General features: G+C 47.3%; 1 protein-coding gene and 1 long non-coding RNA gene across 8 annotated transcripts; both read left to right on the forward strand.

Moving 5' to 3' along the window:
* Nucleotides 1-3195: 3195 nt before the first annotated feature.
* Nucleotides 3196-51233, forward strand: SNX19 (sorting nexin 19). Of its 5 annotated transcripts, XM_039496479.1 has the most exons (13): nucleotides 3196-3307; nucleotides 3716-3888; nucleotides 5200-6648; nucleotides 7576-7714; nucleotides 9001-9101; nucleotides 9661-9780; nucleotides 12100-12230; nucleotides 15862-15958; nucleotides 16816-16966; nucleotides 20865-20994; nucleotides 46100-46284; nucleotides 47605-47692; nucleotides 48767-51233. In XM_039496479.1, the coding sequence occupies exons 3-13, from the start codon at nucleotides 5308-5310 to the stop codon at nucleotides 48900-48902; spliced, it is 2619 nt and encodes an 872-aa protein (XP_039352413.1). In that variant the 5' UTR covers nucleotides 3196-3307; nucleotides 3716-3888; nucleotides 5200-5307; the 3' UTR covers nucleotides 48903-51233. The 5 variants fall into 5 exon arrangements, with proteins under 5 accessions (XP_039352413.1, XP_039352417.1, XP_039352416.1 ...); XM_039496483.1 differs by lacking the exon at nucleotides 5200-6648 and having other exon boundaries at nucleotides 3203-3307; nucleotides 7576-7737; XM_039496482.1 differs by lacking the exon at nucleotides 5200-6648 and having other exon boundaries at nucleotides 3204-3307.
* A 66098-nt stretch (nucleotides 51234-117331) lies between these two features.
* Nucleotides 117332-236423, forward strand: LOC120375742. Of its 3 annotated transcripts, none has more exons than XR_005586715.1 (4): nucleotides 117332-117914; nucleotides 119479-119591; nucleotides 211862-211959; nucleotides 236195-236423. It is a non-coding gene; the product is annotated as an uncharacterized LOC120375742 (long non-coding RNA). The 3 variants fall into 3 exon arrangements; XR_005586716.1 differs by lacking the exon at nucleotides 236195-236423 and adding an exon at nucleotides 213813-213946; XR_005586714.1 differs by lacking the exons at nucleotides 211862-211959; nucleotides 236195-236423 and adding an exon at nucleotides 122093-123143.
* Nucleotides 236424-271930: the final 35507 nt, after the last annotated feature.

Raw genomic sequence — 271930 nt, forward strand, 5'->3', positions numbered from 1 at the left:
ACCACATCTTGTAACCTGAAGTTCTGCTGCTCACTGGGTTTAGTTTTCCTCCCCATGTCACCCCCTGCTTCACAGTCACTCCTCTGGCAGTTTCTATTCAGTTCTCATAGGCTCTTCAGGCCTGACAACCATATTAAGAGATCGTTTTGCAGCCATGCAAAATGATCATGTTACAGAGCGATGAGCCAGATCTCTCTCACACACAACCATTTAACTCTGGAGTAACTCAGTTCATGTCAATGGAGTTACATCAGCTTTACACCTGTGCAGCTCAGATCAGACTCTGGCTCTAGGGCTCTGTCTAGCATACAAACTGTAGTGGGTCAGATCCCCTGGCCCAAAGGGAAGGAAACTCGAGCATCTTCCCTGCTGCAGCACCTCAGTGGGTGCAGAGCCTCATGGCTTCCACATGCCACCCGCGGCAGGGTATGGTTTAGGGGTCACATCAGGGTGAGCTGGGGAGGAAATATGGACAAAACACACTGTGCTCCAGCAATTCTCAAGAGGTGAATGCTCCCAAGGCGGGGGGAGGAGATAACCAGCTAGCATAAATTGGAGTCACCCCCAGGTTGAGGCAGTGTCTACTCTCACACTAGTTTCTCCGAGGCTGCTTAGCATAAGAAAGGTTAGTAATACAAAGATCTCTTTTGTGTAGTGCTCCTAGGGGAGGGAGCATTTAATGCTTGCATGTCACTACTGCAATTCATGTAAAACAAAGGCCCACAGAGAATACTGCGATGGCCTTGCCTGTCATTCTGCCATGTGATCAGCAGCCCTTGTGTCGCTCAGCTGTCATTTAGAAGAAGACTTGACACAGAGCAAATAACATGGGGTTAGTAAATTTAATTCTTTTAGTTGGGCCTGCAGCCTGACCCCCAAGCCTCCCTCACTACTCTGGCTTCTAAGCCTCAGAGCAACAGGCTGCATGACTGGAAGTCTCTAGGTAAGGACTTTGTTGTGTGGACAAATCCGACCCCCAGTCACAGACCGAAGCAGGGTCTGAGCCCAGCACTGATCTCTGCTAACTCCACTAGTCAGGAGCAACAGCTCTGTGGATCACAGTAGGTTACACTGTGTTACACAGATTGATCCTCCCGTGCGACCTAACAGAATCTAGACAGGGCTGTGTGGGACCCATGGCACTGAGCACCACACAGGAATGCACACTTCTGTCAGTGTCCCTTTAAAAGCCCACATTACCTTGTCACCGAGGGAATGACCTCTCCTTGTTTCCTTCTGCTCCCCATGAATCCCGTTGGACACACCTGCCCTTGCTGGAAGTTCTTGCTTTGAGTGAGAGTCTCAGCAGCTCATTTAAGAGCATGCTCTTCTGAGGTGGGGATCTGGGAACCTCAGGAGAGATTTATTCTGAAGAAACCAATTTAAAAAAAAAATCCCATGGAAAGTCCTTTCATTTCCCTGAGCAGCAAAAGTCCCTTATGGTTTCCCCCACTCTGTGGGAGGTGGCTGTCCCTGGAGATGTCTTATCAGAGACCACAGGGCCCGAAGGGGGATTTGGCCATCCTCTGGGGGATACAGTTGCCTTTTTGATCTGTCATGTTTTCTGACCTTTGTTTTCAGTTTGATGCCCCCTCAGAAAGCACAGGTGGGGGCTAAGACAAGTGGGGTTCCACATTATATCACATAGCATATTCTACTTGGGCTTACTCAGGAAACTCACTGGGGCAGGCTGCCGCAAGCTTGGCACAGCATAAGCACTTCACACTGTTCCATGCTCCACTCCGGCTGCCTATCTGTGTCTAGCTGCCATCACAGTGGTGGGTTTTAGTCTGCTGGTGTGGACAACCCATCCTGAGCACTGAATAAATGAGGATATGACATGATCTCTCTCTCACCCCTTATTCACCCTCACAATAACTAAGCTCACTCAAGGCACCTTTGCTAATCGCTCACACTCTGCACTGCTGTCCTGAGGCCCTGTGTTCTGCTCTCAGCTGTGGAGCTCCACCATTCTCCTCATGCACAGAAACCCCCAGCAGACCAGGGATCCAGTCAGGCTTCCCACTGGCCAGTTGTGGCTGCTGGTGCCTGTCTGCAGCATGCTAGAGCCATGCCTGAGCTAACTGGCCTCTGATGAACTCATCAGGCCTGCTGTGCAGCCTGGCTTATTGCTTACAGCTGTGCAAGGCAGAGGAGAATCAAGTTTTTTGCCCTGCTATGGCAACTTGTATCTAGGACTCCCTTGTTCCTCTCCAAAGTGGGGAGGGGGTGCAAAGCTGTGGGGCTCTGTGTACTGCAGGGAATATGCTGTATGGCAGTGGTTCTCAACCAGGGGCCTGGGGGCCATGAGCAGGTTTCAGGGGAGCCACCAAGCAGGGCTAGCATTAGACTGGCTGAGACCCAGGCCAGAAAGCCAAAGCCCCACTGCCTGGGGCTGAAGCTGCAGCCTGAGCAACTTACCTTCACAAAGCCCCCCTGTAGAGTGGGGCCCCTGGCAATTGCCCTGCTTGCTACCCCCTAATGCTGGCCCTGGCTTTTATATGCAGAAAAAACAGCTTTTGTGGCACAAGTGGGCTGTGGAATTTTTATAGCCTGTTGTGGGGGCTCAGAAAGAAAAAGGTTGAGAACCCCTGCAGCCTAGCACTCCTTACACTTGCTGGGGAAAGCTACAACCCTGCTCTAGGACCTGCTTTATTAAAGGCCTAACCCCTCAAACTTGAGAGCCGAAGCAGGAACAGCCACACTGCTGTTAGCTATCTGGAGCCCTGCTAGCACAAGTGTGCCCACCCCAGGCTGGGAGGCTTGCTTCCAGCTGCAGTGTAGACACATCGAGAGGGAGGCACTGACCCCAGAGGAAGTATGAGGTAGTGGTTAGAGTGCTAATCTAGACTCAGGAGATCTTGGTTTCATTCCCTGCTCTGCTACAGACTTCCTGTGTGACCTTGGGAAAGTCACCTAGGCCCAGAGCCTCAAAGATACTTAGGCTCCTAAATGCCAGGTACAATAGAAATAGGAATTAAGCACCTAAATACTTTTAAGGATCTGACCCTTAGTCTCTCTGTGCCACAGGAATGGAGGCGATATAAGTACCTAAGGCTATGTAAGAACCTAACTGCACATCAAGTTGTTCCTGATTAACTCCATGTGTGGATCTTTTATGCCAGAATAAGTGGAGAGGATTAAGCTAAACAGGAACACTGCACTCTTATTCTGGAGTAAGAGTGTCCACACATGGAGCAAATCAGGAATAACTCCATGTGAAGTCAGGCCCTAAGACAGGTAGATCTCCTGAGTCATAGTCCAGTATCTTTAACCACAAGATCAAGTGAGAGGCAAGGGCTGCAAGGTAGAGATGGTCTATTTGTGTATTTTCTCAGTCTTTGAGCACTTAACAAGTGATACCTAAAAATGGTAACTGCTAATGAAGCTTGGTTGTTTAATACTAGAGTTGGGATCACACTGTAAAGTTTGGCCCTCACCTGGATCCAAATCTGAATTTCCCAAAGCTCAGCGGTGTTTGGATCTGATGCTCTGGTTCAAGCGGATCACAGAGACCAGACCTGTTTCCAGTTATGAGCTTTCCTAAAGCTGGGGAATGTCCGAATTGGGAAATCCCATTCACTCATCTCCATGTCAGCCAGGTTTCACTGTAATTACCTGGGTCAGCCATGATAGTTACGTGGTTAGGTAATTATAGCCGGATGCTTTTGTAACACTGCATTTCTAATATCTCGTTCCTGCCTTGTTGATCCAGGATGCAAGTTCTCATGAGCACCAGCCTCCTCCATGATGGTATAAAATCAGAAAGAGAGCAATCTCATGTTTAGACTAAGGGACTGTGGGCCAGGGAACACCTGAGTTCTATTACCGACTCTCTATGGGAAGTCATTTCACTGTGCCTCAGTTTCCCCATCTGCCAGCAGTGAGGTGAGGTGTAATTCACTAATGCATTTTAGGCTGTAAATTGAAAACACTGGAATGGGTTTCTGGGTTGCAGGTGGGCTTGGTTTGAGAGAGATCCGGTAGGGGAATGGGAATTGAAACAAGGGGTGCTTGGGAGGTGTGTGGCCAGCTCTGGCTGGGAGGGCAGATCCTGCTCTAGCTACTTTAGTGTTTGTGGGATTTTTACACCACGTGGGCTCGTGTCTTTCCTTTGGCTGCCCCAGATGTTACACTGTTGATTATTACTTGCTAGTAAAAGCCACCTCAGGTCCCCAGGATGTGCTGCATGAGCAGAGACCGTGTTTTGAATTGCAGCAGTATTTTCTGTGCTGCCGCTTCCCTTTCACTAGGTGGCACTGAGAAAAGCCTCTCTGTGCTGCTCTGGGCCTTTCCCTTTCCCCTTTTGCTGGTATCTCCTTGGCAGAGGCACATCCGGCCGCTCTCAGACAACAGCCCTGAGCCACCAGCCCCAGGTCCATTTCTTGGCAGGAGAGGGGCCAGCAGCTGGCAGGGGAGCAGCTGCTGAGCCAGCCACAGATGCCAAGCAGAGCTGGGAGAGAGCAAAGGAGCCAAGCACCAGCAATGCCTGGCAATGCAGCACTCAGACAAACCCGTGACGTATTCCAGCGAGCACCCAGTTAAGGCCCTCTGGGTGGCAGCGGGATTTGAGAGCCCACTGGCTTGGCAGGGGGGTTATAGGGAAAGTTGGGGTGCAGATGTGGGGGAGGAGGGACTAGGGTCACTCTCCCCCTGTGATCTGAAAAGCAGGAAGCTTTTCACGCAGCTGTAGTTTTTAAAGCAACTCATGTCGTTCCAGGAGCCAGTGGTTTTAAAGGGGACTGGTTGGCCTGGCTGGTTTGGTCTTACCTGGGGCTGTGACGAAGAGAGAGGCCAAGGTGCCTTGGCAAAGCGGCTCCTCGCTTGCAGGACTGTCTGGGTGTTGGGGTTTGGCAGTCAGCAGAGAGTAGTTTGTCTTTGCCTCTCCTGTGTCCCAGCTGGTTGGATGTGATATTTACTAGGTGCTGATCTGCCTGGGCTGGGGAAATACCTTTCAGACTTGCAAGCCCAGCACCAAGCTCCCTGGTTCTTTCGATGGAAAACCAGAGGATGCTAAAGACGCAGGAGTCCTGCGCGAGCCGAGGCAGCGGGCTGAGCGAGCTGGTAGGGAACAGGAAGCTGATGGTTTTGGGGGCCCTCTTAGCCTGGTTATTCGTCGTGCACTTGCTGGTTAACGTCTGGCTGCTTTGCCTCCTCTCTGGCTTGCTGGCGGTGTTGGGGGGATGGCTGGGGTCCCAGGCCGTCATCGGCACCCGCAGCCGGCTCCACTTGGAACGGTTCGTCCTGCTGGAGAGCTGCCCGCAGAGCCCCGAGGCGGAGAGGGAGCTGGACGAGGAGATTGACCACATGATCCAGAAGATCATCCGGGACTTTGTGTCCTCGTGGTACCGGACGGTCAGCAGCGAGCAGGGCTTTGAGGAAGAGGTGAGGAAGGCTATGACAGGCCTGGCCCTAGAGCTCAAAAGGAGGATGGCACTGGTGGACAAGCAAGCCTTGACCCATAAGATTCTCTTGCTTTGTGGTTGCCACCTGCAAAGCTACATGAAAGCAAGGGAGAGCATGGAGGCTGCAAGTGACCCGGCAGTACCAGCTCAGCTGGCAGACCAGCTCTGGCGAGCGTACGGCGAGATCTCTGCCCCACACCCAGCCGTCCAGAGCCCAGTCATGGAAGTGAACTATGCCCGGAGCATTGTGGACCTGTTGCTCCGGGTGCTGGTGCCCAAGCCTCACCTGGAAACTAGGACCGGGCGCTTCGTAGTGGTGGAGCTGGTCACCTGCAATGTTCTTCTGCCTATGATCAAGAAAATGTCTGATCCTGACTGGATCAACCTGTTGCTAATTGGGATTTTCTCCAAGATGGGCAGCAAAGGGGTGAGAAGGGGAAAAGGGGAGGAGCCTCCGTTGGCTGCCTCCCCCTGCCAGCCCACAGTGCCGAATACTTTGCCCCTGAAAGTTGTGGCACCATCTCCAAGGCATTCGGAGCTCCCCAGTTACGATGTGGTGGACAGCCTGGAATGCAACCCCCAGGAAGCAGAACAGGAGAAGGACCTGATGAGCGGAGAGCCTGGTGCTGACGTTGACGGTAGGAAAGCCGGGAGCACGCCCGTGCACTACCCCCAGCCAGATAGTCTGGGTTCCCTCTTCCTGTGTGAGGACTCAGAGCTGGAGTCCCCTATGTCTGATCTCGGCAAGGACTCTGATTCCGTGGTGCTCTTGTCCACGGAGGAATTCCTCACTGACACATTCCAGGATTCCTTTGCAGTGCTGGAGGGGTCGGACGGCCTGGACCAAGAGGACGGTGTGGTTGCCAAGGATGGGTATCTGGAGGAGATCACCGCCTCTAGCTCTGAAAGGAGCGTCCTCCCCTCTGCGCTGGGCCAGTGCCCTGACATACAAATCGACCCCGCAGTGGAGAAGGAAGAAAGCTTGGCCTCTGTCGCCGCCCTGCTGGCCGATCCAGAGAAGCCTTTCTCGAGGCGACCGTCCTTTCTGGAGAACCCAGCGAAGAGTCCCCTGGACCCCAGCCAGCCGCCTCTCCCACTTTACTCCTCCCATACCTTCAGCTTTGAGCCGCTCAGTAGCCCTGACAGCCCAGTCATCATCCAGAACCTGCGGATAACCGGAACCATCACTGCCCGGGAGCACAGCGGGACAGGGTTCCATCCCTACACACTCTACACAGTCAAGGTGATACAGTCACTCCTCTGTTCTTGTTGGAGGGTGGGCATGCAGGAAGGCTAATGCTCTAGAAGAGAGGAGCAGCAAGCTGTTTTAGGCCAAGCTAATTGCCCTCTCCTCTGGGAGCTTTGCCCATAGCAGGTCAGGTTGATATAAATCTGTGATTTCAATGACCAAGTGGAAAGCCTTGATTTGAAATTCTCAATTTCAATCAACTTTTCCATTTGTACTTCAGTTCTTTTCTAAAGAAAGATGTATTCTCCTTGGCTGAGATAATCATAAAAACATGTTGATTTACAACTAAATAGAGCCTTCACATGAGATTTGGTACCTAGGAAAGTATACTATAACTAGCTATATTTATTTAAGCAACTGTATAGCTTAATATTTTCAGAGGTTTATTAACTGTACATTTTTTTTTAGTATGAAAGAAAATGGTGAATGATCTATTGCTTATTTACCACTATTGTGCCATGTTTATTAAGCTTCACCTCACAAGGTAGATGTTTTCCCCCTGATTCTTTCTTTTTATAGAAAAGCACCTTTAACTCAAAGGTTTTGATAGAGGCTCATGGATTCAGCATATTTATTGTTTGTTCAAATGTTTTAAGAGATTATAATAAGTTTAGGCCTTAACATATTTTGTATTAAATTCAGATTTCATTTTAAATAGGTTTATTTTTAAAAACAAAAATGTATTCTAATTTTAAATAACAAAATCAAATCCCATTTAAATTATTAAAAAAAATAATAATAATAAATCCTCCACTGTTATCCACCCCGGGAGGTAATGTGGGCCTGGTGGTTAGAGCGAGAGATCGAGAGTGGGGATTCCTGGGTCCCATCCCCTGGCCCAAGGAGGGATCTTTGTCCCTGAGGTGTGTCTGGTCTCTGCAAGTTAACGACTGACTAATGGTCTGCCCTCTTCCTCCCCAGTATGAGACAGCGCTGGAGAGTGAGAACGCCAACAGCCTCCAGCAAGTGGCCTACCACACGGTGAACCGGCGCTATCGCGAGTTCCTGAACCTGCAGACCAGGCTGGAGGAGAAACCCGAGCTGCGGAAATTCGTTAAAAGTCAGCACTCAAGCTGGCTCCCTGTAAAAGCCCTAGCTGCCTTCCCCACCTCCCTGCCCCTCCTTGCCACCCCTGCATGGCACTGCTTGGCTAAATCTAATGGGTGCCCCATTAAGAAGGTCTGGTGAGCATCCATAGGCCAGCACATGGTGGGTTAACAGGAGGCTAGGATGACCTCAGTATTCCCCCTGCCTCTCTCTGAACTTCATCTGAGTTCCCAAGTGCCCTCTTCTGGCCACAATGAGATATATCCTGCCCCCCATCTCCCACAATGCATATCAACCATTCTCCCTGCTGTAGGAGCCTCTGCAGCATTGCCCAGTCCTTCCTCTTCCTGATATCCCTGCCTGCTGTGCACTGTGATCCACAGCAGCAGAGAGAGGTGTGGGTCAGCCAGCAGCCCTGGACTAGCTCCCCCAGGACGGGAACGGGACTCTCAGAGTGATGGATGGGAGCTGGTCTCCCCATCCTGATTGCTGATGGGCGGGTGCTTCAAGGAGCATCACTGTAGGTTCCAGGAGCAAGCCCTGTGGTGGAGGTGACCAACATGCAACACAAGCACCAAATATGCCTCAACTGAGTGTAGCTCCTGGCTTCCCTAATCCAAATCACTGCAGGGGTTAACTGCTAGGGGACTCAAACCACAAGCAATTCCTGTTCCTCTGCCAAGCTAGTTAGAAGAGAGTACGGCAGGGAGGAGTGTCCATGTCTGGTAGCTGGTGCACATCAAAGTGCAGAGCAGGGTTGGCTGCTAGATTCCTCCTAAGATCTTAACATAGCCCTTGCTGCAGCCCAGGTTGGGATGTCCCTTTCCTAACGTAATGGGGGGCCCTTGATTAAGCAGTGGAGAGCTGGTCAGACAACAGAATTTCCATACCATAGGAGCCTCTGGTTCTGAGAATTATTTTCATTCTCATTTTGAAATGAAAAGTCGGGGTTTTGAAATCTCCTGTACACAGGAAAGTCCATTGTTTGGATAATGTTGAAACATTGTAATATAATAACTTCTTACAGATGATAAATTCTCTCGGGTTGTCTATTATCTCTTAACCAATACCTCCAGTCCTTTGGCATGGCAGAGTCTTGTGTCTTAAAAGACTTGGGATGAAAGCTCTGTATATATTTGAGGCCAGATCCTTTCACCCTAGTTCATGCAGAGCATTAACTTACTCTGCCATTGGCCTATGGGTGTAGTAAGCTACTCCTCAGCATGAGTAAGGATTTAACCCTTTATTAACATTACTGATGCATCTTATTTTTACTTATGCATGTGTCTTACTTTGAAGATGTCAAAGGTCCAAAGAAACTTTTTCCTGATCTTCCATTTGGAAACATGGACAGTGACAAGGTGGAAGCCAGAAAAAGTCTCCTGGAATCGTTCTTGAAGGTGAGATGTTCTCTCGGGTCCCTATCATTAAACAGACTCAGCAGCCTCTTCCTTATGACTGTGATCCGTTTGTGCAGGATCCATCTGTGTGAATGAACAGAGCAGAGTAGTGATGGGCTGGTTAGAGCAGGGGACTAGGAGCCAGACTTCCTGGGCTTTTATCCTGGCTTTGCCACATGTATATGTGACCTTGGGCAAGTCAAACTTTCAGAAATGGCCTCTAATTTTTAATTTTTTTTGATGGGGTGTGGGGAGAGGCAACAAGAGAAGCCTTGGCCTGCTTTTCCCCCTACTGACTCCAAATAATCCATACAAGGCATGACTTTGCCCTCTTGCATTTGATGGAGGAGGGAAGAAATTCAGGGTGGATAGCTCAACAAATACGCTGTCGGAGAGTGGGAGAATTTTCCCTGGGGAGTGGTGGTCGTCCTGTCTCTTGGAACATCTGGAGACTATAGCATAAAAGACAATCTGGTACTGATCACCAGGAGAGATGGACAACAGGCTTTATCAGCACTCATCTGTCTCTGAGGACCCAACCCTGTGTTTTCCTTTGCAGCAACTGTGCAGCATTCCCGAGATTGCCAATAGTGAGCAGGTGCAGGAGTTCCTCGCCCTGAACACGGACGCCAGGATCGCGTTTGTCAAGAAACCCTTTGTGGTCTCCAGGATAGACAAGGTACCTTCATGCCCCTGCATAGCTGCCATGTGTTGAGCTCCATTTGTGTGAACGCTCTCATCCTAACGCATTAAAATATTTTCTCCTCCTAGGCTTTTGTCTGCCTGTTGTTATTTATTAGCATCTAGAGGCCTCAGCTGAGCTCTGGGACCCTGCTGTGCTAGGTGCTGTACATACCCCTAGTTAGAGACAGTCCCTGCCCCAGAGAGCTTACAATCTACATGGCCACAGAAGTGGAGAAATGAAGTATTATAATCCCCTCGTCACAGCTGGGAAATCCAAGGCATAGAAATATCGAATGACTTGCCTTCGGAGTCTGGGTCACTGGAATCACAGTCCCCGGCTTTAACCATAAGACCACCCTTGCTTGCTTTGTGCAAATGGCGTCTGTGACCCAAATTGCTACCCTTCCCATCATAAGCATAGGACGTTGTACGTAACAGAAGGGGAGAGAAGAGGAGACGGAGGGATGGTTCATTCATTTCAATGACCACCTTTCCCACCCCATCTTGCAAGTGCCCGGCTCAGTTGATGAGCTCAAGTGTTGGTGATTTGGAAAGGTACTAACTCTTATGGGATCCTTGTGGATCCTAATGTGCCTGGTGTACCTTTGGGTACTCTTCCCCAGATCTCCTCCTGGATTGTGAGCTCTCTGAACAAATCTCCTGAGTGGTAACCTGTTACCTGATCTCAGGTTATAGGAGGGGTGTAAGATACCTACACATTGTGTTTTTTCCTAGAAAACCTTGCTGCACAGATATTTTAATAATTAGATAAAGATTCATAGTCTAGTAAGAACTAGGGATTGGTACTCATGGGTTCTCCATATTTACATCAGCTGGCCAATCCCTGATTGTTAATGGGCAGGTTTTTTTTTTACTTTATTTAATGAGAGCAATAGAAAGCTTTCAAATCTGTCCTTTACAGATCGGTGTCTGCTTGGGCACCTGGGTGCCTGACTGCTTGTTAAAACCACTTGGGTTGAGGCTTAGCTGAATGCCTGGATGCGCAGTGTATTTGGCTCTGAATGAATGAGAGTGATGCTTTTTATAGCTTCCCCTTTTTCCAGTTTCCAGAGTGCTGAAATATACACAGCCCAGCGCAACAGCCATCTCCCCAGACAGGGTCCTGCCCCTCCTCCCTCTGCAACAGTCACACTGAAAGTTCCCTTGATTTATCCAAAGTCTCAATTTTCCTCTGTCTCCTGTGTTGTTCACACAATCCAGGCTGTCCTGCCCTTGGGGAAAATGGTTCAGACAGGGTCCCTGCATTGAAGATATTACAGTCTAATTTAAACACACTTGACATGCTGGCCAACACTTCCTCTCGTGATGCACCTGGTGCCCATAAACAAAATCAAAGTGAAATCAGTCTCTCTTCCTTTTGCTGTTGCATTAAAATCCTAGCATGTGGCTCTCCCAGATGGAATCTTGCCAGAGCAGTGGCTGCTCCCATGCCCTGAACACCGCAAGCGAGGGCTCTATCCGCAGATGGATCACTTTCAGCGCCTGTCACTCCACTGAACCCCCGGCAGCTCCAGTAGGGGCACTTTAAGAAGTGTCCTGTACGAGCATACGTGCGGTTCAGAAGGTTTAACAGGCCTCTGTCTAAAATGTTACCTAGAGAGGCCCTGTGACTCTCAGGATATGTCTACCCTGCGGGCAGAGGCGTGACTGCAATGCATGTAGACGTCCCTGATCTAGCTTTGATTTAGCTAGCTCGAATAATGATTGCTAGCAGCATCACGGACTGTCCAAGCCCACCCAGCACCCTGGGTACATACTTGCCACGGCTTCACTGCTATTGTTATTCCAACTAGCTAGATCAACCCTAGCGTTGAGTCTGTCTCCACAAGCTGTGAACACCCACCCACGATTGTAGTGTAGGCCTGGCCTAAAGGGGAGCCCCTGTCAGCAATGGGAGCAGAGACGGGAAGGAGAGACTGAAGCTAAGTGGAGGTTTGAGCTGCCCATCAGTTCTTGTGCATTTCTCTGGGCATCTTGGCTATCCCTTTGCCCCTAATAGCAAGGGATAGCTCAGTGGTTTGCGCACTGACCTGCTAAACCTAGTGTTGTGAGTTCAATGCTTGAGGGGGCCATGTAGGGATGTGGGGCAACAAAAAAAAACTTTCAGGGATGGTACTTGGTCCTGCTGTGAAGGTAGGGGGCTGGACTCAGATGTTCTGTCCGTGCCACATTCTTCTTCCTCCTTAGTAGTGATCGATAGCTGAGTTGGAAGCCAGAGGACACCTCTTTCTGGAACATGGTATCTTCCTCCTTCACAAGGAGCTAACCACCTTGCTTTTCCCACCCCTGGCAGATTGTGCTCAATGCCATTGTGGACACTCTGAAGACGGCGTTCCCCAGGTCGGAACCTCAGAGCCCAACAGAAGAGCTCAGCGAGGCAGAGGTGGATGGGAAATCCCAGACAGATGGGAAGAAGGCTAATAAGTAAGGACTCTCTTTTTCGGGTTATGCACAGCATGTTGATAGTATCAGTGGGCTGAATATAGGATAATTAGTGCTTCAAGGCAGCACCAAATACCAGACTTGATGCTGGGTGCTTTGAAATGGTGAGTAATATGCAGCCGTCCTACCTTGTGCTGTGACTCCATTACATTTTACAAATTAAGCAGGATCAACTTGGGTCAGTATGTGAGGAGGAGACCCCCAGGGGAACATTCAGATATTCCAGGAATTGGTGCTGGCTGATGATAGGTGGCTCTCTTCCCATGGGGTCCGCACTGAAACATTGTATTTTGTGCTGTTGGAGGTGCAGTGCATTGGAGGGCACGCTTATGTTATTGAAGGATTGCATTATAATCTTTAAACCAATGCACAAGCAGAACCAGTGAAATGCGGCTTCCTCTGGGGTGGAGAGCAGCTGATGTTTAAACAGCAATTGTGGCAACCATCCACAATACTTTAGGACACAATCCCGAATCCAACTGAAACTGCAAGGGAGTTTGGGAGAGGAAGAATGTAATTTCAATCCTTGAGTTTTGATTTGGTCCAGACTTGGGGGTTAATCCCTACTCCCCTTACCCAAAGTTCCGCAAGCTCTTTGCAGTGGCCAGTGGCATGGCCAGTGAATGCTGGAGTGTTTACCCTGTGGCATAAGCTGAGGATACTGCATGTACTTTGCTACATAAGTGTTTACTATCTGCTGTTGCTAAAGTCAACAGAAGCTGCTGGTCAACGTGGCTGGAATGCATGTGTGTGTATACATATGTATTTTCCTGAAAGGGGGATGTTTTGCTTCAAAAAGTTGCTCTGAACAGTTTTTTTTTTAAATCAGATTTGGAGCAATCTTGGCTGGAAAGAACATTCCTTAGCAATAAACAGACTTTTTAATTGATCCAAAAAGCAAACGGCCCTTCCAGATCCTTCAGAACTCTCTGTGTCTGCACATTTAATAGCTGAGTTACACAATCCTACTTAGGGCAATTGATAGCAAAAGGTTTTATGAACATGTGTTATGTTACTGTATATGCTTGTGTATAAGTGGCTACCGCTCACTGAATAGAAATCTCTATTTTTAGAAAAGAAAAATTGACCGGTATAGGAGGGCCTGTGTGTGTGTGTGTTAGCCAGTGGATAAGAAAAGAGCTATGCACATGGATCTATATGGCGGGAATTCCATTCTATTTATTATATTGTTAATCAGAGAAATCTGGGGCTAGAAGGGACTTCGAGAAGTCATCACATCCAGCCCCCTGCTGTGGCAGGACCAAGTAACCCTAGACTAACAACCTCCCTTGGAAGCCTGTTCCAGAGTTTAACTACCCTTATGGTTAGACAGTTTTTCCTAATATCTAACCTAAATCTCCCTTGCTGCAGATTAAGTCCATTCTTCTTGTCTTGCCTTCAGAGAACAATTGATCACCATCCTTTTTATAACAGCCGTTAACACACTGGAATTCTGTTATTAGGTCCCCCCTTAGTCTTCTTTTCTCAAGACTTAAGCATGCTCGGTTCTTTTAACTTTCCTCATAGGTCAGGTTTTCTAAACCTTTTATAATTTGTGTTGCTCTTCTCTGGACTCTTTCCAGTTTGTCCACATCTTTCCTAAATTGTGGTGCCCACAATTTGGCACAGTACTCCTGCTGGAGCCTCAGGAGTGCTAAGTAGAAAGGGACAATTGCCTCCAGTGTCTTACATACAACACACCCCAAAATTATATTGGTCTTGTTTTTGCAACTGCATCACTTTGTTGGCTTATATTCAGTTCATGATCCACCATAATCCCTAACTCCTTTTCAGCACTACTACTTCCTAGCCTGATAGCCTCATTTTGTAGTTTTACATTTGATTTTTCGTCCTTCCTAAGTGTAAGACTTTGCACTTGTCTTTATTGAATTTCATCTTGTTGGATTCAGAGAAATTCTCCAATTTGTCAAGGTCACTTTAAATTCTAATCCTGCCCTCCAAAATGCTTGTAATCCCTCCCATCTTGGTGTCATCCGCACATTTTATAAGCATCATCTCCACTCCATTGTCCAGGTCATGGTGGTTGGTTAGGGCACCCAGAGCTCTGAATAGGCATGTTGGGTTCTTTTTATTATTATTTTAAGTCTGCATTTAGAAAAATGGTAACCAGTGTGTAAGAAGTGGATGTATACATGTATGTGTATAGAACCACAGTACTATAAGGCTGGAATGGACCTTAATGGGTCATCTAGTCCATGCTCTCCATGCAAAGGCGAGATTAAGTCAACCCTAGACCGTGTGTGTGTGTACACACACACACACACACACACACTAGCCCGAGCTGCACTGTCACTGTTGCAACATCCTATCAGTGCTTCTCTGGGCCAAAGCACCAGGCAGACCTGCAGTCTCCTCAGGAGGTGGGCGAGGCAGCGGGGTGCTTGCAGGGCCCATGGCTGTCACCGACACCTGCATGCTGTGCTCACCCTGAAATCTCCCTGTTCTGGGTCAGAAATTCCAGCCTCAGACGCTGAGCTCCTACATCAATCTCTATGGCAACCCGTCCCAAACACTTGGCATGGGGAAACAGAGGCACAGAGAAGCGAAGTGAGTTGTCCAATGTTGCACGTAGGTTCAATGGAATTGCTGGGACTAGAACCCAGGAGCCCTGGCTGCTGCTGTTAACCGCTAGACCATGACTGCATTACAATCACTTGGAGTGTGTATTCTGGGTACCCACGTGGTCTGTAAGCCCCTATGGAGACTTCCTTTGCAGGAGACCCCTCCCCGTCCCCGCCCTTTTATAGCATGATACAGGCAGGGCTTATCGCGGCATCTACAGGGCCATTCATGGTATGTATCCCATGCTGCTATACATTCAAAAATTGCATAGGACCTTTGGAAATTTTACCTACTGGGTGGTCTGCCTAGGGCCACTGGGGGTTATAGGCAGGGCTGGCCCTAGACCAAATGGTGCCCCAGGCGAGGAACATCTTTGGCGCCCCCACTCTCTCCCATTTGGTAAGCTTTTGAATACCTTATTTTTTTATTGCATTTTAATTCATTCATTTTTCACTAACCTCCTAGAATGTTCTGGACCTTGGTAGAATTTCGTGGAACCTTCCAGACTCTCTGAGAACGGCATTTCCCAGAATGTTCTCAGCCACGTGAACAAGGTTCGCAATATCGCAGCTGGGCTCTCACTTCACTTCACTCCGTTCTTATACCTCCCTGACTGGCTTGCGACGTCCTACCCAGCGAGGGCCTGGCTGACAACATTCTAGAAGGTTCGAGGGAAATGTAGTTCTCAGAAAGTCTGGAAGGTCTCACGAGATTCTACAGAGGTCCAGAATGTTCTAGGAGGCTAGTGAAAAATGAATCTACATACGGAATGCCTGAAACATGTCACTTCAGACGTTCTACTTTCCCTTTTGTCACTAACAACAGAAACAGCCCCCCAAGCCCGGTGCCTCCCAAGCTTGGCACCCCAGGCGGTCGCCTGCCCCTTAATCTGGCCCTGGTTACAGGACAGATCAGAGCTGGTTTCCTTTCACAGCAGGGTGGCTTTCCGTGTTCTTAGCTGAAGCTTTTGCAACTCCTCACATCCGATTAAGGACAAGGCATTAAACTCCACTCTGTCTCTCTTCCCCAGGCCCAGGCTGAGGTTCCCGTCCAGTAAAATCGCTCCAGTGCTGAGCGTGGCCGAAGCACATGAGAAGATCCTGTACGGCCTGAGGGAGGGCAGCACTGTGAGTGCGGATCCCGCCCGAGGATGCTGGTCAGGTGGCCAGGACCATGGGTCTTTGGGAGACCGTGTTTGAGGGCTGAACTGGAAAAAATCTAGGTGTACAAGGAATGTGGTGCAGTGGGGACCCCCATGTAGCGTATTCACTGCTTGCTGCTGCTGGAGATGGTCACCAGTGCAGCGAGTTTGGTAGTCTGAGCCAAACATAAAGCTGTTTGCATGGTTAGTTCAAGAGGGGCCAGTGCCTAGCAGGATTCTTGCAAGCCAAGCAGGAAGAGCATTCACAGAGCTACTGGGGAGACCAGGGCTGCAGTAGTAAGGGGGGCTGCAGGTGAGGAAAGGCCTTGGTGGCAGGAACCATCTCTTTATTGTATCTTTGTGCAGCACCTTGTACACAGGGCCCTGGCCTCTGGGCACTACCACAGTCCATATAATAAATGGGCAGAGCTGGTTGGGGTAGGAGGACTGTTGGAGATGAAGGCAGGTGTGTTGGGCATCTAGAGCTGGAATAACAAAGGGTGTTGCAAGACAAGAATGAGATGCATTGGCACAGCTGGGGCATGGTTCCGGAGCCCAGAAGCAGGAACTGGTGTTGCGGGTTGAAATAGAAAATGAATAGCAGCAACAGTGACTCCCTGCAACCTAATTTTTATGCTTGCGGTGCTAATCGACAAGCCATAGTGTGCCCTGACGGGAGCCACTGGATTCAACAGGACTACGCAGGGCAGGAGCCGGGAGAGGCTATGGTTCAGGGCAGTGGCTAGCTGTTCGTATGATGCAGAGTAGTTGGATGGGGTGGGTTGCCAGTTATAGCCACCTGCTTCCCAGTTCTGTGGCCCTGACACGTGGCTGTTTCCTCAGGTCTCTGACGCCTTGTCCCTGGCTGGGATGGAGTCCTTCATTCGGAAGCAGGAGAAGTTGCTGGAGGCGATGTCCAGCGAGGCCCCGGAAACCGAAGGGGCGGACCCCACGCATGTTCCGCAGCAGCCAGTGTACCAGAAGGATGACCCTGGTAAGCTCCTGCCTGCCAATGCCCCTCCATTCCACCCCATCACTTGGCTTTTATGTTACATGCCTCTCCCATCTTTGTCAGTCTGCTTATCTCATAAGGCCTTTGGGTCTCCTTGCCTGTCATGCTTTTGGCACTCTGATTAATGATTGAAACAACCAGACCTCTCTGGCGCCATGCTGGGAAGCATCTGTGTGCTGGATTGTCGCTGGAAGCAAAGGGAAGAATCAGAGCCATGTGGGTAGGGAGTGCATGGCTCAGGCATCTCTTTGACGCTGTCTTGTGGCATGAGAGCAAGGGCTCTCTCAAAACTCCTCACTCGCTCCAAGCTACTTAGATGTAACCTCTTTGGGTTTCTGAGCATGTCCAGCACCCATCACAATGTGGCCCCACTCTCAGGCTGAGGTCTCTAGGCACCACTGTGATACCAGTAATAATTAATAGCTAGTGGCCAACAGTCTGCAAACCAATGAAAACAAACACTGCTCCACCCAGCATAGAACAGGCTTGGGGAATTTGCTACCCAGGAGCTGGAGAGAGAAAGCCATTGCATGGTATGAAAAGGGCCTGAACAGTCTTGCACACAGTAATATTTTTAGTTGTTCATGCTGAAAGGGAGTGATCCAGTCTCATGCTTCATCCCCCCCACCCATGCCCAGCATTGTCCCATTTGCCTTCCTTTAAAATAACCTGTTGGCGGTACGGCGCAGGAGCCAATGGCTAACCTGTTCGTATATCTGTTTCTCTTTTACACCCCGTCTGTAATAAAAAATCTGAATGACTGTCAATATTAGCACCACAATGGTCTTTATGAGGCCACACCCTTGAAAATTCTCACCTGGGCAGATACATGCTGCTTCTCTGCATGACAGAATGGATCCAAGAGAAATTAACAAAGGCAGTTTGCAGAGAGGAGGGTTGTCTAATACTTTGGGAGTGTGAGTCTGGACTCCCGTTTGCTTGGTTTTTGCCTGATGGACCCTGGGCAAATTATTCCACCTATGTGGCCCTTGTTCCCTGTTTTCCAGGCAACCAGGGAGGGAATAACACTTCTGTACCCTACAGGTTGAGATGTGAAAAATGTTTATGGAGAGCTTGGAGTTCCTCTGCTGAATGTTACTATAGAGATGCATTTCCTAGAAGCAGGAGAGGGAGACGTTTAATGCATTTAAGTTTCAATATTGCATTTAAAAAAAACCCCTCCATTAAAAGAGCATTAAAGTTGCAAAGTCAAGAACTCAAAAGTTAGGAAATGCCAGAATTAAGGTTGCCCGTACAGCTGTCATTCAGTCCCCTTGCGTTTATGTGATATAATACACAGTCTTTCAGAGGTTTGTGACTTGGCCAAATTTGGATGGCTTTAATGGGAACAGCAAAAGGCACATCTGTGACACTAGGATGACCTCTGCCAAATCTCAAGTCCCTGCTCCAAGAATGGGGACACTAGAGCTTCTCAGCGAAACAGTTGCAAGAATATTTTAAAGTGTGTTTTTCCCTAGTCTGTTCTTGGATGTGGCTGAACTGTTTAAGCTGAAACTTTCCAAAAAAAATCATCTTGAGGCAGACACCCAGCCTGGAAGATTACAGACCAAATGGTTAAAGTCTGGTTAAGTTATAATCAACTGCAAACGAGGTCTCATAATAGGAAGTGTGGGGCATCCTTATGTACAGGTAGCGGTGCCTGCCCTGCCTCTAATGAATGTAAATACATAGCGCTGCAGTGCTGTCAGGTCTGAGGTCACTGGTCTGTATAGAATAAATGAGACGCGAAGGGGTCGTGTTTAGTTGAACTCTCGTGGAAGTCTTGTGTAAATGATGCTGACTTATCTGAGCCATCACCAGACCTGGAAGCGGCGAAGGGACGGAATGGTCTGGGAGGAGAAAGGGAATGTCTGCGAAATGGCTTGCCAAGGACAACCAGAGTCCTTATCTGTTGAGTAAGTGACCTGTCAGAAGAGAGGGGCGCAGTGAGGTTGGCCAGCCAGTGACCTGGGTTTGGGGGAATGGACGTGAAGGGAGTAAACAAGGTTAATTCATGATCATCTGTCCTGTAGCGCTGCCTGGGTTTTTGCATGTGGTGACAGCCTGCTTTGGCCCTTCTAGTGTAAATCCAAGCCCCAGAGGCATGTAATGCACAAGAGGAAATGATTCCCAGAAGGACCAGGCGGCCAAATGTGAGCTGCCGATCTTCCTTAGATGGTCACGTGACAACAATTAGCGTCCAGTCTGATGGGAGCAAGAGGTCAGCTCACTGACAGCAAGGAATGGAAGCAAAAACCTTGTCTGCTCTCCTTTTGTGCAGTAACCTGAGCAGGAGCAGGAGGACTCTGAAAGGTGCTCCACCTTCAGGAGAGGATGAAGGGTCTGTGACTGGGACAGTGAGGGGAACAGGAGGTCAGCACATGGAACCTGTGTTTCAGTTTGCCCACCCATAATATGGGGAAAGTAAAGCCTCCCACCTGTGTCGCGTACCCTGAGATCTAGGGGTGCGAAAGTTCTCTGGATGGGCTAACTGCAATTAAGATCTGAAGCTTGCACAGTTTGGTTACAGAGTCCAAGGACCCTGAGGAACAGAACCGGTTACCCTGTCGCGGTCTGACAGCGGCACATCCCTGCTGACGTGTTGGTTTTTTGAACCGTTCCATTCTGTGCTGGGATACGGTTCGCACATCTCGGTGCTGGGACCAGAGCCTGCCACAAGATGGCAGCCCAGCAATGCGAACCAGCAAGCCAAACCACCGGGAAACCTCAGGTTGGGAGCAGTGCCTGGGAAAAGCCCAGCTACTCCCTCCTCCCCCAGCTCCCTCAACCACCTTTTATCCACACTCAATGAGTCCAAAGTCTGGCTGCTGACATTGGCTTCCTCCCCACCTGTTCCAACCATGCTGCCATCCCTGAACTCCCCGCATTGATCCCCACCTCTTACCTGTAACCCCCACCAGTACCCACCCGGTGGTCCTCTCCTGATCTCCATACCTCTCCTTCTGCCTCCTTTTCCCATTCTCGTCTTCATGCTGTTTTTGTCCTATTTGTCTCCGAGTCTGAGATCCTTCCAATCCCTCCTTCAGCACCCACCCCTCCAAGCAATCTCTTCTCCTCGTCCCAGGTTCCCTCCCCCGTGAACCTCTGCCCCATGTCTTGTCTCCCCTTTGATCTTGTCTTATTCTGCTTGCAAGCTCTTTGCAGGGTCTGTGTCTCCTCTGAGTTTGTAAAGCGCCGTGTCCGCTTAGGGGCCGTAGGGAGACAGGCAATGAGGGCACAGACTAGGCACCTCAATCCTAGCATACGTTCATGTTCTGCCACTCTCCTCACTGGAGAGGAACACTTTGCCCAAATCTCCTCACACTCGGAATGGGAATGCGTGACTAAGGAATTGGCCATGTGCACAGTATGACGTGGCCTTTCCTACAAACCACACCGATTGTGCCTGGTGCTATATTGTAAACGACACCCCCAGCCCAACAACCGCAGCTGGGGGTGAAGTTGGTGGGGCTCGCAGCGAGTGACAGCAGCTGGGGATCTGGTCTACTCTGTATTACGGGGAATGTGGGAAGGAGAAGGGGGCTGGTTGGATTGGTGGTGAGAGAGGCCGAGGGGTGTTTTGGAAGGCAGGTGCTGCAGAGGAGAGAGCTCTTGTGTCCGGGCTGGAGCTGGGACTAAATGCAGATGTCAGGGGAACTAGCTGTGGGAGGAGGTGGTGTGGCATAGCCCTAGGCAAGGAGCAGCATTCTGCATGTGCCGGAGTCTAGAGAGCTGGTAATTGGAGTCCTGTAAGGAAGGGATTCTGTGCCTCTGGAGTGCAGTGTTCCTGCTGTGACTGCAGAGCCGTGGTCTCACTCTGATGCAGCAAGTGGCATGGCTGCGAACCAGCTTTCTCACCTGCCCCCCTACCTCCTGGCAGGTTCTGAGACGCCCCTGGCAGACACGGCTCTGGACCTGCTGCATCTGCTGCTGATGGATCGCTGGAGCTGGCTCTGCACTGAGAACATGCAGAAGGTGCTGCACCTGCTCTTTGGGTCCCTGATCCAAAGGTAAGATCTCTGCAGCACTCCACATCCCCAGGGAGGAGAGAGCTGAGCAGGTCTTCCTTGGCACATGCAGCCCTGGGTCGTTTCCCTTTAGAGACTGGAAGGACTGATCCATAGCACCAGGTGCCTGGCTCTTGGAGTGGGAGGTTTTGTCCCTGGTGAGAAGGGCAGCATATCCAGTGAAGGCTGCTTCCTGGCTCTCCAGTGGGTGCTCTCAAAGGGTCATGGATCCATTTGGGTTGGTAAGAGCAGCAGCCACCCCAGTAGGAATACGAGGGAAGTTACGTTAGTGGAGGATAATCGCTACTAATCTCCCCAAGCATTAATGGATTTAGTCTCCCAGCACCCCAGGGAAGTTGGACTCCCAGCCTCCACTGACACTCGGCTCCCTCTCAGTAAGGGGCAGGTCACAGCTCTGCCTTGTCTGATGTTCCAAAAAGAAATGCACACGCTGTCCCTGAGCCGGGTGTGTTTGCAAACCTCCCTCCTCCAATGCCGCGTGTGCGTGGCAGGTTCAGGATGTGCCAAACCTTCCCTAGTCTGGCTGGCTCAGAGCCCCGTCCTCGGCTGGCGTACGCATTGAGCGAGTGCTCACTTTTCTTGTGCAGTGGTAACAGCTTGGCTGGACCTGCCGCACGTCTTGCAACCTTGTGTCCTTAAAAACATGGCTCCTGCTGTGTGAGCTGGGAAAAGGGGGTCATTTGCTTGGCTATTAGCTTGGTTATGTGAAGCGTCTCTTCTCGTACCATCTCCCTTTCCCAGAAGGGGATGCCTAGAGCCAAATCCTCAGCTGATGTCAATCAGTTAATGCAGCTGCACTGATTTACACCAGCTGAGGATCTGGTCTTTGGAGGTAAATGGCAAAGCTTTTCTAAAGAGCCAAAGCTCAGAGCCTGGAAGCATTTCCTCTCATGCAACAGATGTTCCTCAAGGACCGTGTCAGGGGAGTTTGTCAAAGCCCTTTCAGGCTGGGGATTCTAACAGCCACTGGAAAGTTGGCTCCTTTTGGGGGAAAGGGGAGAAATGCTACAGCTTCTCCACAGTGGGCTTTTCTAGCTGAGCAATGAGCTGGAACCTGATCCCTGTGTGTGTGAGCACAGAGGCACCAGGTCCTGACACTGCACATTATCACCTCCTACTACGCTGCATCCCAGTTACCCACGGAGCCTGCAGCACCAACTCCTTTTCTACTAGAGAAGTGTTCACGCGCTAAGCACCCGACTGGCTCTGTGACTCGTGCCTAAACTGGGGATCTCTGGAAATAGCCCGAGCAGAGCTGTGTTAGGAGGGCTGGGTGTGCAGCCCTTCCATGCAGTCTGTGTTAGAGATTCGGGGTCAGACAAACCTGTTGTCTCCATGGGCCTTTGCCAAGTGCCAGCGGCCTGTTTTAGTGCCCAGATCAGAGTATTCTGCAATGTTTTCCCCTGGAAACAGAACTAAAGCAGAGCTTCCAGTCCAGTGCTCGGCACCCTTTAATTGTAGGGTGAGGAAGGAGGGTTTTGAGTTAGAACCCACAGATCCGAACCCCCACCCTCTGCAGTTTGTGTCTGGATCAGATCCAAAACTAGAAGGGGCCTATACTTCCCATCCATGTCTGATGCGACCCAGAAGGCTGGGGTGGGTGGGAGTTTTGCAAGGTCAGCTGATCTGTTACCAGGATACTGGTGCTATCGATTAATTGCTCGGACGTCTCTCTCCTTTGCTGTTCTGGTTGACGTAATGGGCACCAAGAGCAATTGGACGGGGCCTCTTGGCACCGTTCAGCTCTGGTGTGGGATGAGAGCTGGGGTAGAGTCAGAGGAGGAGCGTGGATGTTCTGCTCTGGGAGGTCAGCTCTGATGCTTCTGCGGGAGCAGCACTAGTTGCTTGGTGGCTCTGGCTGTGACGGAATGCTATGGTGGGGATCTCCATTTCTCTGCGTTCTTGGCATTGCTACCTGCCGCAGAGCTGACAGCAGCCTGTGTTTGCCTCGGGGTACGTCTCTCCTGCGGACAGTAGCGTGATATGCCCAGGTATACCTGCATTAGCTCTCAGCTAGCTAGCACAGCTCAAAATAGTGGTGAAGACATGATGGCGCAGACCCTGGCATGGGCTGTACAAGCCCGCCCAGAAGCCTGGGTATATATTGGTGTTGCTGACCTGCATCGGTGTCCATGCAGTTGCATCTTCACTGCTATTTTTATCCACGTTCGCTAGAGCGAAGCTAGTGTGGGTATGCAGACACGAGCTGCATCGCTCAATTGCAGTGTAGATGTACCCTCATTAGAGGAGTGATAAGAACAGGTGCTAGCCACGCCCACTCAGTATGGCACTCTGTCCCCCTCTGGTGGCTGGACCACATATAGAGCTTCGGCTAACCAATGTGGGTCTTGTCTCTCGGGCTGTAGAAGCTCAGGGTTTAAGACCCAGGCTGGGTCCCTGATGACAATAATTCAGGAGTTTTGTGTTACATCGGCTCGAGTTGGAGGCATTTCACCAGTCTTGTACCCCTAACTTGATTGAACAGGTCAAACCTAAATACAACTGTAGCCCTGACATCCTGACTCTGGTGCAGACTGCTGCTGGGTAGCCCTAAGAGGGAGGAGAAGATGCTAGATGCTGTTTCTGTGGCATGAACTATTCGATCCTTGGCAGCCCCTTTCTCTGCTAGTGTAGACCAAGCACAGGGATAGTATTAGCAGATTAATGCTCCATCTAGTCTGGCATCCTGTTTCCAACACTGACCAGTATGAGCTACTCGAGAGGAAGGTGCATGTGCCTTTTTCTAGGCAGTTATGGAATAACCTCTCCATGCGGAGGCGAGGGGGGATAACTTCCTTCCTGACCCCTATTAGTTGGTTTATGCCCTGAAGCATGAAGATTTATATCGAGTCAGATGTACAGCCTGTTCTGCTGCTTCTGATGCCCCTAGAGGGTTCCTTTCCTGCTTCACAAGATTCCCCATTGGGGTGTTAGCACTTGAGAGGCACTTGAGAGAGCACTTGTTGGTGGGCGCTGCTGCTTCAGAATTGCCTCCCACTGCTGTACACTCCTCTTACAGCTCTTGTATGGTGAGGAACATGCTGTTCCTGGTGTCTTGATGCAAATACCCACATGGGCATTCCAGCTTCTCTCCAGCAAGTACCAGAATTCCTCCTTTGCAGAAGCCATGCAGCTGAATGATCCAGATGCAACAGGCCAGATCCCCCTGCCTGGTGCAATAGTATTGAAATCAGTGGACTTGCACTAGGGATGCCTTTGCTCCCCTCTTTACACCCACATTCTTCCATCCTTTGGTGACTTGCAGCAGTTTCTCATTCCTCCCCAGTTCCCTCTCTCTCTCTTGGTCTGTTCCCTGTCACCAATCCTCCAGTTTACACCTGAAATTACAACAAGTGTCCTCTGCCAGATGCTGTTGCTAACTAGTAACGATTCCCCTCCTTCCCCCCACCGAAATATCCCACCCCACCCTTCTTTCCCTCCTCTCCCTGGCTGGAATAGTTGCAGCTGGAGCCAGGGGCTATAAATCTCCCCTGACTGTCAGTTTCATGGCAACAGGAGGCTGGAGGAGAAAAGCTGGATGACCGAAAAAGGTATTGTTAAGTAAAAGGGAGCACAGGCGTGCATGTCTGCAGCGGTGCTGAGTGCATCCAATTGTGTAACATGGAGTGGTCCTTTTTTGGAGCCGCAGGGAGAAGCGGGGTGGGGGTGGGGGGCAGTTGGGAGTTGAGACAACCCTGAGCCAAGAAAAGATTCCAGTTTGTACAGCCCTCTCAGCTTGCGTCTGTAAACAAACCCTCAGCCCCGCTACAAATCCGTGCCCCTCATTTATTAAACTGTCTCTTTCTTCCCTTGGGTCAGCAAAAAATGTTCCTAGCCCTAGGGGAGGAAACAGGGCTGCGGTCCTCCCTGTCGGGGTGAATTCAGAGTCTGCATAGAGGCCTGTCTGCAAACGGAGATGGGGCTATTCTTGGCTTCTGGGGTATCGCTACAGGAACTAGAAGCATTTAGACAGTCCAAGTCCCTTTTTGAGTGGGTGAGTCAGTGCAGCAATATAAATACAGGCCGAACACAAAGTGGCTGCCTCCCCTCATCCTGCCCTCAAGCTGTCCCCTTTGGCAGCGGTTGCCACTGTGTCAAAGGGACAGGCGCCATGGTGATGGGCACAGTGAGACAGCCTAGATCTGGGGCACTCTCAGGGCTCCATCTTAGGTTCTTAGCCAGTGGGAGAAGAGATGGGAGAGCCCGGCTTCAGGTCTCTCAGAACCAAGTGCCCATACATGTGCCCTGGGCTCGAGAGCCAGCTCCACGGGGCGTCCAGGAACGGAGCCACCTTTGGGTGCCAGAAGATTAAAACAAATGAATCAAACAGGCAAAGTGTGTGTGGGAGGAGGGTGGGGGGGGATGTTTGTGGAACCTTTTGAAGACCAGGGTGAGGTGGGAGCTTGGCCTGGCCTGGCCTGATCTGGCCACCATCAAGGCCTAACCTGTACGAGCCCCTTGCTAAAGCAATGGTGGTTCCTGCAAATGAGCCACTTAAATAGATTTCCTGTTTCATTTATGCTTAGGCCTCAATGAGGGGCACTTCATGCTAGTAGTGGTCGGTTCTGGGCTGTGGGCATCTGCCCCAGGGCGCTGGCTAGTGGCCATGAATGTTGGAGACCCACCATCTCACGTCCTACAGAACAGCCACTGGGAGAAAGCTCCAGTCATCTCCAACCTGACTCTCCTCACCTCCCTCTGATAATGTCTCTGCTTTGCCTCTAAAAATGCCCCTGCTCTCTACCTGTGGAGTTTGCTGGCATCGCCTCTTGTGTTTCCCAGGCTCCGCGGTGCTGTGATGATCAGAGGAGGCTGAAAGATTCTCTGTGGCGGTGAAGGTGGCCCAGGTATAAAACGTGTGGCGATTAGCCACAACAAGAGCCTGGCGCTCGCATGAAAGAGGTGTGGCATGTGGCTGTGCAAGAGATCATTCAGTGTGGGTGCGGCAGGGGCTGTCGGCGTGCGTGCAACAAGGGTGTGTGGTCAGAGCAGTGGGTTTGGGATGCAGGAGTAATGGGCTCCTAGCATGGGTGCCGCAGGACCAATAAAGGGTGCTGTAGGCCTGTGGTCCAAGACAAATAGGGCTGCAGCGTGGTTATTGGGGTGGACGTGATTAGTGCAGCAGGCCTGTGCCATGTGCTCCCAGCGTGCAGAGTTCATGTGTACCGATTGTACCGCTGTATCTGTAGTGTGCAGACTGTCTCTGTGTGTTACTGCGATGGCAAAAGGGATACAAGTGGAGGGAGCAGAAACCCTAGAGCAGTGCCCTGAAACCCTGCTGATGAAGCTAGAGAATCCCGAAAGCTGGTGGCCACCTACGGTAGGTTCTAACAGAGCCAAGACTGCCTGAATTCTGATGGCCCATGAGCTATGTCCCATTGTCAGTAGCACAGGTATCAGGAAGCCCCGATGACTAGGTCAATAAGTCAGTACTCGCTGGCTGTTCTGTGTCATGTGTCCCATGGCCAGTTCCTTGGTCAGCCTGCTCAGCTCCTCACCAGCCACCACTGCAGCCCTTTGTATTGGGTCAGTGAGATTCCTGCAGTCTCTCTTGATATCACCACAGGGTGTTGGGTGGCCACAAGCGCTCCTGCTGCTGTGATAATTTTAACCATCTGGGGGTTTTTTGCTCTGTTTTTTCCCTCTCTGGTGGGTTTGCTCCTTTCAGCCCAAGTGAGAGAAGTGCTCACTTTCTCTTGCAGAGTATGTCTACTTCCTAGTAGATGACTCTGGGTGAGGATGGGAATCTCGAGACGAAGTGAAATCTGGATGGATTCAACTCCATTCTCAAGGCGAGCCTAAACCTCTGACTGCCAGAAGCTGGAGGGGAAGATGGGTCAATCTCTCTCTAATTGCCCTCTTCTGCACACTCCACCTGAAGCTGTGGTACTGGCCACTGTTGGAGACAGGATGCTGGGCTAGATGGACCATTGGTCTGACCTAGGCTGGCCATTCTTATGTTCTAAGACTCTGGATCTAAACACCCCCAGTTTTGGGAGAACTCTGGATCCAGATCTGAACATTCCCCACTGCCCTCTATCTCTAGCATGTTTTTTTTGTTTTTTGTTTTTGCAATAAGCTGTTCTAGTAAGTCGTTCCCCACCCCTTCCTGAACATCACAAGAGAGGCGTGCATTTTATACTACCCACTAATCCAAAGATAAAAGAGATTGTGTCTCATCACATCCTGGCTGTCTGCACTTGGTAACCAGAGCAGGGCTGCCGTGCTGAGGCTCGGAAGTGCATGTGTATATAAGGGAAGCGTGGGCATATGCAGTCAGCTTTGATGGTGTCAGGTTCCACGTGGCTTTATAGGGGGCACGGAGCAGGAGTTAAAATAAATGAAAAGCATCCCTGGCTTGGATCAGCATCTCCTGTCCTGATGCTCCCTCGGTCATATGCTCACATGGCTCTTCCAGATCTCTCCCCTGGCCTTTGTTCCCCTCCTTCAGCACCTTTATAGTGTGCGTGGATGCAAAGGGACCACCTTGCCATTCCTGGGGATCAGCATCCCCTGTTTGTCCATAGCGGAGGAGCAGAGCGAATGAAAAATGAGCTGTGCTAGGAGCTAGCTTAGCTAGATAGTTGATGAGTGGGACCAGCCAGGTGGTCTTCAGGTCTGCATGAGGTTTAGACTGGGAATCAAGGTTCAAGCAAGAGGCTGACTCAGGGAAAGGGTCTGGGTTCACCAGCACTGAAATCTTCCGAGCTGCCCCAGTGATGTTTAGGCTCTGAGTGGCAGGAATCTCATGAGATCGCTGCCCTTGCCAACTTTCCACCATTGTGGATGTTGGCAGCCTCGTGGGCTCGGTTATTCTGGTGTGGATTCTATCCATTGCTGGTTCTTCCAAAATTCCAGCTGGCCTCTGAGCCAGGATTGGGAAACAGGGTCCTTGTGGGATTGGATCCATCCTAGAACCAGCCCTTAAGGGAGACTGCAAACCATCCGTTTGAGTCCAGGCCAGGCGGATGGTGACAAAAAGCTGTTGCCATCTGATGGCTTTTTGGATAAACTTTTATTAAACGAGTTTGACAGGTATCAGTTTAGATCTCAGCCATCTCTGTAGATTGGTGAGAGAGTTGAATGGCCCCTCTTATCCCGGGAGGTGGTTGGAGCCAAGGAGCATTGGTGATGGATGGAGGAAGACTGTTTTGCTGCTGCCTGGGTGGTACCTGTTGTATGGATAGATGGAGGGCATTGGCACAAAACGCTTTTTTTTTTTTTTTGCTAGTGAAAAGTGCAAGAGAGAAACCCCCAGGACATGCACACACATGTGTGAGCTGTAATCCTGTCACAATATTTATCCCTATTCTTTTCCTAGGTGGGGGTGACATAATTTCTAGCCAGCAGTGAGTTTGCCCAGTTATAGGTTTTTCTTGGCTTCAGGTTTGTTCTTTAGATGCCACCTCTCTTGCTTTGGCAGGGTGAAGAGGGGTCACTGGCTGTGCATTTCTCACTGTGGGCACAAGGGGGAGCTGCCAGCCAACCTGCGATTCTCTCCGGCTGGTTAAAATTGGGAAGGACCTGGCAGCTGTGCAGCTGAGGGTCTCTTGTCGCTAGAAGGGGCTGTAGCTGGGATGGCACTGAAGGAGCATGCCCCATGCTGATCAAGGCTGGGTGGGTACATAGAGGGGATAGCTGAGAATGGACAGAATAAGAAGAGAATCAGGCTGCGTGGACACTGAGCAAAGGGATGGTTAGATTCACACTAATGGGGTCCCAGATCCCAACACCCCAGACCTTCTGCAGGAGTTTGGGTCCAAACTTTGTAATTTGGGCCAGTCCCCTGTTGATATAATGGATTCCTGGAATTACACTGCTTCAGGGTCAAAAGAGCCACACGACTTTCGCCCAGAAAAACATTCTCTTGATCCAGGTGTACGATGCCTACTGGCACCAATGGGTATTAAACAAGACCTACCTAGAGAGTTAGTAGCCCAGGGGTGGAGGGGAAGCATTGCCCACTTCTTACGACTGAGGCCTGTGCCTTCCCACTTCTCTGCGTAATGCAGCTCAGTTGTATCAGAGCCTTGCTCTTGTCTCACTGGCCTGCTGCTTTCTGACTCTGATGTGGCCTGGGATATGATGAGTGACCAGTGATTTAAAGTCACCATCCTCGCCTATAATTGTCCACGTGGAGGGGTGGAGGCTGAATCAGTGTGTGGGGTCAGACGTTGGTTTGTGGAAGGTAGGAGCAGAATTAAATAAAGAGCTGGACACACACACACACACACACACACACACACACACACCCCTCTGGATCCCTGATCTTTGGAGTGACAGATCTGCTAGAGATACCTGGGCTGTTGGATGTAGCACCAAGATGAGGCCTGTGGTTGTTTGAGGGTGGATGAACAGTCTGAGGGCGTGTGGCTGGTAACAGGTGAAGCGCTGCTTTGATGATGCTGTCGTGTCTCTATCTCTACCCTCCTGTGAGCTGGAGGAAGTTTAACTTAACACCCTTCTACCCTTAAATCTCCTTATTTCACCCATGGAAGTTAGAGAGGGAATCCAGCCTATTGCTGTCAGCCATCTTAGCCATTCTCTTTGGCCAGGTCCATATTGTACCTTATACTCTATTCTCTAGTATTTTGTCCAGTGCTAAATCTCCCAAATAATGGGATAGATCCTGCTTTCTGTCGGGAAACTAATCAGAGTCTTCCTCCATCCCCATGTCCAGAAACCTCACCTGCTGTTCACTGGTTGAGTCTCCCCTTATTACTCCTAATTTTACCCCGTTGGGCCACCCTAGACCAGTCCCCTCTCTCCTTAGTGCTAGTGACACCCACAAGCGTGCATGGTGTGTCCTCCCCAATCCAGAGATGCGATAGGGGTACCCAGACACAAAGCCCGGCCCTTTAGCTCAAGCCGTAGAGACTCCAAGATCTTTCTTGTGTTATGCACCCTGGGCCAAATTCTGCCCTTCCTCCTGCTGATCTCAGTGGGGTGTAAGTGCAGGGAACCAGGCCCCACCTGTGTGTCACCACTGCCCTCTGCTGGCTAGAAGGCCTGTATGTGCACATGGCCACATCCCCTTCCAATGGTGTGAGGTCTGGAGAGGTTAAAAACTTGGCCTTTAGTGCTGCTCATGAAAACGCTGCCTGAGGTCGGACAGTGAAGGCATGCGGCTCTGGAGCGGGTGGTCCTGAGCTCTGTCCCTACAGATAGCCATGAAGCTATAGCAGTTGATGCAACCAAGGATGAAGCTTTTGTCCTTCAGTTGTTTTTCTTCCTAGCAGTGCCCTTAAAATAATTTGCTTTGGGGAAATCTCTCTCCCTGTCACAAAGCTTCCTATGTTCTAGCACTCCATTGCTGCCCTCCCCAACTTAAATATTAACCCTTCCCCCCCCAAACACACACGCACCCAAGTTACCTGCCTCACATGGCTCTTCCTCCTCACTGAGGTGGGTTCCTCTGGGCCGCCAGTGGTAGCTGCAGTGTCTTGGGACCCTGCCCAGTTCCAGGTTATTCCAGCTTTTATTATTCTTCTTTCAAACGGTGGCCCGAGGGCTCATTATACCTGCAGCCTGGGATGAATATGTGGCCGGGGGGAGTAGGAATTCCCCGCCTCGCCCCTGCAACCTGCACAGAGGCCTTGCCCTGGGGCTATCCATTCCCACCCAGGCTCTGTTCCATTCCCTTCCTGGCCCTCCGATCGGCCTTGGAGCTGACCACGATGGAGGTCGCTCCCCACTGAGGTAAAGTCACCATGAAGAATGAGGCCCCTGGTTGCCAAGACAACCATTAAATTGCCATCACCTCCCTGGCCCGTCTACCCCATCAGGTTTCACCTCCGTGCCTCATCTCAGATTGGGTTTTTAGCTCAGCTGGGTGGCCAGTTTAATTAGCCCTCCTCCCGGGGGCTCTGCACTGGGAAAGCCGGCACCCCAGTACTGCTCGAATGAGAACGGGGCCAGGCAGCTGTTCACACGAGAGTGGGTAAAACTGGAGGGAGGGGAGGAGAGGATGCACCACTAAAATAGACCAGGCAAAGCACCAGGGAGTTGTATCCACACAGCAGCTTTGTTCCTATCATAACCAGGTGCCTGTCAAGCTTGCATATCCACACCTCCCTCTGTACTGGTGCATTCTGGGAAAATCTGGACGGCTGTCCCACAGTGCCTCAGCAGGGGATAGAGCCTGGAGGGCCACAGTGAGTGCCCCGGGGGGCAGTGCATCCTGGGATGTCCCACTACTCACGGAGCTGGGAGGAAGACAAACTGGTTACACAGTTAGGGGAGCCCGTTGACACTGCAAACCAGCCCATGAGTGTTACTGGACGACAACCCTGTGCCAGGGTGGGCCACTGATGAGGGTGAGCGTCCACACTGCGAAATAGAGCTGTGCAGAACACCAGCCATAGCAGCTGCTGAGTTGTGCTAACTCGAACTGTGCCCTGTCTCCTTCCCCAGGCCAGCCAACATGAGCCTCTTCCTCATCCCATTCCCTCATGGTGGTGTTCTCATCTCGGTAACCAACAGAGGGCAGTGGTTAGTGCACTGACCTGGGACTTCAATTCCCTGCTCTCCCCCACCCCCACCCCAAGACTTCCTGCATGACCTTGGGCAAGGTACTTAGCCTCTCTGTGCCACAGCTCCCCAGCTGTATGATGGGGATAATAGCGCTGGGCTGTCTCCCTGGGAGGTTGTACGGATAGGTGCATTAAAGATGGAGAGGCACTCAGATACTGTGGGGGTGGGGGGCTGGGGGGGATTATGTAAGTAATCTATCTAGATAGAGGAGAGCAGTGCTGGATGGGTCTCTACTGGTTCTGGATGGGAGAGGAAGTGCTGCAGTATCTGGGCTCAGTGGGAAGCTTTCTCTTCTCCTGTGTAGGCTGGTGATGAGCCTTCTGACACCGGAGGCCATGTGAGGGCTTTTTGTGAGCAACTCAGGCTGTTCTGGGTTGGCTCAGTGACTGTCCACACCCATCCCCCTGTATCTGGGATAGGACCCAGCCTCAGTCCGTCTAAGTCAAAGTGCCATCCAGCTTCCCTGTGCCATGTCTGAGCTTCTCAGTCAGACTCCAGCCTGGTTTTGAGCCAACTTGGGATCAGCCTGTGGTCTTGTGCCAAAATCTTGGGACTTTCCCAGTTTCCTGCTGTAACCACTAGAAACGCTGCCTCCTTTTACATGACTCACTGAGAGCTCGGACGTCACTATGGCTACATAATGTCTTGAGCACGATATTATAATTGCTCTTCTGGCTTAGGGACATAGGTGGGTATAAGATGTGAGATCTCCCAAACCATTAGGGCCAGAAAGGATTGCTGCATGCTGCTGGAAATGAAAATCCCAGCCCCGATTTGTCTCAGGGGAGAATGCTGCAGGTCAGGAGTGAGGTGCATCAGCAGAGCCGTGAGTGGGTTCAGGGCTGGACCAGCAAAGGGTGCCACTGGTAAGAATTGAGGCTAGTGGCCAGAGCTGTGAGGTGGCCTGCAGAACTAGAGCCATTAAACTTCAAGTCGCTGCAATCGAAAGGACCTCATCGCTTATTATGATATCAAAGCCTCTTTGCTGATCGTCCTCCCCTCGTTGGGTGGGGAACACGGCATGCAGCTGTGGTGATCTCCCGAGGTGATTAGGGACTGGCTGTCCCTTGGACAGCCGCTTGGGCTCTCTCGACTTGGTGTGCTGACAGGGGCTGCTGTATCTTCTCCCTGCCCCCGTGGCTTTGGGAACTGGGGCTGGAATGGGTTGATGTCAGTCTAGCCATCCTGGGCACCTCTGAAAATATGAATGTGATTCAAGGAGCTCATAACTTTGGGGGTTTGTTTTGTTTTTCAGTCTCTCTCGCTACCACTTTCTGCCAGCACAGCTGGTGAAAACAAATTGCTTGGCAGCCTCCTTGCTCCCCTTGACTTTATACAGGACCACAGACGCACAGCATTGCCTGACCCTCTCAAACACCTGGCACAAACCTGCTTGCTCACACTGCCAGGCTTTTTGGATGGGCCTAAATTCTTGGAGCATCTGCACTTTGTAGCTCCTTGAAGGCTGGGAACAGATGGCCTGAGGCAGGTGATTCAGCAGCTTGTCTGCCAGAGCCATCTGGAACACAGGGAAAGAGAGCAGAAGTGAATATCCAGTTGCGGAGACTGCAGCGTAGGCAGATCCCTGCCTGCCCTCCTCAGATGAGACAAAACCAAGGTGCTTCCCTGTTGTGACCATTTAAGACCCTGTGGCATTTTTAGAGGGCTTTGTCCTGGCTTCTGTCCTGCCCAGATTGCTAGATGGGTAAGTAACATTCCTCCTCCCGTTGAAGCGACTGGAGACGTTTGTCACTGCCTGACCTAAAAGCCGATGATGTTTGCTGTGCTGGCACAGAACAGCTTCCGTGTCCCACCGCAGAGAGGCCTGTGTGATGGTGGGCGAGTGATTTCCCCCACTTCCCTTGCACCACACCCAAGAGCTGCTAGGGGAAGGCATTGCCTCTATTATAATTGCCTCCCTTCTGGTGAGGAGAATGGGAACACAGGCTCTTGGGTTCTCTTCCTGCTTTTGTTCTGCAGCCTGGAACAAGACACTGTCATGAGTCAGAAAAAAAGATGCAACTCCCATTCCCACCCCCCATGGTGAATGCTGCTGATTGCTAGTGGCTGAAACCCATGAAAACTGATCAGGTGACAGCCTTGATTCAGACTGATGCCTTTCCTGCAAAGCCAAGCCACTGGGAAACCTGGATCGAGGTTGGAACAGGTGGGACTGAGGCACTGAGCAGTGCCAGTAGCAGGCTGCTGGCTATGGCATCTCTTCCCAACACCAGAGAATCTTGCTGCCTTTAGGATGTAACGCAAGCGACCCAAGTGACTGCACAATTCTTTTCCCAGTAAGGACACCTGCAGCCACTCTTTCCCCATGAAAGAAGCAAGAACTTCCCTGCTTCGAAAGCCGCATAACTACTTGTGCCCATGTTGTTTTTCCTAACTCGTGTGCGTGGCCCCAGGATACTACAGCGCTGGGTGCCCTGAATAGATTCAATTGGCTCCTCCCTGTTCTGAGAGCAAACATCTCCCTAAGACAGCGCTGGCTCTGTAATTGCTTTGGGAGGACCTAACAGGACACTAGCTCCCAGTCAGCTGCAGCTCCTTGGACCATGGCTGGTTATCACAGCCAGGCTCTCATCACCGCTAAACTAGAGGTAACTCTTTTGATTTAGTTGGGGATTGGTCCTGCTTTGAGCAGGGGGTTGGACTAAATGACCTCCTGAGGTCCCTTCCAACCCTGATATTCTATAATTCTACTTAGCATGAAAACAGCTCCCTCGCCATCCTTCCCCGGCCGGGAGGGATGCAAATAGAGCCCAGTTGACTGGTGTTACAGTCTGACTTGGTTACTCCCACTGGCCGTTCAGCAGCGGGTAGGAGCTGAAGGCATTTATCCATGCCCACATAAGCAATGGATGCTACTGCAGCCTGTTTGTGGAAGGATGGTGTCGCGTGGAGAGGAGAGTGCTGAGGAGAGAGGACTTCAGACAACAGCTCCGCAGAGGCCTGTCTACTAGTTTTGTGTCTCGCTCCATACAGTGTGTTGAAATCCCATCAAATTGAATTCGAGGAGGCAGAGAGAGGTTTTGTGCTGGTCTTGACTAGCTCTGAATGGGAAATGTGACTGTTTCACTTCCTTCCTGTCCCACAAAACATGGAGAGAAAGCAACTAAGCCATGCAGCGGTCCCAACATGTGAACCTTACACCCTAGCTGGTGCCAAGCTTCATTTCCAGTTGACTTTAACTTCTGGGAAAGGCTCTGCGGTAACAGCCCAGAGGCCATCTGCTCATCAGGATGCTGGAGTTTTCATTGTGATGTGGCCACCTCTCCACAAAGACCTAAACTGAGAACCCGCCAACCTTTCCCTTCTGCCCAAATTCCAAGGAATTTGGATGCGGAACTCCATCACTGAACCCTCTCTCGTGTAAAATCACTTGCTGTCCATGAATGGTGCAGAAAGGCCTGTGTTTGACTGGATGGAGGCCAGGTTCTGGGCCTCAAGTCTCTTGTTCTTGCACATTAACCCAATGAGTCCAGGATTCTGAATTCAGAGAGGAGTCTGAGAAAGTCTGGAAGGAGTCTAGATTGCTTATACCAGTGCAGATGTGCTGCGCCAATGTAATATTGGGCTTACACTGGTTTGAAACTGGGGTCAGCCACACTGGTACAGTGCATCTGCACAGGGGCGGAAACACAGGCACAGTTACATTGGTATGGCTTGTAAATTACACGATCTTAGACTCTTGTGCAGACTAGGGGCTTGTGGTGGAATCTGTGTGTAAGGGAGTCTATCTTACACCATCTTCCCTCTCAATTTGGCCCAGGTACCTATTTCTTTTTCCCAGGATGAGCTCTGTATGACAACAAGAGAGAGAGAAAGAGAGAGTGTGTGTGTGTGTGTAAGAGAGAGAGAGACACAGAAATCACATTGGATATTGACATAATCCAGTCCTCCCCAAAACCTGGAATTTTGGATCCACTCTTTGTGTCTCCGTCTCAAACAACTTTTTCTTCAGAAACTGTTCTTCCAAATTCAGCTGCTAGAAACAAGCAAACTCTGTGCTTTGATAGTAGTTACTGCATTGTTTTAACCATATCCTTTTGTCCTTGATTTGACTCTTCAAGAGACATCACCTTAGTAAGGGCTGATTTATCTCTTCTGCATGGGGTGGGAGATCAGCTGTCATTTGGGAAGATAGAGGAGAAAAGGGTTCTTGTGGAAAAGAGTATTTAATTTCTTTTTTTTCTTTACTGGCTTGCAAAGGGTTAACAGTGCTTTTCTGTAGTTTATTTCTGAACTGGGCTAATGAAGCAATCTATGGCTCACAGAGACCGGCCTCTCCCTGGGGCGCTGTTAAGAGCTTCATTGGCTCAATAAACACTTGATGAAGACCTTATCGAAAGCAGGGGAACTTTCTGACTTCATTAAAAATGAAGGGCCTGGGCCATTTTTTTTTTTTAATCCTCTGTTTCTTTCCCCTTCTCTCGCCTCCCATGGCTTGGGGAGTGATTCAGTTGCAGCTTTGGTGCTTTTATTCCTGGGGAAAGATTGAGAGCCCTAGAGGAATGAATCCTTCTGGTTGCATATTGAGTGCACCCCAGAGAGCAGCGGGGCAGTATTGCCCCCTCATACACACACACTGCACCCAGTGTCTCAAACCTGCGATTGAAGGCTGCTCCTGGTGGGGTGAGAGGGGAGAAAGAAAAGGCCTGATGCCCCATTGCCCTGCAACGTGTAGAGTCATTTACACCAGTGTGTGTAAAGCCTCACCATTCTGACTCACTTGGTGTAAAGGAGACTGTTGTACTCGGATAAACTCACAAGGCTCGATTCACAGTGGGCATAGCTCTACTCTGCTGCCTTCAGCGGAGCTGCTTCAGGTTTGCACCACGGCACGAGGGAGAGTGGCGTGTGCACTGTGGGTTTAGCAGGTGTGAAATTGGCAAGACGGTCTGTTCAACAGCAAAGCTCTGAGCCCTGAAGGATGGAGGCTGCTGCACTGCTGAACAAACACTTCATCATATTGTCCTCGGGCTGGGGGTACGGAACACATTGTTCGCAGTTTAAACCACTGTAAACTTTTTACGGGGCAGCGAGAGACGAACATTTCCAGTAATTCAAGGAGATGGTTTACTTCTTTTACTCTATTCTTGGCCAGCTCTTTAAAAGGGCTCAGGGTGCTTCATGTTCTTTGATTTATGGAGGGCTCTTTTTTTCTGTCTGTCCTCTGCAAACAATTCAGCAAACTGGACGAAGGCTGGTTTGCTCTGCAGGCATCAGATCCAAGTTTTCCAGCTCTGAGCTCCGTGACAGCATGAGGGAGAAGCAAACACATAAATTCTGGTGATTGCAGCATCAGCAGGTGCTGAAAGTGGAGGCTGGCGGGAGGTGGGAGGGGGGATATCTTCCTTCTTTATTTTCCATTCCTCTAACTGTTCCTGAAGCAATTGTTTCCTTGGCCATGTATCTTCATTTCTTTCCCCAGCTCCTGCCTCCAGTGGCTTTGGGAGTGATTCAGTTGCAGCTTTGGTGACTTTAGTCATTTTTAAAAAAATCATTTTTATTGTGAGTGAACTTATTCCTGGGGAAGGATTGAGAGCCCTGGAGGAATGAATCCTCCTGGCTGCATATCAGGTGCACCCCAGAGAGCAGCAAGGCAGGATTACCCCTCCCCACCCCCACCCCCCAAACCAAAAAATCGCATTACAAAAATTCTACAAAGTCATGAATGCTACAACGTTCTGCAGCTTTGTGCTTATGTTTTGGGCCATTGTTCCATTTGGATACCTTGAGTTAAGGATGGGCTTGTGGTTTAAGGCACTGGAGTGGCATTTAGGAGATAGGCATTGAGAGAGGAAGGATTGTCCCGTGCTTATGGCACTAGCCTAGTACTTGGGAGACCTGGCATCAGTTTCCTGTCCTCCACAGGCTTCCTGCATGACCTTGGGCAAGTCACTTAATCTCTCTCTGTGTCTCAGTTCCCCACCTGTGAAATGGGAGTAACAGCCCTGCCCAGCCTCACAGGGCTGATGTTAGGATTAACATGTTAAAGATTGTGAGATGCTCAGATCCTAGGGGCTATGGTAATACAAATAACAATAATACTATCATAAGATGCTTATCTAAATGGACAAGTTCAATAGAGTCGTCTTCTGTGGCCTTGGGTGAAGTGTCAAGGTCAATGTCTTAATGGTTGGGAGATGCTCACATATACTATGGTGAAGTATGTAGACACAGGTGTTGCCTCCTGACTAGGAAATTGTGTCAACAAAAGAAGTCTCTTCTCCAAAGAGGCTTACTGAGGCTTTCCTTTGAGCTAGGGCAAGATCAGGCAGGATTTTGGGGGGGTTAGTGAGGGCTGTTAGAGTACCCATGAGGCACAGGTGTGATCAATCAAACTCATATGTCGCTCGCTGTCATGGCTGGCACATGGATTTAAATAACCTGCAGCATATAGATGAAGAATACTGTTGTAGGTACTGAGACCCAGCGGTAGTGCACCTGATGTAAGAAATAGAATTGTCCAGGTGCCTCTCTTACTGAGGAGGAGTGTGTATGTTTTTAAAAAGGGAAACTAAGTACTTAGTGTTACAAAGGAAGAGAGGATGCTAGATAAAACATGAGACAGAGAGGTCTAATACCATAAGAATGGCCATACTGGGTCAGACCAAAGGTCCATCTAGCCTAGTATCTTGTCTTCTGACAGTGGCCAATGCCAGATGCTCCAGAGGGATTGAACAGAACAGGGAATCATCAAGTGATCCATCCCCTGTTGCCCATTCCCAGCTTTTAGCAAACAGACGCTAGGGAAACCATCCCTGCCCATCCTGGCTAATAGCCATTGATGGACCTCTCTTCTATGAACTTATCTAGTTCTTTTTTTTTCTTTTTTTTTTTTTTAACCCTGTTATAGTCTTGGCCTTCACAACATCCTCTGGCAAGGAGTTCCAGAGTTTGACTGTGCATTGTGTGAAAAAATACTTCCTTTTGTTTGTCTTAAACCTGCTGCCTATTAATTTCATTTGGTGGCCCCTAGTTCTTGTGTTATGAGAAGGAGTAAATAAAACTTCCTTATTTACTTTCTCCACACCAGTCATGATTTTATAGACCTGTCATATCCCCCCTTAGTCGTCTCTTTTCCAAGCTGAAAAGTCCCAGTCTTATTCATCTCTCCTCATATGACAGCCGTTCCATACCCCTAATCATTTTTGTTGCCCTTTTCTGAATCTTTTCCAATTCCAATATATCTTTTTGAGATGGGGCGACCACATCTGCACACAGTATCCAAGTTGTGGGCGTACCATGGATTTATATAGAGGCAATATGATATTTTCTGTCTTATTATTTATCCTTTTCTTAATTATTCCCAACATTCTGTTCTCTTTTTTGACTGCCGCTGCACATTGAGTGGTTGTTTTCAGAAAACTCTCCACAATGACTCCAAGATCTCTTTCTTGAGTGGTAACAGCTAATTTAGATCCCATAATTTTATATGTGTAGTTGAGATTAGGTTTTCCAATGTGCATTACTTTGCATTTATCAACATTGAATTTCATCTGCCATTTTGTTGCCCAGTCACCCAGTTTTGAGAGATCCTTTTGTAGCTCTTTGCAGTCAGTCTGCCTGGGATTTAACTATCTTGAGTAGTTTTGTATCATCTGCAAATTTTGCCACCTCACTGTTTACTCCTTTTCCCAGATCATTTATGAATATGTTGAATAGGACTGGGCCCAGTCCAGACCCCTGGGGGACACCACTAGTTACTTCTCTCCATTCTGAAAACTAATCATTTATTCCTACCCTTTGTTTTCTATCTTTTGGCATATTGTACTACCTTGGTCTTGTTTTTTACCTTCCTGTTGTCTGGGAGGTGCATTAATTGGTCTCAAGGAATTCAAGTCTCTGTTCCTGAGCAGCTGTTCAGTCACTGATCGCGGGAGGAGGAGGCATGGTGCTGCTCTGGGATTAATCCACTCACCTTTCACCTCTTGCAAACATGGGTTTGAATCCTGCTGGAGACTGTGGTCTCAGGGCTTGTCTAGGTGCAGGGCTTCACTGGTTTAACTTAAGGGATATTGAACTGATTTAGCTAACTTGGTGCAAAAAACGGTACGGGCACTCGTATTTCAGTTTAAACCAGGCTTACTTCAGTTTAGTTTACCTCCATTAGGAACAGGTCTAAGCCAAACTGTAATAAGCCACTTGTAAATTAAAATGTGTGTGTCCACACAAGGGTTTGCAGTCCGTTAGCTAAATTGTTTTAAAAACAGGTTTAAGTTAAACTGGTACAACTCCTGTGTGTAAACAAAGCCTGGGTGACTCCCCTTCGAGCCTGCAGGGAAACTTGACTGATTCACCGTACTCAGCCTTTTCCATCTGCAAGGAATCCAGCAGGTGGTCAGCCACGCTCCCTCCGAGGCACAGCAGCCCATCTTGCATTCAAGAGTCAAACAAGGTTTCAGTCCACACACAGCTACTTACCCCACTCTGCTGACTCCCAGGGTAGTGCCTTCACCACAAGACCTTCCCATCTCAGCAGCACCCATTGTCTTTTGCTGGGGAATAGGGTGACTCTATATGCTCATCCCCAAGCCCATGTTCCCCACCTATGGGGCTTTCGTGTTTATCCTGTCTTGATGGGGCCCCTTCAGTTGACCTTGGAGTTCCATCCTAAGCCCTGGTATTAAACCAGCTCTTTTTTAGCAGCCACTTCATTCCTCCATCAAAAGCTATTTCAAACAGAGGATCCTTACAGCATGGGCAAGTTATGTGCCTCCAGACAAGAGGCCACGACCCATTGCCTCTGCATTCTGTCTCTTGACACTGGACATTTTCAGAGCTTTTTGGTATCTGATGCTCAGGGGTCACTTGCTGTCTATTTCAGGTCCCCTCTGCAACACAAGGAGATGGTTCAGTGATGGGTTTGTTTTAATTTCTTTTGGGGCCCTATTTCTGTGTAAAATACCAGAGTGGAAATAGCAACTTATCAGCCATCCAAAATAAAGCCAGCTCTATTTGTGTTTGTCAGCGGGTTTATTTCTACCTGATTTCCTCTGTGTGTGTCTCGTCTGCGTGTCTACCTCAAAATATTAGTGCTTTAATAGCGCAAAAAAATTACTTGTGAATTTAGCACTGGTGAAAGGTGCCAGATTGGCAGCTTTACACATTTAAGTTCATGCATGAGAAATATTAACCCTTAATTAGTGTGTGGCCTTGGTGTATCTCTGAGGACTGGATTTTAGCGCAATGTCAGCTTGCCACAGCAGTTTGGGTTTGAGTCATCTGGGGTTTTCCATGAATTGATCCAACCTGCCTCACACAGCAAATAAAATCGCTAAAGCAGAGGCATTTTTGCTCATGATCCTTTAATGATCTAAGATATTGCTCCTGTCTGCCCATAAGAACAGCCATACTGGGTCAGACCAAAGGTCCATCTAGCCCAGTATTCTGTCTTCCAACAGTGGCCAATGCCAGGTGCCCCAGAGGGAATGAACAGAGCAGGTAGTCATCAAGTGATCCATCCCCTGTCACCCATTCCCAGCTTCTGGCAAACAGAGGCTAGGGACAGGGTCAGCTTTAGGCCGATTCCCCCGAATCAGGCCCCGCGCCTAAGAGGGCCCCGCGCCCAGCCCCAGAGCGTGGCAAGCCTGCGGCCCTGCAACCCCGGCCGGAGTGCGGTAAGTCCTGCGGCCCCGCTCCCCCAGACGGAACACAGCATTCCCATGGCCCCGCTACTCTGGCTGGAGCCCAGCAACCCCGCGACCCGCTTCCCCAGTGGAGTGCTGCAAGTCCTGCAGCCCCGCTCCCCCATCCGGAGCTCAGCAAGCCCTGTCGCCCTCTTCCCCTGGCTGGAGAGCAGGCAGACAGCTCTAAGCACCGGCCCCGGTCCCCCCGCCGGATCGTGGCAATCCGACGTGCCGCCGAAGATTCAGAGCGCTGCCCGGTGAGTACAAGCCCCACAAATCGGGCCCCGCACTTGCTAAAGCCGGCCCTGGATAGGGACACCATCCCTGCCCATCTTGGCTAATAGCCATTAATAGACCTATCATCCATGAACTTACCTAGTTCTTTTAAAAACCCTGTTATACTCTTGGCCTTTACAACATCCTCTGGCAATGAGTTCCACAGGTTGACTGTGCATTGTGTGAAGAAATACTTCCTTTTTTTAATATCATTTTGTGACCCTTAGTTCTTGTATTATGAGAAGGAGTAAATAACACTTCCTTATTTACTTTCTCCACATTAGTCATGATTTTATAGACCTTTGTCATATACCCTCTTAGTCATCTCTTTTCCAAGGTGAAAAGTCTGTATTATTAATCTCTCTTCATACGGAAGCTGTTCCATACCCCTAATCATTTTTGTTGCCCTTTTCTGTACCTTTTCCAATTGCAAGAGCTTTCTTGAGTGGTAACAGCAAATTTAGACCCCATCATTTTATATGTATAGTTGAGATTATGCTTTCCAATGTGCATTACTTTGCATTTATCAACATTGAATTTCATGTGCCGTTTTGTTGCTCAGTCGCCTAGTTTTGTGAGATCCTTTTGTAACTCTTTGCAGTCTGCCTGGGACTTAACTATCTTGAGTAGTTTTGTATCATCCGCAAATTTTGCCACCTCACTGTTTACTCCTTTTTCCAGATCATTTATGAATATGTTGAATAGGACTGGGCCCAGTATGGACCCCTGGGGGACACCACTATTTACCTCTCTCTATTCTGAAAACTGACCATTTATACCTACCCTTTGTTTCCTATCTTTAACCAGTTACTGATCCATGAGAGCACCTGCCCTCTTATCCCATGACAGCCACTCTCAGGGAAGGAATATGCTGAGTAAGATGGAACCCATGTCCGATTTTTGTCTAGCAATTCCTACCTTCCTAGCCTTTTTTTGGTAGATCCACCCTTTAATGGGATGGTAGAAGGGAGCCCCCATTGGCTGTGCCACAATTGTCCTTTCATTTTCTTTTTCTCCTCAACTTGTGTCTCCCCTTTCTTTCTTTTTCTCATCTCGCTTTCTAATGTTGATTCTTTTTAGTTCTCTCTCTGTGGGGCTTGCCCATCTTTCTGGTCCCCAGCCCACCGGAGCCGACAGATTGCTTAGAACAGTGGAGCCTATTGGAGATCAAAAGGATCCAGGACATGTGGCTCTTGCAGCTGAGCACAAGTGGGACAGCAGGCTGCATCCTTCCCCATATGAGCTGCCCCTGAAACTGGCTGCCTTAGTGGCTGCCTTAGGAGCAGGGTGGAAACTTGGGCACCTTTTGAAGAGTTATCTGCTGCTTTGCTCACCACAGCAGGAGCACATGGGGAGTGAATCTGGATCAGCCCTCTCCTCTGTTCCTGCACCCAGTCCCCAATTTGGGAAGCACAGAGCTAGACTGAAAATAGAAAATCAAAGAGTGTAATAAATAACCCCCTCCCCATCCTGGGCTTTATAATCACAAGAGCTATGGCCTGTAACCATTTGCACATCCTGTCCCCCAACTGGATGAGAGTAAGTCTTCAGAGTCAGGCTTACGCTGCTGATACTGACGATCCCACATTCAAAATTAACTTTCTGCAACATTTGCTTTAAAATTCCCCTTTCGGTGATGTTCCAGCCAGGAAACATGTTTGCTCTTCATAGGAAGCAAGCACATAAAAGTTATTGAACTTAGTGGAGGGTAATCCAATGTAGAATTTGATCTAATATCCCTGGAAAGATCCTTGGCCTGAATCCTGAGCTTTAACCTGACATCCCCGAAGTTCTGCAACCCTCTCAGACACTGGAAATCTATTAATTAGCCTGATTTTAAGCATGGCATTGCCCCTAAAGTAGGCTCAGTTCCACACCTTGAAAACCGTGTCCGTTGGTTGTGGTTGACCCTATCATTACCAACTAAGCATGACTAGCAAGATTTTAAAGATGTTAAAGTGTGCTGATGCTGGGGGCAAAGTGTTGGGTTCAAGCCAACGCACTTTCAAACGTCACTGTTGCCCTAGTTGGTGCTCTTGTTACCTTGCTGTCTAAGGCTGGTGCAAACTAGCCTATTGATCCCAAGGGCGTGCTCGGATGGCAAAAGAAGGCTCTGGTCCTGGTTGGAATCACAGGGTACTGTGGCAATACGCAAAGAAGCACGGCTGAGGGTACGTTTTCCCCTGCTGCCCCAAGTCTCTGGGATAACCATCCAGCTGCCCCGGAGGAGTGCCAGGAACAGGCCTGTTTTCAGCGGGATTACAAAGACCTTACAGCTCTGTGGAACCAAGACTGGCTTTATTTTCTTCTCTTCTTTACGTTTATTCGTAGTTATTAACCGGCCTGCACGTGCGCATATGTATACGTGTGGGTGCCTGGAAGCCTGTTGGTAAGGAGATGTATTCCTTAGGGCATAAGGCAGGGGCACATGAGGAATGATATCATTGTAGCCCTGCCCCTTGACAAACATTGGTACTACCCAGAATTTTCTCCCTCAGTTACCTTCTGGTGTTTCTATTCTTAGTGCCGCTCTTGTTCTGTCCACTTGCATTTGGAAGCCAGGAAAGAAGCCCTTGGCCAGCATGCCCAGGCTGAGAAGAATGCAGACAGTCTGGCAGAGCGCAGGTTAAATAAAGTTTGTCTTGGCAGGGCCCGGTTCTTGGATGTACTACAAGCCACTGGAGCATAGTGATGATGGAATTACAAACACCAGCACAGGCTGCCAAATGGGACAGGTCTCCCGACGCTGCTCGTGGGCTGCTATCTGCTGGGACTCTGTGGGTATGTCTACACAGCAACTAGACACCCCCGGCTTCCCATGCCAGCCAGCTCAGGCTTGCAAGGCTTGGGCTGCTCGGCTGTTTCATTGCTGTGTAGACTTCCAGGCTCGGGCTGAATCCCAGACTCTAGGACCACAGGAGGTGGGAAATGAAAGGCCTGGAGAAATTGCAAGCTTTCCCCATAGTCAACACTCCACTGATTCCTGTAGAGCCCTCTGCTGGCACAGACTGAGGAGAGAGGGGCTGTAAGTTTCCCACCGCCGGCAGTATTGCACTGGTCTTTTCAGTGCCTTGGAGCTGAATCCTGGTTCTGCTCAAGTCAGTGGGAGTCTTGGCATTGACATGAGCAGCATCAGGATTAAGATCATGCTACTCCAGGAGGCCTAAAGGGTTCCACCCTGCATGGCTGATTTTTGCGGTCAGGGAGAGCTCCGAAGCTGATGGCTGGCTGACTGCAGAGGCATGTTTCTGGTACTTGGGAGAGTGCTGTAATGTCTTGGAGTCTGGGGATCCACACTTGATTTAGTAACATTTTCTGGCCAGCATGGGTGGTGTCAATGAACCTTTCCTGCACTGGCTGCACATGCCTCCCGGCTCCTATCCGGAGTGACATTCCCGTGGCTGTAGCCTCAGGATTTGCAGGTTGTTACCATATAAAGGGCACAGTCCTGTCCCAGCAGGAGGTCCAGTGTGAAGTTTTTTTGGAGGGTACATAACTTTCCTTTTAATAGATGTACGGCATAGATTTTTGGATGCAAGTTGCAATTTCACTGCCCTCCAGTGATAGAGAGGAGGAGAACTGAGGAGGAGGGGAGAGAAAGCCGGCAAAGGAGATGAGTACAAAACACAAGGACAGCTTCACCTCCTGGCCCTAGGAAGTTATAGCTTTGGTCTTAAGAACTAGCATTACTAAAGACCTTCAGTTGTCTCCTTAGAGTCCTCCGGCCCCTTCTATTCCCAAGCATCTCCCCTTAGCCTTTACTCACTCTCCCCCAACCCAAATGGGGGCTGGCTTTTGGCACAAGCAATGGCAAAGCACCACATGGTGCTTTGACTTTCTCTACTAGCAGTGGGACAGGACGAGGAAGGCACACAACACCAAACCAGATTCCCTCGCCAGGCTGTGCTGGCAATGGGATCAGGGAGGGGAGGAAAACTGGTAATACAACATACTCCCCTCTGCTACCGCAGCTTAGGGGATGTTGCTGCTTGGGGGCTTCCAGATCCGCAGGGAGCTGTCTTCTCTTTACAGTGAAGCATCAAGAATGCCTGTTTTTGGCTTCGGCTGAGGGGGATCAGGCTGGTCTCTGAGCCGGGTTGATTCTGAAGTCAAAAGCGTTAAAGATGCTCTTGGCGATAAGGCACCAGACGTGGAGCAAGGAGCCCTGGGCTCTACTCCCATCTGTGCCATAATCTGCCCTCGTTAAGCCATCCGTTAAGGGCTAGAGCAATCCACAGGCTTCAAGGGCTAGTCTGACCCGTACAGCACAGGCCTGGGTCCCATCGGGGGCCAGCTCCATGAGTAGCTGTATTGACGTCATGTGAGTAACTCCTCCCCAGTGCAAGCAAGAGCGTCCCTAATCTGGCCCTTGTGCTCTGTGCCTGCGTTTTCCCATCTGTAGAATGGGGGCATCCATCTCTGCCTGCCTCACAGGTGGGTGAGGAGGAGCAGCTAATTAATGGCTGGGAAGTGGCTGTGATACCCTGTGAGCCGTTGCTGTGAAAGGGGGTAGCATTTTATAAAGCCGATCAACCCTTCTCCAGGAGACCCGGATCAGCGGGAGGCTCAAGAGCTATTTCCCACTGTAGCCGTCTGTCACCTTTCTCTCTCTCTCTCCCCCTGCCTGCCTGCAGGTGGCTGGAAGTGCAGGTGACTAACCTGACCTGCACTCAGCGCTGGGTCCAGTACCTCCGATTGCTGCAGGAATCCATCTGGCCCGGGGGAGTCTTACCAGCGGTGCCTAAACCTTTCAGGACGCAGGAGCAGAAGGAGGCAACGGCACAGCAAGCCTTGCAGAGCCTGATGGGACTCCTTCCTGGTGAGTGTGCCATGCGATAAACACCCAAGGGCCTTTAGCTGTGGTTTCTGGCTATCGGGCCGTGGCTCTTTAGGGATCAGGCTCTGAAATCCATTCCACCGCTTCGCTATGTCAGAGAGCAGGTGCGATAGTGACTCCTGGAGCCAATGCTTAATGTGCCGCAGGTGCTGAGCACCATGGGCTGTGAGCACTGCAAATGAACGGGAGTTTGTCATAGGCTCATTGGCCACCCCTGAGAACAGGGCAAGGCAGAGGGCTAGGGAGCCCCACAAGAGAATGCATTGCATTGTCACCTCTAAAGATCTGGTTTCAGAGCATGAGAGAGCCTGCTTGCGTTTACCCACATGTGCTATCGGAGGCATGGACTTGAAGCCGTCCCTTCTTTGCCCCCCTTTGGTGTGTTTAGTGTGAAACACCTTGGAAAATAGCAATTCTCGCTCTCTAAACTCCATGCAGTTTTGACACCATTGTCAGCCGCAGCAAGATCCAAGACCTGGCAAATTCACATCACCTCAGGAGCTAAATGACCCATCAATAAGGCTCCCACTACTTCCAAGTGAACAGCCACTGTGCTGCCCCAGAGTTACTTGAGATAATTCACACAGTTGTCTCAACAAAGTCCAGGACTCTGAGGGAGGGAGGGCCTGCCATTTGGTGACTTCTAAATACAGGCCTCTTCATCTCCTGCCTTTAGTACTGGCCACTCAGTAGGAGATGCTCTTCCATCAGAGCCATTCACTAGGGAGCCAGCACCCCAGCACAGCAAGAAGGTGCTGTTCCGCTGAAGGTACTATCTTTCAGAGGAGGTATAGAACAGAATTATTTCTGCTATCATTTAAAAAAAAAATGGGGCGCTTTTCCAAACGACTACAATCATTAGCCCTGATATGCTGGCCAGATGGTGTTCATTTACATTTCCCTCTGTTTTAGAACAGCTGCTGTGTGGTCCACCCCAGAGGTGGCTGCATTTCCGAAGTGGGTGAAGTAATCCATCTGTGGATAATCTGTAAAGCATGTTAAGATTCTTCTCCATCTGCTGTTTATTATAATTAGCTGGAGGTTGTCTCTTTGGTCCGGAAGCTCTCTTCTACATTTGGTTCTAGAGCTGTACAATATGTCTGGTATTAAGATTGGGCTTTAAGATGTGTGTTTTCCTGGTATTTCTCCAAGTCGAGGGAGGGGGAGCATCACTTTTTGGGACATCTAATCAGATAGAAAAGCCCTTTAACATCCACTGAGTTCTTGAACAAGTGCAATGTGCCCTGTATTGTATTTTAGATAGAGGTTTTTAAAAACAAAGTGTCTCTCTGATGTTAACAGACTTAATTCTGGAAATCCTTGGGACAAGCAGATGTCAACTGAGCTGGAACCTGGTCCTTGAGTCACTACGTCAACCCATCATAAACAGGTAGCCTTGACAACGGGGACACCTTAGCCTCCATAAGCCACGGTCATTGCTATGCAATAACCAAGTAGTGCATCGCGCGGTGGACTCCCTTGAAAAAACCCACTGGTTAGAAAGTTTCCGATGATGAAGAATCACACTGGAATGAGTAGACTCTTTCAGACCAAGGAGGATCATTGTAAAAGTTCATCTCCTGAGGCTTTGACATGAGGTGACGATTAGAAAATATCAGCCTAAACATGCTATGAATTAGCTCAGCCGATCTGCTGATTTCATTGATACAAATAGTGCAGCAGGAGACGAAGCCAGACCCAATCCGGGATTGTCCCATGGTTTGGAAAAGCTTTAAGTTTGGCTGTGACTACACTACAGGTGTGATTTCCCCTGCTTGCGTACACATGCTCACACTAGTTCCCATCAAGCTAGCGTGAATATAAATAAATGTGTGGCCGCAGTAGCACAGGTCATAGTAGCGGAGGCACGGCTGAGCTGTGCCGGGTACATACCCACCAGTTTCTGGCAGGTTTACACTCTGGATGGCTCAGAATACCTCTGCTGCCGCTGGCTATGTTGCCACAGCTACACTGCTCTTTGTACTTTATAGCTCGATCAGAATCAAAATCGTCCCCATGGGCAGAGCCGGGCAGGAAGTCATATTCAGGGCTTTCGTGGGCATGCAGTGGATGTGTTGCATACACAGTTGGCACGCCACTGAGCATTACGTAAAAATATATTATGCATCTCTAAGCCTCTCCAGTGCATTCTGCATACTAATCCTTCTTCCTGGGACTGATTCTAACCTTCCAAACTTCTCAGCAGCATCAGGCAACTACTGTTCGGGTGGGGGGAAATCACCCACCCATTGAAGCATTACCTCCTCCTCTTCTAGTGTGTGGGATTTTTCCCTCTCCCTCACCCCAGCCTGGGGCTCTACAGTGAATTTGGCCTCTAATGGCTGCCTTGTACACAGGTGCACAGCATGCTTGAGTGAGTGCGGACTTCCCTCTGTTAGCAGACATGTCAGACTTCTGTCTCTTTGCATTGACGAGCCTATGTTTTCTCCTCTGTCTCTTTCAGGCACTTGGTTTACCGCCTCTCGGACATCCTGCTGGAGTTTTTGATACTTAATAACTCCAGTGATGATCCCAAAACAACAGCTGTAACTTCATCTGTCTCTAACTGCCCCGAGACAGCAAGCATTTCCCCACATTAACCAGGGCTGCTGTTGCCAGCGACAAAGAAGAATGGGCAGCAGAGAAAAGAATTCATAGGCATCAGGCGACTGGCATTCAGTGTTTGCTGGACAGGGCTGGAAGTTTCTTAATTAACTACCCCAGCCGGTCCAACATGAGGCTTCTTTCAGGCTTCTCCTTGTTGGCGGGGTGACTGACTATGCCCAATGTGAGCAGATGGAGATGTTTGTGTGTAACATTAGTGTCCATTCCATAACTCACGTGATGGAGAGCAAGGCGCTCACGGCGGAAAAGCACCTGATCTCTCTTGGGGCAAGCAGGCTGCTAAGTGAGGCCAGGCCAGCCACAAATCCTACTTGGATGTAATTTCATGCCCTTACCTTTGTCTCTTGAATCTGAGTAGTCCTGACCCAGACTGGTCGGTGGCACATCAGGGTTGGTTCAAGGCCTTTGGGCCCTGGCACTGATGTGCAGAGACATGACCCCAGGACGTCCCATCATCTGAACTCCCATGCCATATAAGGCAAAAAGAAGAAGGATTGCAGCTCTTATCCCTAGTAAATGAATTCACCACTTAGCTCCTCATTGAGCGAAGGCTGCACGGTGCTGAGATTCCTGCCTGACCTTCTCCCATTCAGGGTGGATGTCTGCATGGAGAAATCCTCATGCCATACCTGTTCCTTCCCAGAAAGATGAGATAGAGACAAGAAGACATCCCCAGGGGGAGTTCATGCCTTTTGTGCTTTCCATTCAAATCTGTGGGAACTCCAGAGCGATGGGTAACAAGCAGAAAGCTCCTGCCTTGCCTTAGGGGCAGGGAAAGGTGCCTCACACCATTGCAACTCCAGGATCATCTTGTTTCAAGATCCCTCATTGCCCAGGCCGAGGAGAGGGATCTGGGGTGAAACAGAACTGGAGGGCACCACATCCATCCCCAAGTCATCTGCCTGTGCAGGGAAAATTGAAGATTATGGGGCAATGGCTCCCCTACCCCATGTTGTCTTGTAAGTGGGGATTGTTAAGGGTCCCAGGGTTACAATGCAGGCACCGCACCACAGATGAGCAGCAGCTTCTTTAGCATGAAGGCCGGGTACTGTTTGGAATCTGAGACCATCCCTGATCTCAGCTTCACCAGAGGATCTCTACCATTGATTCGTGGCCGGGCTACTCTGTGGAAGAAAGGAACTGACTCATATGAGGCACGCGGGCAATAAATTAGTTTCTATAACCATAGACTGCCTCTTGCAGCAAGTTCTTGGAGATCCATCACCTCACTGGTGCTCAAAGGAGTTTATCATACAGCTCTCATTGGTAGCTAAGTGGGAGGGTGGTTAAAGCAGGCAGTGGGTGTCCAGACTCCAGGGTTCCATCCCCAGCTCTACCCTGGCTTGCTGTGTGACCATGAGCAAGTCACTTTAACCTTGTTGTGCCTCAGTTTCCCTAGCTGTAAAATCGGGAGGGATATCGTTAGGGTTGATCTATTGTTTGCATAGTGCTTTAGAGACCGGGTATGTTGTAGAAGCAGCACATGGTGGTATTATATATCTATCGCCAATCACTGTACGATGCCCCAGGGTGACAATCTCTCAGCATATCAAAGGCATCATGGGCTTATGGTGCCCCACTGTTGAATTAATGTTAAAGCAGGTGAACAGGGTATATGAGCATCAACAAAAGTATTTGCATTTCATCCAGCACATGGGCCACATTTCACCAGGTCCCAAGCCACAGTCTAACTGGCATTGGACTTTTTCATCCAAGAAGACCCTGCCTCCTGTGATTCTCGACAGTTTAAAATAGATAATGGGGGAGAGCTGGCATGAGAGAGGCCTGCAAGGTCATGGCGATCATTTCCATTCTACACTACATCCCAATGTGCTTGTCCTCTCTTACAAGGGTTACACTCAATTACCCACGAACTAAAAGGGAAGAGCATTAGCCTGTCACACGAGCCCACTAGTCCCCAATCATTGTGCTGGATTTGGGTGTGCATCATTTTCACTGTAGAGGACATTTAGCCGGAGGAATGAGTAACACTAGTGCAGGTAGCCTTGAAGACACAGACCCTGCTCTTTCCAGATGGAGACAGCCGCAGTCTCCTGTGTGGGTATCTACCCTTTGGTGTGTGTACTGCCTACAAGTATGTGAAAGGTATAAACAGTAAGGGAGGGGGGTCATTTAGGATGGTCTGGGGGAGCCCAAAAGCTAAGGAGAACTCAGATGAAATTGAGCAAAAGGAAGTTTTAGGCTGTCTATGGGCGAAAACTTCCTAACCAATGCCATGATCTCTTAAGGGAAGGAATAGCCTCCCAAGCGGAAAGGGAGAAAGTCCATTGTTTGAATCGTTTAAGACCCAAAAGCTAAGGAGAACTCAGATGAAATTGAGCAAAAGGAAATTTTAGGCTGTCTATGGGCGAAAACTTCCTAACCAATGCCATGATCTCTTAAGGGAAGGAATAGCCTCCCAAGCGGAAAGGGAGAAAGTCCATTGTTTGAATCGTTTAAGACTCAAGTTGGGTAAAGAATTGGAGAACATACCATAGGGGACAATCCATCCCACAGTGGCAGAAAGTGTGGAGTAGAAGGTGGGACCCAATAGGTTTTTCCGTCTCCAATTTCTCTTTGTTATTCCTAGGCCACAGGTTGCCCTTCAGCATCCCATTTCACTTCTTCCTCCTCACTCCCTGGTTTGCTATTTTGTTCCTCTGTCCCATAATTTTGGTTTACAGCATATCCTGACCTGCTTTTCCCTAACGGAGTCTAGGAGAGGCCCTAAGAGAAGAGGCCATCAGCCACAATCTGATGTAACATTATTGAGCCCTGTTGTAGGTCTGGCTAGGGGCTTCCTGGTTGGTTGGTTGGTTTTTTTTGGTCTGCTGCATGGACGTGACCTCATGTCTTGGATGTCTCAGGTCGTACCCAATGTAAACCAGAGAGGACAAAATAAAAAGACTGGTTGATGGGTTAGTCACTCACCTATAAATCAGATCCTGCAGTGTCGGAGGGGAGAAAGGGGGTGATATTTGCAATCCTTAAAGCCATGGAATATAGGATTGGGCAGGAGAGAGGGTGAGCCTAGAGTTCTCACCTGTCAAGAGGGTTTGAATAGTCTGTCTTGAACTCTGAGGTTACTTGAGGGCAGCTTTTCATGAATATATAGAATCATAGAATATCAGGGTTGGAAGGGACCTTATCTAGTCCAACTCCTGCTCAAAGCAGAACCAATCCCCAGACAGATTTTTGCCCCAGATCCCTAAATGGCCCCCCTCAAGGATTGAGCTCACAACCCTGGGTTTAGGAGGCCCATGTGTAAACCACTGAGCTATCGCACCCCCAAAAAATCTGTTGCCATTCATCATATGAGGCATATGGAGTGAGTTCCTCTTGCAGACTGTGAAGGACATAGCCAGAGACCCGGCACTTTGGTGGGAGACTAGTGTCAATGAGTTGCAGTCATAATGTGCTATTGCTTTGTGCTTGCGCTGTGCTACCCCTTTGTCCATGGATCTCCAAACCTCTTTCCACACCTACCATTTGCCTTTGGGGCAGGGACTGTCTCTCACTATGTGTATGTACAGTACCTAGCGCAACAGGGCCCTAATCTTTGTTGGGGCTTCTAGACTATACCATAATATAAATTATAACTATTATACCTAGAAAGATAACAACCTCTCATTTATATACAGCAAAAATAACAGCTGCATACTTAACCAAGAATTGTAATTCTGTACCAAATCCCCATGTCTTCACCTGGGTACAAAAACTAACCACCAACTATATGTGGACTTACTAGTGTATGATAATATTGCAACGCATACTTGTGTATAACTACTGTCCCAAATACCTGTATATATCAATGTAGACAAAAGATTGTACCATGTGACTTGTGCTCTTATTGTAATCTGTATATAATAATACCCTATCTAAAAATGCATACCTGCTTGTGGATTTAAAATGTGTATTTCCTGGGAAATATCCCTATAAACCACACACTGTGAAGAAAGAAGAGAATAAAGCAGGGAGGATGACAAGCAAAGGCTGAGGAGAGATAGGGGAGTGGGTTAATAGTGTGTCCCAGAATGTAGGCGGCAAATCCTTGCATAGAGGAGAGTGCAGTAGTTTGGAATTGTAAAGAGCCACCAGCTTTTGCTGTGCAAATATTGGCCAGTTTGACTAGAGAGAATGCTGCCGTTTTCACCAGCTCACATGCCTTTATGTGATGGTGACTGATAATTAAAAGCAAAAAGGAGGAGAGAGCGAGCAAAGAAAAATTCCAACTAAGAATTAAAATATTAGGTTGAAAAAAAAGGGGAGAAATTGTATACAACTAAGCGCTTGGGTCATATATTATTGCAGATTAGCTTTGCCACAGAAAGATCCCATATGCTCTATGAAATCCCATTACCTATGAGTAAGAGAACATTTGCACAGCACATGTGGCAGGGAGAGCTGCTGGAGCCAAGTTCCCTTCCATAATATCCACCCTAGGGTAGATTGGTCCATTTCCAGTGTCAACAGCTCGAGGATTAAGTACTTATCTCTCTGCAGAACACTGGATAATTAATACCAGATCCAACTGGGGGCTACACTCCACAGAACCCGCTTGGAGCTATATCCCTGGCTGAACGTTAATCTAACGCACCCGAAGGACTATGCACAGTGGGGCATGGTTTCTCACTGCACCAGATGTGCAGGCATGGCCTTGCTGGAATAGATAAGGGATGTACCTGCCTGCTAGGGTGAATAACCAGCAGCTGCACCACTTTGTGCTGGGATAGTGTCAGAGCACTGCAGTCGTCACCTAGGGCTGCAGGACATGGGGATGATGATGACTTCTTAGGAGGCCTTTCCCTCCACCTGAGTACTGGAATGATGGTGCTCATGGGTGCGGGGACTGATTTGCCATCCGGGGGGTGAGATGTGAAACTCAGGCCTTTACCACTTCTGGCCAGGAAAGAGTTCATAGTTTATTTAGTTATTTATCTTATTCAATAATACAGTTATCCTGGACAAAATCCAGCTCAGGTCGTTATATTCTTCTTACCTTAATGCCACCCCATCTTCCAATCTCAGTTGGATATGTTGGTTCATGTCTGAACTTTTCCCATAACTGTTACATTTTAGTACAACTTCTCTAGCCTCTCTACCACCTCCAGCACCTACTTACACTATTCTGCTGTATTGGATCAGACAGAAACTTCTGCCTACATCACTTTCTGCAGCCCCCTGGAGTTTCCTTAGGAGTCTCCCGCAATTATCAACCCTGCTTAACTAAGGAAAGTTGATGAGATCATAGCTCTAGGGATGGGGGTGGCAGCAGGCTATAGATGAGGAAGTTGTCTCATTCAAAGCCTGGCAGAAAACAAATGTCAGCCATAACTGTGCACTGTGATTAGCTCTTTAAACAGAATCCGATCGGTACTATCTTGTATTAACCCACTTCTCCTTCTACAATCAGCGGAAGGGCATAGAAAAGCTGCTTGCTGAGAGGTAGTGTTGTCTAGTGGATGGGGCAATACACTGGGAGTCTCTTTCCACCTGTGACCTGCCATGTGCTGTCACTTCACCGTACTGTGCCTCCATTTCCCCTTTGAAGACTTGAGTGCATGCTCCACTTGACGCAGCGTGAATAGTCCCCTTGCCTTTAATGGGACGGCTGGCAGTGCCTACAATAAGCCTCTGCAAGATCAGGAGTAGACTGTGTGCCTTTGGCGGCAAGGACTGTCCCTTACTATGTGTATCCAGCACCTAGAACAAAGGGGTCTCCCTCGTAGGAATACAAGTCAGTAAACTGGAGTGCAAATAATAAGGTGAGTTTTGTGGCCAGCTCTGAGCACCCATGCTCCCTTTTAGATGCTGCTTGCTTACAGTCTTTGTGGCCCATGCTGCCCTGCGTCTCAGGCCTTTACATCTTCATCAAGGAACTGTTTTTTTCAAATGTATTTAAAGTCTTCTTCCTTCCTTTAACCTTTTCATTCCACTCGCTTCACCTCACTGAGCCGCTCAAAAGGCTGCTCAAGCAACCCTTGACCAAATCCTCCCAGAATTCAGCACGTTCCCTTCCTGTTCCCAGACCCCTTTCTTCCCCTAATGTCCTCAAGTGTGGGGCGCACTTGACTGCCATTCCCGAGGAGGGACAAAAGTGGTGAGGATCAAAGACCATAAATCAATCTTTTAAAAATAATACCCACCAATTCTCTCGAGTGCTGAGTCTGGCAGAAACTCATTAACGGTCTGTTTCCCCCTCCCACTCCTTTGCCGTTGGAAATCAACAGAGCCAAACAAAACAGGCTGTCTTGATTGAAGACAGCTGAAGTGCGTGTGCTTAGTGTGAAAACCAAAAGCAAAGCCATTTGCTAAGGCCCCTTTTCCGTGCAGGCCACTTCACATTTATTATGCCAGGGGACAGAGCTCCTTAAATCCTGATGCTCTTTATTTCTGGGTTTTTAACCTGCCCCTTACCTCCCCCCTCCTCTTCCGCTTCTGCTCCTTTCTTTTCTTTCTGCTCCTGTGAGAATGGGCTTTTTAATCCCCTTGTACTGCAGATTAAGGCTATTATAGCCTCCCCAACCTGACATTTTCTCAGAGAGGCTCACAGCCAGAACCTTGTGAGCACTCTCTGTCTTTCTTCTCGGAACACTAAAACGCCATGGCTGACCTTTCCCTGAAGAGGAAAGGACTATAATGTGCGATCACACGTAGGCAGAGGCCAGTCAGTGCAGGTCTCAGGGTGAGGGAAATTAAGACCCAGATGGAAATTAACCAGTAAAAAGGGGAAGGAGAAAAGATGATGGGAATTAGATTGATCCAAAGCAAAACCCTGGGAGCCGGCCTCCTGTGTGTTCGAAAACTGAACCCAGAGCTGGAGCAAACTTGGTAAATGGCTCTCTCTTTACAGAGAACCAACCCAAAAGCCTGGCCCTGAATGTATAGGTGGTATATGGGGGAACAATAGACACTCAAACCAGGATCCGGATCCAACCTTTATAGCTATATTGTGGGTCACAGAACAATGAATACAAAGACCCTGGAAATATGCAGGGTTCTGTTTAGATTCTGAGCACTTACAGGGAGGGACTGGATCAAGCACAATGGGCTCTGATCCTGTTTGGGGTCTGTAGTTACTATTAGCATACACTTTCCTGACACTTTTAATCTGGATCTCGATGCACTCTACAGAGGTGGGTAAATATTTTTGTCCCACTTCACCGCTGGTGATATGGAAATACAAATAAGCAAAGTGGCCCAAGGTCACACAATTCACCAGTGGCAGAACCAGGATTAATACCCAGGTCTCCTGGCTCTAGCCACTAGATATACTGGCTCACATGTGAACTTTTCTGCAGATGACCCTGTGTTTGCATAGTGTGCTTGCTGATCTAGTGTGTGTAGCCACGGGCAATGGGATGAAATTACTAAATGTAGGGGACTTGCTTCCTTATCTAGTACACCCAAGAACGAAGTGGAGAATGGGACAGAAGTCATGAAGACTGGTCCAGTGGTTAAAGTATTAGCCTGCTCTGTCAATGAATCAGAAATGTAGAGCTGGAAGAGACCTTGAGATATCATCAATCCAGCCCCCTGGAGAGAGGCAGGATCAAGTAAACCTAAGACTATTGCTGACAGGTGTTTGTTTAACCTGCTCTTAAAAACCTCCAGTGATGCAGATTCCACAACCTCCCTGGGAAACCTATTCTAGTGCCTAACTATCCTTAGAGTTACAAAGATTTTTGTAATATCTAAACTAAATCTCCCTTGCTGCAGATTAAGTCCATTAAGTCCAGTATTTTGTCCTTTTTAATGTTCCACAATAGTCTGTCTGGTGTTGATGGGTCTTCCCTATTGGCCAGGATGTAACACCTTCTGTTGGAGATCAGCATTTTACACTAGTTAATCGCTCTCTCCTGTCTGGTGATTTAAAATGTCACAGACGCTTACAATATAAATGCTTAAATATTACCTTAAAATGCATGATACAGAGGCTATAAGTGAGGTTAGTGCAGGCAGCAACTCACAAGTATTCAATACAATCTAAATATTAAACACATTATAATTCAAATACCCATTTAACTATACTAATGCACAGGGAAGCCAGACTGATTCCAGCTGTGTATTTGTCAGTGTTCAGTTGAGGCATGAGGACGTTGGCATCAACTGGCACCTGGTCTGCCAACATCACAGGCACTGTGTTTGCCATTCTCAGCCCTCTGGGACCTCATGAAGTTCTCAAAGATAATTGTCCATATTCTGCTGCTCTCCCACACTTCCTGTGTGCTGTTGGACAAATCAGTCAGCCTCGGTGCCTCGGTGTCTCCATCTCTAAAATGGGAGTTGTGGTGTAAAGTATATTAAAGGTTGTGAGGTGTTCAGTTATAATGGGAATGGGGCAATGTAAGTACTAAAATTGATGGATTGAAGAAACTCATGCAATGCATACACAACTAGGTGTAGCTAAGAGGTGACATTCTATTTCCACTCAGAGTTTGGCCCAAAGCATTAAATTCAGATACAGCTATGTATTCATTATAATTGTTATGGTAGCAGGGCGGATGGAAACTTCTATAATGAAGCGGTATGTTTGCTTTAGCAGATGATACGCTGGGGTGGGCAGATCTTACAAGCTTCGGAGGTTTGATTCAGCACCCATTTGGCAATTACTGGAACCTCTTGGGTTTTCTAGAATGGGCTGGAAATGCCTCCAGCAAGAGAACAAGAACTCTGTTGAGTTTTCAGGTGCTTACTGCTTCCATCTTGGCTACAGGAATAATACCCTGTCTTGTTGTATTTTAGCCCTTCCATCATGGAACCAGAGAGCACAGAGACTGTTGGGAGAGGGAGGGATCAAAGTTAGTCAAGCTTTTGTTAAAATTAAAAAAAAATCCCCCAAACCACTTGGGAGCTCAGTGTTTTGGGGGCCAAAGTTCTCTTGCATCCCAGCCACCGGTAATGAGATAAAAACAAGCGCTCACTCTCGGAGGGGCTGTGCATGTGAAACACTGCCATGTCCAATTCGTAGGAATCCCTTCAACTCTTTGCAAGGCAAGTCAGAGCCCCTGTAATTATTGGTTCTATAACGAGTGGCCTTTTCCTTCTCTTTGTGTGGCCCATTCACCCCTCCTCGCCTCTCCCCACGCACACACTATAAGAGGATATTTGTAATGAAAATCACTCAGCAAAAGTGGAGAACAAAAGCGGGTGAGGAGCGAGCTCTCCGGTAGGGATATTAGAAGCATTAGGCTCCCACCTCCATCAGGTCTGGGCTCCGCTGTGAGGCTACTGCCAGCATAGAAGGTAGGGGGAGGCTGTTATTAACTTTAATCTGAAGAAAAGCAGCCATTGAAGCCAACTGAGGCCTGGTTTCATAGATACAGCAGCTCTCCTTCAAACTTGCAACCTGATGAAGGGCCTGTCTCCCCAGCAACCAGTTAGGCCTCGGCTCTAATGCATTTGGAGACGTACTGTCTAATCTGAGGTAAAAATGTCACCACAAGCAGGCCCCAGGCTGGCAGCTCCCAGCTATAGCCTATCTAGTAAGCACATATCCAGCTTGAACCTTCTGGTTGCTGGGGTGAAAGGGCCTCTTTATCTCCACGGGGAGAGGCAGATGAATCCTGGGCTCAAACAAGGGACCTGCTTTTCTCCCCTACCCGACGCTCCCCCTCCTGTTAAAGGGTCCTTTATTGTGTCTCTAATTCTAAACTTGAAGTGGGAGGGAGCAATAAGGCTGGAGAAATTGGAAAAAGCCTCTCCCAGTGGGGAAAAGCCTCAGTCACTGGTGTGTGAAAAGAGAAGGCAATGAGGGGATTAGAAATGTCAGCTTCATGGGAAGTACTTGATATTTAATAGCTGTAATTGATTACTGGGAATCACTCACTCACACACACACAAAGCCACAGGAATTTTCCCCCACACCTTTACCTACTATACCAACATATCCCACAGAGCTAAAGAGGCGGGGGTTGGGTCAATATTCACTTGGGGCAGCAGCAGTGGTTGCCACCGTAGCACCAACATTTTCAAAGGGCTCGTCCACACTTGGAATTAAATTCACGCTTTAAATTCACATCCTGCCTTAATCCAAATTAACTTTCAAGTCTAGGGAAGCCCTAAGTATTATCCCACCACAGAATCAAAGTGTTGCAGTTGCTGTCTGGTCTGGAATCACTGGGGTGTCTCAGATATCGCACCGTGGCCAAGTCATATTGCTGACGGCAACCACTGTCGGTGCTGCAGGAAGGGGCATGGGTCAGTCACTGGGTTTCTGAGTCAGTCCTGAGCCAGTCTTGCTGCTGAAGGTGCTGTCCATCAGATGAGATGTAAAGTACTGACCAATTGGCTATTCAATGTCCCATGGTACTTTTTGAAAGAGCAGATGCCAATTTCTGACTTGACTAATTTCATTCTCTCCAGCCTGCATTTCCTTTTCAGTGAGATAAATAACACTTCTTCACTTCTTGTCCTAATCTGCTGGGCCAGCTGTTTATGTTTGTTCACTAGCAGCATTACACCCCGGGTGAGTGTCCGGTGCCGTATGTGGTTGTGAAGCAATTCTACTTCAGGCTGTTACGCATTTTGGATCTGTTAACCCTCTGCCATTGCACTTAGCAAAAAATAAATTAAATAAAAAATCAACCAGCCAACGATGGGCGGGGTTGCACATCTTATGGGAATGCTGATGTTGATATCAATAATTAATTGTACAGAATTAAAAATAGCGCCTTCCCTCCCGTTTTTTGTTACACTCACGTATCTCGAATTAGACCGTGTGCCCGCCGATATCTGTAGTTCTTAAAGCAATGGGGAACTGATCTTGAACCTAATCCCTACCTGACCCTGCAGGGAGCCTTTGGCTGCTAACACAACACAAATAATAATAATAAATGAAAGGCTGTATATAAGGGTGACTTATCATTACATAGGGTCGGGTAAATGGCCCAGCCTGTGTAGTACGCAGTCTCTCATAATGGCCCCAAAGCCTCATAGAAAACCATAAAACATGGAGTGTGAATTTCAACCTGATCCCAGCTGGTGCCCAATTATTGCCATGAAGCATGGAGATCAATAGTCCTTGTAATTTTCCTCTAGCCAGTGTCACTACTGATGCTATTGTACTGTAGATCTGCCATCTATTCTCACAAGCATGTGGCCATTAGAGAAGCAGAGGTTTTCCCCCTCCAACCCAGATGCCTATATGCTGTATCTCATACAACGAGTTAAGCTTTATTTAAAGAATGTCTTTGTGCAAACAGAGTGTGCTTCTCAGTCTTTAGAGAGTCTCTGAATCTTTAGAGATCTTGCCAGCATTTTTGTCTTATGGGGGCAGTAAAAGTTGGTAGATTCTTCCCTCCATGAACATGTGTGCAAGTGCGCACACACACAAGGCCACCAAGAAGAAATGGAAACACCATGTGCTGTGTCTGAACCAACTCACACTACTTTGGTTCTGTTGATGTGGCCTTGAAGGAGAACATTCCTCATTTAGAGAAGGGGATTTGGGAACAATTGAATAATACAGGCAGTTTTTGCCTACCATGCAGCAAAATGCTGAACACTAAATTGAGCAATGCTTCCCATTGTCTGACTGGCAAGTGAAGGCATCCCAAACTCCACAGCTCATCTCTACGCCAAAAGATAATATCCTCTTGAGATGGCCTTTCTGCTTTATCCAATGAGTCTGATCTTGGACCAAATCTTCCACATGCCCCAGACCATTCAAGCAATGGATTTTTTTTCCTTTGCAAATGAGCTCTAATAAACTTTCTTATCATGAGTACGTCTCTTGCAACAAACTCCACCCACAAATGTACACCATTGCCTAGTTCAGGAAAAGATCTTCATCTCTGATTTGTGAGCATCTTTAATGCAGCCACAATGGCACACAGAATGGTCATTCTCTCCAAGGACACGACTCTTACAATGTCATTTGGCAGTGCTTTTGGTCTCTTCCTCCCACTACCTGTGTTGGGAAGATTCAAAGCCTCACCATCAGGTGACTGTCCTATCTTGTGGGAAATTGTGTGCAGATTATATATAGGCATGAAGCTTTGTGATCCTTTTATGGACTGTATACAACATGATACATTCCACCAACAAAAATAACTTACTGGTGCCCCATCTGCAAGGTTCACCTGAAGCTGGAAAGCTGAAACAGACAAGGGTGTATTAAAGTATATCACACATCAGGGACTTTAAAATAAACATCAAGGGTTTCTCTTTCTGATCACATTCCTTTCCACGAAGGGCTTGATGATTGAATGTCACGAACCTCTCACATTTCTCTCTGGTCATTTCTGTCCTGAAGTTGGAATGTGGCACCGGCAAAACAAGGTTGAATGTTATTATGTCACAGACCCAGAATGAAGAGACATTATCTCACAGACAGTGACAACAAGGCTGGCAAGACATCAGAGGTGATATTCCCTGGAAAGCTCAACTCGGTGGTGAGGTAAGTGAAAAGACGGATTTAACTAGCAATACTAACTCGCACAAGCTAAGTGTGGTGAGGTCCTTGTTAGAACGCTCAGCAAAATACATATATCAGCCCCACAGTGATCTGAGAATGTTGATATTGACTGATAGTAGGAGTTTGGGAATGGAATTTGCAACTCAGTGGTTGAGAACTGAAAACAGCGATGGATGGATAGAGAGTAGTAGTACTGAAAACAGTACTTCCCTGCCATGGTCTGAGAATACCTGATGGAATGCAATGGGGTAGAACCCAGCTCAGCTCCCTTGCGGAAGGATTTCTAGTCTACACCTAGAACGAGGGAGTAGGTCTTCTGTCATTGTCTTTATTGGATGGCAAGGATTGAAATAAAATCTAGAAAATGTCTTTGCCTTTATAACAGCTCTCTGGCTCTGGTTGCACGTGAAAAGAGCTAAGATGAAAGCTCATATTCAGTCCTGCTTAGCGCATGGCGTGACTTTTGGCTGTGGCATAAGCACTGGAAGGTGATGCAGTACTAAGAGGGTTTTGCCATGGACAGGCTTAGAGCTGGCAGACTTGTCCATATGAAGAATGTTCTAATTTAACAACATACTCAATAAGTATGAAAATGCAGAAACATGGATAGGCTTGGGAGTGGTGCGGGTCACTGTTAAGTGCACTTTACACCTACAATGTGTAACCTGGCATAGGTCACTTGTGAACTGTCTTTGGCAGTGCCAGTAGGTGCAGTGGACATTTGTGCACATCAGGATGAACTGCACGGACAGATCTTAGAGCAGGATAAGAATGGAACTGGAGTAGCAGGATCTGTCGTAGATTGGGATTAAGGTGCATTGGCAGAGTGGGAACACAGAACTGGGATAGCAGGGGTGCCCTCTATCTAAGCCATACATGGCCCCCTATCACCATAGTATCTGAGCACCTCACAATCTTTCATGTATTTACCCAGACAACACGCCAGTGAGGTAGGGCAGTGCTATTATCCTCATTTTACCAATGGGAAGTGAGGCACAGAGAGATTAAATGAATTGCTCAAGATCACACAGGAAATCTGTGCCAGAGAAAAGATGTGAACCCAGTTCTACAGGTCCTAGGCGAGTGCACTAACCACTAGACAATACTGCTGCTCTGCAATTCAGGAATGCATCGGCAGAGCTTCTGTGGGGTCCTGGGTCTGGAACACCACAGCTGTGTGAGGAAGTTTGCAAGAAATATATTCCTGAACTGACCTTACCATTTCTACAGTGGCCCCAGTGACATGGCAAAATATTACTTCAGGGGAAAGTTTTTAAAAACAGGGTGGCACTTTGCCCATAAGAGCATTTAGATGCTACTTGCACATATGGGGTGAAAACACCTTTAAACTCTCGCAACAAAGAGTGATGTTTTCATCCAGCAATTACAGTCAGGGTGTGGGGGGGAGACAGAGATATCTGCCTGGTTAGGTGGGGAGACAAAATAAATGATGTCAAGTATCAGAGGGGTAGCCGTGTTAGTCTGGATCTGTAAAAGCAGCAAAGAGTCCCTGTGGCACCTTATAGACTAACAGACGTATTGGAGCATGAGCTTTCATGGGTGAATACCCACTTCGTCGGATGCATAGTCACCCACGAAAGCTCATGCTCCAATACGTCTGTTAGTCTATAAGGTGCCAAAATAAGTGATGTCAATGACTCCACAGTTCCTGAAATGAGACAGACCCACAGACCCTGCTGCACATTCCATACTGGCCATGCCAGAGATGAACTGGACCTTGCTGTGATCTGCAGTGATGCACTTGCTACACCACTGGGCTACCGAATCGTGTATCTCGCACTGGAGCTGGGGATGTCGCTATTCTGAAAACTGCTTTCCTCACACCTGTTCGCCCCCTCTGGTTATCCACAAGAGGGAGCCTTCAGTCTTTTCTTGACGGCTTCAACAGGCCGCCACTGAAAGCACTAGATGGTGCTGTTGTCTTAGCCATTGTAAAGGCCGGAGCCGGAATGAATGGCCCTAATGATAAGGGGTGCAGAAGTGACAGCTGCAGCTTGTGTGCTGTGCAAGCCTGCACTCCAATGTCTTCTGCAGCACCAAAAGCGTGGGGACGAACACAAAATCCCCAGTGAAATAAAAAATGAATTAACGTTATACTCGGTGGCTATTTATTACCATGGTGACCTTTCTGGCCCAGGGTGCCACTTGTATGGAGACTTTCATAGATGCCAAAGAAAGATTGAGTGCAATCAGTATCAGTCCTGGCCAGAATGTGAGCTGTGAAGACTGGAATACTGGACTAGCTACGTTTCGATCTGGAGAGTTTCTCGCCCAATCTCTCACCACGTTCTCCTCAATACTTCTCATTGCCCAGCATTGTCAAAGTTGTCATTGCAGTCAGCACAGGCAGAGGGTGCAGGCTGCAAATGTTAGGCTACAGGTAGCAATGATATCTTTAGACACAGCAGGGGAGGCGGAGGAGTCAGAGATGAGAGTAACAGGGCCTGAGATCTGAAGCTGTGAAGTCTGACACAGCTCTAGGTAAGAGTCAAGAGCTGGGGAGAGGAGATGTGGCTTGAGTCAGGATGAGAGGTCAGGAAGTCGAATGCAGCTATAATACAGCTCTGGGAGCCATGGAGCTGTAAAATAATCATCCTAATGATTAGCAATTCTCCCTGCCCTCTGGGTTGCAGATCTGGTTCTGGCCTCGTCCTGTGCACAGTTTCACTTCCACACATAGGGCACCCTGCAGGAGACCTGTGCCACCATAAAGAGAGAATTTTGCCCTTTGAGTTCAAAGTGTAACATCTCCTGTAATGAGATGCTGGCTTCACAGCCTGGATTCGCCCTGTAAGACACTGAGCTGCCCCTGATATTCCTAAAGGCCCAATCTGGTGCCTGTTCGTACAACCATGGCAGCTGTAAATCAGGGGTAGAGTAAACACAACTCCACATTCATTCCTGGCTGTTCATCTCTCCATCTACCCCTTGTGCAAAAGCAAAGCAAGCCAGCTGTGCAGGGGAGAATAGGGACTGGGCCAAGGTGCAAACTGGACACATCCTGGCCTCTGCTGCATTATGTCTCATACTGTCCCTAGCCAGATTTCTTAAGTAGACCTAGGACACCCAGGTGAACACAGGAACATTCTGGGGAAGCAGCACACCGTGTTGGACACTCCAGCGACTGATGAGTTGCAGTATTGATGTGGGTCTTTATGTAGCCTTAACGTGATGGGCTGTTTCCTTTGCGTGTGAACCTTCTTCTGTACCACAGAACATTGTTGCTAGGATGGTCTCTGACTTGGGGCTTGGTGGGACTGTTTCTTGGTGGGAGTGTATCTTGAGGCCGTGGGAATATTATCTATGTGGCTGAAAGCACTTTACCTACAAAATTGATACAAGATTGATGTGGCAACACCTATAAAATGTGGATTGGAGAGATGACAGCTGTCTTTGCTGCTGGCCTTGTATAGCAGGGGCATGAAGGTGTCGAGTGCCGAGCAGCTATCTGTCTCTTTCCACCGTAGCCCTGTTGTCGCACTTTACCAGTACGTTCGCTACCCATTGCTCCAGAAAAGCACTGTGGACAGTGGGTATTGGTGAGATGCCACTAGATCCTGGGATGCTGCAGAGGGGTTACATCTGGGTCACATGTAGGGGGAGTTGTCCACTCCCACATGAAGAGCAAGTATCTTTGGACTGCTCCTTTTCTCCTCTGCATCTAGATATGCACATATATGGTGTCTGGCAGAGGTGATGCTGTATTTACAATGTTGCAAACCTGAGGCCAGATTTTGTCCGGATTTACCCCAACGTGCAACCCCCTGGAATTGGTGCCTGGTGCTTATCTTCCCTATTTAATCATTGTTGCCAACTGGGGCACTAAAGCTGTGTCAGGCACTGCAAGCATACCCACCCACATGCACATAGCAGGCAGTGCCCACCATCTCACAGGCAATGCGGGTTGATTTTGGTAGGAGTGCAAACATGGGTTCTGCTAGTCACCTCTTGCTTTTGGCAACGTTATCAGATCACTGGTTGTTCCCCCTGGCTTTGTCTAATGAGGCTGTTGGGGACAAAGTGCACACTTCAGATCTCAGCACCAGACCTCACACATTGTTTATCCTTGGTGGATGAGAATCAACTGTGCTGCTCAAATTAGAGACTGAAAACACATATTAATCCATCTCGCTCTGCTCCGGGCTACCCTTCCCTACAGTGAGCAGAATTCTTCTGTTGCACATTGACTTCAATAGGATTGCACTGGGACAGCTGAGAACAGATTCTGGTGCAATGACTTCTCCAGGGTGTTAGCCAGTCTGGTTTTAAATTACTCCAATGATAGGGCTTCCACCAATCCCCACGGGAGGCAGTTCCACATGCTATTAGATCTCACCAATTAAATGTGTGCATCCCCCCTGGGTGAGGTTTTTCATTTTGGCTTGACGGCCTCCTTCATTCTGAATATTTTCCTGGTCTTTTGTCTCGCCACCAGAGGTTAGTGAGTCCCTCTGTGAGGCTTGTTCTCTCAGATGTTATGGCTGGAAGCTTGCTCTGGGTTTTTGGCTGGGGGATCCCGAGTCTGGAAATGGAGAGGCTTTTATGGGAACCTGCGTCCTTTTTGACATTACTTCCTCATGCTTAAATTACAGGTTAAGTTGCAGACTTGAAAATGTTCTGGTTGAATTTCTTTCTTTGTCAAAGTGGATTAGGCCAGCGATTATTTACTTGCACCCCTATTACCCGGAGTCTGTTTCTTTTCTCTTCTATTCAATGTAGTTTTACATGACTGGTGAAAAAAACATTCCCATTGGGTTGTTTTTTTCCCATATTCCAGTCACACAGAATGAAATAGGTAACTCTAGATGCCTGTTGCTCTGGGAGAAGTTGGGTCCTCTTAGCTCTCATGCTTCAGGGAACCAAGTGGCCATGGCAGCAAATCAAGAAAGAATTCTCCTCCTTCCTGTACAGCATAGCACGGTTGGCCAGTTGCACTGTGGTGTGATGGGGCATATACCCATGCTGGCTTTAAAAAGATTAATGTGGGCCTCACAATTAACCCAGGTGACTACCCCAGGAGGGTGGTCCAGCCCCAATTAAAGATGAGTCCCAGCTGGGAAAGGAGATGAGTGGTTGCCGTAAAAGGCAAGAAGCCTGGAGCAGAAGGGGGCTGCAGGGAGAAACTGTGGTATTAGAGAGTGGAAAGACTGGATGGACAGTAGGCCTTGGCATCCAATACTGAGTGGAGAAGTCTAGCAGAAGGCCAGGAGAGACACAGAGCAGTCAATGAGGTAGAGCAAGCTGCGGTGATGAGCCCTGGTAAAAGAGCAGAAACTGGGCTTCAAGGATGAGAGTCCCGGGAGGTGTTTAACAGAGGAACAGGGTGAGGGAAACTTAAGAGGCAAAAGTTGGGTTAAGTTTATACTTTTGGTTTAAGATGATTGTGGGACTCCAGGGGAGAGTCCTGTGAGCCCCTGTCCTGAAAGAAAGGGAAATCTAGGGAGGCCGTGGGAGAGGTCTGCTGACAGATTATTGTACAAATAAGTACAGGGAGGCAGCAGCAAGAAGTCTGATGGATCAGCTTTGGCTGCTGGCTATAGAGTCCCTGGACTGGAACCCAGAGTAGTGGGAGGCCCTGGGTCCCCTGTTAGCCACTGGGGAAGGTGGCCTGAGCCTCTGAGTAGGGGAGAAGAATATATGACAGTTCTGAGACTACAAGGCCCAGAGTTGCGGCTAAGACCTTTTATAAAGACGTTGGACTGTTGTTTGTTGTTTGCAGTGTTGTTGTAGCTGTGTTGGTCCCAGGATAGGAGAAATACAAGGTAGGTGAGATAATATCTCTAACTGCACTAACATGGATGCTTTCTAGCTACACAGAGCTCTTCTTCAGGTCTGGAAATGGAAGCAGAGGTCTGAGCTAAATGCATGTTGGGACAGATTGTTAAGCAGAAGCTGTAACTCATGTTGAAGGTGGTCCCTTGAAATGAAGTGGGCAATTGTGGGTTATACTGGTATGCATAAAGGGTTTGAAATGGGCAATTAAGGGTAGCAGGCAGTGTGATGTGTTAAAAATTGTAATGAGCCCTAAAAGCAGTGTCCCTCTTAAGTCTATGGTTTCTGGTACCTAGCAGAGTTATGAATTTAAGTTCCCAGGCTTGCCTTTTTAAAGTGTTGTTTCCTTTGAGGACAAGTATTAAAAGACTAGATGTGGAGCACTGGATGAGGTACACCACATGCCGTGATAAGAATATGTAGGATCCATGAATCTTGAAAGGTGTGTTGCAGGGGGCATTGATCATCATAGCAGTGGAGATATGTCTGCATATTCTGAATCTGTTGCTCTGGCAGAATCTAATGCCACTTTGAGTTGGTGTCAAGTATCAGAGGGGTAACCGTGTTAGTCTGGATTTATAAAAGCAGCAAAGAATCCTGTGGCACCTTATAGACTAACAGATGTATTGGAGCATGAGCTTTCATGGGTGAATACCCACTTCGTCGGATGCATGGTTTTGAGTTGGTGTGTCCTGGTCTGTGGAGAGCTTGCTTCTGATGATGATCTTGAAGAAGTTAGGGCAGGGACTGGCAACCTTTGGCACATGGCCCATCAGGGAAATCTGCTGGCAGCCCTGGACAGTTTGTTTACCTGCAGTGTCCACAGATTCAGTCAACCGCAGCTCCCACTGGCTGCGGTTCACCGTTACAGGCCAATGGGGGATGCGGGGAAGTGGCATGGGCCGAGGGATATGCTGGCCGCCGCTTCCCGCAGCCCCCATTGGCCTGGAATGGAGAACTGTTCCATGATGTCATCTAGTTCTCTGGTGGACTGTCCTTTTGAGTGAAGTCGGTTTTATTATTATTATTATATTTAGATATGTATCCTGGACTTCCTTTTTGGAGCAAATTCCATTATATCTAAATGTTTGGCTATAGATAATAGATTTTTTGGTGTGTCTGGGGTGGTTGCTAGATCTGTGGAGGTAAGTGTGGTGATTCGTGGGTTTCTTGTATATAATCATTTGCAGGGTTCCATTGTTAAAGTTAATTGTGGTGTCTAGGAAGTTGATGTTGGGGTGATAGTGTTCTAGAGAGATGGGTCGGGGGTGGGTGCTGAAGTTGTGATGGGAATCTATGAGGGGGTTTAGATCTTCCGTCCAGAGGATGAAACTGGGCTTCAAGGAATCCCCCTCCCCAGTAGCTCATCTTTACTGTAATGGAACATGTGATATGCTGTGCTTCCTGGCCACGAAGAAGCCATCAGACTGGCAAAGGGCTCCCAATCAGTTATTGATATTGTATATCCCCTATGTATTTCTGAGGCCTTTGCCGCTGCATATTGTGAGCCTTTGTGTTTCTAAGCATGTCATTTTCCCTTACGTGAACTCCAGCCCTTGGCCTCTCATGCCATGCCACAATGGGACCTATGTTGTGCTGTAGGCTCAATGGCAGCCATGTGGACCGGTTTCTAATTACAGCCATCAGTTTAGCTGTCAGAGGGAGCTCCCAGCCTCAATCATTTCATTATCAGATGTCAGCCTTTGATGGGCTGAAGTTAGGCACGAAAGTGTGACCTGCTCAGAGCCTTCGGCATGCGTGGGGGTGGACTGTGCTCCCGCACAAAGCTCCCGACAGCTTTAGTGCTGTGGCAGAACACGGCTCGTCAGATCCTGGCATTTAACCTTTCACACTTCAGGGACGGAAAGGGGGAGCAAGCAGACTGAAGGAATGTGCCCTGCTGCATATCTCTGCCAGCACAGCACCCACTCCCTTAAACATGATTGCCTGGTATTTGCCTACAGATATGATTGCCGGCTATCCAGACTTTGTAGGTTCATCAATCTCAAGGCCAGAAGAGATCAATCCAACAGCATAATTTGACCTCCTGCGTAACACATAGAGGCATCGAATGTTCAGCCATATATGATTGATTGAGTCTTTCACAAAGATGGGTCCAAGTCACAAAATCTCAGAGCCACATCTGGATTTCAAAGATCTCCCCTCCCCCTTGCCTCCCGCCAATGACGAAGCTTTGGAATCCGTGCCGTGGTCCGTCTAAAGTTCACACTGCGGCCGGTGGAAAACAGACTTGCAGCTGGCAGAATTTAACGACAACAACAGCAACACAATTTATTTGAAATAGTTCCTTCAGAGGTTGATGTGTTTGTTTTCTCAGGCCACAGATTATTAACTAATCCTTAAGACTTAGTTTTTATGATAGCACTGTGAGCGACTTCCTATCCTCCCCCCCCCCCTTGGTCAAAACAGCTTTAGACCCAAAGCTATGGGTGGATAGCTGTGTATACATGTGTATAGATGTGGCTGCAGGAATCGAAGAAGGATTTAGAGTCCACAGCTCTGCCAGTCTCTCATATCCTGATTTTCCAGAAGGAAAATTACTGAGAGGAAAAATATTCTGCGTTAAGGCTCTGAACGGGGACCCAGGGAATTTCAGTGGGAGCTGGGTGCTTAACTCCCATGGGCTTCTTGAAAATCCCACCCTAAATAATTATCCTAGGTCTGTGTCAGACTCAGGAGTCAAACCCAGATCTCATAAGGACCAGGTATGAAACGATTTTTAGGCACTTAACACTCATTGATTTCAATTGCAGTTAGGCACCTAAATACCTTTACAAATCTGGCCCTAATTTCCTTAGGCCCCTTTGAAATGATCAGTCCTAATCTCTCTGTGCTTCTGATCCCCATGGGAATAACAATACTTCCTTTCTCTGGCTTCTCTATTTAGACAATAGGCTCTCTGGGACAGGGATATTCTCTTAGTGTGTCTGTACAGTGTGGAACACAGTGGGGGTCTGATCTCTGATGGTCCCTAAGTAATATACCTAACACCATAGTACTGAAAATACAGTACAGTGGGGACTTAAGTGAGTAGAATGAAATATAGTTAAGGGTGAGCTTCAAAGGGGTCCGGCATTTGGTCAGCACCCTGTAGTTCAAAAGCCTATGAGAGTTTATCTGAACTATCCAAACCTGTTTCTGATATTTCCTGCTTCTTCGTGGGCCCAAAATACCTTGAGATAAAGTCATCTCATTTTAACATTCTTGGCCCTAAGATTGTAAAATAAGCACTCCAAGTAGCTGCCAGGCACCATATTTTCCCTCAGCAGAAAGGGATTTGAGCAGCTTGGTTCTTCCACTCGTGTGTCACACCGGTGGCTTTTAGAAAGAATCTCCTCTTCTTGCCCCCAGTCTTTGCCCAAGAAGTAGACATCTGAAAAGAAACAGCCTGTTCTGAGGGGATTGAGGGTGGGGGTCGTAGGGTCTCTGTTGCATAGCCCCACACAGCTGTAAATCACAAAATTATCTCTGGCTCCCAGCAACTGTCTGGTGTTTATCTTAGTCCAGATATCTATTGGCTGAGTCACAGAGAGCATGCTGTTCAGCCAAGGCAAATACAAAGGGAAGATGGATAATTTGCACAGAAGGGTGTGTGCATAGTGTGTGTGTGGGTGAGGATTTGTGTGTGTGGGTGTGTGTATGGGTGTTCGTGAGTGTGGGTGTGGGTGTGAGCAGTGTATTTGAATTTGTAGCTGTTTGTCAGTTTGTGTGCATCTATTCTCAGGTGCATATGTTCCTAAGTGTGTCTGCTGGTGTTTCCAGGTGTATAGGAGTGTGAGTGAAAGTAAGAATCCTTATTTAGTCAGTTCTAAGCCTTTATGAGATTCTCCAATTTAAGGTAAAAATAAAGGGTCTTTTGATTGTCCCAATACGAGGGTCAGCCTCAAGGCATCAGGACATAACCAAAAGACACTTGGAACCCTGCTCGGACAATTTCCCCTGACCTCACCATTCTGGGGATGAGAAGAGGAAAAGAGTATATGGGGAAAAGGAGGTTGCTTGGACTTCAGCCACTGGAATAGGTCATAAGATGCAATATGGGCTCAGAGGTACCAGAAACTTTGAGGGATAGCACTTCTTATGTTGACCAGTATGAAGGCAGCAAATTTAGGTATCAAGGAGCTGGGATATCCCTCTGGATTTGAGAGAACACCTGGCCAAACTCAACACTTATCCTTTGAATTTTCAGGGTTCATTCCAACCTGAAACTAAAAGCAAAATTGATGGTGTAGAGTGCAAAAATCTCCTCCTCCTGGGCCCCTACATGCCAATCTGGCAGTGTACCAGAGCTCTAAAGATGTCACAAGAGGTGGGGGGAGAATTCTCCCAGTGCAGAAGTAGCAGTCGCTGCAATCAGTCCTATGCTGCCCCCATTTCAGGTCCTGGTGCAGGGGACTAGGTGGAGTTGGGCCTGGGACGTGCACTACGGAGATTCTGGAATGAGGAGCTGCCCTTGGTAAGCTGCCATAAATTAGAGCATCCCCACAGCACTCCTGAATCTAGGAGGCACAAAGAGGGCTGAAAGCCCCCCACCAGCTGGGCCGCTCATTCTCTGCTGCACCTCCCGAAGGCACAACACTGAATCTGACCCTCTGTGTGCAGAACTTTGTGAATGGAAAGGGCTCTTGATCCCTTGCTCACCTCTCCGTCACCCCATGGACACAACCAGCATCTTCTGAGGAGATCCAGAAGGGCCATTTGACAAAACACAGCTCTTCCTCCCTTCAGCATTCCTTCCAATCACAGACAAGCTGGGCTCATGCATTCGCACAGACTCTGGGATGTGTTGACAGGATTCTTCTGAATCACATGAGCCACCACAGCTGTATTTCCCCATCAGCCTGGAGCAGCACCCATTTCCTTCTGACTTACGTTGTCCAGTAATCAGAGTCCGCTGGGGCGTGCTGTACTATACACCTGCCCCGAGTCTCTCACACACACTGTAGAGATGGAGAGAGGACAAAGGAATGAAAGAATAGGAAAATATAGTTACCAATGAGGAAGCCTCGATTAATACAGGGTTGTTCGGGTCACTCTACATTATTGCATCCTTCTGATCACACAGCAAGGCTGCTTATGCACCAGGAGACAGCCTGCAAGGGGCCAAAGCAATCTCTCTATGATACTTGTATAGCACCAATTACTGTAGTATCTGAGCACTACTTTTAAAGTATTCCCTTGCTCACAGAAGTGTTATGAGAAGTGCTGTTATGAGACACACAGAGACTAAGGCTCAGAACCTCAAAGGTCTTTAGGCTCCCAACTCCCATTGATTTCATTTGGAGCCTGAATCCATCTGAGTACCTGGGCCTAAGAAATTTGCCCAGTGTCACCCAAGAAATCTGTGTCGGAGCAGGAATTTGAATCAGGATCTCCTATGACATAGGCTAGTGCCTTAAGCGCTCGACCATCCTGCCTCTCCTCTTCAGCCTCCCTCCTTCTCTTCCTGAAAAAACAGCAAGTTGTGTAGGACAGGGGACAAAATAAATGATGGAAGAAAGATTGAGTCAGATCATAATAAATATCCTTTGCCTTTCCTAGCACTTTTTATTTAAGAATCTCAAATAGCTCTGGGTGAGTTTTGAATTTAACCCCTTTTTCCACCTGTAAATTATCCATGAACCAATCAGGTTTCTTTTTAATATATACATAATTACACTGTAGACCTCACTGCCACAAAGTATCATTGAGGCCAAGAGTTTAATAAGACTCAGAAAAAAGTCTGGATATTTATATGGCTCATTAGAACATTCACAGATCATTAGATAAAATTATATCCTATTTTCAGAAGGGACGTGTAGCAGGGTGCTGGTGCAAAAGCACCTAATTACCCCTGCTCAGCCAGCTCCAATCAAGAGAAACAGGTTGGGGTTGGTGAAACAGACCTGCTGCCTGGCCTGCGGATTGGCTCCACCTGCGGGCCTGACAAGCCAGCAGTCATAAGGGCTGGGAGCCAGCAGAAAAGCCAGCCAGAGAAAGGTCAGTCTCCTAGCTGTGGACTGACTGCAGGAAAAGCGGGAACTAACCCTGCACACCTTGTATGTAGTGCAACAGTGATGGTGGGAGAACGGTGTGTGTAAATAAAGCCATGGGTGCTGCATAACCAGAGGCCTCTCTGCACTTTATTGGGACAGCTAGTGAGCCCAGGAAGAGAGGCGGGGCAGTGGACTCGTCATTGGTTGCATGTCTTCACAAGATGAGAGAGTCGCTGAAATGATGAGGAGAAGATACTGGACTGGATGGACTACTGGTCTGATCCAACCAGGTGAGGCTTCTGTTCTGTACTTACGGATTGTTCAAATGTATAGTAGTGTGGGACGGTTTTAGTATCAATTTGCTTTTATTTTGTTTCATTTCTATGCCTCACTGGTGCCGTCTGACATGAATATAGTTACATGAGATGTTCTGTTACAACTTGCAAAGGAAGAAAGCGCACAGATGGTGAAGCACACTGTGAGGGCTCCTGGTAAAGTTTAATAAATACAATAATGACTAAACCTCATGCTCCTTGACATGGGCCACTGGTAACCTTCGGAAAGCATTTCTCTCTTCCAGCATGGGAAGGAGCTGAGCTACCTCTCAAAGGGAAGAGAAGAAAGAGAAACTAGTCAAGAAGCAGGGACTGAGAGACCAGTGGAGGATGGGTCTGTGGGGACTGGACGCGCAGTTCAGCAGTGGGGAAGAGGTCTGCGGGCTCAGGGTGTGCAGTTCAATGGGGTTGGGCACAATGTCACTAGTCACCCCTGATGGGACACCCCACTCACCCTTAGACACCACTAGTTTGTTTCTGAAGAGATCTTTCAACATGACTTTAGGGTGGGCAAGGGGGGAGCGGAGTAGGGTTACCATGGAAATGGGCCTTGCAAGAAACCACCGCCAGCAGGAAAATTGAAAGAAATAGAGAGTGCACGAGCAAATGGAACAATAATACTACCCCCCAATGATGAGTTTAAATTGAAATCAGCTGCAGGCTCAGCTCTGCCCCAGGCAGCCTGCTGAAGATGGAGGGGCTGTGAGAATGGGAGGGCCCAGCACTAACAGTGTGAGACAGCCGTAAGGTGATACGCTGAGAAGAAATTAACTTATTATCCTGCCGAGCTCTGCTGCCATTCTCTGCTTCCCACACCATTTTCATCAGCTTTTATGGCACCTTCAGGACCTACTCCTAACACGATACACACGGACAGGCCTTGCCCTCCCCCGGGACTTGTATTCTGCTCCGAACCAAGGGTCTGAGTCTCCTCTCTCTTATGTCACTTCTTCTACACTGATATAACTGCTGAGCTCAGTGGCATTCCTCCTGATTTACAGCAGGGCAGGAGGAGAGTGGAGCCCTGAGAGTCAAATCCCACTTCTGTCCATTTCAGCCATTGGGAAGGGTGTAAACATTCCTTTCTCCAAATCCAGGGTTCCCCAAATGGCTGCTTTGCAGTGATATGGGAGACTGAGGGATACTTGTCGTCTGCCAATGCACAGTGGGATCTGGGCTGCAACTGAGCCAAGTGGGGATGATGTGGGCTTTGCAAAGCCTTTCTTAGGATATTTTGTTTTGCAAAACAGAAACCAAGGATTGGGTCAGAGATAGGTCTCATCTTACCCAAAGACCCAAGGGTCAGGGAAAAAGTTAGATAAATGGTTCAGACTTTGATTCACCTGTTATTACTTCCATAATTCTGGTTAATAAGTCTTTTCCTGCTTGTGCTGCTCATATTGTAGATGGGAGGGGGAGAAGGCTAAAGAACTGAACATTAACTACATGGGTGCTGTCTAGAATGCCTGGTACATGGGGCGAGATGTACCATCCCTGCTGCCCAGGAGCACAGGGAAATCAATATAAGGAAGGCTGCCGTGTCCTATCGCAATGCATAGAACAGAAAAGGGGGAAATTCTATCTCTGCTCCATCAGATTTGCCCATGAATCTCAAAAGATAATGGTTGATTACCTTGATTCCCCCTGCCCCCCCGCGACTTTTGCTGTGCTTGGCACTAGCATTCCAAATGGCTCCAACATAAAGCTAGAGAAAGGGGATGAGTATAAGAGGGGTTTTTTGGTGACGCACTCTGAGACAGGCAATGCTACTGGAGTTCAAAATAAAGGGACGCTAACATTTGACTTTGACCGAATAATATTTTTCCAGCGCCTCAGAGTCTAAAAGTCACTATCAACTTTTTTTTTCTTTTTATATTTTGGTGTAACCTTAACTCTGGTGACAGGCATCAGAACTGACAGCTCTGGAGAATTAAGACCTCTGTTCATCCACAGAATTTTGCCAGTACAGGATGTACAGTACTTGCACTCTGTATGCCTGAACAGATCACTTGTAGGGTGGGGTGAGTGGATATCAGTCTAGAAGGTCCTTGCAACCTTGTCCCTTTTGCAGAGACAATCAACAAGGTAATAAGACTAAATAACTAGTTAGTGGGAGATGCTTAGAAACTTGTCTACAGGGAAAGTGACCCGAGAACACAGCAACTCATTTTACATAAGTCAATAAGTAGCCTTCAGCTGGCAGCAGCCTTTTGTCTCTGCTGGGGCTGTGCAGAAACGGGAGGGAAAACATTTTTTGTGAACGTTCTTTAATATATTTGTGAGTTTGTTTAGGGCCATTTGGCACCTCAGAGATTTGGTTCGGCAAGAAACTATTGCCAGGGCCGGCTCCAGGTTTTTTGCCACCTCAAGCAAAAAAAAAGCCGGAGTGCCGCTCCTGAAGGGGAAAAAAAAATCGGAGTGCCGCCCCTTGAGAAGTGCCCCCCAATCACATGCTTGGAACGCTGGTTCCTAGAGCCAGCCCTGACTATTGGAAAACTGCCTGCTTTGCATGGAAACCCAGAGCATTCACCATCACATGTGGTGTGCAAATAGGGTGACCAGATAGCAAGTGTGAAAAATCAGGACAGAGGTGGGGTGGGGGGCGTAATAGGTATCTATATAAGAAAAAGACCCAAAAATTGGGACTATCCCTATAAAATCGGGACATCTGGTCACCCTATGTGCAAATGTACCCTAGTCTTAATGAAATGGTGTGCTTACAGATTAAGGATTTGTGGATTTTGCTGCTGGGGGGAGTAACTTTGAGTCCAAAATGAGCGTTTTTTCACCTAGAAATGATTCTCCTTTTGAGTTAAAAGCTTGCAAAATTTCACAGGTTATTTACTGAATTGGATCACTTTCATGCATTTGCAATGAAACACAGAAACCTCCCATCCTGACCCCAAGTAGCAATCCTGAAATGGGACTCTCACAAGCACCCCCTTCACCATCACAGAGTACCCTGGACTTCAGAGAGAGACCACTGAAGCCATGGGATCCCATGCAGGATCAAGGTCATTGCTGTTGACCTGAGTTACATTCAAAATAGCCTAGGGTAAAAAAAAAAAAATCTGTCTCCATCCTAAACCATTTACAAAAATTCCTTTTAATGATCTGCAATTTTTGCCAATGTTTGTGTGGCGATTGGAGGAGTGTTGTAATGGGGAAACCGCACTGGACAGGCAAGGAAAAGGAGCAAAGGGCTTTCTGTTATTTATACCTCTGCTTCACTTTAATTGTTTTCGGTCCTGAAATGATTTCTAACAGCTGGCCCAGTTATCATCCTGATCGTGTTGCTCCGTGCTTCAGCGTGGAGTGAGCTGGGGGGACTTGGCAACCAGGCAGCTGTCCGGGAGCCTGAGCCATGTATGAGCTCAGAGGAGGGGTGGAGGGGAAGAGTGAGTGAGAGAGACTTGGATGGAATAAACTTTATTTTTTTTTTTTTAAGTGTGAGACTGACAGTGCTGACTAGAGCCAGGCATAGTGTGAGCAGGTGCTTTGAGAGCTTCCTGCGCCCCCACCCCAGTTTTGATGATGCACAGAGAAGTTCCCCCCTCTCATTGCAGCACTCACCTCCCACACTGCTGTGCCAACGCACCTCAGACTTGAGCAGCAGTTTTCCTATTACTGCGTCGCTAGACCTCTGTGAATAGATCTCACACCTGACCTGGAAACGCTTTCTTTCATGTTCCAGCATTAGCCGCCTCCCACCCCAGCTCTGTCAATGGACTCCACTGTTGACTTGTAGCAAGTCTTTGCTGTTCCACACATAGGCCTAACACACAGCTTTTCAAATGTACCTGTCTTGACCAGCAGCACCCTCTGCTGTTCCAGCCCTGGGCCCCTCCACCATAGCTCTGTCAATGCCCCTCAATCCTGATGTGGAATGCTCCAGGTTGCTCCAGCCCTGGACACATCCCTAGAGCTCAGCTCATGAGCCTCAATCCTGGGCTTTACACAACTTGGGAAAAGTTTTTAACAGCAGCTAAGAGATTTAGAAGCTTAACTCCTATTTTCAAAAGCACTTAAGGCAAAGTTCCTCAAAGGTATTTAGGCTCCTAATTTCCACTGAAATCAAGGAGCCCAAATACCTTTGAGATTTTCACCTAAGTCACTTAGGCACTTTTGAAAATGTTTCCCTTGTGACTAAACCCACAGCACCTCCAGCTGGTCCTGTCATCAGTTGTCTACAGGACATTATCAGCTCACCTCAATCCAGTTCTGAGACACCCTTGGCAGTAGAAATACTCTTAAGCTGTTGGGCTATGTTATGCGCATCTTAGACATAAGCTGTTGGAGGTAGGGACTATATGTTGCTACAGAACCTAGCACATTTTGGGCACTGCTGAAACATACATAATGATAAATAATGAATGGCTGTATTGTGAACCAGCCAAATACCCACTAGGCCCTACCAGTGGCACCACCAAGCTCACTGCACACTTGTGATGGAAGCCAAATCTGAGCCGCAAGCAGTGATAAACCCACAGATAATGCTTTCAGACAGGTCACTGTCTACGTTTCAAAGCACTGGCTGAGTATCTCATCCTGAAGGTTTTTCCAGATGGTACTGGAAGTTTCATTTTAACTGTAATTTTGGGATTCCTCAGCGAGTCTGCTGATGTGTCACGGGATGGTCCACAGCATACAGTGCACAAACTTGAAACAAACTCCTGAGGAATTTTGAATGTTGTGAGTTTTGATGCTCATGAAGAAGGGCTTTCCCCCCGCCTCTCTATCTATATCTAGTTTATACACACATCTATATCTATATAAATGCCAGTACACCCATATTTTGTAAATGTAGGCATAGCCCAGCCAGGCACTGTCCAAGTATCTTTCATATTGCTCTACCAATCCCAATCTTCACTGTCTCCTCATACTGCAGGCCCAGGCACCATGCAGCTGTGCCAACCCGTAGTATCCTCTATTGTTCAAATCCTGGGCTTACTCACAGTTTGGTTCTGATACCTATCAGCGGGTACTCCCTTGATATTCCACCCCTGGGCTCTCGGACAGAGGCTATGGCTACACTAGAGAGTTTACAGCTGCACCGCTCTAAACTGATCTCTTCTGTCGGCTTAATTACTCCAGTCCCCATGAGCGACGGTAGCTACATCTGTGGGAGAAGCTCTCCCACCGACATAGCGCTGACCCCACCGGTGCTTAAGTCGGCATAAGTTATGTCGCTCAGGGGGTGGCTAAATCACACCCCTGAGTGACATAACTTATGTCAACTTAAACTGTAGTGTAGTCATAGCCAGAATGTGGCCAGCCTAGGGCTGAATCGCTCCTCCATGAAGAGACTGACAAACCCAAAGGAGTGGGGAAGACTAGGATGTATGGAAAGGGGTGAGGGAAAGGCAGCAAGGTGCAGGACATGGACCTTACCTGCTATGTAGAGGGTCCCTGTGCTGGAACCCGGAGCAGACGATGGGCCCGGGTTCCCCTGCTAGCCATTTCAGGAGTGGCATTATGAGGCAGTGAAGCAGTAGACTGCCTGAGACGACTGGAGAGCAGGAACCTTGATACATTCCCGCCCAGAAGGGGAAACCACAATAATGACCTGGCCAGAGGGCTGAGTCACAAAGAGGACAGCTGTGACTCCTGAGAGCGGTAGAGTGGCTGCAGAGGAGAAACTGATGGGGTATAACCACATAAAGAAGCGTCAGCCTGACCAAGAAATCCCCAGAACCACCAGGAGGAGGCGCTGTCCAGTGGCGAATAGAGTAACGTGTCACAGGAACAAACACTTGTTGAGCATTTTGTAAATAAAGCACAGAGTGGTGACCTTGCCATGGAAAAGCGTGTGAGGACTGTTTGCAATGGGAAGTGTAGGGTGCGGGAACCTTACACTGCCCGCCTACACAGTTCTTTCCAACACACCTCAGTCCTGACCTGCAGCACTGCCTGCTTTCCCAGGCCTGTCTCCCCACAGCTGTACTGATGCATAACAGTCCTGACCTACTGCACCCCCTGTTTATAGCGTTCCCGTGCGATGATTACAAAACAGTGCCAGGACACACTCATTGTTTTGGCTGGAGAACAGACTTCATTGTTCTGGAGGTTCAATGATGGGGAAGTAGAAAGTCCTTGTCCATAAGAAGAAAAGTACAACGGGGTGAGGTGGGAGGAGATATTTCTGGTTGAATTGTGCATCTCTCTGTTTTCATCTGAGAGGTCTCTCCCCCTTCTCCCCACTGGGCAGCCTCTGGGAGCCAGAGAGAACTTGGGCAAACCTCACACTGGGTTAGCTGCAAATGCCAGGATATGGCAGCCTTAAGCAGGGTGGTTTGAACAAATGCTGCACCGTTCTCCAACCAACTTTAATAGCTATCACAGATGCCAGCTCCCACTCACATCTTTCCAGACGGCTGCCCAGGTCCATGTCACATTCCAGCAAGGATAAGTCCAGGAACAAGCTACAGTGATGAGAAGTCGGTCAATATTCAGATTGTGGAAACAATACCTTTTCCCTGGGATGTTCCTGGACATGTTCTCTGTCTAGCCGAGGTGGGAGGCTTGTTTGTCTCTGGATATCACCCCTGGACCACATATGGTTTGTGTTGCTCTGAAGGGAAAGGAAATAGATCTATAATGTAACAAAATGTGTAGAGAAGGTCAGAGAGGTGCTGCTACCTAGTCTTCCTCTTCACAAGACAAGCAGGATGTCCTATAAAATTAAAAAAGGCAACACATTTAAAACTGATAAAAGGAAATACCTTTTCTTACATGCCACATAATTATTTAGGGAACTCATTGCTATAAGGTATTACCAAGGCAGATATGATAGGAGGAGGGTTCGAACAGGATTAATAGATGTGTGTTCGTGCAGCGCCTAACACTAAGGCTCAAAGACAGCACTGCACTAGAAATAATAAACAATAATATGAGTAATAAGAATATTATCTGCATTTGTACCAGCTAAAATAAAAAATCTTAAGCAATATCAACCTTAACCTTAGAACGCTGGACTCAGCATCTTGGTTCTTGACTCTGCAGTTAACTTGCTGAGCGACCACAAGCAACTCACTTCACCGGTTGGTGCCTCAGTTTCCCCATCTGTAAACTGGGGGACATAATGCTTTGAAATCCATGGAAGAAAAGCACTGTATAAATACTACGTATTGTTGTTTATTCTTCTCAAGTATCTGGCCATGGTAGGAGACAGGATATTACACTAGATGGTATGAGCCAGGATGAATATTCTTGTAATCCTGTCTCTGTCTTTTGTGTTTTCCTCTTATATTATTTCTAAATGAATCATGAATCTGTCCTACGTGCAGCTGTTGTTGGGTTTTTTTCAGTGTAATTAATGTTTAGAAAGTGCTTTGAGGATGCATATCATCATTTAAATGCTAAGTATTGTTACTTTATTTTTATCATTATTTATTATTTAATGTATTTACGTAGCTGAACTACTGTAAAATATCCCCACTTAATAGCCCATTTGATGTCTGGATCTTTTCTGTCCAAGGCATATTTTGGCAAAAAAAGCTGGGAGAATGATGTAATATACTTCACATTTATACAGCACCTGTCAACCGCCTCTCTCAATGCACTTGATAACACTAGTTATTTCTCACCACTCTGCTAGGATAGTATCACCATCCCCTGTTTACAGATGGAGAAACTGAGGCACAGAATGGAGTGACTTATCCAAGATCACACATCAAATCACTGGAAGAGATTTCCCTGCTCCAATCATGCTTCATTACACTGTCTTCATTATGACACCTTTTATCAATCTAATCGGTCTCAAATCACTCACAGAGGCAGACCACCTTTTTGTAGGATTGTTTTTTGTATTACAGTAGCACAAAATTTTTCCCCTGTTCTGATAGGCCCTGTAAAAACACATAATTCACAATCCCTGCACTGAAGAGGTTCACAGTCTACATAGGCAAGATGGGATGGCAGACAGAAGTGAATTACTTGCCTGTCACACCACAGACCTAGGAACAGAACACAGGTCTCTTGTTTCTAACTCCGATAGCCTGTCTTCTGGACCATCCCACCACAGCCTATAACCTAGCCAATCCACACTTTCTGATATAGCGATGCTGGCTAGGGAGCAGGCAATAAATTCCTTCACTTCCAGGTCAACCAGTTCAAATCCTGCACAGTGATCACTCATGGTGCTTATAATTTGGTAGCTTGTATGAAATGAGTGAAGGATCTGTCTGGCCATATCTCAAAGTACATCATACTGACTGCTTGCAAGTGGGCAGAGAGGTCATGGAGACCAAAGGGGTCCCTCTACGTCAGGATTTGAGGCACACTAGCATGATGGGAAGGATGGGGTTTTGCATGTGAGTTGATGGTCGTCAATGCATAAGTGCCTCCAGCTGGCAGTCTAACATGTATCAGCCCCCGAAGCTGCAGGATCTATTCATGCTTGGAAAATAGTTCCCCAAACCTACCCATGAGACAAAGTATAGTATGAAAAAAACCTAACTGGCTCTGCTACTCTGACAGATAAAGAGCAACTTTTTATAAAGGACCTTGGTGTTATCTTCCTGCCAAAACCCATTTCAACTGTGGTCATTAGTGACTTATCTTTCCTAAAACACTAGCAAAAGCTGACATCTCAGTGAGAGGCTCCATCAGTCAATGTGCTCTGGAGGAGAGCAGCTGCCTAGAGCTAACAGCTGTTTGCATCATATATGCAGGAAATCCTCCTCTTGCTGTTTACACGCACCCTCATGCACGGTGCTTTAATCTTGATTTAGAGTCATGCTCTAGTTGTGCCAAACTCTATTTATCTTAGGTCCTTAGCATGGCCTATCTATCTAAAGTACTTAGATGGTGCCAACCTGTTATAACCAATCTGTGCTCCTAAGGTGTTGGGTCGCCAGGGTGGCTAAAGAAATACCTGGAGGTCATGGATACAGCCTTCCGATAAATGACTGACACAAGCAGTGTTCTTTCCAAAACAAGGCACCCTTTTATTGTGTTTTAGATTGTTGTTGTTTGCACCAAATCTCCTGTAACAAGTTAAAGAGCACCCCAAACCATATTGCCTTACAGTTTGAAGTGATGCTAAGTGATGCGCCTCACTTCGGATGGCCAGTCTTAGATGTTCTTTAGGTCTTGTATATAAATGCCTCTCACACTCAACACAACAGACACATTCATCTTTATTAACCCCCACTCGCCTATACACACTAGCACTATACTGTACTATAGTTATAGGTATAACTTTGTCTGACAGACTCGCACTGGTGACTTCTCAGTACAGACTCTCCTGCATGCTCTCTCGGAATCTTCCTTCCTCTCTCATCTCCTCAGCTCTGTCCCCTCAACCGACACGCTGACCTTTATACCATTTTTCAGTTCTATTTTTAGACACCTAACAAAATCATCTTGCTTGTTTATCTCCTTTTTGCCAACTGCCAGTTCTATTTTTAGACTTGTGACCGTTATTTACCTCATGTTATGCTATGCTGAATCATTATTGTTTGCCACCTTTTTCCTGCCAATTTGGTTTTCCCGCCAATTCTATATTTAGTGGTATGTGGCTTGCAGCTTCCATTTAATGGTGGAGTGACTCTTGCTTATTCAATATGGAAGCTAGAGATACAAAATGGAGTTTCTCTGGTATCAACACAGGATGTCTGTGACAGCAGAGGGACTTGAGCCCAGGTCTCCCAAATCTCAGGCTAGCACCTTAACTCCTGGAGAACCCTTTCTCTGAGGTGACTGAAAGACCAGACAATTTTAAATGAAAAGAAAGTTAGAGGAAGAATTCCTCCTAGCCAGTCCCAGCTGCATGTTTGTGGGTGAGGGTTTAGCTTCAGATGACACAGTCCTGGAATTTCAAGAGCTGTTCTATGAAAGTTCAGCTCTAAATGGTGGCAAACTGGCAAGATGACATAAACTGTCCATCAGCACAAACTTCTACCATCTTAGGCTGAAATCTCACGTGAACAGATACTGGTTCTATTGAGATTTGGGTCACATTTATTTCAGGTACCTATATGGCCCCTAATGAAAACCTCACAATTATTAATACATTTATTCTCACAACACCAGTGTGAGGTAAGAAAATGCCATGGTCCCCATTTTACCGATGGGAAACTGAAAAACTAAGGTTGTCTGGCATGGCAAAAAAAAAACAAACATGGCAGTGCGGGACTAAAAACAGTACTGCAGATGTTTGGGCTCAGGCTGGAACTTGGGCTCCAAGGCCCTCACACCTTGCCATATTTCAGAGCCTGGGCTTAGTCTGGGCCTGAACAACTATGCTGCTAATTTTAGCTTCACAACATGAGCCTGAGTTGCTTGACCTGGACTCTAAGACTCACTGCCACGGGTCTTTTGTTGCTGTGTAGACATATTCTAGCTGAGTTGCTCAAAGTCACATAGGAAGACTCTGTCAAAAGCAGGAGGGATTTGAGTTCAGGAATTTAGATCTGAATGTCTACAAAATTTGATGTAACTAGTGAAGATAGACCCCAGGTGGAGATATAGTTATGACTTTGATTAGCTACATTGAAGTAAAAGCTACTGGTGCTTTGTCTCCACTAGGTTTTTACACGGAGATAGCTAACTCGTGATGATTATCTTGATATTGAAACATACTTCTTTTAGCAGTGAAAACATAACGTAGGGCTATCAACCCCAATGACTTTCACTGCTTGTGCTGTATTTCTCAGGCATCAACCTAACACTAAATTCCCTTTTGTTAGCTTTAAAGAAAGTCCTATTTAGGATGGTTTAACCAGAAATGGAGCAGACTGGCAACTACTTTTCTATCTTACAATTTCCCATTTTGCACATGCAGCTGTTGGGATTTGGGCCAGTTTTCTAAATGAAGTCACTTTTCAAGATGGCTGCCCTCCACAGCATGAGACTGAGAAAATATCCATTATACTTAAAACATTGATTTTTCAAATAAATTTCACACCCTTCGCCCCCAAATTGGTTCTTCTCAGCTGTCCTTGACCAAAGAATGACACAGACACTGCAAGACTCTTCTGTTTTCATTTTATGACACGTTTTATTGCTCAGGATTCAGCTCATTAACCAACTATAAAAGTTGGGTTTATTGAAAACAGATACTGCATGTCACTGGCTTGACCAATGCCACAGGTTGGAATGCAACCTAAGTGTTCCAGGTAATGTGTTTTTCTGATACTTTTCTACACTGTTATTATTTGTGTCATCATGGGGAAGAGTGTCAAAGGTCAGTGTCTAAGTTCAACCAACAAAATTAGCACCATTAGGTATCCTGTTCCCACATTATTTTCACATGCAATTTGGACAATTGTGCCCATTGGGTTATATCAACCCCTGTGCAGGGAGTCAATACAAGGCCTGTGCACACTTTAACTTCCACTTAAGTCATGTGAAAATCTATCTAAAGCCCCAAATCCCTCAAAGACTTACACAAATGCTTAATGTTAAGTATATGAGTAGTGTCACTGAGTTTTATAGTGAGTTCAGTGGGACTAACTCTAGATAATAATTTTGAAAGAATTTTGTGTGTGCGCAAAAAATGCAGAGTTGGTGACACAAAAAATGTTTTGCAAATTCAAGTCCATTTTGCCAAATTATTTCAGCCAAAAAAAACCCCGAAGAAAGTCCACCAAAACCCCAAACCCCTAAATGTTTCATTTGACATTTTCTAAAGCGAACATTTTGATTTCTTTCACTTCAAAATGACTTTTAGTATATTTTGTTTTGCTTCAAAAAATGTTTTGTTTGACCGATGTAATTTTTATTTTATTTTAACTTTTCAGTTGGCCCCCAAATGTTGAAAAATGTTCATTTTTGGTTCAGCCCCAAATGAATATTTTTCCCCAGTATTTTTTAATTGCCAGTGAACTGGAAAATCTGTTGTTCACACAGCTGTAAATGGGACTTTGCACATGCTGGAAGTTAAATTCATGTGTAAATCTTTGCAGGGTGAAGATCTAAAATAGGAGCATTAGTACAGAATAGACATATCTATGGATAATGAGAAAATCCATAGTTACAACAGATCACACACACACACACACAAATCATCAGGGAAAGAGACCCTGTTTGAGGGCATAAACCAACTCAGTCTGAGGGTGAGATGGATGGTCCATGAATAGTTCACTAGACTGGGACTAAAGAGACCTGTTCTGCCATGAACTTCCTCTGTGACATCAAACAAGTCACTCCAGGCCCCATGAATAATAGCATTTTCCTACTTTGCGCATTGTGAGGTGCTCAGATACTTTAGTAATGGGGAGGTATCTAAGTAATTTGGACAGATTGGAATCTCCTTGGGCAGGTTTTTCCCTAATTGTCCCTTATATGGATTCAAACATGTGGTACTGGACACTGTCAAAAAACAGGCTAGCAGTGGTCTAATGGTACATCTACATTGCGCCAAAAAATAAATAAATAAAAAGCCTGTGACAATGAGTCTCAGAGTCCGGCTCAGCTGATGTTCCTGCTTGGGCTCTGAGACCTAACCCTCTCACCAGGTTTCAGAGCCCTAACTCCAGCCCAAGTGGGAATGTCTACACTGCTATTTTTAGCCCCATAGCATGAATCCCATCTGAGCTTTGAATCTCACTGCCGTGGCTTTTTTTTGCACAATGCAGAGGTATCCTAATCTGATAGGCAAATACCAGTGCTCTAAAAGGAGCACTGCTACAGCTTTAGGTGACGAAGCTTAGCCCCGCTAAGCACTAATTGCAACTGGGAAGATGCCACCCATTAGTTCATGAGATGACTGAGCCCATAATACTCATGAATACTTGCAAGGTCTCTAACATGTTTTCTTTGCCGCTCACCCAATTCCTCATCAGCACTAATCTGAGCAAACAGAAGGAAGCTTATGCACATGCAGGAGGCTGTTTACATAGGTGCGTGCACAAGCAGTGCCCAGTCCTGCTGCAGCCTGCAAGGGGCTTAGCGCTGAGGTGACACAAGAAGAACACCGTCAGAACTCATGTTGCTATGGTAAACTCAAGATGACATCAGCCAACAGTCCTCAGATGTTACAGGCTGGGGAAAAGTTTTGTGGGATTGTTTTTAATGGTCTGCCTTAGCAGCCATCACCATCTTTCAATAGCCAAACATTTTTTTTTAAATCTCTGTTTTTAATGTTTTCAGGGTACGTCAGTTGTTTAAAGAGCTGTTTGTGTGCAGAAGGCACCTTCCTCTGTAAGTTTACTCAACTCAGGATGGGTTTTTTTCCCAATGAAAATTGATCATTGCTTCTAGGGAGTTGGTTGGGGGATTATTCATCTCTGCTGAAAGCACCTACCCCCCCTTTGCCAAGATAGAGAAAACTAGGCTTTGTAGGTATGTAGCTATCACAAGCTGAACAAGTCAGTGATTGGAAGAGAGTTTTCAGAAGAAATCTTAGGGGATTGCTGTGATGTGTGGGTGCTTCTCTCACTGAGTCTTTGTTCCCCAGCATGGTATTAGTAGGGGTCAAATTGAGGAGGAGGAAATGATGCTTTTCAAATGTCCACCCAAAAATAAGCCCCACCCATGCAGAAGGGTGGGATTGTGTGGATCTTCGTATTATGGTCATCCCTCTCCTTTCTTCCAGGCTTAAATAAGATGTGAAATAGTTAAGTGTTGACATCTAAATTATAATTACCAAGCACCTGTGTTAACACCTCATTGAGGGGAGTGGGGCATTCACAACTCTCAGAGCTGTTGTTCCAGGCTGTCTGCAGACATGACTGCATTGGTTACACTTGGTTCAGGTTTCAAAGGTTTACTCTACAGTCATAAGAGCTAAAACTTTTGTCTTTTGTTTTCAATGAAAGCTGAAAGTTACAGCTATAGGTGTTAACTGAATGTTTTTATCCTTTTCCTTTAAAAAAAAATCTAGGAAGCTGAAGTTACATTTTAAAGAAATATGTTTAAAAATGTTGCTTATCAAAATCAAATGTTCAGATATAAGGAAATGTCACGTTTATGGTTTTCCATAAGAACCTTCATTCTTCCCCCTTGTGCGTATGTCATTAATCGTGATCACATATTGTTTTTTTCCATAGAGTCCCTCCCTCATTCAGTTTGGACAGACGGGGGCAGAATTAAGGTTACCTGGGCTACTGTAAATATGGCACTTCCTAATATTTGAATGCTTGACTTTGCAACCTAAATAACTTTCTTTTGTTTTGTTTTGTTTTTTGTTTTTGTTTATGTAATGTATATTTAGCACGTGAGAGGGCTGCATGGCTTGGGGAATTGGGAATGGACGATGATGCCTTTTATCCCACAGCCATTGGTTTGAATCTGGCCTAAGTTATTAGCTGAACAAGTTACCAATTAGCAAGCTGTTCAGTAGCCTATGTGAACGTGAGGCCTTGGTCCAGTTCATAGTCAATAATGTCCTTAGCACAACAGCGCCAACAAGAACTGGTAATAAGGGGTACCTTTCTTCTCAGTTCCAGAAGAAATGATAGTGTGAGCTTACCTCGTGCCATTACCATCCTAAATATCACCACAGGCTTTAGAAAGTCATCTGTACAGACAGTAAAGGAGTTCCATACCCAGGGTACATGTAGTCCTTAGTTTCTCTGCAGACTGGCCAAACTCAGCCCATTGACAGTAGTGGACCTCATTACACCAGGAGTGAATTTGACCGTGACAGTAGAAGCAACATTTTGCGAGTATTTTGGCAAGGTGGACCCAGAAGGAAGGGGATTGACACCCATTCCTATCACTTATGGGGCCATGTAGTCAGTCCTCACACATCCATGAATTTCAACCACTATAGACTATTGATTCAACTGTGACCCCCAGACAAAAGACGCGGTATCCCATCACCAAACCTCCCAGCCAGTCCGTCCCATGCCAATCTGGAAAACATTGTCAGTAAACATTGGTGGTGAAGTAGCATTAGATAAGGATACTGTTTCTGTATCCACAACAGTGTTGGATCAAGGTTGCTGTGTGTCATTTCACCACCATGGCAAATTACATACTAAGGACTTGGAGAATGGAACCTTATTTTTAATAAAGGAAAAATCTTTGCACTTCTATTCTGCATCTGTCAGCGATCTCACTCAGCCGAGCCCTGGAGGAGTTCATCTGGCCCTTATGTGAAGGAAAACCAACAAATTAGTACAGATGTTTTTCTGAGAGCTGCAGGGATCAGGGATCAGTGATTTAATACTGCCTGATATTTGATAGGGGACGCCCAGGGAATATGTGCTGGAAACCAGGAAGTAATATTACATGAAATCAAAATATAAATATGTTCCTAAAGGTTTAGGTAATTTTTTTGCAATTTCCCCTTGTATAATCTTAAATCAGGTTTCTCCGCCCCCTGTCCCATTTTTCATACACTTGTTCCTGTAGGTGGCTGCTGCTTTTGGGCCTGATCCAAAGTCCACTGGAGGCTTTCCACTGATTTCAATGGGGCTTAGAACAAACCGTTTGTCAAGTGAGCCATGAAACCAAAGGCAATCTTCTGGGCCCCCTCTTGAGAGAGGCAGGATAGGAGTTATTTAAGGATAGGGATGAGCCTACCCTAACAGATTCAGAGATAAGCTTTGATTCTGAGAAGCACTCAGACTTCGGGATTCTTATCCAAAGTGTCTGTTCAAACCATGTGGGTCTGGAAATATCATAAGAATTAGAGATTTGCAAACTGTTGTGTAACTAAGGGAATGTCTACATTTGTAATCAGAGGTGTGACTGCAGCATGTATAGACATACCCAAGCTAGCTATCTTGAGTAACAATACCAGTGAAGCCTGTTGAATGTGTACTCAGGATCCTAGGCCACAGTGGGACTAGTTCAAAACTAGCTAGGATATATCTACCTGTGCTCTAATCACCCCTCGAACAGCAGTGTCAACATACCTTTACATCCAAAATTAAGAGTGATTCCATCATGGGCTGAACGAAACCTGAAGCCAAAACCAAACTGCAGGCCAGGGTCACTAACAAGCCATACGCTGAGGTTTGCAAGCCTTCTGGTTAGCTAAATACACCTGAGACAATGTACAGCACTGGGTTTTGACCACTTTATAGTTTAATCAGGGAGGCAGTTAAACACATGTTTAACTTATAGCAATATTTGGACAAAAATGAAATTTCAATTGAAGAAAAGGAAATGATATTTTTTGGATTTTATTGCAAATTCTTGCAGTTTTGATTTGCAGTTTTCCAATCATCTCCACTTAGGTCAATTTGAGTGTGCATTAGCACACTAGGTCTCGAACCAAATGTGGAGCAGGATCATGGCATTGCAATGGAAGAACCTCCAAAAATTTGGTGGAGTTTGGAGAAGAAGCTCAGATGTATCCCAGGATGGTCTGAATCTTATGATTTTGCAAATTATAAAGGAAGGTGACATGACAACAGAGCTCTTTCTCCAGGGAGTTTCCCAAGACCTCCTGCTTTTGAGTGGGCAGGAAATATGAAATCCAGTTTCTCTTTTTTTTTTTTTTAAATTTGCTCCTGATATGAAGCAAAATTTAAAAAAATGTTAAGGGGAAAAATTAATATTTCACAACTGGATTTGAATTTCGGGCAAAGGATCTGACTTGGTCACCTCTGTCCTTAACTAAAATACTGCTCAGTCTCTTTTCACTGGTGTTTGCATGACAATCAATTTGAGCTGCCTGTCCCTTGTATACTCCAGGACCTTTGGCCTCGGTGCTGTTATTCCAGTTCTAATTTACACTACTTTGCATTCCATAGCACCTTCCACCAAAGAGCAGTGTTTTACAAGCATGAATAAATTAAGCCACAATAACTGCCTGTGGAGCAGAGAATTAACGTCCCCTTTTTACGGATGGGCACTGAAAAGTTAGCTCACACATTGCAACTCAGCGGCAGAGTCACAAATGGAACCCACATCTCCTGTGCTTCACCATGAGACCATCCTTCTTCTCCATTAAGACAGGCATTCTGGGATCCTGCAAAACTGACCAAGAATAACAGGGTTTATGCCACCTCTCTGCTCTTTCCAAAGGCAGCGAGGCTAGAGGCTCGCCCACACTGCTGACTGCCATCACCTGTGTCTGAGAACTACTAGTGCCTAGAACCTGCTGGCTTCCCTTCCGTCACAAGAGAGAGTTCCATGAGATTATGGCTGGTGAATGCACAGGCCTGACTTCTCTGAACAGGGACATTGAGAGGTGGTGATGAGAGACTGGCTGATGTCAGAGCAGGAAAGGAAATGGGGCAGTAACAATCTGAGAAACACGGCTCAGCTGCTGTGTTTATTTTGGAGTCATGTGGCCTCGAAGGGGAAAACAATTTCATACTTAATTTTTTGGGAGTTTGCTGAAGCTGCCTGAGTTGTAACAGGCAGAGCTGGCAAGCTTAGAGCCTACGGCCTTCCAATAGGTACTGCTACTAAGCAACAATGGATGAAAATGTTTCAGTGAGATAAGAACTAAATCTTTGCCCAAAATTTCAAACAATCCCAAACCCACACTCATCCCATGAGCTAACACTCAGTTAATTAAACCCTGGAGATTTGAAAACATTAAATCATTTTTTATTACTTATTTTACAGTGTCACCTAGAGGACTCAAAGATAGGGCTGCATCGTACTAGGTGCCACAGTTGCCAACGTTCACGCGGTAAATAAGCACCCCGACTTTCACATTAAGCCAAAAATCAAGCTAATCCCATTTCAAAACAAGCCAATCCCTAAGAACTCCAACACTCTATATGACTAGATCCCCCTAGCATGCAGTCTGGGACTGTGGTGGGCCCGCTGTGCACCCATGGCTCTCTTTCCCCCCCCCCCGCCCCTGCTTGCCCCTTACCCCTGTTTGTCCTCTCTTACCCCTGCTTGCCAGGAACCGATCAAAAAAAAAAGAAGCAACAAGCTACAAGCCAAAAACTAGCCAACAAGCAACTTGCAAACCAATTAAGCCAAACCAAGCCCAATTTCTGTGGGTTTTTTTCCCCACGGATTTGGCATGTCTGCTAGGTGCTCTACAAATGCACAGCAAGAGATGAGCTCTGTCCTAAAGAAGTTACAGCTGAAGTAGACCAGATAGACAAAAGAAGGATCATCATCTCAGTTTTACAGATGGAAAACGGAGACACAGGAAGATTAAATGACTTGCCCAAGATCACTGTCACAGTGTGACTGGCCCATGAAGAGCAGGTGGGTCCAGCTTTACTGGTGGCACACTTAACTTGCCTCCCGAGGTGGAGAATATTAGCAAAACCACATGGCAGTCAGGTCATGTAGCTAAACTAAGCCTTCTGTGGTGGAGATAAGAAGACAGAAGCCTGTGGCGTCACAAAGGGAGACAGCCCTGGGAGCTGTTGTTTGATAGACTCAAAGGAGCTGCAGAGAGGCTGAGAAAAGACAGACCCTCAGGAAAGAGGGGCTCTGAGCTGATGGAGACTGGGGTGGATAGTTTTGTTTTGGACTTAGCTAGAGGGCCTAGGCACTGCAGCAACCAAACCAGCCTGGGAGAGCCAGGCTGAGGAAGGAGAAACTGAGTCAGCAGCTAGCCTGAAGCCAGAGGAGGTAGGTCATGGAGGTGCAAGCGGAAACTATGACAAAGCTGAGAATCAAACCTAGCTATTTTGAGCTCTAGGTTAGTGCCTTAACCATAACACCATCCTTCCACCCTCCTTGTCCCCTGCCAATTCTGCCTTTCAGGGAATGATACTCAAAGAGCTGAAATGCCACCCAAAACACTATGCTTGCCAGATTTGCTAGTTTCAGGCGGCTCAGGGAAAAATCTGATTCTTTAGATGCTTCCTAACCCTCAAACTGAGCTTCACTCATCACCCTTATTACATGCTTAAACCCGGGCCATGGAAACATTGGGGCCCTTTCCCAAACTTTATTAGTTCATCTAGGTGAGCTAAAAGAAAGGTGCAGTCAGCAGGTGCTGTGCACGCTGATCCCTGGCTGGAATACACTCTAGCATATGCTGGTATTTTCCTCCTCTTCCCTTGAAATCTGCATATTCTGGCTGATCCCATTTCTTCAACAAATGCTAAAGGTGCCATCTGGGGTGCAAATAACTCTTGGAGGGGGAAGATATGATCAATTAATGGTGCCTCTGCCCCGTGTTTACACTCACTCTGAGTGTGTGTCCTCTACAAAAATGAGACTTGGCTGGTGTGTGTGTGTGTGTGTGTGTTTTGCTCTAGTCAGCCTAGTGAGTTCCAGGAATGCCTTCTGTTGGTTTGCTGCTCCTTTGGTTGCATCACACTGATGAATCTCAATATGCCACATCCCCAGAGCAGGTCTTCTTTCTCCAGAATTGCTCAATGTCTTCACTGCTGGCTTGGTTTTGCAGATACGTAAGTAAGTCATAGCAGGGGAATTTTCTCACACCCTCCAGAAAACCACAAGATATGGAAAGTCCATGTTATTCCTGACTCTAGAAAAATAACATTAACCAAGATGAAGTCATGTGGACCTGGCAATGCCTGCCAAGGGAATTGTGAAACTCAGCACAGTCCCTCCATCCATCCATCCATCCATCCTGGAGATGCCCGGGGAAGCCCAGCTGTTCGGCGGGGCAGGGGTGAAATCAGAGCTCTGTTCATTACATACTCTAATGGTTTTATGATGAATAATGGTTCCTCCCACCTGACTCCGTTCCCTTAGACTGCCCCACCTGGAGCTGGCAGGCACTCACCAATAACAGCCATAAATCCAGAGGAAGATGACAGGGTTATGGCAAAAATCTTTCAGCTCAGGTGTTGTGGAATTTGCCCTTTATTGGCATTGCACCATGGCTGACCTTTCAGGAGGGCTTGGAGGGGGAATGGCTGAGGCTGCCATTTGGCCTTAGATGGGGGAGGGGGGTAGATGTGACTGGGGATGAAGTAAGTTCTTTATGTGATCCAAAAGTGTTTTAAAACAAGCATGGTTGTTGATAGCCCATTGTTTCATATCTGCCAATAAAACTGACTGCAACATTTAGCTCTGTCTTGTTTCTGTGTTTGGCAGGGATTTTTAAGTTTTGGGGCAAGGTTTCAAGGGCTTCACACTGGATATACTCTGTGTGTGTGTGTGTGTGTGTGTGCGCGCGCACCATGCTGCTAGCACTGGGACGTACTGTTACTATAGAACCATATAGTTCATCAACACAGGGTTCTAGTCTATTCTAGTTCTCATAATAGAAGCATGGCATCTGAGCATCTACTCTACATTTTCATGTGTATAGATAGAAAAATGCCCATTAATCACCTATTTAACCTAATGAATTTGGATTCAAATAAAGTATTTTATAAATGTTCATTACAAATGGAATTTCTTTTACATCTAAAGACACGAATCATTCAAAACAAACACTAGTTTCATTTGCAAAACTGTTGGGCCAAGGAAATTCCATGCAGTGGGTAACTAGATATTCTGCACCTAACCCAGGAAAATTTCAAGTGATGGCTGCTACTTTCCCTCTACTCATTCTGTTGGGCTTTCCCAGCAGCCGGGCAGTGAGTAAACAGATCAACACTGTCAATCTTGCCCCAAGATTTCCCGGCTTTCATCAGGAAATGCTGTGTTTTGCTAGCCCTGAGACAGGATGGTGGTGGGAGCTGTAGAAAGACCAAGGAAGGTATACAGATGAATAGATTTTAAGGCCAGAAGAGGCCATTGTGATAACCTAGTCTAACCTCTTGTATAATGCAGGTGATAGAACTTCCCTGAATTAATTCCTGTTTCAAGTCCAATAGACTTAAAAATTTGCACCTTTTTTATAGTCTGAATTTGTCTAGCTTCAACTTCCAGTCATTGGAGCTTGTTGTACCTTTGTCTGCTGGACTGAAGAGCCTTTTAGCATTGAATTTGTTCCACATGTAGGTATCTACAGACTGTAATCAAATTGCCCCTTAACCTTCTCTTTGATAGACTAGGGAGCTCAATCTATTTAGTTTATCGCTATAAAGCACATTTTCCAATCCTTTTATCATTCTCATGGCTCTTCTCTGAGCCCTCTCCAAATTTTTCAACATCCTTCTTGAAATGTGGGCACCAGAACTGGACAGTTTCCAATAGCAATTGCATCAGTGCCAAATACAGAGTGACTATAACCTCCCTACTTCTACTCAATATTCCCGTGTTTATACATCCATTACACCTTTTGGCCACATCATCGCACTGGGAGCTCATGTTCAGCTAATTATCCACCATGACCCTCAAGCCTTTTTCAAAGTCAAACTGCTTCCCAGGATAGAGTCCTACAACTTGTAAATATGACACATTCTTTGTTCCTAGATGTATGACCCTACATTTGACCATATTGAAACATATTATTTGATTGTGTCCAGCTTCCCCGATCTTTGTGTCATCTGCAAACTTTATCAGTGATGATGCTATGATTTCTTCAAGGTTATTCATACAAATATTAAATCAACTAGGGCCAAAACTGTTCTTAGTTGGATCCCCCACTAGAATGATGAAATGCATTTATAGTTACATTTTTAAATCTATTAGTTTGCCAGATTTTAAAACATTTAATGTGTGCATGTTGATTTTTTTTATCATTCTAGCTTAAAATTTATGCCACCATTGCTATGCCACTGAGAGGTGTGATCACCCCCTCCACCTCCACCCCCGTAAAATAGCTATAAAAACAAAATCACCAGTTTAGACACAGCTATGCCAATAGACTAATGTTGCTGGTGACTTAGCTAACACTGATCAGGGAGATGTTGTTCCCACAGTAGCAGAAGTCCTCTTTCTGTCTACACTACGGGACTGTGCGAGCATAGCTATGCTGACCTAGTTACACTGGCATAGGCTTTGTTAGGAAGACATAGCTTTGGTGTCCGGCAACTGTTTGCAAACATTTCTTTCACTCCTTGGCACAGCGACTGGGTCTTGCTATGTGTTTGTCGTATCCCTGGCACAATGGGGCTCTGATCTAGGTTGCAATGTGGCTGAACAGTATCTAGCACAGAGGGGCGCTGATCTTGATTGGGTCCTCTAGATGCTACTGTGGTACAGATATTTAGCAACCGCATTTTGTGTCAGAGTTATTAAACACACTAATGATAACAATAACAAATGTGCCTTTCTTCCCGAAACATTATGAAACTGAGAAGGACAAACATAAACTATTCCTCAGAGTCTTTCCACTGTCGTCAAAACCCTGGGGCCAAAGCGGAGACTGATTCTGAGCTCACTTACATCACAATGTAATCAGCAGGAACTCCGCTGTAGTCAAGGGAATTACACTGGTGCAAGTGAAATCAGAATCAGGCCCAATGTCTTTCAATGGCAAAAGAGGGAGCGCCAATTTGTGAAATCACACTCATTTGACATCAGTGCAACTCCACTGATTGCCGGTAGAGTGACTCCAGATCTACACCAATGGGGCAGCGATCGGAATCTGGTTCAAAGAGTGTAACCCTTGCCCTCTTATCTTTCCTTTTGGTCTATGGTCCATAGCCATGTCTCTCCCTGATGGAGTAAGCAGCCCCAGCTGAGCATAGCCCCAGTCCCTCGGGACTGGGCTCCTCTGTAATGAGGACGAGTATCTACAGTCATCAGAGAGACTCCGAGAGAGGGTTTTAGGTTCCCTTGCTACACACTGAACAGCATCGCTGCACGCTGTCTTGCTTCAGTATAAGCGTTTAGAGGGCATTATTCATTGCACAGTCTGTTCACAGGGATCAGTGCCCCTACAGGACTCAGATAAGTCTTTTGGAAAATAGAATGTAAACAGAGCCCAATCCAGAGAGACTCATCCTTTGACCTTCTGAAAAATAACAACAAATAACAAACACGTGGCAGTATAATACCAAGACCATCCATCCTTGTGAGTCATGTGGTTTATGATGACTCCAGAAGCCCTCTGTGGAATTGAATGCTTGTATTCCATGGTTGTTTGCCTAACTCCTGCTTGTCGAGGGGACAAAGAATAAAAATGTTACAAAGTAAAACACAGTGAGTGAAGTTCCTCCCTGATCTAACTCCATTAGCTTTGATAGACAGGCATTTCACTCTCATGGACAGGTTAAAAACAAACCAACGAACATGGTTGAATCCAGGAGTGGTAGAGCATGGGTGTTTTCAGACACATTTTAGAACCGTTCTTAATTTTTCATTTGATTGATGTGGCAGAACATCTGAGGAGGTTCTTCACCCCAGAGAGGTGAGTGGAAGTCAATGTGTCTGCAAAAGAAGCAAAACATCTAGAAAGAAGGAAAAAGCAGAGCGGAAAGGCAACCAGCTATGCCCATTTACACTATAGTTACAAACTAGTCAGAGCAACAAAGAATCCTGTGGCACCTTATAGACTAACAGACGTTTTGCAGCATGAGGAGAATGAATACTTGGTTTCAGATGGCATGAGTGTGGTAGTTTTCCACCACTTGCATCTGAAGAAGTGGGTCAGTCACTCAAGCTCATGCATGCAAAAACTTCTCTTATATAAGGTAAGGTGCTCATTATTCTTTTTTGCTTTCAGAAACTAGTCAGAGACTCCAGTTACAGCTTGGCTCCAGTTTGTAGGGTGGTGGTTTGCAAAGCAGATGTGTATTTGCCTGGTATTGAGACTGAGGCCATGTCTACATTATAGGCACTATAGTGGCACAACTGTGCTGCTGTAGTGCCATAGACGCTTCCTACAATGACAGAAGGGGTTTTTCCATTGCTGTAGGTAATCCTACATTGGCTAGGTCAATGGAAGAAGTCTTGTGTTGATCTAACTTCATTTACCCCAGGGAATTTTTCACACCCCTTAGTGCTGTAGCTCTGTTGACCTAATATTTAAGTGTAGACCAGATCTAACTAGTCAGAGTGAGGGATAGACACAAGGGGTTTGTTGCAGCATGTGTTGTCATGTGCAAAGTGGGTGTAACACTCTATTATTCTGACAGGGTAACATTTCACACTCACTTTGCAGTCACTTTGTACAGGCATAAGTGACGACACAAGAGGCTAGGCAAGGGAAAATCAGGCCTCAAGACCTGATCTGTCCCAGAGTTATGGGGCTAGATTTGCAGCTGGTGTAAATCAGTGTAACTCATAGGTTCTTCATTGCACCGTGACCACCTTCTGACAAGAAAAATTACTACATGACTCCGGGGGGGGGGGGGGGGGGGGGGGAGTCTGAGCCTGCCCAAGCCCTGCTGCCCCGGGTGGGGGATCAGAGCCAAATCCTGAGCCCCACCGCCCTTGGCAAGGAGCCAAAGCTGAAGCCCTGGGAAGAGGGCCTGTAACCTGAGCCCTACGACTTATGGCTGAAGCTCTCAGGCTTCGGCCTTGGCCCCATGTGGTGGAGCTTGGCTTAGGCTTCGGCCCTGGGCCCCGGCAAGTCTTAAGACAACCCTGGGTTGGTTAAAATCGGGTCACATGACCCACTCTGTGGTCCTGACCCACAGTTTGAGAACCCCGGGACTGTACTAATCAACCACCCTGACTGACACCAACTAAGCACCTATCACAGGGTTTATAAACTAGATTATCTAGTGGTTGCACATTTACCATTAATTTTTAAATAAGAGGCACCTGCATTTGTTAGCCCTGCCTTTACCATTGCAAGCCCCAGGGAAAGTAACACGATTTAATAGAGGTCAACCTCAACTGGAAGCCACCCTTGATTTAAGACCATGGGGAGAAAGCAATTCAGTTTAATAGCAGCCACAGCTTCAAAACGAAGCTGTATGGCTATGTTGAATTTGAACTCATAGCGGCCCCTCAGAGTAGGGCTACCCAAGATCACCGGATACACCATGCCCATGACTGGTTTCCTCTAAGCCTTGTTGGCAAGGTGGATTAACTCAAACCATCAGCCTCATTTCACAGATTGGAGCCTACTCCACCTCTCAAAATGCTTGTAGATGAAAGACTAGTGCATTTGATCCCTCTGTGCCATCTAGCTAATATTACTCATATGTAAAGAATTTGGCAATGTATCCACAGTGGGAATATAATACCAAAACATTGTGGAACAGGTCACTCAATATATTGCAAAGGATTTGCTGAGTATGTCTAAGGAAAACATCTTTAAGATTTCCTGGAAGGCATTAAAAGCCTTTCAATTTCAATGTAATCATTTTAGGATTCTCGTGGGATTTTAATGATGTGTTACAGGACAATTTGCAGTATCCCGTGTGCAAATATTAGTAAAAGACTGAGCCGGGAATCGTAAACCGTGTTTTGAATTAAATGATACTGAGTTTGCCTCAGGTATCTCTGAAATATTTCAGAGAGGAGCTCTTTGCTGGATTTGAATGGGGAGTTTATTTTAACATGAGGAGCAGCAAAATTGTTTCTTGTAAGATAGTTTTAGTCTCCTAAACCATAAGGCCTCGGGTAGACACTGAAAAAGATGGGCAGTTAATAGACACACGAACACAATGAAATGGAAGGACAGTCGTCTTGTTATGGCACTGGGGTCAGAATTAAGAGATTGGGTTCAATTCCTGGCTTTGCAACAGAATCCCTGTGATAATTTGGGAAAGTCCTTTAGACCCATATTGTTAAAGGACTAGCTGATTGAAATCAGTAAGAGGTAGGCACCTAAATACTTTTGAGGATCTGGGTCTTAACCTCTATATTGCAGTTTCGCATCTGTTAACTGGGGATATTACTTCCTGTCTCCCCTCCTTTGTCTGTCCTGACTCTTTTGATTGTAAACCCTTTTGAGCAGGGACATCCTATTTTATTTATTATTAATTATCATTATTATTATTAGAGCTTGCTTATTTATTTATTTATTCATACTGCAGTAGGCCCTAGGGTCATGTGTCAAGACCCTTTATGGCAGTCCTTGTGCAAACACAGAACAAAATGATGGTCCCTGTCCCAAAAAGCTTACGATATGTATGTACAGCACCCAGCACAACGAAGTCTTGATCTCGGTAGAGGTCTCTAGGCACCATTGTGATACAAATAATAATAATATGGATATTCTGGTTTAAGGTCAACATTTAGCGTGAGATTTTTCAAAGAAGTGTAAGGGGTTTAGGAGCATAAATCTTACTAAATTATTTAAAACCCAATATGAATATTTAAATCAGGAATTAAACATGCTGCTGTGGCATTCAACACTCCCACAGAACAGCAGTGCAAATGCATGCGAACTAGGGAGTGGAACAGATTAGATTCTGGACGAGGCAAATTTCTTTACCAAAGTGGAATGCAACCAGAAAGGTAAACATGTAGCAAACAGGGTGAAAAGCCAGATTTGTAAAAATGTTTCCACCTTTAATAACCTTGGATTGTTATTGCCAATTTGCAACAGGCCAGGAAATAGATCTATAGTTCTAAATAGTTGATTTTTTTTTATTATTATTTTAGTCAGACACTGCCTGTGATGCTTTTCAAGGCACCCAGGGCTGAGAGTTACCTTGTCACCATCTGTCTCCAGTCTTGCATGGGCTCACTGGGTTTTAGCTCCCTAACTAACCACTCTCCATTGGGCTACACCAGCCATGTATTTGCCTTGCAGGTGGCTAATAGATGCACTCAAAGTCCTTTCAAAGTATCTCCCTGGGGTATCCAGCCCCTGATCACTGCACACCCACAGAAATCCCAGATGCTCTGTTCCTAGAGGAACAGTGCACCATAGTTTACCAGATTTACCTTAGACCACCGCTCCTGTGTCACACACAGCAGCTAAGTTCTATTACAAAGCAAAAGGAAATTTATTTAAGAAACAATAGCGATTCAAATACAAACAAGTGTGAGAGATGAAAACAAACTATAACACACTTTCCAGAGACTAAACTAACAAGGCATTCCCTTATCTCCTATTAGATAGCTTACCCCCCATTCTTTCCTCAGTGTTTTCAACCAGTTTGGCTGGGATCCCCTTTTCACAAAGCAAACTCACTGTCAGTTTCCTACCTAAGTGAGGGATGCCTGGGCGTCTCTCTGCACCCCCAAATATACCAGAACAGACCTTTGATGTTCACCTCCAAATAAGGTCCCCCTCCTGTGGACCTCTTCCTGTTAATTTCCTCTCTGCGGCGCTTGGGCCTCGGGGAGACGTTTCAGGTGTGGACTGGAGCCCAGGCTCAAAACCCAGCAAGGGGGGAGGGTGTTGGAGTCCACGCTCCAGCCCAAGCCCAAATGTCTCCACTGCTATTTTTATCCCTGCAGCTCAAGCTCCACGAGCCCGAGTCCATTGACCCAGACTCTGAGACATGGTGCCATGTTTTTTTCTTTGCAGCGTAGACATATCCTATGCACCTAGCTGAATAGAGATGGCTTTAAGCACCTGCTTGTGTGCTGTGCTGAATCAGGGCCACTGGCCTAATTTTCAGAAGGGCTGACGACCAACAACTCCAGCGGAAGTCAATAGGAGCTCAGTAACACTGAAAAATCAGGTCCAAATTGTTGTTTACTGTACTTAGAGAAATCATAGGTTTATTGTTGCCAAACTCTGCTAGAGGCATCTGACTGCAAATTTGATAAAAGATATCCCACTGCAAATCTGGATGGGTCAAAGTCACCCCCAGGCAGAGGGGCTAAGACAGACCTGTGCACCCTTACATCCTATTTTGAGCGATTAAGTGGGGGCTTAAATGGTGCATAGATCTTGGGCTAGGTCTCTACAAAGGGGTGAATTTCACACATTTAGCAACATTTGACCCTAAAGGTTTACAAGGCCAAGCTGATCCCAACTCTGTAGGTGTTCCTGAACCTCTGGAGAACATAAATACTCATCAGTGTTCCGAGACAGGGAATGAAAACAGGAAATTACTCAATGTGCAATAAAACACATTTTTAAAACATTGTTTCTGTGAAGTGAGAGGATTAGTTAACAACAGGACATAGTAATGAGAAAAATAAATGAATAAATCAACCAGGAAAGACATTATTTCACAGGGGGCCAAGATCTCTACGTTCATTAACAAAAAATGAAGGCCAGCAAACAAATAATTAAAAAAATACATTTGCTTCCAAGGCCTGGTCTATCCTGAGGATTAGCTCTGGTTTCAGCAGTTTATGACTAGCAATCAGTGCAGCTGCGCCACTGCGTAGTGTGGTTTTCCTTATCAACACTAGGGGTTTGCTATAGCGGAACTAAACTGGTTGTTACAGGTGTGTGGATAAAAGTGATTTATAGTTATTTAAAAGAGAGAGCGCCATCTATAGGCACATGAGAATATGTAGCATTGTTAAAAGTTAGTAGTTTGAATAAAGTTGTTATGCTCTGAAAATGGCTTCCTAAGCAATTCTGAGCACTGATTATTGGCTATTGATGGCTGAAAACTGGACTAATCCAAAGGGAGACAAGCCCCTGGACTAAGAATCTGATTCTTCACCACCTCGCACCTTGTGTAATTAGACACACATGTGCAAAGTGGGTGTACAATTCTAGCAGGTGTATGCAAGTGTTACACTCATTTTGCATAGGCCTAAATGGCAATGCAAAGATGCAAATGGATAAAAACTGTTTTAAAAACTGAATTTTCTTCTCTCTGGGAATTTCAACATTTCAAAATGACTCTCCAAGATGAACTGGACTGAAGAGTTGCAATAGCAAAAATTTGAAGTAAAAGTTAATATGAAGTTTCACACTGGAAATCTTAAAATAGCAAATTTTGACATTTTCAATTGAAACAAATTGAAATTTCAAAACAGTACTTCATTTCATAGTGTTAATTCAAAAATAAAAGTTTTCTTTCAAAATGTTGATTTGGAGCAGAAGAAAATGAGATTTTTCATTCTGGATTCTCACAATTGGAAAACTGAGAAATGTTGGCAAAATTAACATTTTTCCAGGAAAAAAATTGATTTAAAAAAAAGCACATTTTCAGATGGGATTCTTTTTTGGATGAAAAAATCCAGCCAGCTCTAGCAGTAGAGAATCAGACAGCAGGTTTAAGACAAGCATAAGGAAGTACTTCTTCACACAACACACACTTAACCTGCAGAACTCATTGCCAGGGGATGTTGTGAAGGCCAAAAGTATAACTGGGTTCAAAAAAGAACTAGATAAGCTCATGGAGGATAGGTCCATGGAGGATAGGTCAGAGATGCAACCCCATACTCTGGTTGTGCCTAAACCTCTGACTGCCAGAAGCTGGGACTGGACAACAGGGGATGGATCACTCAATAATTGCCCTGTTCTGTTCATTCCCTCTAAAGCAGTGGTTCTCAAACTTGGGCCGCCGCTTGTTCAGGGAAAGCCCCCGGCGGGCTGGGCCAGTTTCTTTACCTGCTGCATCTGCAGGTTCGTCCGATCGCGGCTCCCACTGGCCGCAGTTCACCGCTCCAGGCCAATGGCGGCTGCAGGAAGCAGCGTGAGCCAAGGGACATGCTGGCTGCCCTTCCTGCAGCCCCCATTGGCCTGAAGCGGCGAACCATGGCCAGTGGGAGCCGCGATCGGCTGAACCTGTGGACGTGGCATGTAAACAAACCAGCCCAGCCTGCCAGGGGCTTTCCCTGAACAAGCGGTGGCTCAAGTTTGAGAACCATTGTTCTAAAGGCTCTAGCACTGGCCACTGTTAGAAGACAGGATACTTGGCTAAATAGACCATTGGTGTGACTCATATAGCCATTCGTATGTTCTTACTATAAGAATTCCACCTGAGAGGGAACTGGACCTGCTGGTAGGGTGGCATTGCATCTCTCCTGCAAACCCATCTACATGCATTTGCTTTATGTACACACTTGTTGTTTGAGAACAAAATAATTGGTCAAGAAACATCTAATTTAAAAACAAAGAAGTTATTCAGCTGGGAGGTGCTCTTTGGAGGTTGGAATTCAAGTGGATGCCAACTTCCCTCAGTGTAAGCTGCCCAGATCCCTTGTGTCTTTCCACCAACCTTCGTAAATGCAGGAGAGGAAGGCTTTGGTCTTGGATTTTTGTCCTGAGCATCCGAATGGCAGGCTTTTAAAAGCAGTCACACACAAAGGCACTGAGCTATGTGTCTCCAGTAACTGAGAGCTCCTTAAATTCAAATGCTGAAAGCAGAGCCAGTTTGCCAGGTATATTCACAAAAATATTTGCAAAGTGATGTTCATGTTATTCAGCCATCTATAGTTAAAATCACTGTGTATGTTAATCACCTGGCCATAGAAACTGGGCTAGGATCCTGCTAGCAATGACCCCCGAGCATCCTGCTAGAAATGCCCTCTATTGCTAGGACCCTGTTGTAGAGGGAGAGTCCTCAAATGAAACCCATTTTGATCCACGGCCTGTGCATCTTCACACTATGACATCGCATAGGTGTGTCCTAGTGCCTATTAGCTGGGCCTGACATAATGATGTCAGTGCCATCATACGTTGACACAACGTATGCCGCAAGGCTAAGTCATTGCTTGGTGATGCTGGATGCTCTCTGGTCTTGCAGGGTCTGTGAAGATTGTCCTGCAAGTGGAGAGACCATCCCATTAATGAAGGCTATCCCTGGCAGGTATGGCCATTGCAGATTTAAATATGGCTCTATTTCTTAGGTCTGCCTCAGTGCCCTTGGCCTTTCAGATTAATCCCCTCCACCCACAGCAAGGGCAATATCTATTTGTCGAGTCATCAGAACTGCGAGCCCAGTTTCAAATGAAAATAGATCTGGGTTGCACAGGTCCTTTGTAATATCTTGGCCCGAGTTCCCAATTCATTTTATTGCTTGCACAATAGGAAGAAACAGATGTCACGTTGCGGACTCCCTGAGGAGACATGGTTAAGTTCTTCCTGTCCTGTACAGAGCCCTCTTGGTCTACCTGAGCTACAGTGTGGAGCCTGACTGCTCGGACTGCACGCTGTTCCGTGTCTCCCTATTGTGCGGCTCGTATTTCCCTTTTATTACCTCTGGCTCGGTTGCCATGGGCGGTGCCAAATTTTTGCTCTCTGTTTAATAAACTGTTGACTGCTGTCGGACATTGTATCAGTGGAGGGTTAGCTGAGAGGTTGGGGAGCTATTTCCTATTTTAGCCAGAGGTGGCGCTTTGCAGGGTTTATGCCTTCTTTGCACATGGTGTAATGTTTCGTCTGGTGACGTGAAGAGCCAGCTGACCCTCATCTCTTCATTATGGTAAGATATCCTCGAGCAGGCTGGGTAATTAGCATTTCCAGGCCTGGAGAGGACAGTTAGGAGTCATTGATTCTAGTTCCTGCTCTGCCACTGACTTACTATGTGGCCTTGACTAAGTCACTCCACTTCTCTGTGCCTCTGTTTCCCGTCCCACCCTTGATCTCTTTAGAATGCAAGTTCTTTGAATCATGGTCTGTTTCTTACCAAACATTCATACAGTGCCTAGCACAATGGCTCTGCAGCTTCTGGGTGCTCCTATAATACAAGTAATAGCAATAGCCTCCAAAAAACCCTCAGAGTTCTGGTTTGGAAAAGAGCTCCCCCTACAAAATTCAGAAGCATCTCTGAACTAAATGAACCAGCTAAGGCTGCAATTCTCAAGAGAATAGGCTTACTCGTGGACAAGAGTGAGGAGTTTAAGTCCTAGCATCAGGAGGCACGAGATCATAAGAACAGATTCCTTCAAGATCCCTGTTCCTGACTAGCACAAAAGGTTTGTTGGAGGATCCTCAACAGCGAACACAGGACACAACTCCCTTTGTAGGTCATACCTGAATGGCAAAAAACAGTCCCTGTTTTATAAAGCTTAGTTCATCCAGTCAGAGAACAGAAACAACGCCATGTGACTTCAATGACCAACCACTGTGGTCAAGTAACAACAAGTCCTGAATCACTCATACCCAGGGAGGGCAATTCACGAACAACCCAGAGGGGCAAATGCATTCACACAAACTATTCATTGAGAAATTGCAACTAACTTTATCCAGAATTACAGCTGGTCCACAGATAAATGGGGAGCAGAGAGAAAGGGATAGATTTACCAGATAAATTAATAGCTATGGATGATTCAGCCAGCTCTCAATGTTAATAAGAAGGCATCATCTTATCTAGTCTCATTTCTAACCACATCCTTTCTTCAATGACCATTTCTTGGCCTGGGCTCCATCTCCAAGAGGTAGAGGCTGATGTTGCAAACCCTCTTTAGTTCTAAACCACTCAATCTCTGCTTTCACTCACTCACCCAGCTGTAACTTTTCACTGACTCTTGAAAGTCCCTCGGGCTCTTTCTTCCATTTCGAGGGCAGGTTGCTGCGTCTTATCGGAGCACAAGAGATTCCTTCTTGACTGTTAGAGCCAAAGTCTGGATCATGTATTACTGTCCTCGGGCACTTTTACCAGGTCCAGTGGAACAGTTGTTCAGTTCTCAGCTGTAGTGGCTCAGCTAGCGAGAGCCCAGAGACCAGAGGGTCTGATTTTGCTGAGAGAAAGGTTTTACATAATGCTATAGTCTGTGGAACGAATGTAAAGATTAAAATAAATTCACATTTCCCCAGCCCCGCGACAATTTAGTGTCCCTTTCTGGCCATAACCAATTGGTACTTTTCTTGCCATAACATGATCCCATCACAACATTGCATTAAGACATCCTGAGTCCAGAAATAAACTCCAGGCTGTCTAATTGCACTGCCAGTTCAGAACATGGACCATGGAACAGAACTCTGAAAATCAGAGCTGGCCCTGCAAACTTCAGGATGTGGAGCAACAGCTTCAGTCCAGGAGTGGAGTGGGAGAAGTCTGTGGAAGTTAATGATCCCTGGAAAAAGTTGGTGGGTGGGGTGAAATGCAATAAATGAGACAAAGCTTTGGAAGACAGGGAATTTGTGCAATTTTTTTCCCCCAAAATTGGCATTAACTGGCTGAAGTCAATGTATGAAGAAAGTATGGACTGTATGTTACAAAGGGACAGGACTGTATACAGTTCATATCATATCAGCTCTATGTTACAAGAGGATAGAGCTGTACATAAGTCACATGTCAGAAGATGGATGATACAAAAGGCCAAAAAGATGTTATTGAAACACATTTTAAAACAGCATTTTTGTTTTGGTTTTTGAGTCTGCCCCCCCCCCACACACACACTCAGTTCTTTCTCTTTCAGCCCTGCTTTTTCAGCAGGGGAGAAAATAGGAGAGAAAAGGGGGAGAGAGGGAATCTTGCAAAAAGGAAACCCCCAAAATTATTCATTTCATTGAAAAAAATGAAAAATTCCACAAATTTTCACCTAAAAGGATGTTTGTTTGTTTGTTTGTTTGTAAATGTTTTGGCACAAAATACTTGCCATTTTTCAACCAGCCCTATAGGGAATCTTTCATCTGAGAGTCTCAGGAACTTTACAAACAGCAGTTAATTAATTAACCTCCTCCACATCCTATAAGGTAGTCTTATGCTCATTTTCAGATGGTGAAACTGATTCACAGACAATGAAGACTGGGATTTACGAAGATATCGAAAGGAGTTAGGTGCCCAAATCCTACTCAATTTCAAGGGGAATTAGGTACCTAATCCCCTTAGGCTCCTTTGAAAGTCCCAGCAGAAAGTGATTGGCCCCAGATCACAGTGTGGGTCAGTGGATAAGCTGGGCTTAGAACCCAGGAGTCCTGATGCACAGTAAGCGATAGAGACGCTCCCTCGCCAGCAAGGCCACCTCAAAGGAAGCCATTGCAAATCTTCCATCCGTTTGATTTGTGTTACAACAGGATGGGGCATATTTGAGTTCTGTAGCAAGTCAAAAAAGGATTTAGGGAGAGCTATCTCTGCCGCCAGCTGGAATGCAATGAGCAGCTCCCACCTCCTCCCTCGGGACGGGGCTCAGAAATGTCAGAGTTGGTTTTCTGAATGTACCGCAGCTAAGTATTTTCTGGTCGGTGTCTGTAGCCAAGGCAGGGGAGGTAACCTGAGGAATATGCCACTGAGAAGCTGGGAACACAAACTGGGAGAGTTAAGGTTCTCCTCAAAGCCCTGAGTCTGCAGGCCAGGCTGTTCATGCTTCAATGCGAGCTGTGGAGACAAAGCTCAAAGACAACCATTGCATCACAGAGCGACAATGGGATTATTTCCATCTCTGGAACCCCGTGATAGTTGAAACAGGGAAAATGGTTCAGAGAAGAGGCTGAAAGAGCTAAACCAAAGCTTCCTCCAAAGCTCTGACTGACCTTTTTCATATGTGCTTCTGAGCCTCCCACTGGTTGGTTTCAGACACTACTGGGCATTGCACATGCTCTTTAAGCCAGTGCCATTAGGAGACGGAAGCACCAGAATTCTTACAAGAGAGCTGGTTTTTATTAGGCTTGCACCCCAATGCTGAAAACCCACAAGGGTCAGAATAGAACTGGATAAAACCAGGATTTTTTTTTTTAATGGAGAAAAATCCCCTTCTGGAATTCTCTTTTTCCCAGGGGAAATTTCCAAAATGTTGGTAAGTGGGTTTGTTCCTCAGTTTCCCACACTCTCCTACTGCTTTCCAACTTCTTCCAGCTGGGAAACAGTAAAAACGGTGTGAGAAAATGAAAGCACTTTCAGTTGTACAGTAATAGAGTTTAAGGACAGAAAGAACCACCAGATCATCTAGTCCAGGGATTCTCAACCCTTTTCTTTCTGAGCCTTCCCCCTCCCCCACAACAGGCTATAAAAATGCCACAGCCCACCTGTGCCACAACTGTTTTTCCGTCCATCCAGTAGATTAAAAGCCAGGGTACAGAGGGAAGCAAGCAGGACAATTGCCCAGGTTCCTACGCCACAGAGGGCCCCATGAAGCTAAGTTGCTTGGACTTCAGCTTCAGTCCTGCACAACTGTTCTCAAGCTTCGGCTTTCTGCCCCTGGCCCCAGGGAGTCTAACACCGGCCCTTCTCTCTGGTTTATTTTGGCTGGCCCCCTGAAACCTGGTTGATAACAGCTGATCTAGTCTGACCCCCTATATAGGAAGAACACTTAAAAGGGTACACGCTCACATTGAAATGTTAAGATGGCACTTTAAAGTGTACAGTCTTGTTACACATTACAGTTATTCCAGAGCCAGGTAAGGTGTGAATTTAAAATCTCATGTGTGGACAAGCCCAAAATATTACCTTTGCTCTGAACTAGCAAAGGCTGGAAATCAAGATCCAAGTCTCTACTCCATCTTGTTTCACCCACTTTTTAACTGTTTTCCAACTTTTGAAGAGTTGGAAAACAGTAAGTAGGTGGGGGAGGGCAGGGAAACCACAATTTCAAAATGACAAATTTCAAAAATGGGGTAAATTTTGTTTTTCTTTCTGAAATATTTTGCCATGAACAAATAATCGGAGGTGTTTTTCCTGAAATTTTTCATTTTGAAAAAAAAATCAGAAACAGGAAAAAAAATCATAAGAAAACAAACTTGCAAGAAAAATTCCATTTTCAAAGAAACCCTATTTTCTGATGAAAAAAACTTTTGGGAAGGAAAATGTTTGACGACCTCTAGTTAAGAACTAGAAAGGGGGAAGCAGAACCTAACCAGTGAGCTCTTTGAGTCGGGGCCGTCTTCGTATTCAGTGTTTATACAGCATTTAGAACAAGGTTCATGACTCTAGGTATTGCCACAATACAAATAATCAATAAGAATAACGGTTTTCATTTTGAGTTTTGATGTTTAGATTGTAGGATCATCAGGGCAGGGATTCTCTCTTGCTCTATTTGTACAGCACCTAACACAGTGGGGCCAATAAGACTTACCATAATAGAAATAATAAGTGTACAAAAGTTAGATTCCTACCCTGAAGCACTAGCGCAACCCTAAGGCCCTGATCCTGCAGTAACTTCACTCGTGCATAATCTTGTGTAAATCAATGGGTTGCCGCCAAGATTAAAGTCTCTCATTGCTTGTGCATTTGCAAGCTCAGATATTAGCCAGACTGCAAGAAGAGGGTGTTGAATAGTATGTGAGGAGGATGATATACTGCAAAGATTGCAGCAATAAGATCACGACATTACTCAGTTTGGCATATGAACATCTTGAGGTTCCCTTGCTTATACATTTTTCACAATATTGAAATCGATTGATTGTTGTCTTCCTTTGCCAAGTTCCCTTTGCCAACTTTCTCCGTCTCTATTTTACTTATTTTTAATCCTCGCTCACTTGTTCTTTGTCCCAGCCTTTCCAAACGTTTAGGACTTTGATAGTCCTATATGTCCCACTCCCGCAAACACACGTTCAATAATTCTGCTCCTGCGAGTTGCCTCATGCATGACAATGGGGATACTCAGATAAGTAAAATTAAATATGTGCCTTCGTGTTTATAAGACGGGGGCCTTAGTTTCTTAATCCTTGCCCAATAAATTTACTTTACCATAGTTTTTTGTAATAAATCGTAATCTTTTTTTTTTAAGCACAGCTATATATTTTCCCTTTCTGCACAGAGACACTAAGATGTGTGATTCTTGGCACTACAACCATCTCGTAACTTTTGGTTTTTGCTTATAACTTTGTCTCTAGGTTGGTCCTTGATTGTGTATCATGTTTTCCCTTTTACCAGGCTCGGAATAATCAATTACGAAAGCAAGAGAATAAGTCAAAGCACCAGATAGTAATGCAGACAGAGCAAAGGGAAAAGCAGACATATGGATTTCATCACCAATGGAGTATAAAACATATCACAATAATATGAGTGTAAATGAGTGTGGGAGCTTGTTTTTGTCTGACTGGCAAAGTTACTTTGTGGTTTCTGCTGAGTTCCTCTGGGGTAATCGCGTCCCAGCACCACCTAAACCATTCCCGACTCTCTCATTTGCAACATGGCTTTTGCTAAGTGATGCTTTAGGCTTTGGTGTAATTAGCTTCACGTTGGAAGTGGCTCAGAAGTTCCAGGGTAGTCTGTTAATAACTCTTCCAAGACATGTTTACCACGATCTGCAATGACAATTTCCATCCACATGGACTATTACAGCCAACTTTGCATCCTGGAACTTCCTCTACTGCTTCTCGAAACAAAGATTAATCGAAAGCCAAGGGTTCTTTGGCAGCCAAGACAAATGATGGGGAAAGCATTGTTTGATGGAGCTTTGGACTTTTGGGGGGCTGGGGGTTGTTTGTTTTTGCTTTGATATCAGAGATTCTCTTACCTTGATCCAATGTGAGGTATCAACAAACATGAGAGGTGCTGGAGCATGGACCACAGAGATGGAGTGAATGGGACATTTTTCTATCTTGCTGAATATGTCAAAGCCCCAAAAGTTGAAACTTTTCCTAGAACCATGTTCTTTTTGCTGCATGCCCTTTGGCTTTATTCTTGCCATAAACATAGAGCAACTTTATTTAAATATATAGTGCGTCTACATGTGCAGTCATACATGCACAATACATGTTTAAATAAAGCTACTCCATATTACACACACATATACCCCAGTCCTGCCAACTGTTAAGGATATGAGTAACTGTAATAGTGGTTGGAAAATGTTTGTCAAAAAGGGTTCAGGGGTTTTTATTATTATTATTTTTACAAAACCAGGAAAGTTGTTTTTCAAACTGGGAAATGGGAAATACAAATTATTCCTGAACAATGACCTCTAGAGCTGACTGGAAAATTTTCATTGGTGGGAAAAAAATAACATTTTGCTGAAAAAGAGACTAAAAATTTTCTCAACTTTCCCAGCTGTAGTGTATGTGAAGAAATCAACAGCCATCAGGATAGTGACATCTATGGCAATTTCCTGTGTATCCTTAGCAGACCTTATTGAATTAAGTTTAAGTATCTTTGAGGTCCATTGTATTCAAGTAATGGGGTTTATGTATTATTGTGGGATGGGACTGTATGTAACCTCTCGAGGGGGGAGATGTGACAGATGTGGGACATGGGTGCTCAGAGGGTGATACTGAAAATGTGCCAGACAAGAATGGACTTTGGGGACTATTCGTGTGAAGTGAATTTCCTGGGGAATCCCTGGGGAGAGGTTAATTCTAATCCCCCACTTCTGGTTGTGCAAAAAAACCCAGCCTTTTGAAGCTATGCCCCAAGGACTGGACTGTTGTCTGAGGATCACCTGTAACATGAGGCCAAGATCAACGGTTCAAACTGTATAAAGGAAAGACTGAACTATTCCTGGTGGTTCTGGTTCTGAATATGAGGCAGTAATGGACTTGTAACCAGGGGGAAAACCATGGGACTGACACCTACCAGAGGCTAAGGTTGGAACTGGGGCCAGTGATCTCTGTTAAGCTTTTTAGCACGTGTACGTTCTTTTACTGTATCTAATGTTTTCTCTGTAATGCCCTCACCTTAATAGTAAATGTGCTTGCTTAGAAAGAGCAGTGTGGTAACTCAGGACTGCATGAGGCAGTTTGGTTTGCTGGGGTTATCACAGTGTAGGCAGGGAGCAGTGCAGCCTGGAAAAAGCCCTGGCCAGGAGGAGAGAAATGTGGGTCTCTATGCAAGGGAGGTGATGGCTGAGGAGCTGGGAGCCTAGAGTAGAGGAACCACAAAGTGGGAATACAGGTACGATTTCCCTGAGCTGTGACAATGGTTACCTGGCATTCCTGGTGACATTGAGAAAGAAACTGGTGTCCTTAGTCCATTTCCTTGTGAACAAGTCCATGCCATAGAAACTTCCTCCCTCAGCTGGCTCTGTTATTACAATTTATATGATGGTAGCACCTAGAGGCTCAGGACCTCAGGAGGGAAGGCGGTGTGACCTAGTAGCAGATAACTCATTGGACTGGGATTCAGGAAACCTGCTTTCAACTTCCAGCTCTATCATTGGCCTGCTGGGTGACTTTGGACAAGTCACTTCGCCTCTCTGAGCCTCAGTTTTCCCATCTGTAAAATGGGAATAATGATACTGACCTCCTTTGTAAAGTGCTTTTGAGATCTTCTGATAAAAGCTAGGTATTTATTATTGCTGTTGTGCTAGGCTCTGTGCATACACACACAAAAGGAAAAAGTCCCTCCTCCAAAGAGCTTACAATCTAACTAGACAAAGGATGGGAGAGGCAACAGAGAGCTGAAGTGACCTAAAGTCACACAGCAGGCCAATGGCAGGAACAGAACATAGTCTTTTTAGCAGCCAGTCCGATACCCTAAGCAATGGGCCATGCTGCTTCTTTCGGCTCATCTCAACAGCAAGATCTAGGACCCTAGATATACTGGAGAAGGAATTCCCACCTCTGCTCTAGCAGTGGTTCCCTCCAGTAAGGGATGAGACAGCAGCAGGAGGCAACCTGGAGGGCATTTACTGTAGCTTCCCACATCGTGCCTCCTCTTTAGATAAAGAGCTGGCCTTGCTCTTCAGGGCTGGCAATCTGGCGCCTTTCAGCAGCAATAAAGATCGCACGTTCTGTTTTGTTTCTTTATGAAAACCTGAAATAAACTCTCACTGGCACAATGCTCGACTCATTCTGTAATTGCATTTCATTGTAAAACAGCTTTTCCTAATCAGAGATTATGCCCCACATGCCATTTTTAGCGTAAATTAATTGCACATGGAGGCCAAAACATGATCTGGTCTGGGTTCTGGAAAGAATCAAGAGGCTGAGGTTGCATGACCACCAGCCTTGGAGAAGTGGGGAGGGGAATAACAATCAGGAAAGGGCAGAACAGGAAACATATGACAGAAAGCATAGACCACTGGGCCCCCCCAAGCATTTTTGCCATAATTCCTTTGATCTGAAAAAAAAACTGCCGTTTGTCAACTCTCATCATTCAGGAATAAATTACATGGGTGTTGCATTGGACTTGACGAGCGTGATTGTGGCTGGAGGCCAGAGAATGCATTGAGACACTTATCCAGCAGTGGCTGTTTTTTCTCTCCAGAGGTTATTACACCAGGGTGAGCACATACACCAGTCGCAGGTAGGAAGGAGCAAGGCAAGAGTGAGATGATTCAGTTTCAGTGGGAAGACTGATTTTGTTCAAGAGAGAAGGCTGGTGGGGGGGAGGTATAATTTCCAGCTTGGCGGACTAGCATTCATCAAGCTAGTCCACTAAAAACAGCAGCATGGCTGCGGCGGCATGGGGAACAAGAGGGACTAGTTGCCCAAATACGTACCAAGCGTCCCACACAGGATGGTACCGTGGTGCTTAGCCTGTCCCTCTGCCAGTATCACTGCAGCTACACTGCTATTTTTAGCTGGGTCCAAGCTAGCACCTGTACATCTACCTAAGCTGGAAGTTACAGGTCCAGCTGCAGCATGGATATACCCAGAGAGAGAGAGTTAGGCCCCAGTTTAGCAAAGGACATAAACACATGCCTTGAAGTGTAGCATGTTGTGTTAAGTGAAAGACGTGCGTGGTCGAGTGCTCTGCTAATCGAGGCCTTGATGTCTTCTATTTCCCTGAGCTGTTCAAAAGTCTCTTTCCAGGACACCCCAACCTCTGCCACTCCCAGGCAGATAGAATTCTCTTGCCTAAAGAAAGAAGCAGCATGGATTCTAAATGCCTTGGGAAGTGTCAACAAAAAATCACCTGTGAATTATCTGGTCACATCCAGACTGGGAGGGAAAGGGGTCTATCCCACCTGGATAAAGGCCTAGAATTTGAACTGTTTCAATAAGCGGTCATTGAGGTATCATTTAAAGCTTGGTATGAGATGTAGTGTTTACGTCCCCCCATTTTGGGTCCATTGCTAGCCGCTCTAAATATTTAGGCTGGAATTTTCAAAGAAACCTGAGGGAATTAGCTGTCCGACTCCTACTTACAGCGGGATTTGGGCACCTAATTTCCTTAGGCTGGTTTGAAAATCTGTTGGTGTTATTGCAGTGGATATACCTGTGCTTCCCAGCAGTTCACACTGGTGTATCTCTTCTTCTTGGCACGGCTCCATGGAGAATCACGTAGCTGGCTGCAGGTAGGTCATGTGATTGCACTGAGATGAAGCATTCTCTTAAAAAGCAACAAAGAGTCGTGTGGCACCTTACAGACTAACAGATGTATTGGAGCATGAGCTTTCATGGGTGAATACCCACTTCGTCAGATGCATTCTCTGAAGGATACTGGGCCAAATTGCTCTTCATTTCTCCCAAAGCACCTTGATGAAATCACTGCAGTTCCATGGGTGTAAAAGGGGACATGGTTTGTCTCATGGCACCATTAATCCTTTACTCCACATAGGCCCTGACTCAGGATAGCACTTCAGATGCCTAAATACCTTTGAGACTCTGGGCCTTAGACATGTGCATAAGTCCGTCACTATTCAGGACAGTGTAGAGCACTAGTCAGTGTGGTTACAGGTCCTCCTCTGTGTCCAATCCACAGCGGATATGTCTGTTACAGCCCTAGCTGCAGCACCCGGCTCTTTAGCGCAAGCGGTAGCAGCTCATGCTTTTAGCTCTGCGAGTGTCCCGTTCACTCCCCAGTGAGCCAGCCGACATGGGGACCATCACAACAATACTTCAATATGTGCTTAAAGTTAGGCACGTGCTGAAGTGTTGTCTTTAACAATGATGTTTTCTGAATAACAAAAAAAAAAGGCACGTTTTATCGCTAATGCTATTTCCATGTTTTAAGTCTAAGGAAAATTTCAGTGAGCCTCGAGTTCTAAGCCTGGCTCTGTATGGCTGCACCTAACCACTATATGGCTCAGTTTTCCCATTTGTTAAGCATCAATATTGTGAGTAAGCTGAGTGACTGATTTTTTTTTTTCATTTTGGTGACTAAACTGGTAAATTGTGTTGTGGGGCGGGGGGTGGGGTGTGGAATTCCTTTTGGGACAAGGAAACGTTTCCTTTGACCCAAAACAAATTGTTTTCATTTTTTTCATTTCCTTCCATCTTTTTTCATCCATTATTTTTGTTAATGCTGTTGTTTAAATAGATCTAGATACATTTGAAACAAAGCTTAGTTTTGAAACAAAGGATCAAAAGGTTTCATTTTGAAAATGTCCATATGAAACGTTTCAGCTTTTTCTTGAATTTCCCCCTCCCCCCTTTTTTTTTCAGACACAACTATTCGCTGAGTTTGACCCAATTTTGTAAATAGTCCGGTCAACCCAAAACTGCATTTTTTGGTGAATAAGCTATTTGTTTGAAAAAACTCACCCAGCTGTAGTTGCCAGGCTAAATTAGTTCACATTTTTTAGTGATTTGAAGTGCTCCACATTTATAATTATATCTGATGTATTGAATATAATGACGTGCAAGTATGGTCACAATAGTGATCTCTTGGAGATGTATATTTATTTGCCAGGGACTTTCATATCAAGGCCGCTCTGATTTTTGTAACTGCTAATGCTGTTTGTTCAGCAGAATTCTCCAGCAGCCTGGGAGATGAGGTTCTATTCCAGCTCTTTCACTGCCCGGCTGTGAGACCTTGCACAAAACCTTCCACAACTCTGTGCCCCCGGATCCCATCTGTAAAATGACGATATAGATACCTTCCTTTACAAACTGCTTTGATGAATGGAGCCACATATGAGCTAAGTATTCATGTTACTATGTAGATTGTGGAATTGGCACCTGCGGTGACAATGCACAAGGTAGACTAGCCCCTCACTTGTTTTTCACAAGCTGTGTTGGTTGTGCAATGCTGACAGGAGTAAAAACATGTTTTTGTTCTGCACACTGAGTGGATATGACTCACCAGAAACAAGCAGGGCAAATGTTTGTCGTAACAAAGTGTCAGTTTTAATAGTTACTTTTCTGCACCCGGCCACATTTTAAGGGTACTTTGAATGCCCACAGAGGGATTGTAACATGAGTAGTTCAAACTGATGCGTTGGAAAGATCTAGGGTAAAGTTTACAAACATTCCTAAATGATTTAGGATCTTACATCTCATTTGAAACATTGTGTAGGCATTTAGGAGTCTAGGTCTCATTGACAGTCAATGGAATTTAGAGTCTTTAAACATGTAGGTGCTTTTCTACGTTTTACCTCTAATCTGGTCGAATCTAATAATTTAAGCCCCAATTCAGCAAAGCAATTAAACATGTGTTTAATGTTAAATCAGTGCTTTAAACCCATTTAAGTCAATAGGATTTAAGGATGATCTTTAAATTAAGCATGTGCTTTGCAATAATATGGAGACATTGGGTGAATTTTTTTTAAAAAAACTCATAAAGCCTGGTTCCCATAGGCACTTCTGGAAATCTCGCCCACCAAATATACATTGTATGGTGCACTGACCCTTTAAAAATGTGAGTCACTTGACTGAGGACTGTGACTAAAATGGTTTCACTAGGGGGTGGGGCTGGTGATTTAACACTCATGGGATGGTGTGGGTCATGTGTGTAACCCACATTGCTGTTCCTCCTTCTGTCACACTCTAGGGATTTTCTCTGTCACCCTCCCAAACATCCCCATGCCAGTAGCCTCCTATAGATAGTCTGTGTAACCCCCAGTTCTCTAATACCCCTCTTGAACCCACGCCCCTGGCTTCTGTAAGAAGTTTCTGGAATGCTGGTGTGGTGCCCTCCCTTCCCCCCACTGTCCAACCCCAGATCCTATAGCCCACCCGGGGGGTCCTCATTGTGACCTACAAACGCCTGCTCCCACCATCCCTCTAGGGCTCAGTGGTGTGACTTGACTGTTATATGGCTCCTGCTCTCATAACCCACATCTGGACTGATCTTGTGACCCCTGCTCCATGAGCCCCCTGTAGTCATTGGTGTAACCCCCCAAAGCATGCTCCACTCCCCCGATCTTGATCCATTCTGTAAGAGTCAACCTCCCGCCCCCGCCCCACCACTTTACCAGGTCTCTCTGGATAGGTCCATCAGTGGCTATTAGCCAAAATGGTCAGGGAGACCCTAAACCTTTGCCTATCAGAAGCCAGGAGTTGAAGAGTGGGGTGGATGACTCCATAATTGCCTTGTTCTGAACTCTGACTATGAAGCTCTGGCATGGGCCGCTGTCGGAGACAGGATACAGGGCTAAATAGTCTGACCCAGTTCTTATGGCTCACCGTTGCTGTCCCCAGTGCAAAATCTCCACTCCCACATGAGCTCCTATAGATAGATACAAACAGAGGGCATGTTGGAAGGAAGGAACTGCTTGAGTGGAGCAGAATGCGAGCAGTTTAATCTGAGGCCTGATAGCGGATCGTGTGGGAGAAGAAGGGGCTAACCAGGGAAGAATACAATGTCAGGCTCTCTTTACTGGCGTGGAGAGTAAGAATAGAAACCCCCTATCACAGAATGACTGGCCTCTTTAAGGAGAAATGGGGCCAATCCTGCCTGTTCCATAATTAGCTGCCTCTCAGCCCAGGACTAACTGGGGTCAGGTGACAGCCTGATGAACACCTGGGGCTCATAAAAGAGCAGTGAATTCAGTTTGGAGGAGGAACCATAGGGAGCAAGTTGAGTTCCTCTGGAAGGCCCTAAAACAGCATTTAGGAGAGGCAAGGGAGTTTCAGGGAAGTAGCCTAGGAGTCAGGGCTCTATCCTAGAGCGGAGAGACTGAAAGTAGCCTGGAAAGGGCTTGGAACTGAGCCCAGAGGGTGGGCTGCAGTGGAATCCAAGCAGGGCAGCAGAGCTGTTTGTTTTGACTTTTGTTACCCCTGCCCACCCCCACCCCCCAGAGGGGGTGAGTTTCACTTAGTGACCTGGCTGGAGGCCTTGGCCATGTTACCCAGCCCAACCTGTGTGGGGAAGGCTGAGGGCACCCGCCTTGGAGGAGGAAATGGAGGCAGGGAGTGGCTGCAGCGTGATGCTCGTCCAGCACGGACGGCTGTGGGGGCGGCTGTGCCTGTGACCTCCACCCCACCCTGCCTGAGACGCTTCTCTGAAGGCTAGCTGCGGCGGAGGAGAAGTGTTGCCTTCCGGATACAGCCACTTCACACTGGTATGCCTAGCATCGGCGACAGTGGGTTAGCGTGAGAGCTGTGTGGGTGAAGGGTGGGTATGTCGGGGAACTTGGCTTAGTGCTGGTGAAAGGTGCCATCCTACATGATGGGGGGTGGGGGCAGTCCCAGAAAGAACTGGGATCAGCTAACTCCAAGGCACTGCTCCAAAAGGGCACAGAGACAAATGAGGTCAGAGCCTCGCCAGAAGGTTGGCAGAGTCCCAGATGATGCCCACTGCTCTGAGGGAACCCACTGGAATGCTGCCCCAATGCAAACACAAACAATGGCAAAGGAAGAGACCCCACAACCCCTGCCAGCTTTCCTGTGGGGAAAGGTATCTGATGGTTGGCCCTGTGACTTGTAGTCCTCCATCTTCCCACAGACGGGGTACTGCCGGGGGTGGGGGCAGTCTTCCCTGAGCAAATTTGCCTCAGAGGCGATTACAACCATCTACGAGTACTGAAGGGTGTAGCTGCTGAGCAGGGAAGGGAATTACTGCAGGGGGTGTCAGTAGAAACCATGGGATGAAAATGAGCAGAGGGGAAAATTAGAGTGAACATGGGGCGGGGGGGAACCTAATGGTGAGCTCTAGCAGGGTGTGAAATAGACTCCCAAGGGGAGTGCAAGAAGCCCTATTGTCCATTTTAAACTGGAACAGGACATGGTCTTAGAGAGGGCACTAGCCATCTCACAGGACAGTGCAGGGGTGGAGGGTCTGACCTAACAGAGTTTTTTAATTTGCTGGATTCTGGTTTTTTTTCTGGTGACATTGGCTCATATCTCCTGTTTCGAAGTACAATGAAAAAGGCTGGTCATATGCCTGGCAAATTGTGCAACATTAACCCGAGGTGGGGGTGGATTTCTTTCTGACCTAGGCTGCTGATCAAGTTATTCCATGGAGATTGATTGGCCTTGTAAGATTTATCCTAACTAGTATAACTGCAGGTTGCTGGTGGGGGTGGGTGGGTTAGAACTGAGGGGTGGGGGACAGGACTCCTGGGCTTTATTCCCAGTTCTAACATTTAAAACCATATTGTCACGAGTGATCACTGACATTCGGTGCCCAATTTGAGACACTTCAGGACTGGGTTTTTTGCACCCAGAACTCCAGTTGCAGTCAATGGGAAATGCCTCTGAAAATCAGGGTATCAGTGACTCAAGTTTGGCCATCCAAAAAATTGAGGTGTACAAAATAGATAACCACTTCTGAAAACCTTGCCCCGCCCCCCCCCCCCGCCAAAAAAATCGTGCCTCAGTTTCCCCATCTCTAAAACAGATTGTACCTACCTTGTGGAAGTGGTGTGGCTGGTGATGCTTATAAAGTCCTTTTGAATTTTCTGTTTAAAGGCTCTGTGAGAGTGTGAGGTATTGTTATTACATAAATGTGTCTAATATTTTCCTGAGCAGCTTGTCAGTTTCCCACAAAGAGGTTTTTGCTGTGCCAGTGCGTTGGTCTTTGCGTGCTTATAGAGCTCTGACACGCTACACTGAAGCTGTGATTTAATAAATAAGGACTCTCTCTAAATCAATAACTAAAACATGTTCAATAAATCTTCCCACCAGGTAAATTAATTAAAGATCAAAAGGCAAGAGAAGCATCTTTGCTAAGGTCCTTTGGATGACTCCAATTCCTGCACACAGGTGTCCAGCTCTACGCCTGGAGGGGTCCAACACAGGTATGCCTGGGTTCCCCAAGGGGGGGTTGGACAGCTGCAAAAACATGTGCTCTCTGTCACGTCAGATCACCCGGCTAAAATAAATCCATGAGGTCATGCCGGCACCGTTGTGTCACCCTGTAATAATTAGGACCACTGCCTGGTTGCCTCGCAGCCCACAGACCCAGCTTGCGTACAGGTGTGTTGTTGTTAAGCAGCTGGCATAACAAGGCTGTGCCAGTGCAAAGTATGAAACTGCTCTGGGCTTGTCCAAAACTAACACAGCCGGGCCTTGAAATATGGTCCAGGGGGTGCAGTTCTCCCTCTTGGAGAGGAAAACAAATCATAAAGGTTGAAAGGCAGGAATCAGGCCTGATGCCTTGTACAAATGCAGGGGAATCTCTGTGGATCGTCCCAGGAGTAAGGGGAGTTAATAGGTAGCCAAGTCAGAGATTTAAAAATAGAACTCTCGGCATAGCTATTCAGTGATGTCTCTGTCATATTGGCCAGGATTTGCTGCTACAAACCCCAGCAAGTTCCACAGCAGGCTTCTAGCATTGGATACTTGCTGCTGCTGCTGCTTCTACCTTTTATTTTTTCAATGGTGGGGTGGTGAATTTGGGGAAGGGGGGGGGAGGGAGTTGGAAAAACTGACTTTAAAGGGGATGGGGTTACAGGTAATGGGCCTGACTCTGTTTTCACTCACTTTGGTGCAAACCCGTTGAAATCAATAGGGTTGACTTGGTAACTGGAACAAGTATTTAACCAAAGGTATCACCAAAAAGACTTCTCCTCCTTCCCTATTGCATGAGGAATAGATAAGACACGTGGATAAATAACAGTTCTTCCCGGAGGGGTGTGTTGTCCTTTGGCATATGCAATAATGATGAGTGATGTGAATTTCACAGTTGTCCTAAGAACTGGAAATTGCTACCAAGATCTGGCTGCGGAGTGAGTCCCTGATAGTCAGTGTGGGCCACAGAATAACCTGTGGCTCTGAAAACACTTTCTTAGTATCTTATCTTAATAGGAGAAGACCACTAGGAGACGTGAACCACTCATACAAGATGCCAGGTGCCAAAGTAGTACTAATAAAGGAAGCTACTCACCCACTACTGGTAGATTGTGGTGGAGAAGTCTGCCATGTAAGAAAAAGTATCTGAAGATGGTGTCAGCCTGGGAAATTTCTGAAGCACCTATAATGAGGGTGGGAAGATTTCTGCTGGCTTGCAGCATACCATTCAGCCAGTTGGTGTCTCTGTTTGCTGTATAGCGTTGCAGGCTGGGTGTTGTCAGTGGTAAACAAGGGTGACAAAGCTGGAATTCAAGCTGTGGGGAAGTCTATTTGTTTTTCTTTATCTGTAGCTGTTTTCTTTAATAAACTTCCTGTTAGGAGACTGAGAGCCTACATATCATGCTGCCTGGTAGGGTGTATTTGTCCATCTTTGATTTAGAGCTGTTAAATTCTGCAATGATCAGTTATAATTATTTATTACATAACCCTCCTATCTCTCATCACTTAAAATAGAGCATTCGAAGAAGTTACTCCCAAATAGCTTTGAAACACTTTGGCCTCAGGATCCCTATAGCCTGCCTTTTAATTTTTTTTTTAATTCACTTAGAACATATATCTTTCCATGAGAGCATCTTAGAGGATGCACTGGGGAGATACAGGAATAGAGAGAGGATTTGATTAGCCCCAAAGGATTCCTAACAATGTGGCTTTGATTTAATGAAGACTGTTTTCTCTAACATGCCAGTAGAAGTATACAGCATTGCATAGCTCAGATCTTTTTCCCACCCATCTTTCTCCAAAACTTGACTGCCTAATCTATAAATAAAGAGTAGGTGTGCAGAGCTCCCCAGGATCATGTTCTGAGTCCGATCTGATAGGTCAAATGCAGCCTCTATACAACCACAGAGGGAATTCTAACAGAAATGGAACCTGTTTCAGTTGTAGAGGGGCCTGGCCAGGAGTTCAGCTCATCCATCTGGTACTCGGTGCTATGTGATCGATTTTTATTTTTTTTTTCCCCCTGCGTGGCTCTGCATCCCTCATGCAATGAAGGGTGACCCCACAACTGCAAGAGCAGCACGAGCTTCACTGACCACAATGGTAGATGTAGCTGGGCCTTTTTTATTTATTTATTTGTGGGAAAGGTGACTGCAACCCTCTCTTGTTGAAATCTTAAACTGAGGGTTTTATTTGTCTTTTACCACAGTGTAGATGTACCCATGGCACCATGCCCGGCTAGCTGGTAGATACCCGGCCAAACAATGCACATTCAAAGGTTGAATTTATATATCAGGGGTGGGGGCAGGAACAGTGTTCTGATGACTCCAGCGTAGCTTTTTATGATTTATATTGACAACAGAAACCCTCAATAGGAGCACAGCCCCAGACAGCTCAGTTAAGTGTCACTTACTTTCTGCAAAATACACCAATACTTGTTTTCACCAGCCTGCTAGCCAGCAGGCTCGAGTATCTCGTAATGTATGCATGTGATGTCACTTCGTTCCAGTGAAATTACGAGGCTCCGAGCAGCAAGAGACTGAAAAACAGCGAGTATGTTTAATAGGCAACCAAGGACCCGGCTGAGTTAGGTATCTTTGTCAACAGACTTCTCCCCACGGCAACAAAGACTTGGCTGCCAAAAAAGTCACAACAAATGAAGCGAGGGTGATATTTATAGAGCTGCAGGAGACCAGGAATATGGGACCCAGGGAAAAGAACTGGGGTTTACATTTGCTTTTTAAAATCAGATAGGAGGAAACTTAAACATCCTGCAAAACGGCATCTATTATTACATCCAGGGGTTGGCTGCCATTTAAAATCAAGCCTGTTTTGAGTTGTGGGCCTATGATTCGATCTTTGGGTGAGTTAAAGAGGGCTTCTAACACCCTTGAACTTTACTTCTTGTCCCATTGACTTCAGAGGGCTTTGGAGCAACCCCTCAGGAACGTGTCTTTTGTCATCCTGCCCTACATAAGAATACTAGGACAGAGCCTGGAGTGGAAGCTGGCGAGCCAGTTCCCCATGGGAAAGCCCCCTCTGCTGTTTTGGGTGATACACACAAAAGCACCAGATTCCAAACTGAAGTAGTGACTATTCCCCTTCATATGGCACTGCTGAAACATGGGGAAAATTTCCTTAAAGTGTCTCCACTGCATGCCCCTCCAACACCTAGCACAATGGGACCTGAACTGAGCTGGGGCCTCTTGGGGCTACCATAATATTTATACAGAATGAGGATACCTGTCCAAAGAAATAATTATGTTGCCTGGCTGTGGTACTCACTTTCTTTAAAAAGATGACCTCCCTCAGGAATACCCATCAGCCTGCAAATCAATCAAGACTTCAGTTGACTGGACCTGATTCTCGTCTCACTTTGAGTGATGCAGTTCAGAATTAACTCCATTGAAACTGGCCGTGACAGGAGAATAGCATCCACTGTTTTGGGCCAATCACCCGTTTTTTCCCCGCAGTCCCATCATAGACAGGGTGTTTAAATTGACTCCCAGTCGCTCTGTATGTTGCAAATAGCGAACTCCTGCTGCACAAGCAGAGCTTGGCACGCCGTCCATAATTTGCTGTTGGGTGGGGCCGTATTCAGTCCTCTACAAATGCAGGCTCTGGCCTTCTAGGTTGGATTTATTACGGGTGACTAGCCTTTGCGTTCACTGCATGCTTGCTGCTCTGATCTGAGGATAACTGGCTTCTAGACTGGTCTCTGAGGGAACCTGCATTCCATTCTTATCTATTGCTGGCATGAATTACGCTCTCAAAAATTAGTCCTATATTTATTAACACAGCACAGCCAAAAGCCTTCTCCTGTGCTATTCAGTTGCATAGGCAAAAATTCCACTTCCTTTTACTCACCTCCCTGGAGAGATTCACTGAGAATAACCTCACCCCTTGCAGGATCAGCTGATTGTTCGAAGAGGCTGGTTTCCACTGGGGCCAGGAGAGAGTTCCCCCAAACAAGACTTAGCTTTAAATTCAGTCCCTCTCTCCCTTTATTGGCCATGATGCCCCTAACAGGGCATCCCACCTTGCTGCACAAAGTGTGGCATGTGCTTAGAACTGGCTGGAAAATAGAAACCCCTTCCTGTGGAAAATTCCAAGTCTTTTTTTTGGGGGGGGGGGGGGGGAAAATGTAATTGGGACCAAGCCAAAAATGCAAAATCTTTCACGGGCAAAGGTTTCCATTTTAGAGAACTGAAAAAGTTTGTTTGCAGGCAAAGCGTGAAATTCACAAGAGCCTTCCGTGTGAGGTAGCTAGGGAACAAATTTTCTGTGGAAAACTTCAAATTCCCCCCCCCTCCCAAAAGATGTTTTGGTTAGAAAATTGTTGCAATGGCAAATTCCCTAGCAGCTCTGCTTAGAAGAAAAACTGTGCTCTCTGGTTCTGGTCATGAGTTGGAACAGCAGATATCCTGCAATTCCTATGTGGCCCTGGACTATGGGCCCATTCTGATCTCACCTACATTGCTGTAAATCTGGAGTTACTCCAGATTGACACCAGTGTTGCTGAGCTGGTAATCTGGTCCAGTTTGTGATGATTCTTCAGAAAGAGTGTGGAGTCCGACTGAGAGTCTAATAAAGTCATGAGCCCTGCAATGAGGGGGAGGGATAGCTCAGTGGTTTGAGTATTGGCCTGCCAAACCCAGGGTTGTGAGCTCAGCCCTTGAGGGGGCCATTTAGGGAACTGGGGTAAAGATCTGGCTGGGGATTGGTCCTGCTTTGAGCAGGGGGTTGGACTAGATGACCTCCTGAGGTCCCTTCCAACCCTGATCTTCTATAAGCAGTGTCTGCCTCATCCCTACCCATGGGATCCAGGCAAGCAGAAAAACAATAATAAAACTAACAAAAGGCCCAGCTGGACAAGGACAACTTTGGCTTTGATTTAAAGGCAGCAGGGGCCCGATGCACGGAGGTAGAGAATTGCATGGGGGAGAGAATCAAGAGGCAAGGACCCGAGTGGGAATGAAGAGAACCGGATGTATAGGGTTGTCAAAGAAGCCAAGCGAAGCAAAATGTCAGCATCTCGTGGGGACATTGGGGTCCAGCAAATCAGGGGGAGGAGATACATAAATGCAGAGCTTATTACACAGCATAATTAATAAAACCTGACACAGCCAATGCATCCCTGAGCTGCAAGCCAGCAGTGCTCAGAAACTGTAGATAGGCTCAGCAGCTGTAACTATTGAAAAGCTAAGACAGCTGGAAGGGTAACTGTAATGGATAGGACTTGGGTAGTATTGCTTTAAATCATTTGGGAGCCCCTATTCCATCTCTGGAGGCCACCAGAATTGCGCCGTGTATAGAAGTAGCTTTACCTTGCATGGTTGGTAAACACGCTGATTTGCATCCAGCTGTGTCTGTATGGTTTCTTTGCATTTTTAATGTTGTGTAAAGACACCACCAGGACAACATGAGCCAGTCACTGACAGGGTCTGGAAGGCATTTCCCACCCTCTGTCTGGCACTGAGCAGGGTCATGATTTCTGAGTTTGGGTGCCTAGAGCTAAGCACCCAATTCTCTATTCAGGTACCTATAATAAGTGATCAGGGTCTTTCAGAGCTGCTGCAGCTTCCATTGACTTCTAGGTTTATCAGGGTTTTGTTTCTGGGTGAGGCAGTCATTGTCCTCCTCCTTTGTATTGCTAGAGGGCTTGATTCTGTCACAGGTTCTCACAGGGAGGAGGACCTAACTCCTCAAGTAGCAGTAGTGAAATCCGCAGACTAGATTGTGCCCTTTGATTTCTGGGGTGGGCAGAAAAGGTAGGGGGAGTATGTGTTCAGGGAATGGGAGGGGGCAGAGCCCTGGTTGTGCCCCTCCCCTGACTGCTGCCCAGAGCAGCTGGCCAGGCATGAGGGGTGAAATAAATGACCTCCTTTTAAGCTGAAGGAACTTCTCTCCCTGCCACCAGTGTTGTACTTAAAGTACTGCACAGGATCTTTTCAGGGGGAATAAGGCAAAATGCCACATATATTAGTAATGCATGTATTAATTGACACTGTATCGTCTGCCTATGATCCCCCTCTCTCTATATATATATTACACTTATGCGCACGCGCGCACACACACACACCATCTTGTTGTTGCTCCCCCTAAGTGCACTGGCCAGGTGAGTTAGATGCGGGAGGGGGTGGAGCTGGGCTTCTGCCAATCCGGATCGATGCTCCCATGTTGACAAGACGAGACCCGGGGTCCTCTGCAAGACACCTCATAGCAGCTTCCCTCTTATGCAAATCTGTACCAGATTCAAAATCTGTGTCTGTGTCCATTGGTCCTTTGTCCTGCTTTCTTCTGGGTGGTGTCCCAATGCTGCAAAGAGGGTTTTTCCAAAAGAAGGTGCTGGCTTCTAACCCCCCCTCCCCCCTGAGGCCGTTAGTCTGTTTTATTGTCCTTGGGTCTGGCTTCCATCCCCTCTCCAAGAATTGCAACTGTCTGGAGGTGCTGCCTTCCACACCTTGCTCATTCACACCTCGTTCATTCAACAGGGCAATTGATTAAGGGAGTGGAGGGGAAGATCTTATTCTACACCTAGCAAAAAGACATTTTTCTTCTACTATTCTTAAGGGCTATAACATTATACCAAGGCTTAACACAAAGTTTTCTATACGTTTTTCTACATAGGGGTCTGATACAAAGTTCCTATATCTAAGGACTTGATACAAAGTTGTATGAAAATAGCTTAATACAGGACTATACGAAGAAGCATAATACAAAATCATATGAAAGTTATGTGAAGATGCTTAATACAGAGAGTGTGGGGTGGGCTCACTCTGCAACCTCCCCTCCCCTTGCTGTCTTTCTCCCTCCCCCCCCCGGGCCTCCCCCATCCCGGGGGCAGAGAGAGGGGGCAATTACAAAAGGCCCCAAAATTCTTCAGTCTGGCACTGCTCATTGGACCTAATTCTCCTCTCGTTCTAATGGGTCTGATGCCGGTGTGACTCCATGGTCAGAGTAAGATGAGGATGTATTCTTACTCTGCCAAAGGGGCAGAATCAGACCCAGAGGGACCTGATAAAAAGCCCAATGAAACTGGCAGGCGTTTTTCCATTGACTTCAATGGGATCTGGCTCAGATGCCAGAAGACTCAGCCCCCCAAAAGCGCTTCAGGCTGTAGGTCTGATACTGTGCTTCTTTCTAAGCCAAAGCTCCCCTGAAGTCAGTAGACGTTATTCCTGGATGGAGTGTATAGCAGTGGGCATTTATCGTGGGGTTCATTTCACTTGACTGGAGGAAAGACCTAACGAAGGGGAGAAATGATGACTGGTATAAAAAAGAAGCTCATGACTGCCAACCCCAGCAAGACCCAAACGATTTGATCCATGCTTCACAGACAAGACAGTTTTACTCCCGTGCAAAGGAAAATGGGCAAGCCTTCAAGTTACAGGCCAGAACTCTCATGTAACCCATTACAGCCTTTTATTGACATAGGAAGTGGGGATGGTTTTGATAAAATCAGAGCCTGTAAAAATGGGTTTCTTTTTCCGTAACTCGCACTGAACCACTTTGAGGTTTAACAAGAATGTGGTTCTTCTCCTCTGCCCCAGGACCTCTGCTTATTTCTTTTCTGAGCAAGGTAAAGAGGGAGATGATGAACTAACGGAGTGCTCGTGGGTAAGCGCCACACTGAGATTCAAGAGTCCCCCTTGTTTAAAGAGACAGCACAATATCTGTGCTCCTCTCAGCCCCTCGGTCCCACTTATGCTCTCAAACTAGGGCTGCAATGGGACTTCTTGCATAGGGAGCATAAGCTTTTCACCAGCTTTTTGCATAGAGGGAATTTCACCCCTACAGAGCAGGGATACCATGGGGCCTGGAGTAACCGCGGGTACTGAGAGAGCTGCCTGGTGTTTTAGCTGTAGGCACCATGGGAAGTTTACGTGAGTATCACACAACGGCGACCTAGCCAGACTGACCGAGATCTGGCCCAACAGCCCTTTCAGTCACTTCCCTTTGTAATGCACTCAGAAACGCCTTCCATGACGGATGAATCCAGGGTAGGACTTTGGAAGAACTTGAGTAGTGATGCTGAGTTAGCGTGGGAGCCAGAGGACCAGAGTCTGGCTGTGTCCAGCAGCTCCCCTATAGAGTCCCCTTGACATTCATTACAGCAGCTGTATTCTCTCTTCTCTATCCCAGCAATGCTCAGGGCCGCCTTGGGGGGGGGGCAAGTGGGGCAATTTGCCCCAGGCCCCGCAGGGGCCCCGCGAGCTGCTCCGGGTTTTCGGCGGCACTTTGGCGGCAGGCCCTTCACTTGCTCTGGGTTTTCGGCGGCGGGTCCTTCAGTGCAGCGGAAGACTCGGAGCGAGTGAAGGACCTGCCACTGAAGTGCTGCCGAAGCCTTGGAGCACCACCCGGTGAGTACAAGAGCTGCAAGTGGCGGGGCAGGGGGGGAAGCCGCGATCGGCGGCACTTAGGCTGCTCTACCACCACTGCTGCTTCATTCTTCGGCTGCATTCGGCGGCGGGTCCTTCCCTTCAAGAGGGACCCGCCGCTGAATTGCCACCGAAGACCCGGCCCTGCCCCAGGCCCCCTGAATCCTCTGGGCAGCCCTGGCAATGCTCACACTGGAACCCTGGTTCCAAACCACTTTGATGAAGGGTCAGGGGGCAAAATCTGAACCCAGAGCTGAATCCCACAATAGGCCACTCTGTGCCCTCAATTCATCCTGCAGAGGCTGGGGCATTCTCCAAGGGGAAGACCCTGAATTGCCTTCCTGCCTGAGTCTGCTCATCTACAAGGCACAGTCCAGTCCCTCCCTGAGGGCCCGTCTTGCTCTGCACAAGCGGAGAGAACCTTTTAGTCTCCGTGACCACCATCCAATGCATGGTAGACACGTGTTCTGTGTGCATTTAACTCTGTTGTCAGTGCACCTGGAGATCATGATAGCCACTGCAAACATACATCTTGATAAGGGACCAACCTCTCTCCCCCACCCCCAGGCCAAACCACTTTTGAGGGGAAGGTTGGATCTGGACCCAAAATTTGACTTTTGGCCCTTTGCAACCTTCATCTTTCACTTCCCACTGGCCAGCAAGAGATCTCGCTTCGTTTCTCTTGGCTGTAAACTAGCCCTCGACGCAGCTTTATTCAGAGGGTTTATGTGTGCACGGGAGGAAAATGTTAGTCTGGAGCAGTCTTCTTCATCGTCCTTCCTCCTTCTCCTCCGTCAGGTCCCTGCTTTGCATACACTCACCCCCACCATCTTGGATCTCACCTCACCATGCCAGCCCTGCGGAGCTGTTTATGTCTGATGGCTGCCTGACTCTCATTAAGACTCCGGTGAACAAAACCTTCCCCTGCGCTCCCCAGCTGTCAGAGGCAGGTGATGTAACTGACGCAGTGGGTGGCATCCTCACAGCAGAAGGGAACTGAATTTGGAATGGCACATACACCCTGTGGCCAGCTGCCTACCACCCTGCTCCAGTCTGCTGGCAGGAAGCATGTGTCTCTGCATTCGCTCTGATACACATACACACACACACACTTATAGATCTTATGTTTTCTTGCAATAAAAAGGACGGGACAAGAGTTGTGCAAGCTGCCAAAGCTTCTCAGTGCAGTGACCAGGACCAAGAGCACCTAATTCACTGCTTACAGATAAAATTGGAAACAGGTCTGGCTCACTACTGGCCTGTATGATGTCAGACTGGGTGGGCTAAAAGCAGATGCTTTTCAGTAAATGGAGATCCCAAGGTTACCTGGTCTGCATCTACTGGGAGGTTGGCTTGATAGTTGTGGTCTGGACTGATGCCTTTATTCTTTTTTTGTGGGCTGCACCTTTAAATCTCTGGGTATTGTCCCCCTGTGCAGAGAGACTGGCCTGTGTCAGCTGACTTGGGCTTGCGGGGCTATGAAACTGCAGTGTAGCTACCTAGACTTGAGCTCCCCCCTCTCCTAGACACTTTACATTTGTTGTTGTTGTTGTTGTTGTTCTCCTCGATTTAAAATAAAACTTATGTTAGACTGTACATTGCCCATTGTGTAGGGAAATATCCCAGTGATGCCAGTTCGACGGTGGCTTTATAGTGGGAATGGGCACAGCAGTTCCAGGTGGGGTTGCTGTCTCCTGCCACTTGGTTTGAAACCAAATAGCTCCCTAAGACCTGCATTCATTTTCCTTTGGAATAGGAAAGTCCCGTTAGGCATGATGAATCTGTTATTTCCAAATCTCATCCCACAGAGATGCTTGACACGTTACTGTTGGGTCTGTCCCCTCAAACTTCCTGTTTTTTCTGCAGTTCAGTATTCACTCTGTGTTCCATTAATGGAGTTGTTTGTGTGCAATTTCCTTGGTTTGATTATTTCTTTTTAAAAAGGAAATAAAAAGAGAGAGAAATTAAGGAAAAATTAAATAGAGCTGTGGTAGATCTGTCAGCTGTAGTTAGTTGAATGTGTGATATCAGAGTGAAATAAACACACTGAGTGCCTTTATTTCAAAGTTTAGAGGTTCAATTAAATGCCTTACACGGACCCTGAACCTGCGATGTAGGACTCAAATATACACAATGATTGTTTGTTTGTATACTTTCCTATGCACGCATGCTCATATTTTGTAACAAATGCAGCTGTGTTTATTTCAGTGTGCGGAGTTACAAGTATTGGCATTAAGTTGCACTGGGGTATATCTGCACCTCGGCACCTTACCTAGTCCTCTCCCACTTATCCGCACATACCTCACTGCCCCATGCAGCATCCAAGCCTAAGGAGAAGGTTCCTTGCTTTTCTCCTGGTTTCCAGACATTGGAGAACCTCAGCAGTTTCCTTTCATGGTTCTTTCCTTGGAAATCACCTAGTGATTTGGTAGCATGTGACCTTTCTCCTCCTAAGTTTTTACTTTGAATTCCAGATTTAACCGAATTAAAGCTCTCTGAGCAAAGAAGACTGCTGAGTTTCACCTAGTTTTTCCATCTAAACCATCGTCCCCTGTGGGTTTGAATCAAAACCATAAACTGGACCAAAGTTCGCTTGAAACGGCATCTAGGTTTGCTCCAAAGATGCTTGACTTTCTGCTAACTTCCCAAGATGCCTGCGCCATGCTGGGAATTTATAAGGATGTCTGAAAAGTGGGTGGGTTTCCCAACAGCTCTGGTTTATTTGGGACCAGTTTGCCCAACTCTCCCAGACCTGCTCGCAACTCTTAAACCTCTAACCTGGATAAACTCCACGGGCTGGTTTCTTTGAAGGCCGGGCTGAACTCTCACAGCTGGAATAACAAGAACCCATGGCTGGAAGTTAAAGCCAGCCAAATTCAATTGAGAAATAAGGCACACATTTTTAACAGGGAGGGTGGTCAATCACCGGAACAAACTACCGAGGAAAGCAGTAGATTCTCCATCTGTTGAAGTCAAAGTAGATGTCGTAATGGTCCCTTCAGGGCTTAAACTCTATGAATGAAGCTGCTCTTCAGAGCAAAGCAAGGTCACCAGAAGTACTATTCCAGTTGTACCTCCCCATATATCCCACCTAGGAAAATGAACTCCTGCCTTTCTTAATGCCAGAATCCGGGATTCCTGCTCCCCTGCACTTGTAGACCGACTTCCATGACTGCATGGAAGCTGGAGCTGCAGTCTCCAGCCCAGGTGGATGTATGTGCGCTACTTGCGATAGTTCTGGCATGCTGGCTCTAAGTGGAGTTGTGGCTGCACAGGCAGTGGGACGGGCTAGCTGGCTGAGTATGTGCCTAGCGTTTCAGACAGGATTGTACACAGAGCGGCTAGACCATTTATTCCCCGCCCCCCACGGCTGCAGTGCTGTTTGTAGCACTCTGGCTCAGTGAGAGCTAGTACGGGTACGTCTGCTGGAAATCACACACCCCAGCTCCAGTGTAGACGCACCCTGAGCTGGGCAAGCTATGTGAATGTCACTCTCCCATTATATGGAGCTGGAAGCTGAAGCATAGAGAGGCTCAATGACTCCCCCAAACCCCCCAGCCTGCCAGTGCTGGCTCTGAAGTCATGCTGTGCCCTCCACCCCTTTAACAGCACCCACTCCATTGGCACTTCCCAATTAGACAGGGTGGGCGGGCTGGGAAAACACCAGGCCAGTGCAGAGTCTCCCAGCCAACCTGCTCCTCTCAGAGAGAAAATCAGTGGCAGGGACCCCTCTCTACTCTCCCTCACTCAATGCAAAATGACAGTGAAGGACTTCAGAAGGGTTTGGAAAGCGACCCCGTGGGCTTGCCCTTAGGCAAAGTGGAGGCAGCTGCTTGCTGGCTTCCCCCACAGCTCTGCTGATGAGCCTCTCGCTCTCCTGCCCCATGACACCCCCCTCGCCCCACCACCACTATTGCAGTCCTGCTCCCTTTAAGGCTCTCCTAGAGCAGTTTATTCCTGGCCTGCAACAGCCCTTGCTCTGCCAGTTCTGGGCTCCTGCGGAGTTCTGCCAATGCACTTCGCTCCTGGCTTACGGCATCCTGCCGCTGTTCCAGTCCCGTTCCCCCCCCAAAGCTTTGGAAACACCGTTGGATCCTGTGCGGCAGCATCCCTGGCCGTTCTCTTAGGCCCCACAAAACTGTCCATGCCTCTCAGGCCTGACCCACAGACCCTCCCCGACACAGCTCTGCCCCTGCTCTTCAGCCTTGACCTGCAGAACTCTTCTGCTTGTCCAGTCCTGGAAGCTCCATGCTTTGGCCTCCTCCATCCAAGCCTGCCGCACTCCCTGGTTATCTTATAGCTACTTACGGGCCCCTCCATTACCATAGTGTCTGAGCACCTCACAAAGTACAGTGTATTTACCCTGACAACACCCTGCAATCCAGGGCCAGGCTTCCCTTCTCTAACGCACCGAGAGACCAAATGACTTGCCCAAGGTCACACGGAGTCTGTGGCAGCACAGGGTACTCGACCCATGTCTCACAGCCTAGTGTTCTAACCACTCTGCCATCCATCCTCTCATATGCTCTGTTGCGCTCAGGAGCTCCCTCCTCATTCCCGGCCTGCTCGTCTTGCCGTGCTTTGTCCCAGGGCATTGCAGCACCCCGTGCCATTCCTGTCTCCGTCCCCTCTCCGTCCTCTCCCCAAAGTGACTGACTTCCCTTCGCTGGCCGCCTTTGCACAGACTACGGCCCAACGAGGAATGTGTAATATTTCCCATTTCCTTTGCTCTTAGCTGCTTCGAATACACTCTCTTTTGTACCTATTTTAAAGGGCAATTATACAGCTGTACGCTGCCCTAGGCCAGTAAATTGCAAAGGGTGGGATTACAGTTCCCTGCTACCTTTCTGACAAGTGTAAGACTTTTCCTGCTTTCCCTCAGTCGGTTCCTTTCCCCCTCAAGGCTTTACAAACCCCGAAAAGTGTCAGGATTTAAGACCAGCTCCTGCAGCTTCAAGAACCACCGTTGTGTTTATTCCTCTGGACTCGTAAACCACTTTGTCCGGGGGAAGGGGGAGGAGGGAACATTACTAGGACCTAAAGGTGGAAAGCAACGGGGACTACAGCAGAGCTATAGCTTCAAGAGAGGGCGAGGGCGAGTGCCAAAGTGGTTGTGTCACTCACAAAAGCTGAGGCCAGGAGTTGGACTTAGTGGCACAAGTGTTTCCATTCCCAGTGACTCACTCACTGACTTGTTTTGGCTGCCCTCACAGGCTGGAACAGCTTGGCCTATGGAAAAGCGAAGGAGCTGCTAGTGATGTAAGCTTGTGTACCACTTGCCGTTCCTTGCTGGGGTGCCCAGTGAATGCACTGTAGTGAGAGGTGCATTCCTATAGGGACAGTCTTTTTGTTTTGTGTTGGTACGCGCCTAGCACAATAGGGGCCGGGTCCATGAGTGGAGCACCTAGGCACTATTGCAATGCAGATCATTATTAATAACAAGTAATAATGTGGGGTTTCAGCTCTCTCTCAGTGATGGTTCCTTTTACCCCATGAGAAAATGTTTGTGGATTTCAGGCACACAGAGTCAGAAAAGTGACATGATTTCCAGAGTGGTAGGAATCATGGACCCAGTAGTTGTGAGCAGGGTCCTCAGGAGAAGAGTGAATCAATTAGAGCAGGGGGGATTAGAACAATTTTTTTGTAAAAGTTTATACCATCTCCCCCACGTTTTTTGTCAAAATTTTGATGAATATTTTAACTGAAACTTTGTTTAAAATTTTTAACCAGCACTGAAATTTGAAATTTCAATTGCAATTTTAACTTTCCAAAATGAAAATGCATGCTATTTATCTGTCTATCTATTGATCTATTACATCCAGTGACTGGAGTATCTTGGATTTCAGTGGGGTATTCCTGTGAATAAGGGTTGTAGAAATTGGCACTTAATCCTCAATGGGAATTTTACCTGCATAAGGGGAAAGTAGAATCTTATCAATCAGTCATGGTTACAGCAGGGTTTATTCATGACCATGTAACAACATGTTAAATGCAACTTATCTACACTGTCTGCAAAGTGCTTCTTAACATTGTGCAAGTTAACACAACTCCTAAAGGCTGCATCCTAACATGACCTAATTTTCTTGTTAAGTGTGTTCCTTAGTTCACATCCGCAGTGAAAGTTTATTTGGTCAGGAAATGGAAAGTATTTCCTGCTAAATTTCCCCCCAAAATGAAACAAACATACACAAACTCCCCAAAAGCACCCAAACTAAAACAATTGTTCAAAATGCAATAAAAAATGTCAGTTTTGACAACGAGAAAATTTTTGGTTATTAGTTTTCAGTTTTGTGGAAGTTTCTTTTTTTCCCCCGTGGAAGGAAGAAAAGAAAAAAATATATTTTTTGGTTGAAAACATGAAAAATTTCAACCAAATTGAAAATTTTCCATGAAACTCTCATTTCAGTTGAAAAGTCATTTACAGTGGACGAGAAGCTGGATATAAGACAACAGTGTGCCCTCGTTGCCAAGAAGGCTAACAGCATATTGGGCTGCATTAGTAGGAGCATTGCCAGCAGATCGAGGGAAGTGATTATTCCCCTGTATTCGGCACCCGTGATACCACATCTGGAGTATTGCGTCCAGTTTTGGGCCCCTCACTACAGAAGGGATGTGGACAAATTGAAAAGAGTCCAGTGGAGGGCAATGAAAATGATCTGGGGGCTGGGGCACAAGACTTATGAGAAGAAGCTGAGGGAACTGGGGTTATTTAATCTGCAGAAGAGAAGAATGAGGGGGGATTTGATAGCAGCTTTCAACTACCTGAAGGGGGGTTCCAAAGAGGATGGAGCTTGGCTGTTCTCAGTGGTGGCAGATGACAGAACAAGGAGTAATGGTCTCAAGTTGCAGTGCGGGAGGTCTAGGTTGGATATTAGGAAAAACTATTTCACTAGAAGGGTGGTGAAGCACTGGAATGGGTTACCGAGGGAGGTGATGGAATCTCCATCCTTAGAGATTTCTAAGGTCAGGCTTGACAAAGCCCTGGCTGGGATGATTTAGTTGGTGTTGGTCCTGCTTTGAGCAGGGGATTGGACTAGATGAGCTCCTGAGGTCTTTTCCAACCCTAATTTTCTATGATTGTATGATTCTATGATTGAACATTTTTGGCTGATTTTTTTTAAAACAGCTGCACCGTTTGTCTGTCTGTCTTTTAAAAAATCTGTCTCTTTTTGCTATTCCTCTGTGCCCATTTTTATTTGCACCATTGTAGCACCTAGGATACCTCGTCATGGACCAAGATCCCATCGCACTAGGCGTTGTGCAGACACAGAACAAAAAGACTCCCTGCCACAATGAGCTGACAATCTTGCTAGCTCGGGGGTAGGGCAGGCAGTTCCATCTTCCCAGACACATCCTCTGAGAGTGTCGTCCCTCGGTCACTCTGTTCTTGTTCTTCTCACATTCTGTATCTGCTGTATATCTGTTGACACAACTATACTAAGATGTACCTGATGCAAAGCCCTTTGAAATCATTAGGGGGTCTTTCCATTGACTTCGGCGGGCTTTGAATCATAGTCTATATGCATGCAAAGTGTCATGATAACTAGACATACTGTTTATGCTGGTTTGCGTCTTCCTCCAAGGAGCTGTTTAAATATTATCATTAAATGCAGAGTATATTTAGATGATGCATATAATTGTACTGAAAATGTAACCATCCAGCTGGCACAGGGATGATAAGCGATATGAAACATGTTTAATAAAACACAACCCTCATAGGATTTAGACTCAATAACTGAAACAGAAGGTCACTAGGTTGCACAGTCTTTGGCTAATAACATTCACAGGGATTTCGTAGATGTTAGATTAGACATGGGGGAAGCGAGAGGGAGATCTTTGGATTTTCCCCGCATTATAATAGTTACATTTTCACAACTGCAAGGTAGCAGATACAAAGGAACTCAAAGAGCCAGAGAGCTGGGTTCTCCACTCTGTTATACCCTGTAACTCCACTGGGCCAGATCTTTGGCTGGTATAACTTGTCATAGCTCGGTTGAGTTCAGAGAAGCTACTCTGATTTTCACCACCTGGGGATCTGGCCTATTTACTTTGTTGGAACTACACTGGCATAGCATGAAGTGGTGAAGCAAACCAGTCGATTTCAAACCAAAGGCCTGACTACACTCCCGCTGAAACTAGGGGCAAAATTACTGGGAACAGGATTTAGGCCCAAAGTCTACAGCCAGAGCTAAGGACTATAGGCCAAATTTTCCTTTGAGTTTCACCGCTGGTTCTCTATCATGCTTATCTGCGTCCATTGCCCTAGTATCTAAGCACCTCATGCTTTTTAGTGTGTTTTACCTCACAGCACCCTGTGAAGTAGTGAATGGCTCTTGTGCCCATTTTACAGACTGGGAACTAAGGTCAGCGAGATTAAGTGACTTGCCCAAGGTCATACAGGGAGCTTGCAGCAGAGCAAAGAAATGAACACAGGTTTCCCAAATTCCAGGCTCTACTAATAAGAGAGGCCCACCTGTAATGTCTATGCTTCTGTAATAATAGCACGGGTCATGGTATGGTTCACCTGGCCCTGTAGATCCATAGTCCTTCAATTGTGGTTCATGGCCCCTCACTGGTATAAGGAGCCTTTCCTAACAGCATGCAGAATTGGGAGAATGCTCCCACAAGCGACAGAGAGGCTCTGGAAGGAAGAGATCTGTGGGGAATCTTTTGTTTGCAAAGTGATCTGGAGAGCCGCTGATTTAGTGCTGTTATGCCTCCTGTTGTATAATTCCCGAAGCCTACGCTGGCTTATAGAGTTGGCTGCCCTTTCCACCTTCCATTTCAGTCCATTTTTCTTGCATGGCAGTGACAGCCGGAGTCATGGCCCATTTGCCACCAAAGTTTGGAGAATTTGGTACTTATTTATAGCGAAAATGACAGAATTTTTTTTCCATGGGCAAAGAGCCCACTTGCTTCTGACCCAGCTTGCCAACAGCTACGTTAAACATCCCCTGAGGTCACAAGCGCCGATGATTCAAATGCTGCTGTTAGGCTGAGAGGTCAGGATCCCTGCAGGGGAGCAAGGGGGTCAGAGTCCCTCATTGTCTCTCCAAGCACTGTGGTAGTGGCTAGAGGCCCCAGTATGAGAGAGAGGCTCTGCCCAGGAGAGCTTACAGTCTAAGCAGACCTGGTGGACAAAGAGCAGTACATTTCCCTCACTTCACAGGTGGGGAAATGAGGCACCGAGGAGTTAAATGACTTGCTCCAGGTCACCCAGGCAGTCTGTGGCAGAGCAGGGAACCCAGATTACCTCCGTTCTACATCAGTGCCACAAGACCAACCGCCCCTCACCAGCGCCGCCGCCTCCTCTCTAGGGCTCGATTGCTGAGTGTAGAAAAATGACGCTGCTGAGCCCGTTGTTGCCGGTGCTTGGGCCCTGCAGGATCTGGCTTACTGCCCTTTTGCAAAATCCGCTGCCCTTTGCAGCGAATGGGACTCAACTCCTCCTGTGTAAAGCAGCAAGTAAACCGTAAGCCTCCTCAGCTCTCCGCCATCTCCCCAAAGGCTCCTGTGAGGATTCAGATGGAGGCTCGGGCCAGCCCCCAATCCTATTTTCAGCCACAGTGTGCGCAAAGGAGGGAATGAGGAAGCCCGGCTAATTGCCCTCTTCCCAGTCCCTGAGCCTGCCACACTCCTTGCTTAGCTGGCTGCAGCTCCTCCTTATCCCTGTCTTCGCTTCGCTAGAGCATTCGCTAGCACAAAGGAGAGCTGGAGCAAGCGACTCCGTCCATATGACAGGAGTGTCTCTGGGAAGGGGCCAGCTCCGTGTGTATAGTATTTCCATTAACTCAAGGAGTGAAACTCTTGGGCCTGAGCCCAGGCAGCTCTGAGTGGCAGGGCAGCCGTAGCTCCAGGGAGAGAGCAAGGATGCTCATCTATCACCCAGATGTCAGCAACCGGCTGGGAGGATAGCACGAGCCCAGCGCGCAGGCTCACACCTGCTTCGTTAACAGCGGTGCCATCTCACGGCACCACAGCTCGCTGCTCAGCAGGCCTCTGGCCATCGCTCGGCCGGGCTTTCCTTGAGCTCATTCGGGAGGGGCGGCATCTTGTTAAATGTGCTGGCTGAGTAACGTGTAACCAGGCTGGTTTCCCACTGCAGCCCGGCTGGGACCAGAGCAAGGCACCTGCCGAGGAGAGGGTGCGAGTCCTTCAGTCGGCTGAAGCAGAGGAGGCTACCTGGTGCTAATGATAGGTTCCCCTCCTGCCTTTCCCTTTCTAAACTAACTCTGTTCCTCGGACTGAGCAACCAAGTTCTCTGTAAAAGCAGCAAAGAGTCTTGTGGCACCTTATAGACCAACAGACTAACAAGGTCTCTGTGTGGCTGTACACCGAATCGATGCCTGGCGGGCATGGCAATGCACATCGGAGCTCTCTTTTTCCTGGGACCGCACTTTGAACCCCGGCTGGGTGGACCTAGAAATCCATCTCAGGCTCTTCTCTTCAGTGAGGCTGTTGGCAGAGTCTGTGCCGGCTGGGCACAGAAACTGGAAGAGGATCAGGTGAAAGTTCCAGGCCAGATTTTCAAAAGGGCTCAGCACCCAGCCCCCCTAATTCCACCACCACTGGGAACATTAGAGAATCGTCTCCCCTCAGCCCCACCCCTGCCTTGCCATCCCCTCCCAACCCCACCATTCTGAACAATGGGGTTGCTGAGCTCTTTTTGCAACTCTTGGCCGTCCGGACGCAGACACCCCCAGCGCAACGTTGCCGGGCAGCGATCTGGCAGTAAACACTCCCTGCTTTCGGTTCCGCTTACAGATCCTGACTGTGATGTTGCCATGGTGGCAAACCAGAGGTGGTGGGCTCAGGCTGAGACTCATCCTGGGGAACCTCTGTCTAGTACAGGGACCCTAAGTGTGAGCCTCTGGCAAAGGACTGTGGTGATGAGGCTGACTCCCCATCATACCCCCCCTTTTTGCAGGCCCTAGTGGTTTTATTTTTCTCTTGCCCCGACCCTCCTGCAGTACAAAAGGCACATTCTTGTACCAAAGTATTTTTTTCTGCATACTTGCAGCATGAGCCAAGCAGAGCGGGTGGTGGGGACTGAAGGGTTTGGGAAAAATCTCACACAGGGATTAGTTTACAAGGGACAGCTGAGCGTATAAACCTACTCCCTAAAGAGGGTCATTATGAGCATTTCTGGCAGTATATCCCCCCCCCCCCCAATCCCAAAGCCTTGGCTAAGTTATTTCCAAGCAAAACAGAGAGAAAACAAGAAAGGGGGCAGCATTTTTGAACTCTCCAAGACAATCAGATCTCAGATCTCAGAAATTCTTTCAAGTCCCCCTCGCATTTGAAGACACAGCAAGACCTCAGTCTAGGCAAATAAATTGAGGCCAAGTGGACTTGGATGCCTTTGGTTTGAATCTTGCCTGGATCTCCAAGTCATTATCTGATGGTGTCCTGTCAACTGTGGGAGCAGAGGTGTTTCCAGCTCACCTTTGGCACAGGCTGATACAGCAGACGGCTAAGGCACTGAATGGCAATAGAGACTAGATCCCCTTCTCTCCCATCCTAAGAGGGGCGTATCTTCAGGTCTGGAATCGAGCCGCACTGGTAGCTCAAAACAAGGATGAGCCACAAGCTTTGCACAACTTGTTAACCACTTAGGAGCAGAGCTTGGGCCTCTGGCTTGCTCAACTGACACCCAACAGTGATGTTAATGACCCCCCCCACCCCCACAAACTACACTCTGCTGCATTCAGATGCCAAAATGTGATGCCACTCACAGAAGGTTGTGCTGATCTTCATAATACAATGCTCCCTCTCCTTCCTTGCATGCTTTCATCAGCAGCGTTTCTGTTAACAATGTTGGCATTAGAATGGTCATCATTATGCTTCAGAGTCAACTCTCTATTGGCACAAACCTGGGCTGTTCACAGCTCTTTCAGTACCATCATTACAGGCTGTCTGCAGACTCAAGCAGTCTTCACTGTGGCACTGGAGGCTCTGCCTCTGCAGAAGGCTTTCTTCACAACAGTAGGTTCTAGAGCATAAGGGGGCAGCCTCAAAAGAACAATGAGTTCATGGAGCCACTCCAGCTCAACCCCTGGCTTTTGGTTTCTGGATTCGTTTGAACTCAAAGCAAGGCTCAGCAATATCAACTGGTGTGGCCTGGAACCAGAAAAAAATTCAGCACAAATCCCTGCAAAGGAAAAGCTCCAGACTTTGCAAAGAGCCTCTACTCTGGGTCTGGTTACATCTCTGCATCCCAGTCACTACTGCTAACTGGCTTAGAAAAAAAAACCCACCTATGTACTATCCCTTTGCCCGGAATTAGGGGGCAGTATGGTGCAGTGGATAAGACAGAATGCAGACCGGATTTGTGCCTTCACTCTGCCGTAGACCTATTCTGCGACAAAGTAATCGCACCTCTAGCTCTGAACATATAGGAATCTGTTACAGGTGTGAAACATACATTGGCCTGCATTCTGTTATTCCATCACAAAGCAACTGGTAACTCTATAAAACAAGGCTTCCAAATATGCATTTCAGAAAGGGAGGTGTGTATATATACAAGGTTCCTTAACTGAATAACAAGTGGTTATTAAAAACATATTTGTTGAGGATTAACAGCCTCACACACATGTATCTCTTGTTAAATGCTAAAGAGGTGGAGGTGGGTATCTCAGCCTGGGGCTCTCCCTGTGAGATCTCTCAGCACCACATGCAGTCAATATGCTTTTAATAAGTAGCTATTAACAACTGGACAATAACCGCTTTATTAAGCTTAAATTAAATGCATATTTGGAACCGTAATCCAAGGCAGTATCATGTAATGGAATATATTGAAATTCTTTTTTTTTTTTTTTGCAGGTTGCTTTCAAGCAAAGGTTTGCTAGGCATTGTGGGAAGTAGATGCTTGCAGCTAAGGCCACAATCCTGCTGTTGGATCCATCAAAAGTGTTTGTCTGCATGTATCCAATTGCAGGATGGGAGCCCCAGGTTGGTTTTGTGAAGGGAAGCAATGCGAATATACCCACGGCTGAATGGAAAGCTTGGGTGGCTCAAGATCGGGAACCAAAATAGTTCAGGAGGCTAGGATATTGTCTAGGGCGTTGGGACAAGGTGTAAAAGCAAGCTCCCGAGTTTGTGGTTATTACGCGTCCTATGGCATTATATATGGGAATGGGGGTGTTGTTCCGAGCGTCCTGCCCGCCAAACCAGGTGTTTATAGCCTGTCTATCTACATTCCCACTGTAGCTTCCAGTGGATACAAGAGTCATTTTCTCTTCCTGTCCTAGATAATTGCATAGTGTTGCAGTGCGGTGTTAGACCCTGATCCTGCAAGTGCATCTACAAAGATGCCATTGCAGACCCACTGATTTATTCCAGCCAGGGGTTACAATTCTCTGTATATAGGGATGATCCTGCAAAAGATTTCCTCTCGTGCTTAAATCTAAGCACCTCTGTAGCCCTGCTGAAGTCAATGTGGCTGCTCAGACCCAGACTGTTAAGCAAGTCTCTGAAGCATTGGGCATCAGTTCTGCTGTCAGATACACCCACACCCATAGTAGTGAACAGGTGTGGTCTGTGGAGAATAGAATGGGGACCGTGTGTTGCTTTGGGATGGGTGGCAGCAGAGGAAAGAAATCCTAATCTTTACTGGATGAGGGTAAAACCATTGCACACTAACAGCGAATGGAGACAAGTATCCCGAGAACTTGCAACACTGCTCCTCCCACCGCTCCTTACGATATTCCTGTCCTAGCTGCCTCTCCCCCAAAACCCTCTCACCGCTCTTGGTGCCAGATCTTTCCCCTCTCTAGCTCTTGCCATCTGGAACAGCCTGCCTGTATCTTGCCGCCTCATTGACTCTCCATCTATTTTTAAATTTAATTCGAGAACACAGTATCCTTGCCCTGTCCCTGCTGCCTAATTTCTCTCTCCTTCTGCTCTTGATTTGAGACTCCATCCCTATGGTATTTTAAATGTGCAATGCATTTTGGGATATGGTGTGTGGGAAGGATGCTAAACAAAGTCAACACTTTGTGTGTTCTGTGCATCGATTTATAAGCACGATTCTGGTTCTGTTCTCCCCTTGCACTGGCATTAATCAGGAAGAATTTCCTTGAAATCAGTCGAGTTTCACTGGGTAAATGAGATTAGAACTAGGCTTTAAAACAGAGACTTAACCGTGCCCTAGTGAAACCTCCACTTTGCATTGGACAAACTGAACCAAATTCATTCCTGATGTGCCACCACGGAACTCATTAGGTTAATTTGGCCTAGTAATTAGAGCGTTGCTACACAGCTGGCTCCCTGAAAATTCCATTCCCACAATAAAGTAGATTATGCTAGTTTTATCGCAAAACTTCACTACTTGAGCTGGATTGGAAACGGGGGGTGGGGACAGGGTGTGCAGAATAAATGTTGACTTTTTATAGAAAAAAAATGGAAACTGAAAAAATGTGGGACTGGAAACTGAACGTTTTCCAGTTTTCGGATGACAATTTTAGCCTTTTGAGTTTTCAGATAAAACGTGGGGAACTATTTGAGGAATGCAGATATTTCCGGTAAAAATCCATTTAGTCAAACCTCCAAATTTCTGCTGAAAAAAGTGTTGATGGACATTTCCCCCTATTTGCTACATTTCAGCTAGTTCCATTGAACTGTGGCTTTGTCTCCACCTTCTTTTGCCAACTCAGCAGCAGTCTTCACACATTTCTGGGGACATTCTGTGAATTTTCATGCAAGTTTTTTGCATAATCTCTCCTCTTTCTGCTGGGAAAGTAACTTTGATGCCTTACATGGCACTCTTTGTAAATGGATCCTAAAGCACTTTATAACAACTTATCCTCACATCCCCCTTGTGAGGTAGATCACTATTTTTAGGCATGTTTTCCAGTGGAAAAACTGAGTCATAGACGTGAAGTGCTTCCTTCAAGGCTACACAACAAGTCAAAGCTAAAAGTGAGACCTAGATGTTTTCCAGAATGGAATTTGTATCTGTTCTAGTGCAAAACACTAGTGTAGACACAAGTTATACTAGTGCAGTTTACCCTGGTTGAAACTGGGATAAACTAATCATGCTGCAGTAGTGTGAACTGTGTAGCCTTATGATTTATTTGGGGTGCAAAATCCATTTGTCACTAATAACAGGTTCATTTTTGGGTGGCTGCTTAGAGATTAATTATGAAGAAGACGATTGGTGAGTCACACATAAGAATGGCCATACTGGGTCAGACCAAAGGTCCATCTAGTCCAGTATCCTGTTTTCCAACAGTGGCCAATACCAGGTGCTCCAATGAACAGAACAGGTTATCAACAAGTCATCCATCCCCTGTCACCCATTCCCAGCTTCTGGAAAACAGAGGCTAGGGACACCATCCCTGCCCATCCTGGCTAATAGCCATTGATGGACCTACTCTCCATGAACTTATCTAGTTCTTTTTTTGAACCCTGTTCTAGTCAAACATAGAGACTTGATGAGTTTTATTAATACCACAATCAATATATGCAAAATCCCAGCACTAGAAAACAAGACAAGAATCGTGCATCTGCAGAGGTGTGGGTTTGCCTTAAAGAGAGAGAAGCATTGAGGTTGCCACCATCCTGATCCCCAGAGGTCCTTTGTATGCGCCTATTCCTTAAACCCATCAATTTCTGAGACCATATCTGATGAAGTCTGGACTTCTTGTCCCTGACATGATGGTTGAGAGTTCCGACACTTGACGGAAGCATTTGAGCAGATAGATGGTTCTCTATACAATACAATTAAGGATGTCTGGCTAAATAAAGATTTTGCTATCTAGGCAGTTTATCACAAGATATATATTGCTAAGTTGTCTGACCCAAGGTTGGTTACTTATGCTAATTTTTATCAGGTCTAATGTTGCCTGATGCTAACTATTACTACCACTAAACCAGGCTCACTGCAAAGTCCATTGTAAAGTAATCTTTAAAGTTTATTTGCTTACTCTAACTTGCATTACAGCTTTAGTTTCATTTGCACTAATTTACCAAGCATCTTAACTCTTTCTAAGATAGAAATGATTATTTACCTGATCACTTGAGCTCAGGCCAGGGGTCAGTGGTCAACAATTGTGTCTGCACTATGAGTTTGAAATGATACAGCTGCACTGCTGACTAAAATCTGAGTGTTCACCAGGTCATAATGTCATGCTCTAAGCACTAGGCCATGCTCCCTGCAGACACTCTCAAAACTAGCCATTAAAAGGGGGGGTTGCCGCACAACTCTTTCAACAAGCAAAATAAATCCCCCATCTCTGCAATTCCTGAGACACCTTTTGTGGTATCCCAATTCCCTTAGAATATTTGACTCAAGCAGGAAAGATCCAAGCGCAGGATAAAGAGGAATGGTGCGTCCAAGTAGATATGGGATTAAATCCCACCCTGGTCAGATACAAGTATTTACTGAGGGTCCATATTATTATTATCATTATTATTACAGTAGCAACTAGAAGTCTCATCTGAGATCAAAGCCTCAGTGTGGTAGGTGCTGTACGAACACAGTAAAACACAATCCCTGAAGTGAACAGCTCATGGGGTTAAGAGAAAGGAAAGATTACTATCCTTGTTTTACAGGTGCATTCAGATCCCATCCATGTGCCAGTTTCCACTAAGTAACCCAGAATTTATTGGCAGTTTCTTTTCTGAAAGGGACTCCGCCCTGGCTGTGTAGCCATTAAATTAGATGACTTATCAGCCAATGTGGATTCCTTCTGGGGTGACTTCAGTGTTTCTGCTCTTGCATTGATCCTGAGCCCATCGTTACAATTCTCCTTGGCTGTGCTACAAAAGTAAAAGCATTTAAAGCAAAATAACAGAGCTAATAAAACTGGTTCAAGTCGGAACCCTGCCCCTCTCTTTCAGTGTGGTTCCTGGGGAGATTCCAAAGCATCCCACCTCCCAAAACTGCCCCCCAAAGCTACGTAAAGACCTTGAGGGATTGGTATCTGCAGATATGAGGCAACAGGATGGGAGGGGAAGTCACAGATGAAGGTGGGACCAAACCAAAGCCCTTAGCCCAAACACTCCAAAAGCGTAGAGTGTCTGAAATGTGAATTATGATCCAGATTGAAATGTAGCCAATGACCCCTGGACTGATTCCCTTATCACCCACACTGGTGTCAATCAGGAGTGAGTCTATTTAAGTTATTGGAGTTACCCCTATTTAAATCTGGTGTAAATTAGGGAAGAATAATCCTCCTAGCTTTAAATGTGTTAAACAGCGCCAGGACAAAACACCCCCAACTCTGGGTATGTTTGCAATCTGGACCCTAATTTTACATCTGGAGTCTATCTCTAGTAAAAAGAGTTCCCATAATAGAGCTCAGCCTAAAAATTGTCCTGCGCTGTCATCACATCAAAGGTTCAGAATCATTTGGGAAAATTCCCAATCCATATACTCTTTCCTTCCCACTTACATCCCTTCCCTAATACATCCCGTATGGCCCTGTATCCAGGGAAGTTTTGGGATGTTCTGGTTGTCTACCATCATGAGTGGCGGGTAATGGAGGCTGAGCCTCCCCAAAGCTCTGCTAATGTTTCCTGCCACAGCCCCTGGGCCGGTCCTCAGTGGGGCTCAGAGCTCCTAGCTGGGGCTCAGGGCTCCTCCGTACTGCTCTGGGTGCTGGCAGGCTGTCCCAGGCTCGGGGCTGCTCTGGGCACTGTCTGGGATTTGGGACTGGGCCAGTCGGCTGGCTGGCGAGAGCAGTGGAGTGGGGCAGGGCCTTTGGCGGAAGAAGGCGGGGCACGGGGTAGCCTCCCTGAATGGGGGATGCATGTGCCGCCCATGTCTACCATGGAGGGGACCCTGGGGAGCTCACTGACACAGGATATAAGTGAAGACAAGAGCTCATAAAGGGATTAACTATTTATGCAGATAATAAGGGCATCCATAATTGCATCCAGCCGGATGGAAAGACTAATAAGGGATATAAGCACCTGTGTTTCTAGGGGCATGAGTCAACCATTAGCTGCCTGGTGTCAGCAAGAAATTTCCCTTACGGGCAAGGTCATTTCATAATTGTCCTGGTTGAGCGCCCTCAATTCTCACTGAAATCAATGGGAGTTGATGGGGCTCAGCACCTCGTAGGATTGGGCCTGAGTGACATACAATGTAAAGCTTGGCTGGGGGGGCAGATGTGAGTTTATCAGCACTGTTATGAATTGGATGCTGATACATCTCTCCGTTTCGCTCCTTTGGTTTTGGGCAGCTCCTTCCCGTGGGATTCTGACTCGAACAGATGGGATTCCTGGCTTGAAACCCATGGGCTTACAATGTCTCTGGATCATGTATTGATTGGAAATGAAAGCACGGAAGCCAAAATGCCGAAGGAAGTTGAGAGAGTTGGACGTGGGGTGGGGACTCTACGTGAGTGTGATGAAATCAGACATAGGTTCAACCTGAACAGGAGGGGTCCAAACTTCCCAGAGTTGGAGCATGGGCTCTTGATTCAGGCTCTTCCTGTGAACAGGAATGTACACCTCGTGTAGACAGAGCAAGTGGTTAAGACAGAGCTAGTCATGGTTAAGCTTAGTGTCAGTGACAATGGATCAGCGTGCTCTTTTTAAAACACGGCCCTGTTTTCCGAGTGTCGTTAACTTTTCATGCAAGTTTGCATAGCTGTTTTCACGTGCAGTCGTGATAATAATGACTGCCATTTTTGTGGCTCCAGGAGTGCTTTGGGAGCTATCAGATCAATGCTAAAGCCATGAGAGTTTTGCTTGGGAAAGGATATCAGGCCTTGGGCCTGGATCAATATAAAAATAGCATTACCTTCCCTAATGGGGCCCCTGGCCAGCAGAGAATAGGAACATGTGCTGAAGTGCTTTGCTGAATCTGGGCCTGAAATACAGGGAAATCTGTTGCATAAATGCTGCACAACAATGGGGGAAGAAAGGCAATTTTGACCAAAGCCACCACTACAAACCCCTTTACGCGCACACACACCCCATAAAACACTGGCCCTTTAATGTCTATACAGAGCATAACTAGGTTTCAAAGCTCTCATCTCAAGTAACTTCCTAGAACAGAACAGCTGGACTTTGAAAGGATGGCAGTCTGACTCAGACCTGGCAGGATTCAAACTTTTGGCTCCAGCATGCCTACACAGCCAAAACCAATGATTAGATAACTATAAACCATTCCTCTTTTACAGCAAATGCTTATTTGGTTCAGAACTGGAATCCGGCAAGTCAGAATCCCAGGGTTGATTTATTGAGAGGCAGGATGGTCTTGTGGCTAAGGTACTAAGACTTCGGCAACCTGGGCTCAAAGTCCTGGCTACTGACTTTCTTTGTGACTGTGGGCAAGTCACTTAAATCGCTCTGTGCCGCCGTCTCCCCATCTGTCAAATGAAGATAATAATAATTCCTCTTTTGTCTATTTAGACTATAAACACTTCAGGGCAGGGACTGTCTCTTATTGTAGGTGTGAACAGCACCTAGCACAAGGATCCTGATCACAACTGGGGGCCTCGAGTGGCTAAAGAAATGCAAATGGAGACTGAGTTGCCCAGAGCGTCAACTGGGGTTGCGAGTGGTCAGCACTGCTGAAAATCAGGCCCCCTAAAAACAATGGAGCTTTAGTTCCCTTTTGGCCTCTGCTTATGAAAGGGATTCAGGGAGCTCATGATCCTGACTACACTGGCTGCCAGCCCAGCTTTTCGCTTCGGTGGTCCCAGGACCAACCTGTTAGTATTTGATAACTGTTGAGAGCCTGGGTCACTGCACCATTTTGCAGCCCAGAGGATTTTTCAGGCGCATTAATATCCTGCAGGAAATGGAGCGGCCGTCTTCCAAATCGAGGGTGTCATTGGATGGAGAGGAGACTCTAGGTCCAGAGGAGAAACGTGACTCCAGACCTGCATATGAGGCAGGTGGTCTGACACACACAGCACAGACATGGGAGCCAGGAACTCCTACATGCTAATCCTGGCTCACTCTATGGCCTTTGGCATAATACTGCCGTGTGTCCCCGTTTCCCCATCTGTAAATACTTACCTACCTCCCAAGGGATGTGGGGAGGATTAAGTAGCTAATGGCTTTTAAAGTGCTAAGTTTTATTGGGTCCAATGTGGAGGTCCTTGCTCGGGCAAAAAAAACGGGGAGCCAGATGGATCACTGCACATAGAGATGGGCGAATAACTGATTTTTCAGGTCAGGGGCAGTTCGGGGGCGGGGGTAGGGGAATGGTTTGGGTTGAACCAAATCTGAAATGTTTCAGAATTTTCCAGGAACTGAGAGAGTTTGTTTTGGGATCTGTTCCAGAGCAAGGATGCAACCCTGGGTCTTCCATCTCCCAGGGGAACGCCCTACCATTAGGCGAAATGTTTCAAGGAGTAGCACCCAGCAGCAGCAGCTGCTCCTCCTCCTTTGGCTATTTTGTGAATGGCTGAAACCATTGGTGTCAAATGTGCAGAGTTTTGGCTTGACTGAAACTGCATCTTTTGGTGAATGAACAATTTATTTGAAATATTTCACCCAACATTAATTGTGCTACAGACCTTCTGGGCTGGTGCAAAGAACACCAGAACGGCCATAATGGATCAGACCAAAGGTCCATCTATCCCAGTATCCTGTCTTCCAACAGTAGCCAATGCCAGATGCCCCAGAGGGAATGAACAGAACAGGTAATCATCAAGTGATCCATTCTGTCGCTCATTCCAAGCTTCTGACAAAAAGAAGCTAGGGACACCATCCCTGTCCATCCTGGCTAATAGCCATTGATGGACCTGTCCTCCATGAATTTATCTAGATCTTTTTTTAACCCTGTTGTAGTCTTGGCCTTCACAACATCCTCTGGCAAAGAGTTCCACAGGTTGGCTGTGTGTTATGTGAATAAATACTTCCTTTTGTTTGTTTTAAACCTGCTGCCTATTAATTTCATTTGGTGCCCCCTAGCTCTTGTGTTTTGAGAAGGAGTAAATAACACTTCCTTATTTACTTTCTTTCTCCACACCAGTCATGATTTTATAGACCTCTATCATATCCCCCCTTACTCATCTCTTTTCCAAGCTGAAAAGTCTGTCTTATTAATCTCTCCTCATACAGAATCCGTTCCATACCCCTAATCATTTTTGTTGACCTTTTCTGAACCTTTTCCAATTCCAATATATCTTTTTTGAGATGGGGCGACCACATCTGCACGCAGTATTCAAGATGTGAGCGTACCATGGATTTATATAGAGGCAATTTGATATTTTCTGTCTTATTATCTATCCCTTTCTTAATAACTGTAGGGCAGGTGTAGCCTTGACTCCTAGGAAATGCTCCCAGCTACCCAAGTTCAGAGTCAGCTTGACTAGCTCTGCATTCTCTCCACAGCAGCTTGTGGCACAGGGGACATTCCAAGATGGGACAGGGAGGAGTGGAAGCAGGGCAGGGGCAGGCTACAGAAGGGAGGACACCCAACTAGGTGGGTGACTGGTGCTGCACCAGAGATTCTACACCCATATGAAGTGAAGCCCCATAGAGGTCATAGAGACGCAGGCACAGTTTAGGGCATCCCTTTAGGCCTACACCAAGGTCCACATTGGCTCCCACAGCCCCTGGTTAGGGCAGGCACTAGCTGACTCTACTCCGTCCCTGTGCGGGGCTGAATCTGGCCCAGGTGTTAGTACTCGGCTTGTGGTCTGTTTTAAGCCCAGGATCTGTTAGACGGATGAGTTCTAGAGATGGTCAGAAAATGTTTGGTTTTCTTTTCCATGAAAACTTTCAACTTTTCCTGGAATACCCCAAACAATTTTTTCCCCAGTTTTTGGCAATCAAAACCCCCAAAATGTTTGCCTGCAAAACAATTTTTTTGGTTTTGTTTTTCAGCTCCACATTTTCCATTGGGGAAGGGGAGGATGGTGTTCTAACGAAAAACCAAAAATTTCCAAGGGAAGCAGATACTGTCCATGAAAATTTTCATTTTGCTAAAAACCTCAATTTCTCATTGAAAAAGTTTTTACTTAATTTTTTGCCCAGCCCTGCTGATTTCTTCATCCCAGTAAGTGACAGACAGTCAGGAACTGGGGGAAGAGCTGCAAACAGAGGGAGATAGGGAAAAAAACAATGGAAGAAAAACAAAATTCTAGCATGGGTAGTGGCAAACCCGCCTGAAACTGGCAGCCATATACTAAGCATGGCTCAGCTGAGCTCCCCTTGCCATGACCTGTGCTACCGTCACTACCCTGCTATCTATACTCACACTAGTTTGATGAGAGCCGGCGCAGTATGTGTACACGAGGAGGGGAATCGCACCCCTAGCTCGTAATGTAGACATAGCCTATGAAAGATCTTTTTTTTTTCCCTGACTTGCTGAATATTCAGGAGCTCCGTGTTTGTTTGAAGTGTTCCCCAGCTGGGACTGCTGTGTTTTTCCTGGTTGCTAAGCTTGTCTCATGCACAGTTAATGCCTGATGAGATCATGGTGCCATTGAACATTTCATGGATAATTCAGGATTATTCATTAGCAAAAACACGAACAAGCAGGTGTATTCATAGGCTGCCTTCATGGGAAAAAAAAATCAACAACGCAACCCTAGGAGACTACATGAATTATTCAGTGCTGGTTTATCTGAAGAACCTCTGGAAAAGGGATTTTTCATTTGGCGGCATTAGGTAGTACAAGGCGTGTGACTCAATCAGTGAGCAAGAGAAGCAGAGAGGACCAGGTCTGTCTGTGTCTACCATTAAGGATGTGCTTTGAATTCATTACAATCTTCTTTATAGCAAGGGACACTGCTTTATTTCTCGATCTTATCTGTACACAGCTATTTTATATGTGAAAAACTTGAGGGAAAGCGTCAGAGAAGCAAACTGAAGTGAACTCACATAGCTCATGTGGTAGGAGTCATTGCTGGAGGTTCGGCCTGTAAGCCTGCACCAGATGCCTAGGTCAGACTAGATGATCAAAACGTTCCCTTCTGGTCTTGCTGTCCATTAGTATGGAAGAAGAGCACCTTTGCAAAAGACAGAACCTACATACAATTCCTGTCACAAACCTCCTGTCTCAATAGCCAGGAGCTGCAATTTCTGAAAGGATGAGGATGTTACAATGGCCTTGCCCACTGATCAAACCCTTTTGCAGACATGGTTATAGCCTAGTTCAAAAAAGAACTAGATAAGTTCATGGAGGATAGGTCCATCAATGGCTATTTGCCAGGATGGGCAAGAATGGTGTCCCTAGCCTCTGTTTGCCAGACCTGGGAATGGACAACAGGGGATGGACCACTTGATGATTACGTGTTCTGTTCATTCTCTCTGGGGAGCCTGGCATTGGCCACTGTGAGAAGACAGGATACTGGGCTAGATGGACCTTTGGTCTGATCCAGTCTGGCCGTTCTGATGTTCTAGCATGGTTGTGAAACGGTTCAAGCCCTCGTCGAACCAATTACAAATCATGGGCCTGACTTTGCAGTTGAAGCTGATCAGGTGACCTCTGCACCAGGGGCCTGTGCCCTGTTGCAAGTATCCAGATACAGGAGTCAGGCCAGTGTTCACAAGGGGTAGAATCCAATGGGGAGAAATACTTAATTGTTAGCGTGCTTTTGACAAACATGAAATCCCTGTTAACACACCAAGCCACAACATCATTAGCAATTAGAGCGGGTCAGAAAATAATAGTTTTGCTGCTGAACATTTTGTCTTTTTTGTTTGAAAACTGATTTTTTTTTCCAGTTTTCAGCGACCAAAAACTTAAAATTTTCAGCCAAAAACTGGGGCGGGGAAAAATCCGGTTTTGGTTGTCTGATGAAAAATCCAACATTTTCCTGGGCATGTGTCCGTTTTCTAAGGAAAAAAATATTTAACTCAAAACACAATTTTCTAGAATAACCTGGTCTAGAATAGCACAGGTACCCCATTATCCTGGGGAAGGATTATGAAAGAATCACAGAGTTAATCAGTGCTTGTGGGAATCCAACACAGGTTGGATTCTCTGCTAATCAAAGGCTCCATGATTACGAGCCTCGAAAATCAACCCAGAGGGTGTTAGGAGCCTGCAGCCAAAGAAAACAGGCAACACACATGAGAAGGGAAGGATGTCCCTTCACACTCCCTGACCACAAAACCCGAGGAGCTCACAGTACCAGCTCTCCCTCAGAATGGCTCGGAGCACAGAGAATATACATGCAGGGCCCTGGCTGGAGCTGCCTCCTGGAGTGGGCGGGATGGGAAAGTCACACAACATTTAATGAAAAAGGAACAGGCACCGCCTTCCAGATGTTCTGCCAGATGTGAAAACAACGGCTGCAAACAGAACCATGCAGAGCAACGAAAGCAAAACCCTACCTAATAATCACAGCTCCATTTCCCTTGACCTATCCAGCCAATGATCCCCCCGACACACACACACACACACCCAAATGTCTGGGGAAAAGGTGGGGTCAGATGTGACTCTCTGGACTCAACCTGTCACCAGGTTCTGCATCAGCTCCAGAAACCATAGGGGCCTATTCCCTGAGTGGAACTCATATGCAACCATAGAAGATGGTCAAAATTCAGTCTCGGTACAGCTGGTTGTGCCAACTTTACACTATTCAAGACAGCAGAAATTGTGTGGGATTAGCTGGAAACATCCACCATTTCCAGCTGAAGTCTCATTGAGGGTTCAGCCCTTTTGAAATCCCAACCCTAGAGTAACTGAATCCTCATCCGGATCCACACGCTGACCCCTCAGCCCATCTTTACGCATTGCTAGTGGCTGTAAGTGAGCCCCACACAGGATTCTGACGCTCAGCTAGTTCAGAAGTGACTAGTGATTTTGGGTACCCAACTTGAGAAACCTGGAAGTGACTTGATTTTCAGGAAGGGCTGAGCACCCGCTCTCTGAAAATCAGGCCCCTGCAAAGTGTCTCAATTTAGGCACCCACAGTCTCTAGCCAATTGTTTAAGTCTCCAGATTTCAGAATGCTTGTCTGAAGCGTATCTCAATGTGTATCACTGGTGGGCAGCCTTGGCTGGAATACCCTGGCAGCAGCCTTTCTCCGGAGGTTTTTCTGATCTTTCCTTTCTGGTCAGGTTGGCAATACCATGAGAGCAGCTTTGGTCAGGAGCTACAGGGGCCACCAGGAAGATGAAAACAAGGAAATCGTCCCTAGATTGTTTAGAGGATCCATAAAATTGTTCATAGCATGGGAAGTGATTTGGAGCAGTAGGTGTTTAACAATAACAGTCTTGTATATACTCATCATCCGTGGTGCTCAAAGTACTTGACAAAGGGGTTAAGTAGCATTTGCCTCATTTTACAGATGAGGAAACAAAGGGGAAGTGGCTTGCCCCGGGACACTGAGCAGCAGCCCTTCTCCATCCCTCTGCCAATGTAGGCGTGGTCTCTACTGCCCACTGAATTCTATTTGGTTTATGTTAGTTCTAAGCATCCCCAGCAGGGGGGCTTCCACCACTTGTCCAGACGAGACATTTCCACAGCATCTGCTCCTTGTCATTATCAACTAACCCGGTTTTGTTTCTGTTCGCACTGAAAGGCTCCACTGCAAAGACCTTTTCTGCAAGGCACAAATTGGTTTTTGTAGCAGCCTATAAATAGATGTATGGGCCCAGATCCTGACCTGCTGTCAATCAGGTTGAGGTCATTGGAGTTATGCTAATTTACACCAGCTGAAGAACTGGCCCATAAGCAGCAGCCCCATTGCAAAATGCTTGGTATTGATCCAGCAAACCTGATCTGTGTGAGTCAGCCTCACTCATGCTTTTGTTGAGTAGTGTATAGGAAGGATTACTTACCTGCATAAGGGTTGCAGGGGAAGGCCCTTAGGCAATACAGTTTCTGCACAACTTTCTGCGTTTGGTCCCCTAAGCACTTTGCCCCATCTTCCACTCTAAGTGCAAGGCACATTCCTTACATCTCACCTTCGCTAGCATAAACACAGAGCAACATATGTATGTATGTTCTATCTGTCATTACAAAAATTCCAAAACAAACCACTTCCCTGTCCACACTTCCTCCCCGGGGGAGAAGATGAAAGAACAATCATATAACTGATGTTAGCCATGTTGTTTAATGACTGCTGGAAGGTGCTTAGACACTCCAGCCCCCTGCACTGAGGTAAGACCAAGTAACCCTAGACCATCCCTGACAAGTGTTAGTCCAATCTGCTCTTGAAAACCTCCAATGATGGGGATTTCACAACCTCCCTTGGAAGCCTGTTCCAAAGATTAACTACCCTTCGAGTTAGAATAAATTTCCTAATATCTAACTTAAATCTCCCTTGCTGCAGAGTAAGCCCATACTTCTGGACCTACCTTCGGTAGACATGGAGAACAATTGATCACAGTCCTCTTTATAACAGCCCTGAGCATTTTTAAAGACTTTATCAGGTCTCCCCTCAATCTTATCTTCTCAAAGCTAAACATGCCCCGTTTTTTTTAACTTTGCCTCATAGGTCAGGTTTTCTAAACCTTTTAGCATTTTTGTTGCTCTCCTTTAGACTCCAATTCATCCACATCTTTCTTAAAATGTGGCACCCAGAACTGGACACCGGACTCCAGCTGAGGCCTCGCCAGTGCTGCGGACAGTTGCCTCCTGTGTCTTACATATGACACTCCTGTTAATACACCCCTTTTCACAACTGTATCTCATTGTTGACTCACATTCCATTTGCAATCCACTATAACCCCCAGACCCTTTTCAGCAGTACTACTGCCTATAGTAACCCATAAAGAACAGAACTCTCTAGATGTGGCACAGAAATCCATTTTGAAAACGACAACCTACCCTGCTCCTAGAAAGCCATTTTAGACCCTTCATTCTTTGTTCTGCTCCTGGTGCAAGGAGTTTACATGACCAGTAAAATCCTCACTCACACAGGACACCTGTGTCCCACGCATTGCGACATGACTTATAGCTGGGACAAACATTATGGAACGAAACGGGGAGTTAGCCAGAGTACAAGAAAAAGGGCAGGGGATGCACTGCTTAGCTTGCAGTATGGAAAATAAAAGGAATCAACCCTTCTGTGGGACTTCCCTTCCCCCACATCTGTTATTTTCCATTCACACATGTCAGGGACACTGGCAACCTTTTTTTCCTCTCTGGTGCCGACAGCGATGTGATGGATTCATGGACCATGCCAAAAGAGCCACAGAAACCTCTGAAATCTAGCTCAGCACAGGATTTGGAACCTCATTGAGGTCAGGCAGATTAGCAGCTGTGAAGGTGTCCTTTCACGATGCAACCTTGTCTGATGGTGAGGACCTTAAACTAGGAGATGGAAAACCCGAGTTCTATTTCTGACCTTGTGGTGTGACCCAGAACAAATCACTTCACCACTCCAGGCTTCTGTTGCCCCTTTCATCTCTCTTGCCTATTTATATTTTAAGCTCTTCAGGGCAGAAATGCTCATAGGATGTGTATGTACAATGCCTATGTGACCACTGCCAAATTGACTAATTCACCAAAGCCTGAACCGAGGACCTCCACAGCTGAAAGCATGAGCTCCTACAGCGTGAGCTCCCTAGCTGCAGCTGTAACTGATTTGTATCCTGGGCAAATTAGGCACAGATGAGGACTGACCTGTGACCCACATTGACCAGTGGGTTACACCTATCAGACCTGCGTACTGATCTGAGTCGTGGCCTCTAGACTCTATTGCAATATTAAAAATTGTAATCCTGACACACACACAGAGGGAGTAATCCCATCTGTGCTTCCCACCCTATGCAAGGGAAGCAAATGGGAATATAATGTGTCTGAGGGTTCAAGCAGTTAGCCACAGGCATCTTGGACTTGGCCTCAATAAGAAATCTGCTCCAGAAGGAATATCTAATCATTTAAAGGGGCTACCGGCTTGATCCCATTTCAGAGCCATTGCCTTTGTCTCAGAGTGGTGTGATCCAAAACCCGATGGGAATTAGGAAACCAAACTGGAAAATGGTCAAAAATTTTCTTTCAAACTGCGTGGTGTTTTGGACAAACAAAGCCTTTTCGTACAAAAGAAAACTATCACTGGAAATGTCCGATTTCGACAACCTTTTTCAGCTTTTGAGTTCTTTTTCAATAAAACTTTTCCTGAAATATTTAAAGAGAATTAAAAAAAAAATCATCTCCATAAAAATCCTGACCTGGTTGAAACTGACCCGAACCTTCGACCCAAACACAAAAGCAAAATGGCTGTTATCATGAGAGATCCTGCCTAAGGGCCTGATCCGGCATACACTTTATGTAAGACATAGTAGTTACTACTCATATTAGTACGTTCTATGGCTGGGATTTCGGTATCTAACTCCCTTAGGCTTCTTTGAAAATTGCAGCTTATGCACAGTAGTTTTCACAGGAACGGGCCAGTTTTGCTGACCTGAGATTCCGATCATGAGGCAAAATCTGGCAAGGAACGATACACTTCAGGCGACAGCCGAGGACTGGGATCAGGAGAGAAATCTATTTCCTGTTGTGTTCCAGGATCTCCTTGGGCAAGTCACTTCCCTCCTCCGTGCCTCAATTTCCCCATCTGCAAGACAGGGACAATGATATTGGCCTACCCTACAGCAGGTACTCTAAGACTCATCACTAGTATTTGTAAAGGACTTATAGCCAAAGAGAAGGTGCTATGGAAGTGCAAAGCATTGTGTATTGTTTGTTTTATGGTAGCACCTAGAACTCCCAGCCATGGGTCAGGGCCCCGTTGTGCTAGATGCTGTACAAATACAGTCGTTGCCCCACAGAGCTTACAACCTAAGTATAAGACAAGAGACAACAGCTAAATACAGACAGCCCTACAGGGGAGCATCAGGAAGCAAGTCGACAATAGTGGTCAGCATGACAGGCAGTGGGCTCAGCGCTAACGGTGGTCAAGTTTTTGTCGGTGTTGTAGCAAAGGAAAACCTCGAAAGATTTCCAGGGTTGCATAGCTCCACCTGCGAACCTGCCTTGCTTCGCCAGTAAATGTGATGAGATTAGAGAGACCCTGCCCCACCCTGAGCCTCTGGCAGCCAGCACAGAAAAATGTAATCTAGCAAAGCAGATTCTTTATGAAAAAGGAAACTCCTGAGTGCTCCCTGTAGGGGATCACAAGAGACCCTACACAGATTCAGAGCTCTCACCCCCCATCCCGCTGTAGCCCAACGGGAATGGTTTCCAATCAAGTCATGCAGACATATACATAGATATAGACCCTGCTGCCAAATTAGGTGGGGGGAGGAACCCAGCAGGGAATTGTTTTGCAGTAACACAACCTCCATCTGGTGAAGCGTGTGGGGGATGGAGGGAGGGGGAGGGAGATGGGAGCCAGAGTTTGTCTGTGAGACCGATACAGGACACTGCTGCATGCTGTACTCATGTTTGCTGCAGATTGGAAACACATGCAGTGTCAGAGCAGGCAAGAAGCTAACAGGCAGCATATGAAAATATTTTGTTCTACAGAAACATTTTTCCTCAATGCTCGGCCTCTTAGGAGGATTTTTTTCCTTCTTCTTCTTTCTTCTCTCTGTTTCCCGGGAGGGACTCCTGTGTCTTGTAAATAACCCAAGCAGAGGCTGAAAGCACAGTGTGTCTTTATTTTCTGAGTCATTCAGAATGCACCTGAAGCCATAACTGCAGCAGGGTTTATAGCGGAAGCTAAAATTAATAAAAAATATGAGGCCCTGCATTTGGAACTAGTGCATTCATTTGCTTGTTCGTTCGTTCTTTCTTACTTTCTTAATTTGCTTTATAACTGAATTTCAAATGAACGACGCCATGAGGAAACTCATGAGTGTGCAGAATTGTGCAACCCAAATCAGTTTCAGTCCGTGCCGTAGCGTGAGTTTTCCAGAGAAGTTTGATTTACAGAGGTTCTGAGCACACACAACTGCCATTGACTTTGCCTGAAGTTGTAAGGCCCAGAAGCTCCTCTGGACCACCCCGCTCCATCTGTGGGTTTGATAAGATCACAGTCTGAGCTGTGGGCCAGGGCATCAGTTGATGTTAATTGCCCTAGCTTCAATCACAGCTATGGATCGGGTCCTAGATGTTTACAGGTGTGCATAGAGCTTTGAATACACACACACATATAAATGTGACTGGACAAGTCCCATAGCCTCTGTATGCCTCAGTTTGCCCATCTGCAAAATTGGGCTAAAACTCATCCCTTCCTTACAGGTGAGCTGGGAGTAGAGTGAGCTGAGAAATGGGTTCTATTTCCTTGGAATAATTTGACAAAAATGGAGTGTGGAGGCAGGGAATAATTTTCATCAAACATTTCAGTAGAAACATTTGACTTAACGGAAATGCCAGCCACTTGAAAACTGAAAAGTTTTCAGTATTCGACAACTGGAGACTGACATTTTTGGCCAAACACCACCAAAAGCTGAAGAATTTTGGCAGAAAACCAAAAAAAAATTTGGTTTTCTACTGAAAATGTGCAGCTTGGGGGTTTCCGATTTTCTGATGAAATATCAAAATGGTTCAAGGGAAGCAGACGCTTTCCATGAAAATTTTCATTCTGACCAAAAACAATTTTCTGTCCAAAAGAAAAGTTTCATCATAAAATTTCTGAACAGCCCTAGTTGTGAGACTAAACTGATTCACGTTTGTATAGAGTTTTGAAATCCTGTTTTGAAAGAAATAAGTCCAGTGTTCTCATTCAGTACTAAAAGCACCCCCTGCTTCCTTATTGAGGGGAAGGGGGATCTTTTGATGAAGGTATTAGACTGGGATTGAGAAGATCTGAATTCAATTCCAGGCCATAGACTCCTTGGGTGGTTTGGACCAACATTTAATCTTTCTGCACTCCAGTGCCCAATCTGTAAAACGGGGAGAATGATACTTCCTTTGCCAACCAGGTCTATTGAGACTATAAACAATGTGGGGCAGGGACTGCCCTTTACTATGCGTATGTAAGCGCCTCACACCTGATCTCAGCTGGTGCGTCTATAGTAGAATTAATGATCCTTAAATGGTTACAGTGGCGTAGTGGGGCTGTTTTTTTGCATTGCATTAAATTCAACCACGTTCTTCCCATTGCAGCCAATCTAAGCCCCTAATTGAGCTGCCTACCCCATCTTGAGCATTAGGCTGCTTGCAGCTCCGTCACAGCTCATTTTTGTGTGTCCTTTCACTGACCGGGATTAGGTGCTGTTCAGTCCCGTGTAAATCAGGGAGATTTACTTTTCTGAGTCCCCCGTTTTTATCAGATGTTTTTTGTTTGTTTGTTTCGCTCGGAGTGAGGTTACTGAGATGAGCAGAGGGATCCTCAAATGGAAAAAAAATAATGGCCAGGAATTTCTGCAAAGCCTTATTTGTTATAATTTGCCTAACCCTTGTACTTAATGGTTTTACCAATTGCCTACAGGGGAAATGGGCTTATTGAGTCCTCATATTTTTCCACTTGTGTAATCTCTCTCTCTCTCTCGTCTTTCTGTTAGATTTTCTTTTTTTTTCTTTTAGAGCCTGGAGTCCAGTGTAAAGCCCAGGAGCTCACTCCCTCTGCTAACAACTTAACCCCAGTGTCATGACGGGTGCCACTATTCCAGCCAGGTATCCTAGTGCCCTGCATGTATGGATAGCTCCTTGTGGCAGTGGTCTTCTGGCTTTTCATTAGTAGCAGTTTGACAGTAGTTCTTCACAGCCCCAGTCAAGGATCAGGGCCCCGTTGTGCTAAGCACAGTCCACACGTTGAACAAAAAGACAAGGCCTGCCCCCAAGTGCTTCTATTTTAAGCAGCTCTCGAAAGAACGAGAGCTGTAGTGTAGCTGTCAGTCCAGTTCACAGCTGCTGAAGCCAAATGGTGACCTTCTGCTGCACGGGCTGAGTTGGTCATTCTGGGTCAAATTTTCCAAAGCACCTAAAGCCCAGCTCCTCAAAGGTAGGTGCCAAACTCCCATGGGAGCTAGGCACCCAAATCCCTTTGAGAATCTGGGCCTAAGGGTATGTCTACACAGCACTTAAACACCCGCGGGCTGGCTCGGGTCAGCTGACTCGGGCTCTCGGGGCTCAAGCTGCAGGACTGTAAAATTGCTGTGTAGACAGTGGGGCTCTGGCTGGAGCTTGGGCTACAGGACCCTCCCGCCTCGTGGGGTCCCAGAGCTTGGACTCCATCTCGCGCCTGACTACCTACACAGCCATGTTTAGCTCCGCAGCCTGAGTCAGCTGACCCACGAGCTTGAGTCAGCTGACCCACGAGCTTGAGTCAGCTGACCCAGGCGAGCGATGGCCGTGCTGCATCTGGGTCTATAGACTTGTGTCATCGCTAGCAAGCTAAAACTTGCTGTGTAGATGGTGTTTTCCATTTGTAACTTGGGCTGTAGCTCAGGCTTTCAAGTCTGGTGGGGGGATAGGGATAGGCTCAACCTCAAAACTGTGTTTACATGGCTATCCTTAGCATGCTAGCACAAGCCCTGCTACTGAGAGTCTGTGTGCCCAGGCTGGGAGGCTCACGCTCGCTCCCAGGTGCAGTGTAGACATACCCTAAGTCTCTTTGGCACTTTGGGAAATTTTTACCCTCTGGGAGCCAGAGAGAACCACAGGGTCTGTCTGGGTCCAGCAGCTTCAATAAAGAATCATTCATTACAGCTGAACCCTGTTTCTTTTCTACGATGAGGGACATCTCCACAGTCAGCCTGCCCGTTATGGTTTCTTTACCCTATGGGATGAACCTCTCCCTAGCAATCTCTTACACTGGAATAGTCTCCCTAGAGGAGGGGTGCAAGCCGGTGGTGCTGTAAACCAACACCTTTTGGGTTTCCAGGTGTATGGGTTTTCAATGAAAACCTGAAAAATTCTGATCCAAATTTGTCATGGGAAAAGGAAATCATTTCCCGACTATGTCTAGTTTTGGTTGGGCTCATTATATGGATCTGGGCCAGCAGCAGAGTTTGCATCCAGAGCTAGAGCTAAACCTTCCCGTCATTCAGGGATGTCCAGATCCAGGATTCTGGTTTGGTCCCATCCCTCTGATGCCACCCCCTGGACTCTGCACAGATCTAGTTGTGAATGCCCAGAGATGTTCAGTACCATTGCAGCCTGATGCACTAACCCTTGCTCCAGTGCTATCCCATCAACCTCCTCCGCTTTTCTCACCTTTCCTCCTTCTGGAGAAGGCTTGAACATTACTGCTGTTCTCTGGGATGATACAGGGTGGTTGTTGGGGGGTTTGGTTAGTGTATTTTTTTCCTCCTGCACAAACACTCAGTGTGTTTATATGGGATTTGGTTTCAGCCCAAAATTCAATTATTGCAGTTGACCTGGTGCCAGTTTGCAGGCTTAGGTATGAAGTAGTGTGCACATTTCACGCTCCCTTGGGAATGCATGCTGGAATTCTGCGGTGCTGATGTCAGCACCGTGAAAGGACAGGGAGATGAGGCTTAGCAAAAACTCCTCAAAGCTGCACTGAGGGGTGTGAGACGTGACCAGCAACCCCCAAGAGAGTCTGGATTCCCCAGCAACTCTGAGCTCTGATAACAAGGAGGCTGTTTTTATCACCAGTGGTATTAGCACCACTGTAAACTTGATAATGCTGGAGTTCCCATAAAAGCTCCAGGGATTGAACTCCCATAAAATGGACACGACTCTATGTCCAGAGGCAATGCTACATATGGAAATGGTGCAGGGGCTGCATTTTAAGCTGCCACGACTGTAGTTTGAAAAATGAGAGTTATTCCAACTATTTTGTCTTTAAAAGGAAATACTGAATAACTTATGGATAAAACATTAAGCCAAGGCCTGGACCACTCGTGGTCATTAAAGAGCCCAGAGCTCTGTTTGAAAGACTAATCTTGGAATCCTACCCAAATTCCAGTTTGGGGAAATATATCCTAAGTACCTACAATTCCATCTATATTTTAACTTGGGCACAGGATCCAATTCTAACCCTGATCTATATCTGTCTGTCTATCTATCTATCATCTTGGGGAGAGAGGTTACACTGCTGCCCATCATCGTGGTGTCTGACCACCTTTCTCATTAATCAATAGCAATACAAGGTCCCTAGTAGACTTCATGGAGTCTCTGGCATTTTATCCCTTTTGCGGGGTAAAAGCTCTGCTTGGAGTATTGTTTGCGGTTTTGATCTGTTACTTTGATTGATTTTTGGTACAGGAGGGATTGCTTGGAGATTTGGGTAGAACAAGGTGTTTATGTTGCATACATCATTCTTATTGTGGAAATCCAACCAATTAAACTGTTAGGAATATAGGAAACATAAAAACTTGGAGACTGGAGCAAGATCCATCTCATCCAGTGGCCTGTCTCTGACAGTGGTCAGTATTAGATGCATGGAGAAAAGTTAATGAACCTGGCCTCCTGATTGGCAAAAGATTCCTACAGTCACCTTCTTAAACCCTGCAAGGGCATTCCTGTTCCTGCCCCTTTTTCCTGGCTCCCAGCTCCTGGCTTCCACTCCTGCAACTGCTCTGGTTGATGCTCCTGATGCCTGGCTCCCAGCTCCAGCTCACTCCCTGAATTTAGTAACTTGGTTTTTGATTTGGGCTCTGGCCACTAAGCCTGATCACCTCTGCTCCCACCACTAGGCAAGCCTCCTGCCCTAAGCATTAGGCAAGATTGCCCATGGCCTGGTCCATCACACTGGGGGTTGGCCTCCATACCACACTCACTGCTATAGGCATGATGAGTCATTCCATCTATCCACTCACACATGAGAAAGGACTGACCTGAAAGGGCATGGGCCCACCTCCGATTGTCCAGTATCCCATTTTCATCCCTCACCGAGTGATATTACTCCATTATTTTACACAGAGGCAGAAGTTCCAGTCATGCTTTTTGCTGAGGCTGGTCCAAACTCAACTCCCAGATCCTAATCCCACAGGGACTCGGGCCTATCTCTGGCTCTGAAGACACTTTTAGAGATTTCCTCTCACATGCAGCATCCTTGTGCTCAAAGGATGGCAATGGGCAGCCTGAGAGATGCTGAATGGGTAAAGAAATGGAAGAGGGGCTTCTCCTCCACTGACTTAATTACTGCTCAGCTTGCAACCCTGGCCTTGCTAGTGGCCCATGATGCCAGCATCCCATGCCTCCTTTCCTCTAAACAGTTCCTCATCGTTTTTTTCTTGCAGTGTAGACAGGACCTCAAAATGGTTTGCCCAGTCCTCCTTCTCTTCCCGCCACCCCGAGCGCTGCTTAAGCACTACAGGGTATTGGGGGTAGCTGCCCCAATTTTTCCAGAATGGGAATCCTCAGCAGCGTGGCTACACAAATGCAGTTGACACCTGGTTGTGGGGTGAAGGAAAGGTGCCATATGGACACAACTCAGCCCATGTTGTAGCCACATCAGATGATGGTGTGATGACCCCGTTTGCGGTTGTTGCACAGGGAGGGGGTCTCTGCACCACTTTCCCTCATTTTGGAGCCCTCACTAGAAAGATTTTTGTTTTAAATAAGTTATTCATGCTTTAATCAATCGGGGACTTGAGGCAGGATTCCTGGAGGTTTAGAACACAGATTCAGCTATTGACTCCAGATGGGAACTGTTTGAGTAATGAAAGTTCTAGTAGCCACAGCTCACAACAAATCTGATAGAGAAGCAGGGAGTGGCCGAGGGGCAAGGGCAAGGGGCTGATTTTTTTTTTAGTCACATAAAACTGCAGCCGAGAAGACATCAACCAGAGTTCACAAGATCTGGCGTTTTAATTGCTAACAAGTCGGGCAGGTCCTTATAGATGTGACCGGGGAACCAAAAAAATAAAAGACACTGGAAAATGCTGACAAAACCAAGGGTTTGTCTACACCTGAATGCTTCAGCAGCAGCAGCACTTCAGTGTAGACACTCACTACATCAATGGGAGGGGTTGTCCCGCTGGTGCAGTTAATCTGCCTCCCCAATTGTTCCATTGACCTAGAACTGATACAATTTAGATAATGCTTTCCCAGCCAGAAGGTCTACACTGGGGGTTAGGTTGGCTTAACCGCATCACTCAGGGGTGTGGACTTTTCACACCCCTGAGCGACATAGCTGGGTCAATTTAACTTTTGAGTGTGCAGCTGGCCTGAGAAATATTTCAGCATCAAGATTAATCCCAAGCAAAGCTAATGGGGACGGCAGATTTGGTTCTAGATATGCCTCAAAAATGGGGATGCTACTCCAATCTTTATCTGAAAGGAGAGCCCTTTTTCAAACGCCTATGAGGATGGCTGGCCTTCTGCTGACAGCACTGTGTTGGGGGACTCAGGAGCTCTGCATTCACTTCCCAGTGCTCCCCTAGGCTTGTGAGACAGCCCAATGGAGCCCTGATCCTAGTCACCTCAGAATGGCAATGCTTTGGCTACACAACATGCAGAGTTGACAGAATCAGACCCCTGAGACTTGTCTAGACTAGGACACGAAGATGTGATGTTAACCCATGTTAGCTACGGGCTTGTCTACACATGGAGTTAATCAGGAATTCTTAATCTGCTTTAGTCACACCCTACTTTAGTGTAGAGTAGCTTTCGTATGGAAACAAGAATGTGAAAAGTCTAATGTAGACAAGACAGTGGGGGGAATCTAGGATTTAACTCAACAAGGTTAGCGTGGGTTAAAGGCAGTGTTCCTGGTCTGCCATTGACTTGGATAAAGTGCTGTCATTTCAAGTTGGGCACCCAAAACAATTTTGGAATATGTAGGCATTGAGTCAGTGACATAGCTGGGAATTCACCCCAGTCTCCTAACTCCCAAGATTTGTGTGTGTGTGTGTGCGAGAGAGAGAGAGAGAGAGAGAGAATATGTTTGTGAGCAGGCGTGTGTGTGTGAGAGAGAGAAAGTGGTACCTTTAATAATGTAGTTTTACATTTTCCACCTTCCCAGTGATTATCGAGGAAAGAGATTGTCTCATTTTTTCATATACATATATCTCGTCTCTGAGTCGTCATGGCAACACTGTATATGTTTGCAGGGCTGGAAGGATCTGGGGATGGAAAATGAAGCCAAGGAGTGGACTGAGGAGAGGAATCCAGCAGGAATTTTCCTCTGTTCCTCTGCGGCCGATTGGTTAATACTAATTTAACTCAGTCTCCTGGGTTTAGTCATCAAACCTGCGATTTCCAATTTTCTTTTATTGTTTTTAAATCAACCACAATTGCTCTTGTGAGCCCATTTTTCACATTAGAAATTAGAGATGCAGCTGATGGGGATTGCAGGATGGGAGCCAGAGCACAGGAGAACGCCATAGAAACACAAACACGGTACAACAGCTCTCAGGGCAGCAGATGGGAAAAGGCCGTGCCCCAGAGGAGTGGCAGGTCTGAGCCAACGTACCCTAGCGATTGGAGCTGGGCACTAGGCGTATCCCTGGTCTGTCACTGACTCACTACATGATATTGGGCAAGTCATTTAGATCCTCATTATCTTCAGAGGTACAGAGCACCCACAACTCCCAGTGAAGCCAGTGGGAGCCGTAGGTTCTCAGCACGGATGCAAAATCAGGCCAGTAACATCTCAGTGCCTCAACCTAACGACCATAGGATAATAATAATACATAGGTCTGGGTGAAGAATTAAACAATTCAATGTATTACGCTTCATTTTCTCCTAGCAGAATATCCACAGACAGGTCACGATTTCCTCACACTTATTTGCTGTTCATCGTTGCTCCGTGCATTTCCGGCGGGGCTTTTTACGGAATGGAGTGATTGTGAACAATTTGCTGGCTGGGACAGCTCAGTCCCTGAAGAGCAAACTGCTGGTTACTTATCGTTGCTCCCATAAGTCATGGGGGCGACAGTGAGAGTCACAAATGAGCCAAAGGGGTTTAGGAGCAGCAACATGAAGTGGGGCAGAAATGCCCAGTGGTTAGGGAATAAGAGAGCCTTCAATGGGGTGTATAAACCCCCACACTGGTTAACCAAGGGTGAGCAGCAGGCTGAGCCCAATTAGGCCACTGAGTGGCACCTGGAGGGGGGTCAGGCATGGGTCTTCATAAAGGAAGGAGCACAGGGCAGTGGAAGGCCAGGGAGGAGAGTCCACTGAGAGGGAGCTGGGCATTTCCTCTCAGGGGCTAACAGCTGCGAGGAGTCCAAGCAGCTTGGGGCCAGAACCAGCAGGTCCTGAGCCCAAAAGAAGGCTAGGAGGCCGGCAGCAGTGAAGCCTGGAGTCAGAGGTGTGTTGTCCTGAGCCAAAAGGAAGCTGGAGGCAGCACAGCCCAAAAGGCAAAGATAGTAAGTCCTAAGGGACGTTTGGACTGAAGCTTGGCAAACTGCAGAGCAGAGCTGCAAGAAGGGATAGTCTATTGCTGAAGCCCTGGAGGAGGAGAGGTTCTGGGGAAGATGTGCCATGCTCTGAATTAACAGCAAGAAAGAACTTTACAGGCATTAGGCTGAGCCCCAGGGAGAAAGAAAACTGAGGGCCTGACCCCTGGGGTTGACCAAAAATCCCATGGTGTTAACCCCATTGCACAGGCTAAATCCCACCCCATATCATAACATTCTGCCTCCCTAAACCCCACTGTAGATCGGTTGCATACAGCAGTTTGCTTCAAATCCAGTCTTTGTCTGCTGCCTTATGTTGTTGTGAGCTGTTAAACGGCTGCCACATTTCACCCCAGAGGTGGTTGCATCTCCCTGGTGGGTGAAATGATCCCTATGGGGGAATTTACAAAGTGCTTTGGGACCTTTGGGGACAACAGCTTCTGTAGAAGTGGATTACAAATAAGTTACTAGTAATTACTCACAATAATACCCTTGTGCTTCCATGATTTATAGATCTGCTAACGCTTCTGCATGTGGAATGTTTTCATCCATTCAGGGAAGATCTCAGGGTGGCAACTCCTTCATTGGTCTTTACACATTGCCCCTGTTTATGGCTTGGGTTGGGCATGCTTGATTGGTTCCACAGCCTATCAGTCTTACCCGAGATCAAGAAAGAAGTGATTTATCAATAAGAAAACAGCAGGGAAAGAAGAACAGGGAGGTGATGAGGACAAAGGCACCCCAAAAATACAAACAAGTTATTTTCTTCCAGTAGCATTGTGATGTCTGGTTCTACGGTCAGTGTATGGGCAAAGAGGGGATTTCCCTCTATGGCCGTCCCCTCTGGCAAATTGCACAAGCGGTATGTGTGTGTGTGAGGAAGAGAGAGCCCCATCCTCTTGGGCACTTGATGGGACAAGGAGATGATCTTCAGTAACAGTTCTCTTTTATGATATTAGTCCACTCATTTGTTGGCATGATAATACTTTGCACACACATCCACGGGCACACCTGTGCATGAACACATGGAAACCATGCACGCCGCTATGCTCACATCCCAGCATGTGAGAAGACACACACACTCATCTATGCGCACACATACCCTCCTGGGATGTGACGATGTACAGCCGGGGAAAAAGAGGCCCAGACCTACCCTCAAACCCAATTCACTCCAAAGTTCAGCCCACATTCGCTGAAACATTAACCAACTTGGCCAGTGCTTATGGTTTGAACAACTCCCCCATTCCAGTGAAACGAGCTGTATTACACGTTTCACTCACCACTCGTCCTCATTATGGGTCTGTAACTCTAACCATTATGCTCCACTGCTTCCCTTAAGGAGGGGTGCTCCCTCAGGGCTCCCTATTAGAACATAAGAGCGGCCATACTGGGTCAGACCAAAGGTCCATCTATCCCGGGCCAGGATCCTGTCTTCCGACAGTGGCTGTGCCCGGTGCCCCAGAGGGGATGAACAGAACAGGTAATCATCAAGCGATCCATCTCGTCGCCCATTCCTGATATTGGACACAAGACCCCACCAGCTCCCCGTGGGGTAACTATGCTTTCACTGAAGCATTTTTAAAGGACACGGTCCTTCCCCATTACCCCTCCTCCTGCCCCCCAAACACACTTCCTGCCTCCTGATGCTTGGAAAAAGCAACTTGCTCTGCAACATCAAAGTGCTGCTTGGCAAAATCCACGCATTTCTGCCGGGCAGCTTCCATCAGCACATTCAACCGCAAACAAACAAACAAGCAAAGGAGGGCCCAGCAGGATAGGAAAGGGGGGAGGATGGCAGGAGGGCAATTTCTCCTTGGAAATCTAGCATCCACAGACTGGGCTAAATTAGGTTCAGAGAGGCCATCTGGAACATTTATTTTTAATCGCATCATCATCTTTGATTTTTTTACAGAGATTTTGTTTTCTCTCACATTGTCAGTCAATTGGGAGCGAAGCACTGCCTTATAAATAGAATAATTAGTGGACGTGCCAAAGAACCTTGTCAGGAATCCTGCAGACAAAAAAAAAAAAGGAATGGAAGGGGGAATAAATGATGCTAAACTCCAGCAGAATCTGGCCTCTTCTGGGGAATTCTCCGAGCCCCTTTCTCCTTCTTTCCCTGTTCTCTCCCTGTGCGTGTGATATTGCTTTGGCAGGGCTGAACTTTTCTTAGTCTGGTTCAACAGCCTTCTGGAATGTGTGTGGGAATCAGGGAAGGCAAGAGCTGCTGGAGATGTCAGACTGAGGTTACATGGGATGGGACCAAGAGAACCCAGTGGCCTCCTACCCCATTGTGCCCCCAATTCCTCTACCCGGCTGATCTCTGCCAATCTCCACAGCTGAATTATGAGGGAGTCCTTGAGATGGGGAAGGGGCCGCTCTTGTCAGACGCAGGTGCTGCAAGCCCCCTGTGGGCAGCTCAGTCCTGAGTGTGGTAAGTGGGGCTGGGATCTTCAAAGGAGTTTAGGGAATTTAGACACCCAGCACCAAGGGAAATTCAATGGGCATTGGGCTCTGAGGCTGGTTTTGAACCTTCCAGCCTTGGTGTTTGTTTACTCATGAAGACCCCGGGGGGGAGAGGAGCAGCTGGGGATATATATTTCTGGAGCAATAATGATGATACAGAAGAAAGGTGGTTAGGGCACCAGCCTAGGACTTGAGCAGCCTGGTTTCAATTCCCTGCTCTGCCACAGCCTTCCACGAGCACGTCACTTAGCCTCTCTGGGCCTTAGCTCCCCATCAGGAAAAGGGGAGCAATAGCACTGCTCTATCTCTCAGGGATATTGGGAGAATAAGTGTCTTACAGATGATGAGCTGCTGAGATGCCATAGCAAAGGGGATCTGAGAGGGAAGTACCTTAGATACAGAGACATGGGGGATATGGTGCAGGTGCAGTTTAGGTCCTTTTAATGCCTGATTAGCAAGTGCAGTGGGGTACTTGGACAGCTAATGACCGACGTCAATCCCACATAGAACTGGGTGCAGCATGGTGCCTGCAGGATCCAGTGGGAGGAGCACTGTTCAGATCTGGCTGCTAACACACAGTGGGGCTATGATTACAGTTGGTACCCTGAAAATCTGGACCCTTCCTGCTCAAAGTGATTCCGTTCACTCTTTTGGAGGAATGGGGGGAGTGGTTTCCAGAGCTGCCAATGTGCCCGCTGCCCTCAGACATGCCAATCCTGTAAACGTTGGCAAGAGAATCCCAGCTGGTCTCCTCCATGGCTTGATCAAGCTACCGCTGCTGTCTAGAGACTTACGGGTCCCTCATCACTGTATCAGCTAAGCACCTCACAATTCTTAATGGTCTGTATTCTCACAGCACTTCTGTGAGCTAGGGCAGTGCTATCATCCCCAGGAGACAGGTGGGAAACTGAGGCACAAAGTAGATTGTGTGTCTTGCCCAAGGTCATGCAGGAACCCACATCTCCTGAGTTCCATCCCAGTGCTCTGTCCACTAAATCATATTCCCTACAAAAGCTGGTCAGGGCATGGTTTTCCCAGCCTCTGAAAATTTCAACAAATGTTCCCATCCCAAATCAAGACACACAGTCCAAATGTGACATTTTCACAAACCGAAAATCCTTCCCCCCCCATCCCCTGGAATTAGTTCAGGTTATTTGTAATATTTCTTTTAACCATTTATTTTTTATTTTACTATAATTAGCTTAAATTGGGGAGCGGGTATTTTGAACTAGAAAAGTGGAAGTTGTCATTTAGAAAATGTCAAACCAGGATGTTTTGAAAGTTTCAAAACTCTTTTAAAAAATTTTCGGAGTCAAGAAATTTGTCAAAACCAACCTTTTCTGATTAAAAGTTTTGGTTTGGATTAATGAGTACTTTTGTCAATAAAAATGTAGTTGACAAATTCAGAAATGCTCTTCTACCTGTATCTATTGCACCTCTCTCTCCATCTGTCTCTTCATCTCTCTGTCTCAGTAGTAGAGGGGCCTTGAGCCAAACTGCATAGAGGTCAGAGGAGCCCATCTTTAGTTAAGGCCTAATGTACGAGCTACTGCTGTAGCTACACAATTCACACCAGAAAGCACATCTACTCTGAAGGGTTCACACGGCTGTAGCTAAGTCAATAGAAATACAGACACATGGCACCTCCCAGTAGAGACAAACACCTAACATACAGAGTATATTTAACCCACTGGTGAGTGTGTGTGTTGAGATCTTTGGCTTGTAGCAACTCCGGAGGTCCCTGGTTCAATCCTTGGTAGAGTGGCCATCCCATGTTCACGGCCCTTGCTTCCAGGAGCTTAGAGCCTCCAAGCCATAAGACACTGTACCATGACAATAAAGACAGGCACCATGATCCTAGCACTGGCTCCATCGAGATGGTGAAAGCCTTCAGGAGAGGACACGAGGAGGAAGGTCCCAAATTCCTATCTCCTGATGTGGCCTCTGAATGCAGTCTCTGGTGTCTTGCTGCAGGGAAGTAAACGGGGACGACCGATGGCCAAGCTGAGGAGGAAGTGCGCTAAATGAGGAATGGCCAAGGCTCCGATTCTTAGCCGACACGGGGCTGAGCAATAAGGCAGCATGAGAAATGGGATATTTCCACCGAGCATGAGCAGAAAACAACAAAAGCTACTCATAGCTGAGGAGGGCTGTAAATTCCACTCCTGCAGCTGCAGAGCAGGCACCCTCTGCGCGTTCCAGGCGTGTGGTCTGCTGCGGGAACGCTGTCTGGCTGTGTTTGGGAAAGAACCATGTCAGCAGCAAGTCCCGAGAACTCATCCCCCGGTCACCTAAACGGCATCTTTGCTGCCATGGTAAACTGCACACGGTTGCCGGCCCACCCCTCCAGAACAAATGAAACGAGCCTCAGGCTGGGACGGGCATTCTCCTGTTGGAAGGGCCTGAAGTTGGTGAGGGTGGCATGTGGCAGGAGATGTACCTTCAGCTCTTGGGGGTGGGATGGGAAAAGGCTGTAAAATGTGACCCCTATCGTGAGCAGGCTGGTAGGATTTGCCGAGCCAGACCAACAGTAGAGTACATCTAATCCGGTGTCCTGCTTTTGGCAGTAGCCAAAACTTGATGCACCGTAGGATAGTGGAGTGCCTACATAATGTCCCTAATTGTTTAATGCTTCAGACTGCAAGGAAAACTCTTTGTGATCTCATCTGGTGGTTAGTCTGTGCCATGAAGCATGAGTCTTTGTAATTTCCTGCTCACTAGCAGAACCACAGATGTTATTCTGATTCTTCTGTCTAATCTTTACTGAGCTATTTCCCTCAATAATATCCTGCAGCAGCAAGTTCCGCAGGTTAACGATACGCTATAGATAGATGCCCCAACTGGAATATTCTAATCTGGGTCTGGCTTCAGAGTCTGAAGTCCCCAAACTTCCAGGGTATTAAGGGCCAGGCCTATGTCTAGTTAACACACTATACTTGTGAAAACTTGGTAGAGTATCATAAAAGGGTGCAATCAATTTGCATTTGTCTGGGAGTGAGATTAGGCTTGTGTTTTAGTGATTATGGCTGTGTTAATGTGAGAGAGTGTGTGTCCTTATGAACTGGTGTTTGATATTTGGTAAATAATGATATAACAATCTCTCAAGTGCTTCCTCTTGTCCTGCAAATTTGACTTGACAGTCCCTTTGTCCCTAAGGGCCGCTGGCTGGCTGACCATGCTGGGCTTTTAGCTACCCGGGCAATGGAATGCATAAATACTCTGGTGACAGGTTCTGCAGATGGCAGCTCAGACTAGATGCCATGTGCATGCAGGAAGAGTTGGAAGGACCCGAAGATGCCATAAATATATAAATGCTCCAGCTGTTTCTTTACTCCAGTCAGATCTGTGGGGTGATGTGGGGGAGGGGCAGCCAGCCCCCATATACTCCAGCTGGGATTTAGCTAATTAGCAACCTTTATGTCATGTACACGACAAGCACAGCAATGCTACAAAAGACCTGGACTGGGTCCCATCATGTCCATCAATCTGCAGGTCAGCCTGCCAAGCCTTCTCTAGGTCATTTCTGACAGAAAGTGGAGGCTAGAGAGCTGGGTGTTGCAATGCATTTCTGTATCATGCTCCTGCAAACTAGTATGTTGAGATCCAGACTGATTTCCCAGTGGTCTCAGTGCAGGCCACGTCGCAACTTGTGACAATAAGAAATCTCTACTAGGGAGAGGCCCAAGATTGTTGCAGCCTGGAGAAGCAGCTGAAGTGTGAAGTGCCCTGGAAGTGGTATGTTCAGATAGGGAATCAGCACTGAAATAGCAACGGCTACTGCAGGTCAGGAGTAAGGGTGTATTGGTACAATTGTGTGGTGGCCCAGGACAGGAACAGAGGAGAGTTGGGTAAGTCAAAACTCAGGCAGAATGGGTGGCAGTGCAGGGCCGGAAGCAGGGGAATGCAGATCAAAAATGAGGTGCATTAGCAGAGCTGTATAGTGGTCTCAAACCAGGTGTTGCATTGCATTAGCAGAGCCATGGCAGGGGAAGCTTATACATCCCCTGTCAGTGCTGTGCCTGGATCCCAGCCATAGCTTTAGCCCCTTCGATTTCATGAGCAACATATTCTTGCAAAGAAAAGGAAAGGAAAGCTCCTGGGGAGGTAGAGAGCAGTGAAATGCTCTTTCTCTCTGCGGCTGACAGTGTAAATGCATTTCCTGGCAGGCAGATCGTTCTGCATTAAAATTCTTGATGAAGATTATGAACGTGTGTTTATGAAAAGCCTGCGAGTGCTTCTTGGACTCCAACATGCTTTTGAAATTAGACGTTTGGGTGTGGGCTGAGTGCTCGTTCAATGTAAAAAGTTAAGCTTCTAAATAAACAATTCAAACCCACCCATCCCATAAAGAAAAACAGCCTATCCCTTCCTCCCCAATCCCCTGTTTCCTCATACCTGGGATCTGGCCATTGTTAAATTCCCGGATTCCCAGGAAGCCACCCCTATTCTTTAGCTTACAGGTGGATACAAAGCTAATGGTGAGCTGGCTTGTCTTGTAGCTGGAAACATTACCAAACCCAAACCGTGTTGTGATGGTCTCACAAAAATCATTGTTGGGAGGCTATACAAGGAGGATCGGACCATTTCACCAGCTTTAAGCACATGCTTGTGTCCCACTGACATCAAGTTAAGTTTAAAGTTAAAGGGACTCAGAGTTAAGCATGTGCTTAAGTGCTACCCTGAATAGGGATGTTTTAGTGCAATGATATCTTAGCTCTTTACCTCCAGGGGTAGAGGTCTGTGCACTGGAGCCAGTGTTCCAGCCCTGCTAGCAATCCCTCTGGGGGCGGGGGGGGGGGGTTGTTACATATGTAATGCAGGGCATTGCTTGGAGTTACAAAGCGTTTAGGAGGCTTTTCCACCCCGAGTGCAGGGCCCAGGCTAGAAAAATATGCTTATTCTTTTAGAGATGACTCTCCCTTGAAGGAAATTGGGTTTCAGTTCCGGGGGAAGAGTTTCACCAAGAGTTACACTAATTTTGTGATGAGCTTCTGAACACCTCAGGCCCCCATGAGGATCACCCAGCTTTGCTACTGATGAGACCATGAGGAAGGAGGCAGAAGTTCCCTTCAGATACGCAGCTGTGAGTGCAGGGGCGCACCCACTGCTCTGAGCTGGATATTGGGGTTTATTAATAATAATACCTAGCTCTTTATATTAGTGCTGTGAGTATGGGGAATAAACAGGAAGATCTGGAAGTATCAGCACATGAGCTAAATTATGACTTAATTGACATCAGAGACATGGTAGGATAAATCCCATGACTGGAATATTGGTATAGAGCAGAGGTCCCCAAACTATGGGGTGTTCCCCCTTATGGGGGTGCGGAGGAACGTTTGGGGGGCCCTGGCAAGTCCCCATTGGGACAGGGAGGGAGTGCCACCCACCTCTGCTCCTGGCCCTAGCTCCGGCTGGGTAAAGATAAAAATGGGGAAATAATAGGGGAGATGCCATTGCAGAGGTCTATTATAGACCGTCAGATCAGGAAGAGGAGGTGAAAGGGGCATGGAGAGAATAAATAATAGAAATCTCCAAAACACAAGACCTGGTAGTAATGGGGGACTTGAACTCCTCAGACATCAGTTGGAAAAGTAATACATAGACAAAACATAAATGTCCAGTAAGTTATTAGAATGTATTGGGGACAACTTTTTGGTTCAGAAAGTGGAGGAAGTAACTGGGGGACACACATTTTTTACTTGGTTCTGACCAAAAGGGAGAAATTGGTAGCAAGTCTGAAGGTGCAGGGCAATTTGGGTGAAAGTGATCGTGAACTGTTAGATTACATGATTCTAAGGAAAGAAAGGAATGAGAGAAGCAGAAAAAGGACAATGGACTTATAAAAAGCAGACTTTAAGAAACTCGGAAAACTGGTAGGTAAGGTCCCACGGGAGAAAAATCTAAGGGATAAAAGCGTTCAGGAGAACTGGCAGTTTCTCAAGGAGACAGTATTAAAGGCACAACTACAAACTATCCCGATGTGAAGGAAAGATTGGAAGAATAATAAGAGGCTAGTATGGCTCCATCGGGGAAAAAGGGATCCTACAAAATATGGAGACATGGATAAATTGCTAAGAAGGAGAGCAAAAGAATAGCACAAGTGTGTAGGACAAAATCAGAATGCCTAGGGTTTCCTAGGCTGCCTTGGCTTCAGCTAGATTGACCAATAGACCAGTCTATTGGCATTTCAGTGCTCACCAGGACTAGCATCTGAACAAGCCCGGAGAGTTACCATTGTCAGAAAGATTTAGGACTTGGGGTCTGTTTGCATTTGGCCAAAGGATCCAGTTGGTGCTTTGTGGCTGCAGACCAGTCCATCCACCCCCACTGTCCATGTCAGGCTCATCCCAGCATTCCAGGCTCTTGCTGTAGCAAATAGAAATGTCCCTCATTCCTCGTGAATCATAGTGCCATGTCCGTCCTCCAGGTACACACACACACTGCCTCTCTTGATCTCTCAAAGACTAATGCCCAGATCTTATGCTGTATCATACCCATGCACTTGAGGGCGAACAGAGGTTCTCTTCTCCAGGCCCCAGTGCAGCAGCCATGCACACCATTCCAACCCTGCGCATACAGATCTGCTAAGCAGAGGAGCTCTCTTGCCCTCTGGAGCATTCCGTGGCCCCAAATTATCATGGTTTGCCCGCTAAGGGGAGTTGCCTACCAGTTAGAGGCATGGCCGGTTCCCCTGTCTCACAGCTCATAGACTGGGTGGTAAAGGACTCATTCACCGTGAGGTTTTGGTGCGTAAGGTGTATCCCACCTGTTCTGCCCCATTCTCCCAGCTCTGAGATGCCCAGTGCTAGCAGGTTGACATCCAGACAGAGCACTGGTCTGCTGACTCTCCTTACCCACGTACACCCACTCTCACATTCAGCCCACAACACACAGACACAACCCTGCATCACGTACACCCCTCACATGGGACATAGAGAAACATCCCACCTACCCCATGCACCCAGATCACACACACACATACACATACAAACACCCCCCATCTCTCTCTCACCCCACACGTCATCAGACGAACACCTCATGTTTCACACTTACCTCACATAACACACACACATCCCACATCATGCAAATATGAGCACTTGCATCACGAGACACTCTCACAACATGGCCACATCACTTAACGCAAGATGTTGTCCTAAAAGCACAGCTCCCTTGCGTATGTGCTTTTTCAAGGCGACACTCCCTGCTCTGCAGCCGGGGCGGCCTGAGGTCTGATTTTTTTTAATTCAGAAGACCAGGTTGTATGTCAAAATATACGTTTTAAAAAAATTATTTCCAAGAACAATGGTGGAAGCAGCCCAAAAATGTGCTAAGGAGAAGAACGAGTGCATTAGAGCTGGAGTCCAAGCAAAATATTAAAAGGATGAATCAGGAAAAAAAAATATGGGGTTTTAAAAACTTATTTTTCTTTTTTAATGGTTAATGGCAGGTTTTCAATTCGAGCTTCAAGTGCTAGAGAAATGTGTCAAATGATCTTGTGTGGAGCTATTCCGTGGGGGATGAGAAAAACATTGTTTTGATTAGACATTTAAGATGGTTTCAATCAAGCTCTGCTTAGCGATCACACAGACAAGGCTTTATTATCATCATTATCTTTCTTTATTTCATTCACTCACTTCATGCTACCTTTGTCATGCCTGACGATCTCCCAGCAGCGTTTGATTATCGGCGTTAATTAGTCCCACTCGCTGTGTCTTTTGTTTTTGAGTTTTATTAGCACCGACGGTTCGGCTTCCAGGCCGTATGACAGGGTGTAGTGGCAGCTGCTGGATGAGCAGCTTATAGGCCGCCGGGTTTTGTAGATTCCCAATGGGTTTGGTGAACTTTGACACTGACAAAAGGGAGTCAGAGATAGCATCCCATCCTGCAGGATTCCTTGCAGTCTTGAGGGTCGGTGCTGCAAGACCTCAGTGCGTGGCACTCCCTGTGACTTCAATGGGGGTGTCACACACAAATGGCTTGCAAGATCCAGACTCCAGTCCTGAGCTGTCACATGGCTCTGGTCACCCTAACACACACGAGGGCTCTGCTCTTCCAGTCACGGACACTAGGCACAGCTCTGCCGATGCACCTCAGTCCTGATCTGCCACTCGGTTTGCTATTCCAGTCCTGGGGCCCCTATGCAGCTTTGTCAATGCCCCCGAATCCTGACCTACAGCCCTCCTTGCTATTCTTGAGACTCGCCTGCCCATGACCCTCAAATTGACTTGACTGCCCTCCCAGTTCTGCCAGCGTACCACACTCCTGACCTCCCCGCATCTCCTGCTTGTGAGTATAATGGCCTGTTAACCCTTTGATATCCAGTGGTGAGGAGAGGGCAACAAATCAACCAGTGACTTTGCATGTTCCAAATTGCTAATTTACACCCATGTCCTGAAAACACTATAGGCTAAAGTGACTAGAGCAGTGGGCTGGAAATTGGGTCATCTGAGTTATATTCCCACCTCTGCTGCTGGCGGACCTTGGACAAGTCACGTCACCACTCTGTGCCTCAGTTTCCCCATCTGTAAAATGGGGATAATGATCCTGACCTCCTTTGTAAAGCGCTTTGAGCTCTCCTGACAATTAGCGCTAGGTGGTATTATTATTCAATCCTGGTGCCACTGCTGTCTATAACAAAATTCCCATTGATTTGATCCTGCATGATTCACCTTGGCACGACTCCTTTCTTACCCAGAGAGGGGTTGCCAGCTCAGTGCACCACCCAGTAGCAGAAAATAAACTGGATAATATCAGTTTCTCAGAATCAAGCTACCCCAGGCACTTCATATTTCACCAAAGATGATACAGCCGCTCAACAAATGCCAAAGCATTAGCATCAGCAGCCAGAATATCAGCTTTGCTTCATAAATTCCCCCACTCCCCATTCATTAGCCTGGAAGTGTATTAGGTGTGAGATACTGATTTGGAATGGAGGCCAGGCCAAAGAAATAAACAAATAAACACCCTGGAGCCAATTTTGTTCAACATCCTTATTAATGATCTGGAAGATGGGATGAATTGCACCCTCAGCAAGTTCGCGGATGACACTAAGATGTGGGGAGAGATAGATATGCTGGAGGGTAGGGATAGGGTCCAGAGTGACCTAGACAAATTGGAGGACTGGGCCAAAAGAAATCTGATGAGGTTCAACAAGGACAAGTGCAGAGTCCTGCACTTAGGACGGAAGAATCCCATGCACCGCTACAGGCTGGGGACCGACTGGCTAAACAGCAGTTCTGCAGAAAGGGACCTGGGGATTACAGTGGATGAGAAGCTGGATATGAGTCAGCAGTGGGCCCTTGTTGCCAAGAAGGCTAATGGCATTTTGGGCTGCATTAGTAGGAGCATTGCCAGAAATCGGGGGAAGTGATTATTCCCCTCTATTCGGCACTGGTGAGGCCTCATCTGGAGTATTGTGTCCAGTTTTGGGCCCCCCACTACAGAAGGGATGTGGACAAATTGGAGAGAGTCCAGTGGAGGGCAATGAAAATGATCAGCAGGCTGGGGCACATGACTTACGAGGAGAGGCTGAGGGAACTGGGCTTGTTTAGTCTGCAGAAGAGAAGAGTGAGGGGGGATTTGATAGCAGCCTTCAACTGAGAGGATGGAGCTCGACTGTTCTCAGTGGTGGCAGATGACAGAACAAGGAGCAATGGTCTCAAGTTTCAGTGTGAGAGGTCTAGGTTGGATATTAGGAAACACTATTTCACTAGGAGGGTGGTGAAGCACTGCAATGGGTTACCTAGAGAGGTGGTGGAATCTCCATCCTTAGAGGTCTTTAAGGCCCAGCTTGACAAAGCTCTGGCTGGGATGATTTAGTTGGGGATTGGACAGGGGGTTGGACTAGATGACCTCCTGAGGTCTCTTCCTACCCTAATCTTCTATGATTCTATAGGAGTTTGTGGGAGGAGGGGGGAAATAGAGCTTTACCGATGACCCTCTTCCCTCTGTAGGGAAAGTAGAGTCACATTAATGGGATGCATATAAAAAAACCCATATGTTTAGCAATTCCACAGTTCAGCAGAGAAAGAGAGTGTGAGTTAAGTTAGTCACTACCAGCATTAACTGGGACAGGTACAATAATGCATCCAATAGAAATGGCTTCAGAATATTAAACTGCTGGTTGGGTAACCTTTTACAGTAATAATTAATCTAACCTATCTATCTATCTAACCCCATTAGGGTGACCAGATGTCCCAATTTTATAGGGACAGTCCCAATATTTGAGGCTTTTTCTTATATAGAAGCCTATTACCGCCGACCCCCATCCCGATTTTTCACACTTGCTGTCTGGTCACCCTAAACCCCATTTTCTCTCTCTCTCTCTCTCACTCACTCACCCCATTCACTCTATCTGTCTGTCTGTCTTGTCTATCTATCTAACCGCATTCACTCTATATCTATCTATCTATCTATCTATCTATCTATCTATCAAATTTCAGCCACTCTAGAGATGGACAAAAACTTGGTTTAGCCAAACTAAAACCAAGACTGATTTTTCTGATCAGTCTACTCATTTGCTTGTCTTCCTAGTGTCTAGTCTGTTTCTATTTATTCCAGACCAATCGCTTTTCAGACCCAATTCCCATTTATCTATATCCCAAGAGGTAGGGGTAAAATGGGGGCTAATTTGCCTAGCTTTGTAAAGCACTCTGAGAGTGGTGGCTGGGGTAATAGATGTGCTAATACTATCAGGAGGTTTGGATCAGAATGCTGCAACACTGTAATAAAAGCTTCCACCAATCAGAAACTGAGTCACACATTTGGAAAAAAAAAGGGGTGGGGGCAAAAATCTGGTTTCTGCTTGGATGAACCAAAAAGAAAATCTGTTCTCTAAGCCAATCAGAACGTTCCAGTAGCTGCAATGTTAGCTGAGGGAGGGATACTTACCCTTGGTGACTACAACATCCATCAGGGATAATGACAGCACGTGTCTCATTAATCATCTGGTGTAAACAGAGGGAGACTCATTGGAACAGAGCAGTGTCGCTGGATGAATGGCTCCAAGTTTGAAAATAAACATTTCAAGGTCTGCCTCAGCGTTTATTTTTGCTAAATGATTTGGCTTTGCCTCAGCGTTGATCTAGCAACGGGGGACCCATTGCACCGGGACAGCATCGCTTAGCTCCACCAAGAGGGGATTGTGCAGGGAGGGCCAGCCTCCTGCAAATCATTGACATCTACACTCCAAACCCCTCCACTTTCCCTTCCTAAAGGTGATCTGAAAATATCAGGGCAGAACCAAACCTGTGCGGCAGGCTGCAGGGGGCATTCAGCCTAGAAATACATATGCACTAGTGTTGCCAGCTCTCATGATTGTATCATGAGTCTCACAATATTTGGAGGCGTTCTTAAATCCCCAGCTCCTGGAGTCCTGTGATTCAAGCAGTTGGGACTTAAAGAGAAGGGCCTACTATCGCGCAAGTTGCAAAACGATCACCAGAGTTGGCAACACTGGCCGGAATGCATGTGTGCGGATGGATGCGCATACATACATATGGTCAACATACTCTTTTGGTGCATTGGTGCATGCTTCAGGCATTCTGCTCCAGGGAGACCACAGAACATATGTCTTTAGCTATTTCCATGTTTCATGTTTCCAGCTTCACAAAACAAGGGAAGCTAAAGCTACAGCCTGGAATCTCATTTCAGAGATTTAGCTGGGTGTCTTCAAAATGTCCCATTTGCCTGTGTTACACTGCACTGCACCTTGGCGTGCAAAGCACCTGGCATCTCAAAGCACTTTACGAAAGGGGATAGGTATGGCTATCCCTCTGCTAAACTCCAGCTTGCTTCTGCTGCCAAGCTACCCACCCCCTCCCATGTCCTGCCTTGGGGAGTGGAAAATATGGCCCAGGCAAAGCAGAGAGGCCTGCAACACTAACAGTTTTAGGCTGCTGGCTGACAAAAGACCTACACATCAGAAAGAGCTTGGCGAAAATGTCAAGAGTGGCACCAGCAGGGCAGTGTGTCTCGGGGCAGCCGACGAGATTGCAGGCTCGTGGGGAGAGGTGGCAGATGAAGCAACAATGGCAATGGACCAGGTGAGGCCAGAGGGCAGAGTGCACATCTAGAGGTGGCAATGAGTGAGGGAGAGTTCTGCGCATTGCTGATGTTCCCTGTGTTATTCTAACACCCGCCCCTTCCCCGGGGCCACGTGTCACTGTCATTAGTAGCAGAGAGAAGATTTTGCACACATCCTCCCTCTGCATGTCCTGACCCTACTCCAGACCACGTTGGAAGGGTTACTCAAAAGCACATTGCCCCAGGCGTCTGGTTCACGAGGTCACATCCCTCTCACCTAAGCACCAGAGATACCACAAGGGAACCCAAAGAGACTTCCTAACTGCTGTTAGAGAAACAGCCAGGGTGTTGTAATCAGAGGTGGTGAGTAGTGTGTGTATGTGTGTGTGTGTGTGTGTGTGTAGTATTATCTATTGGTCTAAGTGTGTGCATGGAGTGTCATGCATTGCAATGTGTGTGTCCATGAAGAATGTTATGCATTGGAGGTGCATGTATAGGAATCTGAAAAGTGTTATGTATTGGTATGGGGGGGGGTGTACATGGAGAGTGTGCAAAGAGTGTTAGGTGCTGGGGTGTGTGTAAGGACACTGTTATGCTGACCATGTGTTGCTATCCGTCTGATTTATGCATGATATTTGCATACAACGGGGGTTTCTGAGTTCCATGGTGAGTGTGTGTCCTTGTGGGTCGGCGGTGGCATTGTGCAGGGGCACACAAGGTTGAATTATGTTAATTTGTGATGATGTATTTGCTGAGAGTAGCCAAGGCAGAGCTTACAGTCAAAAGCACATCAGAGGCCTGGGCTCAAATTAGTCACTTGTGTATATGAGCCAAACTGGAACCGTGCAAGAGCTGCTCTGTTTCCATGAGACATGGCGCTGCCTCAGGGGATGCATTAGCACTGAGAGCGCAGGGCAGGATGGGGTTTCAGGAGATGGAGAGGGCTAGTGCGAGGCTAGGGAGAGCACTCCAGATGTTGGGGAAAGGGACATAAGATGGGAGAAAGGGGAAGAGTGTGATGGGAGTGGGGAGTGAGGAGAGATGCAGTGGAACAAAAAGGAGACAAAGGATGAGTTTAACCCTTTAAAGGGCTCCACGTGTTCTGTCCATGTGTCATGATGCACTAGCCAGTTCTCCTCCTATTAATCTGACTTGTTCATTTAGTAGGTATTCAGTAACCTCATAGGTTTGGCCATTCCTGTTCAGGCTATTGGCTCATCTTGTCCAGTACTCTGCCTCCAACAGTGACCAGCACCAGCTGCTCCAAGGCAAAGCAGATATCCCTAATGTACTTAGCCACTGGTCAGTGAGAAAACCTTCCTGACCCTGTAGAAGACTGTGCCTTGGAGCATGAAGCCTGTTTGCCTTGTGCAAAAGTTATTGGTGGTTATAAACATCCAATTCATTAACAAGTGAAGCCTTATCTGCTCCACTGTTTAGTATACTGTAAGTGGAGCTCTGAAGATTACATGGCAATACATCCTCACTGGAAGCCCTCCTGTCCTGGGTCTAGGAGCAGCCTAGATCTCAGCAATCTGTCTGGGACTGGGCAATAAGAACCTTTCCATAATAGAGTAAAAATGTATACGAGGCTTGGGCCAGTCTGGGCCTGGCTTTCGAGCACAGACTTGCTCTCTCCTTTCTCCCTGCTCTCCATGGACGGGAGCTGAAACCGGAAGCGCAGCATGTCTGAATAGCCCAGGACTGGCTTGACAGTGGGTGTGCATGCTAGGAGTGAGCACGTAGACAGAGGAGAGTGTGTAATAACCTTAAAGAGTGCTGCAGGTCAGAACTGAGCAGAGCAGCGTCGGGAGCCCACCGCTGGAATAGCAGAACAGGACAGAGGGGCATTGGCAGAGCTACACTGGAGCCCAGGGCAGAAATAGCAGGTCAGGATGGAGGGGCATTGGCAGAGCCATGCGGGAGGCTCAGGGCTAGGACAGCACAAATATCTCCCAAAGAAACCCTGCAAGTGTTTGTGCAGAGATCAGCAGAATCAGTTCTGGGTAATTTGGGACCAGCCTGGATTTCCACCTTGGCTGTTAGCCTAGTCCTTCAAACTGGGTTTGCCCTGAACTATGACTTTCATTTTGGGCCAGTTCTCTTCTTCTGCTCCGCACAGGACATCCCCTGTCGCTAACATGCCAGGTGCCTATTGAAATCCACACTCAGCCAAATATTCATTTAGTTCTGATTTATGAAGCCAGTTACTGTATAGATGATTAGAAACATATTTCTGGAAATTGAATGGCCACGGAGCAGACATGTAGCCATTACAGAGTTGTTAATATTCTATAAATATGTTTTTAATCATGTCCGTATTTAACATACAATAACTGTCCTATTAAATGTAATGTATATTTGGCAGCCTTAATATAAAGCATTGCAGGTTTTTGTTTAGTTTTGTTTCCTACAGACTCATTAAGTTCTGCTGCGTGGGGAGAGATGGCAGATTTTGAAAGCGGACTTTACAAAATTGAGAGAGAGAGAGAGAGAGAGATCCTCTCAAGTGTTCAAGAGAGAATGGGCAGATAGGGATGGACTCATTACATAGAAGACTTTTTTTTTTGCCCATATTGCCTATTAAGGAGGCAGCGTCAGCTAGTGGATAGGGTGCTTGCCTAGGAATCAGATGATCTGAGTTCTAACTCTGACTGTGCCGCCAACCTGTGGAGTGGCCTTGGGCCTGTCATGTCACTCTTCTGTGCCTCTGTTTCCCCTCCCACCCTTAGACCACAAGGTCTTCAGGGCAGTGATAGCCTCTCACTACTTATCTGTAGAGCACTTAGCACAATGGGACTCAGATCTCAGCTGAGGCTTCTAGGTTCTACTGGGCTAGAAATAGGAGTGAGGAGCTGAGCTAGGACACAGGCAGTCCTCCGCTTTACGACATTCGAGTTACGACGAACGGCACTTAGGATGTTTATAAATTGACATCCCGTTTCGACTTTCTGATCTCGGTTTCGACTTTCCGACGTCGGTTTCAACTTTCCGACACTCGATCTGACACTGTTCCTCTGGGAAAATCGAGTTACGACATTTCAACTTAAGACGCGATTTTCAGGAACCAATTGTGTTGTAAGTCCGAGGATGGGCTGTAGAGGAAGGCTTTAAGCATGCTACCACCAGAGTTGATAGACAGCCAGGACATCATGCCCTGGAATGCTTTGGCTTGATCTTCAAAGGTGCTGAGCAGTGACAGCCATCAGACAAAACTATTGGGATTGGTACGTGCTCAATCCCTCTGAAAATCAGCATCATTCCACACTCTCTCTCATTGCTCCTTCTCTGTCTTCCTCATCATGTTTTTGCTGGGTGTGTCTAAAAAGGTGGATGCGCTGGATGGAGGCTGGAGGAGGGAGTCCAGTAAAAAATTTTAAAAGGGGGAGGAAGGAAATTGCGCAACATTTTGAAATGTTAAAGTTGTTTCTGTTTTGTAGGGTTCGCAGTAGACTTGTTCCATGGAAACTTTTCACATTTTTATGTGCATTTTGATGGAAAATTTACCAGTTGCCATTTCGGGAACAATGTTTTCAGTTAAAAACTATTGTGAAAATGTCAAAAAACAAACTCCACTAACAACAGTGTTTTGGGTCTTATTCTTACGATGACGAGGGTGGGGGGAAAGTGCTCCGTGGTCTCACACATTCTTGAGAAATAAGCCAGGCTGACTTTTAAAACACCTTCAAACTTGATGTCCTATGGTGCCTGATGCCCATCCAGATGACTGACTGTTCCCCGAGACCTGCTGGTTGCAGGAGAAGAAGGTTGAGAAAGGAAAGAATTTACATTTAAATTAAATTATTTTAGCTGGAAAAATAAACCCTTGTCACAGCTTGAAGCAAATGCCTGCCTGATACCTTCACGGCTCTCGGGCTCAGCGCGAGATGGCTGCCATCACCCTGAAATGAACGTCAGGAATGCCAGACTGAGCTCAATTCGCTCATTGCAGGCGTGCCTGCCAATGAAAATCAGCCCATTCTACGGCGCCAAGGGAAGGAAAAGGATGCTGAAACAGGAGGTCAGGTCAACCCACCTGCAGAAATCAAATTAACCCCTTGTACCCTAGACCCCCCAGGTTGAGAGCCTATTGGCTAATCCAGCAGGATGAATGAAACTATCCCGCACAGGAGCAAATTTTTATGCCTGGCAAAATATCCAGAGTTGCATGCTCAGCTCTTTGCACTAGACGTGCTGGTGCAGTCATCGAATCAGAGAACAGGAACGATACCATTTGATGTGATTATTGGTCTTTAAATGCCTTTATTACCCATAAGTGCCTGTTTGTGTCTATCCATCTGTCTACACCAGGGGTTCTCAAACTGGGGGTTGGGACCCCTCAGGGGGTCGCGAGGTTATTATATGAGGGGCCATGAGTTGTCAACTTCCACCCTGCTTTGCCTCCATCATTTATAATGGTGTTAAATATATAAAAGTGTTTTTAATTTATAAGGGGGGGAGTCGCACTCAGAGGCTTGCTGTGTGAAGGGGTCACCAGTAAAAAAGTTTGAGAGCCACTGGTCTATGCGTTAGAGCCATCATGCATCATATAGTGCCTAGACTTTAGAAAGTCAAAGAGTCACATTCATACCTACAGTGTCAGCACAATAATAATGTCACATGATATTGTTTCTGTTCCTGATTGGAGAAGTGCCTCAGTGCTTCTGGTGCAAATGCTTGTGCATGAAGCTCTGGAATTTGTTTTATGCAAGTGTTTTCACCAACAGAATTGGATCACTCGAATGGTCCCAGAAAGCAAAGTGACTGCAACATGTGATGGGGTGTATACCCCATCCTTGCTCTGGAAGAGTTGATGTGGGCATTAGAGGGCAATTAACTCCCCCGGTTGCACATGGAGGCTGAATCAGGCCTAATTAATGATGAAACCCAGCTGGGAAGGGACTGGGCGGTGCATAAAAAGAGAAAGTTTGGAGCAGATGGGACCTACAGGGGGAGAGAAGAACTTTGCCGTCACTCTCCTGATAGGAGTGAAGAGAGCTGCCGGGAACAGGAAGGCTCTTGCAGGGAGAGGCGAAAGCCCAGGGAAAGGCAGGATAAGAAGTGAGGAGAGATGGCAGCAAGGAGTCGGGTGCAGTGATCTTTGACTGCCTGTCATAGGGTCCCTGGACTGGAATCCAGCGTAGAGGGCAGGCCTGGATGCCCCCACCAGCCACTGGGAAGGTGGTGGGAAGCCCTTGACAAAGGGATCTGGACTACCGGAAGCCCTGTGAAAAGAGCATATTAGCCACTGGGTGCAGAATCAAGGGCAACTGATGAGCTGGAGCGATGGGACATCTGGACTCTCTGTTACTCTGGAAGGGGCAGGACTAAACGTGACCTGGCCGGAGGGCTGAGTCCTGGGAACAGGCCAACCGCTGCAAGACTGGAGTAGGAAAACCTGCTGTGTCATGCCTGGTCACAAGGAGGTGTGCCAGCACTGAGTCATCCCTCCAGATTCATTCACGCACTCAGCAGGGCAGTGCTCTGTGTCATTCCCAGCTCTAGGGCTGAGTGCAGTTTGCTGTTGTGAGTGCCGTGAGGCTACAGCTGCCTCCCCCAGCTCTGATTGCTATGGGGCTGGGGAGGAGTCTTATCTCCAACCTTCCCGGCTTCTTGCACCTTTGGGTGAAACGGCTGGAACTGGCCACTGTCTGAGACAGGATTCTTGGCTAAGGGGAAGTCTCATCTGATCCAGTCTGGCAGCTCCTGCGCGCCTGTTCCCGTGTCCACCTCTCCTGTCCCATACCACAGTCGTCCCTCCAGTCTGACAGGGAGAAGGCTGTGCAGTTGTTGGAGCCCTGCTGGCTGAGACATAAAGGGCCATTCTTTGCGAAGAGCAGTGAGTGATCAGATAACCCCAGGCCAGCTGGCCATCGGCCGCAAGCCAACGCATCCACCCCCTTTCTGGGTGAGAGTCAGGGTGTCACAATTGGCAGAACTAGTTGTTTAGGGGATCCCCTGGGGATTCCTCACAAGCAGAGAGAGTCTCTTATCCCAGAGCAAAGTGAGTCAAGCTCCAGCGTTCAGCAGCAGAGGGATGTCGTTGGGGATGAAGGACTCTTTGCTTGCCACGTTGCCACCGGCTGTCTCATGGCATCTGAGCTCAGGCAGTCTCAGGAAGGGCAGCAGTGGGGCGGGGAGGATATGGAGGCGCATTGGCTTTTAGTGGCTGCCACCCTTCCCTAACTCTTTGCATCCGTCTGGGTTTACACAGGGCCAGGCCGTGTCCTACAAACTGAGTACACGTCGAGGCCTGAATCCGGCCAGGGCGTTATGGTGACATGCCGTCACTTCCTTCAGTTCACAGGAAATACTCAGAGCCAAGAGCTCGGGAGTCAACCAGCTCCTCTGTCTTCCTGAGAAACCCTCGCAGGGACCTGACTGTGCACTGAACAGACAGGACATTAGTTCATTTGTTCCTCTGTGTATACACTGGGCTTATGATAGGAGGGGCCGATAGCACTGGCCAGGGGCAGGCATGAAAAGCTTCTCTCCTCCCCAACCCATAGATCTGCCAATGCTTCGCAATCCTAACTTATGGCACCCCTACAATTCCAGGCCTGTCCCACCCCCCTCGTCTGCAGCACCACCCCTGTTCCCATACTGCACCTCCCCCAGCTCTGCCAAAGAATAATAACTCTATCCTCCAGCACCCCTTGCTATTCCAGCCTTGGGCACTGCGTATCGCTCTGCCACCAGACCCGAATTCCAACCTCCAGCCCCCCTCTGCTGCTCCAGTCCTGGGCCCTGCCTTGAGCAGAGCCTGCCAGAAGTGCTGAATTCTGCAGTGGTTTTACACATCTGTTAGGACCACGAAATCCATTAAACTGCTGACCAAGCTGGACTGGAGCCTAGTTCCAGATGCATGAGGCCTTGAGCCACTTGGCTACCTGAGCTTCGCACCCTAGAGGGATTTGATATCAAGGGTTCCTGGAGCTGACAGCTCCCCCCATCCAGAACCGGTGCCTTTGTTTCTTGACCAAACCTGCTGAGCTCCTGTTACCCACCCTGCTCCAGTTGCTCCACCTGGATGTCACAGATGGATACATCCCCTGCCTTCCTGGCTAAGCAGCTGTTCACTTAGTCCAGGGAAGGGAGCCTTTGGCTACATGTCCCCTTTGGAGCCCAGAGAGGGGTGGGGCGGGAATGGCACGCCGGTTAACAGACAGAAAAGCCACTTGCTTGCCGCCAGCAGCCTCATTAAAACTAACAAGAGGGAAAGCAACACATGGAGCAACAGGGTTTGCGGCTTTCCCTTTCGTTTCTCCTTTCTTTTTCCTTCACCTTTCCCAGGGCAGCCCTGAGCTTTACGAGCAAAGGTGAGGGATGGAAACATGACTGCAGGGTTTGGGGGCTGTGTCTCCCTTTCTCACCTCTCCCATTGTTCACAGCCTGCACAATTAGCCCCTGGAACTCATTGCCACAAAACCTCATGGAGGCCAAGAGCTCCGCTGGGAACAGAAAGGGAGAGAAAACTCCATGGATAATGGGGTTCTCTGGAGTTACAACGGTAAATGCTAAAAGAGTAAATCAGTTTGGGAAGGAAAATAAATTCCTGTGGTTCAGGTTTAGACCAGCCCCTAACTAGAGCGGGTTGAAAAATGGGGTGAGGGGGCGGTCCCTGGGAAACGTTGAATTTTCATTTTAAAAACCCCTCTAATTTTCAGACTGAAAACCAAACGCTTTCAGGTTTTGATCTGGGCTTTTATTCTTTCCACAAAATTTGAAATTTGCTGGGGAGAGGAGACATTTCTTGCCAAAAATTTGATCGTCAAAAATCCAATTTTCCTCCGCAAAACAGTTTCAGCAGAACATTTTCTCCTATCCTCACCTCTTACTACTTGGGACTGGGAGGGGACTTCTCTGGGAGGGGGGGCAGCAGGTGTACCATCTGCCTCCTGCAGGAGTGCGTGCCGCCTTCCTCTCTAGAGCATCTGGTGCTGACAGAGGGGGGATACTGGACTAGATGGGTCAGATCCCTCTGGCCATATCTCTGCTCCCTTTCTCAGCCCTTTCAGCCCCCCGGCTTCAGTGGGAGATGTGGAGCCACGCATGCAGTCCCTGTGCCTAAGAGCCTCTTGTCTCACACCCTCATTCTCTGAGCACCTTGGGACCCTCTTGCTCACTCTGACATTTGTGACTGAGTGCAGAACGAGTCGCACGCGTTAGCCAGATGTTTCAGTCCGTCGCTTGCAAGCCGGACCCTGCTTGCCCCAGACCAAGTGCTTCTGTCCTATTGTGCAACTGGAAGGAAGTGCTGTTTTCTTAGCCCCCAGCTGTCAGCGAGTGCCTGGCAAGAGCATTCCCTCAGCCTCTTCAAAGCTCAATCACGGATGACAGCTCACGCTGCCGGGACCTCTGCCGTGTGCCAGGTAGATGTGGTTAATCCTGTGCTTCCCCAGGGGAAGCAACAAACTTTTACCTGCAGCACACGTGGGGCCAACCCACCTAGTACAAAGAAGACCCCGACCACAAATGCCAAGGAGAAGCCAAGGGACTGATCTCTGCCACAGGTGTCTCATTTGCTTTCACTTCTCCCTGCTATTTCTCTTCAATATTTAAGCAAAAATGATCCAGGCTCCATCCTATAGAAAGCTATAGCAGGGATTAAAAAATGCCAGTCACTCAGCCTGTGGTCAGCCAAGCAAGAGAGGTGTACTCCCTCATTGTTCATTTTTAACATGACTGCTAAGCCGGGGGCCTGGGCCTCATTAGGGTTTATTAAGCACCAGAGATCTTGGGTTGCAAGTGATGAGCCAATGAGCAGTTCCCTTAATTCTGGGGGGCAAGGGGGAGGAAATGCTGCAGAGTTTATAGCTAACAAGCCGGGGGGAGGTTGTTTTGTTTTGCTCATGTTCTCTCTTCAGTGAGTTAAACCCAGGAGCTGTTGAGTTAATTCCAGGGTGGTTTTATAGGGTGATGTTGGCCTTTTACAACAGAGAGTCATAAAACCTAGCTAGATGCAATGGGCTGTGCATGGTTAACTCCATTGTCAGACGGTGCAGGGAGGGAGGACTGGCCCATGAGCCAGGTTGGAACTCCTGGGCAAAGCTTGTACATCTTTGCAGAAGAGGGAGGTTTTGATGATACAATGATACAGGTCCTCGTAAATGCCTTGGACTGAGCCTGCAGGTGCCAATGGCTTTGCAGTCCCAGGACTTAAAACACAAAGAGACACACCAGCAACCCAAATCAGAATGGAAATACAGTCTGAAAGAGGAGCTCAAATGGCAAAGTCCTGGGACTGCAAAGCCATTGGCACCTGCAGAAGGAGAAGGCTTTGGACCACCCCAAAGTTTGGGGGCCCTTGAAACCACAGAGCTGGTTTGGGGACCCTGCAAGATATACTGGCACTAGAAAAGGTTCAGAAAAGGGCAACTAAAATGATTGGGGTTTGGAGAGGGTCCCATATGAGGAGAGATTAAAGAGGCTAGGACTCTTCAGCTTGGAAAAGAGGAGACTAAGGGGGGATATGATAGAGGTATATAAAATCATGAGTGATGTGGAGAAAGTAGATAAGGAAAAGTTATTTACTTATTCCCATAATACAAGAACTAGGGGTCACCAAATGAAATTAATAGGCAGCAGGTTTAAAACAAATAAAAGGAAGTTCTTCTTCACACAGCGCACAGTGAAGGATAGGACTATAATAGCATTTAAAAGGGAACTGGATAAATTCATGGAGGTGAAGTCCATAAATGGCTATTAGCCAGGATGAGTAAGGAATGGTGTCCCTAGCCTCTGTTTGTCAGAGGATGGAGATGGATGGCAGGAGAGAGATCACTTGATCATTGCCTGTTAGGTTCACTCTCTCTGGGGCACCTGGCATTGGCCGCGGTCGGTAGACACGATACTGGGCTAGATGGACCTTTTGGTCTGACCCGGTACGGCCGTTCTTAAGGTGAGCGGGCATTTGAAAAATGGAGCATTTGGCTCTGATTTTTGGACACACCTCCATATAAAAAGGAAGAGATGGTGTGGGGGGGCTTGTTCTAAGCCCCTTTCTATGCCCAACCATAGCATTTGCTTGTGCTCAGAGTTTAGTTCACAGGTGGGGAACCGTTGTGTATGCACTGGACTTCTGTTTTGCGGGGTTTATTAACTTCATTTTTTCCGAGCTTTATTTTGGCAATGTTTGAGTTCTGTGTCGATGTCTAAAAATCGGGTGGCGGGGGGCAGGAGGTCAGGGCTTTCTCTCTGTGGGTACAGTTAGTGCTGTTTGAAACAGTACCATGTTAAAGCACAGTGGGGATCCTTTTCTGCACACCAGCAGGGTCTACATAGACCAATTAATGCACAACACGGTGTGTTGTAGCAATCATACCCCTGTAAAGTCCACATTGCTGCTCCATGGAGGTACAAACCAGGGAGCAGGGGCATCACCCATATCAACAGACCGCACTGGGAAAGGGGTGAAGTCAGCACAAACCGAGTAACCATTTCCTGTGTTCGTCTGGTATTTGTCGACTAAACACCAATACCACGTTTTATTTTTGTTTGTTTTGTATTGGGGATGTTTTATCGGTGTTTATCGGTTAAAACCTATGTATACGGCAATGTAAATGAAAGCCAACTGTTATTCTGTTTTTTATGTACTACACCTTTAAAAGTAGCATAATCTCCCTGCCTGCAGCCATGCTGTGTTTCAGTTTCAGTGCAGAATCTGACAGAGAGAGTCCCTGTGCACTCCCTCAATCAGAGGCTTCTCTGTAGCTGTGGCTGAGACCCCTGGTGCTTTTGTCCCAGGACAAACAGCAGACAACTTCCTCCTAGGAGTCAAAGCACTCCCTTGTTGCTCCCACGGTCTGATGAGCTCCTGTCTTGTGCATGTAGCGAACAGGGTGTCTGGGGCTGATCGGCTCTTGTAGGAATGCTGTGTGTCTGCAAAGCACTTTGTTCATCACATGTGGGGTCTCACGCTCTCGGTACTGTAACTGCTAATCCTTAAAGTACAGCTAATTGAGTCTAATTATCAATATGTGCCCTCCCTCACACACACAAATACACCCGATCCATCCAAGATCTTCTGTCTCCTAATTGGCAACGGCAACCTGTCATTTTGCAGGGGTTTGGAATGCAGGCTGGCTTGTCTCTGCCTCAGATTATCAGCCTCTGGCTTTGAACTGTCTATGGCCCCCAACCCATTCCTGTACTGAGAGCTGATTCTGTCCTTGTGGGGAGCTACAATGGGGATTTCCGGTAGGCAATCAGGCCATTGTTTCCACACTTTTCTTTTTTCTCCTCTCTTCCACCTTCCTTAACTTCTCTCCCTCTCCTCTGTCTTCCTTTCTCCCTCTCTCTGTTTTGCATCTCCCGCTGGTGCACACCCAGGGAGAAAAGCTGTGCTAAAAAGTGCACAGAAACATGCCCTGCCACTTGCATGTACCTATGCCTGTGCAAATGAGTGCAGTGAGGTCTAGGGTGACCAGACAGCAAATGTGGAAAATTGGGATGGGGGTGGGGGATAATAGAAGCCTATATAAGAAAAAGACCCCAAAATTGGGACTCTCTCTATAAAATCGGGACATCTGGTCACCTAATGGGGTCAGAGTCCCCCAGTCCTGGAGTGGGGTCAGAGTCCCCCAGGCTGCCTCATGCTGACAACTCAAAGCTTGATGGAACTGTTGCCAATACAAGCTATTTGGACAACTGTCTCGGAGGAGTGGATTTAGGGCTGGGAAGGATATTCGCATAGTTTAGTTCTTCTGGGCTCGCACCTCCTGGGTTAGAAATATGGTGGTCTCTTGTAGGGCGAGGCAGAAAACAGTTGTCCCATCCTATGAGAAACTTGGAGACTTTGGATTTTTTTTCCCATCCCAAAATCAGTACAAAAAATCAAAAGTTCAAATATTTTTGTGAACCAGCAAACTGAAAAATATATTGTTAGGCCAAGCAAAATGCTTAATTTCTATTTCAACCTTTTTTGGTTTTTAACTTTTTTTTAATAGAAATTAAGTTGCGTTTTGAAACAAAATTCCCAACCAAAAAACTCAAATCTTTTGTTCTGAAAATGCTGAAACATCCTGAAAAACTTGTTTTCATTTTTTTTTCCAAGTTGGGAAATTTGTCAAAACCAACCCTTTTCCACCGGTAGTTTCAGTTTCAATGAACAGATATTTTTGACCAAAACTGCCCCGTCTGCTCTACTTTTTTGCATTTTGTCCAGCAGTTTGACTCTGGAAACCCAATTTAAAGAGCTTCACATGGCATCTGTACCCATAAATGGGCACTGAAGTGCCCACCACTGTCATGGGTAACGTGCCAGCTAAACATGTGTAACCACTGCTCTACCAGATGGAACATAAGACGTGCTAATGTGTGCGCACGTTGATGCATATTTCTGTGTCGCCCTCTTGCAGCAAATTAAGCTCAAATAATATTACACCTAAGCAACCATTTGGTAAGGGTGGGGGGGTAGTTTTGATCTTTAAAGTCCTAGGTTCTATTCTTGATGCCACCCACGTGATTTTGAGTTGGTGACCAAGTGATGTGCTAGATTTGTCACAAAATATCCAGCATGGATGGCTATGTTTGAAAAGTTGACCCTGCCTCCCAATTTCTTACCTTTCTTTGCAGGCGTATTGTCTCATAAGAATCTCGGGCCTCTTTACCCCTCTGCCCTTCCTCCCCAGGAGCCTGTTAGCAATGGGCATACTTCATACTCAGGGGATTAGATAAGCACCCAAAAGTTTGGATTCTTATTCAAATTATTTGGGACTACAAAACTGGTTCAGAAATCTGTCAGTAATCACTGTACCTAGATACACGAGCTTTGAAGTCAGCATAGCAACTGCTGGGAGCTGAGTTCTTTTGCAAATCTAGACACTAGCAACTACTGTCCCTAACAAATCATTAAACTGGCTCTAATTACACCCATCCATGCTTTAGGGGCATTGCATCATTTAAAACCACAAAGATCCCATTTTGTATTTCTAGGAACGGGTGTTAATTCCACCCTATAGGATACAAACTGCTTCTCAGTTTCCTTATGTAGTTTCAACTGGATACAGTATTCTCCTTTTACTTCCTGTCCCAATCAGTTGTGTAATGTGCTGTAATGCAGCTATCATGATCTGCCCCAGAGTTGATTCTATTTGGGTGGCTGTGGATGGAGCAATTCAACTCAAGGTTATCTTGAGGATGAATGAATTGCATGTAAATTGGTGTGAGATCATTGCTGGAAAAGTGCAGAGCCGTGCCAGGTATTATTAACTGTGAAATCTCAAAGGATTCAATTATTTCAGGTGGGGATTCCTCAGCAGATGAACTTCTAAACAACCCCAAATTCTGCTTTCACGCCCATGTCCCAGCAGAGAACATGGGAAGAGGAAATACAGAGGAATGCGGGCAATCCTTAGATAGAGGGTCAAATTCTGCTCTGACAGTGGGGTTAATCTGGAGTCAATCCATTGAAACCCAGTGTAAACAAGAGGAGAGTCATGTCCAGAATATTTTTTAACATGTCAGAGTAGGAGGTATCTGAGAGTGTTCAAAAGCAGGTTCCTATGAACAGCTGCCGGAGAAGCTTTGCAGTGTACCACACAATAGCTCCTTTACGCTCGCACATGAATACAGCCTCTATTTGGTATGGGCAACTGCAGAATATGCATTGGCGACCAGCGGGCATGCTAATTTTGTGGCTGCTTTTGAATATGTGGACCACTGACATGTGGCCATCAAGGGGGAATTCTGCTAGCCACACAAGTCTGTAGACAAGCCCCTAGTCAGAAAAACACAGGCAACTATGGGAGTTGCAGCCTGCTCTGTTTTTTATCATTCTCATACGTCCTGGGCGAAAACCAGGGAAGATATTTCCCGAGCTCTATTTCTGACTGGCTGCTCCCCAACCAACTGCTCCCCACCCACCCAGCTCAAAGAGCTTCCCAAGCATCTTCCAGAGGGAGTCGCATACTACCAAGCCAGGAAAGTTGCTATATTCATCCTGCCCCAGGAGTACTGGCTAGTCCATGTGGGACCATGTTGGTTCTCTCCTCAGCTTCGTCCAGTATTATGTTTATCCCCCCTGGTGACAGGGGAAAGCAGAAATCAGGACAAACCAAGTCCCTTTCCAATTTTTCCAGCTGAGCATGTCTAGGGATAGAGAGGCATTTCTGAGCTTCCTATCAAATTCATTTGAAGTTCCAATCTGACTTTCTCACGGGAACATCTCACTTGGCTTCTACCGAGCAGGCCCAGTGCTCTGAATTACCCCCTGCCTGTGTTTGTTGTTCTCAATTATTAGTGCATTTTTCAGCTCGACAGCTATAGGTTCATGGCCTTGAATGCACTTCAGTTGCAGGAGATACCAAGTGATCTCGTGCTGCAGTGATTTCGCCGTAGTCCCAGCGTCTGTTTGAATCAGCAGCACAGGGTTTGGCACAGTCACCATGTGGGTGTAGTATAAGCATGTAGGCCCTGATTCAGCAAAACACTGAAGCACGTGCTTAACTTTGATCCAAAAGCGGGTACTTGCATGCCAGGGCTTTAGATACCACAGTGATGGGTTTTATAAAATCCTAAAGGAGATACACAGGCCAGGGTGATTCCAGCAGGTGATGGATGGCAGAACTCTGGCATGTGTTAGTCTGGGTTTGCCTGATTCCTTTGAGTTTCATGACACTTTTCCCAGCTCCCCCTTATTTAAAGCTATTTTGCTCCAGGAAAATTTAATTATAACAAACCAACCTGGTTGATCTAATTGAACTAGAATCTGTGCTGTGCAATCAGAAAAGATTCTTGTCTGAGAGTAATATTTGCCTGGATTCTAAATGTTCCAAATCCTGAGATCCTTATTCAGCTTTTATTCAGGCAGAACTCTTGTCAAGATAGTTAAGGCCAGACTGTATCTCTGCATGAAAATGCTAGTATAGAGGCCAAGAAACTCAGCAAGCTTCCTGTTATGGAGTTTCCTCTGCAGACTTCTGCTGGAAGAAACCGAGCATCAGTTCTGCAAATATAACAGGACACATCAGACTTCCATGCATCTCTAGGAGCTGTCGGGGGCATGGGGCAATCTGCAAAGATGCCTCCGTGTTGATCCTGGGCTCCCTCCAGTTCTGCTCATGATCCCTGGAAGCGTGGTTCCACTGTTCAAATTGGGTTTGTTTTGTAGATCTCAATGAGACCTAAAAACAAAAACAAATCTGAAAGCTCTTGACCTAGATCCAGCCGTAAGGCAGAAGCTCAAGAGGCCATAGCTGAGATTGAGATTTGACCACTCATTCTGCATTTCTAGACTTTTAAGGGCTTGAATGCTCATCTTTAATGCCACATCAAGGCTAGGGTTTGGGTTTTGTTTTGAGAGGAATAATATTGCTGCATGGACCAATGTCCTCATATGTCTGGTCAATCACTTCTCCCAGCCCAGTGAGACATGTCATAAGAATGGCCATACTGGGGCAGACCAAAGGTCCATCAATCCCAGTATCCTGTCCTCTAACAGTGACCAATGGCAGGTGCCCCAAAGGGAATGAACAGACAGGTTATCATCAAATTATCCATGCCTTGTCACCCAACCCCAGCTTCTGGCAAACAGAAGCTAGGGACACCATTCCTGCCGATCCTGGCTAATAGCCATTGATGGACCTATCTTCCATTAATCTATCTAGTTCCCTTTTGAACTCTGTTATAGTATTGGCCTTCACAACATCTTCTGGCAAGGAGTTCCAGAGGTTCACAGTGCGGTGCGTGAAAAAATACTTTCTTGTGTTTGTTTTAACCCTGCTACCTATTAATTTCATTTGGTGGCCCCTTCCCGCCATAGTCACCTCTTTTCCAAGCTGAAAAGTCCCAGTCTTATTAATCTCTCCTCATACAGAAGCCGTTCCATACCCCTAATAATTTTTGTTGCCCTTTTCTGAACTTTTTCCAATTCCAGTATATCTTTTCTGAGATGGAGCGACCAGATCTGCTTGCAATATTCAAGGTGTGGGCGTACCATGGATTTATATAGGGGTAGTATGGTATTTTCTGTCTTATTATCTATCCCTTTCCTAATGATTCCCAACATTCTGTTTGCTTTTTTAACTGCACATTGAGTGGATGTTTTCAGAGAACTCTCCACAATGACTCCAAGATCTCGTTCTTGAGTGGTTACAGCTAATTTAGACCCCATCATTGTATATGTATGTCCAATTGTAACCCCCTGGTGAGTAGTATGCATGCATCCGATGAAGTGGGTATTCACCCACGAAAGCTCATGCTCCAAAATGTCTGTTAGTCTATAAGGTGCCACAGGACTCTTTGCAGCTTTCCCCTTGTGACTGTGTGTTATAGTCCCCCACAGAGAAAGTTATGTTCCTCCTCCCACCTTTCCTTCCCAGCTACAAAGACTTGACTCTGTAGCTCAAACTGTAGCAGCTCATACTTTCATTCTGGAGGACCTTGGTTTTGTCCTTGGGGTGTTGGCTAAAAGGGCCGTCATAACTCAGTCACCTCTACAAGGCTGGTATATGTCCTTATCAAACTGGGAGCAACTCTATCCCAGTTCAGTTAGCACTAATTCTGCATGGAGCTGAGTGCCCTCCCTTTCCTTGGGCATCAGTGGAGGTTCCCTCTTCACATCCAAAGAAAATGTTCACGTGCACCAGCTAATGGTTATTTAGAGAATTGTTGGAGTTTGTGTTTTTTTTAAAACCCCTAACCTATAGCTTTAAGCTTCAGACTGGGAATTCAGTCAACAGGACAGTGAATCCAAAAAACCCTAAGACCAGCTGACAGCTCAAATGGAAATAGATATTCTTCCCTATCCACCCCACCCCTCCCGCTTATTATTGTTGGCAGATAGGTTGGAGAGGCCTCCAGGTTGAGCTTGTCGAAAGTGCAAGAGAGAAAATTGTTCTCATCTGAATCAACAAAATCAGCTGTTGCAGCCATAAAGCCCTAACTGAGGATTCAGGGGGGTCAGCTATGATTCCTGTCTGGGTATTGGGTGTGACTGGCACTTCAGAATGGCCTCTTCCTTTCTGGTGTATAGTTGCAAAGGACACTGACTTGTTCTTCCTTTGCCTCCATTCCCTGGGAGAACTGCTCTTCTCCCATCCATTTGGGTTAAAGGGTTTGGTCAGTGGTTCAACCATGAGCCTGCATGTGGGTTTTTCCTTCTGGGCCCCAAAATGTCTATGATGCAGTAAAGAACACCCCAATTGCAATAGGGCAGCAATTACATATCACCAGGTGAAGGGAATAAGATCCTTGGCTGGAGTTATCATTAGGGTGCTTTGCAAGCCTCAGTTAAGCTGCGTGATTCCCTACCCAACCAGGGGTTGTTATCCCCAATATACTGAAAGGGGAACTGAGGAACCTGCACATTCACTTCGCCATGGATAAAGCGTTCCCCGTGGTCACATGGCAGGCACTGGGAGAAGCGGGATTAGAACCTACAAATGTGTGGGAAGAGGGTGGAAAGTAGGGCTGGAGGGACACAAGACTGTTTAGGTCCTTAAAGGAATTGGAATGTATCATCCCAGGCTCTAGAGGGAAGCATTGCAAAACCACCCTCAAAACAGCACTGTCTGCTAAAGGCAGACCTTCTGCCTCCTCAAAGATCTTTACTTTGTGCCTAAGGCATGCCTGGTTGTCTGTTATCGCAAAAAACATTCCTTTTGTAGGGAACCACTGACTGCACCGAGCAGGGAGATTCTTGTTGTGTGTGTTAATTCCACATGGACCCATGCAGCCAAGCTAAACAGGGCAGACTGACCAACTGTGTATTATGTATATTTCCCCCTGTTTGCAAATGCAGATCCTGAAGCTACAGTCAGTCTGGTGCACTGCACATCGGCTGCAAAAGAATTTCTCTTTCCCAATCAGGGTGGCTCCAGCCCCTGGGAGACTGAGCTGATTATTTAGGGGAGGAGAGCAGCATCTTTCTGTCTCATTCAGACTTCGGAGCAGTAGACAGTTGCTTGTTTTATTAATTTGTTGTTGTTGTAACTTGTTGCCCGTGAGAAAGTGGGGCTGATGGTGCTAGCTACAGCCAAGCAGAGTTCTGGCAGGTGCTGGGCAAACTTCCCTCAAACAGCCTTGCCAAGGCATGTGAATGCTGACCAGAGATTCCAATCCTATTTCTACCCACTGGCTCTATCAATGCGGTTCAGCCCTGACTAACAGCACCCCCTGCTGCTCCAGCCCTGGGCCCCCCAACAGTTCTGCCAATGCACTTCGGTCCTGATCCCAGGAAACTTTGGAATCCTACCCAGCGCTTCAATTCAGACATGCAGGAGCCCATGTAATTCTAACTAAGGGTCCCTCATATAACTCTGTTGAGGCACCTCAGTCGTGACTCAGGAGCACTTTCTGCTTTTCCAGCCCTGCCTTGCTGTCACACACTCTGCTCTGTCACTGTATCTCTGGATCTGCAGCCCGCTTGCTATTTCAGCCTTGGACCTCCACACACTCAGCTCTGCCAATGCCCCTCGATCCTGACCTGTCCTACAGACTATCTATACCTGCTAAAGAATTGGTCGGGAATAGAGGTCAGGCCACAGGACCACAAGACCGGGACTCTGAATTCTTTTACCCAAATCTGCCACAAGATGTCTGCCTGACCTTGGGCATGTGACTTTAACCTCTAAGCTTCAGTTTCCTCATCATTAAAGTGGAGATCATAACTTTTTCATGGCTTCTCAGGAGTGTCGTGACTCAAAGCCAGATCCTAACCATTTAGAAGGCTTGCGGGTGAACACATCATAGATATTTTGCTGCCAAAGACAACAGGCCATAGAGCTGCCTCTGTGTTTGTAAACCATCCACAACACAGGCAGCCTCCCCCAGTCTTTCTAGCTGACCTTCAACCTGCATGGAAAGCAGCAGAGACCAGTGGCATGGTATGGATCTGCAATGACCCTGGAAACCAAACCTTTCTTCCAGGAAAATCTGTGCTGAATTCCACATGGGTTTGTTTCAAACACAGAGCCCTCCGGAACAGATACTATTAGAATGAGATGCTGAGGACTGCGTGATCATAGACCTTTAATCGTAGAGGTCTATGATCATGGGATCATCAGTATCTCATTAAAATATGTTACGTACAAAGCTCAGATGGGCGCTGTCTCTTCAGAGGGGCCATCACTAATGGATGGCTGGTCACCTGCCTGTTTCAAAAGTTCTTACAAGTCATCTGATCAACCGGCCGTACTGCAAGAACCCTTAACTTGAGAACATTGCACTGGTATCACTTTAATTCGTTTTTAAACGGAGACAGATAAATATGTGCAGGCCCCTGTGTGAACACACTCATTTAGGTTTTCTGAGGGGCTGATTTCCATGTAGCTTAAACTTGCTCCTAACTGACTTAAGCTACGCCTGATTTAAATTGAAATTAGAGCATCCACCCAGCTTTTTGTCCTGGCTAACTGTATCAATTTAAATGTGTCCTTTAAGTGATCCTGGTGCCACATTGCAGTGTAGACAAGCCCTAGGAAGGGGTGGTGAGCACTGAGGTTTTTCTCAAAATCTTAAGCAGCCAAGGCATGCGGGACGGGGCCCACTGTCATTCTCAATGATTTTGGAAGTCCACAAGAGTCAAAAGATTGGGGGGGGGGAAAGGCCACAAAGCTGCTTAGTTTATGGGTAGCTTTTCCTCCTCAGCATATGGAGCACTTATTGCTAACCACAGAGCCCTGAGCGACAAACACACCCCATCCATGCAGGGAAATAGGCAGCTGTGTTCCTGTTTTACTACTCGCAAGCTGTTCTGTTATTAAGGAAAGAGGGGGAGTAACTCTTGACCTTAGGGAAAGCAGGGGGCTTATAAAAAACATAAGTGCTGCAGGAATTACGAAGCAATTAAAAACCAGGCCAGAACTGGGACTGTGTCAGTAAAACCAAAGGGAACTTCTCTGTGGTGGTGGTGTAGCAGTGGTGGGGTCCCAGGGTACTAGAGAGACAAAGTGAGTAAGGGGATATCTTTGATTGGACCGACTTATGTTGGTGAGAGAGACAAGCTTTCGAGCCACACGGAGCTCCTCTTCAGGTCTGGGAAAAGTACTCCAGTGTCACAGCTAAATACAAGATCAAACAGCTAGTTTAGTTCAGTCTCTCTCACCAACAGAAATTGGTCCAATAAAAGATATTACCTCATCCACCGTGTCTCTCTAAAGGGAACTTATGTCATTTCCACACCGGATGTGAGGAGTGGGATGATTGACAGCCTCCCACCCCTCATGTGGCCATACAGGAATGGGAGCTGGCCCTTTGGGGTCAGTCTGGCTGATGCTTCAGGCCTCCTGCCTGAGTTTATTTGGTCCAGAATCAAAACATAAACTCTGCTCCCAGGAGAAAGAAGACCCCGATTTTGGGGCTGTGTGAATCTTTCCCCTTTTGGTTTTTGGTTGAATGAATCCAAAACTAAATACACATTATTCTGAGATTCACATGATGTCGAGTAGAAGTGACCGATCCCACCCCAGTACCCAGCCTTACCCGGATGTTTAAACAACCTGATCAGAGTAGTCACCAGGATGGGAGAAATAAAGAGAAGGGAGTTGATGGGAGAAAGGGTTTGCAGAGGCTTTAGATTAATGCCCTGGCTGTTTAACTTGATACTTGGGTTTGCATCCCACTCTAGACCAGTGGTTATCAATTTTTTTTTCCTGGCGACCCAGTTGAAGAAAATTGTTGATGCCCACGACCCAACGGAGCTGGGGATGACGGGTTTGGAGTGTGGGAGGGGCTCAGGGTTGGGGAAGAGGGTTGGGGTGCAGGGGTGAGGGCTGTGGGGTGGGGCCAGGAATGAGGGATTCAGGGTATAGGGCAGGCAGGGCTGGGGCAGGGAGTTGGGGTGCAGGAGGGGGTCAGGGCTCTGGGCTGGGGGTGCAGGCTCTGGGGTAGAGCTGGGGATGAGGGTGTTGGGGTGAAGGAAGGGGCTCTTGGTTGGGGGAAGGGCTTATGTAGGCACCTATTACTCCCAACTCCCATCCTGATTTTTCACACTTGCTATCTGGTCACCCTAGTTGTCTCTGAAAATAATGCATTTCTTTGTATTGATTTTTGGTGGGTTTTGTTTTGAGGTCTCCAGAAGTGCTGGATAAATCCCCAAAGTTGGGGTATAGGGCAGTTTTAACAATCCCAGCATTCAGATGCTTCTGTCTAAGTTTGTGAATTATTATGCCAACCACTTGAGTTTAAGTGCATTATAAGAGGGAATGGAAGTCTCTATTTTATTGCCTAATATGAAGTGCCCAGCGTTGAGCAGGAGACATTGAGGCCAGGCCTATGTTTAGCTCTTGGGCTTTCTCTGCACTGGAGAAATTTGCCAGTATATTCAAACCAGTTTTGAGGTTGGTTAGAATATTTTCTTAAATGTCTTCAATGTAGACAATGCCTGAGACCTAAACATAAGCCTGGCCTAAATTTTCAAGAGTGACTAGAGATTTTGGATGCCTCCATTTTGAGGGGAACACTTTAAAGGGCTCAACACTTTCAGAAAATCAGCCCCTCATTGAGACACCTCAGTTTTGGGAGCCCCCAAAATAGAAGCACCCAAAGTTACTAATCACTCTAAAAAATTTAGGCTTAAGACACTGAGTTGCCTCTATTGTTCCTTTTCTTCTCTGCCTCCAACCCCAATCCCAAATTTCAGGGTTAGAAGAGACAGGGAGAGGGGCATGTATCTATAACTACAGAGTAAAGGAGCCAGGAAAGCAAATGAATTCCAGAATAAGTAATTGCTGGCAAGTTCCTCCACTTTTCCAGTTGAGTCAAATGTACTTGTGCTAGGAACTGCCGGGCTGTTGTTTGATGTGGTTAATTCTGTCGCAGGTTGCACTGAAGAACACTGGCAGTGGCCACGGTATTTTCTTCCCAGAGTTTGCAGTGTTTGAGTTCTGGTGAGGATCCAGCTCCTATTCTTTCTGTCACCTCAGCCATGTTCCCAATCTGCAAATGGCTAGAATGCACCTTTTTTTTTTTTAACTTATATGGGAATTCTCTCCTTGCCTGTGTCATCAAATAGCCTTCATCCTGCCAGGAAAGCACATCACCGGGCCATATTTCAAGCTCCCACTGATTCGTTCAACCCTGCCACTTGGCTGCAGCTGCTCAAAGGGGGTGTCATTACCAAGTTCCTCTTCCTACACAAGGAGTAACTGGCCCCATCTCACCTATGCACAAACCACGAGCTAGAAGGGCAATTTGGAAGCACGTTGATCACTGTGGCTGGCAGTGCTCCTTCGGTGTTAACTGCAAAATGAGACATGTGCAACCTGAGAGGGTTGATACAAGCAACCAAAGCTAAGTGGCAAAGCAGACTGCCCAGAGAATTACTATCCATTTTGCAACAACTTTTGTTTTCGGTCAGCAGTGGAAAAAACAAAACCTTTTAGATGTTTTCATGAAACAGAATTGTGTTGGAAATGTCCGTGTTCAGGTAGAGAAGGTCAGGTTTTCATCTCTCTGGAAATGACCAGAGATTCCACCCTGGACTTCAGAACATTTCCTGTCAAAAACTTTGTTGACATCAATGCATCATCACAAAGCATTTTGGCATCAGTAAAACCACACTTTTTGATGAAAAAATATTTAGTCGAAAATGTTCTGTGCAGCTCTAGGGACAAGCTTCTGGGGCTGGAAGGGAGAGGAATGTTCACAATGACACCAGAACCTAGGAGAAGCTCCCCCAGCTACATACCCAGGACTCAGGCCAGATTCACCCAAATGTTTGCTGAGTCTTGGGTCAGGTTTTGGGAGAGAGAAACCAATGCTTGAGTGTGGGTGAAAAATATAAAAAACTCACCCAATTTTGTGTCAGTCAGAAGAAATTCCTTTGAAAGCAATGGAGTTACAGCTGCATAAAGCTATCACAGACCTGGTCAGAATGAGGCCCTTTGACCCTGTCTAGACTGGGGGAGCTTTGCCACTGACTTCAAAGAAGCCGGGATTTCATATGGATTTTTCACCTAAAATGTCCCACCATTGCTACCGTAGTCTAATCTCTACCGGCTTGGTAGGGGTGGTCACATGAGCAACACTGTAGTCAACCGCCTGCATTTTTATCATCATCATGTGGACTTGCTCTGAGCCTGGTTTGATCACAATAGTCAAAACTCCAGGGGCTGCAGGCACCTGTCTACACCAGTGTTCTGAGCATTGCTGAGCCAGGAGTATAGTCACAATGGGAAAATGCATCATTGTAGGCACAGCCTTACTAGCACCCAGATGACTGAACAGCTGTGACCATTAGCAGCACAGAGGGGTCCCAATTCACAAGGAACTCTATGTATATGTAGCAAGAGAGACAGTCCCCACCTGTAGTGGGGCGGCTGCCCCACTCTTGCAGAAAGGGGGTTAAAAGCAGCCAAGCTAGGCTGATTGGGGAAGCAGCCACAGCTGTGGCCAGCTCAATTATAGCCTAGCTGGCCCTGATAAGAGGGCTGAGGGCCAGGAGCCAGTGGCGGCTCCAGGCACCAGCACACCAAGCACATGCCTGGGGTGGCAAGCCATGGGGGGCGCCCTGCCAGTCCCTGCGAGGGCGGCAGTCAGGCAGCCTTCGGTGGCGCACCTGCGGGAGGTCCGCCAGTCCCGCGGATTCGGCGGCAATTCAGCTGAGGGTACATCAAAGCCGCGGGACCGGGGACCTCCCGCAGGCAAGCCGCCGAATGCAGCCTGCCTGCCGTGCTTGGGGTGGCAAAAAAGCTAGAGCCGCCCCTGCCAGGAGCTGTGTCTCTCTCTAGCCCTGGAGGTGGAAGGGCTGCCCGGGAGCAAAGTACCTGAAGCAGAGCAGTGCTGGGGAAGGGAAAAGGGAGCTGGGGAGCTCTAGCATGGTAAAACCCCAGGCTGCAGGCCTTGTTGAAGGTCTACAGAGGTACTGGGGCTGCAGAAATACAGCCTGGGAATAGGCTAAGGCAGCAGGTCCTAACCCCTTACCGGTGATGAGTGGCCATTACAGACTGCAGTCTGCCCCAGTGAGCAGGCGCTAGATGACGACTGGCAGTAGCCACTGAGGCAAGGTGGGTTTAGAGGGTTGGGAGGAACAAGTAGACAAAGGATGGGAAAGTGACTCACATAGGCAGGTCAGAGCTGGGAATAGAATCCTCGTTTCCTGACTCCCAGGCCAACACCTGATCCACTGGACGATGCTGCTGCTTGACTTCCTCCATCCCCACCCTTCCAAGTTTAAACCGGAAACTTCTTATGGGCGATTCAGCCATTAGCCACACAATTCATGGAGCTTGGACATAGTTCATCTTGGCCACAGCGCAGAAGCCCTGGCAGTAATTACATGCTGCCTTGGTGAGAAAATCTGCCCTGATCACATGCACAGGAAGCAACTCTAACAAGCTTGTTAGTCCTGTGCTGTGGTTGGGTCTTTAAAGGAAGAGGTGAGGAAAAAGAGCAGGAGAAAATGCCAGCTGCCTAGATACAGGCCTGGAGCCAGAAAGTTCAAAGAGGTTACAAAATGAGCCAGATAGAACATTTCTCAGAGCCTCGGAAAGATTTAGGGTTGTGGCTCAGCTGGCATCTCCAGCAGAGATCTGGGTAGGTTCTTCTACCACCTCTTCTCTGCTCTAGTTAGGTGGCAATTTGGTCCAGTTGCTGTGGTGGTATTCCTGGCTTTGCCGTTAATGTCTTGTGGGACCTTATGCAAGTCACTTCACCTTCCCATGCCTCCGAATCCCCTGCCAGTGTTTATCTGTCTTGTCTAGTTTGACTGTAGGCAATCTGGGGCAGAGACTTTGTCCTCTTATGTGTCTATACAGTGCCTAGCATAGAACTGGAAGAGACCTCGAGAGGTCATCTAGTCCAGTCCCCTGCACTCGTCGTAGGACTAAGCATGCTGGAGCCTCTTGGATGCTACCTACTACCAGCAAATAGTGACAAGTCTGACAGGGCCCATTTCTCCTCTCTTCCCCTGCACAGTAGCTCTGGATAACACTGTTCAGCGCTGATGGGACTGGGAATGTGTTAGGCGGGGGCCAAGGACCCTCGCCCCCGGCTAGCGTTGCCTTTTGCAGCTCCGGTATTTTTATGGGCTGTTTGGCCTGACAGCAGCTCATTACCTTTCCTGCTTGCTAGGTTTATATCTGCTGGCTCTCGCTGGCTTTTTCCTTTCTATAAAACGACAATGCACAAACACACTCGCACAAAGAGAGAGAGCTGGAGCTGGGGGGGAAATGCCTGACTTGTTATGGCAATAGCGTTAAAGCAAACCTTCCCGTTCCCCTCCTCTGCTCATGCGTAAGGACTGGAGGAAACACTGCCCCCATAAAGTGACCGTGGCGAGGGGTCAAATCAGCAGCATTTTGCTAATGGACTCTTCAGTCTAGCTAACAAAAGTAGAACAAGATCCAAGGGCCGGGATTTAAGCTAGACCAATTCGGACTAGAAAGAAGACTCACGTTTTTAACAATGAGTGTAATTAACCATTGGAGCAACTTACCAAGGGGTCGTGGTGGAGTCTACCTCGCTAACCATTTTAAAAACAGATTGGCTGCTTTGCTAAAATCTCTGGCCTAGTTCGGACAGGAATTAATTCAGGGGGCCCTATGGCCTGTGTTATCCAGGAGGTCGGACTAGATGGTCACAGCCGTCCTTACTGGTTTTAGAATCTCTGACTCCACAAACCTTTCCACTGCGGGGCTCCCAGGGGTTTCTCCTCTGGCCTTGAGCTCCCTCTTTCCAGCTCGAATGGGACAAGGCAGTGGCAGCCCTTGTGCAAGCCCAGTCTGTGTGTTAACATGAAGGTCGAACAAGGCAACATTACAGTGAAGAGCTGCTGTTGGTAGATGCCCCGTGGGTGATCCTGGGGTGGCTGCAAGAGCAGGACTTTCATTTGAGGGAGGCCATTGAGTTCTGAGGGGGGGTGTCTGTTCTTTCAAGTGAGTTCTTGGCCAGTGGGATGGTCCTGGCCAGCAGGGATCAGCAAACCATTCATCCTCCATAGCCCATCCATGTTTTTGCCAACACTACCCAGAAAAGGCACGGAATCTTGGCTGTCCAGGATTTCAGAGCACTTGACATACATGAACTAAACCTGTGTGGAAGTGTTGCTACTACTCCCACTTTAAAGATGAGACACAGAGAGGGGAAGTGAGTTGCCCAAGGTTCCACAGTGAGACAGTGGCAGAGGCAGGAGTCCAGGAGTCTCTGCTTCACTCACTGGACCTTAATGCACCTATTGTCCAAGTCAGGACACATGCACTGCAGATGCCCTATGTGCAAACAACTATATTAGACATGCAGAGGCTTACCTGGCACTGGGTCCTGATGGAGCTTATCCCATGTATACCCCAAGACAGTCATCTATTCAGGAGAGCTAAGCATACTCCACACAAGCTTTTCAGTGGAGCCCAGAGTCAATGAGGCTTCGCCAAGTTTCTCTTCCCCATCTTTACTCTGTTCCTCCAAATTATTGTGTCGCCGTGAGAGAGAGGATTCTGGATAAGGGATTTCCAAGAATCCTCTCAACTTAGTTGTGTGGCCCTGGGTCTTCAGAGCTGGAGACAGCAGTAGGTTGCAGCACTGTTTGTCCAGTGCTCAGCACAGTGGGACTGAAGCCTCTGGATGCGTTGGGTGCTGCTTGCTACTCAAGAGGGGAGGCAGTGGCTAAAGGAGGTGGAAGCAGGAAGGGGGAGTTCTCATGGCGCCAGCAGAGGGAGCTGTGGTGGTTGGGGCACTGATCCCTTGAAGCCAGGTAGAGGAGATGCATTTAACGGGAGGGGCAGCCACGCCCTTCCCTTTATCCTAATCCCAGGGGGAGAGATCCCATATAGAAAATGATGCGTCCAAACTTCCCAGTGGTCCATGGATTCTCTGCAGCAGCTGCAGGTTCCAGCAGCACTAATGCTCATGTAGCGGCCAGAGGGCTCCGCGCTGTGTCTTTTTGCCCTTTACACAATACTAGTGCAAAGACACCACACGGACCAAAGAACTGTGTTTACTCACGATATAAAACAGGCGAGGCCTTGTCCCATCTACACACTGCTGCTCTGGTTGGCTTCGAAACCACAGAACACCGTGAGCACCGCTAGAGGGCTCGCAAACTCTTGAAAGGGATACTCTCCAATTCCTGTGCATGGCACTCTGGAACAAGTACTCTCTATGTGAAGAAGCAGGGCTCCTTCCCGTTGCTCATCCCCACCTAGTGATGGATCCCAGATGACTAGTCCTCAGCCCAAGGAATATGATCTGGCTCATTAGATTACAAGTTGGAATCTTTACAGACTGTAAGTGGGATTCCGTGGTTCCCTCTCCCACACCCTGTCCTAAGTCTATGTTTCCTAATAAATCATCCTCTAGCCTGAGCCGCGTCTGCTTGTTTTAAGTTTAACAAGCTTATTTTTTTGCTGATAAACTGGACTTTGAATTCTTCCCAAGCTCCCGGGTTGGGGCCAATAGCATCATGAAGGAGAGACTATTAACCATGATATATCACATGCCAATGGGACTAATGCACAGTGCTTACCGTGGGCAGCGTGTTTCCTTTGTATCAGCATTTCTGGGCTGATTGCGAGTATCTGACATCGTGAATAGGAGGGGAGTTTCAGGCATGGACCAGATGTAAATTAATGGAGCCAATTCAGCAATATCCTAGGATGGGGCTGCAAGTTACGTACCAAGAGTAGAAAATGGGTCGCAGTGATGCGAAAGTATTGTAATATGAATCCGTCTCTCATATAAAATGAGTATAACTTACACCATTTTGGTGTCACACCATTTTAACACTCTTCTAACACCCATTGCTTCAGTGGAGTCACTCTGGATTTCCATAAGCATGACATAAGGTCTGTCTACACTGCAGTTGGGGGTTAATGGGGTGACTGCAGCATGTGTAGACATACCCAAACTAGATTTAATCTAGCTAGCTTGGATACTGGACCAGTGGAGTCACGGCAGCACAGGGACCCTGGGTACTTGCTTGGGCAGCTGACCCATGCTGAAGTCAATGCTGCCACAGCTTCACTGCTCCACTACCTGAGCTAGCTAGATTAAAGACAAATTGGGTATGTCCACATGTGTTGCAATCACATCTCTGATTGCTGTGTGGACTTACCCATAGATCCAAATCTAGTCCTCTGCCTAGCAGGCGGCTTGGGGATAGGCTGAAGTATGCAGAGAAGCTGCTTTTTATGCACCCACCTGTTGCTTTTTCTCTTATCCCCCATTTTCTCTCTCTCACACACACACACACACAAACACCCCTTGGATGTAAAGTGCACTCACATGGCAGCCTCCACTCAGAGCATGTTACTGACCAACTTACTCCCAAGGTACAACTTAACATTTCTGTTGATGTCGCCACTGAATCCGGCCTAGATCCTTCCATGGGACTTGCAACTGCTCGCATTGGTAATTCGTTTGGCCCCTCATTACATGAGATGAGAAAACCCTTCACCCCACAGCCTGAAACCAAACCAGTTTCACTTGGCTCAGGACTGCTTTACAAATAGAGCTGAATGGCACATTCCTGGTGAATAATTTATCTGATTAATTTCACCACTTTTTCTGCTTCCGAAAGGTCTGCAAGGCGACAAATTTCCCATTTTCTCAAATGTATTTAGTGGAACTGTTTGCGGGGCGCACTCTGATAAATTCTTGGTCCGTAGTTTGTTTGGAAGGCGGTCACAGATGAGTGCTACGTATATGAAATGTGAGCTGTGTTGGCTAACTAGGACTGATCGGACACACAAACCAGGTGGTATTGTTTCTGTTCCCTGACTGGATGAGGGTAACTCTTAGAATCAGGTTTCTAGAGTGAATATTCATGATTACAAATTACAAAGTCTCAAATATTGGCTTAAAATTCACTCTTTCTTCTAGCCTTCCGGCCAGATTGCTGAAGTCTTCAGACCACTATGAAAGGAGGATGGACCAAAGCTAAAACAAATCCCCCCCCCCCCCCGCCCCGTGATTATTCACAGAAAACTTTGTGGTGCATTTTCCCAGCTCTAGTGACAAAACTGACATTTAAGTTGGATCCCGCAAAAGGCTTAAGGTCCAGAAATACTGTGGCGAGAACCCCAAAGTTTGAATATTAAGGCAACTTGCCAAACCTCTGGGGTCCTGCAAAGCTTTGCCAGCAATCACAAAAAACCACGGGTGCTCATGGGACCCCCAGAGGCCCCTGTTTATGGTCAGAACACATACACTGCGAGACAAGTTTTTCTGATATTTCCACTTCCCATCCCGGAAAGAACTTGGAAATCTCAGACCTCAATAAAGTTTTTTTTCTTCTGTCTGAACGGCTTCAACCCATGTTCTCAGTCAGCTTTGTGGTGATTAGGACAAGGCCCTGGGCCCTGAGTTCTCTTTCTTTGGATGGTTCACTTAACTTCTCTGTGCCGCCACTTTCTTGTCTCTTTATTGGCCTTAAATCGCCTTTCCTGCCTCATAGCAGGGTTGTGTAATCAATGTTTTTAAGTACAGTGCAGTCCTGGAGTGAAAGCTGCTATTTACCTGCAAAGTATTATTATTAAAGTTATTAGAGAATTATAAACCGTGCCTGATTTATAGCTATAAAGTATTGCCCTGAGGATGGGAATATTACTGTGGTATAGCATGTCGACAGTCACGGTTTCTGAAAGCACACTGTGCTGGGGACTCTGCTATATGCTATTGCCTTGCTGTAGGTATGAGGAGGATGCAGGAGCCTTGATATTCCATTCCCAGTATCTTTACAGCGTCCCTTTGATAAAAATCCCATCCCAAACCCAGCCCCTCCCCCTGCCAATATCTGCCCTTAGGAACAACATGAGAAGTGAGGGATGCAGACCACAACTTGGGGAAAATGATAATAATTTGCACCTTTCATTTAAGGTTCTCAAAGAGCTTTGTGAACATTAATGACATGACCTCCCTTGTGAGATAGTTACTGTCCCCATTTTACAGATGGGAAAACTGAGGCACAAAGAGTTGCTGTATCTTGCAGCTATTGAGAGGCAGGTCCAGAAACAGAACCTAGGAGTCCTGACTCTTACACTCTGAGTCTAAGCACTAGACCAGTGGTTCTCAAACTTGGGCCGCTGCTGCTTGTTCAGGGAAAGCCCCTGGCGGGCCAGGCCGGTTTGTTTACCTGCCGCGTCCACAGGATTGGCCGATCGCGGCTCCCACTGGCTGCGGTTCGCTGCTCCAGGCCAATGGGGGCTGCAGGAAGCGGCGCGGGCCGAGAGATGTGCTGGCCGCCCTTCCTGCAGCCCCATTGGCCTGGAGCGACAAACCGTTGCCAGTGGGAGCTGTAATAGGCCGACCCTGCAGATGTGGCAGGTAAACAAACCGGCCCAGCCCACCAGGGGCTTTCCCTGAACAAGCGGCGGTGGCCCAAGTTTGAGAACCACTGCACTAGACTACCCTCCTTCCTTATCCATACCTAGCTGTGCTCCAGCTATTCTGAGTGCTTCATGTCACCAAAGCAATATCCATGCTTCGATAGCTATACAAATAAAATAGCAAGAAGCAATAGACAGTATCTCCAGCTCACTCAGGCATTCCTGTGAAACTTGCAAAGGTAACATAAGATTCCTGCCAACTGTAATTAAAGGAGAAACAGACCCAAACCAAAACCCCAGATTGGAACACAAGGAAGATTTGAAATCTGACCCCAGACCCTAATGGCATGGCTTGAGCCGCTCTCTGTGGGTTTGTCTACATTAGATACTTTTGGAGCTAAACCCATATTAATCCCCAGCATAGACCTTCTGCTGCGGTGTAAGATGGGATGCAGTTACCCTAGGTCAAAACTGGGGGAAGGCCCCACTTCACATCAGTGCAGCACAGCTATGCTGGGGCTTTGCCAGCAGGTAGCTTCCCTGAGGAAGAAATAAATGCAGACAAGTCCTGGCTGAAGGACACTTGAGCTGCTAGCAGCTGATTTGAAGAGGGTACTTAAAGCAGCACTTTAAAAGTGGGGATGGCCTGTCTTCCTGCAGCTGCTAAACCCAGAGCAAAGCGGAGGGGCGTCAGTCATTGAGTTGCTGTCGCCCCCGCTTCTTGCTCTTTCTGTTCATGCGTAGCAGAGTCTCCCAGCTTGTCCCCAGCCAGATCTGCCCTTGTGATCACTGGGTTTTCCCCTCGAAACATGAGCCTGAATTGTCCTCCCAGCATGGCCACACAAACGGGAAAAAACAAACCCGAGAGCTCATGAAGAAACCCTAATGCTGCTAATGCCCCATGGTGCTGCTGCGCTGGAAGGAGACGGAGCATCCTGTATCTCAGCTGGCCCAGCGGGCCAGACATTCCTGCTCCTTTCCGAAGGGAGCAAGCGAGCCCCAGGGCTTGTTCGCAGCAGGCTTCCCTGCTGGGGGAGCTCCTCGCGAAGTGCCCTGCTGCCCGGGAAGCTGCTCAACGTGTCACGTGAATCGGCCAATTTGTCATGTTTGAAAATCTCCTTTCTTTTCCAGCTGGGGTTTGGCTGCCATCCAGGACCCTTCTGCATCTCCCCAGGAAAGCGATCTGCAGAGACATGATGGAGACACTGCTCTCTGCTTTGCTGTCTTCTGTGAGTGTGTTTGAAGTTTTCTTTTCTTTTCTGCCTTTAGAGGTGGTGGTTGTTGTTTTTTAACCCAAAAAATGAACATTTGTTTGTTTGGAAACAATTTAGGGAAAAGGGGAGCAGGGGATAGTAATATTTTTTTTAAAAACCCAGCAAAATACCACTAGCCAGCCAGCAGAATTCTTTGGCTTGTGCTTGATTTGCATAGATAGGAAGTGTGTGTGTGATCTAGCAATTGGAATACAGGACTCCTGGGTTCTAATTATCAGCACTGACTGTTTTCTGACCTTGGGCAAGTCGCTTAGTATTATTCACAGTACAGCAGTGCCGAGAGTCGCTCTCAGAGGGTCCTTTAAGGGAGATGGACTGAATTCCACTCGTGTCTACTCCACTGTCTCCCCTGGTCATGGTCGTTGAGACATCCTGATGGGAGGGAGCCTGATTAGCTTAGTGGGAGAGGAAGGCCAAAGGGAAGGTAGAACGGGGATTTCTGCAAGAGAAAGGAGACTGGTAAGTCGGCGGAAGGCTCTCCTACCATACCACATGATGGGTGATAGGGAGTGCTATGGAGCGGTCTTGTTATGGGCGCAAGGAAGAGTCCTGATGCAGACAGTGCAGGCAGTTCCAGGGGGTGAAGCAAGATATCTACGTAGATGGACTTTTGTGACTTGTTATAGCGTTCCTGGACCACAAGCCAGAATAGAAGGAGTGCTTCACCCCAATGTTTCACTGGGGAAGGCCGTGTAGAAAACTGGGGCAAAAGGACTAGCGAGTGTGCAGCTGGGCTAGAAGACGTTTTCGTTCTGTGGGACTCAGGTTTTTGTTAACTCTGGAGGGGTGGGCTATTAGCACTTAGCAGGAGGGCTGGATCACCTCCATGATCCAACAGCACAGGGAGCTGGATTATCACCAGGGACAGAGAGCCAGACCTATGCCCAGAAGCCAAGGTAAGGTGATTTGGCCATAGGCTCCAACCACGACTGCGGGGGTCCACTGTGAGACAGAGACAACCCCAGTTCCAAGAAGCTTCTCCCACTCTAAATAGAACTGAGGATGGGAGTGATTTTCCCCCTTTTACCGCATTCTTCTATCTAGCATAACACAGCCTTGGTCCGTTACTAGTGCCCCGGGGTGCTACAGTAACAGAAATAATAACAACAGGTCCTGATAACAACCTGACACCATCTCCATGGAAACACATTCCCAGCCTGAGAATAAAGTAATGCATGCAAGTGCTGTGAGACCTTTGGGTGAAAGTGGCTGTAGAGCTGGTCAAAAAGTCACTATTGATTTTTTTTAATTGAGAAAAGCCCTTTTGGATTAAATGTCAAAACTCTATTTTCCTCAAAAAGGTTCTGGTTTGTGTCAAAAGAGAGGGGCGGGAATTGGTTTTCAATTCAACCAAAACCTGGAAAAAAATCCCCTCAAAATTGTTTATTTCCATCCAATATTTTGCAGAAAATTAAATACATTTCTTAGCCAGCTCTAAATGCACCCAGGCTACATCACCACAGGGCCCCAAGCGAGTGCTTGTCCTTGATGTGCATGGCATGCCCACAGGTGCAAACAGGATGGGATGCCTCTGCTGTTACCACAAAGGGTAAAAAAGCTGGGAGACCAGATCCCCAGTTGGTGTAAATCAGCATTGCTCCACTGCAGACAGTATGGTTGCATCGAACTTCACCAGCTGTGAATCTGTCCCATAATATTAACAGACCATAAAGAGCTTGGGACCATATATCTCAAGAGATTGGTAGTGGGATCTGAAACCCAGCACTGTCAAAACTAGTACATGATGGTTATTGCCTGACAATGGTTCAGAGGCCCTTAGTTGATGGGATTTGTCCTGTTCCTAGTAGGTTGCTGTGCATGTTGCAAAAACCACAACTGACATTAACCAGCCCTCTTACGGACAGTCTCTGCAAAGAAGGAAAAGTTGAAATGGAACATGAATGCTGAGCTACTCTCTTCCCATTAGAGAGGGTCTCTGCAGCGCTGGGGTGAAGCACACGAGCAAGCCAGCTTGCAGAGCGGATAGTTGGATAGCATGGCCTGTAGTTAAATGGAGTTTTCACGGCTGTCAATCTGGTATGTTTCCTGAGTGCTAAATTCACTCCAAAATTTCCCTCCCTAAAGTGACTATTTGTTATTTAATTCCTAATGTGGGTAACTTAAAGGGGGAGATTCGGCACTTGTGGATAGATGTGGTATTTACCTTGGCCTTCTCTGCCTTGTGGCAGGTGATCTTATTTATATGGGTGAATAATTCAACCACTCTGTAACCCTAGAAAAATGAGGAGTGGAGGGGAAGCATCTATAGTAACCATTTGGCAAAGGGGAAGCCAGAAAAGGAGGGAGAAGGAATAACAGAGAGAAGCCGGCTGGTTGTTTCACATCAAAGTCATCCGTTTAATTTCCTAGCCCATCTGTGGTGATACTGCAGGCGTGAGTGAAGGGACTTGAGTGTTCCGTGCTCGTGTTTCTGATTAAGATCCAGCCGGGAGGGAGAGGAGTTGCTTGATCTCAGTTTTTGGATGTGTTCGCTTCCTCCGGGTGCAGCCTGCCAGTGGGGATCAATCACTTGTTGCTATCAGCCGAGCAGACAACCCTGCCTTAGGCTGTTTCAGTGCTAGACTGCCTCCCCATTGCTGGAAAATGTGGTTTTCTTGAGCCTTCTCCAGGGCGAGCATAACGGCCACAAGGTGTGAGCATTGTCAGAAGACAGTTAAGACGGTGGGTTGGGACTCGGGTTACGCTAGCCCTTCAGATTTACAGCTCATGTCAGTCATGTGGTTATGATGCCTTTCATTCATTTATTAGCCCTTTATAAATGGAACCTTAATATAACGAGTGACTGATAATCCCTAATACTCTGTCCTTGGCTGGACTGTCTTCTGCTATGAGCCTAAGTAGCTTCGGGTCTTCTCTGTACTAGGTTGGGAGCTGAATCCAATACAGAAATGCTGCAGCAATTCGTGTAGGTAATGCAGTAGGTGTCACTCTTTGCTCTGAACCAGTGCACTGAGCTGCAAGACAGTAAGATACAAAACTCTGGTCCTGTCATCAGTAAAGTTCACAGGGCACGTTTCAAAAGAGATGTGAGTGTTATTCCCAGTATCCTATAGCAAATACCCTCTGTAGTTGCTGTTGAAAATAGTATTCTTCACTCTGCTGCCTCTCTGTACGATTGTTGCTGTGGGCTGTTAAAATGCCTCACCCCAGAGTGGGCTGCATAGAAGTGGTGGGGTCCTTTGAGATGAAAGCTGTATAAATGTTCATTACGAAGGGGGCCATTGGCAGTTCTGGGTTCACAGTGCAAACCCGTTTCTTTCATAATAAGAGTGGCATTTACATAGAACATTCCATCCAGGGATCTCAAAACACTTTACAAAGGGAAATAAATATCGGTATCCACATTTTACAGATGGGGAACTGAGCCATGGAGCATAGAATCATAGAATATCAGGGTTGGAAGGGACCTCAGGAGGTCATCTAGTCCAACCCCCTGCTCAAAGCAGGACCAATCCCCAACTAAATCATCCCAGCCAGGGCTTTACCAAGCCTGTTGTCAAGCAGTTAAAGCTCAGATTTTTTTCAAAGCCTCCACTAGTTCTGGGCGCCTCCTTTTTTGGGGTGCCACTTTGGCCCTTATTTTCAGCACCCAGAGCTCCAGTGAAAGTCAGTGGGAGCTGTGAATGCTCAGCACTTCTGAAAATCAGTCCCTCTTAGGTGAGCATCCCAAAATGAGGGGAAACTGAGTCCGAAGTGACTTGTCAGAGGTCACCTGGTGAGACAATGGCAAAACACCAAGACGGTCTCCCAAGAGAACTCCCAAGTGTGTCTCCCTAACTGACATCAATGGGCCTTTAGCCTGAATCAAGACTGCAGCTTTCTTTGCACATGGCCGGGTAACTGTTCTGTGCTGGATCTGCGAAAGGGAAGCTGATCCTTCTGTATGATCGTTCTCTCGGGATAACTGAATGGATTTCTTAACTGGAGTTTGGATCAAGGCTGACCTGGGTCCTTCCTTGCGTCCCTCTGATGCCGCCCGGCCAACTCTATGAGGTCAGAGACGGAAAGGCAATTACACAATCCAGCCCGACCATGTCAACATTCAAAGGCTGATGGGGTTTCTGGTTTGTGTGAAACTGCGCCAACCATTCCTACCTGGGGCTATAAAACCTGACAGAGCACGGCAGCGTGAGGCAATAGGGGCTCCATCCCAGCTAGATTCTGTCCGTTTTAAAGTTACAGCCCCACCGATCCTGTAAATGACACAAAATATCCCAGAGCTGAAGTGGGCTCTGGAAGTTTTCAAAGTACATGGGAAGCTGTGATTAGGACCAAGAAATTGAATCAGACTTTATGGAACCCACGGGCCATCTTGGCAGGGCCATGGTGGAGCAGAGTAAGAGGGGTTTCCATACCCGTCTGCTGGTCTGTCCCTACAGCCCCCGCAGGACAGCCTCACCAGTGAGCAAAAAATTCCCCAGGTCGCCCACCAACTGCATTATCTTGTACTGAGATGCCACTAGATCTCTACAGCTAAGCAAAGTTCAGCTGGTCAGTACTTGCATATGAGACTTCCAAGGATCAGTAAGGTAATATTATCTATATTGCAGTGGCACCTAGAAATCCCAACTGAGGTTAGGACCTCATTGTGCCAGGCGCTGTACAGAAGCCTAGTAAGAGACAGTCCATGCCTGACAGAGCTTACTGTCTGAATTGATAAGACAGACAAAGGGTAGGAGGGGGAAACAGATCTTAAAGGAATTCAGGCACCTAACTGCCAATTTCAAGGGCAATGAGGAGCATAAATACGTTTGAGCATTTGGGCCAAAGTGACTTGCCCAAGGTCACACGGCAGGTCAGTGGCAGAGGTGGGACTAGAACTGACATCTCAAGCCAGGGCTCTATATCCACTGAACCTTGCTGCTTCTCCTGGGTGTGCAGCAGGTGTTGAGTCAACACTAATGCACTCTTCTGTCAGGGTCAATGGTGACGTGATGTCCTGCTAGGCTGTGCTGTCCGATGCTGTCTTGCAGATGAGATGTAAAATCAATGTCCTCCTGATCCCGGCTAGTCTCTAAAAAGACAAAGATGCACTTTTGTTCTTTTTCCCTCAACAGCAGCAATGTTAAGGCTGGTGTCTTGGCCAAATTCAAACTTTAGTAATCCTGCTTCCTTGAATCTTCACTGGGGGGCTGGCTGGAAAAGCTAGTCCTCCTATCCATATCGGCTAATTAGCTGGTTGATCTGGGAACAGCGGTTCGAAGGTGAAAGCACTGCACAGCTGTTAAGCATTACTGCTGTTATTACTAATCGCCTACCCCTTGGGCAGCGCAGCTGAGCAGTGTTAGCTGTAGTAAAAGCATTTGAAAGGATTAAGCATTTGCTTGTTCTGCTCACGGTGGGACCATAGATTTCATAAGTCTTTGGATCCGGCCCCAGAGGAATTGCTTTCATAAGGCCCCCTCCGCTACCAACTCAGCAACGGGCCATTGCCTTTGGTTTCTAGCTCAAAGCTCATGGTATGAGCTCTCCATCCCCACTCATCTAACCCTCCCTTGCCTGTGAGTGAAATGAGTAAAGGGCAAAACAAAAGCCACCTAAACATTCCTCCAAACTCTCTGAGCTACCCAGTTCTAGAGCTCTGTGACAGCTCAGTCTGATTTCTCCACACACACCCCCTCCCCAGGAGCTTCCTCTCCACGCTGTCCCTGCCAGGACACGAAGACAAAGAGTCACAGTACCAGGTGAGAAGCTCTGGTTACCTCGAGCTCCGATAGAGTGGTAATAACAATGCACGGTTCTTGTACAACGCTTTTCATCTGGAAGATCTGCAAGCTCTAAGCACTGGAAATCCCCCTAAGAGGGCATGTCCCCAGGGAATGCCCAGCTCCCTTTCACAGACCCAGGAGGTTTGGATGCTGTAGGAAGCTGTCAGGTTTGGGGGCAGTGCTGCTCGAATCCCAACCCAAACTCTGGTCCTTTGGAGGTTTCCTAGTCACGAACTATGAATGCACTGAAAAAGCCGGGACGACTCCCATCCCAGGGATTGGAACCTCATGGCAGAGAGCACCTTACTTACTGGCCTGTGAATATCCTCCTCTGTCAGAGCCATCATCCATCCGAGCCAAGGAGGCCCTGTAAATCTCCACAGGCAGGGTTGGAAACTTGTCCCTTCTCTGGGGGTCTTTCCATGCATTACAAGGGAGTTAGGATGAATGTGTATCATTTGTCAGTCCTTGGAGGCTCCACAAACATGGCCAAATAGATTATAGGCAGCCAGATCCCCCTCTTTCCAGGCAGCCAGCCCCCCCTCCCTGCCTTCCCAGGCCCCTTTCATTGGAAATCATAATGAAATGTGTAATATCCTGTCTTCACTGTTTCCTGGATCCCCGCCCTCCTCGTTCCCATCTTCCCACTCCCCTCCTTAGGACCCACCCCAACCACGCCATCCAAGGGAACCCTGGGACTGTATCAAGCTGTTCCAAGAGCTGTCAGGATTAATTTGCCTTCTGAAGGATGATCCGCGGGGCCTATCATCAAAGCCCAGCAGGCTGCATCGATCTCAGCTGGATCCGGTGGGTTATTTTAAGGAAGCAGGAGGTGTGACTGGGCACTGGGGCTGATGTTTTTGTTTGCTGGGTTTCTGTTGCTCTGAGTCCAGATGTATTAACTCTACAAGGTCAGGCTAGGGCACCTCACACCTGTGGGCTGCTGTTCCTCTGCATTACAATAGTGGAAGGGTACAGCTGTGTTTGCAGTAATAGCAGTTAAGAGCTTGGAAGAGAATTAAGAAGATGAGTGCTACATTCAAAGCCTCAGTTCAACTCCATGAGCAGCTCTGTGTGCAGATTAGGGTGACCAGACAGCAAGAGTGAAAAATCGGGACAGGGGATGGGGGGTAATAGGTGCCTATATAAGACAAAGCCCCAAATATTGGGACTGTCCCTATAAAATCGGGACATCTGGCCACCCTAGTGCAGATGCATGCAGCTCCAAACGTAAGAAGTCCTCAGGAATGATGGAAGAACCTCAAAAGATTTGTTTTGATCCCAAAGGGCACCTATACATTCTGATACTTCTCCAAGCCATGTCCTCTCGGGTCTGTTTAATTTATGTGGAGAACAAGATTTCTCATGAGACTTCCTGCTTCTGGTCTGGCCAGAAATAATACAAGAGAAGCCATACCTTGGTATTTTGGCACAGCAGTTCACCCATCCCTTCTTGGCAATGAGCAGATCCCTCTCATAAGAACATAAGAACGGCCATATTGGTCAGACCAATGGTCCATCTAGCCCAGCATCATGTCTTCTGGCAGTTGACAATGCCAGGTGCTTCAGAGGGAATGAACAGAACAGGTAATCATCAAGAGATCCATGCCCTGTCACTCAGAAACCTTCCACTCCACAAGCAGGGTCGTTGGGCATGGATTTCCTCCAAGAAACTGACAGAAGACCCAAGAGTGGCCTAGTAGCCTTCATAAAGACAATCTCTCCAGGCCTCCTTTGACCTAATGCTGCAGTCCTTTCCCTGGTAATCCAGCAAAGAGCATGAGTGATAGCAGCAAGACCTGAGGGCCTACAGTGCTTGATGGCTTCTTTTCTGTTCATAAAAACTGACACTGCTGGCTGCTCTTCCTCTGAGCTGTTAATTTGGATTTGCTGTAATCCCTTAATCTGAACTCTCTGCCGTGGCTGCCTTGGATTTAATTCCTCTCACCTTTGCTGTGATTGACCACCAAGGCCGAGAGAGAGAAGAAAGGTCATTCTGCAGCCTCCTGTCTAGGCATGTGTCTGTGAGGTGCAGATGGAACTGTGCAAATTTGCAACTGGTTGGGAGAGGAACGATAGGCTGGAGCAGGCGCAGGGTCTGGCATACAGTAGAAAGGTAGCTGTGCTTCTGCTCTCACCTCCAGGAGGAAACAAACTAGATTCCCCAATGTAGAGTTTGGGGAATTTTAGGTCATTTAAATCACTAACTGGCATCCAGAACTGGGTTTTCCAAACTGAAGCTTACATGGCAACTGATAGGGGAGCTGCAAACATGCCAAATGCAGTATCTCTCGGCTTTTCTTTAATGCATCCTGTACATCATCACACTAGGATGGTTTGCATCATCACTCCAAAATCACCATGCTGGCTCTTGCCTGAATCATGACACTGGGCCATGAGCTCCAAAACACCGCCGAGTTGGGCACCCAAAAAATGGAGGTACCCCAGAAACATAGACCTGATTGAATTGTCCAAGGTGCTATTGAGAGTCTGTTCAGACACAAGAGCACAACCTGGTTTCTTTGTTCTTAGGCCCTGGCTTGATCATCCTATGGCAGTGCGACGGGAATCACCAATGGGAAACCCTGGCCATGAGTCTGACTGATGACAGTCTGGGTATGTTTACTCAAGTCCTAGACAGTGACACAGAGAACACACCTTTGTTCCACAACGTTGCATCCATATTTTCAGCCCTGGGTGTATGTTAAATACCAGCTAATAAGCACAATATAATACAGCTATAATAACTAGAATTTGATGGGATTTCCTCAGCCAGGAGCTGTGCTTAAATATCCCTGAGGAATCCAGTGTGGGTCTCTGTCTTCCTCCACAAGTCTGAGTAGATTAGGTTGGGAAATTGGTTTTTTTTCTCCTCTAAGGAAAATTTTCAATGAAAATGAGAGAAAAAAATCTCTACTCCTATTTTCCCATAGCCAGGATTGGTGCACAGCTCTGACCCACACTGCATCTCCCTCTGTGCTTGGTGCAACTCAATGGGGCATCTCCATCAATTCAAAGGCAGGACACTCCTCATGTTCATTGTGATATAGACAATGGGCATGGAGCATGAATGCAGAACGATCCCCCACTTGTTGGCTTCGCAGTGAGGCCTTTATTCTTTGGGAAGCTCAATACTCCTGGTGTGCAAGGCACTCCAACCCTGGATGGGACAGACTTTGATCTTCCCACCTGCGGGAGGGTTTTAACACTCCTAGGTAATTAAGGACAATTTAAAAAAAGAAGAGAAACCATCAAGTTCAATCTACTTTGCGGTCTCTATTCAAGCAGTGGTTTTCAACCTTTTTTCATTGGCGGACCCCCTAACAAATGTTGACTGGAAGTGCAGACCCCTTTGGAAATCTGTTACCTGTATATATAGTTGAATTCTGTTCAGCCAGTTTTCAGTCTAAGTTTTTTGCTGACCACTTAGACATAGTCCGTGGACCACAGGTTGAGAACCACTGTATTAAGGAATCCCTGCCACCAGCCTGTTATAAAGGCAAAACTAAGTAATGAACAGGAGAGGAGTCCTCTGTTATAATCATGTTCTCGGTAGATACAATCTTAGAGGATGATGCCTGCGTAATGTGTATATTTAGCTGCATCCGTCATAGCCCTATGCAGTGATAGCAACAGAATGCAAGTGTAAACATATTGAATGGCAGTTGATGCAGCAATTAGTTTCAGTAACACAGTGTTTGATCAAATTAAGGCTTTTCAAAGGCAGCTTTTTATATTTTGTCAAGATGTATAATATTAAACAGGTGGAAACACTTTTCTATGTGCCATTTCAATTTACAATACCAATGCTTTCAATGGAAGCTAGTTGCTTTAGAAGTGGGTGATATATTCACCCTCCTGATCCCTTTCAGTGGAATAAGAGCTACTAACTCATTCAGTCCTGTGGGTTATTACGTATCGGGCCCCAGGTTCCACAAAACCTTTCTACTGTGTTATTGATGACATGGGCAGCCTGAGCCTTTTAAGATCAGGGTTGATGTCCTGATGCATCTTCAGCATTTGGGACTGAAGGTGATTCAGAATTAGTTTTTTTCCCAGTCAGTGACATTCTAAGATCTTCATAGAATCTGCCCTAAAACATCAAGGTCAGGACACATTTGCAATATTAACTACAGACAATTATGGGGGTCTGATCCTCAGCTCCTGTAAATTGGCTTAGATAGAACACTAGAGTGGGTCTCGGGAGACCAGGGGTCTATTCCTGGCTCTGCCATTGATTTGCTAGGTGCCCTTGGTCAAGTCACATCACTGCTCTGTGGCTCAGTTTCCCGGTCTGTTAAATGGGGATGATGACACTGAGCTCCTTTTGCAGACAGCTCTGAGAGTTACTGTATAAGAGCTAAGTGGCATTATTATTAATTATAATCTGCCAAGTGGCACCTACTGAAGAACTGGGCCATTATTTGCTATTGGAGTTACTGCAGATAGCTAGGTTCGAATACGACTTTTCTGCTTGAGCATTCTGGGAATGTGTGTTTTTATTCTAAAAGCTCTTCAAACTGGCCGGTCCAATTTTGCGTCAACATTTTTCATGCACTTTTGGCTAGAGTCCAAACATGGCCAATATTAACCAAAGGGAATTTTATTTGGAGCATATATGAGCCACTTAAAAGAGGAGGTGGTTAGAAGAAATTTAACAATAGCCCTATATGCCTATTTAGTTTTAAATCCTTCCAGGCTCTAATTGGAACCCTTTAAGGCTGCTGCAATGTATGGAATAAGGCACTGTTGTAATTTTGAACTTCATTGCTATGTTTGAACAATAAATGGCTCCCTAGTCTCCAGTCAAGAGGGAGTATCCCACTATCTCATGAAATTCCTGTTATTACATTCTGGCATCACAGAAGTGAGTGGAAGCAAGCGGCAGCGATGCCAAGAAGCCCTGTGTTTCTGAACCCCTTCCAGCTGCAAAACAGTCCAATAAAGGCACAGTCCCACTCCTGTGGAAGCCAGCAGGAGCCATGCAATTGAGTTCAGAGGGAGCAAGATCAGATTTGAGGTCAACACGTGGGTCAATGCCCCACTGACACATTCATTTCAATACCCGTGGAGTTGGCTTGGGGGAGTAATAAGATCTAATCATTTTAGCAAGACAAAGATTTCTCCATCACTGAGCATGGTTTCCATTGCAGCCAGCCTGGCTCAATCTATGGTTTGGGCAGGAAACAGGCAAAGCATGGGAGTTTTTGGTTATTTTGCTTTGTGCTTTGATGTTTGGGAATCTGGAATTCAAAGCGGAACTCTCAGGGTGTAAGATGAAAGGGAGAAAGAAAAGACCCAGGCCTTAAACTGGCTGAGGTTTGGATAGCTTTGGAGTGCGTGCGGAGGTTCCTATTCCAGATCTCCTTGTACCAAGCTAAAAGCCACACCAAGGGGTATGGGAGGCTGCACAGATGGTAAGGAGCATTGGCTTCTTGCTTTGCAGACCTACTTCTCTAGCAGCGAGCTCCAGGTTGACCTTGCTAGGATTGATACACCCCCATCTGGTTCTTCTCAGGGTTCCTCCTCCCTGTGTGTCAGAGCTGTGTGTGCCGCCGTTTGTCCCTCTTCACCCTCCTCTTCCTACTAGCTTCCTGCCTGGGAAGCTTGAACCGAGGCCATTCTTATTCCCACGTTTCTCTCTCTAAGGCCGGCCAATGTTTCCCAAGCATGTGACTGACGGAAGTCTTGTTGCAGCCTGTCTGATCAGTGGGTGGTGACAGCTTCTGCTGGTCAGGGGAGAGGGGAGGCAGGGAGACATCCCAATCCACAACAGAATGGCTCTGGTAAAACTCTTGTTCTTACCCTCCTTGAGCATAAGGACGTTGCCTCCATACTTTTCTATTTCACACACACACACAGAGCACATAGGGCCGGCTTCAGCAATGCAGGTGGGAAAGCAAAACCATCATAAGTTTTTTCCCTTTCCTTCACAAAAGAAAAATTCTGTCCCTTCTGCTGCAAACAGGGATGTCCCCGGTGACAGGGCTGGGAGGAACCTCCTACGTGAGGGAAAGTGCTGGAGAACAATGCGCTAATAATTGTACTTTACTCTTACCATATAACAATAGTTCAAAGTGCTACACAAACATCAACTATTTCTATGAACTGGTGTGCGTGCATGCATGCCACTGACTCTTACTGGAAGGAGTCAGAATTGTTCAGTGTGTCATGGGCTCTAGGCTGCTAATGCCTAGTGGACATTCTCCTTAACTCAAGAGGCAGGGGCATAGTTCACAAGTATGCAGGTTCCTGCAGGTTTCTTAAAGAAAATAGTCACAGATCTTGGAAGTGTCATAAATCTTAGGGCTTACGTATACAGGGAAGATCATTCAAATTAAGATAGGGTGTAAACGAAAAGCAGAATCGCTATTCCTGATTCAGAGGGGTAGCCGTGTTAGTCTGAATCTGTAAAAAGCGACAAAGAGTCCTGTGGCACCTTATAGACTAACGTCTGCCAAAGTGGGTATTCACCCACGAAAGCTCATGCTCCAATACTTCTGTTAGTCTATAAGGTGCCACAGGACTCTTTGTTGCTTATTTCTGATTAACTCCTTATGTAGACTGGACAAAGGGATAAACAATGAGGTGGCAGAGTTTGCAGAAGATAAAAATTACTCCAGAGAGTTAGGTCCAAAGCTGACTGCGAGGCGTTACAAAGGGATCTCGCAAAACTGGAGAACAAAACGGCAGCTGAAATTCAATGTTGATAAATGCAAAGTAACGCACATTGGAAAACACAAACCCAACTATACATACAAAATAATGGAGTCCAAATGAGCTGTTATCACTCAAGAAAGATCTTGGAGTTACGGTGCATAGTTCTCTGAAAACATCTGCTCTATGTGCAGTGGCAGTAAAAAAAAAAAAACGAACTGAATATTAGGAACCATTAGGAAAGGGATAAATAATAAGACCAGAGCCGCTCTGGGCCCCGAGCTTTGGGGGGCCCCGCAGGCCGGCGCTGCATGGGCAGCGGGTGAACCGCTGGCTGTGGCAGGCTACCCCAGCCCCACCCCTTCCACCTGAGGGAGAGCGAGCCAGGAGGGAGAGTGCCCGGCGGCACTGCTGCAGCCTCCCCAGCCCCAGGAAAGCGGGTGGTGTGTCTCCAGCCCCCCTGGAGCCCAGTGGCCCTGCCCAAGCAGGGCCCTGGGGGAGCAGAGTGTGGGCGGGCCCATGCGTGGCTGTTTGGGGAGGCACTGCCTCCCCCAGCCTCCCCTACCCACCCCCGGCACAGTCGGTTCCGGAAGTGACATCACTTCCACCCGGGGCCCCGCACCCCCTTATAAGACAGAAGGTATCATCATCCCAATATATAAATCTACGATACGCCCACATCTTGAATACTGCGTGCAGATCTGGTCGTCCCACCTCGAAAAAGATCTATTGGAATTGGAAAAAGTATGAAGAAGGGCAACAAAAATGATTAGGGATGTGGAACCGCTTCCATCTGAGGAGAGATTAAAAAGACTGGGACTGTTCATCTTAGAAAAGAAGCAACTAAGTGGGGAGGTGCTAGAGGTCTATAAAATCATGCCTGGTGTGGAGAAAGTGAACAAGTAAGTGTTATTTTACCCCTTTACATCACCCAAAACCCAGGGTCACCCAATGAAATGAATAGGCAGTAGATTTAACCAGAGCTACGGTGGGACTTAAATGGTGCATGGACTATGTGCTGGCCCCTGCACAGGGGTGAACTGGACTGAAAAAAGGGCTATTTTTCTTTAACCATTTGATCAGCAGAAGCCAAACCCAAGCCCCTGATGCAAACAGCCTCACGCTCTGGGGTGTCCCAAACCAGCATCAGTCTTTTCCGCCTGAGACACTTATTAATCTAAACTAATTGAAACTGAACTTGATTCAGACTGGAATTTTCTGAGCAGAGGGGAGCTAGGCACCCAAATCCCCCTTAGGCCTTTCAAATATCCCAGCCATGATCCAGCCCTACATTTTTTCATGCCTAAGGCCAGTTCTCTCCATCTGCAATGAAATGTTCCTCTCGCTATTTCCAAGTGCAGCACGAAAGAGGCTTCCAAACATGGAATACCTTTGCAGCTGATCTCCTTCCTTGAAATTTCTTTCTTTCTTTTTTTATTTTTTGGCCATTAAGAATTCCCCTGCTTTTGCCAAAAAATGTTCCGAGTGAAATTTCTAGCAGCCCTTCTTTGGAAAGCCATCCGCTGTGCATTCATTTCACATCACGGGCATTGCAGGAGCCAGTTCCCACGCTGGTATCTTGCTGTAACAAATGTCATATTAAGGATACTCAGTGTGATAACGCGGTATCAAAAAGAGAGAAAAAGAAAAGCCCAGCCCAGGCTCCTCTCTCTGCTCTCCAAGGGCTGGGAACAGAAAGTTTATGCCAAAAATAAGAAATGGGGTTTAAAAATATACAGAGCCACCCTCCATTTTTTGTTTGTATCAGACCTCTGCCCCAATCTGATTTATGGTCACTTGCATAACGGGGGTATTATTTATTAGAACGGCCCACAGCAATTTATGAGAAGTCAAGACCGCCAGCCCCAGGCTCCTCGGCATACACAATCCCGGCACAGAGAAATAAGGAGGCAATCTTGCATGGGAACAATAGGCAAGTATGCAGGGAGAATGTCGTCTTTGTTCAGAGGAAAGTTCCCGGGGTGTAATATCCGCTGTACTGATGGCTACCCTTGCTCCATAACCTTGTTTGTGCTATGAAGCTAGGGGGTGGTTCATGACTTTGTGATGGAGAAAATACTACCCTGAGCCACATTCAGCACCTGCTGGTTTCATTAGGGCTGCAGGGGGTCAGAGTGTTGGAACGGCCATAGATTTAATGGATGCGAGGATGTACCGGCATCCTGTCTGCTGCTTCTGAAAGAAGAGAGGTGTGGCCATGGGATTAGATAAAGGAACTGGGAGCTAGGACTCGGGTTGTTTCCCAGTTCTGCCCATGGCCTTCACAAGTCCTGGAGCCTTGGTTTCCTGACCTGTGAAATGGGTTTAGTGGACTTGCCTAGCTCACCTAGACTGTTGGGAAGCATAGTTAACATGTGTAGAGTGCTTTGAGGTATTTAGCTTAGAAATGCCAGGAACAGGACAGTGGGTCCCTCATGGGCATGAGACTGGTAGTACCAGCAGGATGCATTCTGGAGGGGACAGCTGGTATGTTGGCTGTGCCAGAGCCAAGACAGGGATGGTGTGAGCTTCGCCTGCTCTTCTCCCAGAATCCCATCTGGGAGCACCGGGACCATGCAGGAAAACCCTAGAGCTGAAGATGGTTTAGGGTTTGACTCCTGAGCACCCTCATGCTAGCATGACGATGGAGTTAGACATGAGAAGGGGGTGGGGGAGAGGGAGGGCTTCCAGCTGTGTGATGTATTAATGCACGAGCCTTCCCTTCCAGAGATTAGGATTCAAATCTATTTTCACTGGTAAGTGAAACAAATTCAGGGGGTTCCAACCCAGTCCCAGGTGGAGAGAATATATGATTTGTTCATCTAACAAGTATGCCGCACGCTATTATTAGCCGTACTGTATTCACGGTTGACAGCATCTGCTTAGGAGAGGACAGGGAGAGCCGCAGGTGCTGCAGCTCAGGGACGAGGACGTTGCAGGGCAGCTTGAGCCGGGGAAAACGTTTACACCCTTGTTCTCTGCTTGGGACTAGACCTATTTTTCTGCAGGATCATCCTACTCTTCTTGCTCCTTCCTCCCCCGACAGCACCATTGAAGGGCACTGCCTGGCATGTTTAATTTTACTCAATATATTTTGCCTGCAAATGTTATTCAGAATAAGACTCTGCCTTGTTACCATTCCTCCAAGCATCTGTCTGATGTCATTCTGTTCGCCATCCAAGCAGCCAAAGGGAGTTCTCCCCTGGGAGTGATCTCTGGAACAAATAGCCAGAAAGAAAAAATAATACCCTATTAAAATTAATAACACGCAAAAACCACAGAGTCTCCCTAATACATTAAAAGGCAGCATAACTCAAGCGCTAAGCACAGGACCTTCCCATAAGCATCTCGTCTTGTACTGTTCAGAGATATCCAGGGGCAGGTTGGTCATGAACAGAAACAGCATGTACCCAAAAATCAGCTGAGTAATTATTCCTAATTGAAACTTTTTCAAGTGCTGAGGTCACTTGGCTTAATTCCAGGAAAGCCTGGGGCCAGATTTTTTGTCTGCTCTCATCATTGTGTTGTCAATTACACCTGTGCAAAACAGCATCTGTGATCTGAAAGAATTTTACACACCAGCTGGTGAGTGTGCGTTACCCAGGTGCCATCCACACAAGATGAGTCTGTTACAGCCCCAGCCAGGGAGCATTATCAGCTCATGCTTTTAGGGGTGGAGGTCCCTGGGTCAGTTCCTAGAGTGTTGGCCATCACATAGTGTGCAGAACAGCTATGAAACAAGCTCAGTTTAGACTCCTCCTGTTGATTTGTAGATGTTAAAGGACTATTGGGTTCATCTAGCCTGATCTTCTGCATAACACAGACCATAGAATTTCGCCCAGAAAGTCCTGCATCATGCTACGTAATTCCTGGTTGAAGAATTGAGACTTGAATCCACGCTGTACTGGCTCAGAGCCCCATGCAGTTACCTAGGCGACAGTGGACCTACACACGTAGCTCTCTCTTGACTTCAGAGGAATTTTTCCTGATTTACACCAGTGTGAGATCAGGACTGGGACCTGTGCCTGCAGCCACCAAGGTGATTTCTGGTCTCCGAGCTGGGATTCCCTCATATTTTGATTCTCATGGCATTGGCATTTTCCCAAGAGATCCATTCCTTTGACCGAGTCGTGCTGAATGAACCAAGTGCACTAGTTGTCGTGTCAAAAAGTATATTATGCCAAGAGTTGTTTCAGCTTGTTTTAAATAGTCCTAATATAGCTAAGTTCTCTCCCGTATATAAATAGGCACTGCTGTCTCACTTCTGATCAGAACCCATGTGCAATCAAAGCAAGATCCTCTGGGAGCACAGCGCTTCATAAATATTTTCCTGGTAAAGTTCAGATCCCTTTTTCCGAGTAGAAATTTCTCAGAACATTCACTTTCCAAGCTCCACTCCAGTTCTCTGCCATTCCCAGGCCTGCTTTGGTCAGAAGATTTTGCAAAGCTTTGCTTCCTGCCTGGTACCTGCGTCTTTCCTCTCATTTTTGAAAAGAAGCCCAGATTATTTGCCAGGGTTGCTTTTGCTGTGAAACTTTCCAAGAACAACTTTGCCTGTGAGCACTGCCCAGACACAATTAGCTGCCTTAACAAAACTGGCCTCTTCTCATAGACTCATAGACCTTAAGGTCAGAAAGGACCATTATGATCATCTAGTCTGACCTCCTGCACAACACAGGCCACAGAATCTCACCCACTCACTCCTGTAACAAACCCCTAAACTATGTGTGAGTTATTGAAGTCCTCAAATTGTGGTTTAAAGACCTCAAGGTGCAGAGAATCCTTCAGCAAGTGACTCATGCCCCACGCTGCAGAGGAAGGCGAAAAACCCCCAGGGCCTCTGCCAATCCGCCCTGGAGGAAAATTCCTTCCCGACCCCAAATGTGGCCATCAGTTAAACCCTGAGCATGTGGGCAAGACTCACCAGCCAGCACCCTGGAAAGAATTCTCTGTAGTAACTCAGATCCTACCCCATCTAACATCCCATCACAGACCAATGGGCATATTTACCTGCTAATAATCAGAGATGAATTAATTGCCAAAATTAGGCTATCCCATCATACCATCCCTGTCATAAATTTATCAAGCTTAGTCTTAAAGCCAGATATGTTGTTTGCCCCCACTACTCCCCTTGGCTGTTCCAGAACTTCACTCCTCTAATGGTTAGAAACCTTCATCTAATTTCAAGTCTAAACTTCCTAGTGTCCAATTTATATCCATTTGTTCAGGTGTTTCTTATTTATAAACCCTAGCTACCCTGACTCCATACATGGAGCGAGAGGCGCTTCTTGCCCTCCAGAGCTGACAGTCTAAATAGACATAGGAGGTACCAGTATCAGCATCCCCATTTGGGAACAGAGGCACAATGAGATTGAGTCACATGGACAGTTTGCAGTAAAACTAAGACTTGGACTGGATCTTCTGAGTCCCTGTCTAGTGCTTAATTTCAACTCTATGCTTCCGCTCCAGTAGGCTGCTTTGTCTCAAGGTAGTTTCAGCTCAGAGTCTCTGTCACTGGTTGTTTCCTGTCCAGTTAGCGGGAAGGCTGAGTTCCAGCTCTGAACTCTTCTTCAGCTCAGAAGGGGTTGGATCCAGGGTTTTGGTATGGCCTGTTATAGCACCGAGTGACTGCCACCGAGTTTGGGCATGGGACAGATGAAGAGGCAGGATTTGTGATCAGTCCAGATTCTGGCCCTAAGATTTAGCTGGAATATTGAAAAACAAGAATAGTTGCCATTCATAAATACCCTCTGTCATCTCACAAAATCCCAAAGATCTTCGCATTCAGGATTCAACTTCACCCTCCACTGAAATGCATCCACCCCTACAGTGGTGCACAGCAGCTGATAATGAGACTGTCCAGCAGTCTGGGGGTTAAAAATCTGGGGATTGGTCCTGCTTTGAGCGGGGGGTTGGACTAGATGACCTCCTGAGCTCCCTTCCAACCCAAATATTCTATGATTCTATGATTTAAGAAATGATGGAGACAAATGAAATCATCCTAGTTTTGAGTGAACTGAAATGAACATAGATGCAATGATGGGGATCCACCTCTTTTTATACATACTCAACCTCTGTTAGCATTGTGAGCAGTAGGATGATAGGCCTAATAGATGTCAGGGCCCCAGTGAATGAGGTGCTGTACATACATAAGAGACAATCCCTGTCCCATGGAGCTTACAGGCTAAGGAGTCACAATGAGCATTGGTATCACCCTTTTACAAATGAGAACCAAGGCACAGAGTAGATAGAGTTACTTGCCCAAGGTCGCCCCAGCAGTCTGAGGCAGAGCCAGAAGTTACGCCCACCTCTTCTGAGCCATAATCTTTAACCACAAGTCCATCTTTTCTCTGTGCATTCCCTACCTGAATTGGAACTGGACGGCAGGTGGGTCAGGGAACGGCTAGGAGGATATGAGAGCCTTTTAGCTAGAAGTTTGATAGCGGCTTCGCGGTTCATCTATCAAGAACTGCTGTTCTCCGTCCAACTGTCCACATCATAAAACCTGTCACCACTCCCTGCCCCCTCTTTCTGGCAGCTTCCTGATTTGAATGGACGAAGGAGACCGAACTTCTTGCAGCCTTGATAGTGATGCTTCCAGAAGAAGGTTGAGGGGCATTGCGGGTGTGATGTGAGGAAACCTGCACTGCTGCTTTGCCGGTCCTGGGGTGGGCAGAAGACTTCAGTCTGCAGGGCTGTCTGTATGGTGCCCTTCGCTAGCCCTGAAACAATGAGACGCAGTGTGGAGGAAAACGGATCATCCAGAGGAGACACCATTCCAAGATAAGGAATCATAGCAGACAGTTTACTGTTTATGGACTGAGCAAGAACCCCTTTGAACGGTAAGGAAATTTCACTCCAGATCTGTACCTGGCAGCTTGGAGCCATCTCCAAATGACTTATAAACTCGAAGCCATGTCACCAAATTATCTCTACTACCGTTCCACTGGAGAATGAGGTGTTACAGTTAGTGGGTGGACAACCTCACACATAGAGATGAGATCTTTGTGGAAAGTTTGATTCCCACCCACCCCTAACAACCAAATTCATGTGCAGCGAGAAACGAAACAGCCCAAAGAAGCTTGCTCATCTGAAATTTCCATCTGGGTATGGTATTTCACTCCCCTGGAACGTCCTGACTCTCCTACCCTCTGAATATCAAAGCAATCCAGAGGATCTGTCCCTCCTCTCCTTCACCAGGGGCTACAAATCCTGCCAGGACCCAGAGCCGTCCACTCATCAGTGCATCATTCCGAGGAGAGATTTATACTTTGGGGTGAGGGGGATGGTTATTTGATCATTTAAAAAAAAAAGTCCTTCCCTTCCTCCTTCCCTCTTTCAATGTACAACACAAATCCCCGTTCCAACACGTGCACGACAGCAGAGCTGAAACGTTAGCGCAGAAAGCAGGTGATAAATCATGGGGCGATTGATTCAAACCTTTCCAGGGAATGGGAAACACATGGTAGGTCGTTCTAATTAACTGTTTGATATGGCTGCAGTGCGTTCGGGTGTAGTTTCCAATGTTTTACGTTTGGCTTGTCCCAGACCTCTCCATGGTAACTGAAGTTTACCGGAAAGCTAGCAAATCCTTCATTCGAGAAAGTTAAAGTGACTTGTTACAGTTCGGCTCGACCACAACAAAAAAAGAAAGGACGGCGTTTCCGCTGAGAGAATGCTCTCTTCTCCTTCTCTTTCTTTCCAGCTGGAAAAATAAAACAAAATAAAAGGTCCTTCTGCCTTATCGGTAAATCTCCAGTGTTTATTTTTTGGCAGAGTACAAGAACTTGGACCCGTTACCCTTAAAGGCACATGCTGAGCACAGCGTGATTTGGGTGGGACCATAGCTGACTTCAAGGATTGGCAGAAGAGGCTGCCCGGCTCATTCTCCTAGCTCATCGTTTTGACCACATCAGCCTTCTCTGTGCATCCCTCCACTAGCTCCCCTTTCTCCAGCGCAGCAAACAAGCTAGTTGTCTTTGCTTTCAAAGCCCTTCCGTGGTGATCCCCACCAACCTATCATTTCTTATTCAATCGCAATGCCGACTGCTTCCACGATTGTCCCAGCCTCCATCACCCACCTGTTACATTTTAAAACAAGCCCCATCCTTGCTCTTCCCCCACGCTGCCCCTCATGCTTGGGAGGAGCTCCCTGAAAACACCCACAAAGCTCCCTCGTTGTGGTCCTATAAATCCCTTTTGAAAACTCTCCTTTGCATGGTGCCTACCCAAAACTTAAGGGCTAGGCAGCTGGTGTGCAGATCACTGCCCATCACACTGAGCAGCATTGTTTCCTTGAGCTCCTGTCTGTCTCCAACCATCTGTTGTATCTTGTCTTATACTGACCTTGTTGGTTCCTTTTGGGTTGTGTTTGTACAGCCCCTAGCACCCTGGGGTCTGGGCCATGACTGGGCTGCTAGGTGCTACCGCAACACAAATAAACAATAATACTTTTCTTACAAAAACCAGCCCCGTGTATCAAATCCAGCCCTGGCTCGAGGCCACACAGCTCCCATCGACTGGAGATAGTTGCTTGAAATCGGTGGGTGTCCAGCACACCCATTCTAAGGGGGTTGAATTTGGTCATCTGGATTCTGTTCTTGCCTCACCAGATATGAGTAACTCCCATTCGAGTTACTCATGTGAAGCCTGATTTGCATGTCCCAGCACCTTGTGTCATCATGAACCCCAGTGCGTAGGGAGTATAATATGCCACTAGAGCATATTATACTATACACTAGAATGGTTGTGCTTAAGGGCGTGCTTGGCCCTCACTTTGCTCGGGAGCAGTGTCAGTGCCTGTGCAAGGTGCAGAAAATGGGCCCCATAGAGAGAAAATGCAGAGTCTGCACAAGAACTATCTCAAAATAGGGCTTAAGTGAACCTTAACTGGGGCAGGCTGTCTGCACGGGGGAGTTTCACCCAATCTGCATGGGAAGAATCTAATCTTTAGAGTGGAGGAGAGTGGACTGATCAGGAGACTGGCAATGACATAAGGTGGGTCAGTTAAGGTGCTAGCTTAGGACTTGGAGTGTCTGCCACAGACTGTGACCTTGGGTGAGTCACTTCCCCATCTGTAAAATGGGAATAAGAGCCCTGTCCTGCATCACAGGGGTGTGGTGTGGATAAATGCCTCAAAGACTGTGAGGTGCTCAGTGTTATGGTAACATAAGCCCAATAAGTACCTAAGGTAGATGGTCTGTCTCCAGAAGACTGCCCATTTGGAACTGGCATGACTACAATTTGTTGCAGTCTTACGTCTGTTTGGTGGCTTATGTGAAACGAGCTTGTGGAGTCTCAATACAATACCTAATGGTCAGGTGCCACATCACATCTGGCCCGCGCAGAAGACAGGCTGAGGTCTGAATGAGCATGGCTACTGGCCACATCTCTAGTGTTGTCTGTGAAGGCCTGAGTAGGGTCTCACTGGTGGGGTGAGAGGACCTTGCATTGCTATTGTACCTGCTTGGTAAAAAGAGGAGTTCACTTTCCTCGAATGCCAGTCTAATACCTTAACCAGTGCTGCATGTGCTTTAAGAAAAACACTCCAGCCCATCCTATGCTTGCAGTGTTGTCTGCATCTGTTTCAGTGACCGCTCAGACCAGAAGCCGAAGGGTCTCAGTCAATAAAGAATGCTGAACCATCAGTAAACACTTAACACTTTGAGTTTGCAAACCACAGTTTTCACCCTGTGTTCCAGCTTTTTATTTATAATTTGAAAATCATTTTACTCAGCATTTTGGGCTCCCTATCAACTCCGGCGGGGTGAGCTATTCTCTTCCTGTCCTGAGCTGCTGCATAGCACTGCTCTGCAATATAAGCATCTGCCAGGTGCCCCACAGAGGTAGCTGCAATTCAGTGGGTGATGCGATCACTATCTTTAAGGGCCACACCCTGCAGTATTAATCGGTATTTACTCAGGCTTGGCCTAGAGCTGTCGCGCTGTAGCTTCAGTGCAGACACTCACTACAGTGAGGGGAGAGGTTCTTCCATCAACGTCATTAATCCAGCTCCCCAGAGGCAGTTCTTCCATTGACCTAGTGCTGTCCACACTGGGGGTTACGTTGCCATAATGGTGTCGCTCGGGGGTGTGGCATTGTGACACCCAGAGGAAAGACGTAGTGATGCCTATGTACGTTTTCAGTGTGGCTCCGCCGCAGATCTTTACTTGGGCAAATCTCTCGCTGAAGCCAACGGGAGTTAGGAGTGAGCCAATACTGAGTAAAGACCTTAATATTTAGGGCAAAATCCCAATGCTGCTGAAAACAATTGCAGTTTTCCCATTGACTTCAGGAGCTGGACCTTGTCCCATCGTTTGTTAGATGCCATATACGATGGTAAGATCTTGGAATGCAGGGGCTTGTCTTTCAGGGTCAACCTTCCCCTTTCCCAGCTTCCCAGGAGGGTTGAATAAGATCTGAGCTGGGAAAGCAAGAGTTAAATCTTTAAAAACCCGACCACGTCTTACAGATAACATGCAATGAAAGGATGGGTGGGGAAGCTTTGCATACAAAGCTAGAGCATTAATCGTCCTTGCTTCTCCCCCTGGAAACATGGGTTCAAATCCTACTTAGGTCACAAGTGCAGACTAGTGTGGTGGTCTCTGGTCAGCCCCTAGAGCAGGGGTTCTCAAACTGGGGGTCGGGACCCCTTGGGGTCAGGAGGTTATTACATGGGGGGTTGTGAGCTGTCAGCCCCCACCCCAGATCCTGCTTTGAATCCAGCATTTATAATGGTGTTAAATATATTTTAAAGTGTTTTTAATTTATAAGGGGGGGGTCGCGCTCAGAGACTTGCTATGCGAAAGGGGTCACCAGTACAAAAGTTTGAGAATCACTGCCCTTTAGAGGATGCATGTGGCCACTTCAGAGGACCATGGGACAACACAGCACCTGTTGCAGTCTGCTTAGAACAGGTACTGTAGGTCAAGACTGAGGTGTATTGGCAGAGCTGTGCGGAGGCCAGGATCGTAATAATGCAAATCAGTACTGAAGTGCATGGATGGAGCTGAGCATGGGGGCTGATGGGACCAGGTGCTGTGAAACTGACGTACATGGGGCTGACTGCAGACAGCAAGGCTCCATAAGGGACACTGCGGCGTATCTAAGGACTGAAATAGCGGGGCAGGGGATGCTGCAGGAGGGAAATCAGGGGCCCACTGGCAGAACTGCATGTGGAGACCCAGTGCTGCAATGTACCATGATGCAGGTGGGAGGTGGGGTGCATTGGCAGAGCTGTAGGGGGACTTAGGCCTGAACTTGCAGGAATGCCGTAAGGAAGACCTGGTAGATATGGGAATGCCCCAGTACAGTAGATGCCGTCAGTGGGGACTGAGGTGTTCAGTGGAGCTATGCTGGGTCTCAGCTGGAATGACAGGAGATCAGAGTCAGCACTGTGTGGGGAGCCCAAGACTGGATTAGTTGGTAAAGGGTGCTGCATGCTTAGCTGTAGGTCCTTCAGCAGATCTGCTCACCTAGCACCTGCTTCCTTCCATTGCAGCATGTGCTGCCTCTGCCCCTGCCCCTTCCCACCAACAATGAAGGGCCAGACCATTATCACTGCACCAAAAAATAAACAAATGTTTCATCCTTTTGTGTCTGCAAGCGGCTTTCCCCCTTTCCTGAGCTTGGCACGTTCTCCCACCGGGGGCAGAATGCCCCTTTCCATGGGAGGTGCACAGCCTGGGAGCTGGGGGAGGCCAGGAGCAGCCCGAGCTGGAAAAGCCAGTCTCACTGCAAATGAAACGCAAACAGTAATTTGTAATGCTTATTGGATTTTTTTTTATTTGACCCTTTCTGCACAGGGCCTCTCCGGAGCTCAGCGTCGTTATTGAACACCTGGCCAAACCATTGCTGGTCTCGTTTATTGGGGAATAACGTATTTGTGGATCAGGAGGGGGAAATGACCCGACTGTTCATTGGACACACGTTATTTGGCCCTGGCTTGAGTAATCGAGAAAAGGATTTGCTACAAATGTAAGGCTTGATCCAGATCCATAGAAGTAAAAGCCACCACTCCTATTAGTGTAGGAACCGGCTCTTTGTCCACAACTACTGGGAAAAATAAGTCAAAGAAGCACTTTATTACATACTATTAATGCGTTGTGAATGCCATTATTAAGTATTATTAACCCCTTGTGAATATAATTGGACCAGCTCTCACTATAAGAAGGAAATCAAATCATTTTAAGCAGGATTTACCACTTCCTCTCTCCCTTTCTCTTCATCCCTCTTTCTTTTTCTCCTCACCATCCCTCTCTTTTGCTCCATTCCCTTCTTTACTCTCATCTTCTCCCCCCGTCTCTTAGCTACAAAGCACCATTTCCTGTGCAGAGCCCTATAACTAGCCAAAGCTGACACCCGAGAAAGTCCTCTTAGGCCTTGCGGTACCCCACATCTTTCAAACCAGCCTGAGAAGCCCACCATATAGCTGGGGCAGCATTTGGGGAATGGTCCTTGTGAGAGGGTGGCCTGCCCCTTTAGGATGTGTCTGTACAGCCCGTACGGCTGGGGAGGGGGCGGGGGTTCAGAGTCCGAGCTCCAGGCCAAGCTGCAGCTTCAAGGTACGATCTACACAGCTGGTTTTAGAGCACTGGCATGACCCCAAGTCTGTTGGCTCAGGTGGGAGGCTCGCTGCTGCAGGTTCTGCTCTCATACCTATGAGGGCCGGGAGGCCGGGGGCTAACCAGCCCTGTTCAGTTAGCCCCGCTCTGCCACACCTGTGCGGGGTGTAGCCCAGGGACGAAGCCCAGCTGTTAGGGGCTAGCTGGAGAAAAGAAGATAAGCTGGGTTGTGGCTAGTGAGCTGAGCCACAGCTCACTCCTGCAGTGGGCCCTGGAAGCACTAGGAAATTCCTTTTCTCCGTGGCTCAGCCCTTCCACCGGGCCTGGGAAGGGGAACAGGCAATAGCTGGGAGGGTTTAGCTTGGTACCAAGTCAGACTTGCACCCGATCCTGTCAGAGATCCTGAGAAAAGCACTTAGGTTCAATCGCAAGGGAACAGATTTCACTGGGTACCAGCAATCAAGAGCCTTCCTCCTGCCTGTCAGAACAATCGTGCAAGGAGGCTGGATGGCTGATGGGATTGGCAATGGGCTACTGTGGAGTCATTTCCTCTAGGACACCAGGTCCAATACGCAGCAGTCCAGGAGTGATTGCATGTTGTGATGGTTGCATGCCTTGAGAGGCGAGGGGCAGGAGGGTGAACAATCTTGAGTTCCAGTAGTAACCCCAGCATGGATCTTGCTTTCCCAAACACGTCCAGTGGGCAAGCGTGACATTCCCAGACATCAGGCAGGATGGAAGCCTCTTCCGTTGGGATGGAGGAAGGGGAGCCTGACTGTACGCCGGCACCCAATCCTGCTCTTGTTAAAGTCAACAGGAAAACTCCCACTAACTTCAGTGGGGGCAGGATCAGGCCGCAGAGGGGGCATTGCAGCTCTGATAAATACGCAGGGCCTGATTCGCCTCTCGCTTGCGCCAGTCTGACTCCACTGACCTCTGTGGAGTTCCCCCAGGTCTACACCAGCGGCAGCCAGAGCAGAGCCAGGCCGTCAGTCTCCAGAGGGGTGTTGTATCCAGGCCTATCTCCTTGGCCCACTTCCATGCACGCAGCCCTCTTCCCCTGTCCCCCCCTCCCTTCCTCGCTGGGAGAGCAGGTGCTGGGAGATAAGCTTCCGAAACAAGTCGGATTCTCTCTGGAAGCCGAGTTCCCACCAGGCCGTGGGAGGTTTCACACAGCTCAGCTCCCTGGCATCAGTGCGCTAAAGAGGGGTGGGGGGTTGCACAGAGGGGGGGATGTGGAAGTGTGATAATGCAGGAATGCAGCTCCTCACCACTGCCCTGGGAGGAACAGGGTAAGGGGAACCAATGGAGACAGACAGGGAAGGAGAAAGCAAGCCTGGGAAATAACAGGGCTGTGTGCAAACCCCACCTTCCCTGCCTAGGCTGTTAACCCATTCGTACTTTATTCCCAGTAGGACTGTCCGCTGAGCAGTAGAAACTCAAGGGCAAAACAGGCAACCCCTGGTGGAAAAAATCTCTGTTCCCAGCCTGGAATTTGCTTCCTTGGCAGCAGCCACTCATAGACTTTTTGTGTATGCGCATGTAAAATTGTCTAAGACAGACACAGCCTGACAGAACTGGGCAAGGAACCCAGGAGTCCTAATACCACTCCCTTTCTCTAACTGCTAGATCACACTTCCCTCTCAGAGCCCTGATCCCCAATACTTCTGTGAATCAGTAGCAGCACCAATGGAAACCTCCCTCCCCCCCCCCCAAAAAAAGTTCCCTAATGTAGACAAAGCTGCTGGATGACCTTGGGCAAGTCACGTCACCTGTCTGAGTCTCAGTTTTCCCAATTGTACAATGGAGATGATCCCCAACTAGCTCACATGGTGTTGGAGATGGGGGTAGGTGTCAAGCTTGGCTGCAATGCATCTGCAGACCCCATGCAGAAGGCTGTCTAGAAACACAGAATATAATATTAATCTACCATGGCTGGATTTGAACTGGTGACACAGAGCGCTCAGTCCAGTTACCACCTAGCTCTGTTAGCACCCTAAAGAATACTATTCACGGCTTATTGTCCACATTTTTGGCCTCAGAAACAGAGAGATGATAGAAGTTTCCTGAGAGCAGGCATCATAGCAGGGTTTGTGCTCCATTCTGGTTCCAGTCTCCTCAGGAACGTTTCACCCACAGTGTGATCAGCTGTTCCGGGCCGTGACCAAATCCAGACAATTAGCAAACATGAAAAATCCTGCCCAGAACAAAGTAACACAAGCAGTTTCACAGCTCAGCAAAGACGTACGGTGGGGTTGAGCAGGTTCTTGCATCACTCACCTCACTTAGATCAGCTCAGTTGCAGGCGTGGGCTGGACCCGGGAGTTGGATACACCTTGTATATAAACAAACTGGAGTGCCATAAATCTCCCCCCGTTAACAGGTATTTGTTGGACAGGGCTTGGCTTTGAGCTGTGGCTGCTGTTTGCCTCCAGGCTGCACACACCTCTCCAGCCCCTTGAATTTTACTGGCCTATTGGACCCATTAATAAACTTGTTCACTTGCAGCTAGCATTGCTGTTAGGATACTGGAGTGAACCCGCAAGGCCCTGGAGAAGTTCCTTCCCAGTGAGTTTTCTGCGCTGTGTTCCCTGTATATGGAATGCTATAGAGATGTGTACAGCCTTGTAGGATGGCCCTGTTGCTTAAGAGTGAAGAGGTAGCATCCGTGAAACCCAGGCAGCTACAGTTTTGAAGCCACATGCAATAGATACGATGCTTTTGGGCAGCCCCATTGGCCAGTGATTGGGATCAGGCAGCAGGAGATTGATTCGTGGTGATGGGGAAGATGGAGAGACAGAGGAGGCTGGCAGGAGTTTGACCATAACTAGACCATGGTCTATGAGTTCTTATGCAGGGAGAAGAATTCTGATAGCAGACGGCTCTTTCATCTAGCAAAGGCATAACAAGATCCAGTGGCCGGAAAGTTGAAGGTAGACAGATTTGGACTGGAAGTGGAAAGCACATTTTTAACAGGGGTAGATACCCATTGGAACAACTTGTCTGGGGATGTGGTGGGTTCTGCATTGCTTAAAAGCTTTGAATCAAGATCGGATGTGTCTTTGTAGAAGATCTACCCTCGCTCAACAAGACATCATGGGCTTCACATAGGAATCACTAGGTGAAATATTCAGGTCTGTGCTATGCAGCAGATCAGATCAGACGATCATAATGGTCCATTTTAGCCTTAAAATCTATGAATTCATGATGTATTTCATAGCCCATCAAGCAGCCAACAGATAATACCAACTTCTGATCTCTGCCTACCTCAACTGGAAAGACTGTTGACCCAGAAGTGAAATGCTCCATCATCAGATTTCTTAGCCTTCCCATCCCCAGCTTTCAGTGCTTTTAAGCCACTGGGTACTGTGGTAAATTAAGATGGGAGGTTAGATCAGCTACTTTGCTGTAGCAAAAGTCACCCAACAGCATTGGGTGGGATGACCAGTATATCAGTGGAGGTCTAGGCAATGGATGTCCAACATTTCGTCCTTCATGAAAGGGTAGATCTTTTCCCCTAGGCTGGAATGGTCATCTGGTTGCCAAATGTAGAATTGTCTACTGGTCAGAGCAGAGAACGGCCAGGATTCGGACTGGAAATGTGGTTTTTATTCCCCACTCCCTCACTGACTCGCTGTGTGACCTTGACCAATTCACTTCACCTCTGTGCCTCGGTTTCCTGATCTGTAAAACAGGGTAAGAACTTTTTGAAGTTCTTGGAGACCTTCAGGGGAAAGCAAAGTATGGATATTATGAAAGACCCTGTGACCGCAGTCCTCGTCTCAACACAGAATCAGCCCCTCCTTCTGGGTTCCTGTGCTTCTAGATTTTAAATTCTTTTTCTTGTCCTGGGAAAGCATCTGGTTTCAGCTCCGAGATCAGCCAGTCTGTCATTTTACATAAATACACAAACATCTTCTGCCAAGTGATGGATTATGACCAGGCCTTTACTTGGAGCTCACAGATCAAACCAGAGGAGTAGCTTTTCAATAAGAATAAAAGCTTAGCAATTACAGATCACCAGTAGAGTGGTGCATAAGGGAAAACACATCCTGGGAAAGGCAGGGCCTGAGTCTCATTCACACTAGGGCTACATTTAAGTCCACTTTAAGCCCCTTTACATTGGCAGAGCAATGTAATGGGACCTTAGTGTACATGGTAATCAGCCCCAAGGAGTTTAACAGGATCAGGAACACTCTTACACTCAGTTCAGAATCCTAAGGAACATCCTCCTCCATGGATTTGGATCAGATTACTTCATCTTCCTCTGCTCCCCACCTTTCCCTGCTCAGCGGCACCTTTGCCTTTGGGGCATCCTCACCAGTGCTGTTGCAAGAGTCTTCTGCCCTTCTGCTGAGGTGGAAGCCTCTCTGTATAGGATACTGAGTTAACAAGGGGCAGGACGGCTGGTCAAGTGGTTAGGGTGCTAGCCAGGAGACCTAGGTTCAATTCCCTGCTTATCCATTGATTTCCCGTGTGACCTTGGGCAAGTTACTTAGTCTCTCAGTTCCCCATACGTACAAGGAGATAATAGCACTGGGTGTTGTGAAGATAAATACAGTGTGAGGTGCTTAGATACTATGGTAATGGAGGTCATACAAATATCTTAGCCCTGGTCTACACTGGGGGGTGTTGACCTAAGATACGCAACTTCAGCTACGAGAATAGCATAGCTGAAGTCAACGGATTTAGGTCTACTTACCGCGGCGTGTGCACGGCACTGAGTTGACTGCTGCCGCTCCCCCATTGACTCTGCTTGCGCCTCTCACGACGGTGGAGTACCGGAGTCAATGGGAGGGTGCTCGGGGATCGATTTTATCATGTCTACACTACACTACACAATAAATCGATCCCCAATAAACCGATCACTACCCGCCAATCCAGCGGGTAGTGTAGACGTACCCTTAGCGATAGGGAAGAAACTCAAGTGAAGTAATAGCCACTCAAATGGACCACTGTACTTCTGATGGCTACAATCCATACAGCGGCCACGTCTCATGGGCACTGAAAGTTTGCTAGCTATTAGGATAAGTGACGGGTGACTGATAGCATAGGTCTCTCTTGGGTGAAAGAAAGAGACTTTTTCAGGGGAATGAGACTAGACTGGATTTTCTGCGGCAGAATGGAAAAGTGCAGCCAATGGGATCCTCAACACAGGAAAGTGGAGGAATGCTTTCTTTCCGTTGTCAAATGCCTTCGCCAGTGGCTGGCTTGCTATTCAGCAGCCCGTTGCGAGTTATATGCCTGTCTCGCCAGGATTCAGAACCTTTCCCTGTGCAGGGGAGAGGGCTCCATTTGTAAAAATAATTCGCAAGGAATATGATGGTTTTATGTTGATTTACTAGTAGGTGCAATAAATCGGCACTTCTTGGAGACCTGAGTTACTCGTCTCTGCCTGTGATTTATGGAGCCAGTTGCCAGTACATGCTACCAATCAGCACGTTTGATTCCGAGATCATTGTTTAAGGGCTTCGAGTGAGCTAAAACCATTCAGCTGATTTATACAGAAGGAAATGACTTTATGTCCCTTTCACATAGATCCTTGAATTCTGCCAGTAAAGACTAACAAAATCCTTTTTTCTTTCTTCTTCTGCATGCGAGAGCCAGGATTTCACGCCATATACTTTAGCGGCCAGATTTCCCTAGGGCTGGCTCTGCCTTAACTCTGAGGCAGTCCTTATAAGTACCTTAAAAGTTGATGCAATTTGCAATCTGCCATCTGATTAGCTAGCAGTCTTCATACAGCCCTACTAAGAATGAAGACACCCAATGAGCCAAGCCATCGTGAAGAAAATGCGTCCTGCTACGAGAGTCCCCAAGTCTTGTCTAAACAGTCACAGGCTAGGATTAAGCCAACAATGCCTCTGGTGATGTCTCAGTGCTTAGAGATTACAGTGATGAGCATGATACAAAATTCCTAGATAGCTAGTCGTTGACACTCATAGCACAGTGATGAGTGAATTAGAAATAGATAGCCGCAAAGATAGTGATGCTAGAGTGCTCTGTGTCTCCGTGTATGTAAATAGTTAATAAAGAAGGTACCAGGAAACAATGCTCAATCATTCATAGCATAGCTCCTGGGCTTTGCAGAACCTATCAAACTCGTTGCATGCATCACAAATATGCAGCTCCTTGCATCAGCTCTAGATAGATAAATATTTTTTATTGCAATAGCGTCCACAGGCCCTACTCAGGATTAGCATCCCATTGTGCTGGTCTGTAGGCAAAGACACTTAAAAATTATCTCATCCTAAGGCACTTGCTGCGTTTGTGGATCAGATAAAGCCGCTTGTCTTTGCATTGTGTCTTGAGTCTTGCCCAAGTTATTCCAGAGAAGAAGAAGAAAAAACAGCCCCACCCATCAAACGGGACATCTTTTCATCATAAATGCGGTTACCTTATTCACCATTTCCTGTTTTGTGCTTTCTGTATATCAAGCAGATCACACTACAATAACAAGGAATGCATGTTTTTATTGCAATCACATACAAGTGGTCCCCTGTCCTGCTTGGTTGTGGCCTTAAGCTTTTGTTAGTTCAACAGAAACAGGAAGGAAAAAAACAAAAGGAAAAATGATTGTCTGCGTCAACTTCCAGATCATGGAACTGCTCAGTGCCCGGTGGGGGTAAACCAACCAACCTTATACAGTTTACTTTATCTCATACATATACTCCACTTCTATTGGCTAAGATGCTGTAGCAGTGGCTTAGATTTTTCTTACACATAAAAGAAAAAGAATCAAAAGTTATGGCTGTGATGACATAGTAGTAAAACAATGACATCATACCCTTGATATGACATCATAGCTTTTTCTCCTCCCTGGCTGGAAATGTGGGCTTTGATGTGCTGTACCAGGTAGGTAACAGTGAATTCCAGGGCTAGGATTCTAGTCTGGGTTTCTGGTGGTGTCAGAAGCTTTGAGGCTGAAGCTTGACCCTGTGGGGTGCAGTGAGGAAAAGACTTGTGACTCCTGGTTTCCAGTCCTGACTCTGCCTCTGACTTTCCATTTAACATTTCCGTTGGCCAAAAAGTTGTTCCCCCAGCTATAAAATGAGGATAATAATGGATTTGGTGGTGTTGGGAAGATTAACTAATCAATGCTTATGAAATGCCTTGAGATCCTAAGATAGAAGGAGTAGACGAACAGAGGAGATTTATTATTATTACTGATATATTTTCTCCAGACTCTCAGTTGCAATTATTACCCTGGAATTCAAATTTTCCCATGGTTTTTTTTAAGCTGTGAAATTGATAAATTCCCAGTGAATGGGGGAGAGGGTCAGTTGTACCACTCTGCAGGAGTATCCACTCAGCACTGACTGAAGACCCAAAGGCCTGCACTGGGCTTAGTGTGAAACCTGAAGTGGATTCTCTGGGGAGCAATCTCTCCTTGGGCTTTCCAGGGGCCTTCTCAGGTATACAGAGAGACAGTTCCTAGAGCAGCACCCTTGTTCATTAGCCTCAGAGGGACATTTGTACTCGGCAGTAAGGGAGAACAGATTGCATGTATTTATCATCTTGCTTTAGAGGTGTTTCTCGCCTTCATGTTTTTCCTATCCAGCCCCGGGCATTTACATTTAAGTCATGGGCTTCCACCATCTGCTTCGCCTGTCTTGCCTGGTGCTGAGCCAGAATCGTGGTGGTGGCTGGCTTTGTCCCAGCAGGGGGATGTGGTGTCCCAAATGCACGAGAGCCATTTTACTGCAGGAGCAGGCAACGTGGAAGGAAAAAATCTGACCTGAGAGGGAAAACACTCTGATTTGATTAGAATACCTATCAAAAAAGAGAAGTCCCCCAAGTTGTTGGGCATGGACAGATGTTGAGGTGACTCTGCCTGAAAGTCCCAAGCTGAAATCAGCCTGATGGCTTGGAGAGCAAATAACTCAACAACCAAGAGAACGTTTGTTTGAAGGACTCAGGCTGGACACTGTCCCTGTCTCCATGGCGCATGGTGAGGGAGGAGTCATTTCAAGTGGGCACTGGACATCTGACTCCTTGGCCATCGGGACGCTCCAGCCTGAGAGGAATTGTGAGATAAAAAAAACTCAGCAAACCGCTCGAGGCAGGAATGTATTTTTGGAAGCGGCTGGTGCCTGGCTTGCCAGGAAAAACGACATTGTCCCTGGGGAGAAACTGCACTTCATGTAATTAGCTCACATCGGCAGGCGATGCAGCCAGTTTCAATGCAGGCGAAGTGTTCAGAGTGGTCCCTGCCAAGAGGCTGAAGGATATGAAAGCTGAGGGGAAAGCAGGGAGGGAGGATGGCTGGAAGAGCCCAGTTCAGCGCGCCCCTCCAGGCTTTCCTTATCCCCCTGGGGCCACCATCATCCCTTCCTCTTCTCGGCTCCGGTATGAGGAGCGCTATCAGGCATGGGGGAGCAGGTGCAGGGTCGGAGGCAGGAAACTGTTTATAGGGCTTAGGAAAAGCTGAGGTTTCTGGCAGGTTCTTGGAGTCGTTAGGTTTGGCCCAGGGCTCCGCTGTGTAAATTATGGGATTAGAGTCAAACACTAAACCCACACAGTCCAAAGGCAGAGCTGTCGGCTGGCTGCAGGTATCTTTTTTCCTCTATGCCAGGGTCTCCAAACCAGGAATTTGAAGGAGAGGGGGGTGTTAGGTAGAGAGGCAAGAGGGGAGACCAAGTAAAGGGGTGTGAAAATATTACACACACACCCTCCCCCGCATCCTGACAGACAAGAGAAACATATTTACCGGTACTTCCCTGGTGTCATGAAAAGTAGAGCTGGGCCTGTCATTCAGATCTGGGTGCAGGTTCCAACCCTCCCTCCCCCTCCCCAAGGGTACACTGCAGCTCAAATAACAATAGCAGAAAAGCTACGGCAGCATGGACTAGTCGCTGCAGTACATACCCTAAGTTCCAGGTGGACTCATACAGCCCGTGCTTCTGCAGCATCACTAATAGATTATTCGAGCTAGCTAGATCAAAGCTAGCTCCGGGACGTCTCCACATGTGGCGGTCCCACCTCTAATTGCAATGCAGGTATAACCTGAGTCTGGGAGTGCTGGGATCTGGAGTTATCTACCGAGCCCAGCGGGTGATGAACAGACTTGCTCCAGTTGCATCTGAGCATCCCCAGTGGAAGCCAATGTTAGAGGCAGATGAAGAGATCAAAGAGGGTGAAAGTAGACAGAAAAAAGCAGAAGGTCAAGAAGTGAATTTAGTGGGAGTCCACACAGAACGTCTTGGCACAGAGGAGAGGCCACTCTCAGAGACGAAGAAAAGGCGATGGTTAGATAGGAAGGAACAGAACAAGAGGCTGGTGCATCGCTATGGAGTAGATTGGAGTGGCTCCTTGTGAGCAAGTCTGCACTGGGTCAAAGAGAATGAGAGAAGGATGAGCAGGAGAAAGGAAGGGCTCCCCGACTGTCCAAAGGAAAGGGGGTTCCGCACTGCAGCCCCCAGAACAACCCAGAGTTAAAACAGGCAAGGAAAAGAACGAGGGGGCTAGAGTGGTATGTAAAGATCCTTTGATGAGATGTTCAGGGGAAGGGCAGTAGCTGGCGAGAACATAGGGCTCAGGAGAGAGTGAGGAGATGGTGCATCTGCTCATGCAGTACTGTCCAGTGGATAGGGCTGGGATGTAGGAGACCTCTGCTCTGTTCCTGACTCTGCCACTGAACTGCTTTGTGACCTTGTCAAGTCACTTCACTTCTCTGGGCTTCTGTTTTCTTTCTCACCCTTTGTCTGTCTTGTCTGTTTAGATGGCCCCAGCCGCACAGAGCTGAGCATCTAAGTAGGCAAGACAGGTGAATGGAGTATTATTGTCCCCAGTGATAGTACTGCACTGCCCTATCTCGTAGAGCCAAAAATAAATCCAGTAAAGACTGTATGGCGCTCAGATGCTACAGCAATATAAATGCCATCAGGAGAGACATAGGGAGATTAAGTGACTCACCCAAGGTGTCTGTAGAAGCGCACCCTAACCACTGCACCATCCTTCCTCTCAGTCTGAGAAAGAACTTGCATCTGAGGCCAAGTCCAGTTCCTCAGCCACAAGCCCATCCTTCCTCCTGACTCCACATAATTACACACAGGTTAGTGTGTTTACACTACTGGGCCTGGGGTCTTCTCTGAGGCATGAGGCCATCACTGCTCACTGCAATCCAACAGCCTTAAATTGGTCTCCTAGTTCTTAGATTAGAATGCAAGAAGGTAGCACAGATTTATCTATTTATAGCATAGCCATAACTGTGCTCTCGGGCACCTGAATGAGAGCGAGCATGTGTCCTTAATTCTCCTTCCCTGCCCCTCTCTCTCCATATCTGCCGAGGGAGATATTTTTTGCACGATGAATTTTTTCTTTAAGAGGTATTTTGCTTTTCAAGATTTCAGTCTTGTACCGAGTTGACCTCCTGTGTTTTATTACGGGTTTGGTTTGGATTAGCTGACTCATTGTTTATCCTCAGCGAGGCAGGGCTCTCGGAGAAATTTCATGTGCACAAACGTTGGCGTTGCAAGATGGGTGAGGGCTGCCAAGTAACAATGTTATCGGTGCCCACTGGGGTGCAGGAGAGGCACCCTACTTTCCTGGATTGTGTGCATACAAGATCTCGTTCATGCTGCTGACCCTCCCAAGACAGAATGTGTAAGAGGCGCTGTTCCAATTTCACCTCCATCCCCACAAACTTCACTTTCTCTAATTGTTAGTGTGGCGATACTGGGGACTAGTGTCAGACCTGGACAGAGGTGACTCAGACACCAGCAAGATGATAATCTTAGCTCAAAAGATCAATCTCTGGGAAGCCAATACCTTTGCAGCCACCTATACCAAGCATGACTCTGGCAACTGAGCTACAAAAAACAATTTTCACATCATTACAGTGGACACTGAATCAAAACTCCCTTTGGTTCCAGTGGTGGAGGACCAGGACTTTGATCTAGTAGAGAACTATGCCATTTCTCCCAGGAAATATGATTTCTTCCAACAGAGATGACATAATGCTGGGTAAATCCTTGGCCCAGGGAGATGGATAAGATGATCTCTTGAGGACCCTTCCAGTCCTAAATTTCTAAGACTCTGTGATTTTTTATAAATGTGCACCAGGCAGATGAGGAAAAAAGAGATCTCCCTTTTCACAACACAGTTGGCTATTGGTGGTAGCCTTTTGTTTGCATGGTAAATTTGAGGCCCCGGAGGGAAATGTGTTTGATTATTTCTCGTGAGCCCTGAGGAAAGGGGATATTTTTCGCCAGCTGACAATTCTCGATGCCATCAACTTCTTCATACTCTTCGTCACAGCCAGATGGGGCACTGGTTGTTATTCTTCAGCAATGTGATTGCCAGAGGTAGACGAAGGTTCCCAGAGATGGCCATGGGCACAAGAACATTTCTGGACGGTTGATAGTCTACCAATCAGAGAGCTTGTAATCTGAGGAGCCCAGAATGATTGCCAGGCACTAGAGATGGGATGAGGTCTGGATTCAAACTCTTTAAAGTTCCTCGGTTTTAGCATCCAAGAGGTTTATCCCATTAGGCCCACTGAAGGTCCCTCCTGGGCTATCAGTTGTCATGAAAATGGAGCTCACAGGTAGGTATTCTGAACTGAAGAAGTCAGGTTTCAGTTCTAGCTGCTGGATTTGACCAGGCCTCTGCTCTCTCCTCGGCCCCACATGCTGATCTCACTTGTCTGTGCACATCTGAATCGCAAGTGAAAGCAAAACATCAAATCCCAGCGTTTGTTTGAATGAATAGGGACATTGATTGGCTGCCAGCTTTCAGTGCCGACTCTAGCAGAGCCAAGCCAGCTAGCTAGGGCCCATGTTGGTGTTTCCATGATCAAACCTGCCTTTTTGAGAAGGCGGAGGGGGTAGCTCGGTTAGATTCAATCTCGTCGGGCTGAGACTTGGCTTAGGGAGAAGACTTTGCACATGATTTCTCCTGCTAGTTCAGACTGTGGTTCTGCTCTGAAAAGGGGCTGTAAAACTGGCATCCATCATTTATCCCCTCCAGTGCTTAATTTGTAATGAAAGAGGTGCTGGGTCTCAAGCACTTAGGTGCCGGGGCTCACACAACGCACAGTCAACCTGTGGAACTCTTTGCCAGAGGATGTTGTGAAGGCCAAGACTATAAGACGGTTCAAAAAAGAACTAGATAAGTTAATGGCGGGTAGGTCCATCAGTGGCTATTAGCCAGGAAGGGCAGGGATGGTGTCCCTAGCCTCTGTTTGCCAGAAGCTGGGAATGGGTGACAGGAGATGGATCACTTGATGATTACGTGTTCTGTTCATTCGCTCTGGAGCACTTGGCATTGGCCACTGTCAGAAGACAGGATACTGGGCTAGATGGACCTTTGGTCTGACCCAGTATGGTTGTTCTTATGTTCTTATGTTTATGTTCAAGCAATTTTTTTACATTCACAACTGATGCAGCAAGCTCAGAGGTGCCAGAGCTTTGAACTGCCAAGCCTAGAGGTGCCGGAGCTCAGCCTGGCAAGCCCTGGCACAAATTAAGCACTGATCCCCTTGCTGTGATTCCAGATCAAATTTGCTTGGTTTACAAGTTAAAGGGTTATTTTTCTAACCTCCAAGCACTGCAAATTCAGCCATGGAGCTGGCAATACCACTGGATTCTTTCTGCCTCTTTCATCACCAGCCACAAAGATTCTGCAAGAGTCAGGCGTGATCTGTAAAAGTCAGATCCAGATGCAAATCCAAGTGTCAGAGCTCTCGTAACTTCGGGACTGTTTGGATTCAGGGTTTGGGTAAGGGCCCATCATATCGAGATAGGGACCACCTGCAAAATTCTGGACACGATTCAGGTTTGGGTTCTGATCTTCTCCAGTCACATACAGTTGTTCAGGGGTGGTGTTTCTTCCTGACCACCACCTGTTAGAGGGAGCCTGAAGCAAGAACTCTTCACTTCTTGTTTTTTCACAATCCTATCTAATGTGACTATTGATCTTCTCTTACTGCTGTAGGGTCAGTGATCAAAGTCAACTGCATCTCACCCGATGAAGTCCTTGAACACTTGTCATGTTCCAACCCAAAGATGACTGCATTTCTATGCTGGGTGAAGTGATCCATCTGTTGTTATATGCCTGGATTACTGTGGTGCTTCATTAGTTAGGACTAGTGTTTTTGAGGTGCTTAAGTGGAAGGTGCATTAGAATTCGTACATAATGCATAGTATTAATAACCACATGTGAAAGTTACTGGAGTCATCCTTGCAATTTGACCTCTGTGCTATCACCCTATGCCACTATAGACTGTGTAGCATTCTTTCCAGACAATACCCCCATTGATTTCCTGAGCCAATGCCGATCGTAAAGGCTTCATTGACACCGTACAAGGTCTGAGTGGCCTGATATGCCGCTGGAAATGTCTTGCACAATGTACAAATTGTGTACGTTGGCACATCAGCTCACCAATATAAGGTCACTGGAGGGGATTGGCAACACAATAAGGGCCTTATGGTCTAGGAGGGGAGGTACAGTGGCTCCCTTCTCAGTGGAAGAACTATGAATGTCATTGATTTATCTCTTTGTCTTGTTTTAAACAAAATGCCCTTTAAAATAAATCAAAAGAACTCAGTTGGCAATGGCTTGAGTCTGAGTCCTCATAAATGTTTTCCTCCCGTTACAAAAGCAATGCACAGTTGGGCATGCCTGGAAAATGTCTGCCATGGAAAAGCTGTTTGCTGAGCAGCAGAATTGAGGTACATCAGCAGCAACGTGGTGAGGCGAGGCCTTGGACTGGATGGACTGGCATGTATCTGCAGATATGGCCAAGAGCTAGAATAGCAGGGCTGCTATGGGACAGAGGAGAGGTTCATTAGTGGAGGGGCAATGGGCTGAACCCATGGAGGACACTACATGTCAGGGTGGAGGTGCATTGGCAGTGCTGTGGTGGGTGGTGCTCAGGTCTAGAAGACAGGGCTGCTGTCGATCAGGAGGGAACGGCACAGGCAGAGCTGTGTGTGCTGCGGAGGGGGCTAGGGGCTCAGGTTTGGAATAACCAGCCAGGAGGAATGACAAACGTAGGCAGAACTCTATGGCAGAAGTGCATATGATGCCTTCAAGGAAAACTCCTCTCTATGACTCTAGACAGTGGTGCATTTTGCTAGGAACAAATTCACAGGAACAAAACCGGCGTCTCAGTGGAGGTGAGAGGGCGTTACAGCAGGGCTGGGGGAGAGGGGTCACTGAGAGCAACATGGCTCATGAGACAACCCGGCCTCACATCTTGAATACAAGAGAGTCCTGCCCATCCTTTGCTGCCTGAGAGACCTCTCTCCACAATACCTCACAGCCTCCCCTAGCGGCTGCACATTCCAAGACAGGGATGGGCAGGGTGCCTGTGTTATTCCTCATGCCCCGAATAAACTAGTTGTAAACTAGCTGTCTTTTTCTCCTGCTCCCCATGGCCCCTCTGTGTTCCTGGTGCCCGCCTCCGGTACCTGAGGTGCACACAAGTGGTCCTGAAGCCTTCAGTGTGACTGGCCTGAGCCTGGGATTGGCTTTTCCTTCCTCATACAGCTTCAAAGGGATGGGCCCGAACTCTGACTGGCCTCAGCTGGCACAGGATCGAGCCCAGCACAGGACATCCTGCTGACCCGCGAGGAGGAAGCTGCAGGATCAAGAGGGTGAAGTGTTGGTCCAACACATCCTGCCCCGTCAGCACACAGCCCCCTTTGAAGAGAGTGGCGATGAAAAGGAAGCGCTTTGATTTACTAAGCAAACATTCCCCTGACTGGGGAGATAACCCCAGCCAGGCATTGGCTCCGGCCCCCGAGGGGACGGGAAGTAGCACTTCATCTTTCTACCATGAAAGCTTGGAGCGGGACCCAGCCAGCCAAGATCCAGCGTGTTCATCTAGCTCTGGCAGCCGCGTCGTAGCATTTCTGCCCAGAGCAAACTCGCCAGGCCTGATTCTTTCCTCGCTGACACTTGCCTAGCCCCATTGATGGTCGCTCTGTTGCAAGACAGGGACCAAGAGCAGAACTGGGCCCCAAAGGGGATTTTCAGATCATGAAAGAAGCTCAGGATCAGATCTTTACATGGTGTAAATTGACACAGATGCTTTGACTTCAGTGGAGCTACATTGATTTACAGTGGCTGAGGGTCTGGACCAAAGGATGCCTATGTGTGCATGGTGCTAGGCTGGCATCCCCGGTGATTGGCATCCTCTGTCTGTCCACAGACGAGATGCAGCATATACTGCAGCCATGCAAGCTTCTCTCGTGCCACCCTGCCCCACAAACATGCCTCACCTGATAGGATCCCCACTGGTGCTGAGACAGGCGCTCGGTCTCCAACGCCCATTCAGTCTTTGTCCTGGCTGATCAGGCTGTTGATTAGAACCATGTGCAGGAGTGTCCTTAGGCCATGGGGGCACTTCTCTTCAAGGAAAGCAAATGAAAGTGCTTTGAGATCCCCGAATGAAAGGTGATAAATCCGTGCAACACATCAGTACATGGGGATAGGGTCTCCATTACTCGACGTGGCCTCCACATTTAATCATTCAGCTGAATAAAGGACACGGCAAGATGATCTACCTTTCAGTGGGAGTTGTGCACCCAACATGTTCATGCTACATGGGAGCTCCCTGATCATGTGCTTGGAACAATGAAATGTTATCTTCTTTGTCAACGAGAGGGTCTCCTTCTGGGTGTCATAGGCATCTCCTCCCCATAGTTCCTAGGATCCGGGCAGCAGGAAAAGGAAAGGCCACACTGGAATGGAAGTGGCATGGAAATGGATGGAGGTTACAGGGTCAGGAGGGTGCACTCAGCTCTCTGGACCCTACAACTGCCCCTGGAGCTTCCGCTGGGGAAGTTACTCTTCACTTCCCACGCTGCGTGCAATGTTGCATAGAGCTGCTGTGAGCCTGCAGCCATGTTTCACCCCAGCAGTGGCTGAGGCAGTTCCTGTTGACCAGCAGAGAAGATCTCTGCCACTGAGAAAAGCCCAATGAGTTCAGCAGGACCATGGCCAGGGCCTGAGGGACTCTAAATCCAGCCCCAGGCTAGCACAGCCAAGAAGCCCCTCCTTCACCCCAGCAGCATTTCCCCTACCTGTGATATTTTTACTTATTATTTAGCTTTCTCCAGACCTTTCCTCCAAAAGGTTGAGAAGGACTCGGGCAGTGTCGTCTCCTTCATCATGCCAATTCGGTGCCCGCCCAATCCTCACGCCTCCCCTTTCCACCACCCGCTCCGCTTGAATTCCTTTCTCGCCTCTTCTCCATCACATCCCTCCCTCCCTTACTTCAAAACCCTCCTTAAAACTGCCTTCTTTCAGTGGGCCTCCTACACCAATCTCCTTTCCCATCTCCGTCTTCTGCTTGACTAATTACCACCTGCATCGCACGTGTCAATCTGCACGTTCTGTGCAGGACCCAGGCACATAGACAGGTACCAGGTTTGGTATTTATTTGCTGGCAGAGCTCCAGTGTCTCCTCAAAAGTTTAAGCATAAACCCAGGTCCCAGGGTCTCAGCCATCTTTATTTCCAGCTTCCCACTCTCTGGAGGAAGCTGCGATCACACTGGGATTTTTTATACCATTTTATTTTTATCTGAGCTTCTTTCCAAAACAAGCCAATGAAGCCCCTGAGCGATAATGAAGCAAACTAATCTTTCTTTCCCCCAAGTTAATATTTTTAGCTCTCGTAAACACAAGTCATCAAGCATTCAAGAGCAAACTCGGCTCTCACGGTCAGGGGGAGGTACCAGTGCAGGGACAGACGGGAGGCAGCTTGCCACTCACCGATTTAGGGGCTACCAAGGGCTAGTGCATCCCTTGAGGCAGGTTAGAGCAGTTTGAGGGGCACCCTAAATGAGACACCCTCCCCCCCTATTGACCACTGCAGGGGTGACGAATCACCGGAGTGCAGGTCGCCCCTAATGTGCAGCCTTCTGCACCTGATCCACATCTGATCCACGCCTTCCTACTTCCTGTCCTCCCCTCGCTCCACCAGCAGCCTGCCAGGAGCAGGGGCTCTCTGCACCTGAGGCAGACAGTGTTCTCCAGGGCAGCTTACATCCTTAGCAGGCACAAAGGAACCGCCGGGGAATGACGAGTGCCTTCCCTCTGTGGAAGCAGCAAAGAATCCTGTGGCACCTTATAGACTAACAGACATTTTGCAGCATGAGCTTTCGTGGGTGAATACCCACTTCTTCGGATGCAAGCAGTGGAAATTTCCAGGGGCAGGTATATATAAGCAAGCAAGAAGCAAGCTAGAGATAACGAGGTTAGATCAATCAGGGAGGATGAGGCCCTGTTCTAGCAGTTGAGGTGTGAAAACCAAGGGAGGAGAAACTGCTTCTGTAGTTGGCAAGCCATTCACAGTCTTTGTTTAATCCTGAGCTGATGGTGTCAAATTTGCAGATGAACTGGAGCTCAGCAGTTTCTCTTTGAAGTCTGGTCCTAAAGTTTTTTTGCTGCAGGATGGCCACCTTAAGATCTGCTATTGTGTGGCCAGGGAGGTTGAAGTGTTCTCCTACAGGTTTTTGTATATTGCCATTCCTAATGTCTGATTTGTGTCCATTTATCCTTTTTCTTAGAGACTGTCCAGTTTGGCCGATGTACATAGCAGAGGGGCATTGCTGGCATATGATGGCATATATTACATTGGTGGACGTGCAGGTGAATGAACCGGTGATGGTGTGGCTGATCTGGTTAGGTCCTGTGATGGTGTTGCTGGTGTAGATATGTGGGCAGAGTTGGCATCGAGGTTTGTTGCATGGGTTGGTTCCTGAGCTAGAGTTACTATGGTGCGGTGTGCAGTTGCTGGTGAGAATATGCTTCAGGTTGGCAGGTTGTCTGTGGGCGAGGACTGGCCTGCCACCCAAGACCTGTGAAAGTGTGGGATCATTGTCCAGGATGGGTTGTAGATCCCTGATGATGCGTTGGAGGGGCTTTAGCTGGGGACTGTATGTGATGGCCAGTGGAGTCCTGTTGGTTTCTTTCTTGGGTTTGTCTTGCAGTAGGAGGCTTCTGGGTACATGTCTGGCTCTGCTGATCTGTTTCCTTATTTCCTCGTGTGGGTACTCTGTGGAGGAGACACGAAAGAGAACTCATCTCATCTCTCAGTGCTAGGGTCGCCTTTACGCATTGGGCCATCCTATTCCCCAGAGACCCCTCCAACGACCATCAGCAGCAACCAGAGCAGAAGGGGTCTGTGCGTGAGGCACATGTTCCTTTTCCTTCACTCCACAGAGCAAAGGGGCTTTCCAGCAGTGTAACTCCCCTGACTGCTGTGGAATTGCTTCTGATTTACATCGCTATGAGAGAGAAGAGTCAGGCCCAAGGGCCTGATGAAGGGGGGATCATCGGCAGCACACTCAGATACTTTGTTAGAAGAGGGTCAGGGGGAGTAGGGTTGGTGCCCCCTTTCCAAACACTGAGGGGATGCAGCAGAAACGCATAGTCACAGAATTGTGGAATAAACAGAGCAGGACCAGAAACAAACCCCCAGATTCAGAGTTTCAGGGAAATCAGGATCCAGATCCCAGTGGCAGCCCAGTCCCATCTAGGCAAAGGGTGGAACCAAAGCCACGAGTCTGACTCCTCTGAATGTTGGGGGGGATCTAGAAGCAGAATCCAAAGTTTGCAGCTCAGTTGGGATTTTAAAATCTCTTGTGAGAGGTTCTGCTGGATGACTGAGTTATAATTATCTGATTCCCTAGCACCGTGGTTCTCAATCTTTTCTGGAAAACGTTTTGGGACCTCTTCTCATGTAGCCATAAAGAAAGGAAAGGCGGCTCTCTGTGACTCTCTGAAGCAAGTTTGTGACTCTCCAGGGGTCATGCCCTTGGCTGAGAACTCGTTCCCTAACTAACACGTGGCCCTGGTTATCAGAAGTATTGGTTACCCTCAGATCTCTACTACGTCAGGAGCTGTGCTTGCCCAGCACTTCTGAAAATCAACCTTGGCTTGGGTTTTTAACAGAGCTTATGGGAATGAGGTGTCCAGATCTTGGTGAAATTCACAGGGAACTGGTTGCCTTAAATGCTTCATGTGCCTTTGGCAGTTACCACCGGTATTGTTAATTCTCTAAAGCATCTGATGAAGTGTTGTTTGGAAGATGCTGTTACTTCACTGTCTCTTGGGCTCATCAGGAAATACGTTGTATTTGGTTGAAATGCTGTGTTTCAGTTTGGATGGCAACAAAGCAAACATTTCTCATGTAATATCAAACTTCCTCTGTGCTGTACTTGTATCCCTCTCATGAGTGCTTAGATACTATGGCAGCCTTGTAAAATCCTAGGTAGGTAGGTCAATGAGGGTGTGTGGGCATAGATAGATAAGTGTGTATGGGGATTGATGCACGGATAGATAGATCCACTAACCTGTTAAAACTGTTACATTGAAGAGATGTACAAAGCCTCTGTTATCTCACAGCTCAGGAACCAATGGCTGGGAACAAAGATCGACAGAGAGAGAGAGGCAAACCTGTGTCAATATCAAGAAGCAATGCCCACATGGCAGGGATACGTTTACCTGGCATGGAAGCGCTGCTGAAATCAGTAGCAGGCTGTGAGTTGGGCATTGGGATTGCATCCGAGCACAGGGCCCTGTTCTACGGGATGAGGAGCCCTTTCATTTCGTCTCACTCGTTCAGGTCACCGTCTCTGGGAAATGAGTGGTTGGAATGGCTTGTGTGGTGCTTTACAGGCCTGGAGGTGTTACTATGCCAGTCGCAGGCAACTGACAGCTCAGTTCCACTTGAAAGGTGACCTTTGAGTGGTTTTCCCATTTGCATTTATGTGGCCACACTTGATCTTGCGCCTGGCTCCCCAGCTGCCCTCGGGAATCGCTGGGGCTTTGAGATTTGGCATTTTTGAACTGCATTAGCATCCAGGGAATGCGGGGAGACACTGCTGTTGAGCCAGACCCGTCCCTCCAGCACAGGCATATCAGAGAACAGCTTGGGTGAGGGATTTAACTTTAAGAAATACAAATAAATTGCAATGAAAATAGACCCAATTTTGGCAAAACACTGGCTCCATTTAACTGAAGGATGCAATGCGATTCCCCAATTCAAGCAACTCCTCGGTTCCATCTTAGCAGGCTCTGCCATCGATTCAGGGTGTGGCCTCAGAATGATCACTCCACTTCTTTGTGTCTCAGGTCCTACACAAGTACAATGGGAATCAGGGTGACAGCCACCCAAGTAACAACTAGGATTAGTAGAACTGAAAGAGAAAAAAATATGTTTCTTAGAGCTGGTCGGAAAACAGAATGAGTTTTTCACAAAAATTGTCATGAAAAAATTCATCCCCCATTTGTTTTTAATCAAAATACTGATGGTCAGAAAATGTTGACCAGCTTCATGTTTCTCTCTTCTGTGTAAGCAGCTAGAGTGATGTGATTATACCAGTTACACAGAGGGTGAAGTGAACCACGGAGAAGATAAGCTCAAGCAGCAAATGCATGGAAGAGCTAGGAATGGAACTCAGGAGTCCCAACTCCTAGGATCTGATCCAAAGTCAGTCTGGGGGTTTGCATTGATTTCATGAAACACTGGGGCTCTAGACCCTTTCTCTAACCATTTAGCCAAATTCCTTCCATCAATCCCCAAATTAACGTCACTTTTGTTACAATACCTCCCACCTCTTCCACACCCCATCCCACCACCATCATCGGCCAGGCCTCCCACCCTGATGACCAAAACCAACAAGACCTTCATTGCCACCGTCTTCCTCTTCCTGCTAGTCTGAATTATTACCGCCTCCTCCTATCTGCCTCACTCAGGCAGGAGGCTGCAGCCCAGTGATTCTCCCATCAGTCGCTTCCATGTTGACCAGCAGAGGACTGCAATGTCTCCTAAGGAAGTGGGGCATCCAGAAGTAGTGGATGGAGAAAGTTGCCATTGAAGGGGAAGGAAACCTTGATAGGGTAAACTGTGACGTCTTGGAAAACTCATATAAATGCAGCAGGGTCTATTTAAGAACTAAACAGCTCAGAAACATCTCTGCTCTGGAAACAGCTGGCCTCTTGAGTGAAAGCAGCTCTCTCTGCCTGGTGCTGTTTATTCGGCCTGCCTGTGTTGGTTGACAGCAGCATTATCAGGAGACTTTGTCTGTTATTGCAAAACTTCCTCCTATCTTTTGCTAGAATTACAAGGAGAAGATTTAAGGACACAGATTTGCGGAAGGGGCTTAGTTGCAAAGCTCTAACAAGATCAAAGCTGGGTGAGTATCCAGATTTTCAGATCAAACTTGGTTTCAATTTTCCAAGTAACCTGGCTCTCTTGGGTCTGTGAATTTGTTTGGAAACCTCATGAGAGCTCTCTGGTTCTCTTGTAGAATTCCCAGCTCTTCTAGCTCCCAAAATAGCTTCTTTCTCATACTATTTTTGGAATTTCTATTTCTGAAGGACATCTGCAACTGAAGAAGCAGAAAAGAAGAGAGATTGAGCTTGGCTTTGGGTTCTGATGTTACCCCATCAGATTCACCCATCCCTTATGGAGATGCCTCCAAATGGCCACAATGCTTCTGAAACAACCCCATACAAGGCAAAGGCAAGCCCTACTAATCTGCTTGAACGGGAACATCTTCTCATCATGCACCCTTCCCAAAACTTCCTGTCTGGTTCCGATAGAAGACAACCCAGGTACCGTCCAGCACTGCACAGTAGAAACCCAGTCCCTGCCTTCCAGCTCTCACAGTTCACTTTGAGAGTCTTGAGGGCTTTCCAACTCAGGCAGGAAAGATGCAAGTGAAAGTGCAGGAGGAAACCTGGATGACCCACATCATTACACTGACCTCGGAGGAGATGCCTTCTGGAGATCTCCCAACCACAAAGTGACTCAGAGTAATAGGGTATGGGGTCTAAGAGGGTTGAGGAGGGCAAAAGAGGCTACGAAAAAAGCAGCGGGAGTAAAACACTGCCATTTCTGAAATGCTGAGCACTGCTGCCTGGAAGAGGCTTCAGTGTAAGAAACTACCAGGCCACTGTCTATGGAAACAAAATCTCAGCCCAGGAGAAGCAGTGTGACCATCAGAGTCCAGACACCCCAAGGAGAGAACAGTGGGTGATCCCCAAAGAATAAGTAATTGAATCAACTGGTTGTATACACTGTTATTGTATATCAATATATGTCAAGTAAGGTCTCTTTTATGAAAGGGTGTAATGTTCTGAACTTGATGGTGCCTAGGAAAGCTGCATATAGGGTGTCCAGATAGCAAGTGTGAAAAATCAGGGTAGGGGGTAATAGGAGCCTATATAGGAAAAAGCCCCAAATATCGAGACTGTCCCTATACAATTGGGACATCTGGTCACCCTATCTGCGTACAGGTTATGGTTACACGTGTAGTCGTGTGTGTGTGTAGAACATTGTACACTGAACGGCACCATCGCCTCCCAGCAGTGTGGGGAAGCAAGTGGAACTAATTCCAAGTATTGTACAACCCCCAGGAAAGACAATGGCGGACCATTAAAATGAACGGAAAGGCATAGAAAACTGAAAAGAAAACGCCCAGTCTTGGAACATTGAGGAAGGAGGGAGTTCCCCCCGCTCTGTGTCACCACGACTTAGCATAGTCAGAGAGAGAGAGAAAAAATTACAAACCCTCTTGAAAGGGAAGGGGTTTGAAGTGAAGGCTGTCTAGAAACGAAGGGCCAGCATCTAAGTGGGGTGCTGTCTGTCAGACACTGGAGGACCTCTAGGACCGAGCACATGTTGGGAAGCTGTAACCTGTATTAGAAAAGGGACTTTAGCTAATATAGAAGTGTGAAACCTGTGGTTGCGTTGCCGTGTTTATTTTCTGTGATTGCTGTGGGTTTGCTTTTCCTTACCGTTTCATCTTTGAATCTGTGATTTTTCTATTTCATAAACGTGTTGTTTATTCAGACCCTACGCAGGTCTCGGGGGTGCCAAGGGGGTGGAGGGTGCAGCCCCAAGTGGGCTGATGACTGGGGGCAGGTTTCACTCCTGCGTGGGGTGATGAACCAGAATGGACAAGTCCAAGTGTCTGGAAGTTAAGAGCTTTGGGGACAGACTCGGGGAGACTCAGAACCAGGACAGCTATTGGGGTCACCTTGCAAGGAGCAACCAGGCAGGTGGGAGCCAGGGTAAGGCCTTGATGCTTGTAGGCTGGCTACTGGTGTCAGAGCGCCGAGCCGTAACCGCACAGCATTAGGGCACCCAAATTGACATGGCAGGCGGTGACAGAACACTTACTGCTCTGGGGGATCCCCAAAACGTCACAAGCAGCTGTTTCCCTTCTCCCTATTACAATACTACGACTCACCAGCCTCACCTACAGGAGCTGCTTGATTCTAAGCGAGAGGCGAGCCCAGAGAATAACAAGCTCGATTCGCCCGACTTTGCTCCTTGCATCGTCATGTCCTCCCGTGTAAGGCAGGTGTAAAACACTGCTGTTCTGAGGTGGTCGTAGTTTGCACCTAGCTTGCGCTGGGGCAAATGACAGCACAAAGCGCAGGGCAATAGAGAAAGCAGGCCCAATGTACCTAAAAAAAAAAGTCTGGTTGGCCAGGATGAGCATTAAGTTCCAGACAAGTTTCCCAGCCTGGTTGACAATAGTCACTCCACAAACTTTTTTCTAATTCCTTAAAAGGGGGTTGCTATCACCAGCTAGAATCCCCTCCCCTATCTCCACCACCAAGCCTAACCCGCAGCCTGAGTAGGAATCATTCATACTCATCCAAGGATCTCAAAGCACATTACAAATGGGAATGAAGCCACCCAGCACCCTGGTGAAGAGGGAAACCATTCTTAACCTCATTTTGCAGATGGAGGTAACTGAGGCAAAGTGACTTGGCCAAGGCCACTTTGTGGGCCAGTGGCAGAATGAGGAAGAGAAACCAGGTGCCTAATTCATTCCTGACAGCAGTGGCCCATCTTCAACTGATGTAAATGGGCAATGAAATGAATGGGGAGCTCCACCCATTTACACCAGTTGAGACTCTGGCACTTGTCTCTGCATGTGAAACTATAGTGATAATGACCCTACTCTGCCCACCTGACCTCTTCTTGTTATTCCCCTTTATTTAGTCCCCTGAAAATTGTCTGACACAGACGAAAGGCCTGATCCAAACCCAAGTGGAAAGACTCCCCTGAACTTTGGATCAGACACTCTGCCCCTGCAAAGCAGCAGGGCAGGGCCCTGGGGAAATGTCAAATTTGCCTGAGTCATAACAAAAATGCACTCATTCATTTTACTGTCAAATCGGCTTTAAACAAGCCCAATGTGAGTAAACATGGAAGCCTAGATCGCAAAGACTATACAAACACTCTGGGCTAATTGGTTTACACGCACTATGCAGATGTTGTCATTTTGCGAGCAGAGATCTGCTTAAAGATTAAAGTACAATTTGAAAAAGCAAACGGCAATGGAGGGGAGTTGGGTGTATGCGTGGGAGCAACTCATGGGCATTGCTGTTCTCACAGGAGAATCATTAGGCGGGATTCTTGAATTCACAGTGTTAACAGTTCCAAGTACATAGCCCATAAAGATGGAGCCATGTAGGCATATCTCATACTGACATAATGGCATGGTGGATTCGCAGGCTGTGGTCTGTGGAGCCCTTGGTGCTTTGGCACCAATTCAGCAAAGCAACCTTAAGGTCTGCTTAACTTTAAACACACGTTTAAGCCCATCCCTATTCAGCAAAGCACTTAGGCACAGATTTGTAAAGGTATTTGGGCATTGCTTCACTCGGCGTGGCAACACCTAACTGCATCAGGAGCCTAAGGGTACGTCTACACTGCAGGTTGAGTAGACATCTCCAAACTAGCTTTAATCTCGGGTAACAGAGCAGTGAAGCTGCGGCCATGTGTTTCAGAGCTGGCTAGCCCGGCAACTAATCACCCAGGGGTCTGGGCAATTAACGCTAGCTCAGGAATGTCTTCTGGAGCGGCACTCAGAACCCATCACTGCTGTGGAGAGGGATCCTAAAGCTTATCTTCAGTAGTGCCTTACACTTAGTCTCTTAAGTCAGTTAGGCATTGAAACACTGAATGGAGCAACAGCTAAATTACCTTTAAAAATCTGAATTTTAGGGCCTGATCAAGGGTGTTTAGAATTTTCCAGGTAAAGATTAAGAACAATTATCAGTAGTGGTTTCACACCTAAATTGTGCTAGATAGCGCTGATCAGAAAAGAAGGGATTTTTCTGTGGAAGTTTTTGACTTTTGGGAGAAATATTTCCACTGAAAACGAAAATGTTTCTATTCAAAATGGCAGCCTGGTGCCTCATGGGAGTTGTAGTTCAGGTATTTCCATTCTCCTGTGTGGACCAGACTCTCTCGCCAACCTATATCTCCCATGATGCACCGTTTTATCCCTTCTTGGTGAGTGGAGGTTCTTCATCATAATAGTACCTGGCCATAGTGCATTATGGAAGATGTAGTCTGGCCAGAAAGCCTGATTTCAATGGAATATTTTTGAGCAGCCCAGACCACGTTACAGAGCATATAAAAGACCCAACCCTTGCCCCAAGGAGCTTATGGTCTACATGAGACATGGCACAGCAAGGGGATATGAGAAAAACAAAATAAGGGAGTGCACAGACATTACAATAATGGGATGATGTGGTTGCTTATAGAGCAGGACACACATCTCAATGAGTGTTGCCGGGGTTTCTTTTCTTTGTTGAAGGTTTATTTTTCCTACTGTGCATTTATAATATGAGTATATATATTTTGAGGGTCAGCCTTTAGGGTTGAAGTGGGGAGGAGAGGAGAGGAACAGGGGCAGTCCTGAAGGAATAAAATAACAAGGAGCAATATAGCACATGTTCTCTACCAGTTTTTGTATACTGTGTAGTAGGCCCTGATCCAGCCAAACAGTGGGATTCCTCATGTGATTTAAATTAGGAACTCATTTTAGTACTTTGCTGACTTCTGACTTTAGTATATTAGGGCTAGTCTATACTAGAAGCGCGATAGCAGCGCAGCTGCACTGATGTAGCACGTCTAGTGAAGACGCTCTTTGCTGACGGGAGAGAGCTCTCCTTCCAACATAGCGCTGTCCATACCAGCACTTAGGTGAGTGTAACTTCTGAGGGGGGTGGCTTATTCAGAACCCTGAGTGCCATAAGTTACACTGACATAAGTGGTAGTGTGTACGAGCCCAAAGAATCTACAGTGAAAGGCACCTTAAATAAAGACCCACCAGGGGTCACCTGATTAAATTGGTAGGTAGTAGGTTTAAAACAACCATAAAGATATACTTCTTCATACAACACAGACTCAACCTGTGGAACTCATTGCCAGGGGATGTTGTGAAGACCAAAAGTATAACTAAGTTCAAAAAAGAACTAGATACGTTCCTGGAGGATAGGTCCATCAATATCTATTAGCCAAGATGGTTAGGGATACAAGCTCATATCCAGATGTCCCTAAACCTCCAACTGCCTGTAGCTGGGAATGGATGACACAGGATGGAGCACTCAATAGTTGCCCTGTTCTGTTCATTGCCTCTGAAGCATCAGGTACTGGTCACTATGAGAAGACAGGATCCTGGGCTAGATGGGACATTAGTCTGACCCACTACGGCTGTTCTTCCGTTGTCTCTCTCAGACCCTGATCCAAAGTCCTTTGAAGTCAGTTGAAACACCCCCACTGACCTGATGAGCTTTGAATCTGATACCCTGTTGTCTCTCTATTGGTCATCAGAGGACAGTCCTACAGCATCACCGAGGGCACCCTTACTGGAATGTGATTGGACTTAGTTCTGATGCTGACTATGATAGGAAATGCTTCCATTCAAGCCAGGCTAGCTTATGACGAGAACTGTATGCTGGCTGTTGCTTCAGAGGATGCCTGGAATAAAACAATGCAGAATGCAAGAGAAGTAAAGGGTGACTCATGGATGAGTGACCATCAATTAGCAGCAAAAAGGAATATTCCCCCATCCTCCCCACCCCACCCCCCCCGAGAGAAGGGTGGAAGGTGCATGGCAAATAGGCACGGAGCAACAGAAAATAACAAGGAAATGTCAGCAGCTGCGAAAGCCAAATTTGCAGCATGTCATATGCAGATGCTGATACCAATGTCATTTTGCTTCAAATTACAGGAAGGAGAAAGGTTTCAGAGTAGCAGCCGTGTTAGTCTGTATCCACAAAAAGAACAGGAGTATTTGTGGCACCTTAGAGACTAAATAAATCTGTTAGTCTCTAAGGTGCCACAAGTCCTCCTGTTTTTTTAGGAAGGAGAAACATGCTCATTGGCTGGGTCATACTATCTCTGTCACACAAACATGTACAGTGGGGAGAAGAGATGTTCCCACCTGGTGACATCCGTTCCACCGTTGGTAAACATTGATGCGTTTGTGATTACATGTCCCAGGTCACCAGAAGGTAGCTCACTTGCTCAAAGGAAAGATGAATAATACCCTCTGTAAATCAGTCAGGGACAGACAGATCACTCCTGCAGCCTTCCTTCATATCATGCTCCGGCTCATTGACTTCCATGGGCCCACTCACATGTGTAAGGGCCACTGGGAGGAAGAAAGGAGCAGTAGCCTGGGCTCAGGAACACTGGTTCTGCCCATGCTTCAGTGCTAGTCCCTCTCTCTGTGCCTCCAGCTCCCCCTCTGCAGAATGTGGTTAATAACATCTCCCTTCCTCACAAGGGTGTGAAATACCAGGGTACAATCCAGACTAATGAGCCGTTGTGTCCCCCCTGCCCTGCAGCCTCGGGTGCCCTACAACGCCTTGCTGAAGTAGCTCCCGCCTCAGCTGCTCACAAACATTTTCCCGGCATGCAAGCCACACCCTGAGTGTCTGTGTGTAACTGCAGCCTGCTGGCCACACTTGGGTTACATTCTGGCTCTCACCAGCCTGGGTTATACTTCAGGGTGACCCCAACGCACTCCCAGTCAGCAGCCTGTTAAGCCTAGTCCAGGGTCTGCGTCCCAGGGTGGATGCAAGTTAGCATTTTTGAAATTCGTCAGCACGCCTCTCTAGCCCAGAGTTGCTGCCACTCTGCGATGACGTAGCTGTCGGCCCTGCTTTGCCGTTGTTGGCCCAAAATTGACACTGGCCCGGCCGCACTGGATGAGCGCATGAACTGCCACCGCGAAAGGCTGTCAGACAAGTTGCACATCGATGAGGGAGTGTGTCTCCTGAAGCAAGATGTGTCCTCTACCAGGGGAACTGTAGTGGAGCTACTCCATCTTTACACCAGTGTGAAAGAAGAATCAGGCCCCAGGGGTGGGATTCAAGAGCTATTCCACTGAGAACACGAGTGTTTGTATCTCTCCCTCTCTAGCTATCCATTGTAGCACATTTCTGGCATCCATCAAGGAAGCCCTGAAGCCCTTTTGTTTGTCTCTCCCATCACACTGCCTGGTTTACAGTCGTTTTCAGCCTTTGTGTCTCACGCTGTGATGGGGAATGCAGTTGGGTTTTATCTCCTTTCCGTTCCGGATTTATCAGTTATTTGTTTATTTGGGTTTATTGCTTTACTTGTTCATTTTGTCATTTAATTTATTAAATCCCCGAGGCTGCTGAAACATGGCACCAAAGAAAAGCAATGTAGAAATTATTATTATTTGTGTGTTCTCTGGACTGAGCCAAGAAAAAGAGTCTGTGTAGGGGGGGATTCTTCTGTTTCTTCAGAGACACGATCAAGGGGGGGAAGGCTGATGAAATACTTAACCCTTGTCTGCCTGGGCCGTCGCTGCACCATCAAGCTCTCCGCATCCCATTGCAACAGAGAAGATTGTGGGGTGTAGGTTGAATATTCGGTAGCAGGGAAAAGGAAAATGAGAGTGTGTGAATCAGAAGCAAGTTTCTTTATATTACCGGCTTTCTGCCATCAGAAACTTGTCCTGTTAAAAATGCTGGGGGCATGTCTATGGAGCAAGAGGGAGAAGGGGGGCAGTGTGGTCTGATAGGGCACCAGAATGGGAGTAGGCACCCCTGGATTCTACTGATGGAGCTAAGAGCTATGAATATATCCCATGGGCTTGCATAGCAGAGGCCTGAAAATGCTTTGGCAGCATGAGAAGGATCTGACCTCAACGCTATGAATGAAAGTTTGTTGCAGCAGCTCGGACACCTCCCCCAGCCACCTCCTCCATTGCAAAGGGGCGTCCGTTGCACATCCCCTGCCTTCCTGCAGCGGCAATGAGGTAACTTTCCCACTGGTCACAGCTCTGCCATCACTCGACTTTTGCTCAGGCAGGTCTGACACATTGATGCCCATCAGATACTTTTCTGGAGATGGTCCTTGGGCAAAACAAGGGGTTTCAGCTCTGACCCTATGGCTGCCTATTGTCTCTTCTAGCTCGGGTCAGAACTGTTGATCTTCATTGTATCGTTTGCAATCATTAAATCCCACTCCATCATGATCCCCTGGCATATGCTGCAGCACAGCTGCTATTCCGCCATTAACTGGATACAGCAGCTTAGATAAGTCAGAAGCATCTCCTCAGCCTATGTCTTTCCCTGTGTGTGTTAGAGCTTCTGCGTAGAGCATCTCAGCCTTCACCCAACGCTAGATCAAACCTCTGGAACAATTTTGTTTGCTTTGCAAACTCAGATCACATTCACAAATGTCGTCTCCTGTCATTTAAGCAGTTTAAAAAAGTGTATGTCAAAGGTGTTTTGAATTTTAGAAAAACACAGCCGACATGACATCTTTTCCCTGGCTGAGCTGTGTAGGTGGGGGAGCAGCGCCCTTAAGAGCTCAGCCGTCCCAGCTGGGTGCACTACTTACTGCAGCCAAGATTTTCAGAAGTGACTAAGTTTGGTTTCTCCCATTTCTTGGGAGCCCAACTTGAGAGACCTTACAGAGGCCTGATTTTCAGAAAGTGCTGAGCACCCACCTGCCCCCTGGAAACCAGGCCCCTTTAAGGTGTCCCAGGTTGGGCTCCCAAAATCACTAGTCACCATGGGCAGCACATGCACCTCCCATTCAGAGAGGCTACCTCGGTCTAGGGAGACCAGATAGCAACTGTGAAAAAACGGGACAGGGGGTGGGGGGTAATAGGCACCTATATAAGAAAAAGTCCCCAAAAACGGGACTGTCCCTTTAAAAATGGGACATCTGGTCACCCTACCCCTGTCCTGCTTCTTCTGCCCGAGGCCATGCCCCCACTATGCCCCCCATCCCCTGCTCTCACTAACCAGCCCACTGACACAGCCCCAAACCCCAGCCAGTGCCCAGAGCAACCCCAAGCCTGGGAAAGCCTGCCAGCACCCAGAGCTGTGCGGAGGAGCCCCAAACCCCAGCCGGGAGCTCTGAGCCCCACTGAGCCCCGGCCTCAGAGCTGGGGCAGGAAGTATTAGCAGACGTTTGGGGAGGTTTAGCCTCCTCCAGCCTCCATCATCCATCGCCCATGCTAGTCACTTTTGAAAACCTTGTCCTAGGCACCTAACTGTCGGTACCCCACTTTGCAAACGCTGACCCCAGAAACGTCCCAAGGCTCGCACAATGCATCAGCGGCACAGCCAGCGACAGACCCTGATCCCTAGCCCTCTGCTCTCCGCGAGCCCTCTCTGTTTCTAGACCACACCTTTCTGCCCTCTCTCCCAGCGTCTGTCCACACCCAGCGTGCACGGAAGCAGAGCTTGCTCCCATCTCCGTTAAGAACTGTATGTAAGTACCGAGCCAGAGAAGACAAAGGAAAGCGGTTTTCTAGGTCAGCTGTTGCTGAATGGGAGACGTGGCCATCGTGGAGAGTTTGATCTTCCAATCAGAGCTGTCTCCCTTCCAGATTCCATTCTGTCAGCGTTTGGCAGCATGGAGAACAGACTGCTGGCCTCAACTCATCCACGGTCATTGTTTCTTTAGTCAGCAGCAATCACATCTGCAAAGGCAAATGCCATTGGATCAGAGAGATAATACCTAACTATTTCCTCCTCCTCCTCCTCTCTGGATCACAATGAACACTCCCTGGCACCCTGAGCTGATGGCTTAGCCCAGGTAATGCCAACCACCAACGGGGGACTTTGCTGGGGAATCCAAAATGTGTGACTCATCAGAGTGGGCTCAGAGATAGGGCCCAGGTAGGAAAATCTGCTCTCCTAGGAGCAAATACTCGCTGTGGTTTCTTAAGGGCCCGGACCTGTGTTCCTCCCACAAACCCCCCTGTACATGTGAGTCTCTACAGCAACACACATTTAGCTGGATGACAGCTCTAAAGGCCTCAGCTGTATTCTGTAGCCATGAACAGAGTGGCTTTCAAACTGCCCCAGCTCCCTTTGTATTGGGGGAAGGCAGCATGAACCGGGGTGGCTTCTTCTCCCCATTTCCACCTCCTCCTTGTTCTGTGCTCTACAAAAGGTGCACTGCATTTTCCCCAACCGCTGGGCAGCTCCCACCCAGAAGCTGGAGCACCTGCAAACTTTACTGCCCTGCAAAAGCCATGATGTGTTTCCTGTAGGGAAGATAATCATATGAGCTGGTGAACCTCAGAATGATCGGCAAGTCAAGCCGGGAAAGCATCCGAAAACCAGCAGCTGACAGTGCCTATCTGGGCAAGGGCTGGGAGCATTGTCTGGTGGGGAGGGGGGCTAATGTTAGATTATGATGAGCCTAATTTTGCTCCTCTTTCCCATGCCAAGGTCCACTTACTCATGCGAATAGTCCCAGTGGGCCTGGCATTTGCTCTCATTGCCCACTGTGTAGCCATTTACTCCAGGGTGCACAATGCTACCCGGTGAGTGTTTTATACCCACTTGCAGCTGACTCTGCGCCAGGGTAAATTACCCAGATTGCAGGGCAGCAGCAAATCGGGCCCACTGTCTTGGCACGTGCCACAGTGTGGGGTCTGTACACCCCATCACACTGTGACAGCCAGGAAGGGGTTAATGGATGGGTCCGTTTACTTCTTCAGCTGCAGCTGATGAGCCCCAGCTGTGATAAAAGGTTTCAGCTGAGGTGGAGGAGGGTGGCTGCCAGAGTGGCTGGAAACTACCCTGAGACCAATGAGCCAGGAAAAGCTGCATGGAGAATGGAAACTCCAAGGAGAGGTGACTGGAGATTGCAGCTCTGTGGCAGATCCCTGCAAAGGTAGGAAGCATTCCAGGGAATCAGCAAGGGATTGTAAGAACCAGACCTTAGCTGTGTATTGCTGGAGGGTGGGGCTGGGCCCCTGTGCCATCCTTTGCAGGGAGGGGAGCTGTAAGCCTTGGGAATAAAGGGAGAGCGACTGGTGTGGCTGAAGACCTGGAATAAGGCCTGGGAATCTAGGTTTTTGTTTGGCTTTTCCTGTTACCTTAGAAGGCATGAGGTATTTTATGTATTTATTTTATACCTGGTGTGTTTTTAGTTTTTAAATGCTGGGGTTGGTACTACTGGTGGCTCTTCAAGACATAGTGCAGCATTAATCATAGCCAGAGAGAGCGAGAGAGCACGTGTGCGCCCATTTCAGACACCTCGGGCTGCAGGAGACTTAATTGCTTCCTATCATTGCTCATTTATTTGTCCCGAAGCAAACTCATTTCAGGTGGCTTTTCCGTGCTGTAGATTAAGTTTCAGCCACTGCCCCGAGAGATCCCTGCCCTGGCAGAGAGGAGCTACTGGGCTTGAGGGCAAACACTCAGGAGCTCCCTGTGCCCTCTGTTTGGCATGACATCGAAAGCCAACTTGTCAGGTGCCCTGGTAGATGGGCAGCTAGTCCTGTTATCTGCAACAGCAAGAAAGAGAAAGTGAAAATGGAACAGCAAAGAAAGAAGGAATGGGAGGAGGAGGAGATGGACAAATTGATTGTGAGCCCATAACAGTAACCTGTTGTAATACATCATTATTATTGGGGCTATCTCCAGTGGCTTTAACCAGCCCCTGATCTGCTGCATGCGCCCTGCAACTGGTTTTCAAGCATCTATTTGAATGAATTTTGGTGAGGATGGACCCAGTGAATGGGTCGCAGTGGGGCAAATGCATTTCCAAGGTGGTATCCAGCATATTCATCCACAGATTTTTAAGGCCAGACTGACCTCCCGAATGAACACAGGCTTGCTTGCTCCCTGAATTTCAGGGACTCAGCTTCCTAGCTCATGGGTGTGGTGTGATGTGCATGAGAAGGGCCTGGGGCTGAGTATCAAAAGACAAACTTGGACTCCAGCTCATTAGTGGCGACAGCAGAGTCACGGCTGAGCCCGTGCAGAGTACGAACCCATGTGAAACTGGTGAGTTGGCACCACTCAGCTGTGCCACAGCATCAGTGCCAGGTACACTTGCACTAGAGTGAGCCAATGTGAGTATGTGTGCACGAGCAGGGGAATCACACCCCTAGCTTGTAGTGTAGATGTAGCCTTGGTGTCTTAGTTAGTCAGTAAAGCGGAGATGATAGCATTCAGGGACGTTGGATGATTAGATACTAAAGAGTGTGAGGGTTCATACCCTATGGTAATAGGGGCCATATAAGTACCTTAACCCTTGCCTTCCCTGCTAAAATGGGTGATCTGTTTACAACAGGGTAACTAACACACATGGGCTATCCCAAGGTCAGGAATGTAGGGAGTCATCTCGAACATGCCAATATTGTCCCTAAAGCTGATATAACATGTGTCTGCTATTCAGATATTAACTGTTGGACTTAAAAAATGTTATGAACAATATCTAGTTAATTGAAAGATCAAGGTAGTAAATTAACAATAAAAGGACCCTGTTCTGTAACCTAAGGAGAGGGAGATGATATCTATTTTATTTCTAAGGCACAAATGCACTCAGGCCTTGATTCAGCAAAGCACTCAAACCTGTCCTTACCCTTAAGCATGTGCTTAAGTCCCATTACTGAATATTTTGCTGAATTAATATGGCTGAATTTAAGAATGTGCTTAAATGCTTTGACTCAGGGACACGGTGTATATCAGTAGATAAGTGTTTCTTACCTACTGTACCTGGGGTACACGTAATCACTTTTAGGACCAGGAGGGTCCATTATAATGATCTATATAACACAGGCTTGAGAACTTCATCCAGTATTTGCTGCACCAAGCCCATCACTTCTAGCTGAGCTAGATTTACTAGCTAGTTAATGCACAGAGAAGCTTATGGTTGATTTTCCAGCTGGCACTCTAACTTGCCCCCTACCATTGTCAAACTAATTAGGATTGAGCTGCTCTGTTCTTGGTCTCCTAAATCACATACACCCACTTTAAGGCTCCTCTGCAGTGCCAGAGTGACATAAAGGGGCCTTAGTGTAAAGGACACCCGGACCCATTGCTATCGGAAGTCTCCTGTTGCGGTATTAATGCTGAAGACGATTTGGTCCATTGGGAGGTGAGGTCAAGGTAGCAGAGATCAAAGGGGCTGGTGCAGAAAGGAAAAGAGTGTGCAGCTCTAGCCAAACGGGTGTGTCAATGCTGTGCTCCACTTGTTAATAAGTCTATCGCCGTTATGAGTCCCGCCCTGTTGAGCCATGGTGGCAGGCAGGCAGAGAGCAGCTGACAGTCTGCAGAGATGGAAGGCTGGCTTTGGACATCGCATTTGATGAGTCCATTTGGACTCCAGTTCAATGTGTTAAAAGTCTGGGCGTAGCATCCTCACACACACACACACACACACACACACACACACACCGCAGCTGTTCTCCATTGCTACGGTTACATGTGGAGGCGATTCTGTTCGGCGTGCATGCAGAGACTTGGCATGTGTAAATGCAACATAAAAACTGGAGAACCGGAGCTCAGGAGATCTCTATCTATGTGCAGAAAATCCCACTCGACATGCTGATATGGCCCTCATTGCCACCGTTCTGAGCACCCCACAGTCATAAATGAAGTTTATCCTGACAACAGCCCATGGAGGGAGACGTTTTACCTCCGCGTTAGACAAAAATAAACCGAGGCACAGAGGCATCAAAGGATTTGCCCAGGATCAAATAGCAGAGCTGTGGCAGAGGTGGGATTAGAATTTAGATTTGATGGGTCTTAATACACTGGACACCCACGTGGAAACAGTGCAACTGGGGGCTTTAGTTACCCTGTCCTAAGAGTGAGGAAAATGCTTCTTGCTAATCTCTGCAATCACTAGTCAGTATTCATACTTTAAGGGACAGGAGAAAGCTGTAGCTCTGTAGCATAGAATTGCCCAT

Source organism: Mauremys reevesii, linkage group 12, assembly GCF_016161935.1.
Source record: "Mauremys reevesii isolate NIE-2019 linkage group 12, ASM1616193v1, whole genome shotgun sequence".
Taxonomy (NCBI): Eukaryota; Metazoa; Chordata; order Testudines; family Geoemydidae; genus Mauremys; species Mauremys reevesii.

Coding starts and splice junctions, on each gene's coding strand:
- SNX19 (XM_039496478.1), top strand. CDS start 4,996: ATGGAAAACCAGAGGATGCTAAAGACGCAGGAGTCCTGCGCGAGCCGA. Junction 9,102..9,660: donor TCCTGGAATCGTTCTTGAAG/GTGAGATGTTCT, acceptor TTTCCTTTGCAG/CAACTGTGCAGCATTCCCGA. Junction 15,959..16,815: donor GCCTGAGGGAGGGCAGCACT/GTGAGTGCGGAT, acceptor CTGTTTCCTCAG/GTCTCTGACGCCTTGTCCCT.